Below are 284,843 nucleotides of genomic sequence, written 5' to 3' on the forward strand. Positions count from 1 at the left end.
TCCTGTTGACTCCGGTACTTCACCAGAGCAAGAGGCGCAGGCGGAGTTGACGGGGGAGCGTCAGCAGTCGACTTACCACAGTGAAGACACCGCGGTAAGTAGATCTAAGTACGTCCCCTATCTTTATTTCCTTCTTCCAGAATGCAAGCTGATAAGATGAGCCCTTTTGCATGTAGCCTCTTCATAGGTGTCTGGGGCAATTAGCAAAGTCTTTGTACTGTGATGTCCCACAATGGCCCATTTAGCCTTCTTGATGGATAGGAGACTTCCCTCCTGACTGAATTCACAGGTTCAGAGCAAACATTTTTTACAGTCATAAATCAAAAACTTAAATATTACCTTATAGTATGTGATAAAGATATTATACCTGAGATTAATGCATGTAACGACTAACAAGCATTTCATAAAGCTTACACACATTGTTATAAATCCAATACCCATCTTACCATACTAACACACAGGTCAGCTGGACTGGCTTCCAGCAATGAATTTGTCAGTGTTCAGCTGAGGCCTAAAGCCTTGGCAAGAGCTGGTATCAGTGTCACACTCATGTCTTCACGCACCCCCTCTGAAAAAGGCCTGCATAAATAGATGCTAAGTGCAGGAAGCCCTTGTCAGTCAGGGGTACAGTATTCCTCTTTATTCCTGGCCTTTGCTGTTGTCTAGGGCAGTGGTTCTCAAAGCTGGTCCGCCGCTTGTTCAGGGAAAGCCCCTGGTGGGCCGGACCAGTTTGTTTACCTGCCGCGTCCGCAGGTTCGGCCGATCACAGCTCCCACTGGCCGTGGTTCGCCACTCCAGGCCAATGGGGACTGCGGGAAGGGCAGCCAGCACGTCCCTTGGCCCATGCCACTTCCTGCAGCCCCCATTGGCCTGGAGCGGCGAACCGTGGCCAGTGGGAGCCACGATTGGCCGAACCTGCGGACACGGCAGGTAAACAAACCGGTCCGGCCCACCAGGTGCTTTCCCTGAACAAGCGGTGGACCGGCTTTGAGAACCACTGGTCTAGGGTGTAGCGTTGCCATATGCTGTTCAACAGTGGCTGGTTTCCAATCCAGGAGTAGTGGACATTGCAGTGATGTGTGGAGTGATTTGTATCTGTGTGATTTGTGAGGTGTTGCAGAGCCCTTTGGGATGAAAGTCTCAATGAGAATATCAGCCATTACAATGCCTCATTTTTTGGGGGGTGGCGGGGCGGGGGGAGAAAGGAAGCGGGAATGTGCCTTTGAATATTGCAGTACTGCTCCCTGATGTGCCCCAGGGGTGGCGAGGAGAATGCTGTTATAATGAATGGGAAAGAGATTCTTTATCTGACACATTATCTGCTGAACACAGTCCGACCCTGTTTTTTCCCTGGCTCCATTAGCTCCCACACTGATTAGGCACAACTTACCTGTGCTGCCCAGTATCACCAGTCAATGGATCTATACCCATACCAAGGCTCCCTAAGGCAGTGGTACCCAAACTTTTTACTAAGGCAGACCACCCCTGCCCCATCCCCTCCCCTTCCAACCCTCCAACCTCCTACTCCCCCCTCCCCTTCCCAGCCCTCCAGCCCCCTACACCTCCTTTCCCTTCCCCTTCTCAGCCCAAGCTCCATGCTTGGCTCTCCCAGCCTGGCCACCTCCTGCAGGGTCAGCAGACCCCTCTCTGCTGCCGGGGTCACTACCAGGCTGCTGACTGTGTGCTCGCTGACTTCAGCTGCTTCCCCTGCACTGCTGCCGCCAAGATCCTCCACCCCACACCACTGCCTGCTGCCCAGGGGAAGCAGCACCATGGTGGGTGCAGGGGGAAATGCCTCTGGGCCTACATCTTTCCCACAACTACACCCTTCCCGCAATTTGGGAAACAGTGCCCTAAGTCCTGGGCCAGATTTGGAAGTCATGGAAAGGACACGGACTAAAGCTGGGCATATAGATCTGGGTTTTTCTGTACGCTGGAAGTCTGAAACATTGAAAAAAAATTGTTTTAGGTTGACCAGAAGACAGGTTTTTTTGGTAATTTTTAGAGAATCAAAAAGTAAAGATTAATTTTGGGTCAGTGGAAAAGTTCTGGTTCAAGAGAATCAAAGTGTTTTGTAATTTCGGACCGTTTGTAAACGTTTTTGATTTTGTTTTAAGAAAATTAAAGGACATTTCAAAATGTTAATTTGAAACATTTAGATTTTTTTCAGATTTATTTGGGGGGGAGGGGACTGATTTTCAAGGAACACAATTCCGTGAAACTGACATGAATTTGGTACATTTTTCTAGTTTGTCAAACCTGCATTTTTCACTGAAAAAAGTTTCAGCTGAAAATTTTCACCCACTTCCCCTGCTGACACGCCACCAGCATGTGCTCGAAACCCCCTCAGTTATCGCTTGTTTTGTGGATCGAAAACGTTGCACGGAGCTTGTCCTGCTTCTGCCCTTGGCTCCTGCCTGTGATCCCTGGGGGAGTGCGAGGAGCCGATGTGGAGGCAGGCTTGGAAACTCCCAGGACTCACGAGCCAGGCAGTTCGGTGACTACAAATACCTGATGTGCTGCCTGCTCCCTTCTAAGAGCCCATGCAACAAGGCATCTCAAAATGCCCTCTTAGCATAACTGCGGGGGAGAGGACAGATCCTTTGGAAGATGACACTGTCCCCCTTCCATTTCCATTCTGCCTTTTGTGCTTGCTTTCTCCTTTCTCAGCCAGCCAGGCCAGCAGTTACATCAGCTGCTTTCCCAGTCCTTGACAGAGCTGTTTAGTTCTCCCATCCCACTGGGTAGCGTGGGCTGATTGTATTTTTCTTTGCTTAATGGAATGATTATTATAGCCTTGCCCCGCATGCCGCTGCAAGGGGGCTGGAGCCCATGCGGCCCTGCAGAATGGAGTTCGGCTCCCCGGCCAAGCCAGCATGGCAAAGGTGAGGCTCCTCCACGTGCCGGCTTAGATCCCACTCGCCGCTGTCAGCTGAGCGAAGTCCAGTGACCTACTGAGCTGCTTTTTAACGGAAATCTCTCTCTATGCAGTGAGTTTAGTGCATGCGAAAGGTGATCCAAAGTCCTCCCTCTCCACAGAGCAGGCACAGCGTGGGCCACAGAGCATGCTCCCGCCGCGCTGCTTTGTGGAGTGGTGCTTTAGGGACCGCTTCTAGGGGTGATCAGGTCCACACCCCCTTTGGCCCCTCTGCTGGGATTGCAATTAGAGCCAGTTCTCTGATTCCCAGACCAAGAGGACCTGGCCTGAGAACCACCACGCTCATTACACATCAACTAGTAAGGGCTTCTGCCCACTTCTGTCTTGGGCACCATTCCAGCCGGTGATGTAGGTGGGAAAGTGCACAGGTAGTGGCTTTGGCATGTTACATTTTGAGGGGGAAATCACAGATAAGCTATGAGAACACAGAATACTGCCCAGAATACAGAACCTGCCCGTTCCTGACATTTGGGGTTTAGCCTGGCAAAGCCCAACCCCCTGCTTGGCCCATTACCGGTCCCCAGCCATTTGTCTTCCTCTTTCTCCTTTTTCAGAATGTTTTACACCAGTCCCTCCAAGGCCTCTCTGGATCTCTCTTTTTCTGAATGGCGAATCTATCTGCGGTGTCTGCAGACAATCAAATTCAAAGGGGCTTAGTCATGCCTGTCCAGGACATTCCTGTAGCAAAACTTACAAAAAGTGCAAGCTGGGGGCTACTGCATAAGCCTGTCACCTCAGGAGCGACAGCCTGCCTGTGGCAGCAGTGAAGGACTTTGCTCGTCCTCCATCTTAGTCCTGAACGTTTGTTTCTGTGCAGAATCACTACAGAATGCTGCCTCGTTTTCTGCCTGCTTGGGAAAGATACATGACTGGACCCTGGCTGCAGGGCCAGGACTGTGATGCAGTAGCAGGGCTATGCGGGCCCAAGATAGGAACAGCTGTGGGTCAGGAGAGAGGGGAGTGGAGGGTAGGACTGGAATACTAGAGGATCTGCAAGTTGAGATCATGAAGTCTCAGCAGGGGGCAGGAATGGAGTAGCAGGAGGATGCTGCGAATCAGAATTGACTATGCTCTTTTAAAAGAGAAAACAATCCTACACAGACACACCCCCAGTTGCAGTCTTCTTCCTGGGCAAAATAAGAGTAACAAAACTCATTGTTTCCCCACTCTCCCTGTCCTTTCCCTCTGTTGTCCCCGATTATGTCCTGTCTGCATTCTAAAGGGTGCGCAACCTGGGGCAGGAAGGTTTGGATAGTGGGATCCTGTTGCAGGTACTGCTGGAATAGAAATAAGGAATACTAAACCCACCGTTTTCTTCTGGGCTTTGTGGACTTTAATTTTGTACACTGATAGCCCAATGAGGGGTGCTAAGGCAGGTAGGACAGAGGTGCACCAGCAGGGCTGGCGGAGGCCTCCCAATGATATCTGGTGACACTGCTCACCAACAAACCAAGGGCCGGTGTGGATTTTGTTAGCAAACACTCTTCAGTTTGGGTGTGTCTGGGGGTGGAGGTGTGGGGGGCTATCTGACTGGCTAAAATTAAAGAGCTGGCTCAGGCTGAATCCTCCCGAAAGGCTGAAAGAATTTGGTTAACTTAAAAAAAAAAAGTCCCTGCATCTCTTCACTTCTTGGCTCCTGCTGGGAATGGAAGCTAGGACAGGCCATACAACAGGGGACGATGAGGGGAAGGGCTGTAGGAGATGGGACCAGCATCATGAGCTGGTAGGATCCCAATTATCTGGACTCCTTGGGCATGTGGGTAACTGGGAAGCAAGCTGAAGGAAGGATTGGATTGTCAGGGGCTGGCATGCCCAGCACCTGTAGGACTCACAATGTCACGTGGTGTTTCTGACCTGATGGGTGATCTCAGAGAGCCTGTTCTTCTGCCAGTCCCAATCCTGTCTTGCAGACAAGTGCTCTGGCTGCTGCATCTGCACTCACTGGGTGGCGATAAGTGGAGGGCGGCGGGAAGTGGAGTGCCCTGGCCCCGGCCCCAGCCCCAGCCCACTCTGTTCTGCTTCCCTGGCTCCCAGCCTTGGGGCTTGGGGACACGGGGGGAACCGGCCCCCAGCACTCACCAGCGGCGCGGCTGGGAGCCGGAGGAGCAGAGTGGGCTGGGGCCAGGTTCCTCCACTTATCGCCGCCCAGTGCGTACAGGGCAGACCCGACCCCTGCTGCCATCCTCAAGGGAAGGGGGGTGGAGTGGGGCTGGGGCACAGCAGGGGTGGGAAGAGGTGGGGCGGAGCAGGGGCATGGCTATGGGGAAGAGGGGTGGAGCAGGTGCCCCAAATTTCCTGGTGCCCTACGCAGCTGTGTACTTTGCGTATGGGTAAGGATGGCCCTGCCTGAGACCTTCTAACTCCTTCCCGCCAGCCCCAAGACTTCCTCTTCCAGCCATCCTCACCTGACTGAACGAACACCCCACAGTGCCTCCCGGTAACCGAAAGGGCCTTTGCGGAGTCCTCAGATGTGACACCACATCTCATGTCCAGCACGGGCTTCTCGTCCCACAGCTGCACACATAAAATAACATTAGCAGAGCACGTTACCTCACATTCTCCACACGGTCTCTCGCTCCCTTGGCTCCCTGAGGGTGCTCTGTGCAAGGGGACTGCTTCCAGGTTCCCCCCTCTGCTCCTCTCACCCTGCAGGTTTGGCTTGTTTGCCTTTTTCGGTGCCAGCTTCCCAAGAAGCCTGCAGGGTGACCATTTTACTGCTTGCAGTTAGGCAGATGGGCAAATGGTCAACATTTCTTTTCTCACTTCGGGAGAACAGAAAGGGTTAGTCAGTGCACTGTGCCCCCCTGCACACACACATGCTTGCTCCATGGCAGCATAGCCAGGGAACACTGCATGTCATGTTGGCATAGCACATCTTGTGCGTGTGCGTCAGGTGTTGTACAGAGACTGACACGTCAGAGTGGCTTCCCCGTGCCCATGTGTTTCATGACATCATTTCCAGGGCCCATCACACAGCGATTCCTATCCTGGCATTGCAGTTCTCTGTATTTCATACAGCAACCACCTGGTTAGCATCATGGTTCTTAACTCCCCTCTCCATGTATTTCATGGCCACATTGCCAGGGGAGGTGGCCTGGAGCACTGTGCCGACGTTGCCTTTCTCGGCCCCAGTGTTGGGGGATATGAGAGGCAGACTGCTAGGTGGACATCTCTGGTCTCCGTTTTCCCTTTTTTCTGCTCAGGGTTGCATTAGGTTCTCTCATTAATTAACTGTTTTATCACTCTCCCTGCAGGGCGGTTTCCCCCCGGCCCCAAGCCTGCTCCTCTCCCCCACAAGTGGAGGCCTGGGGCCACCCCTCCCCCCCGCGGGGGGGGCTACGTAGGGCACCAAAATGGCTAGGGACGGCCCTGGTCTTGGGATCTGGCTGAAAGGGACTTGCATTAGTTCATCCATGGGGATTACTTGTGATGAACAGAATAAGAATTTGCTCCTTCGGTGTGGAGTGGAGCTGCACTGACAGGGTTTTCCTGCCATGGCCTTCAAAGAGCACCTGCCATCCTTCAGTGAGCACCCTGCTCCTGAGTCTTGGAACCAGGACCAGAGTGAGCATGACAGGTGGTGAAATGTCCTAATGCAAAGCCCCACGGTGGGGGCCGCAAAGACCCAAGCCCTGGAGTGCAGGAAACCCGGGGCTGTGAGTGGCCCCTGGGGCAGGACACCCCAGCAATCAGAGAAAAAGGCCTGTTGGACACATGTGGTGCTGTTGGGTGTGCACAGAACCATAGAAGATTAGGATTGGAAGAGACTTCAGGAGGTCATCTAGTCCAACCCCCTGCTCCAAGCAGTACCAACCTCAACTATGCAGTCCCCCATCAGGTGGGTCACCTGCCCTCTGTCCAGCAGCTCCTGGGCTGAGCCCCATGCGGTTGGGAGAGCTCCCGCCCTCTCTTTCTCTGCAGGGCGGAGGTGTGGTGGGGCAAAGGGTGGCCCCCGATTTGGGCTGCGCAGCTGGCTGGCTGCTGCTGGAGACTGGAGCCTTGCTTGGCCCTGCAGCTCTTTAGTACCCGCTCTGCGCCCCCCATCTGCGTCGACCCCCGGGCACCGCTGGCTGTGCGGCCCCCTTCCCCTCTCCCACCCGGCTCCCCGCGCTCTCCCTGCTGCCCCCGGCTCCCCCCCTGGGGCCGGCTCCGCGGCGCTCGGGGGAGGGCGCACGGCGCAGGAGGGCTCCCCAGGCGCAGCGCCTCCAGCCAAGGTCACGGCGCCGAGCCGCGGGTCTCAGGAGAGGCGCAGCCCCGCCCCCGCTCACGCTGCTGCCGCTGTCTTTCCCGTCGGGGGCCCGCCGGGTGGCCTGGCCAGGCGCTATGTGCCGGGCTCCCGCCACGGGGCGCGAGTCGGGGGCCGGCGGGGTGCTCGCTGGGGAGCCGCTGTGGCTCGGGGCTGAGGGGGCAGCCGCCGCGGTGCGTGTCTAACCCCCTCGCGGGCGCTTTCCCCGCTTTGTCTCTGCCCCGAGAGCGGCGCCCCGCGCCCCTCCCTCCGCGCTGCCCGGCCCCCTGGCCCTGCGCCGCAGCATGGACACGCCGCAGCCGGGGGGCTGAGCGGAGCGCGGAGATGGAGACGGCAGGAGCCTGCGTGCGTCGCTCCCAGCCGCCTGCACCTCCGGCAGAAACTTCCCGGGGCAGCCCGCTCCCGCCCCAGCCCTGCTGCTGCCCGGCGCTGAGCCCTGGCCGGCCGCGCTGCTGGCGGGGAAGGCGGGAGGAGTAGAAGACACCGAGCGGAAGGACGGGAGGGGCAGCCGCCACCCAAGGTAAGGCGCGCGGCTCCCGGGGGCAGCTCTGCGGCGGGTCTGGGGAGGGCCGAGGGCGGGGAGGAATTGGGGGCGACCAGCAGCCGTGCCCGGCTCACCCCAGCCCCTCGCTTGGAGTCCGAGGCTAGTTCTGCAGCAGCAGCCAGCCCCAGGGCTGCTGGCTTTGCCGGCTGTGTTCAAAGCGCTTCCCTCGGCGCGTTTGCCCGGCTTTCATGACAGGGCTGTAGGGTGGGAGAGGTGTTTGCTTGGAGACCTGTGAGGAGTAATGGCCATGGTGTGCAGACTTGCCTGGTTTGTGATGATCAAACAGCCATGGGGGGGTAGACTACACAACTCCCTTCCAGGAACACACCCAAGCACACACAGAAATAGTATATCCCTATACCCTCAATCCACATACACACACACACACGCACCCCTCTGTATTCACACACAGCCCTCGCCACACAACCCCCCCGCCCCACAGCACCCTCTGTCCCAACCTGCACACTCCCATCCCTACAAGTGCACAAAGTCCTCTGTGCACATACACAGCTCTGTACACACACTCAAAGCCCAGCCCAGTCCTATGCACTCCTGGCCCCAGAATACACACATATGTCTGCGTGCCCTGTCTGGGGCACCGTGTGTGTCGCTTTGTGCCTGGAGTGCACTGCGGATTAGCCCCTTGGCTGGAACAGAGAGGGTGTGTAATGAAGAGTCCTATGTGTTCCAAAGCCACACCCTGAAGTGGCTGTGCACTCGTACACACAATGACTCCCCCAAAACCACTGTCCTGGAAATTGAAGTGTGCTCCTAGTGGGGTGTGCAAGCACATAGGCTAGGGCCCCACCATAGCAACTTGGAAATGTATCAAATGCACACTCCATAAATGTATGCACATCCCTATGCATGCATGCCAACAGCTCCGAATTGCATCTCATGCTGGGACGTGCACACACACCCCCTCAAAAATGTGTGTGTATTCCTGTGCCTGCGTGCCGAGACCCCACGTGTGCATGCACACAGATGGTCTCTGAATTTCATCCCTCTCTAGGAAAACAGGTGTCACTTTTAACTTCTGCAGCTGCTGCTCCTCTGCCGCACCAAGGGTGAGCTCTGCAGACTTGCTCATTAGGGGCCAGTGCTTGTCTTTGCAAGTGTTCCCCACTTTTGAATTGAAATGTGTGGGTTTGGGAGCATCTGTACAGCAAAGGTAAAGTGCTGATGCATTTAATGCTTTGGTCAGTGGCCCTTGGCTTCTGCTGTGCCAGCATTGTGCACTGGGGGGTGAGCAATTTATAATCAAGGGACCATCTTGTGAAACCTACTGCACTGCAACCATGGTAGCTCAGTTTCTATGGGGATGGTTTAAAGCCTTCTTCAGAGTGTAGATTCCCAGGGAACTGTAACTCTCCTTGGCAGCTCCTTTAGCACTGGAAAGACCAATGTTTGATTCTCAGGGGGATTGATGCGCATGAGAGAGGACTGTTTGATGCTCAGGGAGTAGGATCTTTGATTGGGAAGTTGTTTATTGCACTGCAGAGACTGCAGCTTAGTTTCTCTGGGAGGCAAGATCCTTGCATAAGCGCTATCCTTATTGCATTGCATTTGGATCACTTGGGATTTTGCACACTGTCATTGCTGCATGTCTCGAGTTTGATTCGCCAGTGCTGGGAGAGGAGTTGGTTTCCTGTTGCTTTCTGCAGACTTCCCATTTGACAACGTCCCATTCTCCAGGGTGAGTGGAAATTCATTCTCTGTTTCTTCAGCCCTGGGCTCCCTCACTGGTCTCCCAAGCTTGGGTTAGAGGAATAATTCTTTTTTGAAAAGGCAATGGATCTAATGAATAAAACCGAAGATTGTGTAAATCACAGGAATTAGGAGATCAGTGGCTGGCCCTGCATTACTTTTCCTTTGTAGTTATGGTTTTAATAATCTTGGCAGCGAGTTACCTCTGTTCCCCCATTGATGCAATCTTTGTGTTGCTACTGTTGGGACCCCTGGTGTCGATTAGGCTGTATCACTTTGACCCGTTTTCACCACCAGGCTAGCTAAACATGCTGAGACATGGTGATAAAAGAGGGTTCTGCTCACTGAAGCCTTATCCACATTAGAGCCAAAATATTGAAAACTGGGTGTCTGAAGTTGTGCTTCTGAGTCCAGTGTTAAGGAGCTAAATAAGTGGCCTGATTTGCAAAAGTGTTGAGCACTCAGCATCTCCTATCGACCTGAATATGAAGTATTGGATGCTCAGGGCTTTTGGACATCAGGTGCTGACGCTGCCGTGTTTGAAGCCGGCAGAGCCTTTGGCATGGTCTCAGGGTGTAGCCCCCTGTAGCGCTCTTGGGAATAATCCAACGGGACATTGGGATGTCACATCAAAAAGAAAATGTCCCAGTTGAGTGTGAATGATAGTGCTCTGTGACCAGTGCAGTTGGCAACCCAGCAGAGCCCCCAAGATTGGGAACCTGAGTAACCGGCAAACAGCGCCCCCTAGTCAGGGAGCTGATACCAACTCAGCCTTTTCGTCAAGAGCAGACTGTGAACGTTGTTTAAGTGTTCAGAAAGTACGGTGAATTGAAAGGGAGCTGTGCAATGTGGACATGCAGAGCAGACACAAACACCGGGGGCACTTCCACTCACGAAGGAATGGGCAATGCTAAGGTGAGGGCAAAGTAACGGGCGCTCACAGCTGATAAGAAAATTAGGCCTCTTCTCCATCAGTTCCAGTTTCCAGCAAGCTCTTGGATTCAGCCCAACTTCCTGTGCATCCTGAACAGGAGAAAAGGAAGAGTGAGAAGGGAAGTGATGAAGGCCTAGAGCCTGCGTCTGGCCTAAGCCAGGCTGCGACCTGCTGCGTTTCAGAGCAGAAGTGCAGGGCTTAGTGATTATCTCTGGCTCCAGCAGGTGGCAGATTCTTGACAGAGGTAAATGGCTGGGGAAGAAAAGTGCCACCTTCTAAATTAGCAATGGAAGAGGCCGAGCTGGGCTCAGGTGAGAAAGAGGCTTTTCTGTCTCTGTTGATAACATTTTGTACCAACTCAGAAATCTGTGGCGCTGATAAACTTCTTCATGTGTGAGCTGGGCTGGTTCCAGGCCGGGCCTTTTGAATAATGCATAGAAGCAAAGGGTCAAATCCACTTCTGTGAGAAATCTTAGAGCAGGATGGAATTTAAAGATAAGGCAGATACTAGTGGTGCCTTGTCTTATCCAGTACCCATGGCAGGCCACGCCTGGATCAATCTCAGGAGCCCTTCTGGGTATGATAAGTGCGTGGAGCATGCTCAGAGGGTTAGCTGCCAAATTCCTGAGAGATTGACACCAGAATCAGTTGCAAATCAAAGGAGCATCAAGATCAAGGGAATGCTTTCCACATTTGCTTTTTGTTCACCCTCGGCTGTTGAGGAATAGAGATCTCCTACTGCTTATATGGAGCTTTGCAAACACCAGTCCTGCTGCTGCTTCTGTTGAAATCAATGGCAAACTCTCCTGGCTTTCAGTGGAAGCATTAGTTAATCTTGCCTCACAACCACCCCCTGGGAGTTAGCTGTAGTTAAAGCCAGCTTTCTCACAGCAAGATTACGCAGCTGTTATAAAGCATTCATACAATGCCATAAATATACATGGTTCTCCCAGAAATACATGAGACTTGTTCCCTGCCCCGAGGAACCGACAGGCTGAATGAGACAAGGCACAGAGCAGCAGACTTGGTGAGGCTGGGGTGCGGATTATTGAGGAAGAGAAGGGAGTTGGGGTCACTTGAAGAGATGAGGCTTAAGGAGGGATTCAAAGGGATGACGGGGTAATCAGAACCCTTGCTTGGGACTCGGGAGATCTGGATTCAATTCTCTGTACTGCCGTGGGCTGTGTGTGACCCTGAACAAGACTCAAGTTCTTCCTGTGCCTCAGTTTCCCCATCTGTAAAATAGGGGTATTACACTGCCCTGCTTTCCCATGAGGATCAGTACACTACAGATTGTGCGGATTGACTAGCACTCAAGTCTGGGAGCTCCTCATCACTGGATATTGTACTGTTGCCTCCCCAGAGGTCTGGGAGTTATGGGAAGGCTCTTCATATTTGTAGTGCAGTTACTCATTGGAGCTATAGTCTGGCTGTACTGTACACAGTCGCCTGCTCCCTCTTTACCACCTGTAGGGGAGACAGTCCTCTAACTGTTCCAGTTGCTCCTGCCCCAGTTCCATTTAACAAATGCTGGGGAGTTTGGAAGATGGGAGGCAGAGAAGGGGAGCTAACCTACCATGGTCCTTCACACCTCTAGGCCACCCATTCAAATCCAGTTCAGTGCAGGAGTGGTGAAAAGGTGTTACCATCAGCTCGTTGGCAACATGCATGCAAAGTGGTGGTGGCATTAGTCAGGTTCTTAGGAGACGGGTGTCCCCATCACAAGACCAAACAGCACGATTAGCACCCTCGTTGGCAGCCTCAGTAGAACATGTGAGAGCTAACGGGGACTGCTGCCCCCCTCCCCCCATCCCAGAGGTGGCTCCTCTAGGCCAGGGTCACGGCACGTGATAGGGCAGTGTGGGGGAAGCTGTTCTGAGGACAGGGGAATTCAGTCTCCACAGCATGTCAATTAGCCAGCTGCTTTCGCCAGCCCTAAGTTACAGTGGAAACCAAAAAGATTTGGGGGCTTGGCATGCTCTTGAGCATCAATTCAAGCTGCAGTGCGAAGGTTCAAGTCTAAGCAAATAAGACTTCTTCAGGGATTTCACACACACACAGGACCAGATCCTCAATTGGCATAGATTGGTGTCGCTCTGCTGGGTCAAGGCTTATTTACATCAGTGGTGGCTCTGTTGCACGCACCAGCATGGCTGCATTTCTACTTCCCCATCTGCTCTGTCCTTGCCCTGTTTCCTTCCTCTCTCTTTGTCCTTCATCCTGGCTCCTGATGGGAGGAGTTCCCAGGGTGTGCACCAGGGCAGGGCAGGACTTCGGGTGCCTTGGTAGGCTGGGGAATGGGACGCTCTGGGCATTGGAGTCTTGCAGGCTTTGCGTGGAGCCAATTCCACCAGCTGTTCTGACCAGCTTTGGAAACAGAAGCTCCTGTCCGTCCACATCCGGTCTTCACAGCATGTCTCGAGCAGGCTGGATTAATGCCCAATGATGTTAAAAACACTCCGAGCTCTTTGGTGTTCTTGCTCGCTCTTTTAAATTAATCAAAAGCTGGCTTCCGCAGCCAGTCGATAGTGAGATTTATCACTTAAACAGCATTATTGATTGCCTGGGAAGCCTGGTTTCATATTGATAGATATGTACGCATGCAGACAAGCTGATGAGCCCTGTGCTATTAAAGGCACAGAACGTGTTGTGTCTGACCTACCCCCCGCAGCTGGGGAGCCACATCTGGTGCCCAGGGGGCATCAGCCTGGCAGAGCCAGAATTCCCTATTTGAGTGAGAGCAGTGGTCTCTTTGTGTGGCACCATGGCCAAAGTTGGCCTTTCCTTCCTTGTCCACTGGGCTTTCTACAGGGTGACACCATAACAGGGCCTGGTTACTGCCTGACTGTCAGCATTCAGATTTGCTGCTTATACGGGAGCCGCCTGCTGTGTTAGCCTCTCTTGTACCCCCATGCTCACCTCTGCTAGCAGGAAGTGGGACAGCGATATAGGCAGAGCACCTCCTTAGCTCACTATGGAAGTGCTTGTCCACAGTGCTGGCTGGGCTGGTTAATGAATTGTAGGTGACCTACCGCAAATCCTGCTGCTGCCGTCAGTGCCCCCTAGAGGAGCAGCTGGCCTGGCATGGAGCCTCATCTGAAAAGTTGACAGCAAGGCTGGGGGTATGTTAACATGTGTGATGGGCACCTCGAGTGGGACAAAGGAACCTTTATTAGCCGTTGCTTTGATCTTTCTGAGCAGGCTAGTGGTAGACCCATCAAAGGAGCCCTGCGGTGCCCTCCTCACTGTCCATATATTCCAACGGGATGGCCATGACGTCCATCAGCCAAAGAGGCAGGGAGCAATGTGAGGCTTTGCCAGGCTGTAAGCAAGGGAGACTGAGCTGATATTACTGTGAAGGGTGCTCATGGTGGTATTTCTCCATGAAAAGAGCATGGCGTCGCTGTGGTCTGAAATGGCTCTTCTTGTAGATTAAGGAAAACATCAAGAAAGAACCAAGTTAAAGTCCCCATGAGAGACAGCTGTGTGTGTATGTGTGTTCTAAGAAGGTGCACCAACTCTGTGAACAAAATGGCAACTGTCTTTGCACACGGGGAGTGCTTAGAAACTGAAATAATTGAATGTATATAAACGAAAGGCCTCCATTTCATAGCTACATATGCCTTGCACATGTCTGTGCTGGCCGAGGATACTGATACGTTCAGGGTCGGTTTCTTGGTACTAAAACTACTCCAGAGAGGAATGGGATGGTTTTTCAAAGGCTCGGGGGGCTGTGCACAGAGTATTTTGGTAACAAATATAATACTACACTAACTCTGGGAACTGGCAGACTGTTCCAGCAGTACCCAGCTCCCCACTGCCCTTCCCCACCCTCTCTTGGAAGTAGGGCTACCAGTCCGTCTGTTGCACCACCAGAAGAGGCCAATTGCCTGCAGTGGTTCTGGGACATTTTTAGGGATACCTGCTCCAGTGGGGCAGTTGTTTGGGTGATACCAGTTGAGGGGAGGTCCCAGAGAGGGAAGATGTTGTGGAGGTATTGGTGTGAGGGGCTCTCAGTTGGGTGCGTTTTCTCAGATAACAGGTATCTCAGTTCCTGCTCCTCTGTAAACGGAGTTTTTGAGGTCACCACCATGTAAATCTTTATGGGGTTGCAACCTGAGAGCTCACATTTCGTAACAGGCAGTTCAGTGGCCTCCATGAAAGGAGTTTGGTGACCTCAGTCCAGTTCCCATGGGATGGGGTCTGTGTCTCAAACCATTATGACGCTGGTGCAGTATTGGCAGAGAGGCCAAGAACGTGGATAGCCCTGGAGGCTGAGCTATCCCCATATCCTTAAGCAGTGCCACCAGGCCTGATCTGAAGCAGGGCTGAGCTTGAAACCTCTTTATCGGGAAAGGCTCTGGGTCAGTGGAGCCCAGTCACAGTAGGGTGGTGCTCAAGATAGGATTAAAAACCAAGCCAAGGTTCTGCTTTACCAAACTTTTCACTCTGTCTGTGTCGTGTGTACTGCACCGTGTTGTACTGTGTTCCATCCCCAGCGCATGGTAATACCTGTCTCTGCAGCACAACTTGCCTCGCGCTGCCCTGCATTCTAATTCGCTCTTGCTGCACATCAACGGTTGTGCAATGTACTGGTCTGCATCCTCTACTGCACCTCATTGTATACTGCACTGTCTGACACTAGAACTGTTCTCTCCCGAGCTGTGCTGCAGTCTCCGACGCTGGTGTGTGCTCTACTGCGCCTCGTTATGCTGTAATCACACTGCATTGCCCTGCCTGGCCCCGGACTGCCCTCACCCTGCATGGCACTGAAAGGCACTGCATTTTACTGTGGTGTGCGCTTCAGAACTGTATCCTGCCGCACAACATGTCCTGCCGCTGGGTATAGGAAACAAAGGGGTCGGCTGGGGTCTGAATGAGACGTTAAAAGTAGGGGGAGATGAACCTGTGGCATCCTGTCCGGTGCAGAGGCATGGGCAGTTTTGTGGGGAAATGTGGGGGGCTTCACTTGAATTCAGTTTTGCTCTGTTGTCCCTTTAAGTTCCTGCAGTATGACTTGCCTGAAATTGCAAGTCCCTGCTCCCTGAAATTGCACATCTGGTAGCTAGCGCAGCAGGTCTGTCCTTGAATAATGAATTCTCCATGAATAACAGAGGTCCCGGAGTGCGAGTTAGTTGCATGTCGTGCCTTGAGATTTCATGATACAGGCCAGTTAACATAGACGGAAGACCCCAATCTTTAGGGCATGTTCTGCTCCAGTGACTTTCTTCAACCCCCAGGAGCAGTGCAATGCCCACAATTGCAGCAGCAACCTCCAGCGAGTCCTGCCTCACAGTAGAGGTGGAGTCATGCATGCAATTCAGGCACCAGTTTACTCCTCTTAGCTAACAATGTGATTTGTCTGAGTGTGTTTGTAATGTTCCCATCTCAGTAGCATCTTGGCATATTACCCAGATTATATGGAACATCAAATGGAGATAATCCCTTACTCTGGATAGTCTGACAGTTCTGGCTCAATCACTCATACGTACACCTGTGACAGTCTATAGACAAGCCAGTGTCTGATGAAGGAGGTGTTTCTTGCACTCAGAAAGTCAATAAACCTGGGTTCTGGAGCTAGAGACCCTCCACTAAAAATACTGTCTCCCCAGCCCCCATCTAGGGATTGTCAGCAAAAGTGCTTTAGCCACTTTGAGGCTAATGTAATGATGCACAGGGAGAGAGGCAGTGCTGAAGGCAGCCAGCTCCCAAACCAAGTCGGGCTTCATAAATGAGCATCAGCACCTGGAATTGTGCTGGTTAATTTAGCATTCTCCTACCAATCCAGTAGCTATAGCAGATTGAAGCCGGTGGGACGCTTTGGTCTTCACAAGTAGCCCCAGGTATATTGTTGCCCCTTTTTTTACCTAAGAAGCTAGTCAAAGTTTGGAGCCCTGGGGATGTTCCAGTTGGAGGTAGAAATTGATAGGCTGGTATTTTTTAAATGCAATCTTGGTTATTTAGAGGAATGTACCAAGTCCTGCTTCTCCAAACACAGGAGGAGCCAAGAACAAAAGGAGCAATTTCTTTGTTTCCAGCCCTAAGCCTTTTTAGCCATCTAGAGCCTAAAGCTCTCTCTCTAGCTTATCCCAGGCTCGCACTTTGATCACAGGCTACTGCTGGACTTTCTGCCTGTCTCTCTGTTCTGTCTGTTCTCAGTTTCAATGTGCAACACCTTCCTTCTCTCTCTCTCTCTCTCTCTCTCTCTCTCTCTCTCTCTCTCTCTCTCTCTCTCACTATTCAGCAAAGCCTCTCTCCCAATCTGTCCAAACTCCTGGGTGGGTTCACAACCCCTTCTTGTCTTCAATAGGGGGACTTCTCATTAGCTCATCCTGGCAGTTATGTTAATTGGGAGGTGCATTCACACCCACTTCCAGTGACATTTTAACTCAACCCAGAACAAAGTTTCTCCAAGCCCATAATGGCATCGCTGCAGCAGGCCAGCCTGGAAGTGGCAAAAGTGCAGTTGATTGTGGTGAGGGCTGCATCCTCAAGGAAACCTTTTAGCAAGCCACAGATGGGTTAAAAAGCCCTGAGCGACTGTTGCTACCTGGGAATCCAAGAGTGGGCAGAGCTTCCGATGTGCCCTTCCTTTGTGTCCATCTTTGCAAGGGGAACTTGCATCTATACTTGGAGTTCTCAGGATCTTTCTGTGTTCATCAAATGGTTTTCCCTTTGCAACTCACATCCCCTCTTGTCTTCTTCGTGCTGAGTTTGAGCAGCTTGCTGTCCTCCACCTAACTGCCCGGTCAGGTGCTGGGAAAGCAAGGAGACTGCACCCCCTGGAAAAGGAGATATAACATGGAGGTGGTGTCCACATACTGAATGTGTTGCAGCCCAAAGGTCTCTGTTTCATCCAGGGCTTCACCTACATGTTGAACAGGAAGGGTGGCAGAATGGAGAGCCCTGCAACACCAGCACGAGTGGGCCCCTGGGATGGCTTAACAGGTAACCACAATCACTGCCCCCCGCCCCCCAAAGTCTTCCCAAGAACAGTCTCCTCCCTTGCCTGCATGGTCTCACAAATGGATCAGCATCACTGTGTGATCAGTGGTACCCAAGGCTGCTGATAAAGCTAATGAAATCAGCCATGATAGCTGACCTTTGTCCAGTTAGGGGAGCTAGACAATCAGAAGAGAGGCTTTGGTGAGGCAGTGTTGCCTCGTGGATAGGACACTGGACAGGGTCTCAGGGGACCTGGATTCTATGCCTGGCTTGGACAGGGTCTCTAGATGTTACTCCAGACAGTAACTTCCAGAAGTAGTGATCGTCCAGTCCACCCTTACCCACTCGATGTTAACAAAATAGTGTTGTATTTTTATGAAGCTAGCTAAAATAGCACACAAGAAACGTGTCCAGTCCAATCTCCTTTGTCATCTCATCTTCGTTTAAGGCCAGGGTGGCAGGAGGGAGGAGGAATGAAGAAAACAAAACACAAAAGGGAGTTTATATCCCATGTCTCCAAGATGTGCCTAATGTTATAATCTCGCAGGGCTTCCATTTGTGGAGGTTAAACCTGTATAAAAAGCTCTTCCTCAAGGAGAGGCTTGTCCCCCATTCCCTTTATGGGACTTGCTGTGAATCTGTTTCCAGATGGTTATGTGGCATGCTTGGACTATTCAAATGTTGAGGCAGTTCTAAAGCCTGCTGCAGATGGGCAGAAAGCACTGTTGCAATCTATGAGTGATCACTGTATTTCTGTTATCCCGGCCAGGGCGCCAGGAAAAGAAATTAAATGAACCCACTGCTACTGCTTTTATGGATTCATTTCTCTCTAGTGTTCAAGCCACACGTTGTCCCAGATCCCCTGCCAATAGCAGGGAGCTAACTGGTAATGCAGATGCTATTAATAAAGCAAGTGTTGTTACATATTCATATCAGTCAGATCTCTAATTCAACTACATGAAAAAAATATTCTGTAGCAGAGAAACATTAGGGAGGATAATGTAAGTTTCATTCTACCAGCATTGGCACATCCTGCTCTGTTCAGAATCCTTTGTTTCAGGATTCCTGAATTAAATATTCCATTTGGCCCTCTCCGATCTTTCTCTAGACGATTGTCTGCTGGCTTTGCATCCAAGCACTAGGGGCACTTTTGTCTGACTGTTTAACTTTGTTTGCTGGGAAGAGCAAAGATCCATCATTTCCCATTCTAACAGACCCTGTTGATTGGCAGTAATGTTATCCTCTTAGCTCGGTACCTGGCAAATGTAAGTTCCCCAGGGGAGGTTTCCTTGACTTGATTTGAGCTAGATACTTTGATCTGCACTTAGTTATTCTTGCCTAGCACTGTCTGAGGCCACCAGGCTCCATAGGCATTGGTGATTCCCTGGGTACGTCAGGACGGAGAGAGGACTAATATCACACCTTAGGGTTTGTCTACATAAGAGCTGGAGGTCTAACTTCCAGCTTGAGGAGACAGATCCACGCTTGCTCTGATGAAGTAAGCACACTAAAAACAAGTGGGGCCACGGCTGTGCCTGGGGCGGGAGGGACTAGTAGCCCTGAGCATGCACCTGTGGTCTTGGATGGGATCATACTGGGGGTGCCTAGCCTCTCCCACCTCTCCTTCTGCCATGGTTACACTTCTATTTTTAGCTTGCTAACTGGATCAGAGCTAGCGTGTGTATGTCCCCTCCAGCTGGGAGTCCCAGCTTCAGTGTAGCCACATGCTTAGACTCTTTTAGGCCCTTCCATCAGGGCACGAGTTAATAGCTCAAACACGAAACATAGGCAAAGCGGCAGAGCCCAGCAGTTCCACTGCCCAGAGCTCAGAGAAGCTCCTCCCTGTCCTCATCCAGGTACAGGTACACTAGAGCTGGAGATTTCCAGCTGGAGGAGGCGCACCTGTGCTAGCTCTGATTGCTAGAATTAGCAGTGTAGGCACAGTGGTCGGAGGCGCTAGCAGCTCAAGTACATACCTCTGACAGGGTCGTGCTTGGAGCGGCTGAGCCCCTCCCGCCAGCAGTGCCACGGCAGTTACACTCTGTTTTTAGCACGTTAGTTCAGTCCGAACTAGCTTGGGTCTGTCTCCTCAAGCTGGGAATCCCACCTTCCAGCTCCAGGATGATGCACCCTTCCCTATAGTCCCTCGCTTCAGTGCCCACAGCTGGAACAAGCTCTCTCAGTTCTTTATAGGGATCGCCTGACCCCTTCTCAGTTGGGTCTGATAATTGTAAAGGGCCGGCTGGCTCCAGCCCCCCTGACCCTTCCAGGGGCAGAGCACCGTGTTATCTTTCTCCTGACATCCCATCCCCATGATGGTGGCATTCCATTGTAGCCCTCTGTGAATACATGTTCCACCCAAGCCAAGCTGTGTGGGTATCTGTTTCCTAGTAGCCAAGCTGTTCCCGTTTTAGGGCAGGTTCTGCATGTTAACTTGCTGTTCAAACATATGCACTCCGAGAGCTATTACCTTTATTCACCTTGATCACAACTGTGTGGAACCAATTTGTCCTACTCTTCTGTTCCCTTCCTGACTGTGTCAGCTGCTCTTCTACCCTGTCCACGAGAGTCTCTGTATTAGGAGCTCTGACTCTCAGAGAGCTGTGCAAGTTTAACGTTGACTGTGTGGACAGGGTCTATTTCTCTGCTTGATTCCTGCACTGTAGCATTTTGCTAAGGACAGCTTCGGGAGGACTGTGTTACATATGCAACCCAGCCAGCCTGGCTGGCATTTATGCCATTTGCCACTATTCTATATGATCAAACAGGAGGAATACCGTCTCAACAACACTGTGTCGAGACATTGCATCTCAGGGCAGTGACATTGCACAGGGCCTTAGGAATATGATGGATGGATAGATAAACAGAGAAGAGATTTGGGGCAGACGCCTTCCTTCTTTATTTTGTGTATTTTATGGTAGTGGTTCTCAGCCAGGGGCACGCGTACCCCTGGGGGTACGCAGAGGTCTTCCGGGGGTACATCAGCTCATCTAGATATTTGCCTAGATTTACAACCGGCTACATGAAAAGCACTAGCAAAGTCATTACAGACTAAAATTTCATACAGACAATTACGTGTTTGTACTATTCTATACGTTATACACTGAAATGTAAGTACGGTATTTATATTCCAACCGATGTATAATTCTATGGTAAAAATGAGAAAGTGAGCAATTTTTCAGTACTAGTGTGCTGTGACACTTTTGTATTTGTATGTGTGATTTTGTAAGCAAGTAGTTTTTAAGTGACATGAAACTTGGAACGAGCTCTCTCAGTCCTTTATAGGGATCGCCTGTCCCCTTCTCAGTTGGGTCTGATAATTATACAGGGCCAGCTGGTTCCAGCCCCCCTGGCCCTTCCAGGGGCAGAGCACCGTGTTATGTTTCTCCTGACATCCCAGGACATGCAAGACAAATCAGACTCCTGGAAAGGGTACAGTAGTCTGGAAAGGTTGAGAATCACTCTTCTGTAGCACCAAGGATGTTGCATAGGAGTCAAGTATGACTGCAGGATCCAGGAACATCGCAAAAGAAGTGCTTGTGATGGGTGGGCTCATGTAGATGAAATGGGAATGAGCCAGCCGATAATGGGACACATGCAGTGCTAGGCTGGAAACAGATATACAATGCTGTTGGGTTTTACAAACTTTGTGTTTTGACCTGTGGAGTGACTTGTGCTCTCCAGCCACACATACATATGTATATATAGTGACAGACCCAGACCAGTGGGGTACAGGAGTCTGGTAGAGGCAAATATACCGGCCACTGGATGAAGAGGTTTCTGTTCCCTGACTGACCAGAGCAGGGGCTGCACTAGAGCAATCAGGAACCTGCTAGAACCAATTAAGACAGGCAAGCTAATTAAAACACTTGGAGCCAATTAATAACATACCAGAATCAATTATGGCAGGCAGACTAATCAGGACACCTGGTTTAAAAAGGACCTCCCATCAGTTAGGGGTGTGTGTGCACCAGGAGCAGGGAGTGAGAAGGTGTACTGCTGGAGGGCTGAGGTGTACAAGCATGATCAGGCTTCAGGAGGAAGATCCTGTGGTGAGGCTAAAGAAGGTGCTGGGGGGAGGCCATGGGGAGGTAGCTCAGGGAGTTGTAGCTGTCACACAGCTGATACAGGAGGTCTAGACAGCTGCTATCCACAGGGCCCTGGGCTGGAACCTGGTGTAGAGGGTGGGCCTGGGTTCCCCCCATTCCCCCAATTCCTGATTGGACATAGGAGGCGTTGACCTGGTCTGTGAGCAACACCAGAAGGGAAGGTCTAATTTGGAAAGGGATCTGGCCTGTCCCCGACCCACTAGGTGGGACAACAGAGACTGCAGAGATTGTTCTCCATTTCCCCTATGCTGGCCAGCGATGAGGTTAGCTGAGTGAATGGTGGGCTTGAGCCTCTAGCAGAAGCGGCCAAACTGAGGGCTGCTGTGAACCTCTGAGGTGAGCAAATCTGCCAAAAAGCACAGGACCCACCAAGGCAGAGGAGGAACTTTGTCACAATATATAACAAAGTGTACTGAGAAATCCCAGCAAAGGGCTAAATATACTTACAGAGCTGTTCCTACAACAGGACATGCTTTTGTCATCCATGCCTCCCAAATTGCAGCAGCATTTTACAGTAAGCCGTAAATTGGAAGAAATACCTTTTTATAAAGCATTATGGATGTGTCTGTAAATGACTGCGCAATGAAGGCTGCATTGAGAAATGTGTGTAAAGCACAACTAAAATCTTATATTTTAATGATTGAATTCAGTCTCCAAATGTGGCCCAATAAATCATCAGAGGCTGATTGAATTTTTCATAAGTTTTTTTCAGAATATCTTTACTAATGTTTGCAGAAGGAGTGCTTGAGTTTGACCTTTACAGTCTTATGGTTTTTTGCCTCCCTTGAGGTCTTCACGACCTACCAACTTTTCACACACATGGTATCAGGTTGGGGGACACTTGCGATAGTCCATTCAAATCCCAACCTGGGGATTGCCCTTTTTCACCATAACTGAATTGATCATCGCCAGAGCCAGAGAAGGGAAATGCCCAGCTCTTCTGGAAGATCTATCCTTCCACAGGAAGCAGCTGCCTCTGTAGCAAAGCTGCAAGTTCCCTGTGTCTGACAGCTTGTGTTTCAACTCTCCTCCTCTCCACCCCCCTTTGTTGTGATGGGAGGGCACTAGGCTTGCAGCTGAAGTGCTGGAATACTGTAGTTATGAGCCCTGCTCTCCAGCTTCTTCCTTTGGCCAATTCCCTGTGCTTTGTAGAGAGGTTCCAGGTCCATCAGACTGGGATTCCCGGAAGGGTGAATTAGCATTAAGGGAAGCACCAAGGAGCATTAAGGGAAAGGGGGCTCGGAGATGGACTCCCTCATCCTCTTTTCTCCCGTTCAGTGTCCTGCCTCCCTTTAGAGCAGCACCCTCAGTTCCTGGCGCTGCTGTCTGGTGCAGCACAAGACAATTGCAGCTGGCTCTGTCGGGCAACATGGAGGAGTGGAGCTCTGCAGGGGCCGGTAGGGGAAGTGTGACTGTGGGGAAGTGGGACAAATGGGAGACAATGGGGCCCTCTGCAGTAGGGGATAGCACATCAGCATTGACAGCTGTCCCTGTGTGTAACAGGCTGGCTTGCCCATGGCCTGGAGAACCTGGCCTAAGCCAGCCCTGATTGCACAATGAGCCCCACCTGGGGGGAATCTGGTAACTCCAGTATGAAAAGGCTCCAGAGAAGGGGGTGGGTGAGAGGCAGGAGGAGAGTGTATGGAGCTGTGACTGGGGGAAGAAGCAAGTTTGGCTCCTGCAAAGCCCTAGCAAGGTAAAAGCTGCGAGCAAGAGTTAGAGGAGGGGCAATGAGCTGAAAAACTCTGTGTGGGTTTGGGACTGTTGAGTTCTGTGTTTTGATCAACTGTGTTGCCAGCCGGAGGAGAAGGCGTGAAGGGCTGGTTAAAGGATTGTTCTGGGAAGGTCAGTGGAGACTGAGGGAGTTCTTGGAGAGGCCTGGGTGAAGGGGAAATAGAGATGGGGAGGCCACACTGTGAAGTGCGCTGAAGAAGTATATTCTGATTAAATAGCCTGGCAGAGTCCCTGACACAGTCTTTATCAGCCTGGCGTTCAGGGAGAAGGCATTCCTTTCAGCCTTAAAATGCAGGAGACCACCCGTTAAGGTACTGTCACTGCCCAGCCACCACTCATTAACTTTACAAAGCTCCCTCCCTAGGCAAGTGGAGGGAGGTACCATTATCCCCATTTTACAGGTAGGGAAACTGAGGCCCAGGGAGGTTGAATGAGAGTGACCCAAGTTTGTACAGCAAATCAGCAGAAGTAGCCAGATTGGAACTCCGGCATCCCTGGCTCTCAGGCCCATATTCAGTCTATTAAGCCATATCATTGTATGAAACTTATGGGCTGATGGTGTCAGGGCCAGCTCTTGCTGGGGAAGATGGCAGATGGGAGACACACAATCTGATTTGTCCCCTTTTCAGCTTGGCCATTCTCCAGTCACACTCATGTTACCGTATGCAAGTGGAAAATCCATTTCTCAGCAAGGCTGGCCCTGTGCTCTCCTGAGCCAGGGGCAGTGGAATGTTTAGTGGTTATCTGGTGTATGAGTGACTGGGGGCTGTGCATGGAGAGGACTTTACCATTTGCATAAAGGCAGCAAAAATCCTAGGGCCATCTCACTGTCCAAATTAGGCACCACAGAGGCAGGGCTGATTGCACCATATTGTGAGAGCTGGCTGGTGCTTAGGGCAGCAGAAAGTACGGGTTGCAGCATGTTTACTGGGTGGTTATTGCGGGGGGAGGTTTGAGGGATGAGGAGCTTCTTTAGGGTGACAAATCCGTATGTACCCCGGAGAGGATGCAGGTTGTGAAGATAGTACAGTACAGAGAGGCAATACCCTGTTCTCATTCGCAAACAGGAGCATCTTGCTGAGTGTGAATAGTGGAGGGGAAGTGCAGTACTGTAGAGCACTATGAGATCTGTTGATCTCCAAGCTGCTGCCAAAGGGAGGTGGGCAGAGTTTTCCCCATTGGCAAAAGGGAGAGTGAGGCAGACTTACCTAAGGCCAGAGAGCCAGGAATAGACCCCACCTTTGCCAACTCCTAGGTGGATGCTTTAACCACTAGACAGTGCTTCATATCTAGGGAGCAAATCCTATCAGGAGCTGAGTGCTCTTGATGGCACCTCGCAGAAGGCATGTTAGGCCCTGGGGGGGGGTAGATCATCGTCACTCCCCACAACAGTTGTGATCCACTTGCAGCATGTGATCTCACAAGGCTGTGATGTGCTGTACATGGTGTACAGTGTCCCTGCTCCTCATGTAAACACTTCCCACCCCACAGATCAATCAGCATAACTGCCTTGGAGAGCCAAGAGCCTAACTGAGGACTAGGTCTCAGCATTAATGTAAAGAGCCATTGGCTGTCTGAACACTTCTCAGCTGCTTGGGCAGCTCCCTAGCACTTTAACTAACAGTTCCCTGTGCCCTGTTCCAACAGGCAGCAGGTCTCCTGTCACACCAGCCTGGAATGGATCCTGCTGGAGGCTGATTGTGCTTCGGCTGTGCCGGAGTCTTGGCCAGGAACATGGGGGAGGGTGGGATCTGTCATGGTATTCAATGAACTCGTCCCTGTGGTGAGTGTAGGTCTGGGTGTAATTCCCTGGGTCTGGTCTCTTGCACCCCTGAGGCTGTGAGTGTCTGTCAGTCTGGTTTAAATGTTCTGACAATCAGTGAGGTGGAGGGAGCCTCATCTAGCTTTCCATGGGACAGACATGATCTTACTCGGACATGCCACCTAGGGGAAGAGAGGCTCTGGGATCCAAATAGTCAATAATAAGCACCTTCCCCCCCACCCCCCCGTACTTCATAAACCAAAGGAATTAGCTGAAACAGAATTCCTGGGAAGCGCATGGAAAATCTGTCTCCTTCCGTCCCCAAACAGGAGGCTCAGTGCTACACCTGGCCATGCTGTTGGGACAGCGGTGATGGTGTACCATGTCAGCACCATGTGAGTGATCTGGAGGAATTCCTGAGAGAGAGAGCGAGCCATATGGCTCACTGACCAGGGCAACCTGGTAACAAGTGAGACTTCTGCATCCAGACGTGTGCTTGGGGCCCTTGCTGTGAGCTGGCACCGGGGGGATGATCTTGGAGCTCAAGGAGCTGATTTTCAGCCTTGACGAACACCCAAATTCCAGTTGAAAGTCCTAGAAGCTGTGGGTACTCAGCACCTCTGCAGCTCTGACCTGAGCACATCCAGAGATCCATTAACAGCCAGGAAACTCAAAACACCAGGTTGGGGCTAAATGCAACTCTGTTGTAAGCAGGTATCTGTGGAAGTCAGTGGAGTTGCACCCACTTACACCAGAGGATTATCTGGCCCAGAGTTTGCCATGTGCCTTGCAGGGCTATGGGTACGTGCTCCTTCCTGTTCAAAGCCCCGCTGATTGCAGAGCTCACAAAGCTTGGAGGGGTTGTGTGAGCAAAGCCCCAACGCTCCTTTGGACTCTAAGACTGGCTCGTTTTGAATTAATTTTAAGGCCATTTTAAAACTCTCAGTGGTGAGGAAGGATATTACTGCATACTGCAGCATCTCTCAATGAGACTTTTACAAAGGCGCTCTGAGCAGCAAACACACAGGGCAGTTAAACAAGACCTGAACTGGTGTTAATAACAGCCGTTAGCAGTGAAAGGGCTCTACAAAGCCAAAGGAACAGTCCCTGTTGAGGCTTTCTGGTGACTTAATGCAATTTGTTCAGCTTGGAAGATGGAAGAGGTCCAGTCATTTCCACTTCCTCTTTATCTTTGAATTTCACTTTCTACTTCTCCTGCATTAGCCCAAGCTCTGGGCTTCACCACCAGGTTTCAGTTGAACAAATGCAGATATTACAGGTGGGGGTGTTGAACAGTTATATTACAGTGGCGCCAAGAGGCCAAACCACTCTGGGCCCCATTGTGCTAGATGCTGTACAAACATATAGCAAATGGCCGTCCCTGCCCTTGGGAGCTTGCAGACTAAAAGACAAAGCATAATTGGTGGAGGAAACAAACATACAGACAGGGTGAGGAGTGGACGAGGGGAAGTAATACAAATAATCAGATGGACACAATTCTTAGGCAATAATCACAAGTTACCAACTGCCCAGTTGGTATGGAATGGCAGTTCTCTGTATGCGTTATGGTAGAGGTGAGGTTTTTTTTGAAGGAGGGTAAAGAGGTGGCTTTATGGAGTTTTGACTGGTTGCTTTTCTCCGTGTGTAAGCAGTGACCTGGGGTAAAGCCCAGATATGCTTGCGAGAGAAAGGAAGAAGTGGGCATTCAAAGCAGGCAGCATTGGTGGAGTGTGTATGTGTGTGTCTATAGATCTCTCGATATATATCTATAGACATGCACAAACACACACACATTCATATTATGTTTTGCTAGTGCTCTTTTGTTTTCTTCTTAGACAGCTTCACCTGACAATCTCCTTGTTTAAGTGGTCAGAGCTGGGGAAAGCTGCAAGCAGTAACAAGTGAAAGCAACTCCCTTGTCTAACCCATTGGGAATTGAGCACTGAGATGATTCTGTAGCAGCAGAGCTGTCTTGTAATTTAGGTGATAATTTTATTTTGGAAATAACATTAGGATGCGTACAAGCTGGGGTTTTGTGAAGGCAGCTGCTGCCACGGGTTGAGCAGGCAAATTTGTAGTTATTTGCTCTTCTGCTAGGCACTTTCCACTTTCATTTTCTGCAGCAGGGCTATCATTTGGAAAAGGCTCCACTAAATTTTCAATTTCTTCTTGAATGATGATCTCCATTTGATTTGATTTGTGTTAACATTTTTCTAAAGTGGCTGCGAGCCTGTGAGCATGAACTGGAATGGTGCATGTCTGCGTACACGTGTGATGCCAGAATCCTGCTTATCGGCCACACCGAGTGTTTGTTTGTAAACAGACTGTGCTGGAAAGAGGCTTGAGGGGCGTGTCCGATGAGACGGGGGAGGAGGACTGATCCCCAGATGTGGAGTGGGACGGCCCATCGTGTGGTTTAACCGGTGTGAATGGAAGTCAGAGCAGCTGGGTTCTGTGCCTAGATCTTCCACTGATTTCTTATGAAGTCTTGGGTAAGGCACTTGACCTCTGTGTGATTCAGTTCCCCCATCTATAAAATGGGGGTGATGCCCATCTGTCTCACTGGAGTGTAAAATAGTTCATTTTGGAGGCTTTGCACCTTCCCCTGATACCTGTGCTGATGGCTGCTGCCAGCAGCCAGACACTGGCCCAGCAGAGCTATTTAGTCCAGCGTTAGTATGACAAGGCCTGTGGTACTATTCTAGCTTATGTGGATAGATGTTAGTGTGGTAGGTAACGTCTGGATAATATGAAGAGCATGCTGATTTATTTACTGCATCTTCATTTCTCTGGGAGAGGAAATAGCAGACAGTGGCCGAAGTCTGCTGACATTTACTGTGGCATGAGTGATCCCATCTCCCCTCGCCAGGGAGGATAAATGTCACAAGAGGGATGTTTGTGTCTGGGTGAGCAATGGTGACAACGCGGGTAAGGTATCACGGAGCTAGGGACCAACCCTCTTGGGGTTTGGAGTTTAAAATCACCTGGCTTTCCGCAGCCTGGCTGCACTAACTTAATGAGGGGATTGCTGTTCACACCCAAGGTCTCTACGTTAAATTACAGTGCTCACGGCTCTGTGGAGCCAACGCTTAACTGATATCGCTGAAGAGCCTCTCTCAGTCCAGGCTTCCCTTGTGCATTAGGAGGCTCTGGTGATCAGGCCAGGCCCGAACAATTTATCAGAGTCCCCTCCTCTAACAGCCCGTTTTAGGATACACACTCTGAATGAGCCCAGGCTCATTCCCATCACGGCAGCATTTCCAGGCAGCTCTGGCATGCTCTCCCTCTGGAGAGCATTCACCTTCTCTAATGTATTTCCCCAAAACCTCTCCCACGCGGTTCCCCAAAAACTCAGTTCGATTCCAGTCTCATCGCTTAGGTCCCTGTATCTGGCACACAGCAAAGCTAGGCTGAGTTGATCAGACTCACACGCAGGAAATGGATGCAGGATACATCATAGATGCCAAATTATACAGAAAACCTCTTCCTTCGTATACATTTACTCATCAGATTGTGTTACTGTACATTACATCACATGCTTCATGATTGGCTTGGTTACGTGTTAGGAACCAATCCCTGTACAGCATGCTATGGCCATAGATAATCTGACCTCTACCATCTCTTATATTTAGGCTTGTTTATTAATACCAGGATGTTCCTGCTGGTCTTAGCTAGCCATCCTGACTCTAGAATACTGCTGTCATAGCAATTTCCCAATCATGCCCACTAAGAAATGAGGTAAGTTACTAATGTCAGGTCAGGCTACACTACTCTGTTCAGGTTCTTATACCACACTCATCACTGTAGTGTCTGAGACAGTCTGTTTACTACATTGCTATTACACACAATGCTGTATTTGGTTCCACAAGTCTTCAAGATCGTGCCTGACCCTGGCTGAGAAGGCATGGCACCAGGTCGCAGCTTGCTTCTGGACCCCAAATGAACAGGAATGGCAAATGGACAAAGAGGGTCAAATCCAAAAGACTGTAACCCTGTTCTGGGAGGGGGTGTCCTACCCACCTCTTGACTTTTCCTTCTATTCTGACAACACCTGTATAGCTTGTCGTGAAAAATGATCTTTGAATTGGACTGAAATGGGTTTTGATGGCACTTGGAGAAAGCTGGGGAGGCACTGGGAGTGAGGGAGAGGCTAGGAGGTTTGGTTTGGGGTATGACTGAACTTCTAGTAATCTTGTAGCTGCTGCCGTGTCAATGAAATCACAGTAGATATGTGAAAAACAGCAAAGGGAGATACACACAATGGAATGGGAGGTGGCAGGGCTGGAAAAGACCGTCAGAGCTATTCACTACCATTGACTGCAACAGAGCATCATTCTCCAGAATGCTAATCCCCCTGTGATTTTTATCTAACCTATTTTTGAGTGCTGCTAACTCAACTGTCTCCACTAGGCAGCATAGTCCATTGCTGTCCTAAATGTATCACCGTTAGGAAATGTGTTTAGTCTGTATTTTTTGTTCTGATCCATTACTCTTTGTTTTGCCTCTCTCAAAAGATAACAAAAGGGCCTTCTCTTCCCTATTAACCTGACGAGTGGTTTCAGATCACCCCCAGTCCCACACATTTAGGTTCTATCTGTGATTGGGGAGGTGGCATGACCTTATGGTTACAGCACAGACCTAGGAGTCCAGGGAGTATGGGCGGCAGGTATCATAGGCTAGGGGAGGCTGAGCCTCCCCAAACAGCCCATCATCGCCCTGCCCATGCTCCGCCTCCAGGCCCTCTCCTGCCTCCTTCCAGTTCCTGCTCTTCCATGGCCCAGTCTGGGGCGGGCCAGCCTGCCACTGGGATTCGGGGCGGCTGGAACCGGTGCTTGCAAGGCTTGGGACTGGGGGCACTGTGGCTGGGCTGTCTGCTGGCGCTCTGGGGCCGGGGTTGGGCTGGGCCCGCCCAGTGCTATGGGGATGGGGATGCTCAGGCAGCCCAAGGCTGGGGCAGGGAGGCCCAGCAGACGCAGTGGGGGTGCTCTGGGCTCCAGCGGGGGGGGGGGGGGGGGAGGCGGGCGGGCCTCGGGCAGAAGGGAAGGGGCTGGGGGCTAGCCACCTATGCCAGGGAGTGCTACTCTAACCTCATCTCTGCCAACGTATTGCTGGGTGACCTTGGGCCAGTCACTCGTCTTTCTGTGCCTCCATTCCCCAGCCCGAAAATAGGAATGTCCCTTATCCTCACAGGGCTCTGAGATCCTCTGATGAAAAGTGCTGAATAAATGCAAAGCATTGTCCTCCATCTCCTCTGTTATTTTAGATGCTTGTTTTTTATTCGCTTTAAGGCCAGCTGGCCAAGATGGGACTATCTGTCTCTTAGTGCGTGGAAGAAATGTAATGTAGCATTTGGCTAAATTGATTTTTTTTTTTTTCCAAACTGCACTTATCTGTGCTATTCTTCATGCAGGCAGCATCGTTTTGGAAACCAAGGTATTTGCATAATATGTATTTTGTGGTAATTGTTCCAGTACTGAAAAAGTACACATTAGCACACAGTATTCCGATGGCTCATGCTGTCTTTGATGCAGGGGCAAGAATAGGAGGGGATGGCCAAAGGAGGCATAATCTAATCCCACTCTGAACCACAGCTCTGCTGCTGGTAGGTTTCCTCATCCTTCCTAATGGCGTTCACTAGAAACGAGCTCTGGGGAGCTATTTGCGCTACGTCGGCACCGACGCTTTCATTCATATGAATACGCACTTAACGCTATTCATGCAGCCTGGAAGAGCACCAAAGCAAGCAGTTCTGAGATTTTTCCGGATTGCCCTAATAGATAGGGCATGGGACTGGGAATCGAGAGATCTGGGTTCTAATCCCAGTTCCGCTAGTGACCAGCTGGGTGACCTTGGGCAAATCATGTCCCTTCTCTGTGCCTCAGTTTCCCTTCCCCAACTTTTGTTTGTTTAGAATGCAAGCTCTTCAGGGCAGAGCTGTCTCACTATGACTGCATTTTGCCAGCTGCCTTCCATCCAGCATCTGGACTCACTTGGTGTGCAGGCTTCATGTTGCTATAGCAGAGACTGACATCTTCGTGTTTGTAACAGCTGGTTTCTGGCTATTCAGATGCACCGCAGAGATCTGGCAAAATACGCACACATGGATAGATGAGCCACGGGAATGTTTTCACTGATGAAGCGCTGAGGAGAGGCTATTTCTTGTGGACCATCAGTAGAAATGGGTGATTTTTTTTAAAAAAAAATTTTGGCAAAGAGTAAATTTGTCAAAAAAATCGATTTTTCTGGGCACTAAAACTAATTGCAAATCTGGGTCGAATTCCGTGAATAGTTTCAGCCATAACAAAAGGGGGGGGGGGAAATATTTCAGAAATGTCAGAATGGTTTGACCCGAATGAAATTTTTTGTTTTAGTGAGGGGGAGGAAAAAAATCCATTTAGCTCCAAATGTCCAATTTTTGTTTTTCTTGATTTATCAGCTCAGCCAATGAAATGAAAAATCAATTTGTCGCTCAGCTCAAATTGTCAGCGTGCTGCCTGTGAGCAGAGACAAAGGGACAAGGATGAGCAGCTCCATCTCTGCTGCTCTGTGAGCCTCTTGTGGGTTTGATGCTAGTTAACTTGGGGGATGCTGAGTCTGTTTTGGTTTTAAATCATTCCAGTTTCTCACTATAGCCTGGCCCAGACAAACTGTCAGGTTCAGTGTAACGAGCTCCTCAGGGATTCATAACCTGTCATGAAAGAAACAAAGTGCAACCCAGCCTTGGGATGTGTGACTTAGGTGCATGGGATAACAATCTGCACACAGTATAATTGGTATAGAAAACCAAAATTCCCTCTTAGCAGCGCCATCTAGAGCTGTAGGCAGCTTTGGTTGTGCTAGCTGGCTCTTGTGACAAACGAGGTGAATTTGCCCACAGCACTCTGAGTGGCCTTCCCACTTCGTTACACCTCCTTTTGTTTGTAAGAGCTCCCTCCATATACACACCCTACAGTGGCATTTTACTCTTTTGCTAGATGACTTTGCTTTGCGAATTTGTATCCAATTTATTATCTGCTCTCACCGCCAGGTCTTGCTTCTGCATTACCACATACTAGTGTGCAGACTCCACTCCTGTTTCTGTGTTGATTATGTCTCCCCAGCTATATTACCTCACATTCTATCTGTATTAAATCTCATCTCGTTTATCTCCCAAAATCTTGGCAACTCAATCTGTGATCCCTCCTCTCTCTCGCCGTTCGTTCGATATGCTCTTCAGATTTAATCCACGTGAAGTTTACATTCAGATCCCTAATGAATTATGTTGAGGAGTTAAGATCCCAAAGCTGATGCCTGTGAGAACCACTTAATGCTTCTTCCCGTTTGGAGGCTGCACTGTTAACAGTTACTCACTGCCTGCGTCTTGTCATTGTTCTCCTTACATGGTCTGGTATCTTTCTTTCTACAGAATCTTTGCAGCTCCTTTAGGATTTACATGTAATTCTGTCTGTATAGATTCTGTGTATATACCTTACATACTAATAACAGTGGAACGCAACTGCATGTTGTCAGCATGCTGGCCACTTGGAGCTTTGAGTGACTGCAACAATGTAGAAATTGTCAGACTAAGGCCCCTACTGATGTTAGTGGAAGTTAAGTATCCTTAATTCTTTGAGGATCTGAGACAAATCTCGTTGGGGCAGGCGCTTTCTCTCACTGTGTGTTTGTGCAGGATCCAGCAGGGTGGGATCCCAAAGGCAGCTGGGGTCTTGAGTATGTTTGCACCGCACACTAAGCCCAGGTCTATGGGACCCAGGTTACTGGACTTGGTGTTTCCACACAGAGTTGTACACCTGGGTTTACAGTTGCTAGACCGGGGTCTCACAGCCATGCTAACACATCCATACTGCGCTACACAGACCTCCTGACTCTGGTGTGTCTTTACCTGCATCCACACTGCAAAATGACAGGGCTTGGACCTGAGTCTCAGTGGTACTCAGGCTGTGACCCACCCGCCTTCCAGGACCGTAGAACCCAGGTCTTGAGTGCTTGCTGACCTGAGTCAGACTGATTTGTGTGTGGACGGAATGGGGGCTTGAGCCCAAACCTGAATCACAGCCCACACTTAGTGTGCCATGTAGACGTACCCTAAATGCTACCATAATACAAATAACTTTTAGCTGTGTTCCCCTGCTATCAAATGAGATCACTGGCAGGAATGTTGCAGGAGAGATGGGGGGGACAAAGAATTTTAAGTGAATTTTGAAAAATATACAAAGGAGGCAACTCTTGAATTTGTGAGTATTGTAGGAAATCTGATTCTAAGAATCTGATCAGGGAACAGAAGTGTCATGTGACTTAAATCCTCACAATTTAACTTCTTGTAAACAAACTCTAGGTGGAGGAATATTTGTTGAACTTGGTGAGTGATTCCAAATAGCATGTTTGCTAAAATCTCAACCTGCTGGTGGATAGTTTGCAAGGAGGCAGAATTCATCAGATAAATTATTCATCTCAAACCACTCACCCGAATCTAGTTATCACTGTACACACTTCTTAATAATGAGTCCAGAGCATCATAGATACTAAGGTCAGAAGGGACCATTATGATCATCTAGTCTGACCTCCTGCACAACGCAGGCCACAGAATTTCACCCGTCCACTCCTGCGAAAAACCTCTCACCTATGTCTGAGCTATTGAAGTCCTCAAATCATGGTTTTAAAGACTTCAAGGAGCAGAGAATCCTCCAGCAAGTGACCTGTACCCCATGCTACAGAGGAAGGCGAAAAACCTCCAGAGCCTCTTCCAATCTGCCCTTGATGAAAATTCCTTCCCGACCCCAAATATGGCGATCAGCTAAACCCTGAGCATATGGGCAAGATTCACCAGCCAGATACTATAGAAAATTCATGTGTTTGGTGTCTCTTCTGCCAGGCCACATCTTTTGGCCTCTGTTATGCAGCCACTGAATGATGCAAGTCATCATCGCACTTTCCTGTTCAGTCCTTTGGTCTGGTCTAATCCGAGTCTGGGGTAACCCTGTAGACTCTAATACAGGAGTTCTCAACCTTTGTCTTTCTGAGGCCCTCCCCACCCCCCAACATGCTATAACAGTGGTTCTCAACCTATTTACCATTGTGAGCCGCATCCAATACTACCTGTATGGCCCTGAGGATGTCACATGGGCCGCAGCACTGTGCTGATTGGGCCGCAAGTTGAGAATCACTGCAAAAAAAACTCCATGGCCCACCTGTGCTACAACAACTGTTTTTCCGCATATGAAAGCGAGGGCCAGCGTTAGGGGGTGGCAAGCAGGGCAGTTGCACAGGGCTCCACACCACCAAATGAGTTGCTCAGGTTGCGGCTTCAGCCCTTGGTGGGGCTTGGAGCCCTGGGCTTCAGCCCCATGCAGTGGGGCTTCAGCTTTTTGCGCTTGGCCCCATCAAGTCTAATGCCAGCCCTGCTTGGCGGATCCCCTGAAGCCTCGGACCCCTGGTTGAGAACCATAGGCGTAAGAGACTCCCTGTTACCCTCTGCTCATAATAGCAAAGGGGGAGTCAAAAGCACCAAAGAGATTTAGGAGCACAAGTCCTGATCAGTGTCAATGGGACTCGTGTTTTTAAGTTCCTGAGGCACTTTTGAAGATCTCTTCCACGGCTTCTGAGCACAAGTTATCTCTTGAAGCTTCTAATACTACTTGGTTCTTATATAATGCTTTCTATAGTCATAGTGCTGTATAAAAGTTAACTAACCCTGTAGATAGTTAAGCATCAGTATTTGCAGGGCCATACAATTCAGTGCTAGTGGGATTAAAACTAAGGAGCATCTTGTGCTCAATCCATTAAATACACTACCCTTTGCATCATTATGGCTTGTCAGACTAGCGGCAGAAACGATTCAAGCACAATCCATAATGAATAGACCTCTTCATATGGACAGGCATGGAGCCATAAGGATGTGGGTTCCGAAGGGTAAATCTGCTCCTGCCGCTGTGGGAGTCTGTTCCAGAACAAGCAGATACATTGGGTCAGAGGTTTCTTCTTCCTCCTTTGTAATCACGCTGGGGACAATTAGTTTCCTGGTGGGAGCGAACACAGAACAGCAGTGACTCAAAAGCACCCCCCCCCCCCCCCAAACACAGTTCCCCTCTAGGAGCTTTACTTGACCTAAGTTACAATCTCTCCCCATTCCTCCCATGGCAAAAGAATTAGCATGGCTGTAGCTTATTTTCTGCCACTCCATAAACTCCACTCTGCAATGAGCCAGCAAGTCAAGCAGCCATGAGGCTGACGGGAAACATTCCACTGTATCAGGAATGGACACAGGTCCATAGACAGGGAACTCGCTCTTTATCTTGGTTCGGAGATGCTGCCTACTGGCCCAGCTACTGCATTGTCAGAGTACGTTGTAATAAAACTCCTCCTTTTTCTGGGCTGAGTCACCCTTGCTCATGCTTGAGGGATCCCACTATCATTACTAATTAACAGTGACTGTCCCCTGCAGAGCACTTGAAATGAGCGAGATGAAAGGGAAGGACACCCATGTGCCTGCCACCAGAAGGGGGAAGGGTGGGGCTGGGTTTTTTAGTGAATTTAGTGCTGCTTTGGCAACCCTGGAGACCAAAAGCTGCCCTTGGCAGAACAGATTCAGCGTGGCCCTTGGTGGTGCAACTTCCTCCATCGCTGCCCTGCCAACATGCTTCAGCCCTGACCCAGAGTAACGGCTCCTGTGTGTGAGAAGATTGTTCAGTCGCTATGGCCTACACCGTCCTGGGGCCCTCTGCTGGCATGCCTAACTGGTGCCTCTCAGGGTGTTGGAGCAGGAATGGGAACCATCCGCTCAACTCACAGTGAGTGGTCATGACCTCGTTCTTGACCAGCCATGGCTAGCCTGGAACCTGTGACCTATTTATGGCTGTAGCAAATCTTTGTATGGCATGATCAATCCCCTGACCCAGCAGTCCCCTAGAGGGATGACCTCCGCCCTCCCAGTTTCATTAGCTGTAAGTGATGCAGTGGAGAGGCAGAGCTGTAGGGGCGAGATCTGCACTGAGCATGCAGAGTGGCCAGTTACCTGCCAGCAGCCTGGACCCAGCTTGCCTGGCTGAGCCCCTGGTGCCGTGCTGAACTGGGTCCCCCCGAGCCTCACCTGCCTCCAGTGACATTCATCACGCTGCACTCCCCAGATGTGGTGATGGTGTGGCTTGAAACCCAGCCTGCCTTTCGTGGCAAGCAGTTGCCATCTCTTTGTGTTTGTAGCCCAGGAAAAGGGGCTGAATTTTCATAGAGCAAGAGGCTGCTTCCTTCCGTGTTCAGACACCCAGTGGCTCTTCAGGGCTCATTCGTGACTGTGGTCTAGACAGTAGCTGCTCTGCTGGGGGGATTTATAACTCCTGTTTCCTGGTGAAATGGACAGCTGGGCAGCAGAAGGTGCTAAGAGTGCATCTGGCTCAGCTCAGGATTTTTGGTGTATTGTGGGTTGGAGACAGGGATTGTGATCTGAAAAGTGGGAGGAGCAGTTCTGGTGAGCAGAGCTCTCCCTCCATGCATTTGAGCACTGAACTAGGAATAGGATTGACCATCTGAAGTGGACAGGAGTGGCTCTATTCAAACAGCTCTGGATAGGGCCCCTGAGACTGATCCTGAAATTCCTGGCCAAACTAGAAGAGGTGCCAAGATGAGATAATCCCATAGCAATTCCTGGCTCTGGCTGAAATGCAGTCTGTGTCAGTCTGGCTATTTGTAACACCGTAGGTGCCTGGGGGCCTGTTGTACTTAAAACTGGACATTATAACTAGATCAGAGCTAGACTGGGTATGTCTACACGTGCTGCAGTCTCACCTCTGACTCCAGTGTAGACATACCCTAAAAGACTGTCCCTACCCCAAAGAGTTTATGACAGACAGACAAAGGGAATGTTATTTCCATGTTACAGATCAGACGGGGCACAGAGATTAAGTGACTGGCCCAAGATCATGGAGGCAGTCTGTGGCAGAGTAGAAATTGGACCAGATTTTCTGAGTGCCAGTCCAGTCTCTTAATCCCAAAACCAGCCTCCCTCTCATCCACCTCTGTGTGATCTGGGATGTACAAAGTGTACGTGTGCATGGGAGAGAGAGAGTGACTGCGTGAAATGAGTGGGCACAAAAACTGCCAGATTAACAGCAGTGGAGTTGGAAGCCCTCTGTTTGCTCATAGATTGAGAACAGTATAGGCCATAACACTGTAAACTCCATCTAATGTTCTTCTGTCTGGGGGGACTGCCTCAAGGACTGAGAAAGTAGTTCAGCCTCCATGGCCCACTCTGACCTGGGTTTCAGAGTAGCAGCCGTGTTAGTCTGTATCCGCAAAAAGAAAAGGAGGACTTGTGGCACCTTAGAGACTAACAAATTTATTAGAGCATAAGCTTTCGTGAGCTACAGCTCACTTCATCGGATGCATTCAGTGGAAAATACAGTGGGGAGATTTATATACACAGAGAACATGACACAATGGGTGTTACCATACACACTGTAACGAGAGTGATCAGATAAGGTGAGCTATTAACATCAGGAGAGCAGGGGAGAAAAACCTTTTATAGTGATAATCAAGGTGGGCCATTTCCAGCAGTTGACAAGAACGTCTGAGGAACAGTATGGGTGTGGGGGAGGGAACAAACATGGGGAAATAGTTTTACTTTGTGTAATGACCCATCCACTCCCAGTCTTTATTCAAGCCTAAGTTAATTGTATCCAGTTTGCCAATTAATTCCAATTCAGCAGTCTCTCGTTGGAGTCTGTTTTTGAAGTTTTTTTGTTGAAGAATTGCCACTTTTAGGTCTGTAATCGAGTGACCAAAGAAATTGAAGTGTTCTCCGACTGGTTTTTGAATGTTATAATTCTTGACGTCTGATTTGTGTCCATTTATTCTTTTACGTAGAGACTGTCCAATTTGGCCAATGTACATGGCAGAGGGGAATTGCTGGCACATGATGGCATAGATCACGTTGGTAGATGTGCAGGTGAATGAGTCTCTGATAGTGTGGCTGATGTGATTAGGTCCTATGATGGTGTCCCCTGAATAGATATGTGGACACAGTTGGCAACAGGCTTTGTTGCAAGGATAGGTTCCTGGGTTAGTGGTTCTGTTGTGTGGTTGCTGGTGAGTATTTGCTTCAGGTTGGGGGGCTGTCTGTAAGCAAGGACTGGCCTGTCTCCCAAGATTTGTGAGAGTGATGGGTCGTCCTTCAGGATAGGTTGTAGATCCTTGATGATGCGTTGGAGAGGTTTTAGTTGGGGGCTGAAGGTGATGGCTAGTGGTGTTCTGTTATTTTCTTTGTTGGGCCTATCCTGTAGTAGGTAACTTCTGGGTACTCTTCTGGCTCTGTCAATCTGTTTCTTCACTTCAGCAGGTGGGTATTGTAGGTGTAAGAACACTTGATAGAGATCTTGTAGGTGTTTGTCCCTGTCTGAAGGGTTGGCGCAAATGCGGTTGTATCGTAGAGCTTGGCTGTAGACAGTGGATCGTGTGGTGTGGTCTGCGTGAAAGCTGGAGGCATGTAGGTAGGCATAGTGGTCAGTAAGTTTCCGGTATAGGGTGGTGTTTATGTGACTATCGCTTATTAGCACTGTAGTGTGCAGAAAGTGGATCTCTTGTGTGGACTGGTCCAGGCTGAGGTTGATGGTGGGATGGAAACTGTTGAAATCATGGTGGAATTCCTCAAGGGCTTCTTTTCCATGGGTTCAGATGATGAAGATGTCATCAGTGTAGTGCAAGTAGAGTAGGGGCATTAGGGGACAAGAGCTGAGGAAGCGTTGTTCTAAGTCAGCCATAAAAATGTTGGTATGCTGTGGGACCATGCGGGTACCCTAACACCCATTGTTTCATGTTCTCTGTGTATATAAATCTCCCCACTGTATATTCCACTGAATGCGTCTGATGAAGTGAGCTGTCGCTCGCGAAAGCTTATGCTCATATAAATTTGTTAGTCTCTAAGGTGCCACAAGTCCTCCTTTTCTTTCTGACCTGGGTGTATCTCTCCTGAGCCATCCAAAGAGTGCCAGTTGGTGATGGTTTTTGTGATGCCCACTGGGAGTTGGGCTGAGACCTACAAGATCTCCAGTAAGTTGCCCAGAAGCAATAATGACTTCCAGCCCCTCTCGGCCTGCACAGGTTCGAGCCCATGATGTAGAAGTGGAAGGCTGTTACCAAACCTATGAGTAAGCCAGCCCCTTGGTGCCAGGTGAACACAGGAACCGCATCATGGGTAAACTCCCCTGTGCAGAGAGCCTGCCCAAGACCAGTGTGCCCCTTAAAGACTTTCACCCAGTGGCTATGGGAAATGCCAGGCAGGAATGTTACACAAACAGGTTTCCTTGGTCCTGTCTCAGTGCAGGGGCTCAACTCGATGACTTTCTGAGGTCCCTTCCAGCCCTACATTGCTAGGACTCTATTATTCTAATCCAGCGAAGGAGACAGGACATGTGTTTCTCTCTTCTTAAATGACAGATCTGTACCAGTATGGGGAAGAAGGGGCTGGGTGGGTGGGTGAGGAGACAGAGCCAGCCCCTCCCAGTGCGGGGCAGAGGGTTCCTGGGGACGGGACAGTCCTATACCGTAGGAATATACCTATCTGGATAAGCCCAGAGAAGCAGGAGCTGGTGAGTGATCACTTGAATTGTATGTGTGAGACGAGCGTTGAGCAGCTTATGCCCCAAACCCTCGATAGCAGCTCTGAGCCAAACCCCGCTTGTGCAGCTTTTAATCAACTCCTTGACAGATACCAGCCAAAGTTAAATGGATTTGCAAGATTGATGAGCGAATGCCAGGGCATTTTGCTACTGCGTGCTGCAAGCGCACCAGGCAGCCTCTTGGAGCAGGGACTGCACTGCCTGTTGTCGTAGCGTCTCCCAGAGAGCCTCTCCACTTCTCATCCAGTTCAGTGGGGCCTGTCCAGAGAAGGGCTGCAGGAGTGGGACTCTTCCCCTTGCTTGCCAAAATCTAAACTTTCCTGTTGCTCTTGCAATACTTAGGAGGGGGAAGGCGGATTCATAAAGTTAAAGCATCACTTTTTACTGAGCACCAGTACCACCTGGAAATGGAACCCAAATGACATTTCCCTGCCCCATGGCAAATGCCACCCTGTGCTGGGAAAGCATGGGGATCAAGCAGGCGTGGAACACAACAACGACAGGAGCAAGCAGTAGTGAGATAATCCCTAAGCCGCCTGTGTTTCAGTTTGATGCAATTGACATGCCGTGGACAGCACAGCCCTGTGAGAAATCCAAGCAAATGGGCAGAGAGAGAAAGAGACACCCATTGGGGCTGGATGCTAAAAGGAGTATATGGTGCACTAGGTCTTGGTGTAGGAGATTCCTGGGTGCTGCTGTGCTGTGATCTAGCAGAGGGGCTGCAGTTCTGTGTCTGTGCCAGGGGCTGCTAGGCATTGTGCTTTGATAGAGCAGAGGTGATGCCGTCACGTCTTAGTGCAGGAGGTTTCAGTGTGCCATGCTGTAATATGCTGAAGATAATGCCTGGTGACAGTTTGACAGGTTCTCCTGGGACAACCCTCGCTGACATTCCCTCTTCAGAGCTGTCAGGTTTTTGCTTCTTCACTATAGCATTTATTGTAAACAGACAGAGTGGGTAATTCCTTCCCTAGTGTTTAAGGAGCAAGCACGACCATGGCGTCATTTGCATTTTCTCTTGAGGATATTCTGTCCCTATGTCCCCATTAATCACTGCTTAGAACATGTTCTCTCTGAGGGGCTTGGAAGGGGAGGTGGGGAGATCACGTATCAGTTCAGAGTTAGGGGTGATATTAAAAACAAACCCTAAGAGAGCCCTGGAGACTGATCCTGCTGGGTTGGCTTCACTGGGATGTTGCTGCAAGCTCCAGGTCTGTGTGGGGCTGAGGCTTTGCCATCCTCTGAGAGTTTCAGAGACTGGCTTCTCAAAGGGACATACCCAGCACAGCTTGTGCTGGCTCAGGCAAGGCAGGCTTACATGGTGGAGATGCTACTCACAGACCACCAGATTGAGTCTTAGCTGCCAGAGCACATGCAATGCACATGCAGCATTTATGGCCTCCGGCATGTGCATGTGAATCTGTTAATGGGTTACCTCCTCCCCAGTGGCTGATCAACAGCTGGCAGGCACGCTGTTCATGGGCTGATGCTGTGGGGCAGGACCTCAGGAATAACCAGTTTGAACAGAACAGATCATAGCCACATTAGAACCACATTGGGTTGGATTAGAGATGGGCCTGAACCAAACACCTGAGTCTGAACAGAACCAAACTTTAAGCAAGTCTGGATTTGGATTTAAATTTTGTTTCTCGGGTCCATCGCTGGTTTGGATAGACTCGCCCCACACTCACTCCCCCTAGGCCCACAATGGAATCTCTAATTTAAAGCCAGCACTCCTGATTCATATATTATATCCCACACAGCAGAGGTCTGATGATGAAAAAAGCAAAATAGGCATAGTTTGGGGTTAGAAATGCTGGTTTTCTTAGCAAGTGACAGAGCGCCAGATGCTCTCGAGTGGAGCGAGCAGAAATTCAGAATTTATAGTTCCTGGGAAATTTCAACATTTTTAAAATTTGGATTATGTCTGATTTGGACTGAAGCCAGAGTTTTAAAAAAAATTTCTGCAACCCATGGATTCTGAAACAGCACTTCCAAAACCAAATCTGCTCCTCAGGTAGTTGCTGTGTGAAAGTGACATGATTCGTATCAGTTTCACTGTGATTTGATGAAAATGCATTGAACCAAAAGCATTTTTGCAAATCATTTTGGGTTCCACAAATTGGCATTTTCCGATGAAACTCTTTTGTCAAAAAGTTTGCAGCCAGCTCAGTTCCTGAGTTCTGATCCCAGCTGTGACTTCAGTGGAGTTACCCCAGGAAGGAATTTGGCCCAAGATATGTTCACATCCTTCAAGCCCGCTAGAGCAGGAGAAACCTGGGACTGTTTCACCAGTTTCATGCCCAGTAATGATCCTCATGGGGACAGAAATCTCAACTCCAGGGGCCTTTGTCTTGGCTGCTTCCCAGTCTGTCACGCCAGCTGGGTCCCCATCACCCACAGTCGGCAATGAGCGGGCACCCACCAAGTGACTTCTCAACACAACATGCTTTTGCATTCACCATGAAAGGGGCTGGCCCTGGTTCTTGTTCCAGTCCCAGCAGCAGAGGGGGAAAAGGAACAGGGACAGGTCCATTTTTTATGTCAGTAGGTGAGTGGATCTGCACAGTTTTGCAAACCTGGGCAGCCCGCTGCCACCACCCCCTGATGCCCAAGCCAGCAGCAGCTTTGACTTGAGCATGCCCCAGGCAGATCAACAAGGGGACTTGGATATGTTCAGTCACGATGCGCGTCTCTCTCCAGTTAGGTAGGGCCTGAGTTTGTTCTGGTGCTGTTTTCCGCTCCGAGAGCCGCGAGGCTGCCAGCTAACAAACGTTTTGAATATTGGAAAGAAGCAAACCAGGAACACAAACAGCGAGGCCCATGAATTACCATCCTGTCTGGAGGGGCACGGAGCTGGAACGAGACAGGCGCTGACAGCTGCTTTGATGAGGTTGGGGAGAAACAGCAGCAGCGGCCTCATGTCAGCTGCTAACATCCCATCTCAACAAGCTTTTAACTCCCCTCCTTTTGTCTCTGTTCCCCTTGGCAGGCGGCATCTGTCAGGAGCGCGGCACTGCAGTGGAGATGACCAGGGACACGTGTGCCAGCCCCTTGAGTGCATGTGGTCAAATAGGGATCAGGGTCTCATCAGCATGAGGGGGCGGGTGGAGCATTCAGATAAACAGCTGCTGGTCCTGGAAGGGTCCAGTCCCTCACTGGAGGGGCAAAGAGGAAGTGAAATAGCCTAGCTTGGCCAAATGGCATTGAAGGCAGCAAAGGAGCAGTCTACACACATTTCAGTGAAGTATTTTGTATCTATGATTTAAGTGCTCAGAAGTAAGCTATGCTCTATGCTGAAATTATCTATCCAAGTGTGGTTTAGTACTGGGCCCTGCATGATAGTACTGAACAGAAATTAGGCCCTGCCTTGAAGATCTTATGTGATTTAAATTCAGACCTAACTCAACCAGTGAGGGTCGTATACAGGCAGGAGAGGAGAAGCTGGGGGGTCGTGGGTGACCATGATGAAAGCAGGCAGTGACTCAGGGACTCAGAACTCCCTACTCCCAGAGGACCCAGGAGAAGTGAGCCCTGATAAGAGGGTGGAGTGAGTTGGCTCGCCGATAGGTCTGAGGCGGGGGGTCCATGCACTGAGGGTGTTGCCAGGGAGGCAGACCCAGGCGGGGGAGTGGTGGAGTGCCATGGGGGTGGGCGTGGCAGCTGCTGTTGGTGGACTGAAGCTGGGGAGGGGAATGTGGAGGGAGTCAAGGTGGGAGATACAGGCTGGGGCTCGGGAACGTGACAAGGAAAAAGAGCTGGGATTTGAAACCCAGAGCAGCGGGAGCCAGTGAAGGAATCTGAAGGGCAATGGAGAATCGGGTCCATTGAGCTGAGTGGGACCAGGGGACAAGCAGGCCATAGGGAGAGAGTAATGGTCTGCTTAGGGCTGAGGGATGGAGTCCATGACTGGGGTGAAATTAAGACAAAGCCAACAGAGGCGGAATCTTAGGGAGAAATGTCCTCGTGGTGAGATCTGTGGGACAGTCTCCCTAGGGAAGCCACCCTATTCTAAGACAGGAGTGGGCAAACCAGTGGGGAATTTACGGTAGGAAATAATGTTACATTGTCTCTCCTGATTTGAGGGGTGGGGCCTGTCAGTAGCCCTTGCTCTTTTCTAGTGACTTCTCTCCAAGCCCTGTACCATTATCAGCAAATGAACATTGATCCCTTAAGGGAAGGAATCATTATCCTCATGATACTGACAGGGAAGCTGAGGCACAGAAAAGCTTGAGTGGCTTATCCAGGAGCCCACAACAGTGAGCTGATGTGGAGTAGCGCCCAGTGGATGAAGAGTAGTACCGATGACCTGACAGGGCTTTTCCCTCTCTGACTCCTGTGATTCTCACTGTCCTTCAATGATGTGTGAGGGCTGGGACATCAGCTGGCAATGGTCACCCTGGACAGCTCCACTGGGAGCCGATAGGTCTGAGGGGTGCATGTTAAGGGGGAGACTGACCATGGACTGAGTTGGGAGGGAGACAGCAGTGGGGTCAAGGGTGCAGTTAGTAGATGCAGATACTAGAGGGGGGATGATGCAGTGAGGGCTGGGGTGTCAGTTCCATTCTGGGATAGGGCAGCACGGAGGCTGGGGAGACAGGCTGGCTCGTAGGAGGTTACCCATTTAGGGCACTGAGTGAGTAGGGAGAGAGGTGGATCATAGATGGGCATGGCTGGACGAGGAGTGAAGGGTTGGATGGAGAAGTCAAAGACATGGGGATGGAGGAGTGAAGGGATAAGGAGGGAGGGGAGAGGGCTTTATGAATCTCTGCCCCAGCTCCCTTTTAATGGAGGATTTTATTTTCCATTAGTCATTTCCTACGTTCTCTTTGCTTCAATCTGGTTTTGAAATGGCTTTGGTTGAAACTTGGCTCCTGTTTTCAGTCTGTAGGAGCCTCATTGAATGTGTTAAAAAACCCGCTTGTGTGTAGTCTCAGTCTCAGATGAGCTGGAGTTCCTCAAAAACGGGTAGGAGCTGGCGTTCGTCTGGAGTGGTCACACTCTGTCCACCTCTGAGGACTTTGGGATCTGTCTCCTTTTCTCTTGCTTCCCTTTCTCCCACCACCTCCTTGTTATGGCTGTGGGGAGCTGGTGAGAGCATGCTGCCGTCCTCCTGACAGCTTTTTCCATTAAGAAAGTTCATTTTTCACATGTAGCTTCAGCAGACTAGACAGACTATCTATCCCCAGCCTGGCCTTCTAAACACTGGGAAATTGGCAGCTGCAAGGAAATGGGTTGTTTCATGGCTTCACCTTCCCTGCTCCAGCTGAAATATTGACTCCAGCCCTGAGAGTGATGGAACAAGTGCTTACAAGTTAGCCGGGTAGGCCAGGCTCCTTTTAATAGGGCTGCCCAACATAATAAAGTGGGAGGGAGCTGAACACACAAAGGCAAAGAAGACAGTGAGGGCTGTGTGCGATGAATGTAGACTTCTTCTGTAGTCTGCCCAGAGCTATGGTTCTTGGAGCCCCTGTGGGGGCGGAGGGGGGTGGGGGGCAAGGAGTGGAAATACAGGTGTTTCCAGCTGGCCCATGTATACAGATGTGAAGCCATAGCCCTTTTCAGCTTCAGAATACTATATAAGGGCTTGATCCAAAGGCCACTGATTTCAGTGGCTGTCTTGCCACTGCTTTCACTGGGCTTTGGATCAGGCCCTAACTGATGAGCATTGTTATTATTCCAGGACCTCTATGGTGCTGTGAGGTTCCAACCAGACCAGTAAGGGGTTATCACCATCTGCCCTGGAATGCAGGGTGCTTTAAATGCTATGCTACTCTGGCTGACAGCCCTGCCACCACCAGCCAGCCATAGAAGCTTACAGGTCTCACCCTGGCTTCTACCGCCCCGTTACTCTTTGCAGGGTGATTCCAATGCCCTCCCAGTCCTGAATTTCCCCCAAACTATCTGCCACTGTGACAATCCGCTGGGGTTCCCAGAACCAGGAGTTACTGTGTTATCCTCTGAGCCCCAGCAAGTGAATTTTGCTACAGCTAAGCTGCATGGCAACTCCCTGACGTGCCCACTTGTCTGCTTTGCCAGCCAACTCTTCAGGACTCTGCCCTCCAAACCTTGCTCAGCAGGTTACAAACAGTGAACCCCAGAGATGTCTCCCGGCAGCATCCAATCCCCTCCTGGAACACTCTCACAAGTTAAGTTTGCTGCTTCTGAAAAGAGACACTAACAGCAGCTTACAAAGTAACAGCCGTGTTAGTCTGTACCCGCAAAAAGAAAAGGAGTACTTGTGGCACCTTAGAGACTAACAAATTTATTTGAGCATAAGCATTGCATGCATCCGATGAAGTGGGCTGTAGCTCCCGAAAGCTTATGCGCAAATAAATGCGTTAGTCACTAAGGTGCCACAAGTCCTCCTTTTCTTTTAACAGCAGCTTATTTATTTAACTGGGGTTTGACAAACACGTATTTTGATCACAGCACTGACCTGGTTTATAGCAAAACAAGTTTATTAAACAAAAAATTGGAGGGTTAAATGACACCAAGTACAAGGAGTAAAGATAGAAAGGGGGCCACACACACATGTGAAAATAGGCTTCTCAGACTAATACTTATTTTCAGCATGTTCCAATCCTTGCCTCAGCGTGTTTCTCACCTAAACCCAGTTCCCAGAGACTTCAACCCCTTAGGCTGAAGGACCCAACAGCCTGTAATTTCATGAGCTCTGGCACCTGAAGCCCCCCAAGCAGAGGTGACCGTGTTCCCCTGATAGTGTGTGTGTGTGTCTGGGGCAGAATGAGGGCAGCCAGCTTTAGCACACTCAGTACAAGTCAAACAGCAAATTTGGGGGGGGCACATGACCTTGCATGCCTCCCCTCTCATCTTTTCTGCCCCCAAGTGATGGATAACTATGGGGTTCTCTCCCCTTTCTTTTCATAGCCCAGTAAATCTCTGACGTGTATTTGAAATGTACGCCCAGACTAAGCTGCTCTCCCCTGCTGGGGTGTAGACACCAGGCTGTCTTCCCAAAGCTCATTGACCATGTTAGAAGAAGCAAGAAAGCTTCCTGCTGTTCCTCCCTTCCTGTTGACTTCCCATCCCTCTGCTGCTTCGTATGTAAATGGAGCTTCCCTTGTTTTGATTCCATAAAGCTTAATTTACACAGGAGACAGGTGGATAGCTGCCTTCCCTCCTGGTTGGGGGAGCATAGGCACCAACTTCTGCTGGCGCCGGTGGGTGCTCGACCCCCATCTTCCCCTGGCCCCGCCTCAACTCTGCCCCTGCCCTGCCCCCATTCCAACCCCTTCCCCGAATCCTCAGCCCCGCCTCCTGCCCTGAGCATGCTGCATCCCTGCTCCTCCCCCTTCCCTCCTGGAGCTTATTACGCCGCAAAACAGCTGTTTTGCGGGGACAAGTGCTGGGAAGAGAAGTGGGGACGCAGCACACTCGGGGAGGGGGAAGAGGTGAGGTGGGGCGGGGTGGGGAGCTTGGCTGCTGGTGGGTGCAGAGCACCCACCAATTTTCCCCATGGGTGCTCCAGCCCTGGAACACCCACGGAGTTGGTGCCTATGTGGGGGAGAACCTGTTTCTCCTTGTGTTTGCTCACAGACTTCAAAGCCTAATCTTGGGGAGCATCCATAATTCGTCACAGTGTTATCGCAGCCATTTCACAATGATATTAATCACCGTTCATAAAAGACCTTACTCAATACCCTATTATAATACAGTGACGCTGTATACGATCAATGATTCAATTGCTTATCGTTTGAGGTTGTAGCTAAGAGGCTATCTCCCTCGCTTGCTAGGTTGATGGCTTTGTTTACCTTTTATGTAAATATACCTTCATTATCTCTGCCAGATTGATCGGGCTGGTCAGACAAGCAAATATTCATTCCTTTGATTAGGGCAGACTGGGCTTATGCATTGCTTGCCAGACACATTTTAAGAATTGCATTCTTGCACATATCCATAACTCTTTGTATACATCCCATGCATACACCACGCAAGAATATTAGTGATCAGTGAGTTATGAGTTTTGCAGTGATATCTCACCTGCCACCTTTTGGGTCTATATCATGACAAGAGTGTGTCAGGCCTGTTGAGTAGTGAACCACCAGTGGGCCTCCACGTCACATCTTCCCAGGGACAGAAATGCAAATGTTTCCAGCTGTTCAACTACCACCTCTGGTGGTAAGAGGAACTGAAATGCAGGTGATCCCTGTTCAGTGCCTGCAGAGATATCCTATTGTCAGTGCTGGTTACTGTGCATTATGAAATGCTGATAATGTGCTGAGCCTTCTACAAGACAACGATGTCAGGACAAAATCCCTGCCCCCAAGCACTCGTTATCTACAATACAGACAGAGCAGGCTAGGGGGAGCTAGAGGATTTGATGTTAAATCCCAACTTGTTTCCTGAGAACCCCACATTTGATCACCGGGAAAGGTGGTTGTGCTGTTTTACAGGGGTCTAAAGGACAATTAGTAGCATAACTAGTGACATTGGGGGCAAATTAATAAGCTATTAAATAAAATGTTCCCCAGGAATGTATGAAAATTGGCATTGCCTTTACAGTTTGGACTTCACAAAACTAATAGTCTCATATGAGACTGATTTGCATATGCAAAATAGGCTGACAGGTGCTGTCCCTTTGAATGTAATGACACTAAAAGCAAGTGGTATGAATTCAGAGGTATAAATACCACTAAATGACAGGAATGATCTGATTATATAATCCAGGCCAATTTGCCAAAGGAGACATTTTCTAGATCCGGACTCCTTTTTTCCCCTGCAACCAAACCAACTGGCATATGAGAAATGAACTCTATAAACTGCCCATTAGCTGTCAGAATCTCATGCTGATTTATGCAAGGGTACATAATTTGCATATGCAAATGATGCCATTCCGCTTTCCAGTTGTCTTTAATACCTGAAACCCAGAAGACTGATCTGTTTGAAAACTTCATGAGGCAAATACAGAGCATATCAGATTAAATAATGATGGATTCAAATAGATACTGATTTGCATAGGCTGATCAAGCTAATTACTATAGTGTCTGCAGGAACTCAGAAAATCATCAAATTCTTATGCAACAGGAATGCTAAGATCAGTTGCTATGAGACTTGATGCGTAAATTACTGCGAGCATTATTAATCATCCAGTAGGATGCCAATTTGCAGTTCCTTGTTTGAAAAATCCTTTATGGGTTCTGTAGCAAATGGGGCAGCATTCTGTTGGAAAGAGATGCAGGCCCGTGGGCCTGGTGGTGCTGTCAGCGGAACTAGAGCTGCACATGGGATGGTCTCAGCATGGTGGAGCTGTTGAGACGAGCATTTCTAGCATGCTAACAACATTCCGGCATTTTGCTCTTCGTCATCTGATGAGAGGCCAAACCTTCTCCATTGATAATTTATTAAGTATTTAGTCTGTTATTAAAACTATCTTTGTGTCTCTGTGCATTATTAATGCTGTCAAAACGGTTAATGCAGATGGGGTTAGTTGGCCCTAGGATATGAGCAATCCAATGAAAGCCATGCATGCTTTGTGGGGGAGGTAGAGTTAGTCCAGGTAGTGAATAGAGAGCAGCTGAGGTCTGGATCGTTCACCCAGGGCACTGGTAATGGGGTATTCTATGGCACATTTGACTCCAGCCGGAGTCACCAGAGACCAGAAATCATTGCAGCTGATAGCTGTCTGGTGTCCGGTGTGAAATGAATTCATAGGTGGATCCGGGAGAAGAATTTTTAGCAAATAGTAAATTTGTCAAAAAATGCATTTTTCAGAGACCCAAAACTATTCACAAACAAATTCTGTGACTAATTTTGGCCCAAATAATAAATTCAGAAACGTCAAACATTTTGTTTTGAAAAAATAAAAATGTACTGTTTGGCAAATATGACATTTTTGAAACAAAAAATGTCAAATGTCATTTTGATTCAACACTTTGTTTCGAAAATGTTGATTGGAATTAACATTTGAAGCATTTTGTTTTGACCCAAACACTTTTTCCCCCCATTTTTTTTGTTCTGGCAAGAAAAGCGAAAAAATTCAGTTTTGGTTCAAAGTGAACTGACTTTTTCCCCCCCAGTTCGGCCACTAAGCTAAAAACTCATTTATTTGCTCAGCTCGATCCATGGGCTCTGTTCAGTTCCCAGTGGGATTCGTGTCCCAGCACCAGTTCAGCTGGCAGCTTACCAGAGAGGTTTAGGAGGGGAAGCTTCCATTGCTGATTCCTGGGCTGGATTCTGCCTCCAGGATTGTCAATCCCACGCCTTTCACCAGTACTGCATTTGTGTGTGTATAATACATATCGGTGCATACAGCTAGACCAGGGGTGGGCAAACTTTTTGGTCCGAGGGCCACATATGGGTATGGAAATTGTATGGCAGGCCATGAATGCTCATGAAATTGTGGGTTGTGTTGCGGGAGGGCAGGATGGCTCTGGCTGGGGGTGCGGGTTCTGGGGTGGGGCTGGGGATGAGGGGTTTGGGGTTCAGGAGGGTGCTTCAGGCTGGGACTGAGGGGTTCAGAGGGCAGGAGGGGGATGAGGGTTGGGACAGGGGGTTGGGACTTGGGAGGGGATTAGGGATGAAGGCTCTGGGTGGCGCTTACCTCAAGCAGCTCCCAGAAACAGTGGCATGTCCCCTCTCCGGCTCCTACCTGAAGGTGCAGCCAGGCGGCTCTGCGCGCTGCCCTGTCAGCAGGTGCCGCCCCTGCAGCTCCCATTGGCTGTGGTTCTGGGCCAATGGGAGCTGCAGGGGCGGCGCTTGGGGCGTGGGTAGCGTGCGGAGCCCCCTGGCTGCCCCTATGCATAGGAGCTGTAGGAGGACATGCCGCTTCTGGGAGCGGTGCAGAGTGGGGCAAGACCCCGACCCTGCTCCCAGGCTGGAGCGCCAGAGCAGGGCAAGCCCCAGACCCTCTTCCTGGCAGGAGCTTGAGGGTGGAATTAAAACGTCTGGAGGGCTGGATGTGGCCGCCGGTCCGTAGTTTGCCCACCCCTGAGCTAGACATGCAGACCTTGTTCTGTGTATAAATAGAGAACTGCTGTCTTCAGGGTTGTCAATACAGCACTAAATTTATAAATGTGTGTATAAAACGTAGGTGTATGGGTGTAACTAAAGATAGACATATATACCTGTGAAATGCATGCCATTGATTGTGTAATGCTAGCTGCCTCACCTGCTTTCTGCCCGCTAATCCCCTCCCCGCCCCCATTTCCCCGAACGTTCCAAACGCATGAGCAGCTTCCAGACTTCCTGTGGAAAGAAATTTTCCTCCTTTCAGGACCGGCGATACTCAGTTCTGCAGTAGGTACGCATCTCAGAGATTTCCTTGCTTCTAGCCTTGATAGGTCCCACAATAGCAGACCTTAATGTGGTGAGATGCTGGGATGGTTCCCCAGCTCGTACCAATTAAAAGAGACAGAGCTGTGCTCATTTACACCAGTTGTTGATATGTCCTGATGTGCGGAGATCTATTTTATGCCATTTTAAAGAGGTTCTAAAGCATATTTGTTATAACTTTTCTCTCTCTAAGGCGTATGCAGCCACACTCCTGGCGTGAAGAGAGTTTGGCTTCACAGGTGCAGAGGTATGAATAATACCACGAACAAACTGATGAGAAAACTCTCTCGTATCGCTTTCTTGTTAAATATGTTCCACATCCAGAATAAACTACTGGGTGTCATAAAGGATTTATTCTTGGCGTTCCTTTGGGCTGATCCTATGGCCTTACCTCTCGTCATACAACCATGCTGCCCTCAGGCTGGTTAAACTTTTCTACTGGATCCCCCATTGTGCATTAAATAGATATACCACATGAGCAATGAAAGCTTCATTACTGGGTTCTCCTGGAGGGGGCATATAATTAGCTTGTGAGGTGTTGCCTATCTCTACGACTGCGAGTCTGTCATGGAGGTCACAGATTCTGAGAATGGGCAGCCCCTGGACCAGCAGCATCTGTTTGGGTGTGTGGGAAGGGGCAGGGGGTTGGAGGGTGCCGGGGGGCGCTTACCTCAGGGTGAGGGGCTCCCCAGCTCCCACTGGCATGGCCCCGCAGCTTGTAGGCAAAGGAGGGGCCAAGGGGCTCCACATGCTGCCTGTGCCCACAGGCCCCGCCCCTGCAACTCCCATTGGCTGCAGTTTCTGGCCAATGGGAGCTGCGCAGCCGGGGCTTGTGGTGAGAGCATCACACAGAGCCCCCTGGCCCTTCTGCTGCCTAAGAGCTGCAAGGACACTTGGAGCTGGGTAGGGAGCCCCTGCCAGCCCCGCCAACCCTCCTCCGCCCCCCAGCACCAGCAGGGGTCCTGGCCCCCCAAGCACCAGCAGGGGCCGCAGCCCGGGCCACCCACCACTACCCACTACCCCCCAGAACCAGTAGGGGTCCTGGCATACTCCCCACCCCCAGCAGGGTCCTGGTCCATATCCCCCAGCACCTGTGGCACCCCTGGACCACCACCACCCCTACCCTCCCCATGAGCACCCACGACCTCCCAGCTCAAATTTTAGTTGGGGTATATAGTAAAAGTCATGGACAGGTCACAGACCGTGAATTTTTGTTTACTGCCTGTGACCTGTCCATGACTTTTACTAAAAATACCCGTGACTAAAAATGTAGCCTTACCTATCACTGCTTGCCTAGTATATATTTCTTGTCTATTTCTTTGTCTTGCCTAGTTCACTTGTAAGCTCTTTCCTGGAGCTGGGATTATCTCTTGTTCTTTGATTGCACAGCACCAAGCATGTTACACTCTGATCTTGACTGGGATCCCCAGGCACTATCATAATATATTTAATAAACAGTTATCTGTTTTGCCCATGTGACCTTGGACCCCGCATTCTTCACAGAAATATTGTCATGATATGAATATGGCATAACTAAGATATGTTTTATGCAAGATCAGTCATGAGGCATCACTGGAAAGGTTATGATCTACTGAATGTGTTTATCCAATTTGTATGCATGTATCATTTCTGTATCTGAGATTAGGAATATTGACTATGTAACAATTACAACTGTGTGTGTGTGTGCTTGGAGGAATGCCTAAATCAGCCTCAGTGGGCCATTAGGAGGAACAATAAGACTTGGAAGATACTAATCTCCTGCCTTCCTGAGAAGCTCCCAGTGTTGCTGCCTCGACACTACAGGGTCAAGTGGTCGAGTCACCTGGTACTAGACACCCATCTTGGGCTTTCAGTGTTTTTCCATTAAGAGAGGGTGGGGTCAGACTGGGAAAAAAGATTTCCGCCTTATGTAAATTCTGTTTAAGGCTGGGAAGTAAGTCAATCAGGACTCTTCTCCATTGCCTCCCTTCCCAAGAAGGAAGACTGTTGAAAGCACCTGAAGAGACAAAGGAACTAAGCTGGGGAAAGGCCAAGGCTGAGTCCGTGCTGAGACAGGGGTCTAGTCTGTAAAGAAAAATAACTGGAATTCTAAGCTGCAGAAACTCTGCAACCTGCCTAAAACAACATTTAGGGTGAGAAATTGCATGCTGTAATCTGTTTCTTCAGTGAATGAAGCTTAAGTTGCGTGTCTTGTTGTATTTGCTTGGTAATCTGCTTTGTTTTGTTTACTATCCCTTATAATTACCTTTTGTAGTTGATAAACTTTTATTTCTGGCTTATTCCAAAACCCAGTTTGTGCCGTTCATATCGCAGGGCGGGGGCACAAAAAAGCTGTGCATATCTCCCTTCACATTGAGGGAGGGGGTGATTTTTATGAGCTTGCGTTGTGCAGTTCTCTATATAGTTCAAGACAATATTATTTTGGCTCTGTACCCCAAAGGAGGTATGCATGTGAGTGCTGGCCATTCCCCTAGCTAAGTCCTCCCACACAGCTGATTTCAGTCTGTCTCTGCAGCTGGGTGTGGCCTTACCTGTGTGTGTGCTGGAGAAGGCTTGAGAACCTAGCACAGCAAGAACAGGGTGAGGAAACCCAGGCTGGTGGAAAGGGCGGGCTCAGTGAGACCCCAGCACATCAGGTGGCACCCCAGGAGGGGGGTTCAACCTATCACAGCCCCGTTAGCTTAAGGAACTTCTGACAGCACAGGAAGGGTTCAGATTAAAAGGAGATTTTAAGAAAACCGCTTGAAGCGCTATCATTGCCAGGCAGAAGACGCCATATTCTTTAAAAAAACAGCTTTATCTGAAGTCAGCTCAAGAACTTTACAAAGTCTCAAAGACTCAAATTAGGTGCCATAAACCGCAGGATTGAAACACAGGATCTAACGTTATTTTTATCACCTCCCCTCAGTCCTGTCAAGGGGAGGGTCCCATCCAGAACAGCGAGGGTTCATTGTAGCTATGTCCCAGCTGATGTTCACCATCTCTGGGATAGTGGTTAAGCCTGAAAGGTTTCAGAAGCACAGCTAGTCTTTTGCAAAAATAGACCACCTCCTCCAGGTGCATGGTAAAATTAAACACTTTTTGCTCCGTGGCCAGCAGTTACACCAGCAGGTGAGTGGGCTTGAGGCACCAAGAATAAAAATGTGTGGCCTGATTTTTGTGAGGTGCAGAGCACCTGCAGCTCCCATGGACTAAAAGAGGCCTTGTGGGGGTTTGGCATCTCTGCAAAGCAGGCCCTAGGTGTGTTGATCTACATAGCTAGTGTTCATCACTGCAGTAGCTAGGCACGTGTTAGGGAGTGTCCCATAAATCCATGTGTACTCCTCTCCCCTACCATTGTACCCCTGCTCCACACCACTTCCTGCATGATGCTGACAAAATCCCTCTCTCTGGCAAATGTTCGAATACTGCCAGTAGGTGGTGACACACTACCCTTGGGGAATAATGGGGACAAGGTCACCGCCATGTGATACCACTGTATTCATGCTGTTTGTTTTGGGCCCAACTCAAAGCCCATTGATGTCAATGGCCCTTTCTGCATCCAGGTTGGACCTGCAAGTGAGCTGGAGGCCAGGCAGGGACCAAGAGGAAGGGTCCACGCCCGAGGCTGAGTCTGGCATTCCCTCCCATTGTCCCAAGGAGGAGTCAGCTGTAGGGGCTAGGCTACTTCCTGAGCCTACAGCCCTCCCCAGTAGAGGAGATTGAATGGTGATCTGTAAATACTTACACTGGGAGAAGGCATCTGATACTAGAGGGCTTTTTAATTTATCAGCCAAAGACAGAACAAGATCCAGTGGCTGGAAGGTGGAGTCACCAAAGTTCAAACTGGAAATAAGATGCCAGGTTTTAACAGTGAGGGGTAAGTAACTAGCCACCGGGCCATATTCCCAAGGGAGGTGGGAAATTCGCCATTATTTGGAATAGATAATTCAGACTGGATATGTCTAAAGTATCTGTGTAGCTCAGCCAACCACACGTTGTCTAGAGGCAGCAATCCCTGGAGGAATTCCTATGGCCTGTGTTGTGCAAGGTGTCAGATTAGATGATCACTTTGATCCTTTACGGGTTTAAAACCGATAAAAGACCGTCAGCCTAGCAAATAGCTACTCATAAATCTGGAATAAAACAGCCAAGATTTGAAAAAACCCAAAGAGAAAGTTTGATTGGATTTTAAAGCTGTTATAAAAGGCTTTGCCGCACCAGGCGAGAGGGACCAGCCTGCCATTTGTGAAGGAATTCAGACAGATTGGACCCTCACAATAATAGAATATAAACGATCTGTAACTCTGACTCCCCTTATTTAACTACTCTCTGAACTTTATATGCCGTAATAAATTCCTGCTGTGCAAATCAGTCTGAGCCCATCAGGTAGTTAAGCATCCCCCTTGGTGTTCACTTCCCAGTTGACTCCCTCCCTATAATTTTTCTGAGCAGGAGAGGGGAGGGAAGAGGAGGCTGGAGGATGGCCCAAAAGAAGCTCAGTATTTTTCCTGCCTGAAAAAGTCTGGATTCAGTAATATCCTTGAGGACCAAGAATCTTCCCACTCGGTCTGTTCCCCGCGATGAGCTGAACACAAGTCAGGCAACAATAATGGATGAATAATTTGTCTCTTAAAAGGAAAGCCAATCAAAATCAGAACTGTTGGGCCTGAAGGAGATCCTCCAGCTATCTAGCGTGGCTCCACATCCATTCCCTGGCATTGTGGCAGGACGCATTCAGCGATAGGCATTGCTATGCCATCTGACTGATAACATCCCATCTCTGACAGTGGCCAGTACCAGCTACTTCAAAGGAGGGTTAAAGAAATGCCATGTGAGTGACTAGGGCCCTGATTCAGCACTCAAGCCTGTGCTTAAGTGCCATTTGACATTTGACCGTTTGGATGAGCACATGCTTACGTGCTTTGCTGAATTCAGGCCTTACAAAGTAAGCTGCAGAGGGAGGTTGCTTCCTACCTCCCAATAGTTAGAGGTTGATTTGTGTTCTGAAGTAGGAGGGTTTCTAGCTCTCTGGGGGTGGGCTTTTTCTTCAGTCCTAAATAACATAACAGTGGGCTCTCTCATTAGCTGTAGGTATGTGCAATCCTGATAAGTGTCCTCAATCACCCTTCCTGCTAGTCCCAAACCATTGTGGTGGTGGTGTCAATGGTGGTGTTTTGCACCATTCCTGTGCCACGCTGCCTCATGTCATGTAAGGTTATTCTAGCCTGGGGTATAGCCAATAAAAGGCATCCCTCAGCCTCCATTGGCAGGTTTTTGCATTGCCAGAGTTAGTCTTTAATAACCTTTCCCCTGCTGCAGAACCATCACTGCTGTTTCTGTCGGTGCTGAAAAGTGAGGCTCATGTGTCTCTGCCCTTCTAGATCATCCCCACACAGCTGTAGACACCAGACAGGCAGCGGGGACAGGTTAGTGTCCTATGCATCAGGCTGGGAAGAGTTGGAATCCCAGCTGAGAATCACAAGTTCAGTCCAACCCCTCTTCTTTCTGAGCTAGGTTCGCTGAGGTCCAGGCAGCTGAGGTGGGAATCTTTCAGGCAGGGCCGGCTCCAGGCCCCAGCTTTCCAAGCAGGTGCTTGGGGCGGCATTCGAAAGGGGTGGCAGTTCCTCCGGCCACGGTGACAAATCGGCAGCAGCTTCTTCCTTTTGGTGTCCGGTTTTTTTCCACTGCTTGGGGCGGCCAAAACTGTAGAGCCGGCCCTGCTTTCAGGACCTTAATTAAACTTCATTGATTCCTCCTGGGTCCTTCAGGTGATTAAGGTTTGAATACCTAGTGCAGGACTGAATATCGCCGGTCCTGAAAGGAGGAAAGCTTTCTCCCACAGGAGGTCTGGAAGCTGCTCTTGGGTTTGGAACGTTTGGGCAAATGGTGCGGGGTGTGGATCAGTGGGCAGAAAGCAGGTGAGGCAGCTAGCATTACACAGGCAGTGGAATGCGTTTCACAGGTATATATGCCTGTCTTTGGTTACAACTGAGAGAACCAGGAGCCCGCTGCCCACCGGGAGCCCCAGCACCACCTACCATAGGAGCACCCTGCCTCTCGGCAGCCTCAATACACCTCATGAGCCCCCAGCACCGACCCACCCACCTCTCCCCGGTTTCCAGCTCAGAGTCCCACCTCCCCAGCTCCACCTTCAAGCACTCAACTATCCAAGCCACAACTGCCTAGTTTTGTGATGCTTCATGTACTACTTCTGCCACTGCTCAGGACAGACTGTGTTTATGGCCTGGTGAAAATTCTGTGCAAATAAGATCATGCAGTAGTTTGCATAGGATGTCACACGTGGAGCAGCACAAAACTTGGCCGATATGTTGTTTATCCAGCGCGCGCCAGTTGGCCCTGGCCTGAAGGAAGCTGCTGTCAATGGCCCCAGTGGACTGTTGTGGCAGCCAGGGTGCATGGAAATCCCAACCGCCTTCCTACATCACACACTGGGAAGGGAGTGGCAACGCTGGCATTGTGCGCTAGAGAATTCCCCCAGGCACCCAGTTTAGGGCCATGCCCCATTGATGGTATAGCATAAAGCAGCCTCTGTGCAGGGAAAACCTGAGCCATAGATTCTTCCCATGTGCTCTTGCCCTTGGAGCTACACAGAAGCTGACAAAACCCCCACCCCACCACCAAACTCGTTCGTCCAGCTCTCGTCAAAGGCTTCCCCCCTTCACAGGTCACACTGCCCGCTCTTCTCTGCCCTTCCGAGGCAGCCTGCGCAGGGGCCGGCCTCCCAGCTCAGAGACTTCTACAACTGAAGTTACTGAGTCAATTGCACAAAAAGTGAATGCATCAGGCAGAAAAGACCATTCCTAATGCCACTGCTCGGCTTCTTAATGCCTGGGGCCCGCTTCCCAAGCTGTGTGGGTAGTTCCTCTATCCTTACCGTCTCTGCACTCCTCTTTCAACTCACACACATGTGAACTCCGCTCCACATTAAGGGGAGTTGCCTATGTGCACATAGCCAGGAGAGAATTAGACCCATGAGTCCCATCTTCCCCCACCATGGCAAGTAAAGTAGATCCTTCATCCATGGGGAATGCTGCAAGGCCCAGGCGCTCTAGAAACCAGGTTAGCAGTGCTGCTCATCAGCAGGCATCCCCATACTGCTACCCCCCCAGGAGCTGTAGGGAGCTTGCACTCCACTGCCCATGACCCACTGACACAGCCCATGGGAAGTCCTGCCTGAAGAGGTCTGACAGGCAGCAGCCTCGTGGTTCCTGGTTGGCTCCCTATGTAAACCCAAAGGGCATTCTAGGCAACAGTGTGGATCTGTAGTTGCCAGGGCTATTACTGCTCTTGAGCTCCTGGCTGTGACCTTGCCTTGATTTGGATTTTGACTCCTGATCTGGACCCAGAAACCTGACTCAGACTCTGACCCTTGGCATTGGCCCTGGCCGGGAACCTGACTGAGCTCCTCTGCTCCTCTCAGCCTCAGGTTTGACCTGCTCTGACCCTTGGTCCTGACGGTCCTTGTCGGGAGCCTAACACTGCCTCTCCGAGAGCAGAACTACCTCCATTGACAGAAAAACCTCTTCCATGGATGGAGGAAGGATCTACTCTACACTGGCACTCCTGCAGCACCACAGCTGTGCCACTAAACCTGCTGTAGCTAGCCAGGGTCTAAGTGCTTTGCCATTTCGACCCCTGCTTTTCTCTTCACAGCCTCCCAGCAGACCATCACAGTTCTTCCTCCCTGTGGTCTCTCTTCAGTTATCCACAGCTAAACATGAAGCTTCAGCCTCGCTGGCTACTTCTCTAGCTCTTTGCCCTTCATGTCATGGCCTTCCCAGGCCCTTGTAACTTGAACTGCAGTTTCTAAGCTGTCAGGTAATTTCTCAAAGGCTATTAGACCACTTCTCAAAGGAGCACAGCCCTAGCTCTCCAGCAGCATTCCCCAACTACCTCTGCTTCCCACAGCTCGGGTCACTTATTATAATTAAACCTCCCTAAAATTGCCAGCTGGGGTCACTAATTATTCCTGGGTTGCCAGGTCACGGGCAAGATGGAGCCCAGCTTGCTTTAAAGGCAGCCTGGGACATCTCCCCCCAGTCCCCAGCAGGCAGATCAGTGAATAGTGCTCTTCTGTTTAAATTGGTGCATGGTGCTGTCATTGTTGGGTGAGGGATCGGGTTGCAGAGACCAAAGTTCATGTTCCATTTTGGAAGCAGGGCTCTGGACTGCAGGGGACAGAACAGACTGTAGCTTATAGAGCCCACAACGCCATGGTATCTGAGCACCTCACAATCTTTGCACTGTATTTATCCTCACAGCAGCCCTGCGAGGGAGGTGCAAAATCCCATTTTACAGATAGCCTCTCTGTGCCTCAGTTTCCCAAGTGACATGCTTGCACAGCTGGAGCAGGGAATTGAACCTGAGTCTCTTGAGACCCAGCCGTCCTTCCCCTCCATGAGTAGACAAATTTATTCCTCTCTGATGTTTACATCAGGCCGTCCTTATTGTAATGTTTAAATAAAATATCCTGTAGTTGTTAAGCCTCAATAGGAGCCATAGCACAGCTGATACTAAAGCTAGCATCAGGGGACATGGCGCTGCTTTTTGGTTAAGATGTCAAACCAAGATTCTGCCCACTAGCCTTGAGTCTTAGTCTGAGCCCGGGTTTAGGCTGTAGTGTAAACATGCTTCTAAATCCACGGGTGCTCTCTGTAATAGGAGAGGTGCTAGCAATTCCAGTTCTGGCTTCGTAAAACCGTCCTTTGGGGTGAAAGGTGCTGTATAAACATAGTATATTAGTCCTGTCTGTACCCAGACACTCCCCAGGGACAGTGTAAGGAGGGCTGCTGGGGTGATGTCTGTATTGTGCCGGGGGGTTCAAGTTTTCAGTAGAAGTGAAGGGAGCGCCTGGGTCTGGTGTTTTGCAAAGGCATTGAGGGTGTGGTTCTTAGTGATAAGAAAATGACATTTTGACAGCTAATCCAGCATGCCCTGCTGGGTCACTGCACACCCCAGCTAGCCTGCAGTGCCCTCATCCAGCCCAGCATGAAGCCATGTTGTGCCCCTCTCTTGTATTTTGGCTGAAGCAAGAAAACCACCAGGGAGTTTAATGATGATTCTTTCTTTAAGCAGTGAATGGTCCTCCCTAGGTGCTGAGTCTGGCGTCAGGCTCCCCCTAGTGTCCTCAGGCATGTATTGTACTTACTCGTGTCTGCTCTGTTCAGCTATCACTAGCTACAAAAACCTCTCAGCCCCCCTCCTTCTCCACACAGGCTGGGTGTGTCTGCGCTCGCCACCTCAGTTGTTGTCCCTGGCAATGCTCAATACCCTTTACATACAGTAATGCTGCCTGAGCTGGCTCATCCTTGTCAAAATCATGCCCTCTGTTTTTGGAAGCCCCTTCACTAATGTGGACAGTGAATCTCCATCACGGTGACATTCGATATGAGGCCGCTGACCAGAGTCCCTGTGGCAGGATGGCTGGCCCTTTAAGAGTACATGGTTCTGGCCCCACCTGTGACTCTTAGCTCACCTACCCAGGTGGAAGAAATGAGCAAAGTCACATGATAGGCAGGTCATGTGGTTAAGTCAGGCGCTGGGGTGGACATAAAACAGAGGCCTGTAGAGTTTAAGGCATTGTGCAAGAAGGAAGCCCTGGGAGTTGCTATATGATGGAGAGCAGGCAGTGACTGAGCAGAGCTTAGAAGGTGAGCTGAAGGTTGTCTGGTTTCAGAGTAGCAGCCGTGTTAGTCCGTATCCGAAAAAGAACAGGGAGTACTTGTGGCACCTTAGAGACTAACAAATTTATTAGAGCATAAGCTTTCGTGGGCTATAGCTCACTTCATCGGATGCATACAATGGAACATATAGTAAGATTATATATATATATACATATAAGTTGGAAGTCGGAAATCTGTAGAGCATGCTGACCTCAAGAAGGAGCGGCTGTGCCGAGCCTGAGCCGGGAGACTCCTGTGTCTTAGACTTGCATACCCTAGAAAGAGTGGGCTCTTCTTTTAGTGATTTAGCTGGAGGTCTGAGGTACTGCAGTAACTGAACCAGCCTGGGAGATTCAACCCGAGTGAGGCAGCAGCTGGTCTGGAGCTAGGTAGGGTAGGTGATATGGTGGCAGTCCTAGGGAGATTAAACCCAGCTCTCTCCCCTACTTTGTGCACTGTTGGTTCCTAAAGCCTGGTGAGACCAGGCCTAGCTCCCTCATGTCCTCTGACTGTATGTGCCCCCCAATTGCAGCTGCTGGTCCTGGGGCATTGTTAGCCAGGATCCCGTGAGTCCCCTCATGGCGACCAAGTGTTTTGTGCTTTGCCTCTTTCCTGAGCCCTCCTCGCTGTAGGTCAGGTTTATCTTGCCCAGTGCTTCTGGCAGGCTCACCCCCCATCCCAAGCCAGGCTGGCTCGAGCATAGCGAGGGAGAGCCCTGGCTGAGCCCACATGTGCCTCAGACTAGCATGGCTCAAAGTACGGCCAGAGCGGCAGTATGTGTGAGTGAGGCTAGTATGGAGGTCCTGGCTTTAGCGTGGCAAGAAAGATAGGAGGGTCCTTCTGCTCAGAAACAGTGTCTGCCTAACACTCCCTACCCCAGCTGTCCTTCGTGCTGCCAGGTCAAGCCACGCCCAGCTCCAGGGCTTTATAGGAAAATCCTGTTCTCCCAGCAGCCTCAGCCTTTGTATCTCCAGTAGCGGGCGCTCACTCAGGCACCCAGTCTGTCGTCATCCCACACCAGCTCCATGTGACTCCTTTCATCCAGCACCCAACAGCCATAATCAGCAATCTACATCCCCTTGGATATCATCAGTGGCACAGAAACTCTGGAATGGGATCTCTTGCTAGCAGCTCATAGGCTATTCCTTCCCAAACCACGATAAATACAAAATGGGGGTCTAACTCCTTTTCTGGTGAAGAGTCTGTAGTTGTCACATGGTGTCTCAGATCCATGTGACTCACATTTCCAGATATAGTTATCTGTTACTTGGCCCAACACCCTTTCCAAGGGCAATAATATAATAATAATAATAATGCCTTTGGGACTGTCCAACCCCTCCCTAGGGACAGACCTGTCTGTGACAAGGGCTTCCTTCCTGAGATCATCCACATTAGCTTAATGCTGCCAGATCCTGACCCCATGGAAATCAGTGAGATGGTTTTCGGGGCTGATCATGGTCTGGCCCTTTGCAACTGCTCTAGGAGTTCAAGAGGGAGTTAGTCACCCCCATCCCTGCCCAACCTTCCGGGATCACCAGGGGAGCATGGAGAAGAAAGCAAGAGCTGCTTGGCCAGAATTTCCACCCAAGTCCACCCTTGACTCCACCCCAATGCACCAGCCTGCGTAGCTGAGTCGACGAATAATGGAGTAATGAGCTGTTACTGGTCAGTGCTGTTAGTAGTTTACAACCATCCAGGAGCAAAGGCGGTTCAGGAACTGTGATTCTGAGATACAGTTCCACCCAGATACGCACCAGCCCTTACACAGGGGTGATAGGGCTAAAAATAAATGATCTCATTAGCCCTTTGTTTGGACCAGACAGCAAAGTAACTGATTCCTTGTATGTATTTGCTGAATGGTAGCATGAATCAAGGGTAGAGGCTAAAGTTTCCCTTAACTGCAGTGACAAGTGTAAGGCGAACCTAATATCGGGCCAGCACAGCTCTGAAGTCAATGGTGCTAACCCTAATTAGCCGAGGATGTGGCATGCAGTGTTTATTTCACATAAAGCCAAAAAGACACGTCGATGCAACACGAAGGTTGCACAGGTTAAAAATCACAGAAGTCAGGAAATGCCAAAGCTGAGAGGTTCAGCAGCAACCTTAACTGAACGACAGCGCAAGGCCGGTACACTTTATGGAATACATTACATGCAAAGCACACACTATGCAGCTAAAATATCAAACGAATAAGCAAGGAAAGTGGATGCAAAGTGGTGCAAAATTGTATTGCTTCTTATCTCTGATAATCCTCTTATGTATTGCTTCTCTTTTATCCCGTGTGTTGTCTTTTGAAGATACTGATTCAGCCCCCCATTATGGTAATATCTGAAGCCTGGATCTCAAAAGTATGTAGGGCTCTAACTGCCAAGGGTGTTAGGCACTTGTGTACCTGAGAGGCTGTGGGCCTGTGCAAGGTAGGGCAGTGCTGTATTTCCACTCTCAGTGACCTGCCTGTAAGACAGTGAAAGGCAAAGTGCGAGATTCACAAAGGGGACCTAGGCACTGCCACGTTGAGGCCAGCTTTAGGTGACCTACAACCTCATGGAATCCAGAGCCTCGAGCTGGGCCCCACTGTACGTGGGGGCAGAGGAGAGGTCTCAAAATGGGATCCACAGAAGCCAAACGTGGAATGGGGAACTGCCTACACTAGCCAATAGGACGTGCTGGGGGGGCGGGGAGGTGTTAAGTCAGGAGAGGGCCCTAACCACTGTCTCTGAACATCTCCTGCTGAACTCTTTCCATTCTGTACAAATGACTAAATCACTGGGACAGGGGCCTCCCACACCCTAACCACTGGGCTAGAGGGTCACGTCGAGGGTTCAAATCCCTGCTCCGAATCAGGCAGACGGAGGGTGGAGTTGAACCCCCATCGCTTGTCCACTGAGCTAAAGGTTGGGGTGGGGTGGGGTGGCTCCTCCGGCTGTGTCTGTGCAGGGCCTGGTGTGTGGGGAGGTGGCCTTGGAGAGTTTCCACTGGGCACAGGCACTGAGGCTGTGTACATGCTTGTTGGCAGATTTTTATTTATTTATTTATTTTTGTATGCCATGGGGACACTATTGGCAGAAACCTGGGTGCCTAGAGGGTTCGGTGGCAGCTGAACGGGGGGTTCTGAGGATCAGAATTTTGGAGGTAGGCACCTAAAACGGCAGTTAGAGAGAGATCCACAAAGGGATGTAGGCACCTAAGTCACTTGCCCAAGGTCACAGAGGAAGTTTGTGGCGGTGGTGGAGAAAGTGCCTTTAAAACAGTGCCTAAAAATCCCACACCGAAGTGTCTGAGTGAGCCCTTGTCAGGCCCTGCCGAAAGTTCCCAGCTCTAGTAGACCATATTTATGGCATTTGTCCTGAAACAGGAACAGCAAAAGAGCGCCAGATCTAGGCCCGCCCCGCACAGAGGCTGCCCCAGCGCCATTATATATGTGGAGGGGCTGGGATACAGGCTCCACAGAGCCATGGAGGGCTTGGCTGCACTTGTGAGTTAGAGCACATTAAAGGAGCCCCGGGCACACTAGCTCACTACCCGTCCACACTGGCAAGGCACATAGAGCGCTCTGACTCAGCTGCTGGTCCGCTCCTGGTACTCCACCTCGGTGAGTGGAATAACGTTTTGTGCACCCCCGCTGGAGTGCTGCAGCACCAGTGTGGACCCCTGGTCTGTTAGTGCGCTCTGATCGGCCTCCGGAAGTGTCCCACAATGCCTGCTCTAGCCACTCTGGTCATCATTTGAACTCTACTGCCCTGCCCTCAGGTGACTAACCGTCAGACCCGCCCTTTAAATTCTCTGGGAATTTTGCAAATCCTCTTCCTGTTTGCTCAGCTAGGCGTGGAGTGCTCTCAGCGAATCTTTCCAGGTGACATTGCCTCCACACGCCAGGAGATCCCCAGTGTGGAACAATGGCGAGGAGCTGGACCTCTTCAGTGTTTGGGGGGAGGAGGAAGCTGTCCAGTCCCAGCTGCGCTCCAGCCGTAGGAATTACGGTACCTTCAGGCAGATATCAAGGGCCATGCTGGAAAGGGGCCATGACTGGGATGCACAGCAGTGCAGGATTAAAGTGAAGGAGCTGCGGAATGCCTACCACAAAGCCCGTGAGACAAACAGCCGCTCTGCTGCTGCCCCTGCGACCTGCCATTTCTACAAAGAGCTGGACGCGATACTTGGGGCTGACCCCACCTCCACTCCAAGTACCACCATGGACACTTCAGAGCCCAGTTCAACAAGGCAGGAGGAGGAGCAAAGCGGGAGTGAGGGTGCTGAGGCAGAGGAAGACACCCCGGAATCCCTAGATGCATGCAGCCAGGAGCTGTTCTCAAGCCAGGAGGAAGGTAGACAGTTGCGGCGGCTGGTGTTTGGGGAAGGACAAACACTAGAGGAGGTTCCCGGTAAGCGGCTTTTATTTTGGGAAGGAAGTTATTCGATGTGGGCTCTTGGGGCTAGGAGGGTTAGGCCTAGATGCAGAATAGGGCATTGATGTGCTCTCTCACATCGCGGTAATCGGCCTCAGTGATCTCTTCAAAGGTCTCAGCCAGAACTTGGGCAATGGCTTGCTCAGGTTTCTCTGGAGTTCTACTGTGGTCCTTGTCCCAGTCAGGCTAACGTGTCCACGCCACTGTGCCGTGAAGGGTGGGGGAACCATGGCTGCACACAGGCAAGCTGTATATGGGCCAGGGTGGAAGCCACATTGCAGTAGAAGACCCTCCCTTGCTTCCCAGGTCACCCTCAGCAGCGAGATATCTTCCAGGACGAACTCCTGTGGAAAATGTGGGGACAGTGTTCAATATAGGGGCCCGGTGCCGAGATTGACTCTCCTCAAGGCACAGAAACCCAGAGGACAGTACAGCCGTGAAACAATCAGTCACGCTTGACCCTGTGATTACTCACCATTTTGGGGCTCCCGTGGGTTATGTGTGCTCGCTTTGGGATGGGCAAATTATGCTATTGTATAGACTGGTGCTTGCCCTTAAGTATGAGGGAATCATTGCTCTGTCTGGTGTGAACAATGCTGCCTCTGTTAAGTGTTGCATTTTGCCTTTACAGGTGCAACCTTGAGATCTCAGCCGTCCATGTTATCACCAGCCAAAAGACTCTAAAGAATCAGAAAGAGGCCACGTAGAAGCGAGGAAGACATGTTGCATGAAGTCATGCAGCGTTCAAGTAATGAAAATCAAAAAGTGCAGGAGTGTCAGGACAGTGAAAGGAGGATCCACCAGCAGAATGAGGAGCGCTGGCACCAAAGCGCGGTGCTCCGGCACCAAAGCACAGATTGGCTGATAAGCATAATGGAACGCCAAGCGGACTCTATCCAGACGCTCATAGCCATGCAGGCAGAGCACTACTGCGCGCACTCCCCCCCCCCCCCCCCCCGACTGCAGCCCTTGTCCCAAAACTCTTTCCCTTGTGTCCCCATGTCACCTCCAACCACTTTCCTCAACATCTGGGTTCTTACTGCCACCAGCTGCCTCCAACACCTGTAGCTTCACCACCCAGCCCTGAAAACTATGAGCCTTACCCTCTGCACTCAACCCCATCTCCATGCAGTATAGCCATCCTGAAGTTCAGCACTCATTGCACAGCACTCCAGACAGGAAGGCTGAGTATGATAACAGGACATATGCAAATCTGTGATTGTACCATTCCCCACCCCAACCCCTTGCCCTTTGTTTCCCAAGCAGTTGTGTTTCTTTTCAATAAATGGATTTTTAGGCTTTGAAAACATTCTTTATTATTGCATAAAGTAAAAGATACCTTAGCCCAGGAAAGAAACAGGCACTGCAAGTCAGCACAGCAAACACAGATTCCTACTAACATTGGAACCACTGCACTTCACTCCCGTGCAGGGCACCAGACATTACTGGTGGCTTTCAGCCTCAAATTGGTCCCTCAAGGCATCCCTAATCCTTGCAGCCCCGCGTTGGGCCCCTCTAATAGCCCTGCTCTCTGTCTGTTCAAAGTCAGCCTCCAGGTGTTGAACCTCTGAGTTCCATGCCTGAGTGAATCGTTCACCCTTCCCTTCACAAATGTTATGGCGGGTAAAGCACGCGGATATAACCATGGGGATGCTGTCATCGGCCAGGTCCAACTTCCCATACAGAGAGCGTCAGCAGCCCTTTAAATGTCCAAAAGCACACTCCAGTGTCATTCTGCACTGGCTTAGCCTGTTGAACCACTCCTTGCTGCTGTCAAGGCTCCCTGTGTAGGGTTTCATGAGCCATGGCATTAAAGGGTAAGCGGGGTCTCCAAGGATCACAATGGGCATTTCGACTTCCCCTATGGTGATCTTCTGGTCTAGGAAAAAGGTCCCGGCTTGCAGCTTCCTGAACAGGCCAGTGTTTCAAAAGATGTGTGCGTCATGCACCTTTCTGGGCCAGCCTGTGTTAATGTTTCTGAAAGGCCCACGGTGATCCACAAGAGCTTGGAGAACCATAGAGAAATACCCCTTCTGATTAATGTACTCGGAGGCTAGCTTGGCTGGTGCCATCTATGTGTGCCATCTATCACCCCTCCACAGTTAGGGAAACCCATTTGTGCGAAGCCATCCACAATGTCATGCACGTTACCCAGAGTCACGGTTCTTCTGAGCAGGATGTGATTAATGGCCCTGCAAACTTGCATCAACACGATTCCAGTGGTCGACTTCCCCACTCCAAACTGGTTAGCGACCGATCGGTAGCTGTCTGGAGTTGCCAGCTTCCAGATTGCAGTAGCCACCCACTTCTCCACCGTAAGGGCAGCTCTCAATCTCGTGTCCTTGCGCCATAGGGTGGGGACGAGCTCCTCACACAGTCCCATCAAAGTGGCTTTTCTCATCTGAAAGTTCTGCAGTCACTGCTCGTCATCCCAGACTTGCATGACGATGTGATTCCACCACTCGGTGCTTGTTTCCCAAGCCCAAAAGTGGTGTTCCATGGTGGTGAGCACCTCCAAGAATGCCACAAGCAAACTCGTGTCATATGTGTTACTCGAGTCGATGTCGTCGGAGCCCTCACTGTCACTTTGGATCATAAGGAGTAACTCGACTGCCAAATGTGAGGTGCTGGCGAGACTCATCAGCATATTCCTCAGCAGTTCGGGCTCCATTCCCACAGACCGAAAGGGAAGACAGAGCGCGTAGAACAAAAAACGTTGAAAGATGGCGCCAAATGTGGATGGAAGCACAGGGATTGCTGGGATGTGAACTGATGCATTATGGGGCATTGGGACAGGACCCAGAATTCCCCACACCCCCTGCCCCCTTCCCACAAGCCACAGCGCCAGAATGGGAAGAGGTGCTCTGTGGGATAGCTGCCCACAATGCACCGCTCCCAATGCCGCTGCAAGTGCTGCAAATGTGGCCACGGCAGTGCGCTGTCAGCTGTCAGTGTGGACAGGCTGCAGCGCCTTCACTACTGTGCTCTCCGAAGGCGGGTTTAACTCAAAGCGCTCTACATCTGCAAGTGTAGCCATGCCCTGAGTCCACCCACCATGCAAATGAACGGGGTGGGGGTAAGGAATGGGTGGTGATGTGTTAGGTGATGGAGACTGCATGAGATATAAACCTGGCCCGGTTTTTCCCCCAAGAGAGTAGTGGGGAAACTAGGAAGGAGACTGACTCCTGGAGTCAGTCTGCTGCTTGGGTTGCTCCTAAGTCTGGACTCAGGGTAAAGCCACAGTTGAGCCTGTAATGAGCTACCCATTTAACCAAGAAAATGGGAGTAGAGAGTGCTCCACATGAGCAGCTTGGCTGTGTTAATTTACCTCCTTTCCTGCTTTTGTGTGTGTTTTTTTTTATTAAATATTAGAATCATGGAGTTCTTTGCATTTAACTTCATATGTTTTAAAGGGGGATGGGGGGAATTGCCCATGCTTAATAACTGGCTCATTTCAAATCATCTCTGAAATTCACACCTAATTCAGTGGGTGGGATGTGGAGTGTTGGGTTCCCCTTTACTGCTGCTATTGGCCTAGGGATAGTTTTCTGCTAGGCTGCTCTAACAGGGCAGCAGCACATCTGTTTGCACGGATGGCTGCAGAACAGATGTGTAATTAAAGCTTGGAATTTGCAGTTTTGCAGAATGCAGAAAGACTTGTCCAGCCCCTAAAGTTGCTTGGTTTGTGATTCAGCTTCTGTGACTTTTCCCCTGTCCCTTCTGTTACAGCTGGGGTTTTTTTGGATAGTTTTGCCAGGCGTGTATTTCAATAAGCTATTTAACATCTCCCTCCCACAATCGATTCCAGCAGGAGCAGCAGTTCCTCCCCCTTCTCCTAGCACCCTGAATGAAAGGACCAGACCCCCACTCCGCTCCAGCATAGACTGGCTGTTATGGGTGGTTCACCACCCAGGAGAGGCAGGGAAGTTGCCAGGGTTGGCTCTGGTTTTCAGGGGGGGAGTTCACTGATCTCCATCTCCATAACTGGGAAGTGTCTGTCCTCAGCTGTGCTGCCCTCTGACTGAGCAGGAAATACAGCTGAGTGTTTGAATGGGGGGCTTGGGAATGTGTTGGAAGGGGATATGAAAGGCCCCTGTATGTCTCATGCACTCAGATAAGGAGTTGTGTTTCTCAGGTCTCCACTGACTGTCATGATGGTGACCTCCTGTTGGAGTGGTGACTCTTTGGGGGTGGAGAGCTCTAAGTGGTGGCCCTGCCCAGCGTATCCACTTTGAAATCTCCACATACCTGGGGTCGACTTGGCTCTGTGCCAGCCAAGGCAGGCCACTGAGTGTAGTGCACTTTACTGTGTGCATGTCTCTGGGCTGAGACCTCCATCCTGATCCACTCTGTAGCAGTGATTACGATTCCAGATGCTTCTTGTGAGAGGAGGGATTTGGTCCCTTGTCCCTGGCCACCTCCTCACCCCACTGCTGTGTCAGGTGCTGTCGGCATGTTGTCTGCCTGGCTGTAGCCTTCCTGTCCTTGAGGTGCCTGCGGCAAGGATTGCTGGGGCTGGGGGCCGATTTCGCTTACAGCAGGGTAATTCTGTTGCCTGGAATGGAGCTGTTGTGGATTTACGCTGGTGTAGCTGAGATGAGACTCTAGCTCCTGGCTTTACCTCCGAGCCACTGTGTGAGTTTGGACAAGTCACTCCGTCTGTGCTTCAGTGAAGGGGGATTATCAGCTTCCCCACCTGGCCCAGGAGGGAGGGGGGCATAATTCATTAGCATCTGTAAAGAGCTTGGGGATTCTGTGGTCCGAGGCACAGGGTAGTGTGCTAGCTGGGAAGCACTTTTGGATCCTCCGGGATGGAAGGTGCTAGAAGGCTGTGAAGTTTTATCGCAGATCTGGCAATGAGGAAGAGTCTTGCAATTACAGAGCACTTTTCCTTTCGCAGCACCCTGCTGGGGAAGGTACATGTGGATTCTGCCTTTTGCCATCAGCTTTGTTGATTTTTAGGACGTGTAAAATACAGCCAAGGCACGTTCTAGGCACTGTCCATGGCAGCAGGCCCAGAAATGCCAAGTCCTTTTCCATTTGAGCCCGTGTGATGGATCTGGTAATGTTCAGAATCACGGATGGCATGAGGCAAGGTGGTTGTTTCTTGCTTGGCATTCAGTATATAGCCTAAAAAGAAAAGGAGTACTTGTGGCACCTCAGAGACTAACCAATTTATTTGAGCATGAGCTTTCGTGAGCTATAGCTCACTTCATCAGATGCATACCGTGGAAACTGCAGAAGACATTACATACACAGAGACCATGAAACAATACCTCCTCCCACCCCACTCTCCTGCTGGTAATAGCTTATCTAAAGTGATCATCAAGTTGGGCCATTTCCAGCACAAATCCAGGTTTTCTCACCCCCCCCTCCCCCTCCACACACACAAACTCACTCTCCTGCTGGTAATAGCCCATCCAAAGTGACCACTCTCTTTAAAATGTGTATGATAATCAAGGTGGGCCACCTCCAGCACAAATACAGGTTTTCTCACCCCCCCCCACCCCCCTCCAAAAACCACACACACAAACTCACTCTCCTGCTGGTAATAGCTTATCCAAAGCGACCACTCTCCCTACAATGTGCATGATAATCAAGGTGGGCCATTTCCAGCACAAATCCAGGTTTTCTCACCCCCCCACCCCCATACACACACAAACTCACTCTCCTGCTGGTAATAGCTCATTCAAAGTGACCACTCTCCCTACAATGTGCATGATAATCAAGGTGGGCCATTTCCAGCATAAATCCAAGTTTAACCCTCCAACGCATTATTAAGGATCTACAACCTATCCTGAAGGATGACCCAACACTCTCACAAATCTTGGGAGACAGGCCAGTCCTTGCCTGCAGACAGCCCCTCAACCTGAAGCAGATACTCACCAACAACCACATACCACACAACAGAACCACTAGCCCAGGAACCTATCCTTGCAACAAAGCCCGTTGCCAACTGTGCCCACATATCTATTCAGGGGACACCATCACAGGGCCTAATAACATCAGCCACACTATCAGAGGCTCGTTCACCTGCACATCCACCAATGTGATCTATGCCGTCATGTGCCAGCGATGCCCCTCTGCCATGTACATTGGTCAAACTGGACAATCTCTACGTAAAGGAGTGAATGGACACAAATCAGATGTCGAGAATTGTGACATTCATGGACCAGTCGGAGAACGCTTCAATCTCTCTGGTCACGCAATCACAGACATGAAGGTCGCTATCTTACAACAAAAAAACTTCAAATCCAGACTCCAGCGAGAAACTGCTGAATTGGAATTCATTTGCAAATTGGATACTATTAATTTAGGCTTAAATAGAGACTGGGAGTGGCTAAGTCATTATGCAAGGTAGCCTATTTCCCCTTGTTTTTTTCTAACACCCCCCCCCCCCCGACGTTCTGGTTAAACTTGGATTTATGCTGGAAATGGCCCACCTTGATTATCATGCACATTGTAGGGAGAGTGGTCGCTTTGGATAAGCTATTACCAGCAGGAGAGTGAGTCTGTGTGTGTGGTTTTTGGAGAGGGGTGGGGGGGTGAGAAAACCTGGATTTGTGCTGGAGGTGGCCCACCTTGATTATCATACACATTTTAAAGAGAGTGGTCACTTTGGATGGGCTATTACCAGCAGGAGAGTGAGTTTGTGTGTGGGGGTGCGGAGGATGAGAAAACCTGGATTTGTGCTGGAAATGGCCCAACTTGATGACCACTTTAGATAAGCTATTACCACCAGGAGAGTGGGGTGGGAGGAGGTATTGTTTCATGGTCTCTGTGTGTATATAATGTCTTCTGCAGTTTCCACGGTATGCATCCGATGAAGTGAGCTATAGCTCACGAAAGCTCATGCTCAAATAAATTGGTTAGTCTCTAAGGTGCCACAAGTACTCCTTTTCTTTTTGCGAATACAGACTAACACCGCTGTTACTCTGAAACCTGTCAGTATATAGCCTTGCACTCTCCCTCATGGTCCTGTACCAGCTGTGGACTGGCTACAGAGCTTGCTTATACAGACCAGATGTGTTAATTGTAAGATCCTTTAATGCTCTGCCAGGTATGGATGGGTTGTTTTTTTAAATCAAAGCAATTTAAATCACAAGTTTAAATCATGACTTAAATCAGCAAGCAGGAAGCCTTGATTTAAATAATTTATTTTAATCATGTTTTGCATTTGTACTTAATTATTTTCCTAAAGAATGGTTGATTCTGACTAGCTGGTGACCATTAAAACATGTTGTTTGCAACTAAAAATAGTCCTTTACCCTAAATATGGTGCTTCTTTTTGCTAGCCAGGAGGAGACACTGTAGCAATTATATAGCTTACCTTCATTTAGATTCTGAATTTTTGAATTTTTTTATGTTAGAAAATGGTGAATGATGCATTTCTCATTTACTAGATGATTCAGTTTTTACTTGGGATTTGTGTCAAGCTCTGTTTGGGTGGAAATTCAAAGTCAATTAAAAATACACCAAAAATAGCATCTCAAGGTAGTTTTATTCAATTAAAACTATTAAGTGCTGGATACATAAGAGGGGGAAAAAAATTATCAAAACATGTTTTTGTTTTCCATTTAAAACTAATTGATTTATTAAACAAAGGAAGTACTATCTGTAGTGAATGAATTGAACAGATTGTTTCTGGTGACCCTGTCCTTCAGGATTTTAGAACTAGTAGATCTCTTCCTCTCACAGCTAGTTGTTTATAGAATGGAAGAGGACAACAAGCTTTCCTCCTTTTTCAATTCATAGTTGGTTTAAAAGAACTAATCATTCATCTGAACTAGTTGAATAAACTGAAATTAAGAAACTATTCTCTCTGCACCTGCAGAAGAGGCTATTGTTCTCAAAAGCTGGTTTAGCACTTCAAAAAACTGGTTCCAGGGACATACCCAGTGACTTCCCCCAGTCCAGTGGTCTGGCTTTCTTTAAAACTTAGCAGCAAGCATGTAGTGGTTAATAGTATTTTTTGTAATTAATTTAAATTATTTTAATAGATTATAATAAATTTAGGCTTTAACAGAGGTTGCCATATTTTTAAATTTAATTTTAAAGAGGTTTATTAAAAAAAACCCCTATGTTTAATTACATTTTTAACTCATGGGGTTTATATCCTCCTGATAGAAGAAGTTTGGGGCACATCTGGTGGTTACTGGGCAGGAACTGCCAATGTTTCCAGCTTTCCCAGCCATGCCCAGGGCTGCATTCCCCAGTGCCTTCAGGCTCAAAACTTTGCATGCTCTGCTGTCCCACCCTGAGCACTGCAGCTTCTGGCATCTTCTGGCTGCTGCAGGGATCAGAGCTGCAGCTGCTCCAGCTGTTCTCTGCACAGAGCTTCAGATCCTGGGCTGCCCTGGTTAGTGCAAGAGCAAAACTGCAGCCATCGCAGCGGCTCCCTTCCCAATGCTGCGGGCCCCGGTGTTACAAGCAGGATGTGGGTCTGGAGTGCTTAGAGCACTCCAGCTAGTCTCTACGACCTTCAGCTGTCCCAGACCCAGAGCAGCAGCTCTTCGCCATGCTGACCTCTGTGAAGCTGGCGTGGTAGTAGGGTCACTACTGACTTGCATTCATGAGCAGGGATGATGGGTTTTTTCAGTTATATTTCACATGGCCAAGGACTGCAGCCTGAGGGTTTGGAGCAGTGATTCGTACACACTGGACAAAGCTCGATCCATCTGAGGTACCCAGCCGCACCAATCCTGCGGTATTTCTTCCTGGCTCTTCCCCCATTAGGTCTGGGCTCTGGAGACTGGGATAATGTGTGAGGAGGTGATGGCCTGCCCTAAATCTCTCACCCTCCCCCTGCCAGAGAGAAAAGTGCTTGTTTGAGCACAACATCAAGCCAGTTACAAATATTTACCTTGTGTCAGTGCCCCACTGAAGCCCTCTAGGGACTCTTAGCGGTGTGAGCTTCCCCATGGCAGTGCCCTGGCATAGCTAGCTAGGGGGCCCCCCGCAGTGTGAGCTTCCCTGCGGCAGAGCCCTGACAGAGCTGACTCGGGGCCCCTGGCAGTGTGAGCTTCCCTGTGGCAGTGCCCCACTGAAGCCGGCTAGGCAGTGCCCTGTCGGAGCATTGTGAGCTGCCTCACAGTTATAGCAGTGCCTGTCATGCAGTGTGACCTTCCCCGCAGCAGTGGCCTCTGCTCCTTCCAGCCGCTCCTTTTCCACTCTTGTAATGGGAGATGTTGCTTTAAGCAGCCCAGTGCCTCCCCCCATAAGCTGCTGCTCATGTCTTCATTGGCAGTGCGGTCCCGTAGCCCCACGGAGGAAGGGCTTTCCTCACCTCCCACTGCGTAAAGATCTCCTGAGTGGAAAGCTGCTGCCAGCACCTGCTCCAGGGTGGTGTGTCCCAGGACGGGTACAGTGCAGGCAGCAGCACTGCAAGTCTCTCCCTGCCTTGGCCTGGAGGGACCCTATAGGGCAGGGGTGGGCAAACTTTTTGGCCTGAGGATCACATCAGGGTTGCGCAACTGTATGGATGGCCTGGTAGGGAAGGCTGTCTCCCCCCAAACAGCCTGGCCCCTGCCCCCTATCCACCTACTCCCACTTCCTGCTCCACTCAGAACCCCTGACCCATCCAAACCCCCCTGCTCCTTCACCCCTGACCGCCCCCTCCCAGGACCCCCCGGGACCCCACCCCATCCAACCCCCCCTCCTCCCCGCTCCTTGTCCCCAGACTGCCACGACTCCTATCCACACCCCTGACCCTAACTGCCCCCTGGGACCCCACCCCCTATCCAACTCCCCCTGCTCCCCGTCCCTTGACTGCCCCTCCCAGAACCTCTGCCCCATCCAACCGCCCCTTGCTCCCTGTCCCCGACTGCCCTTCGGGACCCCCTGCCCCTTATCCAACCCCCTCTCTCCCTGCCCCCTTACCATGCTGCCCGACAGGAGTGGCGGGCCAAAGCGCTGCCCGCATGGCGGCATTGCTGCAGGGGAGAGGGGGCAGCAGGGAAGGGCTGGGGGCTAGACTCCCTGTCTGGAACCTCAGGGGCCGGGCAGGACGGTCCCGCGGGACGGACATGGCACGCGGGCTGTAGTTTGCCCACCTCTGCCATAGGGGGTGCCAGGGCAGGTCAGTCTCCACGACCCTTTCGCTCATTGGCCTTTGTGCTGCTGCCCCCTGCCCACGTGGGGCTGTGTTGAGACCTACCAACTCAAGTTCACATTGCCGTCGAACAGCCATGGCTTTTGGTCCTTGCCCCCCCGGGCTGAATTCAAACCTTCAGCCCAGAGGGCAAAGTCTCTGATTGAGCCATTCCAGCCCCGGCTTTTAATGCACCTCTTGTTAGAACAAGCCCAAACCCACCCCCCATTGGGGAAACAGAGCAGCAGAAACAATTTGAAGGGGACACCTGCTCCACAAGCCTACAGTGTGAGTCCTGGGGTCTAGCTGCCAGCCCCACCTAGAAACTGGTGAGCTGCAGGTCACTGCTCCTTGGTGGGTATAATGTACTAGCTGCCGGTGTCGGCTTCTTGATCTGAGAGCGAGCGAGAGGCGGCTGTGTTTACCAGCTCGCTCCCTGCCGTGGTTCTGGGGCTGAGCCAGCCGGCTTCTTTAAGATTCTGGTCACAGCAGGTGCTGATTTTCTAAGGCTGGGGTGATCTTTCTCTTTCTACACAGACGCCGTGGTCCGTCCGTGCTGGGCAAAGAGAGGGGACAGAGGAAGAGGTCAAGCATCCCGCCAGCCGCCTCGGCCGTAGGGAGCAGACAGTGAGTATCATGCACCACGAAGCAGCTCGTAAGTAGACAAGACTCTCTTGGCTTTTATTATATTTGGCTTTGTTTTGGAAATATTTCCATCTCCGCTGAGCCCAGGGGAGGGGCTGGGGCTAGGGCTGGGGGAGACCTGGCAGCAGTGATGGCTAGAATGTTGCAGTGAGATGCCGTGTGTCCCTTCTCCGCTGTGTGTGTGTTTGTCACGCAGGCAGATCGGTGGCAGCTCTCGATCTCTTTTAAAGCACTACTAGTCCCTGTCCATTAGAGTCAGATTTATTGGAGTCACAGAGAGGGGGAGAGAGAGAGGGAGAAGCTAAATCAAGTCCTTAATGAAATGGTCGGCCACTTAACCTGTCAGCATTACAGAGACTCCAAAATGCTGAAGGGGGAAAAGGAGCAGAGGGAATCAAATGCCGATTTTGCCTCCTGCTCATTGCAAGAAGGGTGCTGGGAGGAGGGAGTGAGCTGTTTGTCTTTCTGAGGCTTGGTATTGTCCATACCTGCTCCCGCAAGGCACCTAGCTTTGCCCCACTCGAGACCTCCCTGTTTGAATCAAGGATGGGATTTCATTCCCCATGCCCAGTCAGTCCTGGGCTTCCCTTCATGGCTCCATCAGGAGACCTCATTCTGTTCCAGAGGCAGGGGGAATTCAGGCTGTCAAAGTGTCCCCTTTAGGCCTTTCTCGCTCTGCAAGGGTGAGAGGAATTTGGGCTCAGGGACCGTTCAGTCCTAGGATTCCCCAGCTAGCTCCATGGTAATCCCTCCCCCTGCTTTCTGTTTGTGTATGGAACGGAAGGGTAAGCCTTTTAGGCATAACGGCTCTAATTTATAATTCATAATTTAGCTCTAAGGGTTTCACTCTCATCCGGTGCTTCTGTACATCTAACTATGGAGAACAAAAAACCTGAAACCTCTCCAAATCTGAGAAGAAATGCAGGGAGCCTCCAGCATTGATAGGAAAACATTGATTGGAAGGATCTGCAAATCGGGCAAGCCCCCTTCTCCGAGAGGCATTCAGATGGGTTTCGTTGGATACAGACAGAGCCCCTGTACCCGCGCACACACATGGTGTTAAGCCCATACCCCCACCCCTTGCACACATATGCCCAGGGCTCTTACAAATATATCCATGCTCATGAGCACCCTGCATGGAGTCTTTGATATGCTTCTGCATAGAGATACTGATCCCTAGAATACAGTCATGCCCAGGGTCCTTGGATACATGCATGCATGAGAGTGTCCCTGCCCCACACAGACAGTTCTGTAGCATGTGAACATACAACCCATGTGCTATAACACACGCACCAATGGGCAGGCTGGTCTAACACACACAGATACAAACATCTGTTCAGGGGACAGAGCACTGGGCTGGGACTCTGGAGACCTGGGTCTATTCTCAGTTCTGCCACTGAGCTGCTGGGTGACCTTAGGCAAATCCCCGCCCCTCTCTGTGCCTCAGTTTCCCCTCCCACCTTTTCTCTGTCTCTGTTTGGAGTGCTGACTCTTCAGGGCAAGAGCTGTCTCTTCCTATGTGCAAATACATAGTGTCTGGCCCAGTGGGGTGTTGATCTCAGGTGAGGGTCTCTTGGTGCTCCTATAATCCCGGTAGTAGTAATGTAGTCAGGTGTGCAGTCCCCTGGGGCAGACATACCCATGCATGGGCATGTGATCCCCAGCACAGCCACCCCGAGCTGTGAGCATTGCAGACTTGCCCGTGATGTTGGCCCCAGGCAGGAGATGATGTTTCAATGAGATGTGATGCTGCTCACAGTGTTATTAAGATGCTGCTCACTCTCTCTGGCCATCGCTTCCTTTCCGTGGACCTGCTGCTCCGGTTGAAGCAGGTTCGTTAGTGTTATGCTGTCCTAGAGAAGGGTGAGATGCTGGCTGGCAAAGGGAAGTAGTAAAGCATGACCAAGAGTTAGGAAGGGGCGAGAACTAGGCTCTGACTAGCTTGGCAAACTGGCATGGGGATGGGCTTACTGAGATGAATGCAGGCCAGGAAGCAGTGACTGAAGGTCATTCCCATTTGCTGTCCATTTGGTGCTTTATGTGTGATAAGTTTGGTGGATCTCAGTCAAGTCTCTAGGAAGACACCTGGCCTCGTCACTAACACCCTCAGCACAGTGGGCACTGACTGGCTTCCTTGTCAGTCTCACGGAATGGCCAGTGACTGAGTGGGCCCTGGAGACTGAGCTCCCCTCTCAGCCGTCAAGGGGGCACATTGGCATGCCCGTGGGGGGAATGCTTATCCTGCGGCTGCAGCTGGGCAGGAGATTAAAAAGAGCCGCAGTCGCTCCCTGCTGGCTGCCTCTCTGCTGCAGGCAGCTGGCTCCCGCTGCACCAGCCACCAGAGCTGTGCTTTCTACAGCAGGGCAGAAGTGGTTAGAGAGCTGGGAGCCATCCGCCTGTAGCCGTTGCCTGCCACACAGTCCTGGCCCATCAGCAGGGATGGACAGCACGTTGCTCGGCTGGGTTCCAACGTGTGGCCAAACCATGGCTGCTGGCAGGTATTGCCTTTACCAGTGCTAGAGTCGCCAAAGAAGGGAACCTACCATTCCATGAGCTGAGGATTCCTGTGGTGACTGCTACACGCGCCAGAGCAAAGAATCACAGAGCTTGTGGCCGGGCAGCATTCAATCCACCAGCCTACTCTCCAAAAACACAGCCCCTCCCACGTCCCCTTAATAGACACCACTACCCCGGAGCCATAAGGCAATTTCCAGTCCTAAGTGATGTTATAATTAAACTGGTTTCAGAGTAACAGCTGTGTTAGTCTGTATTCGCAAAAAGAAAAGGAGTACTTGTGGCACCTTAGAGACTAACCAATTTATTTGAGCATAAGCTTTCGTGAGCTACAGCTCACTTCATCGGATGCAGTGAGCTGTAGCTCACGAAAGCTTATGCTCAAATAAATTGGTTAGTCTCTAAGGTGCGACAAGTACTCCTTTTCTTTTTATAATTAAACTACCAGTAGAGGGCATTTCACACTGTGGTTTAGTTTGTCAAGTATTTACTACTGTTGGTGCCTACCTGAGAGGCCGCGGCCCCTTCTCCTGAGGTTATTTTTGTGCCTGTTACTTCATTCATTATGTTCCTGCTGTAGAATCATAGACTATCAGGGTTGGAAGGGACCTCAGGAGGTCATCTAGTCCAACCCCCTGCTCAAAGCAGGACCAATCCCTAACTAAATCATCCCATCCAGGGCTTTGTCAAGACTGACCTTAAAAACCTCCAAGGAAGGAGATTCCACCACCTCCCTAGGTAACCCATTCCAGTGTTTCACCACCCTCCTAGTGAAAGAGTTTTTCCTAATATCCAACATAAACCTCCCCCACTGCAACTTGAGACCATTACTCCTTGTTCTGTCATCTGCTACCACAGAGAACAGTTTAGATCCATCCTCTTTGGAACCCCCTTTCAGGTAGTTGAAAGCAGCTATCAAATCCCCAATCATTCTTCTCTTCCGCAGACTAAACAATCCCAGTTCCCTCAGCCCTTCCTCATAAGTCATGTGTTCCAGACCCCTAATCATTTTTGTTGCCCTCCGCTGGACGTTTTCCAATTTTTCCACATCCTTCTTGTAGTGTGGGGCCCAAAACTGGACACAGTACTCCAGATGAGGCCTCACCAATGTCGAATAGAGGGGAACGATCACGTCCCTCGATCTGCTGGCAGTGCCCCTACTTATATATCCCAAAATGCCATTGGCCTTCTTGGCAACAAGGGCACACTGTTGTCTCATATCCAGCTTCTCGTCCACTGTAACCCCTAGGTCCTTTTCTGCAGAACTGCTGCCTAGCCATTCGGTCTGTAGCGGTGCATGGGATTCTTCCGTTCTAAGTGCAGGACTCTGCACTTGTCCTTGTTGAACCTCATCAGATTTCTTTTGGTCCAATCCTCTAATTTGTCTAGGTCCCTCTGTGTCCTATCCCTACCCTCCAGCGTATCTACCACTCCTCCCAGTTTAGTGTACTTGCTCTTGGTTAAAGCTCTGTTCCTCTGGGAATGCATGCAGCACTTTAGAAGGGGGGCTGGCTTCTCCTCACTGTGTGGACGGCCTCAGGAGCTAGAGTTCCCAAAGAACCCAGTCCCCAGCATGCACAGCGCTTGAGACTCTGGCTACTTGTTCAGGTGCCTAGTTGGCAGTGGAGGTCCCCTGAAAATGTGCCCTGCCAGATAGCTGTCTGTTAGGCCGGTACTTGAGGCTGGTGCTTTAGAATCCATCTTTTTTTCTCCTCAGTGCATATATTTGGGGAGGGACGATGGGGGAGGATATAGGACAAGGGAGCTAAAAAGAGGACTTGGGAGTCAGCTGTGGCTGCACAAAATGGAGTTTCACTTACTGAATTTGGCTTGGAGAGGGAGCAAAACAGGTGGAAGAGGAGGCAGCAAAGTGGGATGTCCGGACACACGTCAGGCTCTTGTGCGCTGAGCAATCCAGCTAGAGCTTGTCTGGGGAGCTCAGAGCAATGGAAACAGTGCCCTTCCCTGACCAGTTCTAAGGAAAGCTACCCAGCCATGTCCATAACGCCACCACTACCCAGGCTGCCTGTCAGCAGGATAAATACTGCCTACCGTTCCCCCAGCACATACGCACGCGCTACCCTGTTGGCATCAGGTGAGTGCTCTTAGACTAACTTCACGTCACTGTAGCTGCTTGGTTACCGGAAGGCGCTTAGCAGGAGGGATGAGACAGTGCAGCTGTGCCAGTCTCCTCCCAGAAGGAGGTGCTGTTGAGGGAAATGGTGCCAACCATGAGGGGGTAGAGGGCGAGAGAAGGGGAGAAAGCAGAAGGGGTGGTAGGGCAAGATACTGGGACTCAGAGCTACCGGGGGATCCAGGAGCCAAATTCCAGCCTGTGCAGGAAGGGGATAAATAAAGTAGATGGTGCGAAGGGCAGAGCATCAATGTCAGCCTGTCTGACAGGTCCTCTGGGGGCCAGTTTGCCTGGGTATGTTTATGCAGCTGAGTTGTGTCACCCGGTGCTTGAAGGCTGCTGCGTCTTGTGGCCCAGCAAACGGTGACTCAGTGCAAATCCGGTAGGTGTCGTGGGGACAGCCTCAGGACAAGCCCCATAGGGACAATGGTCTGGGGGGCAGGGGAGGGGCAGTAGGGTGCTGCCCAAGCTCAGAATGGTGGGTGCCTCTTGCATGCAGTTAGTTGAGTAGCCTCTATTCCTGCCATGCTGCAGCTCTATTTAAATACAGGCACTTCTGTTGCATACAGTCAGGGGCAGATTGTGGAGGAATAGGGACCAGTCTTCCAGAGACAGGAGTGGGTCCCTCCAGATCAGCTGATTTATGGTATCCCCTCCCTCTCAGGACCTCTGTCTATCCTGTTCTCACCACATGTGCTCTCCTGGCGATAGCCCTATGCACTCCTGGAGCATCTCTCAGCCAAGGACCTCAATGACCTGGAAAGGTCAGCCTTGCCTCCAGCACCCTGTGTGGCCTTATTCCCAGTTTGCCAGAGGCAGAGAGGAGCTGTGACCGCCTCATGGTCACACACTGACTCAGCGGCTGAGCTGGGGACTAGCCCAGTGCTTTAGCCACAAGACCCTCACTGCAGATGGAAGCTAAGGCTCAGCCAGGTTAGGTAACGTCTTCTGAGCTAGCTGAGGAGCTGAGAACTGATCCCAGTCTCTTGGTGCTCTAAGCAATACAGGCTCCACCCCTACACACACTCTTAGAGCAAGTAGGCTTGACCCACCCCGTCCTTGCGTGGTGCACAAGGGGGGTTGTGCCCAGTGCGAGCATGAGCAGAGACTGCCTGTGAGTGCAGGGTTCAGGAGTAGCTGTAACCCCACTCTGAGCCACAGCGACTCCCTCGCCCTTGTTGCAGGGTAATGAAAGGGAGGAGCAAGGACACAACTGAGGGAAGTTTGACCTAAATCCGACCTCCACCATGCTGAGGCCCCAGACTCCTCTCTGTGGCCACTCTTTGTGTTGTAGTAGCCCCTAGAAGTCCCACTGTGCACTTAGGGAGAGACAGTCCCTGCTACAAAGCGCTTCTGATCTAAATGGAGGGAGGGTGCAGCGGAGGTACGGAGAGAGAGAAGGTGCCTTGCCCAGGGTCCTGTGGCCAATCAGTAACACAGACAGGCATAGAACCCAGGTCTCATGCCTCCCATGCTAGTGTCAAAGCCACCGGACCTCACTTCCCCTCTGCTTCTGCTCTGAGGCAGGAGTAACTGGAGGGGCCTAGCAGTGCTCTCATCAGTGCAGGATCAAGCTCCCAGTCTGGCTCAGCACTTGTGGTTTTTATTCATACATACAGCTCTGTGCACTTATGAGGTGGAGGAGCCAGCCCAATTGGATCGGTGATGTGGCAGGTGTTAAGTGCCTCGCAGATTGTTAAGGGATGGCAGAGTGTGGTGGAAGAAACCTGACCTCTGGGAAATGACGGCCTGGCCTACCATGGGCTGTCGCAGCCTGGACTCATGCATGGCTCCTTCTGAGAGCTGCAGTGATGCAGTCATACCTGTCCTGAGCAAACTGCACCCTCTAACCACCTTCTTGCTCACATCATTAGCTGAGATATCAATTTCATTTTAAAAACTGCAGGCTGAGCGGCAGGCGCCGAATTCATTGCCGGGAGCCAGGCTGCCTCTTCCGCTTCATTATTTACAGCTGCGTTTGGCTGCCTTGCTAACTTCTCTACCTCTGACTTCTGGCTGTTCTGGGGAACACTGCTTGCCTTCTGCGAGCTCCAGCACTAAAAGCCTGGAACACTTCTGCCTTTTCATGGCTGCCATCTGGTGCCTGACCTGGCATGCAGTGATGCCAGCAGTGTAGCTGACTCCGGCAGGGAGCTCAGCTTGACCCTTCCTGTGCTGCTGGTCAAAGTGCGTGCCACCAGCAGCAGGTAGATATGCCCTCAGGCTGCAGGGGCACTGTTCTGGTGAGGCAGGATGGGGGCTCTGATGACAGTACAGTCACAAGGGGGAGAAATTACAGTCAGGGGGTTGAGTGGCAGCTTCCCAGCGTGCCCTCCTGGAGCTGCTGTTGCCACACGATGGAGTGTTTGGATATGGCTGGCACCCATGGTGGGAATAAGAAACTGACCAAATGGCTGGGGGCCAAGACTAACTGGGGAGGACAGTGAGAGTCACAGAGCGCGGGGGATCCCTGGATTCAGTGCTGCCCTTTCCCACAGGCCTAGGCAGAGACGACTAAAAGGGTGGACAAAATCGGTGGCTTCATTCCCAGCTGGAGGCTCCTGGCTCACTGAGTGCTCCCTTGGGGTGGGGGGCATGTAGCTCTCGGTGAGCTGAGTAGCCATGGTGGGGGTGAGGAGGGATGAGCAGCTGGGAGTGCCGGTTCAGGGAGGAGAAATCCGAAGGCGAGACCTGAATGTGGGCTGTGATGTGGAGCGTGAAGCTGAGAGTGGAGTGCCTCTGTGATAACTGACCATTCTGAAGTGCTTTCCTTTATTGATTATATTTTTCTTCCTAATGCTCCTAATAAATCCTGACTGGAGTGCAGCGGATGCTGGTGCTAATGAAAGCCACACCAGCCAGCCCTCTTCCCCCTGGCGTCATGGCCATTTTAGTTGCATGCAGGTTTCAGCTCTCTGGGACCTACCCGTTCCAGCCCCACCGTCTGACCCCTTCCCAGCCCTTTCATGGGGACTGCCCCTGCTGAGGCTTCCATGTGCAGCTCAAGTCGAGGTAGGAACCTGGAACGCAGCATTACATGCAGGTCAATCTGGCTTTCTTTTTAAAGACTCAAGAGGCCTCCTGTTTTTACCCTCCTCCTTCCGCTTTGTTGCAGGAAGACAGCGTGGACTGGTGACGTGAGGAGGTTGGGGAGACAGGCCTTCTCCCAGGTTCTAACCCTGGCACTGGGACAAGGTGCTTCTCTGGGGTGCCAATCGCCTACCTGTGAAGTGGGGACACTAGTTCTTAGCTGGGGGGACTGCAGAGGGTGATTACATAATGTGCAGAAGGCGCTGCGAAGATGTGCTGTGTATTCACATTATGTTAGAGCAGTGGGTCTCTGTGTTCTCCATGCTGGGGCCCTCTTGGAACCCCCTCCTCCCGTTGAGCAATCTGGGAAGGGCTTGGGTGGTCCCACGCCCTGACACATCAGCTGAGAACCCAGCTCTAGACTCTTCCTCTTGCTCCAGCTGTTAACTGATGTACCTGGATCCCCCACCAGCAGAAGGGCAGCCATTGCTGTTCCGTGGAACACTGACGTCTGCGACAGTCCAGCTCCCCACTGGCCTAGGAATAGATCATTCTTTGCACCCAGACCAGATTGTGAGCATCTTACACATTGTACAGCCCTACAGGCAGAGTGGGTAAGCTCCTTGTGACTCGTTGAGTCTGTGGGAGCAACTTCCAGAATGATCCGGCTCCATTGGGGGGGTGTTCTGCTGCCATTTCTCTTGGCAGCAGGTGGGGAGGAAGAGGCTGGATTCCATATTCTGATGAGGGCACCTATCCTGCCTCACCACAGCCAGCATCAGGGCAGCACTGTTCTGTGGAATTAGCCTCACCCCAGCTATCAGTCCTCTAGAGCCTAAATAACAGGGCCCCTATGGGCTCCCATCCAAGATGGAGACCAGGACGGGAGGCTGGTGCTGCCATGTGTTCTCTATAAAAATTGTTCTTGGCTATTTCCCAGCTCTCCTGCCGCACGTACTCTGGATCCCACATGCATTGCAAGGAGAACGCCGAGTGCAGACTGGCAGATGGGGGAGCCATACTGTGTTCTGCGGGAGAGCCAGGATTTCAGCTGCTCTGTTTACCTTTGGGGTGTTTGGGGCAGAAAAGAAGGGTTGGGGGGGCAGGATCAGTAACTTTGGCCGCAATCCTGCAAGATCTGTACATGCAAAATGCCCATGGAGGTCAGTGAGAATTCTGTGCATGGATTGGGCCCATTAGAAAAGAGATTACACCTTTAAATATCCATCCACGGGCTCCTGCTCCTTCTGATGATTCCCTTTTCCCAGCCTGAACATCCTCTCCTGAGCTTCTTAGAGTCTCCCATCTTCCAGGGAGATTGCCAAGAAATAGACACTTTTCACTGAAAATAGCTGATCCGGTTACTGGGGAGTTCACTGGAGGCAACGAGACAGACGAAAATGCAGCCCTGCTGTGCTCAGTCCTGCTCTTCCCCTCCCATGGAGGGGCCAGAAGCGGAGTCCAGCCAGGAGCGGGCATGCTGGAGGATGGACCCTTTCCAGCTCAGAATGAGGTTTAGAGAGTGGGGCCTGGGCAAGGTTGTGTGGAACCATTGGCAGCCTTGCCATACCCCTCTGAAGCCGGGGATGTGTGCCAGAGCTGTGTAGCATATTTGCAGCCTGCTTCCTATTCGGCAGCAGCCCCCAAGCCTTCCCCACTGGAGGCAGACATATCCTTAGGCCCTGTGCACTGCATGCTGACTGAAATTAGCTCAAGTAACAACAACAGGGAAGTTGCTGCAGCACGAGCTATACAGCCCTGCTTAGCGCCATACATTCATACGCGGGCTGACGCCCCCTGTGCTGCATTGGCTACACTGCTGCTAGTACTCAAGCCAGATTTTTGTTCCACCTCCCGGTTGCAGCGTATTCATACCCTGGCACAGCAGGAGGAGCCCAAGCACTCCTGCCTCAGGTTAATAGGAAGCCTGATGGAGAGCCTGCCTGGTGGATCCCCTAGAAAATAGAAATTCTGAGTTGCCTGGCAGGGACGAAGCCTGGCCATTGACCCCTATGTTTGGGTGTCTCCCCAAAGTGCCCCTGTGTAGCTGACACCTGAGTTTGGGAATGGGGCTCCTTCTTGAGGAGCTCTCTTCAGGCCTGGGGATCTTCCCAGTGGGTCCCTGCACCACCAGCTTCTGTGATCAGGATCTGGAGTCTCTCCCCTGGGCCCGCGTGACACCTCCACCCATGTTCAGTATTCAGGGTCTCACCTAAAGGTGCCAGCACCCCTGGTGTCCAGGCTTGAGAGAGAGTCTCTGTCAGGCAGCTCTGTGCTACCATACTTGGTTCCAGGAGAGAGGCTCTCTCCTTAGCCCCATGCTGCCAGCATGTGTCTTTTGGAGCTGGAGTCTCCCCTGAGGGACTCCACGGGCCTGACCCTCAGCTGTTGTGATCTGGCAAAGCCCTATTGACTGCTGGGGAGCCTGCCGCACATCTCCATCAGCTGTGGTTCAGAAAGGGCCCTCTCCTGCGGCTCCCTGTATACTGCTGACAGGAGGGCTGGAGAGCAGGGCTCGATCCTGAGAATCCCTGGACTGTTTCTGGGTCCCTGCCTGGCTGCCACCCGCATTAGGAGGCAGGGGTTTCCCTCGAGGGTCTCCAGGCTGCCATGCAGAGACCATGCCTTGTTATGGAGACTCTTCTTCTGTCCTGCCCCTTAGCCCCAGGGCTCCACAGTCCATTTCTCCTCATGCCAGGGAGCAGCACCACTACCCCCAGGCAGCAAGAGGGGTCTGTAATGAAGAAGAGGCTGCTATGTTGTTAGCAGCAGTTGGGCTCCCTAGAAGGGGCAGCCAGGATGTCAGCAGGTCTCTCTGCCCTGGCTCTTCCTCCTGTCTTGGCTCTGAGAACATTTCCAGAGGTGCCAACGTGATGAAAAAAGACCCAGCCTCGATGAACATGCTGGGTTTTTTTTCTGCTGTCTAAAATAGCCTGAGGTTAGAGCCCCCATCCATCAGGCTGGCGCCTGGGGCCAGGCCATGCAGGTTGCCACCTCTGCTTGATGGATGGGCTCAGAGACGGGTAGGCTATCAGGGACGAACTGAAGGAGCCAGCTCTAGCACTTCCCCAGGTAATTTTTCATAGTAAGAATCCTCCCAGGCTGGCTGGCTGAGGGCTGTGAAGAGCAAAGGGGAGAGGATTTCACCAGCTGAGCTGCCCGTGGAGTCCCTTTCCCACCCTCCTCTCCCTCGGTGGCTTGGGGCCAGGACCCTTTCCACAAGCTCAAGCCCATGTGCTTGGGTGGCTCTGAGCAGGGTGAGCGAGACGCTTGGTTGAGTATGGCAGACCTAGAGCTCCTATGCAGAGCAACATGCATCTGCTCAGTCTGTCTCAGCTCCAGGCTGAGGAGGGAAGGCAGCTAGTAGGTTTTCAGTAGAGCTGGGCGTACAGTTTCCAACGGAGCAGTTTTCCACTGGCAAATGCAGTTTTGTTGAACTTGAAAACATCATGTGAGAACAAGTTGATTTCAGGGACGTTTTTGACAGGAAAGGATTGAATTGAGAACAAATGGTTTTCATGTTCTTGTTTCATTTCCGTTTTATCAGTTCATTTCCTTTTGTTTCAATGTTGATATGATTAATTGTAATAGCATTTTAATAGTATCTGACATATTAAGAAATGTATTTGTTTTGACATTATCTAAACAAAGTGTTTTTACCATAGCGAAACAAAATGATTCAACATTTCCAAATCAAACATTTTTGGCATTTCCATTCCCTGAAAAATGTCAATGTTTTGGTCCGATTTGGAACAAAACAAATTTTGAAATGTCATAATTTCCCACAGCATGGAAGATTTGTTTTCCAGTGTTCAGCATCAGGGACAGAAATCAGGGCCTGGCGTGGTCTTGTGTGTCTGCGACTAGCAGTCAGTAAAACTGGGCTCTCTGCTCCCAAGGCTTGTGATGCTGAGGGTTTCTCAGGCATCTGCAGCCCCTGTCCAGTGTCCAGATGCACCCACACTCTACACTGGTTTCTCTTCCCCTCTCTGTGTGCCTCACACTCCCTTTCTCACTTTCTGCCAAGTCCAGATTAAGGCAAAGGCACTATAGGCTGTGCCAGGAACCCCAGCTCCTGGACTCATGTGATGTGATCAGAATCTTAATTTGCACTGAAAAATAATAAAGTTTTTTCTACCTGAGTCTGCAGAGAGCCTGATGTGATTGCTCTGCCCCATGCATCTCCAATAGGATGGTAGCTACACCTGGAAGAGTTGGGGGGCCACCCCACTGGAGGGGTCTGAGTGTGGCTGGAAGAGTAGGGTGCAGCAGGCTGGCTTACCCACCCCAGCAGATACAGCCCAGCATCAGGGTCAGAGCTGGGAGGCTCTTTGCCACTACCCCTGTCTCCTTTTGTGGGGGACCCCTTTTGCTGCCACGCCTTGGAGAAGCAAGAGGCTCAATGCTGATGTCTCTGGCTGTATGGGAGGGGACAGACTTTCTGCCATTGGAAGTGCTGGATGGGGCCATAGCATGGGCTTGGAGGGTGCAACCATGAGCCATAGTGTGCCCAGGGCACAGGATCACCTGAATCCAGCCCTGCTCTGTGTCCTATGTGTCTTGTTCTCCCCCATCACTCTGTCTGTGCCTCTCCATCTCCTCCTCTCTCCTTCCCTGCTGTCTGTCCACTTCTCCCCTCCCTGCTGAACATCTGGGAGGAAGGTTATTGCTGCGCCATTCTCTGCATGACACAGTTTCCTAGCAGGCCCATGGGTATCTCACAGCTCGCTAGCAGAGAGAAGGACCCTCCCTGCACCATGCCCTCAGCCTTGACACAGCACCGACGGCGTTATCACCCAGGGGCCTATGAGATCCAAGCCCACCAGTCCTCTCACTCCTTACGTGTTTTCCTCTGCAGCATGACACGCCGCTGCAATGTGCCTGGGACAAATTCAGACGTGGTGTAAGCACGCACAACTCTAATGGAGTCCATGGAGTGGTACCTGCTTACACTACTGTGGGTCTCAGTTGGTCCCCCTGTGCCTTTTGGGTGGAGCAGATTCCTGGATGGAGGGAGACATGCTCCTGGTTTGTCATCTCCACCCCGCACAAATCTGAGGGGAATTTGATTCCACCCCATTGCTGCATCTCGTGGTGCCTGGGTGTTGGTAGCAGTGTGCTTTATGCTGCGTGGTCATCATGAGGTCAATGTTCCCAACAGTTATGGGGCAGGAGTGTGCCCTAGCAGCTAGAACAGGACACTGGGAGTCTGGACTCCTGGGTTCTAGACTCAGGTGTGTCACTGTCTTTGGGCAAGTCACCAAACCATTCGTGCCTCAGTTTCCCCATGTGTAACCTGGCAATAGTGCTGACTTGCCTCACCGTGATGCCAGATTATTAAGGTTTGTAGTGTGCAGAGCTGCTGGGATGGAAGGTGCTAGCAGAGGGCAAGGAGAAACTGTGGGCCTTAGCTCTGTAATCGGTGCCTTCAGTGCTGAACGCCATTTTCAGGCTCCCTCTGTGGCCTAGAGATATGGACGGCTTCCAGCCTCCCTCTGGTAAGGACAGCTCTATTGTGAGCTGTTTAACACCCTGGGAGCATCCCCACTGTATGCCTGAGCAGGGCTTGGAGTTCTGGGGCAGGATTTGGGAACATAGCCAGTGCGGTGTGGCTGCTGAGACGCTGCAGACGTGATGATCGGTAGAGCCACTGTAGGGCATGTACTGCCCTCCTCATTGAGCCTGTCCTGGGACACTGTCTCCTGAGTGCCCATGCAGGCTAGATGACTAGAGGATTTAAGTCAGGAGAGAGCATCAGGCCACAGATGTGTCCTAGGTACTGGAGAATGTGGCACAGACAGATGTGTTTTTACCAGCCAGCAGGAGTTAGGAGAGTGTGAAAGGGGAGGCATTGGTGCAACCTGAGACTATACTAGTGAGCTCATGTGTGGAAAGCATCGCTGGCTTCTCAGGCACCAATCCTGAGTGGATCAGATTCATGCGGGACACCATGGGATTCATCTCCTTTTGATGTCAGCAGGAGGCGTGCCTGCTTTGGCCGGGGCTGCATTTGGACCATTGTCCGTGAATGGAAGCTGCGGGTGGAGGTGTTTGTTTTTTTCCCATCCGGAGTGTCCCAAACCCTGCCCAAAGTCAGGGCGGTTGCCTCGTGCCATTCTACTGCAATGATAATGCAGATGGCCAGTAAATAAAATCCCTCACATTGTTTGTCTCTGATACGAGAGATTAAGCAAGGAGTTGAGGGGAATTTTGAAGCATCCCTGATGAGACTGGGTCTCCCAGGATGAGACTGAACAGGGACAGGTAAATGCACAGCAGACATAGGCACCCGCCCTAAGCACAGCTAGAAGGGCATGAGCTGCCATTGCAACTGCTTAGCACGCCTGCCCTCTACCCTGACACTGTAACCTCCCTTCTTGATCCCTTTTTCATGGTTGATTGTAGCAAACCCTTGGTACCAGCTGCAGTGGGACTTGAAATCAGGCCCAGGTTCTCTTGATTTCAGTGGGAGTTAGGCACCTCTGAGGCTCTGGCCTCCATCTCCAAGAGCAGCAGCCCTTTCCACATGGACTAGAGTCGGAGGAATCTCACTTAGCTGCTGGTGGTAAAGGGCCTGAGACATGCACAGCTGAGCAGTTCTGGTTCCATCCCACAGAGGGCAGTGTTGCACTGATACAAACTCACCAGTTCATAACGATAATATAATCCTTAATGGTGGCTTCTCCGGAGTAATGTTCATGGAGCCACTTCTCTTAGCCCTCCAGTTCCGGGTAATCCCCGGAGAGCAGGACAGATTCCATTGGCAGACCTCACCAGTTCTCCTGGTCAAGTGGAGTGGCCTTGATCCAGCAACACACTTAAGCATGTTCTTAGCTTTAAACCCATGCCCGCTCCCACTGAAGCCAATGGGAGCATTCACATGCATGAGTGCTTGGCTAGATCAGGGCCTTGCTGCCCAGACAGCAAACAACCCAAGGAGGGTCAATGCAGAACAGGCACATGGTTCTCCTATCCCACATGACAAAGCAACTGAGCAGGGAAAGCCTGGAGGGAAGTAGCCTGGCAGGGGAGAGTCTAGAAGCTGTAGGAAGAGGCAAAGGCAGAGTTTGAATCTGGTGACAATTGACAACGTGATGATGGGGTGAAAGAAATGAATAATCAATGCGTGCCCAGTGCACACTCTGTGCTTGTTCTTTATTGCAACAAAAAAAGAACCAGAACTGGGTGTGTAACTTGGAAGAGATACTGCTCTAAAGTGAACTTTGCCTCCTTTCTGTTTGCAAAGTGTCCCTAAACAGCTTGTAACTGACTAATGTTAATGGAAATTTGTGGAATATTTTCAGGGAATTATTCTTCCCAAGCTGTTCAGTGCACATATTCAAACTGTGCGAAGTGCTGGTTAGTTTGGATTGGCTACGTGGGATGCTTCTGCTCCCCAGTTGGCTGACTGTTACTCTTAGAGCCAGGTTTTTGGTTCAAATACTCACAGTGGAAGGCTTGGCTACGTGGGAAAGTGGCACCTACGGTGTAAACCAATTTACTTAAACCTGTTCAAACCCCTATGTGGACGCTGGTTGAAGAGGGGCTTTTCCAGTTTAGCTTCAGTTGACTGGGAACAGTTTACACCAAACCAAAATAAGAACATAAGAACGACCATACAGGGTCAGACCAATGGTCTGTCTAGCTCAGTATCCTGTCTTCCAACAGTGGACAATGCCAGGTGCTCCACAGGGAATGAACAGAACAGGTAATCATCAAGTGATCCATTCCCTGTCACCCATTCTCAGCTTCTGGCAAAGAGGCATCCCTGCCCATCCTGTCTAATAGCCATTGATGGACCTATCCTCCATGAATTTATCTAGTTCTTTTCTGAACCCTGTTACAGTTTTGGCCTTCACAACATCCTCTGGCAAAGAGTTCCACAGGTTGACTGTGCGATGTGAAGAAATACTTCCTTTTGTTTGTTTTAAACCTGTTGCCCATTAATTTCATTTGGTGACCCCTAGTTCTTGTGTTATGAGAAGGAGAAAATAACACTTCCTTATTCACTTTCTGCACACCGGTCATGATTTTATAGACTTCTATTATATCCCTCCTTAGTCGTCTCTTCTGCAAGATGAAAAGTCCCAGTCTTATTAATCTTTACTCATATGGAAGCTGTTCCATACCCTTAATCATTTTTGTTGCCCTTTTCAGAACCTTTTCCAAGTCCAATATATCTTTTTTGACATGGGGCGACCACATCTCCATGCAGTATTCAAGATGTGGGTGTACCATGGATTTATATAAAGGCAATATGATATTTTCTGTCTTATTATCTATTTCTTTCTTAATGATTCCTTAATGATTTTTGACTGCCGCTGCACATTGAGTGGATGTTTTCAGAGAACTATCCACAATGACTCCCAAGATCTCTTTCTTGAGTGGTAACAGCTAATTTAGACCCCATCATTTTATATGTATAGTTGAGATTATGTTTTCCAATGTGCGTTGCTTTGTATTTATCAACGTTGCCCTTCTTTGACTGAAATAAGAGTTTCCACATGGGTTTGTACCAGTTGTAACTGGATGGGCTTAAAAACCATTTTAAATTAAACTGGTGCAACTTGCCCACATTGGCCTGAGAGTTAAAAATTTTGTTTTCTCAAATATTATCTAATAGTTTGCTGTTCCTGCAGCTATTCTTCCAGTAAAGACAATGGCTCAGCACGAAAAATAACCAGATAAAACCGAACCTTACTAGGACTGTAGGCTTATCGCAGTAAGGAAACTGCAGAATGTACCTCATCATTGTAAGTGGTGTAACTGTACCACTGTGTGCACTATGGGGAAAGGGGGGGGGGAATAGCTCTGAATTTCAATCCTTTACTATAGATTTAGAAGATTTTTAGATTTTTGATTTATAGATTTTTGCTGTGCATCTTGTGCTTAGGAGGTGGAGAGGTATTCCCATGGGTTGGGCCCTACCAAATTCACAGCCATGAAAAACACATCATGGACCGTGAAATCTCGTCTCTTCCCGTGAAATCTCCTGTGTGCTTTTACTCTATACTATACAGATTTCACAGGGGAGACCAGTGTTTCTCAAATTGGGGGTCCTGACCCAAAAGGGAGTTGCGGGGGGGGTCGCAAGGTTCTTTTGTGTGGGGGCAGGTTGCAGTGTTGCCAACCTGACTTCTGCGCTGCCTTCAGAGCTGGGTGGCAGGAGAGCAGCGGCTGTTGGCCGGGCGCCTGGCTCTGAAGGCAGCGCCCCTCCAGCAGCACCACAGAAGGGTGGCAATACTGTCCCGTCCCATCCTTATGTCTGCGCTGCTGCCTTCAGAGCTGGGTAGCCGGAGAGTGGCAGCTGCTGACTGAGGGCCCAGCTCTGCAGGCAGCCATGCAGAAGTAAGGGTGGCAATACCACACCATGCCATCCTTACTTCAGTGCTGCTGCTGGCGACGGCTCTGTCTTCAGAGCTGGGCTCCCGGCCAGCAGCCGCTGCTCTCCAGCTGCCCAGCTTTGAAGGCGCAGAAGTAAGGGTAGCAGTACCACAACCTCCCCTACAGTAGCCTTGCAACCACTGGACAACTCCTTTTTGGGTCTGGATCCCTACAATTACAACACCATGATATTTTAGATTTAAATAACTGAAATAATGAAATTTATTATTTTTAAAATCCTATGACCATGAAATTGACCAAAATGGACCATGAATTTGGTCGGGCCCTACCCATGGGTGAAGTAAAGCAATGTGTGGGGAAGACCAGACTAAAGTAATGTCTGTCTGATCTTATCTGGAATTTACACCACACTCATCATCCTAGGCTCTCAGATACTAACATGGAAGCTACATTACCCAAGAGAGGGTGGGGTCTTCACGCCAGAGTTAGGATCCATTGGTAGAGAGGTTTAGAGGAGCCCAGTACTGAATGGTAATGGCAGCTCATTCTCCCCTCCCATGGGAGGAGTGCTTCCATGTCGGGGTTAATGTCCCATGATGGAGCAGTAGGGGGAACTGTATCTGTCTCCCTTTAGCACAGGGAATCTCAAACTCTTTTTGCTGCGCCCCCCTTTGAAAATATTTCAGGCTGTGATGACACTCCCTTCCCCCCCCCCAAGTCATAGCAAATTATTGTACATACTTATAGCACTAAATTAAGCACGTAGTCATCCCTGCATCCCAGTCAAAGGCATTGAAGCCTTTCAAAAAGCGTAAAGTAGGCTTGCCGTATTTCAAGTTCCCAAGGAGAGGACGCTGCCGAGGGGATGGTAGAGCTGGGCAGGGGTTTACAGCAATATTGTATTATGCCACCCTTACTTCTGTGCTGCTGCTGGTGGCGGTGCTGCCTTCAGAGTTGGGCAGTCAGCCAGCAACTGCCGCTCTCTGCCTATCTCACAATCCGCCCTACAATAGCCTTGCAGCCCCCTGTTGGGTCGGGACCCCCAGTTTGAGAAACGCTGCTTTAGTAACTGTCCCTTTCCCATAACACAGGCCTGTCTCCCAAAGTTCCTTCACCAGCCATCGTGCACTCCACAGAACTGAAGGGGCAGCATCTGGCTTCTAACACTTGGGATGCACAGGCCTGAGTTATGCTCTGAGACTTGAAGGATATTTTAAAAATTCAAGGTGATAAATCTCTCTGGAGCTTGCTTTTCCTGCGTGACACTGTCCTCATGAGAGGATCTAGTGCTGGAGGCAGGTGAATAATGCCTGGGAAGAAGAACTAGGTGGGGAAGGCAGACGTCTTCAAAATATGATTGTGGCAAACAGTTATTCAGGCCCCATCTTCCCTGCTGCTTACTGCATCAGAGACGGCTCCCCCATCTGTGGTGCTAAATAAGGAGAGGTGAATGAAGAGCTCCCAGCTAGACGGGAAAGGTCACAAGCCTCTGTGGCTCCTTTAATAACCACAAGGGGATCCTTCGTCACATGCGGCAACAGCCTGGCCACCGGTAAGTGCTGCAGATGGATGTGAAGGGGGCTGGACAGTGTAACGACCATCAGTGCCTCACAGCTCAGTGAGGTAAGCCAAGGGGGTGATCAGCTGTCATGCTACAGGGCACAAGGTGGTCACCAGCAAGGGACAGGAAGGATTTTTTTCATGCCGTGTGCAGTGATATGACTGTCCAGGTACCTCTAGGTCTCTCCTTCCTCTGAAGGGTCAGGTGTAAGTAGGGTTGGCACCTTCCAAGCTGTACCCTGCAGGACAGTAATTATAACCCTGATACTAGGAGTGGTTAGGGTTGGGTTGTTCTTGGAAAGGGTCAGCAGCCACCCACCTTGTAGGGGTCAGTGTGTTTTGGGCTTTGTGTCCCATGGGTCACATTCTCCCATCATCGGGAGCTGTGCTGAGCACAAGAACTGGATGGGGGAAGATGGCTTGAAGCCACCTTTGTGCCTCCCACATTCTTGGCTTTGCTGGGTGGCCTTCCTGGCCCCTGGTGTATATTAAAGAAGCCTCGGACCTGCTCTTGTTTACGTTGGGCCAAAGCAGCCTACTAAGTCTACCATCCCACATCCCTGAATCACCAGAGCACAGCAGTGCCCAGTCACACCCCCTCACTCAGCATGCCTCTATGCCATGTGCTATAGAGTAGGCAGTGTGGAGCCCTGGGCCCGGTTCTTCCCAGCCCAGGGGGCTCCTTACACCAGGGTATCTGCCAAGACAGATTCTGCTGGGTTTATGGCAGTGTCAAGCTGGGACCTGGCCTTTGCCTCTCTCTGCCCTTGCCCTGCTGCTGCGATCAACTGGGACACTTTTGCTGACAGGCCCTGGATTTCCTGTCAGAGTGTTCAGGGAAGGGCCCTTGCCTCTGGAACTCATTCCGCCTGTGGACAAGCGAAGCCCTGAGCCTGTTGATCTTCAGAGCACGTTGCAGGGCCTGTCTGCTTACCCCAGTGCTTTTCTGACAGGGTTGGAGAGGTGTTTGGGGGATTGTTTGGTTACAGCTTCCAAGGGGCTGGTGGTAAGCACATCGCACCAGCAGGAAAATAAAAAAATCCTTAGCATGCCCGGAGCATGAAGCACTCACCTTCTCAGAGCGCTGTGCAGAGGCAGATTTCATTGGGAGTCAAGGTGTCAGGGAATGTAATTGTGTCCTGTAACACATCTGTGCAACAGTCACCATGGCAGGGCAGCAGCACCATGTCACAATGCAACATCCCAACATTGCATTGCCCCTGCATATACTATGGGAAACAGGACAGCAGGCAAAGCTGAGCCTTCCCCAGGGAAATCCTGGTATAGGACCCTTCTGTATAGTCTGAGGCAGACCCTTCCTTGCTGCAGGGCTCTGTGCTTTATTAGCTCCTAAACAGGCTGTTAGGTTGCTTCCATGACTTGCAGAATAGAAACTTCCGGCAAGATTGCTTGGCACAGGAATTACTAGGCCAGACAGAATCTGGGGACACATGGGTGGTGCAGGACGTAGGCCCCTCTCCAGATGGCTGTTGCCCCCCTGAGAGGAAGAGCTAAAAACAACACATGCTTGCTCGTGAGCACATAGCACAGCCTCCAAAGGCAGGACGCTGGGCCAGATGGACAATCGTGTGATACAGCGTGGCAGCTCCTACAGCATTTTCCCAATTTGAGATCAGGTCAGCAAGGAGGAAATACCAGGTGGATGCAGTGGGCTGAGTGTCCCATCATGATCCAATAAGTGGAGGGAGAGGTTGCGGGACCCCATGCGTGTGACATCCGAGCCCACCAAACTGACACAGGCCATTCTGACTCTGGGGAGGAAAGTGCAGCAGCTCCACAAGCTGGTGTGCTTGCACAGGAAGTCTGGCCTTGCAAGGTTCATTCACATGAGAGAATCTTACTCAGGTGAGTAGCCCCATTGAACATGATGTAAATGCTTGTGTAAGGGTTACTCACATGAGGAAGGCATAGCAGGGGCAGACCCATGATATGCACCTTCTCCCCAGTGACACAGGCAGGGGACCCAGTTGCATTTGCTAAGCGATGTATTGTCTGGGCATTAAATCTTGTCCCATCAGGAGGTTTCCCTCTATCTGAGGAGATGTCCTAGGTTCTCTCTGAGGTCTATACGTGCAGAAGATGAACTTAGCTCATTACTGGCTCGGGTAGGGAGTGCAGGTGCCACCTGAAAGCAGCTAGTACAGACTGAGGGCTCCTCCACAAGGAGAAAGACTATTTCTCTTCTTACCTAAGTGGGCAGCACAGAGGAGAATTCAGCTCAGTCAGAGGAGGCAGAAGCTGCCTTTCCCTGAAAAACTGCTGTATGTTTTCTGGGACCTGAGGTAAGCTACCCACTTGGCAGATGACGTGATGGAGAAATCCCGCCAGCTGTCCTTTGTCTGGATTTTTAAAAGGGCTGGCTTGTTCCATGAATGCTAAACATGGGAGCTGTGCAAGCTACGGGAACAAGCAGGAGTCAAAGTGAAGGGAGCACAGGGGAGCATAGCTTCCTCTCTCTTCCTGGCTTGCGGGGAGAACCCAGAGTTACATAGAGGATCAAAAGGTATAAGGGCTATAAATGTTCATGGTCAGGGAATGACCCAATCACTAGTTCCTGGGGTCAGGAAGAAACTTCTGTTGGAAGGTTGTTCCACAGTTGTCCACCAAGGGGTTTCGTGCATCTTCCTCTAAAAGAGCTGGTGCTGGCCACTAGTGGAGACATGGTACTGAACTAGATGGACCTTGGGTCTGATCCAGCCTGAAATGAAACAAAAAGGAAGCACAGCAGACTTGAGAGACCTAGAAAGGTGGTGATGGTACTTTATTGCTGCGTAGAAAATCTGGTGGGTTTCATTTAGAAGCTGTGGCCATGACTGAGTAGGAGGAGAGGTTTTGGGAGACCTGGGTTTGGATGGGGGACAAGGACTCTCACATATATTTCTGGGTTCCATATGGAAGCATGGATTGGGGAGGAAGCATGGATGGAGTGCTGGACTGGGATCTAAAAGACCTGAGTTCTGTTCCTAGTTCTGGCCTGCTGGGTGACCTTGCACAAGGTCAAGTTGCCTCTCTGTGCCTCAGTTTCCGTATCTGTAAAAAAAAAAAGGGGGGGGGATAAAGATACTGATCTCCTTCATAAAGCACTTTGAGATCCATTGATGAAACAGGCTATATAAGAGCTAGTTATTATTATATCAGGGATGCATTAGCCTGCTTTGAATTTATATCCACAGTGCTGGTATTTGGCGTGCTTTTCTGTGTTCTGATGGGAAGTGTGTGTGTAAATTTGGGGTCTATTTGTTTTGTTGAGTTTGTAGCATGCTTGTTTATTTTTTTTAATGAAACATAACCTGTCAATGGCAAGTCACAATGAGCTGTGTGGTGGCTCTGCTTTTTTATTTGTCATAAAATCTGTCCTCTGAAATGTTTTAACATCATCAAAGATGGGAGGAAGTCGCACTGGATATTTCTGGATTTTACAGGGGTAACCCATGCTGGGTATTTCATTCCTTAACAGCTGGTTTTACACCAGTGCCAGATTCACTGCTGCCCAACTCCTTGGACAGACATTTCCATTAGTGCAGAGCTGATTGGGAATATTTTGACCAAACTTTTGTTGTTGTTGTTGAAAAATGCCAATTCATCCTAACCGAAACGCTTTTGTGGGAAAGGGTTGGCTTTGACACATTTCTCACCTTGAAACATTTCTGAAGTTTCTAAATTGTTGAAATATCTTATTGCAACATTTTTTTAAATGAAAAATTTCAGTTTTCCGATTTGAACTGCCTTTTTGTTTCAAAATTTAAGCTAATGATAGCATTAAAAATGTGAGGGGAAAAAATTCAATATCTAACCAAAAAGTTTCAAAAAACGTTGTGACTGATCTGGACCACATTTTGGGGAGGGGGGGATTTTTGGTTCATGAACATTTTCGAAGTTTTCAACTTTTCATCCCAATTTGGGTCAGGAAAAATTTCTGAAATCCTGACAATTTTCACAGGATGTGAAAAATGTTTCCTACCCAGCTCTGGTAAAATGCTCCAAATGGTGATCATTCACACGCAGTTTGCACTGCTGCAAAAGACTGCACAAGGTGCAGGGCAATGGAGAACCAGACTCCCAGTCTTGTTGAGTCAGTACGAATGGGGCTGGGGAAGACCAGTGATATCAGTGTGTGCAGCAATATAGTTTTGCTTGGCTGACTATGTGGTGGCTCAGGGATGTGTGTCCTTCCAGACACAGTTCTTTGTTTGTCCTCATTCATATACCACTGTGTGATGATGAAACCCAGTATGGCAGCCACCAGTACTGCTGAGCTCCCCTTCCTCCTTGGATCTGCTTTAATCACCAATAAAGAGGATTACCAAACCTCATGCTTCAGAACATCAGCTGATTTTACTTGTGTTATACTAACAAAATAAAAACCAGCAGGATCTTATTAAAGAGGAAAAGGCAAAATACCACATTTATTGTGAATACAGAAAGAACCATAGTAAGCAATTAGTTATAGTTATAACATTCCATTCAATCTCATATTTATTCACACATTCATTCATACACACACACACAGAGGTTCTGCAAGGTTGTTATCATAGTTACCAGCCTTTGAGTTGCTCATGCCAAGCCACTGGCCAGCTGGCCTGGACATGAGGAGGGAGCAGGGCCTTGTCAGATGCTCATCTGATGCTCCTGGAAGTTGGTTTGCAGAATCAGACCCCAAAGTTCTCACTTTCTAGAGTCCATTTTTATAGGAATTTCTTCCTATGCCAGTCTATGGGAATTGCTTCATCATGCTATTGCTGAATCAATCAGCAGATGGCACATTCCTGACGGCTCCGTGCTGCTAGATGTTATCTTGTTCTTTGGTTCTCCCATTCTTGAGGCTGTTGGGTGGATTCCAGTCTGCCCTCCGGGGGTCCTCTGGTTATTTCCACTTGACGCCTTCTTCAGCCGTTGGACACTGGATTCTTAGGCTGGCACCTCCCTGATCATTCAGTTATTATCCACACCAAACATCCATCCACATACATCCTCTATCTCTGTTTTAATCACAATTGTTAATACAACAAAAGGGCGGGGAGTCTCTGGGTGCTGTTTCTGTTGTTACAGAGTATTGCTTTGAGTCTCTCTCTGTGTGAATTGCTTTGAGAACAGACTCTGTCTTAGAATGTACTAACGCAATTAGCAGCTTGCAAGCTTCACACATAGAGGGAGAGAAACAGTACCAAAAACCAAGAGACCTCTTAATTAGTAATACCCTGGAATTTAAACTATGGGGAATCAAACTCATTTGTGATTTTAATACAGAACTTCTTTAATATGATCCAACACTTGCAGGGGTCAGGAAGGAATTTTCTTCAAACACCATAGCTCCATTAGCTACGTACATTATGGTAGCATTTCATAGAGTTCCCTGAGGTGTTCAGACACCACGGTTATTGGTACCGAATAAGAACCAGATTAGAAGACATTCCTCTGAATATCAGGTATTAGCCCCAACTCGGGGCAGGATACTGAGGGCAAGGGTCATGCTGGGCGCTGTTTCTGTACACAACTCTCCCTGCAATAGCAGAGCAGTTGGATATTTCTGCTAATTGATAATCACTAAAATAGTTAATAATGCTGTTGTCTAAAATGTCATCAGTAGGCTTCAGAATAAACACCACATTGCACTGTATAGGGACATTTCAAGCTGCTGTTACAGGTTGCTTGCCTGCAGGCTCTGACAGCAATGCAGTGAGTTATGCTCAGCTTTCCTGAACAACCATAAGGGGCAGAAGATATTTTTGGTTTTAAATGTAAGCTTAAATTTGGCAGATGCTGAAGGGGGATCCCAGAGAAGTGCAGATGCAGCCAGCCAGTCATTAACCACTCACTCTGCCCTCTGCCTGGGTTTGGTGGAACAATGAACTGATTTAGTAGAGCAAATCCTCTGTGATACAATTCCTATGGGATACAGGTGGGGAAACTGCTGGTTTCTCCTTGTTTCATTCAGGCCTGTGTCCTGTAGTAGGATGTTCCTGCTGCCCTTTGTGATGTTGTGCTGAGGTTAAAACCGATTAGCCAGGATGGTTTTGCACTACTGCTGTCTCTCATCCCAAAGCAATGGAATACTGTCATACTGTGCCTGTTTACCTTACAGAGGACTCAGATAAGAGGGGACATAATAAAAGTATATCAACTGATGAATGGTAAAGAGGAGGGAGCTTGAGGACTTCTCTTCCCCCATCTCCTAGAACAAGGGGGACAGGCAATGCAACTGAAAGGTGACCAATTCATAACTGAGAAAGGAACTACTGTTTTCACACAATTAGCCTGTGGAACTCACTGCTACAATATATCATTTTGCCCAGGAGCCTAGCAGCTCTCAAAAAAACAACTGGGCATTTAGAGAGAGAACAAAACTATCTAGAGTTAGTATAGGAAGTATTTAAACAAATAAACTTGAATTTTAGAAGGGATATAAACCCTCCTGTTTCAGGGCATAAGCCAGCCTCTGTTGGGGGTCAGTAAAACATTCTTCCTGGGGTAGGTCTGGGCTCTCCCCTCTTGGAGGCAGGATACTGGACTAGGTGGCCTGTTGGTCCTATCCAGTCTGGCAGTGCCTGTCCCTACTGTCTTCTCCTACATTATTGTTGAAGGATTGTTAGCAGGGGGTCAATTTGGCATGGAGGTTCTGGCAGACCCTGTTTCCTTGCTGGTGAGATGTTACTGCTTCTGCAGAACTACTGGATTCAGTCATGCTGGTCCTTTATTATTAATTACACTTGTAGTTCTTCTGCTGCATCAAAGTCTTATCAGAGGAGAGGCAGCTTAAGACGCTGGGAAAGGCGTATGATTGTTAATATCCAGCGTTGCATGCATTTTATTCCCTTCTTCCATTTCATGGTGGCTGACTGACTGCATTACAGCTGAAATTAGGCTTTTTTTAAAACAAAATTGGGTTCTTTAATCTGAGTACTGCTAACTTGTTGAGCTGATGGTTTGCTGCCTGAGAATTGAAGGCAGTCTAAGACCAGCTCTAGTCTAAGACCAGCCCATCTGGGCACCATACAGCCCAAGGCCCCAGTCCAGAGCTCACCTCTGGACCAGAGATAGTGGTATTTGGTCTGCGGTGGGAGCTCTGAATGAAAGGGGTGAGCCCAGGGCTCTTGGGGAACTGCGGCACCATTCTCAGTAGGAAGGAGGCTCTGAAGATGGCTCATAATAAGAATGATGATTAATAGGGGTCTGCCCATCTCTAAGGCCCTTCGTTCAGGGCTCTTCAAGTGCATTACGGACATGGATAGATTAACCCTTGCAGCATGCCGGTGCGGGAGGTCACATTTATTCCCATTGTACAGCTGGGGAACCGGAAGCTCAGTGAGCGATCTGAGATCCCGCAGGATGTCTGTGCAAAGCCAGGCAGAGTCCCCAGATGGCCTCCCTCCTGGTCAGAGAGCCATGAGAACACGCTCTTTCTGGAATGGCAAGGAGGTACAGGAACAATCCTTGTCTAGGCCATGCTGCAGCCTGGAATCATTCCCTGCTTACGGATAGTTGTGTTACAGGACAAGCTTTCCCTGCCCAGTGGCCTGGTGCAGGGGTGCTGAATTCCAGCAGGCCCAGTGGCCAGCGGGTATTGGAGCATGGAGGAAGCTAGGGGAACACCCAGGAGAGGGATCCAGACTGTCATAGGGGGCCAGCTATTGGACTGGCGTTGAAACCAGCTGTCACCCCCCAGTGGTGGTAAAATGCTGAGAAGCTGCTGAGCCAGTCCTTCCAATCAGGTGATGCCAGCCAGTCCCTGTCCCCTGTGAACCTCCAGAAAGTCCGTCTCCAGGGCTGAGGCTGGCGCTGGACTGGGCGCCCCATCCAGGCGATTAGCAGTCTTGGATTTATAGCATCGGGGATTAGCATCTTAATGGATTTTACTGCAGCTCACATCTGCTGATAAAGGAGCCATGTGGTTCTAGCAGAGCGGGGGGATCCCAACGTTCATTTCTCATGTTTGTGGCAGGGACTGAGGTGTATTTTATCAGCACCACAGCTGTGCAAATCCCAGCTCGACTGCCAAAGCAAAACAGACAGAGGAGTTTTCTCATTATATTCCACCAGCTTAGAGAAAGTAAAGGTGCCCCCGTGCCTTTCCCTGCAGTTACGTCAAACAGCAGCCTCAGAAGAGCAGCGCACGGGGATAATGCACAAGGGGATGGTCCTGTGCTCAAAGCACAGTACTGGCAGCAAGGACTCCTGGGTCCTGTTGCTGGCTCTGCCATTGACTTGCTGTGTGAGCTAGGCGCTCGGTCTCTCTGTGCCTCGGTTTTGTTATCTGCAAAATGGGGACCTAACAGGCTAAACTCAGCCATGCTCCTGAAGGGCTTTGGTATCTTGGGGGTTGTATATTGCTGCCCAGCTGAGCACTGTGTCTGTCAGTCTCAGATGGCAGAGAGCTAGAGTGGGATTCATATGGTGGAGTGTAGAGTTGTCTGGGAAGGGGGGGAAGTGAGGAGGGCTCAGGCTACAGAAGCTTTCAGACATGCTGGCTAGGCTGGTAAATACAGTCCTCCCCCTGCCCCGGCCACACACACACACACCGCCCGACAGCAGGAGTTTCTGTTGAGTCAGGCTGAGCGGGAGCTGCTGTGATGCTTTCAGTGAGCATTTCACCTTCCCATGTTTTGCTTTCGAATTGTCTTGCTTTTAAAATTGCTTTATTCTGTTTTAAATGCTCATGAGAGTAGCAAAGCTGATAACAAGCTACTGTAGAGGCAGGCACAGGGCTACCATAGAGCAAGCGGCTGTGCAAGCGTTCCCTCCACAGCTCTGTCCCTGTACTGCAAATCTGACCTGCAGCCCCTTCTGCTACTCTGTCCCACACCTGAGCCCTTCCACAGCTCTGTCAGTGCCCCTCAGGTCTGACCTGCAACCCACTGTTATTCCAGTCCTTGAACTCCACAGCTCTGTCAACGCCCCTCAGGCCTGACCTGTTGTATCCTTATCCTTCACCTGAGGGATGAAAAGCTAATGATTTGAAGCAATAATACCATGCCCAGCCCAACCATGCCCATCCCTTTCCCCCTCCCTGGCATGTTCCATATTGCTGCAAACCAGCTCAGCTGCTAGGAGCATGAAAGTATGGCAGACTCGGTTTGTGGAGTGACAGCTGGCTCATGCCAACGACCCTGCAGCTCTAGCCATATATTCAGCCCCTATATAGCCCGCCCTCTTTGGAATAACTGCACACGAACAATGGGTATGCTGGCTTCTGGGCTTTTCCCAATAAAATTGGGGTGTGCTTCTTCAAGCAGCTGTTAGGTATGGAGACTATTTTATATGGGAGCCGTATTCAAGCCTGACGACTTCAGAGTAGTTACAGCTCCAGTGAATTTGGCCTATTTAGTCCAATCAGTGCTCTGGGGTGAGGAATGGTGCTCTCCCCGCTCCCAACCCCTGACCTTTTTTCATTTTTTCTTTCTTTCCCTCTTTCTAAGGCTTCAGAACTCCGCCGGGAAGGCAGGAGAACTGATAGCAAAGTTGCAGAACACCCTCCCTTCTCTCTCCCTCCTCCCGGATGCTCTGCCTAGGAGAGTGCTGAGCATGTCACAGAGAGCTCACCCGCACGTATGCACGATGGCTCCATTTGCAGGGAAGGCCATGACCCATCCTCTGTTCAACAGTTTTCTTTATATGTTCTTATTTTTATCATGTGTGTCACTGTGTCCTACCAGGTTTCAGAGCAGCAGCCGTGTTAGTCTGTAACCGCAAAAAGAACAGGAGTCCTTGTGGCACCTTAGAGACTAACACATTTATTTGAGCATAAGAGGTGGGACTGAAGGGGCAGTGAGCCCTGGAATGGTTTGAAATCAATCAGTGGAAAAGGTTGAAAATCACTGATGTGGACAATAGCAACAGATTGCAATTGCGGCACCTATGCAGCATGATTGCTATTAACATAGTATCATAGACATAACATATAGCAGCTAATTGGTGTACACTTGGGTTTGCTATATACCAAGGTATCCACAGATATGGGCTGTAGGTGTTGGGGATCTAAAAGACCTACTAGCTCCCATCAGGACAGAGGCTTCTGGCCAAAGGGCTGGGGGTCAGAGCTTTCTCAGCAAAGGGCAGCCAGCTGGTCAACATGCTACTACTGAAGATCAGAATGAGCTGGAGTTGAGTCATTGTCTCAATCAGGGGATCCAAACTTAATCACGGAGACGCAGCGTAGCTCAGCAGCATTGCGCATGGAAGAGTAACTACTGTGATGAATCCCGTCTGAGGAGGCAGCATCAAACGAAGAGCTCAGTTCTGGTTTCAGCCATGCTGTGCTGTCACCCTTAGTTTTGTATCTGGTGTTGAAATATCAAAGTGCTGGAGGCCATTGGAAATGCAGATGGATTGGAGTCGATAGAGAACGTATCACATGCTAAACTTCTGAGAGAGAACAATTGACTTGTAGCCGAAAGGCCAGGAAGAATCTAGCAGACTAAATAGTCTGGACGGGAACACTCAACCAACAGCACAGAAGCAACACTCACCTTCAGACACTTGGAAACTATTTACCAAGGGTTGTGGTGGATTCTCCATCACTGGCAATTATTAAATCAAGACTGGATGTTTTTCTAGATCTACTCTGGGAATTATTGTGGGGTCGTTCTCTGGCCTGTGTTATACAGGAGGTCAGACTAGATGGTCACAGTGGTCCCTTCTGGCCTTGGACCATCCTCTGTTTCCAATACAATTGTGCACCGAAGTCACCTTTTCATAGCAAGACACTCCAGCAATCAAGACACCAATGAGATTGTTATCCTTTGCATTAGTGGTCTGGGAAGAATATAGATGTCATCACGTATTTGTTTTGTATCGTGGCATTCGCTTCAGGGGGCATGGTATTGAAAGTATGGCAGAAGGTGCAAACCATAGGGGATTAGGTCATGACACAAAATGGGACAGATGATGCAGAAATCAGTGCCCCAGGTCACATGGTGTGCAAAGGTCTGACTCCAGTGGGGTTAAGGTGGAAGGAGGGTGATGTGACTTTCAGACCCCCGTCATAAATATAAAGGGAAGGGTAACAACCTTTTTGTATGCAGTAACATCAAATCCCTCCTGGCCAGAGGTACAGAATCACTTACCTGTAAGGGGTTAATCAGTTCAATTAACCTAGTTGGCACCTGACCAGAAGGACCAACTGGGAAAGAAGATACTTTCAAATCTGGGTTGGGGCGGGGAAGGTTTTGTTTGTGCTCTTTGTTTTGTTCTGTCTCAGGACAAGGAGAGAGACTAAGCAGGTAACCCAGCTTCTACTGAAATGATACATCTAAACTTACAAAAATTGTAAGTAATAGCAAGGAAATGTGTTAGGTAATCTTTTGTTTTAGCTTGTGAATTTTCCCTATGCTGAGAGGGAGGTTTATTCATGTTTTTGTAACTTTGAAGTTGAGCCTAGAGGGGAATCCTCTGTGTTTTTAAATCTTTTTCTTACCCTGTAAAATACCTTCCATCTTGATTTTTACAGAGGTGCTTCTTTTACTTTTTCCTTTATCATAAAGTTCTTCTTTTAAGAACCTGATTGATTTTAGTGTCCTAAACATAAAGGGTCTGGTCTGTACTTTTATTAAAGGCAATTGGTTGGTATATTATTCTCAAGCCTCCCCAGGAAAGGGGGTGAAGGGATTTGGGGGGATATTTTGGGGAAATGGGAACTCCAAGCGATCCTTTTCCTGAACCTTTATCCAAAGCACTTGGTGGTGGCAGCAATACCGTCCAAGGACAAGGGAAGGATTTGTGCCTTGAGGAAGTTTTTAACCTAAGCTGATAGAAATAAGCTTAAGGGGTCTTTCATGCGGGTCCCCACATCTGTACGCCAGAGTTCAGAGTAGGGAGGGAACCCTGGCACCCCCTTACATCACAGATCCATTCCTTGTGCATCTCTGAGTCCTTGTTGCTGACTGTGCAAAGACAAGCACTGGCTCCCAGGAGTGCTGCAGAGCCTGTACAGCTCTGAAAGTTGGGGCTGGATGCCTCAGGTATCATCAACCAAATTGTCAGCTAAATTCCAGCAGCAGAATCCTAATTTCTGATGGTGATGTAGGAGGCAGGCAGAACAGAGCTGGCTGTTCAGATCCCAGGGAGGGATGGCGGCAGTTGCAGTTTGGGGGGTGGAAAACAAAACGTTTGGATGCATAAACTCAGCAAATCTGAGCGGGACACCAAGGAGAAAGGAGGCACTGCACTTCCAGCAGGCCTTCCGCGGTTCAAATCCCAACCTTGATCCCCCTTGTTTCCTGGCTGGGGGCACCTAAGACGTGAAGCACACTCCCTCAGGAGGGAAGGCACAGCCCGCATGGGGTTGCACTACGTCAGAGCTGCACTCCTGCAAGCAGCATGGCTCCTCTACCTAGTGGAATGAGGTTGGTGGAGAATAAGCCTGGTTGAGGGAGGTCAGTATAACGACTTGGTGCCCTGTGGCCTTTTGGCTCCCAGCCCCCTGCCCTGTGTTGTCGCCAGGTTGTGTTTGGGATACAACTCTGTTACATGCCCTGTCTCCTTGTCCAGTCATGTGATGCAGGAGGAGAGCTGTGATGATATGGAATGTGGTCAGTTGCCTTCAGACGCTCTCCGACAGGTGAAAATCCAGCGTGACCCCCTCTACGGCTTTGGTTTCGTGGCCGGCAGCGAGAGGCCAGTGGTGGTGCGCTCGGTAACAGCAGGTAGGCACAGGCTATGTGCTTGGCTCACAGCCACCTGAGGGAAAGGGACTGTCCAGAGTGGAGCAGATCAAACAAGTGGGAAGCAAGGAATGGGCAAAGGAGTGGGAGCTGCTTGGCTGGCATGATACTGCCATCCTGCCTGGGGTATGGGCGCTGCAGGCTGGGAGCTGGGGGCTCGCACCCTGAGGCAGACACTGGAGTGCTGGGTGGGATGGGTGTGAGTGTTGTTGTTTTCTCACCTGTTGCTGACAATGGGGTAGAGGCTGCGGGGAATTGACTGTTGAAGGCAGGGGCCTTCAGAGACACAGTCTGCGACAGACAGGATTGTGTCTGAGAGATCTTGGAAGTACAGCAACCACATCCACTCCATGTCCTGCGCCCCACTGTGCCTTGCCCATGGTGGAGAGGGGGCAGTGGGAGGAAGGGGGCCTCATGCTGCCTGTCAGCAGCCACAGGGTCCACGGTAGCCAGGACCTGTGCAAGCCAGCCACAGCCCATGCTGACTAACAGGGCAATCGAGAGGCTTTGAGCTGAGTGAGGAGGAGTGACGGAGAGCATCCACTGAGGGGAAAGAGCAGAACCCAGGAGGGGAGTACAAGAGGAAAGCAGAGAGCAGCCGGGGACATGGGGGGCACACAACATGCCACTTGTAAATGGGCACCGGCAGCGCCATGGTTACCTGCCCCTTGTCCAGACCCAGGGGCATTTTCTTCTCCAGGGCCCCTTCCAAGAGTCTCTGCTGCTGCTGAGTCAGGAGTTGCAAAGTCCCCTGCCATGCCCTACAGAAGCGTCTGGGCAGACTGCCATGGTGTGCAGCAGGGTTGCTGCCATTGCAAAGGGTTCTGGGGTAGGCTGGTGAAGGAAAGTGGCTACAGTAGAGCTGCAAGCAGGAACACTGGATGGGCTACACTGAGTGGGTTGGTGGAGGAAGAAGTAACTGGGGAAGACAGATCCCGTCTTTCTGGGGCACCAGTAGACACGTAGCCAGTTCCTCTGGCTGGGTTTCAGCCCAGCCTGTGACCGGGCCCCTGGCCTTCCCAACCCAGTTCTTTGAGAAGCTGGAACTGGCCCCTCTACGTGGCACTGGTTTCTCATTGAACAGCAGGAGCAGGCCGCATAGGAGGGTTATTAGATGAGTCACTGCCATTCATCCCAGTGGGAGCTGTGTGTGGGCCAGCTGAGCTGGGAACAGAGCCCCTTCACTGAGCTCTGAGAATGGCGGGGCCTGAGGCCTGCTCCTTTCGTTCCGGGCAGCACAGAGCCCCATTCCCCTGCTCACTTCCCACCCCCCCCCCCTCCAGACTGAAACAGGGAATGCTCCGTGCTGCAGGCAGGGGCTCTAACACCTACTCTCCTCTCCATGGCAGGAGGCCCCTCTGAGGATAAACTCTTGGCAGGAGACCAGATTGTGGCCATAAATGATGAGGATGTGAGTGAAGCCTCCAGAGAGAGATTCATTGACCTGGTCAGGTAACAGACTTCTCCCCTACCTCATCCTGGGTGCCGGGGAAACGGCAGGCAGAAAGGGATGTTAGCACTTATGTCTCTCAAAGGGCTGGAGGGGGTGATCCCAGAACCGCTAGCCAAGAGACCTGATAACTGGCAGTATCTGGGCACCGCTGCAATGGAATATGCATGGCTGAGGCCTCAGGAGCCACGTTCAGGTACTGCAGTGATCAAATTGGCCCTGCTGGAGTCAGCTCTGGCTCTGCACTGCTGTGAGGAAGCTCACCCTGCCAGAGTCTGAGTTAGCACGGGCAGGGCAATGCTGTGAGGAAGCTCACCCCACTGAAGGCTGGCACTGACAGGAAGTTTCTTTGATTAACCTTCATCCACACCACATGCTCGTCCACCTGAGTCATAACCCTTTCTGGCACCCGTCCAGCTCTGAGGGCTACGGAGCCACAGGAGTTTTATATAGATCAGAACACAAATGAGACTCAGTCCCCGCTGTGCATGAAGCTCATCCAGGGACCCCTCTCAGGAGTGGCCTGAGACTTGGAATGGGTCCCTGCATGCTCTGTGGAGAAGACCAAGACTGGAATATGAAAGGCAGAGAGCTGAAGGAGAGATGTGATTCAGGCTGGGGTGAGGGAGGGGAACTTGGCCCCTTCACCCTATCCCATTTCCCCACCAGCTTGCCTGTCCTCTCGGCTCTGGTGTCACAGCTGGGAAAGGACCCAGGTGCTAAGACGAGGCTCTTTATTTCAGCACTCCCTCTCTGGTTTGGGGGATCCCCAGTAATCTTCACTCATTTGAGCCCTGCCCAAACCCAGGAGCCACGCCTCAAACAATTATCCACCTGGGCTGTGTGTGATTGATTAGAGCAAGTCATACTGGGCTCTGGAATAGCTGTGATTCTCTAGTTAACACAGTCTATTCAATAATATCTCTATAGCAGAGTAAGAAACTACAGAGATCCAAACATCCCCAGCTGGCAGAGACATTTGCAGCATCTGTATGAGGCACTGCCAGCACACTTATTATGTGACGCATAAAGCTGCTCTAGGAGACCGAGACAATCTGAGCCGCTGGCTGGGGAGAGAGTTTGCTGTCTGAACTCTCAGCCAGGCTCTTCCAAGTGGTGTTTTCATCCCATCGTTTCCATATGCATCCTGTGTCCTGGGGCTGAGAGCAAACCTGTCCATTAACCTTCCCTCCTGTCCTTTCTCTTGTAGGAGTTCCAAGGACTTCATCATCCTGACTGTGCTGCAGACTCACCAGGTGAGATCCGGGAGCCCCATGCTCTTAGAACACAGGGGCCTCCAGCTCTGACAGGGAAGACACAGAATGCTTCAGGGCCAGGGAGATCTGAAATCCAGGCCTATGCAGATGCCCATTGAACTAAGAGGTGACCTAGACAACACATGGCTGCTCCGTCTAGGTCACGCTGAGGCTTCTGAGAGAGAAGCGCAGTTTGTGGGGAGCCAATGAGCACACAGGGTAAGAGCATTAGCGTTTCTCCTTTGGAGACTTGATTCTGTGTTCTGTGATGGCCCCAGATGAACACGCTCAGCCTTGTTCTCAACAAATGTTTGTCCAAATCCAAGAAGTTCATCATCCAATCTGGTCAGAGCAGCAGGATGTGCACGATAGAGACCCAGGAGAGGATACCATGGGGTACTGCCAGCCAGAATGAATTGGCTGAGCGTGGGGAGCCCAGAACTGGCACAGCGGGGGTGGGCTCTGCAGGTCAGGATTGAGGGGCATTGGCTGGGCTGTAGGAGCCCAGAACTGGCACAGCGGGGATCGTCTCTGTAGGTCAGGGTTGAGGGGCATTGGCTGGGCTGTAGGAGCCCAGGACTGGCACAGTGGGGGTGGGTAATGCAGGTCAGGGTTGAGGGGCATTGCACAACCCTCTGGGGAAGCTTATCCAACCCTGCTCACCCTCACCATTCCCGGCTTTCAGCACTATTACCTCTTCCATACTCACTGGAATTTATTACAGTTGGAGAAAATAATCCAGGAATATTCTCCAGGCTCCAACAGTCCATCTGAGGGTAAGGATCTCTTGGCTGTCTCTCCCTCTCCCATCTCCTTTGGCTAGTAAGGCTGTGAAACGCTCTCTCCATGAGAAGGAATAATAAAAATAAAAAAGTCCCTGGGACGACGGCAGTCCCCAGGCTGCCTGGTGTGTTTTATGGAGCCACTGGTGATACCAGAGGGAAGATATTTTACTCTTAACCCCTGGTGGGCTCTAACAGCAAATCCCAACCTGGTGGTTCCTTTGCCAGGGTGACAGTGCTGTATTTTCCTGTGTCTTGTCTGGACCTTCCCTGTGCCCTAGTGGTCCCTGAGGAGAGCAGGGGAAAGGGCCCTTCTTTTTAAAGCATTCTTCAAGTGGCTGGTCTCTGTCTGCCCTGAGTAGCTTGTAAGAGCACAGGAGGCACTTACATATTCCAGCACCGTATCTGAAGCCAAAACTCATTGCAGTTAGAAAGGATGGACCCATCCTACGGCCAGGCTACAGCTGCCTTGAATGGCGTTCAGGAGCGCTGAGCATTGGGGAGCACATAGCTACTGCAGGACCAGCCTCCGCCAGCAGGAGTCACTGTAAGGGGATAGCACAGGAAGCCTGACTGGGGTGGGAGGAGAAGAGCCACCTTCAGTGGAAGCCTGTGGGAAAAGTGGTGCAGCGGTGCTGGGCGCCTTCCCAGGGTGGATAAAAATCGATGATTTTTTTTTAATTTAAAAATGGATTTTTTTTAATTTAAATCGGATTTTTTAATTTAAATCAGATTTTTTTATTTTGCCATTTACATTATCACTTTTTCTTTTTAAAAATAAACCTGTTTAAAATGAAATCTGAATTTAACACAAATTATATTAAAAGCCTAAATTTATTATAATCTCTTAAAATATTTAAATAAAAAATGAATATGCTGAATCCATGAGCCTCTGTCGAAAACTTTGAGTTGAAGGCTGTTTTTCTATATAAAGAAAGAATCAGGGGGGAACATCTAACTTTTGAGATCAAGCTTTATAAATATGGCACAACAGCAGCATATTAAGGACTTGGTTTGTTTAATAAAAATAAATTTTATATACTGTTGTGTATTTAATTAAATTCTAGTTACCATTCTAATACAGCTTGAATCATGAGAAAAAATAGAATATAGTATATTGCTTATTTACTCTATCAGGCTAAAAATGTATAATAAGATTCTGAAAATATTAAGCTAGATAATTGCTTAAATAAATGTGTATAGTTATAGTGTATCCTTGTAGGTAGCAAAAAGATGTACCAAATCTAGTGTAAAGGCTCTATTTAGTTGTAAATCAACATGTTTAATGATTATATCAATGAATGAGAATGCACATTTCTTTGGAAATAACTGACGTGCAAATGGAAAAATTGATTAAAATAGATTATTTAAATTGAGGCTTTCTACGTGGTGATCTAAATCACCTTGATTTACATCAGTCCAACCTGCGCAGGCCGTTGCAATGCAAACTTCTGTCCCCTACCACTGACAGTGTGACTCCAGACCAGGAGAGACCACCAGTAAAGGCAACACGGATCAGTAGCACTCCAGGGCTTAGTCCAGCCTGAGAGCTGTGCCAATAACTGATTTTTATTTTATTTTTTTGCTTCACTGACTGTTCCAAAAAATCAGGGGGGGGGGGGAGTTTGGGATCAACCCAAAATGTTTGTTTTTTGGGGTGTTTTTTTTTTGAAATTTTCGACAAACTGAAAAGTTGAAAAAATATCCTTTTGGGTCTAAACTAAGCATTTGATTTCATTTTTTAGCTATTTTTAAACATTTGGGGTTTTTTTTACAACATTGAAGTATGTTTCTAAATGAAAAGTGGTTAGAATAAAAAAAAGAAACATTGCAGTTTTTTCTGAATTTTTAGGGCTCTTCCCCCCCCCCGAACAAAACAATTTTGCAAAATCACCACAATTTTGTGAAATGTTTCAGTCAACCAAAATCTGCACTTTTTACAGGAAAAGGTTTTGGCAAACAATATTGCTGAGCTCTGGTCTGTGGCCTGTGTGCTAAGCCTGTGAGGTTTTAGTGCCACGGTGATGCTTGTGAGGATGCCACCTGACCACTAGGCACTGGAATGAGACCACCGGGCCATTTCACGTGGCCATTATTGGGCAATGCGATTCACTCACTAGCAGCCTGGACTGTATTCAGGAACCAGTGAATTAGAGGTGGAGAGCCACATCTGCAGCTGGTGTCAATCAGTGCAGTCTCACTGGCTTCAACAGAACTTCTCTGATACTCTGATCCAAAAGCTCCAACTCTCTTCCTCAATCAGTCTTCTCTGCTGCCACCCGGTGCTTGCAGACTCATACATTGCTTCTGCCAGTGCGCCTTTGCACCTCCCCTCCCCTCTCCACACAGGTTCCTGAGGGTTCTTTATCATCGGGCAGGTGGAAACTCAGTGGGTTGTGGTGGTGACCCCAGCTTGAGGAGGTGGATGGGATATAGACACCCATCATGTTGTTAGTGCCTCCAGCTGGTAGTGGGAGTGCACTGCAGGCATGGATCCATGACTGCTAACATGTACCAGTGCTCCCATTCACTATGCTGTGTGCCTCACCTTGCTACCACCAGTGCCATAGACATGTCACACAGAGGTGAGGTTTGTGTCGGGTGGAGCAGCCCAAGGCATGCTAGCTGAGCTTTGATTTAGGCAGCCATTAGCAGGTCCTTGTCCCCACTCCCCCACATGCTCCGGAAACTGAGGATGAAGTTTATGGCTGTTTCCCTCCCTGTGGATTGTGCCCATCCCTGCCCCAGCACCAGGCCTACTCTCCCATGGGACTGGAGTGGTGGCGCTCCCTAAGGGGCCTGTCTCTCCAGCAGGGCATGTGAAAACATCAAGAATTTCTGCATGTGTTCTGTTACCTAATGTTATCAATGCTTCTCTTCTGCCTCTCTCTTGCACCACCTCCAAGGAGAGTCTCTCTCTCCCCCTCCCCAAGCTCCAGCTGCAAGGACAGATGTTTAACACCCTGTGTTCTCTTTGCAGTCCCCAAAATCTGCTTTCATCAGTGCAGCCAAGAAAGCGAAACTGAGGTCCAATCCAGTGAAGGTCCGATTTTCAGAACAGGTCACGGTTGGTGAGACAGATCCAGTAAGTGCTGCTCCTTCTTTTTCTGCCGTTGCACTGATGTGGATATTTCTGGTGTCAGTCTGCTCCTCTGAAAGATGGCTCTTCCTGGGGTGATGCCTGAGAGACCTCGGCTAATCAGCTTGTAAGCAATGGACTGTGGTCCGTCTAACTTCACATATAGTGGACAAAGGGTTGTGATGTGTGTCGTGACAGAGGGATCTGTGAGTACAGGTAATAGGGCTGGCATGTGATCCACAGTGCTCTGCAGGAATCCGATCTAGTCGTAAGGTCCACCTGTGTCCCAGATAAGCTTTTTGTGAAGGACATGCAGCTGCTTAGTAGATCTCCATGAACGGGAAGGATAGACCAATATGTACATCTCATATGTATCCCTGATTGATTAGGCCACAAGTGAAGGGGCAGGGTGTCTGTCTCTCAGGATAGCTTTGGTCCATGCCAGAGTGTGGCCTTGGAACTGCCCTGCGGCAGAGCAAAGCAGACTGGGAGGAGGCTCAGGGCAGTGAGTGCAAGGCTGTGGATCACTCCACTGATTCCCATCCCCCTCACACATGCATAGATTTACTGATTTGACTTGTGGATATCCCACACTGGGAAGCAGATAGTGACTCTCCCATTTGATGAATGTCAGGTTGTATTCATGTGTGTGCAGTGCAGATTACGGCATGCTGCCCTCTGACAGGATCCCAGAGCACCTGACTATCGCTCAGAGAGAAGCACTGAGTACATGGATTATTATTTAGGTACACTAACAGCCTGTTTAGCACCCTAAGGACCAGACAGCCCAAAGAGAGCAAGCACAGACACCAACATTCATGAGGAGGCCTACCAGGCAGGGTTAGCTGAGCTTCTCTTCCTTCTTTAGTTGTAGTAATGATTGGTGACAGCATTATACAGACATGGCCTAATGTTTGTAATGGGTTAATATTTGTTTAGTGGTGGGTAAGAGCATGTTTTGTTTTTTTCCTGCTTGTTTATATATTAGAAATATCATTAGTGTTAAGCCTGACCTTGTCTGGAGAACTCCTTCGAGGTCTCTGCCCTTATGTGGCAGAACAGCAGGTGTTTGAGATTTACCAGATCTTTCTTTCTAGGTGTTCATCAGGCATTTGAGTTAAACAGGTGTTAGCAAAAAATAACGAGATTTAAACAATCCATATCCCCATAGTCAGGTTTCACTTCTTGAGTATCTGCCAGTTCTCCAGTCATCCATAGAATCTCCCAGGGATCAAAAAAATGGACAGAAAAGATCTGATTTCTAATGTAAAGAGCGTGAAACTTTTTTTAACCTCGCAAGCCTCCTTCATAAGGAATCAAAAAAGGGCACAAACCCAGATTTCTTTCCCTTTTACATCCTAAAAACTTAAGTTGGTCCCGGGCCCGTTTAGTCCTATCAAGACAGGACACTTGAAAAGTGTGCTGTGCTTGCACAGAGAAGTCTAGCTCTGATCAGCTGAAGCACCCAGAACGTCTGTCCTCTGAGCCAGTCAAACAGCAGCAGATCTGTTAGGATATTTTCGTGGCGGAATGCTCATGGAAACGATGTAACCCAGATCAGGCATTTGGTGTCAGAGAAACTGAATCCTTGGCAGAGAAGGTTTCTGTGAGATCAGTGTCTCTTGCTTCGACCAGGAGGGTGTTTTTCAGAACATTATGTGGGGGTTGCCAGTTGACTTTAATGAAGAGTTGTGTGGTTTAAACCACAGTGCAAAGGGCTTTGAGACTGTGCCTGTGAATGGGGCCATTTTGCCTGGGTATTTCTGGGTAGCCATGAGAGACTGTAATGCCTCGATAATGTTTTATCCCAGTGACATCTCTTAATTGCAGAAAGATTTTGTTAAGCAGCACTAGTAAAAATAAATCTTAAAGCGCTTCTAGCAAATTCTATTTTTAAGCCAAATCAGTGAAGTAATCATCTAATTCAAACGTTGCTTGCTAAATAAAATCATCCTTCGCTGCACTGCCCGCATGGAGTGCGCATTTCAACAGATGGGTTCCTGTACGGCTTGAGATGGGCTGGGGGCTGAGATGGATCAAGGGAGATTCAGGTATGTGAATCCATCAGACAGCTCTGAAATTCTCAACCCTTGTGCTTTCTAAGAGCTCGACGCAGATGCTGTATTTTCAAGGGAAATTTGCCTTTTCTTAGTGCATAATTCTGAAGGAGCAGAGGCTCCAGTAACCAGTGTATCACTGACATTCTCTCTCTCTCTCTCTCTCTCTCTCTTTCATTTCATGGGCCTCCCCGTTCACTCCCTCTTTTTCCCCCATCTCCTGTTCCTGTACTCTTCATTTCAATGCCCCCTTTCTTTGCTGCATCCCTTCCCTGTTTCGCACCCATTGGGGATCCGCCCCTCCCCTGGCCCTGTTTGCCAGGAGATGTTGAAGAAGGAAGCTCTCCTCCTCATCCCCAATGTATTGAAGGTTTTCCTGGAGAACGGGCAGATCAAGTCTTTCACGTTTGATGGCCGAACAACCGTCAAGGTGCAAGCCCTCCTCTGATCCCACGGGCCTTTCCTTGGTTTCTGGGTTTCCCTTATCACATTCGCTCATTCTGTTTCCCAGTCTCCTATGGCCTTGCACAAAGCACTTTGCTGTCCATGCACTGGCCCCAGATAATAAATAGCATGTTTCCCTCCCTGGGTGCTGTATTTTCCATGGTACAATTCTGCTCTTCTTCTGTGACTCCTTCTTCTCTCCCTCCCCCATTTCACCAGCCTCCGCCTTTATTCTGGGGCCCAGTGGTGAACCTGTTCCGGTCAACAGAAGATTTGCTGTTGAATCAGGCCATCGGCATGCACTGTGCTACACACCCTGTTGTGCTACCCTCATGGTCCCTGCTCTGGCACTAGCTATAGCTCATCAGAGCCGGGTCTGACATGCCTTGTACACAGCTGGCCTGGGGTGGGGGTACATTTGCAGCATGGAATGTGGATTATTATTAAGCCTGTAAAGCCCATTAACAATAACAGGCTGTTCTCCTAATTCCTAGCGCAGCCTGATTGGAAAGACACATCCCTTCTGTTGTAACAGTACTGACCAGCCAGTGATTTACATCTGCTCATCTAATACTCTGCGTTCCCTCCTCCCACGGGTAGTCGACTATCCCGAGGTCTCTTTTACAAAGAGATGTCCCCTAACTCAATGAGGGATTGCTCCTTTAGTGTTGCCATAAGGGAGGTTCCCTTAGTCTCCCTTTGAGCTAGGTGCAGAGTAATACATTGCTATTGAACAGGCCATGGTCTGTGTAGCTGGTAGCTCTCAGATAACGCTCTCCCAGGGTGTAACCTATGGAAAGTAACATGGAGCTGAGCTGCATAATAACAGCGCCCTGTTATACCCAGAACAGCAGCTCTTGCACCTCCTGCAAACATGCATACAGACGTTACCAGATGAGCCCATGTAACCCTGCCTGTGTCTCTCTCTGGGTTACATTGCCAGGACGTGATGGTGACGCTACAGGATCGCCTTTCCCTGAGATACATAGAGCATTTTGCCCTGGTCCTGGAGTATTCCAGCCCAGAGCAGAGCCACAAGTTCCTCCTTCTCCAGGACAAGCAGCCCCTGGCCCACGTAAGCTTCTGAGCTGCATGGCTGGACACCTGCCACCAGGCTGAGCATTGTATTTGCAGCAGCAGGTCTGGCTCCATAAGGGCGGGGGGTGGGGAGGTTTCCACCTAGGAGGAAGGAGCTCAGGCCTAGGCTGAAGGTCTAAGATGGAATCAGTTTGGTGCCATCAGTCGCTGGAAAGGGTCCCAGAGGATCAGTTCTGCTTGGGGGAGTCAGTGCTCTGGGGAGGCCCTATTGGAGCTGCCCAGGGAGAGGAACAATCGGTGATCTATCTGTTATATACTCTCCCATGGCAATGTGGAGATTGTTTTTGCCCCCAAGACTGGGAGGGTTGGGAGGCCAGTGTTAACTAACATCCCCGGCAGAGGATTGGAGAGCTAGGCAGCTGCCTTCACACGTGGCCAGGAGATGAATCCAGGACTGCTGGTTATAACTGCCAGGCATGGTTCCTTACAGTGTTAGACCTAAACGAGTGATGTGCTTTAATTCTGCCCCGGAGGGATGAGCTTCTGCTGGGGCGAGAGAGTCTGCAGGTCCATCCAGCCTGGGATCCCCGGGCTTTTCCCCCCACCTCCCCAGTGGGTTTCACCCCTGTCCTGGGGGCTCACTGGCCCTGGGGTGAAGAGCATTCAGACTCGCAGTTGTACTTTCTGGTTAGCTGATGCAATGGAGACTCTTTTAGTGCCACGTGGGCAAAGAAAGGTTTCCACTGGCAGCTCCTTAGCTATCAGGCTCCCACTGGAACCAGTAAGACAGGGGAAAGGGGCTGACTGAGTGGCCTGGGGGTCTGCCCAGTTGCATGGGAGACTCAGGCTTGATACTTGGACTGGATGAGGTTGGGAAAGGTGTGGAAGGAAGCAGTGTCCTTAGCCCCATGATAGGGAGGGTATGCCTCACGTTGTTCTGCAGCGCCCCCTCTGGCCAACTGAGGGGCAGTTCTGATGGCTTGCAAGGAGAGCCCGACCCGTTTCTCCTTGGCAAAAGGCAGGGGCTTCAAGGACAGCTTTAGTAAGAGTAATAATAATTCGGGCTGTTGTACGAACACTGGCTTCGTGTAACCGGGAATCCTCAGTGTCCCTCTGGGACACCCCCACACGGGAGAGGATTAAGAGATGGCAAGCCACATTTCCAAAGGGCTTTCCATTTTAGCTCCAATTTTGCATGCACAAATCCTCGATTGTAGACCTCTAACTGCCTGGTTTGTGGGTGCAGTCAGGTAGCAGGAGGTCTGAATGTTAGTACCTGCATCTGCACCTGTCTGGTCTAATCGGATCTGATCTATGGTGTTGATATGACCTTGGTCTATAAGTGCCTGCAAAACTGGGCTTGTAATGCCTCTATAACTCTGCTAGAGCCCCATGGCTTCTTGCGGGAATGGCCCTGAATCCTGTCAGCTCCTCTCAGTGAGGCTGCCTGACCACCCTGGCAGAGATGGGCTGAGCTGTGAAGTTCCAATCCAGCTCTGAATTCCCCTAGAGTTTGGTGCATTGTGCCCCAGTGTATCAGTTTGGGCTGATCTTGATTTTCAGGGTGGGTAAAGCGGGCAGGGAACGGCAGGGAAAGGGGGCTGTGAAATGCATGGGTTGCAGAGCTGGATAAAGGACTGCTTCCCTCTCTGCTGCCTTACGACATGAACTCTTGCTTCCTGCCTCACCTGCTCTTGTTCGCCCCCTGGGACAGGTGGTGCAGAGGACACATTATCAGGGGATGCGATGCCTCTTTCGTGTGAGCTTCTTCCCCAAAGATCCGGTGGAGCTGCTACATCGAGACCCAGCAGCGTTTGAGTACCTGTACATCCAGGTAGGGGGAAGGACAGACAGAAGGTCAGACCCGTGGCCGATAGACATACAGCCTCATTGCTGTTCTCAGGCTCACTTCAGGCCCAGCATTACCCAACATGCTTTGCATTGCCCTGCCAGTGCCACTCAGAACTCCGGCAGTGTGAGCTTCCTGCTGGCAGCACCTGTGAGCTTCCTGCCAGCTGTGTCCTGACAGTGCCACTCAGAACACTGGCACTGTGAGCTTCCTGCCAGGAGTGCCCTGACAGTGCCAGCAGTAAATCTGTTTCCGGGTGGCTTTAATGTTGTGTTCCTCCCCTGTGTTTGGTGGAGATGTCAGATACTATGAAGGCTGGCAGATCAGCTGAGGTGGCAGATGGTAGAAGGAGAAGCCAACCAGTCCGTTGCTGTCTGCAGAGCAGCCGGCCTGTGCCTGGCAGCTCGGTGCGCTGCCTTCCCAAGGCAGAACTGTCTGGCAGCAGGACTGGGATGCTCAGGTGTTGTGTTTATGAAGCGGCCAAGGGGCAAGCCCCAGTTTGATTCTGAGCAGTCTCCTCTCTTATCCCAGAGCCGCAACGATGTGATCAGGGAACGCTTTGGGATGGACCCCAAGCCAGAGACGCTGCTGGGTTTGGCTGCCCTCCACATCTACATCACCGTCTCTGCCACCCGGCCTGCCCAGAAGGTGTCCCTCAAAACTGTGGAGTGAGTCCTACTCTCCTAATCCCCCCTTCCCAGCCCTGCCCCGATTCCCCAGCCACGTGTCATTACCTGGCCAGGGCTCTCCCCTTGTCACTGGGACTCTGCAGGTGAATGTTTCAGGGTGAGGAGATGTAGGGTGAAGCTGGAACGCAGGTCAGAATCAGCTGATGGGAAGAGTTTAGCAGCAGGCCCAGCACAACGCTGTTAATGGGACACACAGAACATTTGCAAAGAGATGCCTGAAACCATCAAGGGTCTGCTTTCATTACAAACGCCAGACCCAGCACAGGCTGGTGGGGAAGTTTGATGTGAACCTGGGACCATTTCCTGATTTACAGCTTGGGGTCCAAAGCAGGCAGACCTGATGGGGCTGTATAATTCCAGCATACAATTGTAGCGATGTTTTGCATTTCCCTATCCTGGGCCATCTGAGGCTCCCAGATTATGTTTCAATCAATAATGAATTAACCTTCACAGTCCTGCCCTGCCCATCCTATGAGGTAGGTAGGTAGGTATTATCCCCTTTTCACATATGGAGAAATTGAGGCATACAAGGGTTAAGAGACCTGGACAAGGCCATAAGGTGAGTCAGTGTCAGAGCCAGAAGTAGACCAAACATCTCCTGAGTCCTGGTTCCCAGCTCTAATCACTAGAGAATCCTTTCTTGCTAGCTGAAACTGAGTGGTTCTGAGTGTGACTTTGAAATAAGGGTTGGTTCAACCCCCAAGGATGCAGCACTCTTTGAAGGGAGACCAAAGAGACCGTTCTCTTAGCCCTAGCAGACCAAAACGGCCAAGGTTCAGCCTTCTCCACTGCTTGTGGTGCCTTGTAGATGCTTAGCAATGGCTTTGGCTCCCTCTGTTGGCAAGAGGGTGCTTCAGTGTCCCAGCAACTGTTTCCAGCTCCCATCTGCCTCTCCACTCCCATCCTTTGCACCCTGCCAGTCAGCTCCCTGAGATCCTGCCAAATATGGCCAGAAGGATGGAGCTGCAGCACAACTGGCAATGCCTGCAGATTGCGTGGATGGGAGGAGAGCGTAAGCTGTGTGCTCAGCAGTTCGGAATCATCTTTGCCATGGTCCGGGGTCGATAGTCAACCTGCAAAATGTTCCCCTTCCTCCTGTGCAGTAGATTGCAGGGCAGAATGTGTGCCATCCCATATGAGCAGGGGAGGAATAATCCAGCCATCATCCTGGACATGCACTAGGCAGCCAATCCTTGGCAGACTGAGGTTTCTCATCTCAGCAGTAAGAACCCATTCCTCCTGAGCCCAAAACTCCAGCCCACCTGATGCAGCCTGAAGTGAAGCGTATGAGCTACCAAAGTCTGTGCTAACATCACACCGGGAGAGGGGCCTGATTGGGAGCCATGTGGGGCAGAGACCTTGTCTGTAAAGCACCTAACAGATAAGAAATAATACACAATCGTAATAATGGTAGACGGGAAAGAACTCCTCCTGTCTCTCCAGTCACTTGGAATAAGGATAAGCTCTGGATTTGTTTTCCTCTCTGGAGTGGACTTGAGGTACTTACTGGTTTGGAAGCAAAAATGATGTAGTGAAGTGAGGGACCAACGCTTACTTGGTTATAAATGTGGCTGGGTCTTTATAAACCAGCAGAAGTGTTAGAAACTGGGGTCCAAATTCAGACCTGATGTCACTGGGTGAGACTCCGTTGACTTCAGAATAGTTACACCCACTGACACCAGGGCTGAATTTGGCCCCATATTTGTATCTTGTACTGAAACTCTGCCTTGCTTCCCATCCCCATCCCTTACACCAGAACTCCCCAGCGGTAGGATCTGCATCTGACCACTTCCTGCTAAGATAGCCAGAGGACTTAGAGGAAGCCCACTGCTGTCTCAGAGCTGCCCCCCACCCACACACACATGCCCTCAGGTTCTCGCCATGTGTCTTGTTCTCCTCCTTCCCCTCCATTCTCTGTCACCTTCTCCTCTCCCTTCTGAGCTCCTGCCGGTCTCTCTCTTCTCTTCTAAGTCATTTCTGCTTGCAGGAAGGAATGGGGGCTGGAGCCGTTTCTGCCTCCTTCACTTCTGCAGCTCATCAAAGAGAAGAGCCTTCGGAAATCTCTCTCTCAGCAGCTGAAGGCCCATCAGAACCAGCCGCCCAGTGGCACCAAGGTAAGCAGAAGCCAGCGTAGCCCCACCATGGGTTCTGGGTGGGGAGTGCTGCAGCTGGTATGTGCCAGCAGGAGCTTTTATGTTTTCACTTGCTATTAGTGTGCATGGCTAGCCAGGGATTTGTGTTATTGTATGCAATTGATGTTTAAGTCCGTTACAGTGTGTTGTAAATCCCTGGGGGTGACAGCCCACTAGCCTGCTCTCTGTCATGAATCCATTTGCCAGGGTGATCTGGATTTCACAGTAGTAAATTGTGGTGGAGCACAGTCAGTTCAGATAAACTAAGAACCAACCTGAAACTTGGCCAAAAAGTCACCAGTTTAGTAAACTTGGCTTTAGGATTATTTTCCGATTTTGTGCTTCAGGGCATCAAGAGTCAGATGTGTGGCGGGAGACGGGCCTGTCTGCCCATCCAGCCCTTGCCACTGCTGGAGTTCCTGTGAGGGAGGCCATTTCTCATGGGAGCTGCAGATCCCAGAGGGACACATCTTCCTCTAAGGGTTTACAGAAGTACCTGCATGTCTGAATGGACAGTCTCCTTCTCTGGGCCAATAAACTTTTAGACGTTTGCCTGCCCCGCTGCAAAATAAAATATCTGTTTCCAACAACAGCAGCTACTTGCCTTCAGTTGTTAAGGGAGCACAGCTGCCATCTCCACATCACCTGGGGATGTCTCCATGTCATGAATCATTTGAGGCACAATGGCAAATTCTAAACCGCCAAAAACTGTGCACCAAGCACTCCCCAAGCTTCTGAAGAGGACCTTCCTTGACTCCCCCTTCGGGATCCTCCTTAGCTTTTTCAGTCTCTTGAGTCTTTGCCTTGTTACACTGATGTATTTCCTCAGGTTTCAACAACCCAGGCAAAGCTCCAGTATCTGCGGATCTTGAATGAGCTTCCGACCTTTGCAGGAGTCCTCTTCAACACAGTGGGACTGGTATGGTAATTCCAGCACGATACAGAGTAGACCATCCTCATAATTTTGCGTGGGTCTTCATGGGTTCTGAGGGTGCCGCATAATTGGCAGCTGGCCTTTGGCATGCACACGCACACACATGCACAAATGTGCACAAGTGTCCATGATCTCCAAATAAATGACAGGACATTTCCCAAGGTCTCTCCGATTCTAATGAACTCCCCCGGTATGAGATCACAATACTAGTCTGCCCATAAAACCTTCAGAGTCTCCACTGACTACAGGCCAGATCTTCAGCTGGTATGAATTGTTGAAGTCAGTGAATCGGTGCCAGTTTATACCAGATGAGTATACCAGACCTTTGTGTCTGTAGTTGTTTAATTAGATGATCTTCTACCCAATTAATTTTAAAGGGCCTCAGCCGTGCTCTTAAATCCCAGCTCCACTATAGAAATCCTGTTTGCAGCTGTAAAAGTTTAATGGCTGTCCTGTCGTTGGCCCGTGGACATCTCATCTTTCCCTCCCCCTCCATGAGTGTCTGTGAGGCCTGGAAGCATGTGAAGGGATCCTTGATCGAGGACTGAGTCCCGGGAGACGTTCCCTGTTCTGTCTTTGTGATGCATAGATCTTACAGCCTTGAAATTTCTGTGATTAGCAATCCCAGCCTGCCCACTGCTCTGCAGTGTCTCAGAAGCTGTTACACTGATATAATCTCCCTGGGCAGAGTACACTCCTTACTCTACTCGTCATCCCCATTAAAATCATCCTCATCAACACAGACTCATTTTGTCCACTGCAGGATGAAGGCCATGCAGCCAAACCATGAGCACATAGGACCTGCCATGAGCACATGGCCATGTGCTCATAGGACCTGGCTCATCTCCATCTCTAGTGGCCCTTGTGCCACCTTCCATCCATGGCTCTCCATTCTGTTGTAAGTTTCATCCATCTGCTATCGTTCCTTCCTGCCACACAGACTGTCCCCGCTTTCACAACGTCCTCTTACCTTGCTTCCTTCCCCATTGGTTTGGTCTCCTGCAGCATGTTTTTTACTTGCTGCTTCATAATTATGTAAAAACTCCAAAAGTGCCTATCCCAACAGCTCCAAGCATTCCATAAAAAAAGATCCAGACTATATTAAGCACAGTGTGGTTGAGGGATTAGAGCAGGGGAGTGGGAGTCAGGTCTCCTGCATCCCATTCCTGGGTTCTGACACTGACTTGCTGCGTATCCTTGGGCAAGTTGCATCTCTCTGAGCCTCAGTTTCCTCAAATGTAAAATGAAGGTAGGGATACTGACCTAGCATGTCCAGGAGGGGCCCAGAGAGTTAATGCTCATAAAGCACTTTGACATGCTCAGATGAAAGGCTCAATGGAGGTGCAATATATGCATTAGGGCAATAATAATATAATCTTTATCTTTATTTTCCTGTGTGTGTTTGTCCAACCCGTAGCTTTCCCTTCACGTTCCAGTTTAGCACGCTGTGTCCTGGCTGGAAGGGCCATCTCAATACTGATTGCCATTGTTAATCTTATTTTCCTTTATTGTTCCATAAAATTCCTCCCCAACCCCTCTCGCCCTCCTCCCCTTCCACCGGCCTCCTCTTCCTCCTCCTCAGAGGTGATTTAAAACCAGCCGTCTTTGTAACATGCTTTTACTTTTCTGTAGCTCGACAACAGGCCTGAATATTTCATGCAGACAATCAATTCTGCTATTTATTTTTAAGTAGTCTTGGCAACCTGCATGCTGTTCCGAGGTGCCGTTCCCAACACTGCGGAAAAGGAATTAAACTGTTGGCAAGCTCCAGGTGTGTTCTCAGCATTGGCTGCCCCCCCGCTCTGCACTAAGTGTCTCTGGTGCTGTGACCCCTGACCCCAGCCCAGATCCAGGGTGGACTTCAGCCAGTCGAGTAAATAACATCTTGACTACAGGCTTGGCTCTGTGTAAGGAACAGGGCTCAGCTGGGGTTGGGCAGGCAGCCTTTTCACATTCAGACACATGGCATTTTTTAACACGTCTGTCTCTCTTTCAATTCGGCTGGGGTGGCCGCCCTCTCAGGACGAGAAACAGCCGGCCACCATGCTCCTGGTGGGCCCCCGCCATGGTATCAGCCATGTCATCGACCTGAAGACCAACCTCACCACGGTGTTGTCAGAGTTCAGCAAGGTCAGCAAGATCCAGCTGTTCAGGGAAAACCAGGGTGTGGCACGAGTGGAGACCAGCATCCTGGATGCCAAGGTAGGCACAAGTTCCTCCCATGGCAGGTGCAGAAAGAGTCGTGGTCTTCAGCTGGGAGACGGGCTAGCAGGGAGGTTCACGAGGAGGCTCAGAGGCTGTGGGTCAGGGTTCCTGTGAGGACTTGTCTTCAGATGGCATTTAGGGCACGAGTGCAGATGTGTTGGTTGGTCTCATCATTAATGTCTCCTGGACACTTGTCCACTGGGGAAGTGGGGTGGCCAAGTAGAGAGTGCACTGGACTGGGAGTCAGGAGACCTGGGTTCTAGTCCTGTCTCTGCCTTTGGCCTGCTGGGTGATCTTGGGCTAGTCACTGTTTCCCCTGCGTCTGTCTTGTCCACTTAGCGTGTAAGCTGCCTTGGGTAGGGAGTGGCTCGCTATGCGTTTGTACAGCGTCTGGAGCAATGGAGCTCTGGTCTTGGTCGGGGTTCCTAAGTGCTGTTGTGATAGTGTATGCTTTGACCAGATGAGGGGTTGCAGGTTGGGACTGAGATACATTTAGTGAGCTGGGTGGAGATTCAGGATATGAGTAGCAGGGAATTCTGTCCTGCCACCAGATCAGGGACAGACAGGGATGACAAATGGATGCGTCCTGGGTGGGTCATACCCCCTCTGGCAGGTACCTCTGGCAGGCACTGCTTTAGCCCACACTGAACCCCGGCTGTCAGCCCCTCTCCTCCGCAGGCAGCCATGCTCTTTAAGAAAGGCTGTAGGAAGGAACGGCTTTGAGAACATCACCTCCCAGGCCTACCGGCTTCTGTTGGCTTTGCCAGCTTCTCCAGCCTGGCAACTGCAAAGACAGGTGATCTCCACAGAATCCTAGGGGCTGGACGCAGAAGAGACCCATCTCTTTGCCAGTGCATGATGACTGTTTCCATTTACTAGGGGTGTGTCCCATCATGGTGCAGAGTCGCAAGTGCTGGGATCTTTATCATCCCCTGGAAGACGCTTCTCCAGGAACTCACTGTCAGGAAGTGTTCTGGATACTCAGCCAAAGGTTCCCTTTCTTAATATCAGCCCATGACTGAGTCTCTCCTCCCTGCCCCCATGTACTGTTCAAAGCAGATGGTCTGTCTCCTTGGTGTGAAAACCCTGCTGAGATCTGTGGACTGTGAGCATGTCATCCCTCTTCAGTTGCCACTCAGCCAGGCTGCAGCTCTTTTAATCTCTCCCCGTCCGTCTGCCACTGTCCCCGATCATTCCTCTAGCAGCCCTCTTATCTGCCTCTAAATTGTCACAATCCTTCTGGTAACAGGGAACCCAGAACTGAAGCAATATTCCAGCCCTACAGCCATAGAGAGAGTAGGATTGTTACCTCCCTGCTGTGGGATGAGAGACCTCTGTGTATGCAGCCCGAATCTGCATTGGGATTGCTTGCTGCTGAATTACATTGCAAGTTCACGTCTCACTTGCTGTCCACAGATACCTCTAAATTCCTGCCAATGTCTCCGTGAAAGGGAAGCAAGCGTATCTCTGGTTCACATCATTCCATCCCCACTAGATGCATTAGCTTGAGGTTTTTCAAACTGAATCTCATGCTGTTATTTTTTTGTCCTTGTTTCTAAACCTCCAGGTGTCTTCGTATGAATGCTCTCTCCACAGAGGTGTTCACAAATGCACTATTTGGAATCATCTCCCAAATCCGTCAATGTGCTGCTTATTCCCTCTTCTAGGTCAACATATTAAATATAGACCAAATGTAACACCAATCCCTGGGTCGCTCAGCTCAAAACTTGCCCCCTGGATACTCAATGCTTTGCTCTTTACCATAACCTCGTCTTTCTGGTCCTTCAGCCAGATTGCAGCCCACATACCCGTGTCCGTAATCCAAGTAATCTGAATTAATTGAGGAGTGAGATTTTATAGGACACTGTATCAAATGTTTGCCTAAACTACAAGTAGTTCCCATCCTCTGCTTTCCTGTCCTCTACGAATTCTGTAACTGTATCACAAAAGCAATCAAGTGTATCTGGCCCGATGTGCTCTTTTTCTTTACAGACCTGTGCAGTTTATTGCGCGTGGTTCCACTGTAGTACCAGGTTGCTTATTTGTTCTATTCATTTACATATGAATAGCTTTACAGGCTCATAATCTCTCGGATCACTCTCTTTTCCTTTCCGGAAATTCAATATGAGGTTTGCTTTTTGCCAGTCTTCTGATACTTCCTAGGTTTTCCCACAACTTTTCAAAATTCATTGTCGGTGAGATGGTTTGTGTGCTGATTCCTTTAAGGCCTGATCCAGTACTCATTTTCCTTTGTGGAGATGCTCCCATTGACTTCCGTGGACATTGGATACCCTAGCATTCATGTCATCCAGATTAGCCGATTGATATCAGGACAGATTTTCCAAGTGTTCCCTCATCTGGTCTTTATCGGTAATTGTAGTTTTAACAAGGACCCCTGGTTTCCATGTTTTTCCATCTTCTTTTCTTTATTTTTCTTCTTAAGGAAAACATCCAACCAAAGCAGTTCAGGTTTTCAGCTATTTTTGAGCCCTGCTTAATTTCATTCCCTCTCTGTTTGTTTGAGAGGCAGTGAGCCAATGAATATCCCAAGCTACTTAATTTCTCTGTGTCTCTGTTCCCATTCCCACCCTTTCTCTGCCTTGTCTAGTCAGCCTCTAAGCTCTTTGGGCCGGGACTGTCTCTTGCAATGCCTCTGAACACCACCTAGCACGATGGAGCTCTGATCTCAGTTAGGGAGGCTGGGCATTACCGAGTAATGCAAAAAATAAATAACAGAGTTTATTTTCCCCTTGATATTTATAAAAGCTCCTCTGAGCCCTTTGCCCCTTTCGCACTGAGTCACCAGTTTTATTGATGTGTTGATCCTTCCTCTGTGAACAGTAACTGAACTCTATGTGTCTTTCTGTGGTTTCCTCCCCACCTCTGGGTCAGGTTCTTCTAACCTCAGATCTCCCAGCAGCCCTTTCCTTGCATCTTGTATATGTAGAGCCAGTCTGTGGAGCTGGAATTATGATGGGTTTGTTTGGGATTCCCCAACTGCCTTCTCTGCTGGTGGATTTTAATATCTCCTCCCACAGCCTTGGTAATTCTTGACAATCTGCCCTCCTGAAGTTAGACACCCTTGTGCTGCTACCCTGAGTGATCGCATTGCTTACTCTGCTGAATTCAAGTAGTACATGGTGACTGGTTCCAAGCTTCCTTTTCATTCTCTCTGCTCCTGTTTCTTAGGAAGTAGCTGATCCATGATGACTTCCCCTTTCCTTGGAGTTTCTACTTTAGCATCCACCTATATAACCCAGGAGCTTCTTTGATGAAGCCTGTTTGGCTGTAGTTGTTGTTCAGCAGGTGTCTGAGCAGTTAAAATCCCCGGTAAATACAGCATTCTGTGGTTTGGAGTCCCCCACAGGTTGGTTCTTGCTCTTGTCCAGTCCTGGTAGTCTGTAGCAGATGCCACCTGTCATGCCACCTCCTTGATCTTCCATCCTCTGGATTCTTACCAAAATAATTCCACCACCACACTCTCCATTGTCTAGTTATGTCTTGCCACGGTTGCAAATACTGGTGAAGAGGTAGTGGTATATCCATATCCTCCTACCTCGTCTTTGTGGATTGCACCCCAGGCCATTCTACTTCTGAGCATCATCCCACTAGGTTTCTGTGATGCCTGCTATGTAAAAAAATACCTAATCTCCATCATGAATAACCCTTCTGGTTCTTCCTTGCATGCATGCCCCTTCCATTTTTGGGCAGATTAAGGCATTAATACATCAATAATAGAATGATAAACATCCTTTGAATGACTTTTTGTCTTTGACTAGCTATTAACGTTTGAAAGACAGTAATACACTGGCGTGAAGTGTGTTCCCAGCTGCCAGATGAATTCAAAGCAGCCTCGTTTTGTGTGTGTGCATTCAGTGCTCCTTAAAGATGCCAGATTAACAGCCCTGAAACCGAAGCCCTCTGTCTCTCCACAGACAAACACTGAACATTCAGTGATAGAGCGCGCAGTTCACCCCTGTCAGTGTGCTTCAATCCAGGCAGGGAACAGCTACCGTTGGGGTGAGAGAGTAGTTCTTTGTCTATGGCACATTCAGTCCTCAGCCGCTCAGCTGAGACTGGCCACAAGAATGACAAATACGATGGCAGTTTGTGATGTTGATTCATTCTGCTGTGAACCAGAATGAGACCCCCAAATAGCTCTCACCTGGTAACTCGCTGACCCCCCAAATTTGAACTGGCTACTTGGACAGGAAATGCTCTGTGTGGCATTGCCAGTCCTCTGAGCCAGACAGTCTCCTCAGCTTTAAATAACTTTATGAATAAGGTCCCAAGTCTTTCTCAACTACAGAAGCAGACCCATTCCTTGTTCCTACCATGTAGCGCACACACCTGCTGTGAAAACAGTTCTCATGTAGAAATTCCACCCACCCAGTGAATTCATACACAAATTGTGACTTCTTGTGAAATTCAAGATGGCTGCCCAAAGCCACCGAAAATGCCCCCATCCGTTCCTCAGAGGAGGAAAGGGGAAAGATATCCCACTGGTACAGGCAAGCAGGGTCCACCTGTATCTTAAGGCTAGAATGTGCTAGGAGAGGCTGTTGCCACCTATCATAATTATATCCACATGCAGAGACAGGGATTCAAAGCCAGAGTGTCTGGCCCAGAACGAGGTATATGGTAATTTTAGACAGAACTGCAATGGATGAGACAGGCTAAAAGGAAAGGGAGAAAGATCATTACCTTGAAGTGCTAATCTGCTTTCTGTAATTATTCTATTGTCCTGTAGCTTCCCCTGTTCTGACTAAACAGCGGGATGCAAATAAATCCATTTCCTCTGTGATTTTAAACCATTAAGGGGCTGTGTTCTAAGAATGCCCTTTTCCCCTAGAGACCTGGAGTCGAATCCACATCACATTTCTAAACCCGCAGGCGCTTTGCAGAATAACAACAGCAGGGAAGGCATGTGAAAGATATTCATTTTAGGCATAGGCGGGTTGTGATGCTCTCTCCTCTAGGAATTCCCCTAATTAGCTACAGGCATCTACTAGCACTGGGTAAATACCTTAAAAAAATCGTCTCTGGACAGTCACTTGAATAAACAACTGAATCTGCTTTGTTTATGTCCATGGCCCTTTTGTGATTACTTTCGGCAGATATTTGAGCAACTGAGGTGACTGTGGAAACAGCAACTTTTAAAGTGACCATTAAAGGGTCCGTGTAGAAAGGCCATGTATAATTCTGAAACGTCAATCTCAGGTGCCCTACAAACCTGATCCTAAGGGTTAAAGTTCATCCAATCAGGAAACAGGCACATACCATGTGATTTATGTGACCAACCAAAACTAACCAATGCTTCTCAGACTTCTAATAACAGCTGCTCATGCACAACTACAAACCAAGGGTTAGTTGCAGAAATATGTCAGTGAATAATTTCAGATTACAGTTACGCTTGAGAATATCAGAAACCACTCACAGATCGTTCATGAGCAGAAGTAGCAGCTATGTTGTCTAATAAATTATTCACTATGAAATAATTGCTTTGCTCTCAAGCTTCTCTGATATCCCAGGCTCTCTTTCCGAGTTAAAGACAGCACAGTCTAGCTAGGTGTGTTAAGGTTTTACCAATCAAAATGTGTCCATGGTTTATTTTTGCAAACGTTAGTGAAAGCTGGGGATGTGGGGGGAGTGGTTGGCTTAGATGTCAAACTTCGCATGCAGGTTCTGCAATCCACACGTTGCAGCAGTGTGCCCTGCACGGGAACCTGAAATTCAACCGACTAGTGGAGAGAACAAAAAGTAAACCAGCGTGCAGCAGCAGGCACCATTGCAATCATGCCTGTTACTGTAGGTGTTTGCTGATGTTCCTGCAATGTTGGTGATGTTCCCCCTAGTACTGCAAACACCACAGGGGAAAGTAAATAGCATGGTGGTGTGATAAAGGTCAGGATTTTGCAAGTGCCCAAGCAAATAAGGGGCCAGATTCTCAAGTGTACACAGTGCCTAAGCCAGTGCCTGTTGAAGTCAACAGAGATGACATCCTGGCCCTACTGTAGCCAGTGGCAAAACTCTTACTGTCTTCATTGGGGCCAGGGTTTCCCCTCCGTTGACTTCAGTGAGCATTGGATCAGACCCTAAGGATGCAACACACAACTTGCATGGCCACTGTGAATGACCCCTGCTCTGGACCATCCTCAGCTGGGAGGTATGGCCATAGTGGCTCTCAAACAACCTCATCTGCCAGCCAACAGTATAGGGTGCATGGCTGTGGAAAAGGGGGGTGACTGGAGCATCATAGAATGTCAGGGTGGAAGGGACCTCAGGAGGTCATCTAGTCCAACCCGCGGCTCAAAGCAGGACCAATCTCCAACTAAATCATCCCAGCCACATTTGTTAAGCTTGACCTTAAAAACCTCTAAGGAAGGAGATTCCACCACCTCCCTAGGTAACTCATCCCAGTGCTTCACCACCCTCCTAGTGAAAAAGTTTTTCCTAATATCCAACTAAACTTCCCCCACTGCAACTTGAGACCATTACTCCTTGTTCTGTCGTCAGCTACCACTGAGAACAGCCTAGCTCCATCCTCTTTGGAACCCCGCTTTGGGTAGTTGAAATCAGCTATCAAATCCCCCCTCATTCTTCTCTTCTGCAGACTAAATGATCCCAGTTCCCTCAGCCTCTCCTTATAAGTCATGTGCCCCAGCCCCCTAATCATTTTTTTGCCCTCTGCTGGACTCTCTCCAGTTTGTCCACATCCCTTGTGTAGTTGGGGGACCAAAACTGGACACAATGCTCCAGGTGAGAGATAGCTCAATTGGGGGGAGGGATAACTCAGTGGTTTGAGCATTGGCCTGCTAAACCTAGGGTTGTGAGTTCAATCCTTGAGGGGGCCATTTAGGGATCTGGGGCAAAAATTGGGGATTGGTCCTGCTTCAAGCAGGGGGTTGGACTAGATGACCTTCTGAGGTCGCTTCCAAACCTAACCTTTTAAAAAAAAAAAAGGGTGTGGCCTCACCAGTGCCGAATAGAGGAGAATAATCACTTCCCTCGCTCTGCTGGCAATGCTCCTACTTATACAGCACAAAATGCCGTTAGCCTTCTTGGCAACAAGGGCACACTGTTGACTCATATCCATCTTCTCCTCCACTGTAACCCCTAGGCCCTTTTCTGCAGAACTGCTGCCTAGCCACTCGGTCCCTAGTCTGTAGCAGTGCATGGGATTCTTCCATGCTACGTGGAGGACTCTGCACTTGCCCTTGTTGAACCTCATCAGATTTCTTTTGGCCCAATCCCCTAATTTGTCTAGGTCCCTCTGTATCCTATCCCTACCCTCCAGCGTACCTACCTCTCCTTCCAGTTTAGTGTCATCTGCAAACTTGCTGAGGGTGCAACCCACACCATCCTCCAGATCATTAATGAAGATATCCCTGGGTCCCAGCAATCCCCAGATGCCAGAATGGCCTGTTGGAGTCGTGGGCACACCAGTGTGCAGGTGGCCCCGGATCAGCACGATAAAAAAGTGGCCTAAATCCACTTTCACCAGCCACCTTTCTCAGCAGCACTGAGTGCTGCTTCCTCATCTGCCACTCAGGGGCTGGGCCATGACTTTTAAAGTGACAGTGTCCCATTAAAGGCAGCTCAGAGGCTGTTTAGCACAGTTCCCTGGTGGTTGTTTTTTTCTTTATTTTTGCTGAGGAATACAAGATCTCTTCTACCTACAAGTGTCAAGAGGGGACACAATGTCATCAAAGTCCAGACAGAGATGAGACTAGTGCCATCTCGTTGCAGCATTTAAAAATCCATATGACAGTCCCAGCGGGATTTATTCCAGGCCCAATTTCCAATGCAAAGGATGTAGCGAGGCTGGTTAGTTTAATCCCAAGGAACTCTGAGCCTAGGCTTTCCATGGAAGGGTGGTAGTTGCCCTAAAAATAAGAGCATCAAGCAGACAGACAGTTGATTAGATCCAAGGCTTGTTCTTTGAGTTCAGATCTGACATTCGTTTCCTTTCTCACTGCACTCATGATGTGATTAATCCATCCCTTTCTATTGAAGCAATCATTGCACTGGGTTTTGACTCATTACAGCAGTATTTATTTTTGTGACACAGCCACCTTGTAGTTAATTGCTTTTTATTATTATTATTGATATTCGTGGAGACATCCTCCTGTGCTCCTCTAAAAATTACATTGGTCCTGGAACTAGGGGTGTTGGGGGGGCAGTAGCTTGAAGTAGTAATAAACCCAAATACGTGCTTCTGCCTTCAGCACCCCCACTGTGAAAATTGTTCCAGCACCACTGGTGTCAGATTTGTGCACGCAGCCAGGATGCCCCCTGGGACCTGGCTAACCTCACAATGGCATCTGTGGATTCAAAGGGTCCATCTTTACCCAGTGGAAATTGCCACCTGGACTGCATGTCATACCCAGCTTAAAGAAAAGGAGTACTTGTGGCACCTTAGAGACTAACCAATTTATTTGAGCATGAGCTTTCGTGAGCCACAGCTCACTTCATCAGATGTGTACCGTGGAAACTGCAGCAGACTTTATATACACACAGAGAATATGAAACAATACCTCCTCCCACCCCACTGTCCTGCTGGTAATAGCTTATCTAAAGTGATCAACAGGTGGGCCATTTCCAGCACAAATCCAGGTTTTCTCACCCTCCACCCCCCCACACAAATTCACTCTCCTGCTGGTGCTAGCCCATCCAAAGTGACAACTCTTTACATAATCAAGTCGGGCTATTTCCTGCATAGATCCAGGTTTTCTCACTTCCCCCCCACCCCCATACACACACAAACTCACTCTCCTGCTGGTAATAGCTCATCTAAAGTGACCACTCTCCAAGTTTAAATCCAAGTTAAACCAGAATATCTGGGGCGGGGGGGGGGGGGGTAGGAAAAAACAAGAGGAAACAGGCTACCTTGCATAATGACTTAGCCACTCCCAGTCTCTATTTAAGCCTAAATTAATAGTATCCAATTTGCAAATGAATTCCAATTCAGCAGTTTCTCGCTGGAGTCTGGATTTGAAGTTTTTTTGTTTTAAGATAGCGACCTTCATGTCTGTGATTGCGTGACCAGAGAGATTGAAGTGTTCTCCGACTGGTTTATGAATGTTAGAATTCTTGACATCTGATTTGTGTCCATTTATTCTTTTATGGACACAAATCAGATGTCAAGAATTCTAACATTCATAAACCAGTCGGAGAACACTTCAATCTCTCTGGTCACGCAATCACAGACATGAAGATCGCTATCTTAAAACAAAAAAACTTCAAATCCAGACTCCAGCGAGAAACTGCTGAATTGGAATTCATTTGCAAATTGGATACTATTAATTTAGGCTTAAATAGAGACTGGGAGTGGCTAAGTCATTATGCAAGGTAGCCTGTTTCCTCTTGTTTTTTCCTACCCCCCCCTCCCCCCAGATATTCTGGTTTAACTTGGATTTAAACTTGGAGAGTGGTCAGTTTAGATGAGCTATTACCAGCAGGAGAGTGAGTTTGTGTGTGTATGGGGGTGGGGGGGAAGTGAGAAAACCTGGATCTATGCAGGAAATAGCCCGACTTGATTATGTAAAGAGTTGTCACTTTGGATGGGCTAGCACCAGCAGGAGAGTGAATTTGTGTGGGGGGGTGGAGGGTGAGAAAACCTGGATTTGTGCTGGAAATGGCCCACCTGTTGATCACTTTAGATAAGCTATTACTAGCAGGACAGTGGGGTGGGAGGAGGTATTGTTTCATATTCTCTGTGTGTATATAAAGTCTGCTGCAGTTTCCACGGTACACATCTGATGAAGTGAGCTGTGGCTCACGAAAGCTCATGCTCAAATAAATTGGTTAGTCTCTAAGGTGCCACAAGTACTCCTTTTCTTTTTGCGAATACAGACTAACACGGCTGTTCCTCTGAAACCTGTCATACCCAGCTTAGGCGCACGTCTGAGTGAGACACTAAGATGAGGTGCAGAAGTGGCATGGGAGCTGGTGATTAGCCAAGCACAGTTCAATCAAAAGCATCAGGGTAATCGATTTCATGTCTCCCAGCAGGGCCTGCTGCCAGCCAGCACTTAGCACAGATCAGGACTTTACAAAGGAAAACAACAAAAAAATTAATTCAGGAAGATCTCTGGCTGCTACTGTGCCTGGAATCTGGCTATTGATTTCAGTGTCTTGCAGGGGCCTTTGGGCTGCTTCCAGTGTGTAATGGAAATAAAAGGCCTTTCTACAAGTACAATCTGTAGCTTTCTAATCCTTGCATTGACTGGGCTGACACTTCACATCCTGCTCCCCCAGGGCCCCCTCCCTCATGTAAGTGACAAAGCAGGTGAATAACTGCAGTGCACATTGAGGAACCTTCCCTGGTGGGTAGAATAATGCTGGGCCAGATCCTGGAGAAAAGTCAATAGAATGATGCTGGATTGGCAGCCGCTGAAGATTCGCCCATCCTCATTGCTACATGGAGGAGCCAGGCCTTCCTGCTGTGTAGTGCAAGATCTGGGCCTTCCCCATTGTCATGGTGCTGCTCACCGTGGTCACTCAGAGCTTCGCAGTGGCAGCAGGGATGGAACTCAGACCCTGCTTCTCCCAAAGCAAGGCTTCAAAACAGCTGCCGTAAAGGAAACTCTCCACGAGCAGTATCGCACCTATGACATACAGTGAAGCAGTTCTGATTCTAGCCATTGGTGCACGTACACCCATGCCCCTGCATGACAGTACTAGCATCGATCTTTAAAACATTCTGGGGCAGAGGTGGACTGAGTTTATTCACAAACATTGCCATCAACATCTGTTTTATAGGAGCTACTGGTACAATTATAAAGACTGGGAGGGAGGCAATCGGATATCAAACAGACCTTCCTGTTATGCAATGTACAGGCCTTTCTAATGGTGATGGGGGGGGGGCGGGTATATGTGTATAAGTAACAGGATCTGCTACTCTAAACTGCATGAATCCATTCGATTTATTTGCACTGAACCATGCTGAAACCCTTCCTTCTGGAGAGAGTGAGAGGAAGATTGAGACTTTTTTTTCTTAGGCTTCTAGTTGGGAGGAGCAGATGGAAATGCTGCTAACCAGACTCTTGCTAGTTAATTAAAACAAGGCACCCAACAATATGTGGTGTCAGAAGTAGACACACTCCTCTGCCATCTAGAACACCGTGGATATTGCTGGCTTTCCTGCACTCAAAATGAACTGGAATTGGGCAGCAATCCAGAAACAGGATAAAGGTCCAAACAGCTTGTGGAACTGATATTTTCTGGACCATATGAAGCCAATCTGAATAAGAAACAAATGCAGCTATCCAAGACTGTGGACAGGGGCAAAAGCAGAGGCACTTTCAGCATGCGGTCCGCTCCATCGGTGCAGAAGATTGGAAAGCACTGAGAACTTGCTTTGATAAATATAAAGCATATGCTATGCCGAAAACAAACCCAGTTTTTGATAGTTCAAAACTCCACAGCAAAGTGCAAGGAGTCAGAGAAACATTTGACTAGTCTGTAAGAAAATGTAAGATTACAGTGATATCACAGAGATGATATCACTCTATGAGACTGTGAGAGACTGTATCGTTGTTGGTGTAAAGAAGAGAGGAACTTCCCTGTGGAGGAGCCGTGCTTTCCCTAGAAAAAGCTATGGAGATAGCTAGAGCTAATGAGCTAACAGGAGCCCAGCTAAAATCAGCAGCCACTGGAATCAAGGTGGAGAACGATACTCAAAGTTATATACCCATCAGGGTACTAACCCAAAGGCTCTGAAATTGGACAGAAGCTGCCAGAAATTAAGCAGATGACCAAATTTGCTCTGCAAAAGGCGTTGCTGATCAAACTGGAATAAACAGAATGACTTTACAAAGGCCTTCAGATTGTATACAAACAAAGCTGGGAATTTTCCTGATCAACAAATGACAGAGAAATAATGTTCCTGATCACAATGAGCTTTGAGTTGATAGAGTCAGAGCTAATAATGCTTAAGGAGAAAAAAAGTCAGGCACCAGTGAAGAACTGACAGTCTCGTTAGGCCCTGATGCTCAGATTATTAGCTACGAACTTGACACTAGAAGTTAAATAAACCAGAGAATGTAAATTATGTATATTCAGACCTCAGGTTCTATTGCAGCACATGAATGGGCATCTCTCTGGCTATGAGTGGACAGTGTAAAGTACACTGAAACAGATACAAAAATAACATACTTAAGCTTGAAGTTCATATTGTGGTTATGCCTGTTCATAGATTCATGGATTTAAAGCCAGAAGGGACCATCTTGATCATCTAACCAGACCTCCGACATAAGGCAGGCAGAGAATTTCTCCCAGTGATTCTCCCATCAAGCCCTATCACTTCTGATTGAGCTACAGCATAACCTTTAGCAAGACATCTAATCTTGATTTAAAGACATGGAGTGATGAAGAATGCACCACATCCCTAGGGAAGCTGTTCTAAAAAGCTGCCCCGTATTTCCTGTGTGAATTTGTCTAATATTAATGTCCTGATGGTGCTGGTTGAAAAATAGGAAAACGTTAATGGACATTTTCTTTAAAATTTTTGTTCTCTTTTTTTCATTAAAATTTGAAATTTCAACATAAAAAATTAATTGAAAAATCAAAATGTGGAAAAATTCAGCCAATTCTGTTTCCAGCCCCTCTGGATTTTATTGTGCTTTTATCTGTGAGTGTAAAGAGCTCTCAAGCATCAGATATCCTTGCCTCAATAGTGTACTTGTAGGTTGGGGTCTGGATGGATGTTGACATCTTGACTGGACTAAGCTGGTGCAATGTGTAAATCCAGCTGAGACAAAGTTTGAAATTTTCAAAGGAATAGGATTGGTCCTTTAAATGTGTCCTCGTTTCTCTTGACCCAACATTCATCCAAAAGGTGCCACTGCACGGCAGAAAGCAGATGAATAATTCAGTAACAACATCCACAGAAAGAAACTGTAATGAGAGTGATCCGGTAAGCTGACATTCAAAAACCAGTCGGAGAACACTTCAATCTCTCTGGTCACTCGATTACAGACCTAAAAGTGGCAATTCTTCAACAAAAAAACTTCAAAAACAGACTCCAACGAGAGACTGCTGAATTGGAATTAATTTGCAAACTGGACACCATTACATTAGGCTTGAATAAAAACTGGGAGTGGATGGGTCATTACACAAAGTGAAACTATTTCCCCATGTTTATTTCCACACCCTCCCTCCCCCCCCCCCCCACTGTTCCTCAGACGTTCTTGTCAACTGCTGGAAATGGCCCACCTTGATTATCACTACAAAAGGTTTTTTTTCTCTCCTGCCGGTAATAGCTCACTTTACCTGATCACTCTCGTTACAGTGTGTATGGTAACACCCATTGTTTCATGGTCTCTGTGTATATAAAATCTCCCCACTGTATTTTCCACTGCATGCATCCAGTGAAGTGAGCTGTAGCTCGAGAAAGCTTATGCTCAAATACATTTGTTAGTCTCTAAGGTGCCACAAGTCCTCCTTTTCTTTATGCGGATACAGACTAACACGGCTGCTACTCTGAAACATCCACAGAGAGCATCATCCAGGGAAGGGTAGATCTGTTGGTGATATGTGGTCAAGAGATTCCAGCCGTGATACAGTAATGATCCCAGTGAAAGAATGGGCACCCAGAACATGCCAGTTAGTGATCAGAAAATGGCAGATATGAAACAAGTCGTCATGAAAGGTCAACATGTGAAATGTAAAAATGAAATGGTCAGGCATTAGAAGGAAATAGCCTCGCATAGGAGCCAGGGAGATGAGCACTCAATCTTGCAGTAGTGTTTAAGGGTGAGAGAGGATTTCATGTGCATGGAGACAAGATACACCAGTATGAAGACACATGGAGCTTGTGCCATGGAGAACAGAAAACAAATGCCCATGACATACTGTGACATTCTATACCTTGGGGGAGCATACTGTAACCCCCATATTCTTCATTTTCATATAATCGGGATCTTACCTATAAAGCATGCCTTATCAGGGGAAAGGTTATGATCTGCTGAAAGTTATTTCTCTATCCATAGATGTGTATCATTAATGCATATGAAGTTATGAGAATTGTGTTGTATGGTGGTCACTAAAACATGCTGTAAATTGGGGAATCAGCCAGATATTAGTTCCCCAGAGGCAACAGCAAGGAAAGTAACCAACGCCTGGGCGAGGTGTCAAACAACCCATCAACAGCCATTGTCCAGCAAGGGAACAATGCAATGACTCACCTGCATGAGGCCCCACCAGGGGAATTGCTCAACCTTGCTTGGAGGGACTCAGCAATGCACACAGGCGTGCGTGGACTTGTGTTCTACAAGCACATGGACTGAGGGTATAAAACAGGCCGAGTGGACACATCCTGGGCCCTTCTCCTGCCCCCACCTATGCTGCAAGCAACCAAGACACTGAGAAGAAGACAGGACTCCAACACAGAAGATTGGCCCAGGTTTAAGGAACAAATCTGTATATTAAGGACTGCAATATCCAGTGGGGTGAGAAAAACTGCTTAATCTAGATGTTGCGCAGTCTAATAGGGTTGAGAGTTTAGACTGCGTGCTTTTATTTTATTTCCTTTTGGTAACCACTCTGACTTGTTATGCTTTGACTTATAATCACTTAATATCTATCTTTATAGTTAATAAATCTGTTTGTTTATTCTACCTGAAGCAGTGCGTTTGGTTTGAAGCATGTCAGAGGCTTCCCTTGGGATAACAAGCCAGGTACATATCAATTTCTTTTTTAAACTGACAAACTCATAGAAGCTTGCAGCGTCCAGTGGACACAACCGGGCACTGCAAGATGGAGGTTCCTAGGGTTGTGTCTGGGACAGGAGATATTGGCTAGTGTCATTTGCTTGCAAGTAGCTGGGAGCAGCTTACATGCCAGAGTCTGTGTGTGAACAGCCCCGGAGTGGGGGTTCTCACAGCAGAGCAGGGTAAGGCTGGCTCCCAGAGTCAAGGATTGGAGTGACCTAGCAGATCATCGGTCTGGATAACACCAGAAGGGAATGTCACACAACATGATGCATATTAGAAACTGACCAAATTGTCTCAAGACATCCCATATGCCTCAATTAAGCATCTAAGCCTATTCAGCAAAGCACTTACACACGTACTTCCATTCCATTGACTTCAATGAGACTTAAGCACATGCTTAAAATTAAGCATGTACTTAAGTGTTTTGCTGATTGGAGAAAGATTTAAGCAAGTGCTTGAAGCTTTGCTGAACTGAAACCTAAAAGAGCATGCCTATATAAAAGGATCAGTAATACCACATGAGCTGCCATGAGGACTACAGCAGACCACTGGCACTGATTTGTTTATGTGGAACAACACAGGCTGTATAAGTGTTGTTGATTATTACAATAGTAGTTAGGATACCGGAAGCCCTGCAATAATCCGGAAGAGTTGATTTTCCAGACATAGAATACCTGGGGGGGAAATAACAGTCTTTGACAATACCCCTCACTGTTCCTTACAGGTCTTTGCCAAACAGTGAGATTCTAAACCCATCGTGGTAAATCCATGTTATCCACAAAGAGAAAACAATCAAAGCCATAAAACACAGCTCAGTTCCTTTATTATTATTACTCAGCAGCTCAACTGAAAGCCGTCCCCAGCAACATTGATTGTAAATTGAACAACTGACTATTCAGAGTGGAAATTTTTCCCATTTATTCCCAAATCTGATTTAACAAAGTCTCTTTTTAACAACCCATTTTCCTTGCATGCTTGGAATATATAATATAACCAAGTATCTTTTTAACAACTCATTCTCCTTGCATGCTTGGAACATATGGACCTAGATTGATAGGATTTTAAAGTATCTTGGTTTACCCCCTCCTTTGTCTCTCATTCATAATACCTTCTCTTTTCTTTTACCAGCCCAGTTAGGGGGTAAGCAACTGGATCAAGTGTGATGTGGTACAACTAACAATGTCATTTAATTTTCACTAATAAAACCTTCACACTTGACCAATTGTATATAACAAAACTAGCACCCGTCATTTGCCTAAATGTCATTATCGTTTAATCAGGCAATGTGTTTTGCCGAATAACAAAGCAGTAATGCTAAGCTAGTAATGCTAATTGGAATTAAGACTTCTTGCTTGCAGAATAATAATGCTATAGTCAGCTGGGATGCGCATCTTACTAATTACCAAACAAAAACTGAGTAGCTGTGCTCACTTGGAGACATGGCAAGGGACACTCAGCATTGGTAATCCTCATACGTTCAGCCCTTTGGCTTTCAGATATCTGCAGAAAGTGCCAAGTTGCATTGATTGCAGAGTCACTCTCAACCCAGTCCTGTTTCGTTCCTGATAGAATATACAGATCGGGCTTCTCTGACAATGATTCGCATTGGAGAGAGCGTGGACAATCTGGCTGTCTGATTCATATGGTGGAATTGTCCAAAAATCAAAATATTGTGATTTTAGTAGAAAAAATCCTTGAGGCTAGGTTCTCACTGCGTCCGCTCCACTTGCCGCAAAGGAGTGAGGAGGCATCAGGGAGCTGGTTACCCAGCCCTGGCATCTCTTAGAGCTCTGCCACTCCCGCTGTGCAAGGGTGGGCAGGCAGCTGGTACAGAAGCTGGCTCCATCAGATTTTTGCCAGTAGGGAGTTCTCTTCCACAAGGGGACTACTCCAGTAGCCATTTATGACCGTTGCTTGGCTGGCTGGTTCTTGCTCACGTGGTCAGGGTCTAACTGATCGCCATATGTGAGGGTCAGGAAGGAATTTCCCCTCAGGTCAGATTGGCAGTGCCCTTGGGGGTTTGTCACCTTCCTCTGCAGCATGTGGGGTGCCAATCACATGCCAGGATTATCTAGGTATATCTCACTTCATTGTTTCCCTGCCATTGCAGGGGCCTTGGGCACTGGTGTACCTTGGTCCTTCCAATTTTCTGCCTGTGGCACATAAAAGTCATGTCTCCTGTGGGCTGTAATACTGTGATCTAATTTCGGCTGTTGGATTTAGTGTGCAGGTGGTGGTGGTGGCCTGTGAGTTACAGGAGGTCAGATTGGATGATCTGGGGGTCCCTTCTGCCTTTAAACTCTGTGACACTCCGACCAGAATCTGCCCTTTGCACCACCAGCACACAACCCAGAATCTGGCCTTTGAATTGAATTTTATCCCCTCCCTTAGCACCATCAGATGCTGACAGTTGCTTCTGCAGCCTCGGTCAGGTCTTATCGCTTCATTTCTTGTTGTTAGCTCTCAGATTACTCTTGCTGCAGACTGGAAAAACCAAGTGCTCCCTCCTTCGACAGACAGCTTCAAACACCTGGGAAGTCTTCAGCATGGAGAAAAGGGACTAGCCTCCAGCAGAAATCTGGCAGAGGGGCATTGCTTGCCATGTACATTGGCCAAACTGTACAGTCTCTACGTAAAAGAATAAATGGACACAAATCAGACGTCAAGAATTATAATGTTCAAAAACCAGTCGGAGAACACTTCAATCTCTTTGGTCACTCGATTACAGACCTAAAAGTTGCAATTCTTCAACAAAAAAACTTCAAAAACAGACTCCAACGAGAGACTGCTGAATTGGAATTAATTTGCAAACTGGATACAATTAACTTAGGCTTGAATAAAGACTGGGAGTGGATGTGTCATCACACAAAATAAAACTATTTCCCCATGTTTATTTCTCCCACCCCCACCCCCCCACTGTTCCTCAGACGTTCTTGTCAACTGCTGGAAATGGCCCACCTTGATTATCACTACAAAAGGTTCCCCCCTTCTCCCCCCCCCCCTCGCTGGTAATAGCTCACTTTACCTGATCACTCTCGTTACAGTGTGTATGGTAACACCCATTGTTTCATGTTCTCTGTGTATATAAATCTCCCCACTGTATTTTCCACTGAATGCATCCGATGAAGTGAGCTGTAGCTCACAAAAGCTTATGCTCAAATTCATTTGTTAATCTTTAAGGTGCCACAAGTCCTCCTGTTCTTTTTACAGTGATGTGTGGCTCTCATTTGCACTGGCCTCAGTTTGTTTACATTTAACCCCCTTGAACCACTCCCTTCTAGAGAATTTGACTTCTATGGACTGGGCACTCATAGGCTTTCAGACTGGGGGTCTGCCCTGAGTCCAGCCATCAAAGGCCAGCCACACTGCAGCTGCACCTGTGCAAACCCCTAATACATACAGGCACACGCTATCGCATCAGCAGAGCAGCTTGAACTGCGCCAGTGCAAATAGCCATTCTGCCTGTCTACCCCAAGGGTTTAAACTGGTTCAGCTTTGCCGTGCCTGGCCACTGATGGCAGGAACTGGGGCAAATCCCCAGTGTATCCAAAGCCTTATCATTGCAGGTGGAAATAAAGTCCACTCTTAACAACAGCCTCTACCTAGTGTGGCTAAAACAGGATGATGGTGGTGCAGGGGGTGGGATGGTGATTGCGACAATTTTACCATATCAGAGTTGCAGGGGCTATATTCTATACAGAGAATAGCTGAGATTGTGTCTGAGCTTTCCCTTAAAGCAGGGATTAAAATCCTTTCATAGCATGAGAATAAATGTTTCTCCTAAACAAAATGACACTGCTTGCTCCTAAGGCACAGATTTAATTTTCCAGATCGTTAGCAGTAAATCTCTGCCACAGGTGAGGAGTTAATAATTCACCCTTCCTGAAGTTTCATTGCTGGGAGCTCACATTTCTTCAGACCCCTGTAGGTCCCGGTGGCTTCGTTTTAACACAGGGTGGCGTTGGTAGAGTTAGAGCTATGTGAAATCTTGTACCTTGTTTTTCTGTTTGGGGATAAGGAGGAGGAAGCGGTGTTTTTTCACCCCATGATACAGCCGAGTCATGTTTCTTGGGTCGCTGGTTTCTTCTCTGTGGATCTGGTTGTGTGGCAGAGCCATGGCTGAGGGGGAGAAGTGGGGAGCATTCCCCTCCCACTTAGAAAGAACACAATCCAGTGTAGGACCCACAAACACAGTCCCCTTCGGTGCACTTGGCTTCATTTGTGTATCAGCTGAAACCCATTGCCTTTATTTGCTTTTCCTTTTTTCCTTTCCAGCCGCTGGTGCTGCTGATGGAGTGGCCCGAAGCCACCAATTTTGCCTGCCTGATAGCAGGCTACTGCCACCTCCTGGTGGACACGAAGAAGATGATCTTTTCTAGGCCGTCCAGCCAGCCACCGCCGCCTCCTCCTCAAATTTCCAAGGCAGGTACGTTTCAGCCTCTGGTTTTTGTGCCCCCTACCCCGCTATTTAGCACAGTTAGGATGGATTCCTTCTGAAATCTCCTCTTCACTGGGATGGAAGCAAAACCAACAGGGGCCCTTTCTACACAGCAGGCAGCATTGGCTAGCAGGAGAAAGCTGGGTTTCAGAAGACAGAGGTGCTAGCTCTGGGTATACCACTGGCTCACTGAGTGCCCGTGGTAAATCTCTTAATCTCTTGGTTCCTCTGTCTGTGAACGGGTATCAGTAATTATACCCCCACCTCTGGTCACACGCAAAGCAGCATTTAGTATCATAATATCCAATCCACATGGAAGATCTAAGCTGGCTCAGCACATTCCTGTCATTTATAAAGACTTAGTGCCACCAGCAAAAATCAGCACTGGATCCCCACAGGCCAGCTTGCAATGTCCCTGCAGAGATGATGTGCAGACACTGACTCACGATCCTACAGTTGGCATGAGTTTGCAGGGTTCTTCGCTGAGGAGGCTGTCCTGAGCATCTGTGCAGAACAAAGGGACTGTACTTGGGAATGTTTTTCTGCTGCTTTTACTGATCTGCAGAGATGTAGATTCAGACACACCGACATCCTCCAGGGAGTGTTGGAGGAGCTGCGCTGAGGGCTTCTGGCACTGCAGCTGTTGTGCATTAGAACCGAAGGTGTATGGCCCAGATTCCCAAAAGTGACTCATGATTTTGGGTGCCTTAATTTTGAGGTGTCCAACCTGAGAACCTTAGAGGGGCCTGGGTTTCAGGGGTGTGTGCTTAGCACATCTGGAAATCACGCCACCTTTAAAGGGGACTCATGTTGGGCACCCAAAATCACCAGTCACTTTTGGAAATTTTGGCCTGTGCAGGGGGCAATACAGAGTGTAGAAGCAGAAGCATTAGCTAGGCAAGGAGATTCTTCTTCGCTAAGATGCACATGGGGTTTCATGTCTCCATTTGAGATGGGGCCAGTTGACACTACCTTAAAGGGCCAATACCCATCACAGGATCCCATTCTGTAACTGAAACAAATGTGTCAGGGTAGATCCGGCCTCTTCCTCTGCAGCCACAGAGGACCCAGTGCCACACTGCCTGGGGGAAGGGTTGGGGAGCTCTCTCTGTGTCTTCATGCAGCTGGATTTGGGGTGTAGGACAGGAAAAGAAGTGGAGGGAGGCAACGCATTGGTGGCTGTTTGGATCCAACAGCCAATTTATCCCTGTAGCATGGTGACACAGGAGCGCCTGTGGCCTGCAGGGTGAAATTCTTTCCCCCTCCAGCCCCACTGGAACCCGATGCACCAGCCCAGCTGCCCAGGTTTGGTACAGAAGGGTTGGATTTAGCCCACAAAGACAGGTGAGACTCCCTCAGGAGAATGTGTTTCTGCAGGAGGGGTCAGAGAGCCCCCATGGGGTGAGTCATATTACCTGGGCTCTGAATTTCCAGACTGCAGTCAGCCTGTGCCAAAATCTGAACTGTAAAATCAAGCCCTGGTTCCCACTCTTTGCCTGGGAGAGGAGCACATCTGTCTTCCCTGGGGACCACTGAAGTGTCCTGGGGAACCTTAGCTATTTTTAGGGTATCATGTGCTGGTATTATCAGTTAAATCTGTCTCCCTTTGATGACGTCCCGCAGATCAGCTGTCCTTGACAGGAGCCAGTACACTTTGCTGCAGAATTGTGCAGTCAGGTCATGTGCTTCCCCTGTGAAAATCCTCTCAAAGTTGGTGTTAACACTAACGGTGACAGCTGATAGCTCAGCTGTTTGCCAGCTCCTCCTTACCCCACAGCCCAGAAACATACACAGCTGGCCCACAGAAGGGATTCAGATATGCAGCAAAGGTCCCCTCCTTGCCCCCAACTTTCCCTTGAATCAAATGGGCTCTGGCTCTGTGCCGTGGGCAGGTGACTAGTGCCCTGTAGTACCAGGCAAGTACCCTGAGCTCAGTTCCTGAAGCCAGCCTCCTGCTTGCCCCTTGCTGAGGGGTCTGCAGGTGCAACAATGTGCTCAGCCTGAGACTAGGAGGTGGGGGAAGAGGGAGTGCCTTGCGCTACTCTGCAGTGTGGTCACTTCACTACCATGTAGGCAGAAGTTAGGTGGCTGTGATGTAGGGATGTGGAGGAGGGGATAAAGCAGAGGGCTCGTCCCTCCCGTACAATGGGTCACACTCCCACACAGACAAGTGTGTCACTTCAGCGTTTCACCCCATCTGTTCACTTCAACCTAGACCTGGAGGTTGCCCGCTTCTAGAAGGGAGGGAATAGTTCAGTCTCCATGTCCTGTTTGGTCCTCAGTCTCTCTCTTGAGCCTTCTGACGAGGGAGCTGGCTTTGAACTGGTGACCTGGCAGTGAAAGTTCCATCGCCCATCCAAGTCCCCAGAGACGTGCAGTTCCTAAGAAAAGAGGGGTTCATGATGGAGGAGTTGCTGTTTAGCTATACAAATTTAGCTCCTAGCCACTGATGTCTCCATTTAAATATAGTCTTGTTGCGGTTTTTATACTGCAGGTGATGAACAGTTTAATACAAATGTGCAGATTGGCAGACAAATTGCCCAAGTTGCTGAGCTAATGAATTCAGTAAGGATTTATTTGATTTTGTTTATACTTTGTAACAAGGAGCTTGTGTCCCTGGCACTAGTTCTCAGCAGAGCTATGCAGGTCAGCTGCGAATGCAGTCAGAAATCGCTACAAGGCCTGGACTTTATGTCTCACCTTGCACAAAGAAATCTCCAGAGGGTGGAGGACACTCCATACATAATGTTTACTACTGATGCTAGAGGGCTGTAGTTGGTCTAGATGGTCTTAGTATCCTTGGTCCTGCCTCAGCGCTGGGGGCTGGATTAGATGACCGCTCGAGATCTTTCCAGCCCTACATTTCTGTGATCAGCAAGATCCAATGGCTGGAAGCCAGAGCTAGACAAATTCAAGGTGATTGTAAGGCACAAATCTTTAGCAGTGAGGGTAATTAACCAGTGGAGTAGAATCCCAAGTGGCAGATTCCCCATCACTTGGAGTCTTTACATTAAAAAGTAGATGTCTTCCCAACAGATAACTAGTTCCACCACACACTGTTGGGCTGGATGTAGGAACTGCTGGGTGGGGTTCTCTGGCCTGGACTAGATGATCACAATGGTCTTTCTGGCCCTAAAACCTACAAACCATTAGAATGAAGCTGGCAATTTTAGCTGCTGCATCTAGGTGGGAAACTCCCGTTCTGCTGAATGTCCCAGCTGGTTCATTCAAGTAGAAGACATCTGGCACTCTGCTTAAGGCACCTGGTGTTCTTGCTGTGAGCCACAGAGCATATGAGCACGGCACACATCACTGTGCAGTTTGTCAAAGGGTCCTTTCTGCTGGGTCGCTGCCCACCTGTTTCTGTTGCTGTTACCCGGCACAGAAATGATACTTTTATGCATGTACTGGACGTTGTATATAAATTCTCTTACGCAACTGAATACTGGTGAATGTGCCACAGAGCTGGCAGGAGACTGCAGTAGCTGGACTGGGGAATGCACCAGGTGTGTTGCTGGAGAGCATATCAGCCGAGCTGGGAAAAGCTCTTGGCACACTGCGAGGGAGGGCTAGGCTTGGCTTAGCTGGGCTGGGAAGTGGGTGTGTTGAAGGAGAACAAGTAGCTGTGTCCACCTAGATTGTGCCCTTTGTGCTGCTGCATGTTTCATGCCCACTGTGGTGTCCCAAGGATTTTAAGGCAATAGGTAGACTAGCGGGAGGCAGGTGAGTGTTGGTGACTCCCTACGGTGCATGATGGATTTTTTGACTGTCCCTTCCTTTTCATGGGCACTGCTCTAACATGATAATTGTTATTTTGGTTTAGAATACATCAACCCGCACAACATCCACCGGCCGGCTGCAGTGGGGCCCTCGGGAAAGAAAGAGAGCGGGTTCTTGGGTGGCGCTGCCTCCAGCCCTAGGGAATCCAGCCCTCGAGTTCCCAAGGGGTCGGACTCAGAGCTCGTCAGCTTTTGTTACCTGCACATGCGGGAGCAGAGGAAGCAGCAAGAAAACAGGACAGACATCAATGAAAACCTGATCTTCTTTGAGGAAACCAGGCCCAGGACCAAATCCGACCCCACTTCCAAAAGCTCCGGCCAAGGCTATGACGGTGTTGCCAATGAGTACAATCCGAATGGCCTTGACCGGGACCGCCAGGCAAGTAGGGCAAGGGCCAACACCATGGACAACCACACGAGGAACGACGCCATGCGCTTCTACTGTAACTCCTGCAAAGCCAAACTCAAGAGCCGGCTAGCCTCTCAGAAAGGTGGCAAGCCTGCCAGCTCCCACGACAACATAGTGGACTTGATGTCCCTCCCGCCTCCGGGGAGCGATGAGGAAGAGGACGAGACCACTGCCCTGCTCCCCGCTATTGCTGCCCCGCCTCCGGGCTTTCGAGATAATAGCTCTGATGAGGACGACCCCAAGCGCAGGGCGGCCGCGCAGAGCCAGGAGCAGGGCCGGCACCTCTGCGGCATCCTGTACGACGAGATCCCCGTGACGCTGATAGACAGCGTGCAAACGCGGACAGTCCGAGACCACGCCCAGGAGCTGGACGATGCCCTGGTGTCCACCCTGCAGGCTCTGGAAGCTCTGGCTGCTTCGGAGGATTGTCCGCACCCCCAGCCACAACAGACAGCAGGTAGTGGAGTAGGCAGAGCTTTTGTGCTTCCATGTACCATCTGGGGGTGAGTCTCCCCCTCCCTTTCTCTCTCCTCTCATCCTTGTCTCTCCTCCTTTTGTCTAAGTTTTGATTCATATTTGGAGGGGATTCTGGAAGCACAGGCCTTAGCGAGAGCCCCATCCTGGAACTAGTGCAGAGCGGGAGTAGCCAGGCAGGTGCTGGGAAGCTTTTGGGGTGCTGGAGGATGGAATCCTCCTGTCTGAACTGGAGAGCAACAGCAGTCCCCATGGCTGGCGTGCTTCCTCCCTGCAGCTGGGATCCAGCCAGCCACCTGCACCCCAAAAGCCATGCGGGCTGGGCCACAAGGAAGCCCTGCAGAGCAGAGTTCCGACATGCAGGGTGTGCCCTGAGCTGTGAGGGGTCCCCCAATCCTGGCTCCCCGCTCTCTGTGCTATACCCTCCATGGTGCTGCTGAGACAGCCCTGGAGGAGGGGGAAGTGGGGTAAGAGCTGTAGGTTCTTCAAGACACTGCTGGAAAGGTTACAAGCACACTTGGGGAATTTGCTCCAGACAGTGCAGGGTTGGTGGCGGTCTCAGTGACTCTCTGATCTATGACCTCTGTCACCAACAACAGCACAGCTAGTGGATGCTGCCCAAATGGCCAGTACTCCAACATGCTTTGACAGCTCCTCAAAGAAACTCAGCGTGATGTTCCGCTGGAAGAAGCTGCGGGATCTGCTGCTGGCCGCACGGTGTGACAGCTGGCGCAGTGCTGCTGCCCTCCCTTCCCCCAGGGAATTGAGAAAGGGGCTGGGTTGAGAGCTCTGCCTGTGCACAAAGCAGGCCCAGTGTGAGTCCAGAGAGCCCCTTCCCAGACACGCTCTCAGGCTGGAAGGAGAGTTCAGTCTCTGCAGCACACGCCCTCCCCCAGAGCAGCAGTCAGTGTCAGTTGTGATGGGGACACCTGTCCGCTGTGAACTGGACTGGGACCATGCTGATTTCACACAAGCCAGCAAACAGCTGTCAGATGACTTTCAGTCACCAGTGAATTTGAACCAGCCACCTAGAAATGAAAGACCCCATAACCCCGTATCAGTTCCCTGAGACACCCACTTCCCTCGCACCCAAGGCTGATGTCAGGGACAGGGTATCCTGTAGAGATGACGCCATCAGTCTCCAGTACACTGCAGCATCTTCACTGTTCATAATGAAGAAGGGAAGGAAATCCCAGCTGGCAGTATGCAGTAATATCCTGGTTACCCTGCACCCATAGGCACCGACTCCGTGGGTGCTCCCACAGGGAAAAAATGGTGGATGCTCAGCAGCACCCCTGTCAGCTCCCCCTCAGCCCCCAGCGCCTCCTACCTGCCAGTGGGCCCCGCGAATCTGTGCCTCTCCCTCCCTCCCAGCCTTAAGCACACCGCAAAACAGCTGATCGCGAGGAGAGGGGGGCGGGATCCTGGGAGGGAGGGGGGAGGAGCAAGGACACGGCATGCTTGGGGGAGGGGGCAGAACTGGGTGGGAAGAGGCAGGGCGAGGCCTTGGAAGGGGTGGAGTGGGGGTAGGGCCTGGGACAGAGCCGGGGTTGAGCACCCCCCAGCATTTGGGAAGTCAGCGCCTGTTTCTGGGAAGCTTTGTTACAACCCGTGCCCCTCGTGCATGGGACATGAGAGGGCAGCTGCTTTGGAAATCAGTGGCCCACTCCTTCCCCAAGCACAAACCATTTAGTCAGCCTCTCCAGAGGCAGCTCTTTTGCCTTTGGGCGAAGCAGAGCCGAAGCATGCCTCTCTATGTGGCTGATGTGTGCTGGTTAGTAATGATAGTGATGAGCCACCAGATCAACGCTGTGGGACAAACTCACCCCTGGCGTAACCCCGCTGAAGTCAGACATTTGGCCGTGGGCGTTCACCGGGTTATCCTGCCCTGGTAGATTCTGCAGCTGTAAGCCACCTTGGCCAGGTTGCCCTTTTAAGTGCAAATGTGTTGTCAGTTGGATTCCTTCAGGCTCAGTAAAGGGTGATCACACTAAGGCCTGCTGGGCGTGGGCAGCAACACGGGCCTCCCCCAATTCTCACAGATCCCCCTCCACGCTCCAGCAGTGTTGTTACTGCCAGGTTTCCCTCATTGCACCAGACGACTCCCTATGGCTCTACTGTTCCTAGTGCTGGAACCCTTCCCCGGGCCTCTTTCCAGGTTAAATGCTCTTGTTGAATTAAGACAGCAAGCCAGAGTGAAGCTGGCAATCAGTCTCAGTTAGACTTGCCTGGACTAATTCCCATTCACTCACAGAGGCATTGCCCAGAGCTGGTGAGCCAGTCAAGACCTCTCCAAGCTCCCAGCTGTGCTTCTTCTGGAGGTGGTGGGAGGAGGGAGCTGAGGTTTCTCTGCTGAAATTCTCTTTCCCCCAGCAAATGCTGCCGTCTTTGGGACTCTCCTGCCCCTCTGCATTGCTGTCTCCTCCAAGCAGCGGTGAGACCTGAGCATAACGTCCCCATGTTCCTCTTGTGTTTTCTCAGGTCTGATTGTTCTGGCTGCCATCACGCCCGAGTCCTCCTTGGACTCTGGCCACGAAACCAACTCCTCAGAGCTAACCGATGTCTCGGAGATGGTCTCGGTCATGAAGCAGCACCAGAATGCAGCCTACTTCCTGGCCCAGCACATCAACAAAGAAAACCTGCTCGCCAGGAAGGACCTTCCCTTTCGAATCCAGAGCTGTGCTGCCCAAGCCGTCCTCACCTCGCCATACCTTCTGGGGCGCCAGGAGCCAGGCCCTTCCCTGAAGTCAGCTTTCTCTAACCAGACCGCCAGCCTCGCTTGCAGCAGGAGTAAGCAGGAGCAGCAGCCCGGAGAGCAGAGTTACACTTTGGCTGTCCAGCCAGTGCACTCACCACAGCTGAATGAGCAGAAGAACAGGGGCGTGACAATGCCGGGCTCCGAATGCAAAGGCCCCAGCCACTCGAAAGCAGCCTTTGAGGTGTCGCTGCACGCTGCGGCTGCCTTGAGCAGGGACCAGGTGCAGGATCTACGGGAGAAGATTCCCAAAGAGGTCCGGCTGAGCCCTAAACTAACCCTGGATCCTAAGGGCGGAGTGACCATTTCAGCTGCTCTGCAGCAAGTGGTGAGCAGCAAAGGCTCGCCTGCCCAAGTGGCAGCTGTGGTGGCTAGTCCTAAAGCAGACAAGCAGGCCAGTGTGTGCAGCAGCTGTGTGCCTTCCAGTAGCAAGCATTTAAAATTTAAAGGGAGTCAGCCAACTGTGGAGACCTTGTGTGACTGCCAACCGCAGCCACAAGGTGAAGCCTCTCTGAGCCCGAAAGAGCCTCATGGCAGTAGGGGCAACGCTTTCCATCCCTCCCCTGTGGGTGGCGAAAGACAGCACCTCAAGACTTTTCCTTCAAAGAGCTACTTGCAGAAAGTGAGCGGAGACCCTGGAGGGAAGCCAGCAAGTGGGGAGCCAGGTCAGAAAGCAAAAGGTGATGCTGCTAACCCCGCGTACCAGAGACACATTGGTCCTGCAAGCCAAGGGGAGAAAATGCAGCATGAAAGTTGTGCCAAAAGCTTAAAAGCAGAGGATAGCAGTCTGCACCCTCCGTCCACCAGGAGCACCAGCGAGGATCCCAAAGGGCAGATCCAGCTGGTGTCCAGATCTGAGGGCTTGCAGATTAGCACTGTGCCTTCCAAGAAAGCGGAAAAGGTTTTGGAGGCGACCCAGCAGGACTCTGATGTTCCAGCTAAACCCAAAGCCCCGAAAGCCCACTTCAGGTTGAGGAAGCTGTTTTCTGCGACCTTCCCGACACGGCTGAAGAAGGAGACGGATGAGCGGCAGGCCCAGCTACAGAAGGTGAAACAGTACGAGCTGGAATTCCTGGAAGAGCTGCTCAAGCCAAAGACCAAAGGTGACCTCCCGCCACCGGAATACCTGCACCCTTCTGTGCCTGGGCGCTGCAGCTGTCAGCTGAAGAGCAGCCCTGTGCAGAAAGTCCCAGGGATGTCCAGGGAGCAGAGGCGCAGCTGCGACTGCAAGCGGATCTGCAGAGGGGTGAGACCGCACCCCAACCAGATAGCCGCACCGGAGCTGGAGAGGCAAGGGAGGGAGAAGACCCCTGACAACCAGAAGCAGGCAGAAGCAGGTAGGCTTACAAGCATGAGCAGCCCTTCTAAGGGCAGGCGGATTCGATCCACAAGCTTAGAGTCCAGAGACTACCGGTCAGATCCAGAGAATAGCATGTCTTGCTTGACAACGTGTACCTCCCGGGGAGAGTGCATGGGGGCACCGCACTACAAGAAGCTGATGCGCCGCTACAGTGTCAGCGAAATAGACCAGACTGACCGAACATCTCTCTCCTCTGACATCTACCAGGACACCTATCCAGCCAAGCAGAAAGGCTTGCAGAGTGAGGGTGACCCCGGGGCCCACAGCTCCGCGCCTAAGAGCAAGATCCAGGAATCCCCAAGAACAGGTGACGCATCTTACGTTCAAATAGCACAAGAGAAGAAGAGCCAGAAGGGCTCGGCGGCTTTCTCCATCCAGGAGGAGATGTACCCTAGTCATGCTGAGCTGCCGGAGGAAGATATGGAGGACAAGAAGTGCTGCTCCATCCGGTATTGCTTCTACTATCGGAAGTGTGACGTGGCAGATGATGGGAGTGAGAAGGATGAGCTCTCTTATTCCATCCCCATGCAGATCCTGCCAGGCATGAAGCTGGACAATCAGATGGTCCCGGTAATGAGCAGGACCCTTCAGGTCCTGGATGCCACTGCCTGCAGCAGCCCTGAAGACAGCCAGACCCAGGAGATAGACTTAAGGACCTCCACCTTTGAGGGGAGCCTGGCTAAGGTCCATGCCCTTCGAGGCCATGCCTATGCATTGCCAGATGGGTTTCTGGCAGTGCAGATGGACACTAATGAGCTCCTGACCATCCTAAGGCAGTGTGTGGTGAGCCCTGAAGTTCGGGATTGCAAACCCTACATCTCCCAGCTGGCCGAATACAAGCAAGAGCTTGCCCTGAAGTTCAAAGAATTCAGGGCATCCTGCCGCAGGGTGGCAGCCGTGGACAAGAGCCCGACGCACATGCTCTCAGCAATCACAAGCAGCTTCCAGGTGCTGAGCAGCCTCATCGAGACGTTCGTTAAGCTAGTGTACATCGTGCGTTCGGAGTCCCAGCGCCAAGAGCTGCTGACCAAGGTGGAGGAGGTGGTGCGGAATTACACCTTCTTGCTGAGGGCGGCGGAGGAGTCGACGGCCAGAACGCTGAGTCACCACCAGGCGGCAGAGCAGCAGTCCCGCCAGTCAGCCACGGTTGCAACTGTTATGAGCACATTCACGCGCTCCTTAAAGACGCTGATCAATAAATAAGCTGGCTACAGAACCGAAGGAACCAGCGTATTCCAAGCTGTGTGTCAGTGGTTCTTGTGGTGAGTGTGTCCCTGCAGGGAAGGCCTGTTTGTAACGGGGGCTGCAGGGGCAAAGACATTCTTTACTTCTCTGTGGAGTGTTAGCTGCATTGGTGGATTTTGAAGGAGAAACTTAAGTCTATAGTTAGCTGTCTGCCAGCCTGTAGGTGGGCTCCCGGCGGCCACTCTGCATGCTCTCCCATGCCGTCTTGTCAATGACCTTACCTGGGAGGTGTAGCAATTCACGCCCCCTGCTAATTTGGGTCTGGGTCTCCCCTGTGCAGACAGCTGACACTTTTTACTTTATCATGGTTCACTGGGCCAGTCTGTAAGTAGGAACTGAGCTGAGACCCTCCAGCTGCACTTGGGTCCGAGTCCGCTTGGATCCAAGCCAGCATCTTGCCACGAAAACAGCTCTTACGCCTCCAGAGACCCTCAGACTACAAGTGCTGCCCTCAGCAGCAGAAGGGATCTTAAATATAAAAGTCCCCACGGCCACGTTAGAGGGAGTGAAGTAGTCTGAAGGTGGGGGGAATCCTATAGACCTGATGCAGGGAGTTGGGTTGCCCTAGCAGATTTCAGAATGCCAGCCCAGGTGTGCATGCACTTGCTCTGGTCACTGGTCACTAGTGCAAGGTAGCATCCCAGGGTTACAACTTAATGCACCCAAGCAGGGTGTCTTTTCCTTCTTCCTCAGCTGGATGGATATAGCTGAGTTAAAGAACACCTGGGGAACCCAGCCTGTTTCCATAGTTATAACAAGCCACAGGCTGGGCTAGCAGCTATGCATAGACCTCCTTGACCCATCTCTCCAGGTACTGTGAAGGCTCAGTCCTCACCCTCTCTCCACAGCCCTGTGGGACGGTGTGGTAATGTCCATTAGGGAGTGAGCAGCAGAGAGTAAACCCAACTGGCTTTCACCTACAGCATGTGGTCGGAATTCAAGAGTTGTTCTGGAAGTGAGACACGAGTTCCACCTCATGAGCCAGTCATTCCCACCTGCCTGCTGCTCAAGGTGGGGAGATCCTGGGAACTCTCTCTTACTATGCCACTGGATCGATTGCCAAGAGAAGTCGTTTTTAGCATTTTGGATTTTTTTCTTCCAGACATGTGGTGAAATGGTGCCTACTTGCTTTCCATCATCCCCGACACCCCCCAAACCTAGCGTCTGTTGTTAACAAATCGGCGCGCCTTAACTGGTGTGTCAGTGCACCTCCCTCTCCTCCAAAACAGAGGTGAGGGGAAACCCCAAGTTTCTGCATCCACCCTAACCACCCTGCAACTCTGCCTCATGCGCACATGAGGAGAACAGGCCACGGTGGGATCCCTGTGCTGCTGTGTTTTAGAGCATATGCAGCCAAGTCTCAGAAAGAGAAATTTGATTGGCTAATGAGGGCAGGTGGCGGAAGGGAGATGCACACTCACTTGTAGAGTGTAGAGATGATTAGGGATCTCAATCTAATGAATCACCTCATCTCTATTTTTTTATAAGACACACACATTTGAAATCTCTTGTTTTTCATACGAGTTATGGAAATGCACAATGTGCTTTTAACATGTGTCCTTTACCTAGTGCAATAACATTCCCTGGCCCACAGCTTCAACTAGCCTTTGGCCATTGTCATCAGCAAAGAAGGGAGGATCTCGCTATATGGACAGAGCAACCTCTCACCTCCGGCTTTCAAGAACCATGTAGCAAAATATACTGTGGAATAGCCAAAGCAGAGTTCAGTCCATGGCAGGCGATGCCTGTTACAGTCCTGAAGGCCAACGGAGCTGTCCCCATCCATTATCTAATAAGAAATGGAGAATTTCCTTGAGCTCCCCATCATGCCTATATCATTCCTCCATAAATCTCTCAGCCTAACAGAGAGGAGACTTTTTTATTGTCTGTATATAGTATATATAAATAAATATAAATATATAGAGATATAAATTATATATGTACAAATTTATGTCTTGTTTTACAAACAAGAAAGATTAAATATATTAATCTTAATATCCAAACTCGCACTTTGTGTCTATCTGTAGGATTGTGAAATATGTATTATTATTTACACACCGTGCTGTTCGCAAACATCAAAGCCCACATCCGCACCACCGAAAGGCAGCCACCTCCGGAGGGAAAGCAGTAAGTGTTTACAACACAGAACACCACACTACACACTGGTTTTAGGGTCAGAAAATGAAGGAAACCAAGCAAGTGAAAGGGGAGAGTGATAGTAATGACATACCCAAATTGGAATGTAATCAGATCACTGGAATTACACCATTGTGAAAGGTACCAAGGGCTCTTTAATAGCCACCAATGGTCAGGACCTTGTTTTTATGTCTCATCTGAAAGACGCCACCTGTCCAACAACACAGCTTCCTCTAATACTCTGATAGGTCACTGCATCAGTTCTAAGAAAAGGAGGACTTGTGGCACCTTAGAGACGAACAAATTTATTTGAGCATAAGCTTTCGTGAGCTACAGCTCACTTCATCGGATGCATTCAGTGGAAAATGAATGCATTTTTTTTTCCTCTACTGAATGCATCCAATGAAGTGAGCTGTAGCTCACGAAAGCTTATGCTCAAATACATTTGTTAGTCTCTAAGGTGCCACAGGTCCTCCTTTTCTTTTTGCAGATACAGACTAACACGGCAGCTACTCTGAAACCTGCATCAGTTCTGACTCAGAGGGAAGAGCACCCTCTATTGAATTGTTTTAACAGGCTATTGGAAAAGGCATTAGTACTAACTGCAGAAGATCTGCAAAAAGAAAAGGAGTACTTGAGGCACCTTAAGGAGTACTTGTAGCTCACGAAAGCTTATGCTCAAATAAATTGGTTAGTCTCTAAGGTGCCACAAGTCCTCCTTTTCTTTTTGCGAATACAGACTAACACGGCTGCTACTCTGAAACCTGTAGAAGATCTGGCGTAAGTGAACACTGCATAGAAAGGTCAGTTCTTCTCCAGCTGTTTTTTTATTATTATTATTGTAGCTAAGCATAACAGTTACACTAGAAAACATAATTAGGGGCACAGTCAAAGGGACTCCATCAAGTGCTTCCTCAAAGCACTTTTTAATTGTTGGCTTTTAACCTCCCAGTGTTTTTAATGGAAGCTTGAAAATAGCATTTATTTCCCACTAGTATGCCTTTTCTGTGACTAATGGTGGATAAGCTTTGCTCTGAGTTACACTGTTATAGGGGTTTCCTTTCACCCTTTCGCCCGGTTCTTGTCACATAGACAGAAAGCAGACAACCAGAAGTCCAAAATGCAGACAATGTGATGTTTATTGGGGTTAGTTTCCAATCAAGCATATTCTGAAGCCCTTCACACCAGTCGGGCTTATCTGTATATGCCGATCGTTCCCCAGTGTTACATTTCCAGCTCTGACACTGTAGAGCATTTACCCCGTGTCCCCTTCCCAACTGATGCCGCAGAGCCTTACCTGTGTCCCTGTTCCCCATTCCTTGTTCCCGTTCCCTCCCCTTAGCAAACATGATTCCAATTTGCCTTCCCCCTACTTCCTGTTTGACCCCAGTTTATATAGTAATATTCTCAGCTATACCTTAACCAATCATTTTACTGAAATTTAACCAATCCTAACATATTGTAACATAATTTTTAACCAATTAACCACTACCCTAATTAACTTAGATCTAGCAAAATTAATTATACAGCAGAAAGAAACAATTAGAGTACCAGGCAGATTAACAATAACAAAGTGGGGGCCATAATGATAAAACAATACAGAAATGAGGGTTTCACAAGTGATAAATGATTGATAAGTGATTTCTTGCCAGAGAGGATGCTATCAAGCTAAATTTTCTTTAACCATCTTAAACATCAGTTTCTTTATCTGGTGGTGATGGGCACTATCAGGACAGGATTGTCTTCCTAACAGCCCAATATCACCTTATTTCAGTGTAACTGGTTTGAAATGTGGGGATGTGACCATACACTTCCCAGCTTATGGCTGCCCCTGCTGCTTCGCCAAAGGCCATAGCAGCCTAAGAACAAGGCCTCAGACTATCCTAGTAAAAGAAGGCCCATGCACAGGATTTTGATTCTTTGTTTTTATACCTCTATAACTAGCTAAGTAATAAGTTCTTAAAGTATAGGCCTCTACAGAGGCCTGAATATCTACATTCTAACACTCCATCCCTTTCTTTTTCTTTTGGGATCCTCCTGCCCAGGTATCCCTGGAAAAGCATAGGACGTATGGCGACACATTTCCTGATAGGGCCAGGCATTAAGGTGAAATGTGTCAAAGCTCCATCTGTCACACCGCCCCTCGTGTAGTACCATGTCCTGCACCTTCTCTCGTATGGACATACTACATCTACTTCAATTAGTGTTCCACACTTCCCGTTGTAGTGGGCCCAAGAAGGTTGGGTCTGGGTTGCCTAGTACAGTGGTGGGGGAGGGGTTACTACATTACTTATAGGTTATAATTAGTGGCTGTTCTTTAGAGGGTTGGGCCCCTCTTGATTGTTTCCATATACAACGTAACACAAATATACTTAACAATACACCAGCTGCTATGATAATCTACAGCAACACCAAGAGTCCTGACCACTGTAGTATAGTCCAACATCCTGGCCACCACCAAAAACACTGCTTCTCCTCCTTTGACAGGGTTAAAACCCTGTAATGCCATCCTGAAGTGTATATTTTAAATGCGTCCAGTTGCTAGCAGTTGCAGGTTTCGCATGCTTTTGTCCATATCATTAGTTCACTGGACATTTATCAAAAAATGGGGTATTATTTAAACCAGCTTGACCACTTGGTATGGAATTGGCTAGTATGCACTGGTTTGATTGTGCACAGCAATGAGTTCCACAGATTAATTTATGCACCATAGTCCTGATGGCAGTGTGTAGATGTGTGTAACTTTGCAAGATGCTGGTGCAATTGTGTCCCCAAGTGGTGTGTACATGCCAAGCAAACACCCTATACATATTACCCATAATGGCCTGCATTTGCAACAGGCCATTAATTCTGCCCCTCCATGGCCATTGAGGAGGGACACATTCAAATATTTTCTCTGGACAATTACTTAACTGAATTATTGTTCATTTTACATCATTTCATCCTTCCCATCTATTTCCCAGTGGTTTCCAGCGAGCTCCTCCCTTTCTCATTTTTCCCATAGGGCTCATGGGGACCATCTTCGTAGCTGTCCGATTCCAAGGTACCACTGTAACGATTACACCGATGCTAGCCCCAGAGTTGAGCATTTTGTATCCCCATACACACTTCCCCCTCCCAAGTTAGCCTTTTGAAGCCATCCTCCACCCATGTCACGAGGTTTCCTGTCCACTGAGTTAGCTGCACGTTCACTTTTGCTGCCCTTTTTCATCCCATTGCGACTGCAGACACTTGCTGTGCCAGTAGCTCATTGATTTGCTGCTGCAGTCTTACATTCTGGCTTATTAGTTACTTAGTTAATCCAACAGACCCCCAGATTTTATACTCCCAACCCTGTGTTTGCTGCTGCCCACAAATCCTTTTTTCAGCAACTATTTCATGTATGTTCCCCTCACCCACCAATTAAATTGTTGCCTCAACTCTTCTGTGTATGTACTGCAGTTGGGGAGTACCCGGTCCACCCACCATTCTCTGGGGTGAACCACCTATGTTATGTACTGGAAAGCCATGTTGAAAAGCACTGGTTGCACCCACTCCCACACATTCACCCATCCGGAAGTATTTCCAGCTCCAGGCTGCAGCCAGTTTAGATCAGGATTCTTCCACCTTGGCATCCATATTACCTGTAGGGTTACATTCTGCAAAGCGGTTAAATTGTTATACCCAGTGTCCCAGGGGAGACTGTATGTCCAGTGTGATGTGTACATAACTGCACGTCCAGGGATTTTCCTCCATGCAGGGACCATTATGATTACACATGGTAACATCACACCCTAATTGTTGGACGCCATAATCCAAACACCCCAGGAGACCAGAGGGTTATATGTTTTTTGGGCCCTCTGTAACAAACCACATGTCTAGATGACTGTTTTTTCCACTGTCATTGATCATGACATATCTTAAGGAATACCATGCAATATTTCCTGATAAATTTGATATTCTCCACCAGATTAGGATCCCTTCCCTTCCAATCCGTACACCACATACCAGCACTGCCAGATTCCCATGCGGGGGGATCAGTGGTACAATTTTCTACGGGTAAATCCTTAAGGTCCTTATCTGCCTTATTACCACAACTTGGGGATGTCGCAGTCCACGCGTTCCCTCCTTTTGCCACTTCATGTCACGGGATCTGGGCAGGGTTTACAACTGTGATTAGCAACAACAATTGTTCCATTCCTGGCCAGGGAATTCTTGGGTTCCCCTTTGTAGGTTCCCCTGTAATATGCATGTAACAATTTATACGTCCTCCTTCTTAACCCCACCTTTTTTTGTGCCTTTTTATTTGCACTTGATTTCCCAACTTGGGTAGACCATGCTTCCCAGGCAGGTCATACAATGCGTTGACCTTTGCTGCTATATGTGTTAACCCTCCTTGTACAATATCCACCAAAATAACAGTAATAACAAAACACAAACATACAACACAATCTTTGTTGCGACAGTAGACCCATGGTGCTCTGACTTATTCTTCCACTGGCACCAGCTTGCTTGTAGAGTGTCTGAAAAACAAAAGAAACATTTCCCAGCCCCCTGGTGGGGACAGATTATTGCCTTTTACAAATCTGCTTGCTAATTGCAGGAAAAACAGAAGGATTGCCTCCACACTGTCCTTGTTTTGTTCTATAGTTAGTTCAGTGAATTATCCCACTGTTCATTTATGAAATTCATGAGGTGGTGTACCTCAGTTTCCCCTCTTGTACAGCAGGCCACGTTTATAATGGTTTCTCTGCTGTGCCTAGCTTTAAGTTTATTCACATGTAATAGGTGAGAAGCATTATTGCTATATAAACTAACAACAACATTAGCATCAAATCTATTACCAGTGGGTGTTTTTCAGTATCTTGTTATACCATCCGTTTTATTTGGACAATTTGCCTTTGAGGCCAGTATGTTCATTACCCTCTTGAAATCTTTGCATAGGCTTTAATTTAATTATATGCTAGGGGTTTTGGTGAATTACAACGTAGAGATGTCATGCATGTAAGCAGACTTCTTTTGTACCTGTCGTCAGATTTCAGCACTGCATACACACACAAAAAGTATATTTTTTTCTACTTAGGGTTAACAATTCCCTCTCCTATTCTTAGGGTTGACTTCTTTTTTCACCTTCCTCTGGAAGTCATAATTTGAGTCTTCTTGCTTACAAGTAGCTTATTTGCTGACCAGGTATACTTATTATTTGCAGCTCCTTTGTGCTGCCATTTATGGGCAGTTCTCTCCTCCTATTAGCTAGGTAATTTGCATCCACAGAGGCTTTCTGGCTCGCTTTTGGATCCAAAGCCATTAGCAGCTCAGAGACTTTGTCTTAAAAGGGACACAATTAACTTCCACCAGAGTTTTGATTTCTTTCCACTTTCAACTCCTGCTTCCAAAACACACAGCCATTTGAAAAAGAAAACACAACCTATTGTGGCTCCTTATGGAGCCCTAATAGGATTTAAATTAAGTAGCAGTTTTCTTTGCATTTCTTTTACCCTTTCTACAATATAAACTGCACAAGTTCTGGGAAAATGCACACCCCTTCCATAGTTCAACTCTACAACATTATATTAGCCACATCAACTTTCACACAAGGTGTTATTGCCTCCCTGTGCTCACAGAGTTCTCATGCACCCCCACCACAGCGACAGTCCTATCACCCAGAGCCACCCCAAGGCTCAGTACTCCCAACATTGTTCCCCTTTTCCTTCTCTTTTTTCCTGTGCACACACAAAAAAAGATCCAGAATGTCTCCCCCCATCCCCTGGCCCCGGCCGCCTCCCACCACAACCATGACTTTGGTCTTATGTTTTAAAACATATTAAACTTTATAAAAAGAATTGAGGTACCCTTCATGGTTAAATGTGAAATACCAAAGCCAAACAAAACTGGTTACCTGTGTCTGGCAAAAAGTGTCAGTTCTGCAACTTTGAGTGAAAGATTTGAATGGATTTTTAGTGGTATTATTTAAAACCAAAATAAAACCAATTTATTTTAAACCTACAAAAGAAGAGTTTTACAAACCAGGAGTGTTGATTTAGGTCCTTAAAACTTCACATATTTACACAATATATATTTACACACACACAAAGATACATACATATTCTATTTAACATTCCTTGCACTGCTATCATTACTTTTTACACAACTGTACCCCGATTACACTTCCATCTTGTACAATCGGAGGCAGTCAGGTTAATAGAAACCCCTTACGTTCCTTTAGTGATTTTGATTAACTCATCCAATAGTCAAATAATATAGATTAGAGTATCTGGCTGCCTGCAGCAGTCCTTTGCAGACCATTTTTGTGGGAAAGGGCCCATTTTCCCTCAGAATAGCTATAAAGGCTCCTGGGGACAAAAACATAGCGGTGGTAGTAGCCACCTGACCCCTTTGTATAATTTATTTAACTACCAGGGTTCCACCCAATGTGACTGTATCGAGTTGCACAAGTAATTACATTTACATAACTGGGTTTTATTATCAAACCAAAAACTCTTTCAAATTGTTACTCTTTAACATCTTCACAACCGTTACCTTTTAACATTTCCACAACTCTTATTTGTTTACTTCCCCCCAGACTCTGTAGTATTCATTTCTGCAAACTGGCTTTTACCCTTTACTGTCTTCACCTTGGGATTGTTCAAAAAGGCAGTAAAAAACTTTTATCTCCTTGGTCGTCTTTTACTCTAAAAATTTCAATGGACTCCAGCATGCTTTTTCCAAACAAACATTCTACATGAATATATAAAGTACCCTCCATTAAAACTTCAGAAAAAACAAAAGTGTGAGAGAGGGGTAGTGGAGGAAAGCAACCAATTAACCCTGAGAAGTTATTTTAAAGTACAGGCTAACAGCAGCAAATTAAGCAAAATGAGGAGGAGGAGAAGAAAAAGAAGAAAAGGATATAGTTAGCTTTGAGCAAAGGGTAGGGCTACCTAAGTTTAAACAGTTGGGAACCCTTATCCCCAGGTTTTTATCCTGGCTCTGGGAGAAGAGTGGGGGTTGTTACCCGCTCCTGCAAACCCTGCCATTTTTCACTTTGAAACTTTTTTTTTCCTCCAGTTCCCTAGGACCAAGTCCCAGCTCCTGTCTCTTAAGACGGTCTGTTAACTTTGCTTTTGACTCCAAACTCTGTTGTGCCAAATCATCTTTAACCACCCCTAAGTCTAATTTACAATCCTCCAGTAGCCTTCACTGGAGTAGCACCAAACTTGAAAGATTACTGGCAGCTTGCCATAATGCTGCCTTTACTTCAAACCTCTTACAAATGGACTTAAGTGCCTCCCTTCCCTGGAAGGCATCCTGTCCCCATGGGCATGGACCTCCTTCTGCTACCCATTTACCAAGGGTGGGCTCCTCCGCAAGCCGCCATCCCTCTGGGTCCCCTAACGCTGCCCCTGTCAGGGTTCCTTCCCCACTCTGAACTCTGGGGTACAGATGTGGGGACCTGCATGAAAGACCCCCTAAGCTTATTCTTACCAGCTTAGGTTAAAAACTTTCCCAAGGCACAAACTTTGCCTTGTCCTTGAACAGTATGCTGCCACCACCAAGCGCTTTAACAAAGAACCAGGGAAAAGGACCATTGGAGGAGTTCCTCTTCCCCCAGCAATCCCCCCAAACCCTTTCACCCCCTTTCCTGGGGAGGCTTGAGAATAAACAAGTTGAACACAGACCAGCTTGGGTTTCTTAGGACCCTAAGAACCCAATCAGATTCTTAAAAAACAGAACTTTATTAGAAGAACAAAGCAAAGATAAAAGAAACACTCTGTAAGATTAGAATGGAAGATAATCTCACAGGCAGTCAGATTCAAAACATAGAGAATCCCTCTAGGCAAAACCTTAAGTTACAAAAAGGCACAAAAACAGGAATACACATTCCCTCCAGCACAGTGAATTTATAAGCCAAAACAAAGAAAACCTAATGCATTTTCTAGCTAGATTACTTACTAACTTTACAGGGGTTAGAGGGCTTGCATCCTTGATCTGTTCCTGGCAAAGGTATCACACAGACAGAGAAAAGCCTTCCCCCCCCCCCCTCCAGATTTGAAAGTATCTTGTCCCCTCATTGGTCATTTTGGGTCAGGTGCCAGTGAGGTTACCGTAGCTTCTTAACCCTTTACAGGTGAAAGGATTTTGCCTCTGGCCAGGAGGGATTTTATAGCACTGTATACAGAAAGGTGGTTACCCTTCCCTTTATATTTATGACAGCCCCCCATTTCCTTTTTAATGTCATCCCAGGTTGACCCCTGCACCTGAAATGGGCCTTGATTCTTCCATAAAAAATCCATTACACCGACTTGCCAGAACCCACAACTACCATCATGAGAGCCTGCCATACCCCCTCCAAGCAGCTGCGTGGATTGTTGTGGAGGGGGACTTACCGGGCTGCCACTCATCTGTCTGACGTGATGCATCCGAGTCACGGCACCAAGATGTTAAAGGGGTTTCCTTTCACCCTCTCCCCTGGTTCTTGTCACGTAGGCAGAAAGCAGAAGACCAAAAGTCCGAATTGCAGACAATGCGATGTTTATTGGAGTTAGTTTCCAAGCAAGCATATTCCGAAGCCCTTCACACCAATCAGTCTTATTTCTATACGCCGATTGGTCCCCAGTGTTCCGTTTCCAGCTCTGACGCCTCAGAGTGTTTACCCTGTGTCCCCCTTCCCAGCTCTGACACCGCAGAGTGTTTACCCCATCAAGGTTCCTTCCCCACTCTGAACTCTGGGGTACAGATGTGGGGACCCGCATGCAAGACCCCCTAAGCTTATTTTTCCAGCTTAGGTTAAAAACTTTCCCAAGGCATAAATTCCACCTTGTCCTTGAACAGTGTGCTGCCACCACCAAGTGATTTAGACAAAGAACCAGGGAAAGGACCACTTGGAGTCCTATTCCCCCAAAATATTCCCCCAAGCCCTACACCCCCTTTCCTGGGGAAGGCTTGAGAATAATATCCTCACCAATTGGTACAGGTGAACACAGACCCACCTTTGGATCTTAAGAACAATGAAAAAATCAATCCGATTCTTAAAAGAAGAATTTATTTTAAAAAAGATAAAAGAATCACCTCTGTAAAATCAGGATGGAAGATAACTTTACAGGGTAACAAAAAGATTCAAAACACAGAGGATTTCCCCTCCAAGCAAAACTTTAAAGTTACAAAAACAGGGATAAACCTCCCTCTTAGCATAGGGACAATTCACAAGTTAAAACAAAAGATATTCTAATGCATTTCCTTGCTATTACTTACTATTTCTGTAATATTAGATGTATCATTTCAGTGGGAGCTGGATTATTTGTTTGGTCTCTCCCTTTGTCTCTGGGGAGAACACACACAGAGCACCAAACAAAGCCTTCCCCCCCCCCCCGATTTGAAAGTATCTTCTTTCCCCATTGGTCCTTCTGGTCAGGTGCCAACCAGGTTATCTGAGTTTCTTAACCCTTTATAGGTAAGGAGGGATTTTATGCTACCCATAGCTGTATATTTATGACAATCCCGTGTCCCCCTTCCCAGCTCTGACTCAGCAGAGCGTTTACCTCGTGTCCCTGTTCCCCATTCCCTTTTCCCATTTCCCTTCCCCCAACTTCCTGTTTTACCCCAGTTTATACAGCAATATTCTCAGGTATATCTTAACCAATCATTTTACTAAAATTTAAATAACCAATCCTAATATATTGTAACATAATTTTTTAACCAATTATATCCCACTATCCTAATTAACTTACACCTGGCAAAATTAATTATACAACAGGACAGAAACAATTAAAGAACCAGACAAATTAACAATAAAAAAGTGGGGGCCATAAAAATAAAACAGTACAGAAATGAGGGTTTCAGCTATCAAACTAAGTTTTTTTTAACCATCTTAAGATCTGTTTCTTTATCTGGTGGTGATGGGCACTATCAGGAAAGGATCATCTTCCTAACAGCCCAATACCACCTTATTTCAGTGTAACTGGTTTGGAATGTGAGGATGTGACCATACACTTCCCAGTTTATGGCTGCCCCTGCTGCTTCACCAAAGGCCTTAGCAGCCTAAGAACAAGGCCTCAGACTATCCTAGTAAAAGACGGCCCATACCCAGGCAGACTATTTTGATTCTTTGTTTTTATACCTCTATAACTAGTTAAGTGATAAAAATACACCTAAATTCTTAAAGTATAAGCCTTTACAGGCAGACCTCACTATCTATATTCTAATATACACCAGTGCAAATCCAGCATAACTTCATGGAGTTCAGATTCACACTGCTGTAACTGAGAGCAGAATGTGCGTCAAATTAATTCCTACTGTAGCTCCTCTGGAGCCAAATTTGATCAGGTTAGATTTGATTCACTGATTTTCTTTACAAAGGAAGGGGCATTGTGGTTGAATGCACTCAGCACAGGGTTGAAAGCATGAAACTTCTGACTTAACCCTAGTGGCTGTCATAGTGGGGGAGAGAGGAGCTACCCTAAAAAAAAATCCCTATGAATAAATTGGAGTCAGTAATGCTGGGAGAGAATGACTGGGCACTAAAATTCTCTTTAAAATTTATGGGCAGCTCACTCCCAAAACTGGCTACCCTGAAGAACCCCAGTTTTAGGAAGGTTTCACGAGGTACCAGAAATCTAGTTAAAAATCAGAAATTCACAACATTATGGAAATGGACAATAAGCCTCATAGACAACATTCAGCACCATGAATTCATGTATTTAAAGTAAATATAACTGAGTTGTTAAAATTCAGTTACAATAAGAGATGGTCTGTTACAGGCTATTGCACCTGCTCAGAGACAACAGAAGAAACAGCAACACGCATTCAGCATGAAAATACATCCTTGATTAGGCGACTGTTGGTAACTGAGGGCTGATTTACACTTAAAAATTAGGTTTCAGAGTAGCAGCCGTGTGAGTCTGTATTCGCAAAAAGAAAAGGAGGACTTGTGGCACCTTAGAGACTAACCAATTTATTAACAAATAAATTGGTTAGTCTCTAACGTGCCACAAGTCCTCCTTTTCTTTTTGCTTAAAAATTAGTTTCACAAAGCTACATTGCTCAGAGCTGCGAAAAACTTTGCACCCTGACCACCATAGATAGAATTCTTCCATCTACCCACCCATCACCTCTCGGAGAGATGATTAACTACATTGACAGGCAACCTCCTTCCATCAATATTGGCAGCATCTACGCTATGGCATTACAGTGGCTTGAGTGGCAGTTGTACTCAGGAATGTGCCATGAGAGCAAAGGGCTAAGTGCCTTGCTTGACATCACTAGGTGAGTGAAAACACTAACTGTGCTACCTACGGCTTCCCTAAATAATTCAATTTCAGGCCATGAGACAAAGACATGTCAGATTACGTGGACCTCCATGTAATCAGGTTTAATAAAATAGGAGGTTTACAGTATATGTATTTTCAGATCATCCGTCGGTGGGCAGTAATTCAATCCTTAACCTCCAATGGTTAATAACTACAGCCTAATCCAGGCACTATTTCTTTCTTCCCAGTACCAAACACAACTGAATAAGTAGCCCAGTGGATTTCAAAGGCACTGTTGTCCAAGTCCTCAGCAGTATTTAGGGTCTAGGCCTGTCTCTGCCTTAATCCAAAAGTACCCCAAAACCAATAAGCTTCAGAAGGATCTCATTCCTCTGAGTCCAGGCTTCTGCTCCTGCCCATGTTGCCAATGTGCAGGCTACCTGAGGGGAAGCTCATGAGCAACTACTTTGGAAGTAACTGAGATTTTGTTGCAGCCTGACACATACTGGGGGGAGTGTCTAGGCTTTTTCTCCTTAAAATTTGCTCCATTGTTATCCCATAAAGCGCCACCAGTGATAGCTATAGTTAAAGCACAGGGTAGACTGGCTTCTGGCATCTCAACCAATTTATCTCAGCCAGCTCAGCACAGTTCTAGGCATCATGGCAGTTAAGACACTCGGTGGGTGACGGATCTTGTGATAAATGAAGGGGTGGGGGGCGGTTAAGCCCTGTATATGAACACCCAGCCAGCCAGCCAGCTGTAAAATTCCTCTTGGTGTCTGTTCTCTGCTTCCTTTATCTGTAAAGCGTTAACAAACCAACAGGTAAAAGAAAAAGGAGAGGGCACGTGACCAAAAGAGCCAATGGGAAGGCTAGAACTTTTACATTTGGGAAATAAACTTTCCCTTTGTCTGTTGTTCTCCAGAGAAGGAGACATAGAGCAGCAATGTTGTGTAAGGCTTGAACCAGGTATGAAAGTTCATTTTCCATACCTAGAAGAAATTATTTGGATAGTGAATGTTTAGTTAGACAAAGTCAGGTTTATTTTTTATTTTGGCTTGTGGATCTCCTCTGTACTAACCCCAGATGCTTTTGTTTGCTTGTAACCTTTCAGCTGAACCCCTAAGAAAGCTATTTTGGGTGCTTGGTTTTTGGAATTGCCCTTTTAAAATCTAGCAAAAGCCTATGTTCATTTTCTTTCTTTTTGTTTTTAATAAAATTTACCTTTTTTAAGAACAGCATTGGATTTTTGGTGTCCCAAGAGGTTTGTGCATGCAGTTTGATTAGCTGCTAGCCGCAGCTAATTTCCTTTGTTTTCTTTCTCAGCTCTTCCCCGCTGAGGTGGGGGGTGAAAGAGCTTGAGGGTACCCCACAGGAAGGAATTCCCAAGTGCTCCTTCCTCGGTTCAAAGAGGTTTTTTTGCATTTGGGTGGTGGCAGCATGTACCAAGCCAAGGTCAGAGAAAAGCTGTAACCTTGGGAGTGTAATACAAGCCTGGAGTGACCAGTATTAATTTTTAAAATCCTTGCGGGCCCCCACTTTCTGCACTCGGAGTGACAGAGTGAGGATTCAGCCTTGACAGAGCCTTTTCTAGCTAGCACTCAAACACTTACTATTACCGATGGAGCTTCACCATGCCGGTGAAATGGTGGCAGATTTCCTCCTAAAGGCTGGTGTAGGTGGGCCTAAAGAATTACGGGTCAGATTCTGTCTTTGGGCTATGCATACTCCTGAAAATCCCATCCAAAAGGGAAACTGATGGAAATGATATGCCACAAACTCTGTGTAAGGGGAATTCTAAGACGGGGGTCTATAAATCAGAGTCATGGTCTGCCTGCTCTAGTGTATACCTGATGTACCCTTCTTCTTCCACCACAGACACTAGTAATCTGGAGTAATGGTAAGGGGCTGGCTGCAGCCCACAGCATGGACATAAAAGAATGCTGCTTCTGCGTGCAGGAGGAGAGAAAGATAACAGCTAGAACTTAACCCACAGCTAAAGCAAATGGTTCAGAGATGGAAACAAACCTAAGCTTCCAACTATTACAGTTAAACTGGCAGTTTAAAAAACTATTTAAAAATTTTAGAATACTCTGTAAAAGGCCCAAAGAACAACAGCAGAAGAACAACAGCAGAGAGGTTTTTTTAAAAAATGTATTTCTAACAAAGGCTGACAGAAAAGGCAATAACGTAACTGGTTTTGCAGTGTCAGGTACATCTTCTGAAAGTTGCTAGAGTGACAGCACTGGCTATTGGAGGCTGTTTGTCCACAGAGCAAGTAGAGTATTGAGGTCAGTAGCGTAAGCTTCCCTGCAGCGTATTACCAATGTGTCTCAACCCTGTTCTGGACGGATTATAGGAGCAAGAGGAGTTCAGAGACTCAATGGCCCATTCAATCTTTCCCTCCCTGCTGAGACTAACAAGGAGACCAATTCAAGACAATTATTGGGGTGTTTTTGTGATTTGGACACAAGTCTGCCAGAGAGTTGGAAGACCCCAACTCATTTCACTTGGGCCACCAAACAGCCATGGTCTTTATCACTAACCTGGGCAAAATTAGAACAAGTAAACTAAAGAGCTTTATTCCTCTTTACCAATTCCCCGATCCATCTAATCCACTCGCTTTTGTGTATACCATAGGCATGCTGTAAATTGCTGCAGTAACATACAATTACTAGACACCGTGATCAGTATGATGCCCCACTTTCCATTTCCAGCCTATCTTGGAAGTGGAGGAATTAATATCTTTTTGATCTTGATGGAACATAGGTTTAATGAAACACAGCTAGAGGCCTTCACAAAATGGGATTTCCTGTTCCCAATATTGCCAATTCCAAATGTTCAAAAATCATGAGACTGTATTTAAAATCATGAGATTATGTAAACATAATAGATTTGGTGTTCTTTTTCTTTGTCTTCTTCTTTTTGAACCTCGAGTGCATTGAGGTCACATTCTGAAGCTTTCTCTAGCACCATGAGGGCTAGACGCTCATTTTTCTGTAAGAATGAAGGCTGAAATGATCATATATCCCCTTGACTCCAGGAGCTGGCGCTTTAAGGAAAACAATGACTCATGACAAAATCATGAGAATTGGCAACACTGCGTTCCTAATGGGACAGCAATAGACATTTGGCCAGAATAGTTGGAAGGAAAGTGGCTGTCCTATAAAGAAATACAGGGAACTTTTCTGGCTAAATTTTCAACCTCCAGAGAAAAGCATCATCAACCCCTAGTTAATTGCAGCACTTTGTTATTTACAAATAGATAACTGGGATGAGGATTACAAGATTGGGCCCACAGTTTGAAAATGATTCCCTTTGGATTGGTTTTTATTTCTTGTATGTATATATACTGTTAAATACTTGGTGATACTTTTACCACAAACCTACCTTAAATCTGCATGGTTTAATAACACAGAGATTGAAAAACTCACAAGAAGATAATTATACTAATGTGTAGGAAGAAAAGTGATAACCCAAATAACAAAAACAGAAATTAAATTAAACAGCCTGTTAGCATTAGACCCACATGGGTTTTTACATGGATCAAGAAGTTAAAGACAATACCGCAGGTTTGGAGGGGGCACAAGCAACAAACCTGATTTTGTATAAATAAGTCTCAGGATATGGCCAAGGGCAACCTACTGGAAAATAAATAGCCAAAAGTGTTAATGAAATTTTCAGGGAAAGTGGAAGGAATTTTATTTATGGGGATAATTTTTCTTAACTACATAATATACATTTTACAGTAAGGTCTATCACATTGACTATGCCTTGGAATTCTGTGAATGCTTCTATTCTTTTCAAAAATTGACAGACTCATGATTCATACAAAGAAAAGATTAAGGACTTGTCTGCGCGACCCACACTTTGCCGGTATAGCTATGGCAGCAGATAGAGCATAAACAATCAGAAGGATTTTCTGCTGGCATAGCCACACCTCCCCAAAGATGCTGATAGAATCACTCTGCAGTTGCAGCTACACTGCAGGGGGGGGGGAACACATGGAAAACCATGTTGACTTGTCCACAAAACTTTTTAGTGTAGACCAGACCTGACTAAGCCTGAGAGAAACAACAGAAAACACCATGGAAATAAAGGGCAAAGAGATCCAAGCACTAACAACCTGGCAGGAAAGATGTGAAAGAACAGAGAGCAAAGGGCATTTCCTGCAGTGAAACGTGTGAACAGCATAATGAAAAAAAATTGCAGGCCAGGATTTTGTTGTGAAACTGCAACTTTTAACAACACACAGCAACTTTTTATAATTGCCGGAAACCTGAGTGGTGCTGCTGTAACCTTTGGGTCGGCTAGAGTTCACTTCATTTTCTGTCTCCAGTGCCTTAAAAAAAACAACCCAACTCCCACAGAAAGTAGCTGGAGACCCAGAGTTCAGTCTCTAAGGATTTTCAGCAAGGATTGCACAGGGTCAGCCTCCCCACATTCAAGTCCCCAAAGGAACTAAAGAAAAGAATTTAATTCAATAACTTTATAAAATCTTATTATAAAGAAACAAATAATAATCTAATGTTTACAGCATGATACGGCTATTTTATAATCCACAGACATTACCTTCACCATTATCCATAAACGTAAATAAATAAAACAAATTAAAATCTGAAGAGTTCAGTCTCCACAAAAATACAAGAAGAAACTGAAAGTTCCTAAAAACTTAGGTTTTGTTCACCTACGTCTCAGTTAGAGTCTTTGATCACCAAATCTATACAGTCTGCTGAGTCTAAAACAACATCTTTCCTCCACCTGCTTGGAGGACTCTTCCGTTGGAATGCATGCAGACTCTTTCTCTGCTGAAATCACTGCTAGTCAGTCGGCTAACTCATTAACAAAACACTCATTAACCAAACACCCAGTAAAGCGTATAGATGTAGACAGCATCACACTGACCCTCTAGGGCTCTACAACAATCACACACCCTTATCCCACCATCTAGATCCTTAACAAGTGCATAGAGGAAACTGAGGCACCCACAAAGTAGTCAGAGAAAACATTATCAAATTTATTTGAGCATAAGCTTTCATGAGCTACAGCTCACTTCATCCAATGAAGTGAGCTGTAGCTCACGAAAGCTTACGCTCAAATAAATTTGTTAGTCTCTAAGGTGCCACAAGTCCTCCTTTTCTTTTTGCAGATACAGACTAACACAGCTGCTACTCTGAAACCAGAGAAAACATTAAGAACATTCCCACTTCATAACACCTGTATACAACCAATTATATACTTTAAAAGGTGTAAAATAATCAAGTATTGTGCTAAACACAATCATACCCCAAACTGACTGCCAAATTTTTAAGTTGCGTGTTTTTCCCCCCAGGTGAGGGCTCTGGGGTGGGGCTGGGGATGAGGGGTTCACACTGAGCAGGGGGCTCAGGACTGGGACTCAGGGTTGGGGTGCTGGGGGCACAGGCTCTGGGGTGGGGCAGGGCTAGGGACATGGAGCTTGGGGTACAGACAGGCTGCCCCAGGGCTAGGGTCAGAGAGGACTCTTCCCCCCCCCCCCCCCGGCAGCAGCGAACTCCGGGTGAGGGACCCCTCCTCTTCCCCCCCAGCACACTCACTCTGTACATGCTCCTAGGGCCCCACTCAGGTCCAGGAAGCTCCCTCGCCTCCCCTATGGTGGGTACTGAAGGGGGGGGGGGTGGCTGCCATTGTCTGTGGCCTCCCATACTGCTGCCCCTGACCAGGGATGAGAGTAACTGAGGCCACTTACCGGTATGGGGCAGGGCCTCAGGTGGAAGGGGCGGGGCTTGGGGTCAGCACCCCCCAGCCAGCCCTTCCAGTCCGGCTGGCCTGCGCAGCCCCAGGGCTCCCGTGTTGATTTAAGGGCCCAGGGCTCCGGCCGCCGCTACTGCTGTAGCGGCAGCGGCGTCCGGAGCCCTGGTCCCTTTTAAATCGCCGGCCCCAGGGCAGCTGCTCCCTTTGCCCATCGGCAGCCGGGGCGGCCAAAAGGGGCAGGAACCTTACAGCGCTGCAGGGTCCTTTGCCGCGGCCCCGCCAACGCGGGGGCGCAGCAACATTAAAGCACCGCGGCGGCAAAGGACCATCCTTAAAGCGCTGCTGCGGCTGCGCTTTCATGTCCCTGCCCCTTTTGCCTCCCCTGTCGGCGGCCCTGCTGGGACGGACCCGACCGGCAGGGCCGCCGACGGGGGAAGGGGCGGTGACGTTAAAGCGCTGCCATGGCAGCGCTTTAAGGACGGTCCTTTGCCGCGGCAGCGCTTTAACATTGCTGCCCCTTCCCCCCCCTCCGTCGGCGGCCCTGCCGGTACGGACCCTACCAGCAGGGCCGCCGACAGGGGAGGCAAAAGGGGCAGGGACATTAAAGTGCTGCCGCGGCATCGCTTTACTGTGGACTGGGTATGGGCATGTGCGGGTTCTTACTGGTACGCAGTACCGGCCCCTGCCGGCTCACTTTCACCCCTGCCCCTGACCATAGCCTCACTGGGCGTGGGGGGTGGGGCTGCCCCTTGCCCAGTGTGGGGCGTGGGCGTGGGGGGAGAGGGCTGCCAAGCACATGGGTGCCTCCTCCCCCTCCCTGGTGCAGCAATCAGCTGCCTGCCTCAAACTGCTGCTGGGTCTCCTGTTACCAGAAGCAACAGCAGCCGGCAGCTGTGCACACAGGCAGGTATGCTCCGGGGAGGAGCACGAGGCGCTCTGGGGCTGTGGGGTAGTCACATGGGAGGGGGGCCAGCAGGTGGGGGCTAGGGCCCAGTCCAGGCAGGGCCAGGGGAGAGACCCAGCTCCAAATGTTGGTGGAGCAGGGCCCCTGGCTCTGAATATTCCTGGTGCCAGGGCTGCACGAGCCCATATAACTCGCCGCCTATGCCTGTGATTGTTGGGCCTATTTCCGATCCTCCGTCCGTTAACGTATCCAGGCAGAGTTCCTCTGGTCAGCATCCACTGACTCCCTTGATGCCTTCAAGGAGCAGTGGGCGCTGTCCAGGGTTCTCTGCTCGGTGTCGCCATCTGGTTCCCTTCGTTTGACCCTTTGACTGCACTCCTGTCCCTGTTATTTCATTAGTTGTCCCCCATACTTATTTGGTTTCCAGGTCCTGTGGACCCCACTCTTAGGCTGGGGGGGCGATCCTTTAGCAGTGGGCACTTCCTGGATCCCAATAGGAACAATGACCCAGACACAACTCACTCCTACCTCCCTGCAATGGGTCTCTTAAAGAGATATCTCCCTATTGGGCACATGCGTTACACTGCGACCCCATGCACCAGGTTGCAACACCACTCATTTAAATTTGGCCCAATTGCCCCTCCATCATGTTTGCCTTTGAGAGAGGATGCACCATCTCTTCTGTGCTGCTGCCATGCTTTAGCAGGTAGGCTGCATGACTTTGAAGAAAGTGCTGGCACTTATGTATGGGTGTGCACTCAAGGCTGATGCCCTTTGTGGGGGTAAAAGAAGCTCCTCATTCTTCAGGAAAAAAAATGGGTGACGCCTGAGACAAGAACCCCAGGCTCCAGAAGCGTGTCTGCCTAGTGCCAGGATGTCTGACAACCGTTTCTATTTTTTGTGTGTTTGTTTTTTTATGGTACTAGAACTGATCGCACCAAAACTGCAACTTCAACAAACTGTGGCTGCAACTTTTGAACCAAAAAAAAGCACAACTTTCTTATAGCCTTAAGAATGTTGCAAAAATTGTCCAGAACTTGATACTGTCAGCATTTAGTCCCAATGAGCCTTTCAAGTTAACACATTGAAGTGCACAGGGGACTGGGTAGTTGGTCTCAAATATTGACAATAATACATAAATACGAGAAAGAGTGACAGGACAGTAGAGCTCCCATCTTTCCTTCAGCCATTGCTAGGCCATGCACAGCATTCTGTGGGGGTGTATGGGCATCCATCTGCATTACAAAGGTTAGCAACTTTTTTTTTTTAAATAAAAAACAAGTTGCTGTGGAAAGCACAACAAATCACCAAGAAACCCTAAATTTGTGGGATCTGCTACATTCCACTGGGCCTGGCATTGAATCATAGTCTCTGACAAATTCCACCATGGTGATAAGGTAGGGAGATGTAATTTTCCTGAAACAGCCATGCCCTAGATAAGTTCCATCAGCCAGTTGGGGTAAAGCTTTCACTAACCCCAGCCTACCTGATTTCTGGCCTGGAGCCTAGCTTGGGTGATGGCAGGGGGCTTCACCCTGCACTAATGGGAATGACACTCTTTACTTCCAGATATGGTTCGAGGGCTGTGCTGTGTCAAAAAGTGGTCAGAGCAACTGCTGTAAAGCCTGATCATCTCGTGAACCAGCCAAGCAAAAAACTAATGCCCTGTTATACCAAACGCTCTCACAATATGGACCATCTCTTGATGGAGAGACTGCTGGAGGACTCACCTCTGTCACTTCATAAGGCTCTTGCCCTCTCAGTCACTATCACCCAGGCCTCCTCCCTGCCCCTCCCGCCTGCCATGGCCCATCATCCCAGCCCTCTCACTCTCTATCATTCAGGCCTCCTACCCTACTGTCCTCCCGTCTGCCATAGCTAGTGTCCCTGTCATCTGTCGTCCAGGCCTCCTACCCCACTGCCCTCCTGCCTGCCATGACCAGTGTCCCAGGCCTTTCACCCTCTATTGCCTGGGCCTTCTACCCCTACTTGTCTCCCACTTGGCTCATCAGCCCATAAGAACATAAAGATAGCATACTGAGTCAGACCAATGGTCTATCTAATGTAGTAGCCTGCCTTCTGACAATGGCCAATGCCAGGTGCACCAGAGGGAATGAACAGAGCAATTATCAAGTGATCCATCCACTGTCATCCTGTCACAACTTCTGGCAGTCAGAGGCCTACGGACACCCAGAGCATGGGGTTGTGTCCCTGACCATCTTGGCTAATAGCTATTGATGGACCTATCCTCCATGAACTTATTTAATTCATTTTTTAACCCAGTTATACTTTTGGCATTCACAGCATCCCTTGGCAACAAGTGCCACAGGTTGACTGTATGTTGGGTGAAGAAATACTTCCTTATGTTTGGTTTAAACCTACAGCCTGTTAATTTTATTAGCTGATCCCTGGTTCATGTGTTAGATGAAGGGGTAAATAACCACTTCCTTGTTCACTTTCTCCACGCCAGTCATTTTATAGATCGCTCTCATAACCCCCCTTAACTGTCTCTTTTCCAAGCTCAACAGTCCCATTTACTTTAATCTCTCCTCATTTGGAAGCTGTTCCATACCCTAACCATTTTTGTTGCCCGTCTTTGGGCTTTTTTCAATTCTAAGATATCTTTTTTGAGATGGGGTGACCAGCTCTGCCACCAGATAAAGGTGTGGTTGTACCATCATCCAGTTATATAGCAACATTATGACATTTTTGGTCTTATTATCTATCCCTTTCCTAATGGTTCCTAACGCTCTGTTTGCTTTTTTGACTGGCACTGCACATTGAGATGATATTTTCAGAGAACTAGCCAGGATGGCGCCAAGATCCCTGAGTGGTGACAGGCTACAGCTAACCCAGACTCCACCAGTGTCTGTGCAGCCAGGGTTAGGCTCTCCAATGTGTATTACTGAGCATTTCTCAGCCTCTCGCCCTCTATCACTCAAGCCTCTAGTCTTTTCCGGGCCCCCGAATGCGGGTCGATGCGAGCAGGCTATCACACGCCCTGGACTGGCCGAGGAGGGCAGCGTGGCCGACTGGCCGCACGCTCGCCCACCTACCCCATACAGGGGAATTGGTTAGCCAGCGCGTAACCCGGCGGCCTGGAACTATGGGGAGAAGCTCCTCCCACTGCCACCTCACTGCCCAATAGCAGGTGAGGCAAGCTTTACCACAACCAATCCCCATCCACCCCCGCACTCGATCCACAGGGAGCTGACACGCCGCAAGCCGCAAAGCTACGCAGCCGCCGGTGCTGGCTGGCCTCTAACCCCGCCCCTTCCCCTTCAGCTGACACGCGCTGCTTGAAGACAGCGCGCGGCCCCGCCGCCACTGCGTTATCAACTGGCAGCATTGCTTTGGCTGTGGTTTAGCGTCAGAAAGGTAGGGGGCGGGAGGCCGCGTGCAGACCAGCACCCGCCAGGCCCTGGCGCGTGCTCTAGCCCCACCTACTTTTTTCTGGTTATTTTGCCCGCTGGAAGGTCGTTTTAACTACGCCCCTTCGCGCCTGCCGACCAATAAGAGCCGGGGGGGGGGGGGCTGGTGGTCGCTGGGGAAGTTATAAAGGGAGGTGCGGCTGGCGGGAAGAGGAAGATGGCGAAGTAGACACACGTTGGTCTCTTGTGCTGTCCCCGTCAGCACCCCCGTGGGGAGCGGTGACTGGAGCCCGGATCCCAACCCGGCCCCGGTGTGAGGCGGAGGGAGGAGGCCGCCGCCGCCGCCGCGATGCCCAACATCAAGATCTTCAGTGGCAGCTCGCACCAAGATCTGTCCCAGAAAATCGCCGACCGCCTGGGCCTGGAGCTCGGCAAGGTGGTGACCAAGAAGTTCAGCAACCAGGAGACATGGTGAGAGGGGGCCGGGGAAGACTACGACTCCCGGCATGCCACGCTGCGCACCGCTTCTGAGGGCTGCGCGGGCGGTCGCTGCGCGGGGTCCGTTGGGAGTTGTAGTGCGTTGCGGGGACTCGCGGCCTCGGCAAATGGAGTCCGGCCTGGCGCGGGGCGGGGCGCTCTATCCCCAAGACCTGCTCCTACTGCTGGGAGTAGGGCTGGGCGAGGGCCCAGCGACCTTCGGAAGTTGCTGGGTGGGAGTCCTAGTGCCTTGTGGGAGGAGGGGACGTCCTTGTGACGTGGGGGGGGGGGGGGGTCTGTAGCCTTGGGACGTTTGCTCTGCTGGCTGAGAGTAGGAGACGCCGCCGTGGCCATCTGCATGGTCTGCTTCAAAACAAAGTGTCTGGCTTTCTTGGGGAGTGTTGTAACTCACTCTGCCCGAGTCTGCAGACAGCTCTGCAGTGCCTCGGCTCCTGCAGTGCAAAGCTCAGGTCAACGGTCTGCTGCTCGGGGAAGCCCCGAGCAAGCACTGGGGACTAAAGCAGGGGTTCTCAAACTGGGGGCTGTAATCCCTCACGGGGTCACGCGGTTATTACGTGAGGGGGGTCACAAGCTGTCAGCCTCCACCCCAAACCCTCCAGCAGTTATAATGGTGTTAAATCTATTTTAACATGTTTTTAATTTTGGGGGGGGGCTTGCTATGTGAAAGGGGTCCCCAGTACAAAAGTTTGAGAACCACTGGACTAAGCAGTTCCCAGGGGGAAGTGAACGCAGAGTGGACATGCTGACAAGTTGCTCTTTCAAAGGACTTTGGTGTGTGGATGCTCTTGAGTCTTAACTAAGGAAGCCACAGAAGAATAGGCTAAATTTGTGGAAGATAAAGTTTGACAACAGTGGAGCACCTTGTATAATTTGAGAGCTCTTGGATGGAGGTGCAGGTGTTAAACAATGGACCCACACTATTCACAGCTGTTCTTGCCCCTCCTGTGGCTTCCACTGAAAAGCCAGAGTGGTTGGTGCCATATTATACTAGAGGAGCATATTTTATAATAGACTACATACACTTACACTTAGCTTTACAGCAAGGGGTGTGTTAGCTATATAGAGAGAGTGTATTTAGATTTTCAGAAAGCCTTTGACCGGGTCCCTCACCAAAGGCTCTTAAGCAAAGTAAGCTGTCATGGGATAAGAGGGAAGGTCCTTTCTTGGATTGGTAGCTGGTTAAAAGATAGGAACAAAAGGGTAGGAATAAATGGTCAGTGCTCAGAATGGAGAGAGGTAACTAATGGTGATTAGTGTATGGAACAGCTAACACGGCTGTTACTCTGAAACCTGTCATTATACAAGAACTAGGGGTCACCAAACGAAATTAATAGGCAGCAGGTTTAAAACAAAAGGAAGTATTTTTTCACACAATGCACAGACAACCTGTAGAACTCCTTGTCAGAGGATGTTGTGAAGGCCAAGACTATAACAAGGTACAAAAAAGAACTCGATAAGTTCATGGAGGATAGGACCATCAATGGCTATTAGCCAGGATGGGCAGGGATGGTGTTCCTAGCCTCTGTTTGCCAGAAGCTGGGAATGGGCGACGGGATGGATCACTTGATGATTACCTGTTCTGTTCGTTCCCTCTGGAGCACCTCGCATTGGCCACTGTTGGAAGACAGGATGCTGGCCTAGATGGACCTTTGGTCTGACCCTGTATGGCCATTCTTATGTGATTCTCCTGCTTGTGTACACGTACTTGAGCTAGCGTGACTACGAATAGCAGTGTGTGTAGCTGCGGAAGCATGGGTTGTGGCAGCAATGGTTTGTCTTAGCTATGCCATGTACAAACCCACCTGAAACCTGGTACCCACTTGGCCTGGCTAAACTGTGGAAGAGCTCTGTGTAGCTTGAAAGCTAGTCACACCAGCAGAAATTGGTTCAATAAAAGATATTACCTTACCCACCTTATCTCTCCCATAGGGCATCTTGATACTGTATCTGGAGGTTGTTTTGCCATGCACTAATCTGAATAGTAGATATTCAGTAGTTTTTATTTTTTAATGGTGTCCTGCCTCATAACTATTGCTCTGTCAAGCTTCTAGAAAAACTGTAAGCAGCACCGTAGGAGCCCCAAGACACTAGCTAAGTAGCATTAAATAAATATTGCTTTTACTTCTAAGTACAGTAAAGATCCTTCTTATCAAAGACTAGATTATTGACATTCAAAACTTGAAACTTGGACTAGAAAATGATTTTCCAAATGAAAGGACCATTAGGGTGTGGCTGGTACATCCAGTCACACTGAAGAGCATCTTTTGAAAGCTTTCAGAGTAACAGCCCTGTTAGTCTGTATTTGCAAAAAGAAAAGGAGTACTTGTGGCACCTTAGAGACTAACCAATTTATTTGAGCAAGTGAGCTGTAGCTCACAAAAGCTTATGCTCAGATAAATTGGTTAGTCTCTAAGGTGCCACAAGTACTCCTTTTCTTTTTGAAAGCTTGATACAATTACCACTGAAAGAGTCAATGTTGATATTTAAAGCCTTATTATGATCACTTAGCAGCCCGTGAAGGTAAGGTGAGGCTTTCATCTCTCTTGTGCTATTGCTTTAGTCTCTCTGCAGACCTTGAGAGTTCAGGAAGCAAACTGTGAACTGCTTCCCTGATTGCAGACAAGATAGTGAACTTTTGTTTGCTATGTTGTTCTAGGATATTAGAAAGACAAGGAGGGTGAGGTAATAGCTGTTTTTGGACCAACTTATGTTGTTGAAAGAGACGAGCTGTCAAGCTTAAACAGAGCTCTTCTTCGGGTTACTATAAACTCAAAAGCTTGTCTCTTTCACCAACAGAAGTTGGTCTGATAAGATATTACCTCACCCACCTGGTCTCTCTAAAGAACTTTTGAGTTTAGTTTCTGTGTAGATCGATACTTAAAATAGTCTGTGAATTCCTAAGCACTATAAATCTAACTTTTTCCAAATCTATAAAATCTACTATTGCCCTTCATGCTGTATTCTTTATCATTCTTAATCTCTTTTGAAAACAGCACATGTAAGTTCAGGGAGCCATGGATCTAACATGCAGTTATAAATGTGCATTGCTTCTGAACAATATAAAATGGGCATGTGTCTTCACAGAACATGGATCATGTATATTCACAGAACACAAAATAACTATGTGCTCACCTACTACATACTCGAACCAGAGTAAAGGGTTACCTGCGAGGATCCTGTTGTAAGGGCTTCAGCAGTAGAAGACTTGTAAATATTTTCCAGACTGTATATGAGAATAGAGTACACAGACACATTGGGAAAAACAGTACATATGTTTTTATTGCATGAATACGGGCTGTAAGTAAGAACCCAACAGGTAGGAGGCTTAGATAAAACTTGGCAAAGGAGGGGGTTTGTTTACTGAACTACAGCTCATATCATTACACTGACTTCACAAGCGCTCTTATCCTTCCAGCTTGCTGGTCAAGTTCTTAATGTTAGCAAATAATGCTGACTGCTTACGAATAGCAGATGCTGTTTCCTCCCCATCAGTCACTAGGGTGTTTACCTGGAGAGGTGACATTGGCTGCCTAATCTGTTCTTCTTGGGCTTTAACAAAAGAGAAGCTGATCCTGATTTTATAGCTCACAGCAACAAATATAAGAGGAGACAAGAAGTTGAGAAATGTGTGAGGGAAGAAAATGGGCGGGTTAATTCCTTTTATGAAAATCTGGGTATACAACAAGACTGCATGTAAAATGAAACTGACCTCAGCATGAGTCGCATAATCTCTTGCAACCACTTGCTTGTTAGTAACAACCAATGTCATTGGCTATAGTCCAAAGTGAAGCTGCCTCCAGAATGTTGATGTATGTAGTACAGATGAGGGGGAAACTGCCCCATTTCTTCCTCCATGGATTGTGGGCTTTCTAGCTAGTTCCAGTGTTGCTGGATTGTCCTCTCAGTTGAAACATTTTGGAGCAATCTGTTGCTACATAAGGCCTTACACAGCACTTCTTCAGACTTCAGGTTTGATATAGAATCCACTGCCTCATCCCCCCCTCTGTTCCAGGGGCAGGCCTCTCTGTACATGTTTCTAAAGCTGTCTGGCCATTTGCTGCTGGCACTAGGACCTCTGGCGTATATTCAGAATCCCTTCAGCAGGGATTACTGTGAATTATATCCATGAAGAAATTAACCCTGAATGCTGTCTAAGAACAGGATGTTGAAGGGTTCTCTGTTCATGCCAGTAAATTGCTCTTAAATGTTAGACTTATAATGTTGTTTTCCTGCCCTGTGGGCTCTTCTAAAAATTTGGCTCGGGGCTTGTTTTGCTGATGTGCCATCACTTTTTCCTTTTTTTAAAAGAAGCCTTGTATGAGTGAAATTGTGTTCAATGGTTCTCCTGTTTGACTTGGAGGAACTTAAGCACTCTTCGGGGGGTGTGAGTACATTATATAGAGATCTAAAATAGAGGCTGGATGGTTTTTGCTCTACTGGCTGAAGTGGCATATTTAATCAAAATGAGCAATGTAAAATACAGTAGATTCTGCCTATTAGCAGACCTTTGATGGACAACGGCAATGTTTTGCTGGCAAGCTGTTGCTAATAAGCAGAAGGCAGGTTTGCAGCCAGGAAGGGAGTGCTGGGATGGCTTTCTCTGGTTGCAGCCCTGCAAACCTGCCTGTGGGGAGGGGAAATTCAGCCTGGATACTGGGGCTTTCTACGGGGAGCTGGAGGCCCATGGGGCTGCACTGTACCTCTCCCTGGACTCTCCAGGAGTTGGGGCTCAGGACCTCCCAGCACTTCCTTCCCTGGGTGCTGCCCTTTGGTATGTCACAGCCTGGAGAGCTCTTGGAGAGGTACCATGCAGCTCCCCTCCCTACTACTGCCCTGCTTGCAGCCTCCCTTCCCAGCCCTAAGCCACTTACCTCCTGTGCAGGTTTGTGGGGATGCAGCCCCAGAAAGAAGTGCAGGTTTGTGGGGCTCTGCAGCTAGGGAAGGTACGTCCCAGCACTTTCCTCCCTGGCGGCAGCCTTGCAAACCTGCCATCAGGTGGAGCTTTGTGGCATGCTGTTGCCGGTATCTGATTATTATCAGATTATAATATTATCCCGTTAATATTAAGGGATGGGATTTGCTCCCAGCAAAATGTTGCTATTAACTGGAAGTTATTAACACTATATCTGGGTTGCTATAAACAAAATGTACTGTACCGCAAATAAGCAACTGCCTTCCTGTTGGGTCTTGTTGATAGGGTACTAAGTTGCATGGAAATTGCTGATGCAGGCTGCTTGCTGTTACCAAATTGTATTTGGTTTGTGCTTTTAATTTCACTTGTTTTTTATCTCCACCTGCACCTAGTGTGGAAATAGGTGAGAGCGTGCGTGGGGAGGATGTCTACATTGTGCAGAGTGGCTGTGGTGAAATCAATGACAACCTGATGGAGCTTCTCATCATGATAAATGCCTGCAAGATCGCATCAGCTAGCCGCGTCACTGCAGTCATCCCATGCTTTCCTTATGCTCGCCAGGACAAAAAGGACAAGGTAGTGCAAACAGGAGTTCCATAAAGGAATATGCCCATCTAGTTTCTAGCCATCTGACTGTGCTTCAGAGGAAGGTGTGCAACTCTTCGGTTCGCCTATTTGTGCAGACCTGCAGTGTGTAAGAGAAGGGCAGGGGGAAATTATTTTAACATAGCTTATCACTTTTTGATCTTGACATTTGCCAACCTTTATCCTAATCAGTGGAATTGCATATGCTGTCTTGATTTGTATAAATGTCTGTTCCTTTTGGAAACTTACCAAACTATTTTCCTCCCTGGATGAAGTGTGGGTGTTTGTGAGAATTTGGCAGTTTTAAGTAAAAATTGAAGTATATTTTCAGACTTTCAGGGAGGGAGGCTGAAATGTATTATTTCTTTTAAACCCACAAGTGAGTTTGTTGTCATCCAAATAACGTGGCTTTTTCTTGTACTAGAGTCGAGCCCCAATTTCTGCCAAGTTGGTCGCAAACATGCTGTCTGTGGCAGGTGCAGATCACATCATCACCATGGACCTACATGCTTCTCAGATTCAGGTATGAACTGAAACTTGGGAAGATGACACTTTTCAGATGTAGACAAGCAGATGATACTTCTGCCTCACAGATCTTACCTGTGGAATGGTGTAGGCCAGTAGGACAATGGCAGGCAGTGTTTATGTTGCAGGACACATGATCACTTCTAAATAAGATTGCTGCTGTTCTTGATTAACCAAGCAAATTAAGGCCCTACGCTCAACTTGAAGGTATTTCTATGTCTGGTTGGTTATAATGTAATAACTTTTGAATGCCACATCTGATAAATGCAAACATTTCAGGGAATGTTTTAGGCACTGATGGGGCAGAATTCTGTTGATTTATGTGAAAATTGGAAAACCGGAGGGGGCAAATGGGGAACACACAGAGCCCCTGGCATCTGAGTTAGCAGAGCCAGCAGCTTCAACCAGGTCTGTTGTCTGATCAAAGAACTGCTTGATGGTGCCATTACATGTTCTGTCCTAACAATACCTACTTAAAGCTCTGCCCAGTAGAGTTTAAAATGTTGATACCCTTAAAGGCAGCTTTCCCAGACAGAAAAGAGAGTTAGTGGTGGGGGAAGGTGGAGATGGAGGTGCACATAACCCCTGACATGGGGTGATTGGAAAAGCACATGGACCACCTGGTACAGGTGGGGTGGGGGGCAATGGCATGGGGAGGAGTACAGGAGAAAGAGAGTCCTTGGTAGCGGCAGAGCAGGAATAGGTGGTGCACAGAGCTTCTGGCATGCAGGGAGTCCCTGAAATACAATGGGATGGAAAGGTGGCACACCAGAAACTCGTGAGGAGAATACAGAGATGCAAGGCGCGTCCTCCCCCCAGTATGTGCAGTGAGCTTAGTCTCCAGAAGCTGTGACGTGTGACCCACTAGTTTAATATATTCCGCCTTGCAGCTATTGCCTTTGAAGACCTGGGCAGGTGGCTCATATTTCCCTGTTTCAGCTTGCTTTATGCAGGTATTGAGTCTTAACATGAGCCCAAAAAGGGGGTGAGCAGGTAGGGTTTGTGTTTCTTACATGTAGGAGATGCCTATTTTTCCGAGTATTCATCTATGTAGTCATCACCCACTGATAGGCCAGGATTGACTATCTTTTGGAATTTGGGCAACCTGCTAAGTTTCCCTGGAAGCTTCTGCTGAGATAGCATGAAGTTGGCTGCATCCTGAGCATGAGGCCAGCCCTCAATTTAAAAAACAAACTAACAAAAAACAGTGCAAAAATCCTTGCACTGCTTCCTTGTTTGCTCAGTTGTAAGTAACGATGTTAAAGCCCATATTATAACCAAACAACTAGCTGCTATGCTAATAGATGCTGTTAATGTCCACATCAAGTCCTTGCCAGCATGGGATTGGTTTCATGTTGATCAGCAGAAGTGCATAACAGAATTTAAGAGGAAAAGGGTGTCATGTTTTCTGTGAGCATTAACCCCCTAGACTCTCTAACTCTCCATAGAGGAGGACAATGGTCTCTTGCATTAGTATTCTGTGTAAGTGGAAAGGAGAGTTTGAATAATAGTGCTATGAAAAGGCCGTGGCTGGAAGCCTGATTATTTTCAGGGCTTCTATTGCTCTCTGCCAGGTCCATCTTTGGAATTTGACTGTCAGTTATGCAGAGTATATCTACTCCTGTTTGTCTTACCACAGGGTTTTTTTGATATCCCTGTGGATAACTTGTATGCAGAGCCTGCTGTACTGAAGTGGATCAAGGAGAACATTGCAGAGTGGAAGAACTGTACTATTGTTTCACCAGATGCTGGTGGAGCAAAGAGGTGAGATATTAGAAGCACCAGAACTGAGACTAGTTGACAGTAGTATATCTTCACATCCATTTGAATTAGTAATCTGTGTTTTTTGGTAACAGTGTAAAACTTCTGAGATCTGGAAGTGTTTGCTACTCAGACCTGCTTCCCGAAAACCACAGTCAACATTCCCCTTTTGGCGGTTGGCTTGAAGTAGCCTGATATGTTCTCCTAGAGAATTTACAGAAGGCTAATCTTGAAATAGGTTCCTGAATTAGACACTTGTCTAAGACATAAGTGCTTAGACACTTCATAGTCCATACTTGTTCCTCAAATTGTAAAGTTGTTGCATATTCCATGTAAAAGTGGAATTTCCCATGAATGATTGTTTAGAAAGGAGGGATTGGAAAAGTAAGTGCAGCTTTGTTTTCAGGCAGGAACTTCAAAACATCTGCTACATTATAATGTAGTAGCAGATTGAGATACTGTGCTCGTTAGTGCAACTCTTTGAAAATGTGATCTCTTTGCTTTGTAATGTTTTCCACAGCAACTACAAATGATAGAACAAGGATATGTCCTTAAACTAATTCTGGAATATTTCCCTAAATCATACCCAAACCTCAGTGCTTACTGCCAACATCCCATTTCACAAACACTTTGTTAGAGAGTAATTACAAACCCAGCAGTGCATGGCTGCAGTGCAGCCAGATGTTTTGAACATCCACTTCATCTTACCATTAGCTATCATTAGAATTCACAAAATATACTAACCTCTTACATGTAAAACTACTGATGTGGCTTGTTAGTGCCAGCATCTGGAATGCCAAACCAACTAGCTGTAATCTTTGCACAAGATTTCCAGATAAATCACATTGCATTCTGAAGTCTTGTGGCCAAGGTTTTCCTCTTCCCTGATCATTCTTCAATGTCTTTGAAGTAGGCAAGAAAGTATCCCCATTTGGCAGATGGGGTGGCATGCGCCCACAGGCTAAAGGTAAAGTGGCTTGCCAGAGGTTGCACGGAGTCTGACAATCTGGAGGTTATGAGCTATCAGCACCATACCCCAACTGAATAGACAAAGGTAATTTCTCTTGGACGCCTTATATAAACATGAAAATTTGCACAAATCTAGCTAACAGATTTAGTTAAACCCATGAGAACCACTGTGTGGGCACAGACTCAGTTTAAACTAGGCTTACTTTGATTTTATCTAAGTCAGTGTTTCTCAACCTTTTTGTGCTGGCAGCCCCCTTTGGACTTAAAAAATGCAACACTCCCCCTACCTTAAATACCATTAAATAAATTATAAATAATACTTGGTGCTGGGCATTATGGGCTGGCAAGCAGGGCAATTCCTAAGTTACATGCTTCAGCAAGTATGCCCATGCATGTAATTTAGCTTCACGGTGCCCCATGCAATTGTTCTGCTTGCCACATCTTCATGCCAGCCCTGCACTTGCCACCTTCCCCCCTCCCCAAACACATGCTGTGATCGCCTGATTGACAAACACTGATCGAAGTCCATTAGGATTCTATTTAAGTGTAACTGACATACAAGCCTCTTAAACTAAGGCCATGTATATGCTTCCACTTTTGTCGGCAAAACTTAGGTTGCTCAGGGGTGTGAAAAGGACACCTCCAACGCCCAGCGACATACATTTTTCTGGCATAAGTGCTCACGTGCACAGCGTTATGTCAGTGGGAGATGCTCTCTCACCAACATAGCTACCAGCACTCCTTTAGGTGGTTTTATTATGTTGACCGGAGAGCTGTCTCCCATCAGCATAGAGCAGACATGCAAGCTATCTTAGATCAGTGCAGCTGTGCCACTGTAAGCTTGCTAGTGTAGACATGACCTAAGAGTCGGAGTTGCACAGATTTAACTAAATCAGTTTAAGATCATGCCTTTAGTTAAACTAATGCAACTCCACATGCAGGCAATGTCTGCCTAGTATATCGATGTGAGGGGTTGATCTTCAGCAGATACAGAAATGGTTGCAAACCAGACTCCAGTCTGAAGAAGACGGAAGCCCTAAACTTAAATTAGAAAATTAATTTAAACTGTTTAAAGCCCTGCTGTGTCCATGAGGGGTGTGACACACCAGTTTGATCTGACTAATTGACACTAAAGGCCAATTGGCCATAACAGATTTCAGACACCTAATCTATGTACAAGATAAATATAATTCTGTTTAGTTACACACTAGCTGTGGCATCGGTCATTCTTCTAGAATGTAAATCAGTGGGTCTCAATCTTTTCCATACTATGATCCCATGCTACAAAGCTTTTGGTCTGCCTCCCATCTAGCCATAAAGGGAGAGTGGTCATAACTCCCCATATAATGAGCGGCCTCCAATTCTCTAGGAATTTTTCAAGTGCAGAAACATTTAGCACCAATCCTTATGTATCCCAGGCACATTTATCTGAGCAATAAGTCCCTGTTAGAACCTAGTCACAATGTTTCATGCTGCAGGATCAGTAGTAACCAGAGGATAGTTTGGGTAACTGAAGTTCTCAGCAGGGAACCTGGGCTTGGGGGACTACGGGGTCTGCAACTTGACCTTCTGGAGGAAAGGGGAGTGAAACTGATTAATTGGGCAGATGTAGAAGTCCTGGGCTCCAGGTGTCCCATAGCTCCTTCTGTAAACATTTGCTTGAGTTAGAAATTGGTTTACTTAAAGTGTAAAGCTTTTACATTGAGATGCCTAGATAGCATAGTGATAGGCACATTAGAAATGCCTTGATGGCTAGAACTAAATTACATAATTGAGTTACCTTGGGCCTAATCAGAGTTAATTTCATTAATCTGCCTTAAGTGCACTAGTGTTACATAACACTGAGTAATGGCTGGCGTCCAATGGCAGTGTCCAGAGAGAACTGCCTATATTTAACATAAAACTAACACTCAGACTGTCTTCACCGACAAGCGGTGTTTTTACAGTGGGATAGAGGTCAGCTATCCGGTTATAAAAACATAGTGGAAACAAGGCAGTTCAGTTTTACTGCCAGGTAAACCAAGCGAGGTCAGTCACAGGCATGGTCGGGGAGTAGTGTATAGTGCTGATCTTGGTTGGCTATCTCATGTTAAACACTATAACTGCCTTGTTTTCCCATAGGATTCTACAGCAAGATAAATATTGTGTTTTGTTGTAAATCCTTTTACAATGAAGAAAAAGCCTGAATTACATTTAGAAATGTACAACTGTCTTGGAAAGGCAATCAAACAATCAGCTGTAACTTTCTGACCTAAAGTTACCTGGTGTTCTCCTTTCATTCTTCTCTTCTGTCTTTCCAGTTGTCTTTTTTTTAAGCTCCTCCCCCAATAGACTGGAGCAATTACGAGTTTAGTGTGTGGAGGGATGTTGTAGCTGCTAGCATGCTTTCTCATTAATTAGACTTTGGCCTGCTTTTTATTTGTGGATTCATAACCTGGAGTGGTAGCTCTTGGTATTCGGAGAGAAATAGTGACATTTCAGGTCTGTGACTTCAAGAATATATGTCCTAGTAACTATGTGCTTCGTCCATGTACCTGTGCAGAACTCCAGGTAACCTTATGCCATGCAGAATTAACCACTTCACAAATGTGTGATATGCAAACAGTCGGAGGGGGAATTGCAGTGAGATGACATTGAAGTCCTTGTTAATAAGTACCAAGTATTGAGGAGAGATTGCATGTCTTCTCTGTTATACCATCCTCAGTTGGTCTTGGTTTTGTTTATTCTCTACAGGGCAGCAAATTAGCTACATTCTGGGTATCTCTATGCTATCTTTTTCCTTTTAATTTCCCACTTTTGCTACGACTAGTGAAATTATGCCTGTTAGCAACTGGAAATTTTTAGAAAAAAAAAACATGCTGGGACAGGGCCAGTATGGTCATCAAATAGGTTCACTTTCTTTCAGTTATTTAAAGTGATTTCCTCTTGGGTGCTGAAACTTTAGAGGCTTATCAGCAAAACACGCTATTTAAAGCTCTTGACAGACCCAAAAAAATGCATTCGTGAAGGCTCCATCACCTTAATATAGCTCCTGCAGCTGGGGGACAGCAGATCAGAGGCTTCAGGGTAATTGATCTTGAAAGTAGCCCCACCTTCACACAGCTTTGAAGGCAAGGGTATATTCAAAATAGGCAGAGAGCACATCTTCTCTGAATTCGTCAAGGATAGCAATATAATGGAAGCTGTGACCATTTGCTGTCCATTCAGTCTCAATTTATGTAGTCTTGGAGCAGTTTTTCCCTTCTCCTGCCAAAGTTTCCTCCATGAGGAGTTTCAGAGGAACAGCCGTGTTAGTCTGTATTCGCAAAAAGAAAAGGAGTACTTGTGGCACCTTAGAGACTAACCAATTTATTTGAGCATGAGCTTTCGTGAGCTACAGCTCACTTCAGTGAGCTGTAGCTCACGAAAGCTCATGCTCAAATAAATTGGTTAGTCTCTAAGGTGCCACAAGTACTCCTTTTCTTTTTCCATGAGGAGTGTAAGCACAATCTGGAAACCTCACGCGCTCTCTCCACAGAGTGACATCCATTGCAGATCGGCTGAATGTGGACTTTGCCCTCATTCACAAGGAGCGAAAGAAGGCTAATGAGGTGGATCGGATGGTGCTGGTGGGTGACGTGAAGGACAGAGTGGCCATTCTGGTAGATGACATGGCAGACACATGTGGCACCATCTGCCATGCAGCAGACAAGTGAGTGAGGAGGTTGGGTGTAAACTGCGCATGATATAAACTTGTTCTAGCCTAAATTGCTACATTGCAAATAACTAACTTGTAATGGAGTTATGTCTAACGATGATGTGTTCGGGGTCTTGGACTGTGAGTCAAATAAGTGTTAGTAAACAGTGAGTACAACTCTCTCCTCAGTAGCCCATTTTTCAGGGCTACATACAGATTTGTACTGGTTTAAAAATGCACCTTTAATGGCACAAATGTGTGTAAAAAAAGGCTTTTGTCTTCTGTCATTTCACTAGTTCTGCAGTCACTCTAGACCCTGAATTTCTGATGTAAAAGACCTGGCAAAAATCTTAAACCTTCCAAATTAATTTTATAGGTTGTAAAGGAAGCAGATCTGTACAAGAGCCTCATGTTTTGCACAGATAGCTTTGTGTTTGCCACTGGCAGTCTAAATACTGCATGTAGAAGTACTTCTTACCAAGGCTGGAGATCTGGTCTTAAAGCCCAAGGCTGAAGACCAAGTTCTTCAGATACACAGGTTGCTTACATAAGAGCACCCTGGGATATACTAGATTCGTAAAACTGCTTCAACCTATGTGGGTCACCTAATGCCACGGCTTGGCATCTCCCTTGATCTGAGACTGCACCTTCCAACCAAGCCATTAACATAATGGGAAACATCAAGTGTAGGTCCTTCCCATATATTGTGGGGACCCACCCCCACTCTTCTTCCACCCCTCACCTTGCAAAACTTGCCTTTTGACCCTGTCATATTTGTTCCCTTCTAGGCTTGTATCAGCTGGAGCCACCAAAGTTTATGCCATCCTAACTCATGGGATCTTTTCCGGGCCAGCCATTTCCCGGATCAACAATGCCTGTTTCGAGGCAGTTGTAGTCACAAACACAATACCGCAGGAGGACAAGATGAAGCACTGCTCCAAAATCCAGGTGAAGAGCTACTTCACTTTTGAGCTTGAGGGGGTTGGGGAGTGGATGGTAGCTTAGGTTTTCCGCTTGCTTTCCTTTTTGGGAAGGGGTATTGGGGTTGGTGCATATCTTCAGTCCTCTTAAAAGTGACCTGCAAAGTCAAAGGGCCAAACTCATTTTTTCCCTTCTCTAGAGCATGAAAAAGCCTGAAAAGTCATTTTAAAAGCTTTTCTGCATTCTGTTTTAGAAACAGGTCTTGCCTAACCTGTTTCTCCTGAAAACAGAGAAGTTACTAGGTTTGTGGCATGCGATACAAAGCAAGTGAAACCGGATTGAGGGGAATCTAATTTTTTGGTAGGCCATCAACCAGTTGGAAGAGAGGATCTTAAAGATTCTAACACCCTGCTTTGGCCCTTCCTTTAAGCACAGAATCCCTGATCCACTCGTGTGCATCCTCCAAAGGAGACCCTGGCAAAACAGGGAGGTTGGGACTTTCTGTTCCTGATACTTGAAAAGGGAAAAAGTCTTGAAAAGCCTTTCAGATGGAGAAGGGCACACACCCATTTTTTTTCTCCTCTTGGGTCCCTTTTATTGTTTCTTAGCATTTACAGAATTTAATGTTCAAAGCATTTTACAAACATTAATTAAAACAGATGGAATAGAATGCTGGCAGATGTATTGTATTGTGTACCCTACAGCATGTCTTACTGTTGGCCACTAGGATTAGTCATGGTGACCCACAACAGGCCCATGAAGCAAAGCTGAAGTGCTTTGTGTATTACACAAATAGTAAAAGGTTCTGGAGAATGCAGGTGTTTACAATAGTTTGTCCATCTTTATCATTTCCATGTGATGATCTCAAAGCAATTTACAGACACCAACCAATTAATCCAATGCCCCTGTGTGATTGGTATTAACCCCTTTTCATTGACGAGGAATTGAGGCATTATTTGTTTGCCCCAAGCTTATATGACAAGTTGGTGGCAGAGGTCAGTACTTCTAACTCTTTGCCCTGCTGTGAACACTAGCAAACACCATTGCACTGTGATTATATTGACAAGAAAGTTTAAGGCATTTTCAAAAGCTCCTTAAAATTTTTAAAATCTATTTAGCTCCTGTCTCATTTGCAAATCCCTGTCAGTGGGACAGTCTGAACTTTCAGTTGCTTAACTCAACATCTTCTAGGTGTGCCTACGGTTGAACATTTACCAAAATAGCTGTCCAGAATAGTTATGCCAGGATAGTTGTTTCAGTATAAACCCCCATGTAGACACTTAATCTGGAATAAGAGCATCCACACGCAGTTATTCTGGAGTAACTATTTTGATAAATTTCCAAGTGTAAACTAGCCCTAAACTGTGAAATTCATTGCCACATGAAGTTGAGGTCAAGAACATAAAATTCAAGAGTATCCAGAGTTGTCATAATAAATTCTAACATATTTTTAAGCCTCATGCTTCAGGGTTTAAGTCCATCTCTTTAACCGTTGTACAGTAGGATGAGACCTAGTGAGAGGGCAGATTACCCCACATCTTCCTACGGCAGGGTTCTTAGAGCTTACTCTGAAGCATCTGGCACTGCCACTGTCAGATAGGATGCTAGTCTAAATGGACCTCAAGTCTGATTCTATCTAGCAATTCCTGTCCCACTCTTAGAAAAGGCAGAATGGAGCAGTTTGCACCAGGACTTTCCGAGTGATATGAAATGTGGTGTCCTGTCATGCCTGCTTGTTTAGCGATTTTGTTGTTTTCCCTGTATCTGACAGTCTGCTACAGATCTGCTTATGGTTATCTTGTAATGATGGGGCTTGTGCCTTGAAGATTCCTTATGGTTTCCCAGCCACTCTAAGTCCTTGCATAGTCTTCCACTAGGTGACTGATACTTTTTCCCCCCTACAGGTGATTGACATCTCAATGATCCTTGCAGAGGCCATCAGGAGGACTCATAATGGGGAATCTGTCTCCTACCTATTCAGCCATGTCCCTTTATAACAGATGCTGGCTGCTGCTTGTGTGGCTTTTTTTAAAACCAAAAGTTGTTCAGCTAATTATAAAGTTTATTAGAAGACTCTGCTTGTTCCAGTGCAGCTCCCCATAGCTCCTCCTCTGTACACATCAGGCTCACTGAGTCTGAACCCAGTTCTGGGAGGGGGTGGGGCGGGGGGCACACATCTGTAATGCTCAGGCTCCTGCCAGTAGCATCCCACTGTGGTCTCCTCAATAGTTTAAGCTTCCAGTAGTATTGAGTCAGCACTGCAGATCTCTGGAAAGCAGAACTGACATGGCCAATTACCACAACCTATTTTTGGAGGGGAAATTTTGTCTATGGGGAGGCTAGACTACTTTGCATGCACACCTGGATTTTTTTGTATGGGAAGTGGAACTCCCAAGGACATGCTGGCCTGGAACTACAGCAAGAGTTCAAGGGATTGCTGACCCACATCACTTATTCTGTACCTGACAGAAGCCCTTAATGAGATGGTATAAGGAAATCTTGTATGTTGACCAGGTTTCTGACCAGAAGTGAGGCGCTACGGGGTGGGACAGCAGTTTCCTCTTCCGGAAGGAGATCAAGGATCTGTGACCTGTAGCCTGGAGTGCAGCGTGTTAAAACCCTGAATTCAGATTGTTCTACTGAAGAAACTTGTTGCCCTCTAATTTTCCCCTCCTTTGCCAGTTCATAAGTGAGTCTAGCCTTCCTGACCCTTTACTGGCCTGGATGTTCCTTGGACATGTATCTGCGGAGTAGATTAACATGGGCTGATATGTTACTTCCTATTAGATGTTTTATTTCCATACATTTTAGCCCCTTTTCTCATGAAGTTTCTGATGTATTTTGTTCTGGTTGCAGCGTTTGCACCCCACCTTTACTCTTTGCCATGGCCGATACCGGAATCGGCCATCTCTGCAAAATCCTCTTCCCCCCACTCAAGGAATCTTGGGAATGTTAATGGAGGAAGAGGTAGGCTGCAGGACTTCGGAGGCCTTAGGAAGTGCTATGAATGGCTGAGTCAGCCAGCTGTTCTTCATATAAGGTGCTCAATGATAGTAGGTCAGGTGAGACTTGTTCCCTCTGCAGGTTTTATTGACATTTTCTCAGTGTCACACTTAACCCCAGGCAGTCTCTTTCCTAAAGTAGGAAGAGAAGAAACAATCAAGCCTAGAGCTGTCTCCAGTGCTCCTGCCTGTAGAATAGGCATCATCCAAAACTTGAATGCATGGTAGTTGCACCATCCCACAACAAGCGGTTAAACCGGTCTTTCCTGGACTCTTATGGGGTAGCAGACCAAGCTGGTTCTTGTATGCATTTTGCTTTTATAAACAGTCTTGTCTAACTTTGGAGATAGGGAAGGAAGTTATTTGGAGTCACTTGTATCTACAGCCAGTGTCAGGTGGGGGATTTAATGGATGGGGGATAAGTGTAGCTACCTGGAAAAAGCTGGCTGTCTAGATTTGGAGTGGTTCTTTTAGTAGTTAGGTATTGTGCCTTTTTTAAGTAAGACTTCCCCCTCTCCTTTAAGTAAGACTTCCCCCTCTCCTCCCTAGAATTTTTGTCTTGCAGCAACTTAAAACCCTACAGTGTAAGAAGTGGTTGTTTTGTTTTGTTTTTTTTGTATAAGAAGTTGGTGTTTGTCTGGAAAGTGTATGTTTGCTTCTTTGCTTTGCATCCTGCATTGAGCTCGACTGAGGGTCTACCCAGGACTTCTGCCTCCTACTTCGAAGCTCCTGCTGGTTCACTGCCAATACATTGTGATCAAAAGTCAAGAGCAAGGACATCAAAGCAGTGTGAGGATTTTCAGCAGCATTTGTGTTAAACTAAAACCTCAATGAAGGAATTAAACTTTTGTTTAAAAAAAAAATAAATTACATAGACTTTTTTTTTGTAATTTGTAAATGCTTTTAAAGCAAGTATGGTTCTACTGAGCCTCTGTATGTGCTGTTACTGAGAGCTTGAGCATCCATAGGTTGGTGGAGGACAGAAGAACTTTCAGTTCCTTTGTACTAGCAATATACCACTCGTGTGGAAGAAACTTTAGAGCCCAGGTACCTTTGCTAGAGGATGCATTAGTTTCATATCGGATACATCTGATCTTAGGCAATTCAGTAAACATGGTAGCTCAGCTAGTTGAGTTCTGGGTGCTAAATGCAGTTTCTGTTCTATTCATGCAGTATGATACCATCATGGTATCTTGAGTACTTGTTCTGTCTAAATACCGCTCAGCTATGTGATGACATTAATTGGATTAAAATAACAGTGAATTTGAAATGGTTCACTAGCCCCTTTTTAAGATGGTGTGCTTCACAGGTTTCTTTGGAAAGAGATGAGGGTACAGGTAAGTTGCATGACTGTCATAGTAGTGACATTAAGAACCTTTCTTTAGTGCACAAGGCACTGATTCATATGAAAAATGTTATGGGGGGAGTTGGGAGAATCCAAAAGCTACTTGAAATGTACTGCCTGCCCCCTCCATTGCTAACAGGCACACCAATTCTGCTTTGGACAGTCTCACTGTGCATAGTAGAACTTAGTGATTTAGCATCTCTGAAAAGCACCATTTGACAGGGAGATATTGATTAAAAATACGGCTGTCAAGCGATTAAAAATATTAATTGCAATTAATCAGTTTTAAACTGTTTCACTGTTAAGCAATAATAGAATACCATTTATTTAAATACTTTTGGATGTTTTCTATATTTTCAAATATAGACTGGAGGCTCTGGGCTTCAGCCCCTCTCTGGACATGGGGCTCCTGCCTCCCTCCCCGCCCAGGGGTATGCTATGTTAAAAAATTGATTTTGTTTTCAGTTAATCACAGGTGTTAACTAGGGCTGTCGATTAATCAGTTAAAACTATAGTGGGTGATATTGCTTGGATGGGTGTGTGCCTCCACTGGATAAAAGATTCCCATACATCAGAGACCTATAGTGAGAGCAATTAGATATAATTGACAAGATTCCCAATTGCTTCCTGGGGTTTCCCTGTTCAAATGCAAAAGATAATATATTCCTATTCTAGAAGGACATTCTTGTTGTCACACCTTTAAGGGAAACAGATGCTTCTGGGTGACTAAAATCAGATGATGCATTTAAGAGGTGTAGATGTCTCGATATAGATTTGCATGTCCATGATTCTTATAGTGAAATTAAATACCTCTTCTCCCAATCCCTCTTGCATTAGTTTGAGTGCAGTAGCGCTGCTCAATGCACATTGAGCTCTGTGCCTAAACTAAATCCCTTTTTCCTGCACTTGGTTCCTAATTGGCTCTGTAGTGGTCTGAGCCCTTAAATGAATGTGAAAGGTGCATATTTCAAATTTAGCAGACAGTTCTCTAAGTGAACTACATGCCACGTGCATACATGCTGTTCTTTACTGAACATCATCAGCCTTCCATGTCTTTACCATACGGTTCCTGGGAACATCTTGTTGCAGAATGATGCCTTTTGGAAGGTGATATTATACAGAAGGGGAGCCTGTAGTATAAGGGTATGCTTACACTACGAAATTAGGTCAAATTTATAGAAGTCGGTTTTGTAGAAAGTGTTTTTATACAGTTGATTGTGTGTGTCCCCACACAAATGCTCTAAGTGTATGTAGTCGGCGGAGTGTGTCCACAGTACCGAGGCAACCGTCAACTTCTAGAGCGTTGCACTGTGGGTGGATATCCCACAGTTCCTGCAGTCTCTGTCGCCCATTTGAATTCTGGGTAGAAATCCCAGTGCCTGATGGGGCTAAAACATTGTCGCGGGTGGTTCTGGGTACATATCGTCAGGCCCCTGTTCCCTCCCTCCATCCCTCCGTGAAAGCAAGGGCAGACAATCGTTTTGTGCCTTTTTTCTTGAGTTACCTGTGCAGACGCCATACCACGGCAAGCATGGAGCCCGCTCAACTAACTGTCACTGTATGTCTCCTGGGTGCTGGCAGACGTGGTACTGCATTGGTGCTGGCAGCAGTTTATTGCCTTTTGGCAGCAGACAGTGCAGTATGACTGGTAGCAGTCATCGACGTAGTCCTGGGTGCTCTTTTAACCGGGCGCCTGGGCAAACATGGGAGTGACTCAGCCAGGTCATTTCCCTTGTTTCGTCTCATGGTGATTGAGTCCTACCAGCAGTGCACTGTCTTTTAACCTGCAGCTAGCAGAAGATGATGGGTAGTCGTCATACTGCACCGTCTTCTGCCGAGCACTCAGGTGTTGATGATGGCTAGCGGTCATGCTGCACAGTCTGCTGCCAGCAAGATCTATAAAGATAGATGAAGTGGCTCAAAACAAGAAATAGACCAGATTTGTTTTGTATTCTTTCTCCTCCCTCCCTCCCTCTGTGAAATCAACGGCCTGCTAAACCCAGTTTTGAGTTCTATCCTTGAGGGGGCCATTCAGTTTCTCGCAAAGCCACCCCCTTTGTTGATTTTAATTTCCTGTAAGCCAACCCTGTAAGCCATGTCGTCAGTCACCCCTCCCTCCATCAGGGCAATGGCAGACAATCATTCCGCGTCTTTTTTCTGTGCAGACGCCATACCACAGCAAGCATGGAGCCCGCTCAGATCACTTTGGCAATTAGGAGCACATTAAACACCACACGCATTATCCAGCAGTATATGTAGCACCAGAACCTGGCAAAGCGATATCGGGTGAGTAGGCAACGTCAGCGCAGTGACATGAGTGGTGAGGACATGGACACAGACTTCTCTCAAAGCAGGGGCCCTGGCAATGTGGACATTATGGTGCTAATAGAGCAGGTTCATGCGGTGGAACGCCGATTCTGGGCTCAGGAAACAAGCACAGACTGGTGGAACTGCATAGTGTTGCAGGTCTGGGACGATTCCCAGTGGTTGCGAAACTTTTGCATGCTTAAGGGCATTTTCATGGAACTTTGTGACTTGCTTTCCCCTACCCTGAGGCGCAAGAATACCAAGATGAGAGCAGTCCTCACAGTTGAGAAGCGAGTGACAATAGCCCTGTGGAAGCTTGCAACGTCAGACAGCTACCGGTCAGTCGGATATCAATTTGGAGTGGACAAATCTACTGTGGGGGCTGCTGTGATGCAAGTAGCCAACGCAATCAAAGATCTGCTGATATCAAGGGTAGTGACCCTGGGAGATGTGCAGGTCCTAGTGGATGGCTTTGCTGCAATGGGATTCCCGAACTGTGGTGGGGCCATAGATGGAACCCATAACCCTATCTTGGCACCGGAGCACCAAGCCGGCGAGTACATAAACCGCAAGGGGTACTTTTCAATAGTGCTGCAAGCTCTGGTGGATCACAAGGGATGTTTCACCAACATCAACGTGGCATTGCCGGGAAAGGTACATGACGCTCGCATCTTCAGGAACTCTGGTCTGCTTCAAAAGCTGCAGGAAGGGACTTTATTCCCAGACCAGAAAATAACCGTTGGGGATGTTGAAATGCCTATAGTTATCCTTGGGGACCCAGCCTACCCCTTAATGCCGTGGCTCATGAAGCCATACACAGGCAGCCTGGACAGTAGTCAGGAGCTGTTCAACTACAGGCTGAGCAAGTGCAGAATGGTGGTAGAATGTGCATTTGGATGTTTAAAGGCGCGCTGGCGCAGTTTACTGACTCACTTAGACCTCAGCGAAACCAATATTCCCACTGTTATTACTGCTTGCTGTGCGCTCCACAATATCTGTGAGAGTAAGGGGGAGATGTTTATGGCGGGATGGGAGGTTGAGGCAAATCGCCTGGCTGCTGGTTACGCGCAGCCAGACACCAGGGCAGTTAGAAGAGCACAGGAGGGCGCGGTGAGCATCAGAGAAGCTTTGAAGACCAGTTTCATGACTGGCCAGGCTATGGTGTGAAAGTTCTGTTTGTTTCTCCTTGATGAAGCCCCCCGCCCCTTGGTTCACTCTACTTCCCTGCAAGCTAACCACCCTCCCCTCCTCCCTTCGATCACCGCTTGCAGAGGCAATAAAGTCATTGTTGCTTCACATTCATGCATTCTTTATTCATTCATCACACAAATAGGGGGATAACTGCCAAGGTAGCCCAGGAGGGGTGGTGGAGGAGAGAAGCACCGGGAAGGGTGGTGGAGGACGGAAGGACAAGGCCACACAGCACTTTAAAACTTATTGAATGCCAGCCTTCTGTTGCTTGGGCAATCCTCTGGGGTGGAGTGGCTGGGTGGCTGGAGGCCCCCCCACCACTTTCTTGGGCGTCTGGGTGAGGAGGCTATGGAACTTGGAGGAGGGCGGTTGGTCACACAGGGGCTGTAGCGGCAGTCTGTGCTCCTGCTGCCTTTCCTGCAGCTCAACCATACGCTGGAGCGTATTGGTTTGATCCTCCAGCAGCCTCAGCATTGAATCCTGCCTCCTCTCATCACACTGCAGCCACCTTTCAGCTTCAGCCCTCTCTTCAGCCCGCCACTTACTCTCTTCAGCCCGCCACCTCTCCTCCCGGTCATTTTGTGCTTTCCTGCACTCTGACATTGTCTGCCTCCATGCATTCGTCTGTGCTCTGTCAGTGTGGGAGGACAGCATGAGCTCAGAGACCATTTCATCGCGAGTGCATTTTTTTCGCCTTCTAATCTTCACTAGCCTCTGGGAAGGAGAAGATTCTGTGATCCTTGAAACACATGCAGCTGGTGGAGAGAAAAAAAAACCCAGTATTTAAAAAGACACATTTTCTAGAACAATGGCTACACTCTTTCACTGTGTTAACATTACATACACAGCACATGTGCTTTCGTTCCAAGGTCGCATTTTGCCTCCCCCCACCACGTGGCTAGTCCCTCACCCCTCACCGTGGCTAACAGCGGGGAACATTTCTGTTCAGCCATAGGCAAACAGCCCAGCAGGAACTGGCACCTCTGAATGTCCCCTTAAGAAAAGCACCCTATTTCAACCAGGTGACCATGAATGATATCTCTCTCCTGAGGATAACACAGAGAGATAAAGAACGGATGTTGTTTGAATGCCAGCAAACATACACTGCAATGCTTCTACAATGATTCCTGAATACGTGCTACTGGCCTGGAGTGGTAAAGTGTCCTACCATGGTGGATGGAATAAGGCTGCCCTCCCCAGAAACCTTTTGCAAAGGCTTTGGGAGTACATCCAGGAGAGCCGCGAATGCCAGGGCAAATTAATCATTAAACATGCTTGCTTTTAAACCATGTATAGTATTTTAAAAGGTACACTCACCAGAGGTCCCTTCTCCGCCTGGCGAGTCCAGGAGGCAGCCTTGGGTGGGTTCGGGGGGTACTGGCTCCAGGTCCAGGGTGAGAAACAGTTCCTGGCTGTTGGGAAAACCGGTTTCTCTGCTTGCTTGCTGTGAGCTATCTACAACCTCCTCATCATCATCATCCTCTTCCTCGTCCCCAAAACCTGCTTCTGTGTTGCCTCCATCTCTATTGAAGGAGTCAAACAACACGGCTGGGGTAGTGGTGGCTGAACCCCCTAAAATGGCATGCAGCTCATCATAGAAGCGGCATGTTTGGGGCTCTGACCCGGAGCCACTGTTTGCCTCTCTGGTTTTCTGGTAGGCTTGCCTCAGCTCCTTAAGTTTCACGTGGCATTGCTTCCGGTCTCTGTTGTGGCCTCTGTCCTTCATCCCCTGGGAGAGTTTGACAAATGTTTTGGCATTTCGAAAACTGGAATGGAGTTCTGATAGCACGGATTCCTCTCCCCATACAGCGATCAGATCCCATACCTCCCGTTCGGTCCATGCTGGAGCTCTTTTGCGATTCTGGGACTCCATCATGGTCACCTCTGCTGATGACCTCTGGCCAGCGTGGCAAGCTGCACGTGACCATGCAAACAGGAAATTGAAATTCAAAAGTTTGCGGGCCTTTTTCTGTCTACCTGGCCAGTGCATCTGAGTTGAGAGTGCTGTCCAGAGTGCTCACAATAGAGCACTCTGGGATAGCTCCTGGAGGCCAATACCATCTAATTGCGTTCACAGTACCTCAAATTCAACCCGGCAAGGCCGATTTAAGCGCTAATCTCCTTGTCGGGGGTGGAGTAAGGAAATTGATTTTAAGAGGCCTTTAAGTCAAAAAAAAGGGCTTCGTCATGTGGACGGGTGCAGGGTTAAATAAATTTAATGCTGCTAAATTCGACCTCAGCTCCTAGTGTAGACCAGGGCTAAGCATGCAATGCCAGAAACTTGTAATTCTTCACTGCCTGTTACTACCTGTACCCAGGAGTAATGATGCACTCAGCTGCAGTTAAGAGATTTTTATAATTAGGAAGTGCTAAAGATGAACTGCACAACTGAGTGAAAGGCACAGTCAACACAAAACACATCTCTGAAAACATACCTATTCTCACAACCCTGTCTGAACCAGAATGTGACCTCACTAATGGCCGAACTCTTGCATCCCTGCTGTATGATTTTTGCAGAATGAGGCAAACCTAAAGCTGTCTACACAAGAGCAATGTAATTTGCTACTTACTTACTTCCTTTTTGGTAGGAGAGCAGATCTGTTTGAACACCAGCTGATTTTTCCGGACTCCAGTGTGGTTTATTGAAATTTAACAGGATGACTTCAGCCTACAGCAAAGGGAAAATATTGTGCAGGATCAACAAAAGCCTAACCGTTTTCAGCTAGCACATGGAGCAAGTCAAACAAAGTAAATGAGAATTGAGCTCATGCCAAGCTGTAATACATGTGAAAGTTTGACCTGCTGTAAAAGCCGCCTCTCAGGGGTGATCAGTTCAGTCCCTACTGATGGAAGATTTTCCCTCCATACTTTTGCGCTCTACTCTTACATCAAGTTGCAAGTTTGACATAAGTTCTCCAGTGCCCAGCATGTGGAGAAAGTGAAATATTTGAAGTGATTGGTTTGTGCTCCATAGTTAATCCCTCCTTTCATTTAAAAAAGTTTGCTGGTCTATGTGCAGAGGGCTGGAGAGCACAATCCCATGTCTGATCACATGGAAGAAATTCTGTTCACTGGATGTTCCTAGAAATTGCCCATTAGTGCGATGTGTCTGAGCCCTGACAAACCCTTGAGACTTGAATCTAATTTATTAACATGATTCGCAGTCGTTCTTTGCTCTCATTTCAGATGTAGATTGCTTCCATTTTTTCTTGTCTGTCGGTATCTTGCTTCCATTGCTATAAATTAACATCAGAAATGAACCATGAAGATGAGAGCATAGGTGGTTCTTCCTACTAAAGAAATCGGAAATGCTGTCATTTAAAGCAAAATTACCCTGTATCTGTCCAGACACAAAAATAGTGGCTTGTGAAATTGATAAAACCCCACCCCCAGAAAAAGCTTGGCCAGTAAAACAAATTCAAGGGCTAGTTTTAAAGTTTTCTATATTAGTGGCTGATTTTGGATGGTCAGACCTCAGCAGCTAACGCTCCACAGAACCAACAAGTTGCAACCACATTTATTACTGTCAAAACTCTTGCTTTGTTGGAAAGGGGGGCTCACAAGCTCTAACACAGCCTACAATTGACACAAGAAGAGTATGGTGCTAGATCTGTGCAACCCTGAGACTGAACTAATGCACTACAATCAAGGTAAGATAATGGTTTCCATGCTGCTCCCTGACCGCACTGCTGAGCAGCCACTGGCCATCTGTGCTCCAGTATCCTTAACTCACTGACATCTTGCGGCTATTCTTGCTGATGCCTCAGTCCCTAAAGCACCCAAGTAGATGAGCTGTAACATGCCTGTCCCTGGCTAATGCTGAAGATAGCAGTGAGGGCAGCCAATGAGATTGTGGCAGGGCGGTGTCTCTGTGTGGAAAGAGGATATGGTAACCTAGTCCTCTATTTCTCAGGGGCTGCAAATGACATAACGTAAAATAAAGCTTATTCACCATCTGCAAAGGAGAATGAATTGAGAGCAAGCCAGGAGGGGGAGAGAATGTGTGTATGTGGAAAACAGGAGCAGCTGGAGGATAAACACAAGGTAAAATATTGGTACAGTATTTCTAAAAGGGGGTTTCTGCCTCCTCCCCTTGGCTTAGTGATGTACTATTGTTTTCCTTTTTAATTGCTTAAAGAACTAAAGTCCCCTCTGACCCTTTTTAAACAAACCTCCTAGGGATGGTTCTAAGTGAACCTCATCAGTCCTTGGTTTTTTGATCAACACATTCTTCTCTTAGCAATTTAGTGCATACAATTATAAGGGTGTTTATGCTTTCCTGCCCCCAATCAAACCTTTTGCAGAGCTGTCGGACTAGAATACCCAATCTGAAATTCCTAGAGAAAAGGAAGGAATCCCCAGCCTTTGATGATATTTACTTCATGTGAATATTTTTTTTTTTTTTTGTCCAATGTAGATTAACTGTTTCTTATCAAGGCACTTCTGAAAGTGGTATCAGACTGTAAGGGATCACCAAGATTGCTGGATCTGACTTCCCCTTCTCTTCCCCCAATTTCTCCCCACACTGGTTCTGTGACCCTCTGAAAAGGCTGGGGTTAGGATGGCATTGTGTGGGGTCTGTATTCATTGTGTGGCATTGAGTCTGGATCAAATTTGCTCAGTTTATAAATAGTGTGGTTCTTTTCCCCTAATTTGGCAGTCCAACCGAGTCTGGGATCTGCATCAACTTACTACCCCAGTCACAAAATCTACTTGCTCTTTGCATCATCACAGGTGATAAAAGACTGCACCCTCAGCTGATATTATTTGGGGCAGTGTCAACACACATTTTTATTCGCTATTTGTTTGTGATACAGCCTGTGATGTGCTAGTGTTTTCTAGACGCTGAAGAAGGGACTATCCCTGGCCTAAGGAACTCCTAGTCTAAAGACAGAGTGAGACCAACAGAGGAGGGAGAACAAAAAGATGGACTTCATATATAGGTTACCAAGATTCCCCATAGGCTGTACTGCAGAAGTGGGATTTTGAAGAGGGACTTCAATAAGGACAGGGTATGGGCCTTATGGACAGGAAACTTGGTTGCCCCATGCCTAGGTGCCCTTGACGGAGAAGGCCCCGAAGCCCAGACTCAAAGAGATTTAGGAGCCTAAAGAAGCAGTAGGGCTAGAATACCCACTAAAATTCCTAGAGGAAAGAAAGTACAGCCGCTCCCCAGCCTGCGATGACATTGGCTTCATGTGCAAGAAACTGACAAACAGGTGAGCAAGGCGTGGGGGCAACATGAAGTCTGACATAGTCATATAAGTAGGGGGGAGCAGAGTTAAACTTCTTGTCAGCTCCTCCAGCTTGTATAACTTTGATGCAAAAGCAGATGGGGGACAGTCCAGTGGAGGGATTTGGAGGAGAGATAATCAAAGGAGTTCAGCTGCATTTTGTATGAACTGAAGGGAGGCGCGTGCACACATGTCTGTGTGTAAAAGTAATATGGTAGGTGAGACAGATGCTGAGGAGGAGAAAGCAGCAGGATTTGGGTTTGACCAACTTGTGTAGGGAAATGGAGGAGGATCCAGGCTCAGGGAGGATGGTGGCAGTGATATCAGTAACAGAGGAGAGGCAGTGGAGATGGATTGAGAGGGAAGATCAGGAGTTTGGCTTTGGTTGTACTATGTTTTCATCCAGGAGATAACTGAGATGCAGGCTGACAAGTGAGAGTGGATGGGAAGAGCAACAGTCCCTGCCCTGAATGTACAATTGGAAGCGTACCCTCTGTGACAGCTGTTTGCTCCCATTGTCACCCTGGGATTCTGCCGAGTGCTCCCATCCGGCAAAGACTTCACCCAACTTCAGTGAGCCTGTTTGCATGTGTGTGAAGTTGTGCAGCTGTCTTTGCAGGAACAGGGCCTAAGTGTGTCACTGTGGTATCTGAGTACCACACGGGTCATGGCACAATTAGGTCCCCAAAACAGGATGGGTGAATAATCCTGGAGAGGTGTGGAATGCATCTCCCCCCACCCTTGCTGGAGAGCTTGCACTCAGCCAACTTCCTCCCTGGGGTGACCTACATTGACTTCAGCAGAGTTTGACCCATGGTGTTGAACTCATGTAGTTACATACTGCTAAAGTGGCAACCAGTTAGGTTTTGTTTTTATCACTAATGGGAGCAGAAGGGGCTCAGACCACTCCTACGAAGCAGAGCTGTTGAGTCAGAAGTTGACATTTTGGCAGGGACTCTTCAAAGCAGAGATACCTTGGAGATGGGTTGTCATCTCTGAAAACTTGGGCAAGGTGGAAAGGAAATAAAAAGAGATGGGGTTGGGGGAGTCACGGTTTGAAGAGTTATTTGTGCAGCAGGGGAGCTCTGTTTCAGTACGACTGATCTAAAAGGCTGCTGGGAACAGCTTCCCAGCTCAGTGCACACAGGTACCCTGTGGAATAAGACTCACCCCATCACTGCAGGAAGCTTCTAGGTAAGCTCTCAGAAGATTAGAGGAAGTGATTACCACCAAAACCTTTTCCTTAGGCTGCTCAGGGCTTCATCACAGCCAGAAGGAAAGTTTGCATTGAGCCACATTCTATCCTGGGGTAACCTCCATTGACGTCTATAGAGCTGCAGTAGGGATGAGTTGGGCCCATGATGCTGAGCTCATTGTATTTACATGTCATCTTAGATCGGAAATCTGTGGCAGCTGCTGCATGATGTGGTTTTGTATTTTTTTAATGCCTTTAAATAAGATCCCACTTTCTTCATATTATTTGTATTGCAGTAGCGCCTGGGACCCTAAGGCATGAACCAGGACCTCATTGTACTAGGCAGTGGACAAACAGTCCCTGCCCCGAAGAGCTTCCAATCCAAGTATAAGATGAGACATTGTATTCCCTACCTGTCTTTCTCCACCCAAGGAAACAGTGGGACTGCAGTGGGCAGCATGGGGTAAAACCCCATTCCACTTACCATGTGAGAGGCAGCAATGCAGCGTTGCCCCTATGCTGAAGGGTTGGGCGGTGTTTGCCCTGCCCATGCCTTTGCCCTGCCACTGGACTGCTCAGGAGGAGGTCGCCCAGTGCTGCTGTGGAAGGAGCCCCTACACCCAATGCCTGTTCCCTATCCTGCACCATGGAACCACAGTGGTTCTGCCATGTGGCCCTCCACAGCCACTCTGCTGGATTTGCTCAATGTTCCCCACAAACTAATGAGCAACACTATCCTAAAGGCTGGGAATTATAGGCCTGATCCAAATCCTATTGAAGTCCAAGGAAAAGTTCCCCAAAGGCTTCAGTGGGCTTTGGATGAGGCCCTAGATGCCTGGATTAGCTTCAGTGGGAAGGAATGTTTAGCTTCCCCGGCACAGAGATTGTGCCCTGGGAAGTGACTGTAAAGTACCCAGCTCCATGGAGACTCAGGTCTCTCGTTTCCTGCACTGGCATAGACTTCAGCCAGACCAGGTGCTCTGTCAGGACAAACTGCCAGGCTCAATCTCTCTGTTTTGATGGAGGTGATTCTAGGCAGCCACATGTAGTTGGTACAGGAGCAGTGGTAATCTGGGATAGACACACTGCAAAATCTTATCAAGCTACAGAAGATACCAGACCTCCACAGAAAGGACCACTGGATTGATGTGTCTCTCTTGGGGATGATTGGCTCTAGCTGCTCATAAAAACACAAGGGAAAGCAACAAAAGGTACATTATGAGACTGCAGGCTGCTGCCATGAGGCAGCTCTGCTGGAAAAACATACAAAAGCTTTGCCCCCAACATGGCGAAACAAGTATATAAGGAAACGTTAGAGCTCATCCCATAGGAGAGGAGGGATAAAATGCAGCTCTCATGTTAGCAGACAGCTGGGGTAAGACAGGGTGGATGGTGGAGGAAAGACAGAAAAATCAATCCTCCCACTGACCAAGGGACAGGGCAGTCAGTCTTCCAAAGCGGCCTGGGGTCAGTGTTTGAAGGCGGGGTCATTTCTTGTGAGTTAGTTATAGGTAGGAGCAAACTAGTCAGCCAGACAATAATGCACCTTTCCAGCTGGCGAATGACTCAGACTCACTTGCCCCATAACCTTCTTACAAACTCTTATGGGTTTTTTCTACCTGATCCTAGTGGCTAAAGGAGGTCTCCGAATGGGGGACAAGGCCAGGATGCAGCATGGACACTCTGAGAGGAGGGAGGAGGAAGACAGAAGGTGGAGCTCCAGGAGTTACAATGTAGGAGCAGTCTCCAGCTTCCTCTCCACCCTTGTGACCTTCCCCATCTACAAGACCATCTTCCGCCAACAGATCCATGCCTTTTCCATACAGGAGGCCATACAGCAACTGCACCAGGAGGGAATGCGCCGCTTCTACCGGGGCCTCTTCCCACCACTCTTGTCCAAGACGCTCCAGGGAACCCTGTTGTTTGGCACCCATGACAGCTTGCTCCTTCTCCTTACCAGCAACCCTTCTAAGCCTTGCACACTGGGGGAGCGGTGGACAGCAGGATTCCTGTCTGGCTCAGTGGAGGCCTTAGTCCTGAACCCCTTTGAGCGGGTCCAGAATGTCCTGCAAGATGGACGGAAAGATGTCAGGTTCCCAAACACCCGCAGCATCCTGCAGGAATTCAACTCATATAATCTGAAGCAAAGGCTGGTTGTAGGCTACTACCGTGGCCTCAGCCCCGTCCTGCTGCGGAACAGCCTGGGCAGCGCACTGTACTTCTCTTTTAAGGATCCCCTCCGTGATAGCCTGGCCGCAAGGGGCTTGCCTAGCTGGCTCCCGGCCCTGGTGTCTGGCAGTATTAATGGAACGGTGACTTGCCTGGCATTGTACCCTCTGAGTGTCCTCATTGCCAACATGCAGTCACAGGTTGTGGGGAGGGATCTCCTCAGCCTCCGGCAGTCTGTTTGGTCTGTCTGGGAATCGCACGGGAGGAAGCTGACTCTTCTTTACCGGGGCGGCTCCCTCCTTGTCCTCAGGTCCTGCCTGACTTGGGGTCTGACCACTGCCATCCATGACTTCCTAAAAGAGAACACAGGGCAGAAGTCCCGGGTGGAGTGGGGGGAGAGGTCAGAGAACCACTGGCCTTGACATTTCTAGTGTCATGTCTTTAGAGCCCTGAGGACTTTAAGTGGGATTTCGCTTGTTTACAAAGAGGCCCTGAAGCTCACAGTCAATAAAACTTTAACAACAAGCTAAACCTCCAACCTACAGGTCAAAAGTCATGCTCGGAGGCCATACTTTCAAGACAAAGAAGCAACTTTGGGAGGGAGGGGACTTAACCAATCAGAAAGTTGCTTGGTTGGTTTCTTAAACAGCCTTGTAAGAATCTGGAGTGTTGGCTTCTGTGGCTACATGGAGTGAGCCAAACCCTGCCTGCAAAAGGCTGATCTGATACATTTATGGTGGTGCCCGTGTTCTCGTAGTCTAAGCACAGGATGGAGAGTCAGGTGAGCAGGGTTCTGTTCCGAGCTGTGCCACTGTGACCTCGTAAAGACATCTAATATCTTGTGCCTCATCTTGAAAAATGGGGATCATAGTATTTTCCTGTTAAAAGCGCTTTGAGAGCGTGGGTGGAAAGTGCTACAGAATTGCAATGTGTTCCCATATTATTGCAATCTGTGGATTAAACATGCACTGTCCCTCCTATAAGAGAATTTCCCTCTACTACTGCATGTTCATGACTCATTAAGCACCCAACTGAGCTAAACCCTAGAAACCAAATTCTGTCCTTGCATTTGCACTTGTGCCTCAGGTTAGTTCAACACTGAGGATACAGAGAACAGGGGAATGTGGGCTGAGGTGGTGAAGCTAGGCCATGCAGTTTAGGTTTGGCTATTCATAAAAGGAAGAAGCTGGTGGAGCTGCTAGAAGGCAGGCTACTTCAACTGGATTGACCTGAAGCACAAAGCAGAAAATTGGGACTCTCTGGCTTATCTCTGTGAAGTGGCAATTTAGACTCCTGGGTGAATTCCTGGTTCCACTGTAGTCCATGAGATTGAGAATTTGGGGGTCAGGATTTCAGGCCATGTGTGTTTTCATTCTCAGTTCATGTAGTTACAGAGAAGGTTGGGGTGAAGGTTATGGTCACAGCTGGGTTCTGCAAGCTTTCATGATCCTGCAAGCATCCTTCCAGAGTTCAAAACTGGGTTTGGGACAGAACCACTACTGCTATATGTGGAGGGTGATCTGCCTCTGATAGCTGCCAATGTGTGCTCATGGTGCTGTTAGATCTGTCACAGCCTTTGCTAGTACTGATCAGCCAACATTGGTGACTCCCTTGCTGAGTGGGTGTGGTGGGCCTGTCGCAGTTCCACTCCTTCCTCTCTCAGAGATTCCAGATGGGTGTCACTGAGTTATTTCTCCGCCTCTTTTCAGAGTGGTAGCCATGTTAGTCTGTATGAGCAAAAAGAACAAGAAGTACTTGGGGCACCTTAGAGACTAACGCATTTTATTTGGGTATAAGCTTTCGTGGGCTAAAACCCACTTCATTAGATGCATGGAGTGGAAAATACACTCCATGCATTTGATGATTTTCCACTCCACGCATCTAATGAAATGGGTTTTAGCCCACGAAAGCTTATGCCCAAATAAATGTGTTAGTCTCTAAGGTGCCCCAAGGACTCTTTGTTCTTTTTTCTGTCTCTCTGAGGTTTCTTACATGCCAGTGTCCATCCTGACATAACTCCTGTTTAACTTGTGTGCATGTTGGCTGGGAGACGGCATGAGGCTGTGCCCTGCTGCAGCACTCGAATGGGGAGATGACCCCGCAGGAGGGCAGAGCATGCCCTGAAGATGTGACCGATGATGCATGAGAACTTGTTCTGCTCAGAGATGTAATTCAATGTCAAAATTTTTTTTTATTTGCCTGATTTAAAAACAAGATCCTTTAGATCAGATTCTGCTCAGATGCAAGTAGCTGCAATTCTAATGAAGTCAGTGGCAAATATATCTAATTGGCCTATCATTATGATCTTTGTTCTTCTACAGAAAGCAGGGTGGCCCAGATCCTCAAAGGAATTTAAGCACCCAATTCCCAGTGAGAGGTAGGTACCTACTTACATCTGCACCAGAGTCTCAGGTGTTGGTGAGATACTTTTACTCAGCAATTACATCAACACACTGATGATGAGACACAATTCAGTAACTGACTCAGGCTGTAACCTTTGTCTATCTCTAGCCGATTTCCTGTTTAGATTCCTGCATAGTCCACAAGATGACACTGTTCCCTAGTCCCTGTGCTTCATGGGTTTAGTGGATGTTTCATTCTTCACCTGAAATGACATAACACTGCTTCTGTATTTTTGCACTTGGTTCTTCTAAACAAGACTTCTAACAAAATTCCTAGTGCCCTCCTTTCTGGAGCATTCTGGGTTATTGCAGGAGGAGCCATCACAAGTGACTGAACAAACTGACTTTGGCAAAGGAACACCCAATGAAAAGCAGGGTTGTGATTCTTGTCTCCAGACAAGTGCTAGTACCCCACAGCGGAGGACTACTGATTTATAGCTATGGTTGCCTATTGTTTGGGACGAGAGGGTTTATAATCTAATGAACTAGGGAGTTTAGTCCTGCAGCCAGCCCTTTGTGTTCCCCATGCTATATTTATGTGGCCTGCATGGCATACTCAGGTTGTGGAGATTCTAAGGGTTCATTGCAAAAAATAAAGTAAGTTAGTAGTTCTCCTGGCTACAGAGAGAACTTTCCAAATGTGACTTGAGGGTAAAGCAGTGGCCGGTTATCTGCCTGAGTCTGAAGACAGCCTAAAACAATGCCTCAGAGGGATGCACTTCTCTGCTCCCTCTCATCCTCCTTGAGGAGTCAGCTCTCCAGCCTGTCGTCACCACTTCAGCATTAACCATAACTTTCCATTGCTGGTTGTTTTAGGGGATGCATTGAAAAAAGGGGTGGGAGTGGCACCCTCCACATGTAGGGAGTGGCAGCTTCTGCAAGGAAGGGAATGCAGAGGGAAGAACAGACAGGAGAGGGAAAAGGGAAGAGAAACAAAGGGAAGAAGTAATAGTGGCCTACCAGAGCACAGAATCTCTCACTAAGTGATACTGAATGCAGCAAGGAACTGGATAAACAATATTGAATCATTTAATGACTACATACTGGCCAGACCCTCCTCTTGATCTCTGTGCAGATCTCCTGGTGACATCAGAGGACAATCCCCTATAGATTGAGGGCAACATGATGTCCTGGATTTATACCATGGCCCCATTTAAATGTGGAATCCAGAGTTCACTTCCATATGAATTTGACAACCTGCCTTGCCTTCAGACATTTGACAACCTGCCTTGCATGCTTTCCCCTAACGGTTCTTATATGGCCCATGTGCTCAGGACCATATGTGGTAGCTCTCTTTTCACAGTTTTGTTATACTGTCCACCTGAAAATCTTGTATCCTTCTCTCTCTTCAGCTTAAGCCAGAGCGTTGTAATCAGCCCTCTCTATTTACCTGCTCTTTCAGAGGGAGTTTTTCTTTTTAGGACCAAACCAATCCCAGAAAAGCAGTGGCAGTAACACTCCTGTAAAATCAAATCTATCCACAGCCAGGCAGGAGAGAGAAGCATCTCTCACAACACCCGATACCCTCCCACTGATGCACAAATCTGGTACTAGTTTTTCACATAGGCCTTTTTTTCTCAAACAGCCTCCCTTTAAATTGGTAATGCGCCAGGAAACAAACCTAGGTAACAGCAGAGTCCCCGAGAAGCATCAGGTGTTGGTGTCACTCACTGCCCAGTTTCTCTCCTCTGCCATTTCTTTGTGATAGCATAATAAAATGCTGGGAGAGATTTCTTTTTGGTGTCAGTTGGGGAAGTGCCTTTTTGATGCTTCCAGATCAAGATTTAATGGGTTGCAGAATAAAGAGATGAGCTATTCAATTAGAAGAAGAAGACTGTCATTTTTAAAGGGCCTTCCCTCCCTGAGGATCCCAACATGGTTCACAAACTGAGCGTACAGCACTACTTAAATGCAGCCCTTTCTGAGGTGGAGCATGACAGTCAGCATACCACATATGACACAGCAGCTGGGAGGAGGGAAATTTTGGTCCAGGGCAGTCCTGTTCTTTAGTGCCAATCCACAGCAGACTCTCTCTCTTCTTAAAATCTCATCCTGAAGATCCCCTCATCCTGAAGATCAGGTAAAGAGCATGGAATTTAATTTACCTTGGAAGAATGAAGTGAGTTAAGCACACAAGGACTTCAGTGGTCTGATTTGTTGTTACTCTGAACATCCCTGTGGCAAGATGCTGGGCAATTGTCTGCCATTGTTACACACACTATTTAAAGCAGGGGTGGGCAAACTTTTTGGCCCAAGGGCCACACTGATGAATTGAAATTGTATGGCAGGCCATGAATGCTCACAAAATTGGGGTTGGGGGCGGGGGGCAGAGGGGGTCAGAGCTCTGGTTGTGGGGGCGGGCTCTGGAGTGGGGCTGGGGATTAGTTTGGGGTGTAGCAGGGTGCTGAGACTGAGGGGTTTGGGGGGCAGGAGGGGGATCAGGGCTGGGGAAGGGGGGCAGGTTCCGGCTGGGGTTGCAGGCTTTGGGGTGGGTCTGGGGATGAGAGGTTTAGGGTGCTCCAGGCTGGGACTGAGGGGTTTGGAGCGTGAGAGGGGGATCAGGGCTGGGGCAGGGGGTTGGGGTGTGGGGAGAGGCTCAGGGGTGCAGGGTCCGAGCAGCGCTTACATCAAGCAGCTCCCGGAAGCAGTGGCATATCCCTTCTCCAGCTCCTACGCGAAGGTGTGGCCAGGCGGCTCTGCATGTTGCCCCATCCGCAGGCACCCCCTTGCAGCTCCCATTGGAGCACCGGAGCAGGCCTTTGGAGCACGTAGGAGCCAGAGTTGCAGCTTGTGGGAGCTGCGTGGTGCAGCCCGCAACCCAGCGTCCCGGCCAGAGCGCCAGAGTGGGGCCGAGCCATGTGGTGCAGCCCTGGACCCCACTTCCCAGCAGGAGCTCGCGGGCCAGCTTAAAACGGCTCACGGGCTGGATCTGGCCCAGGGGCCGTAGTCTGTCCACCCTGATTTAAAGGGTCTTTAGGTCAGTGTGTGAAAATTATAGTTGCTGTATGTCTAAGAAGCATGACGATTCCATGCAAAATGGTTTCTTAATTATTCAGATCTCTTCCCAGAATTCAGAAGAGTGTGCATAAGGGACTTGGCTGACTGCCCAGGCCACATCTCCAGCTCAAAAGCCTAACCTTCCAAATGATGCTCCTAAGCAGCATCTCAGAAGAGCCAATGCAATGATTAAGCTGCCCATGCTGGACAGAGTTAGGGAGGCAGTGGTCCCATCCTTAATTGCCTTAATTTACAGCATGCAAGTGTGGACCCCCCCCAGTTTATACAGTACCTATCAAAATATAAAAGGAAGGACAATAATTACAGTTCACGGATTGAAAGCTGAGAAAGGAAGAATGTTTATAGAGTCTAGAAAAGGGAATTCTCAGGAGAGCGATGAGCGCAGTCTATAAATACTTTCTCTGTAACTACTGTATACACAATAGGAGTGGATCATTCATGTTGTCAGAAGACAGTTGGACGAGGAGTAAGAGCCTGAAGCTAAGGAAGGAAATGGCTAGGTCTGGCTATAGGAATAACAAGGCAGTGAAACAGACACCCACAAAGGAAGTGATTCATATCCACTCAGGGAGTTGAGGCACCTTAGAACTATAGCGTGGTGAAAAAGCAGCAAGATCTACTTCTAGATCAAGCACAGCCTCTGAAATATATCGGCCATCCTCTTTTTCACCAAAAACAAATGGCAGAGATGAAATCAGACCTAGACAGACATTCTGTGCAAACAACCTTCATGGATAATGGTTGTTGATAGTCCCTTAAAAAACAGAGATGTCTTTTGCAGTTCCCCTTCCAAGCATGGACCAAATTCCTCCCTGGTGCAACTCAACTGATTTCATTTGGGTTACCCTAGGGCTGAATGACAGGTTTCAGAGTAACAGCCGTGTTAGTCTGTATTCGCAAAAAGAAAAGGAGTACTTGTGGCACCTTAGAGACTAACCAATTTATTTGAGCATAAGCTTTCGTGAGCTACAGCTCACTTCATCGGATGCATACTGTGGAAAATACAGAAGATGTTCTTATACATAGAAACCATGAAAAAATGGGTGTTTACCACTACAAAAGGTTTTCTTTCCCCCCACCCCACTCTCCTGCTGGGAATAGCTTACCTAAAGTGATCACTCTCCTTACAATGTGTATGATAATCAAGGTGGGCCATTTCCAGCATAAATCTAGGGTTTAACAAGAAGGTCTGGGGGGGGGGGGAGTAGGAAAAAACAAGGGGAAATAGGTTACCTTGCATAATGACTTAGCCACTCCCAGTCTCTATTCAAGCCTAAGTTAATTGTATCCAATTTGCAAATGAATTCCAATTCAACAGTCTCTGGCTGGAGTCTGGTTTTGAAGTTTTTTTGTTTTAAGATAGCGACCTTCATGTCTGTGATTGCGTGACCAGAGAGATTGAAGTGTTCTCCGACTGGTTTATGAATGTTATAATTGTTGACATCTGATTTGTGTCCATTTATACTGAATTTAGCCCCATTTCTTTGTGTCATTACACGTGAGCTTCAGTCACTAGATGGTGCTGCTGGGAAAAGAATAAGAACAGTCTTTGTCGTCTTGCAGCGAGACACGCCCTTTTCTTGGCTCTCCTCAGAGGTGTTCTTGCTCCCATGCTCAAAACTCCCTCTGTCTTGCAAAAACGTGCTTGTTACCCACACTCCAGCATAGTGAATGACTGAATCCTAATGTAACACAGAGCTCTTTTTCTCCCAAATTGGGCACGTTTCACCAGAAAAGCCCAGCTCTGCTGCCTGCTTATCTAACTCCTTTGCTGCAGGGGCTGTGCTTCCAAGGTTTACTGGTGAGGAGATGGAGATGGTGTAATTTAGCTCTGGTTGGAGAGCCTCTTTCATGGCACTGCAAAAGGCCATGAGCTCATCCTACACTTAGCTGTGGCCTAGCGTCCTCACACGGGAGGGCTTCAAATCCAGGCCACAAACAGGCTGGGGCAGAGTCTAAAGTGGACCATGTCTGAGCTAAGATAGGTACAGTATATTTGTTCTGTTGGAGAGGGCGGCGCTGCAGGGCTCCCACAGCCAATTCCATTCAAGAGCACTAGCCTCAGTCTCTTCCATGCATTTTCTTTAGGGCTGGATTTTCTCATGCTTTGTCTCAGGCTGAGAAAGGACTCGCATTTCGGAGGGTTGGGAAAGAGGCCCTATGTACGGAAGCGCTGCTTTGCGTGTGTCTGTGTACGTGCATAGGACCGTCTGTCTGCCCATGTGTCGCCTGTAGCCCGGCCTGTCTGCATGCCTTTCATAGAATCATAGAATCATAGAATATAAGGGTTGGAAGGGACCCCAGAAGGTCATCTAGTCCAACCCCCTGCTCGAAGCAGGACCAATTTGCGCATCTGAGCGCCTGTCTGCATGGACATATGGCCCCACCAGCATATTTTTGCTACTGTTTCTCCCTATTTCAGCTCTGCCGATGGGAGCAAAAATATCCTAGGGGAGCTGCAGTCTGCGTTTGCCCGAATCTGTCTCTCGAGGGCGATGTGTATCTGCGTGCCTCCGTGTCTGTCTCCCTGCCTGTGAGCCTCTCCGCGAGTCTGTCCGAAAGTCCATCTGTCTCTAGTGGTGTGCCCGCCTCTCTGTCTCCGATTCTCTCTCTGCGGCGAGAGCAGACATCCCTATGGAGCTGCTTTTCGGGGCTCCCCCTGGCCCGCTCACACGTGGGGAGAGCCAGCCATTGTGTAGCCGATGGAGGGAGACCCTCAGATGCATGCTGCAGCGCCAGCCCTGGCCCCCCTCCCCGCTCTCTCTCCGCAGCGCCCGCCACCCCACGCCTTCAGCTACAGTGGAGGAAGGGGCGCTTTACCCCCGCCGCGGTGCACCGTGCGAGGTGTAGTTCTCTGGCGCGGCGCGGCTAAGGGAGGGCCTCGAGACCCAACTACACTCCCCAGCATGCCGAAGGGCGGCCAGCCAATGGGAGGCAGGAGCGGGCGGCAGCCGGGGTATATAAGGAGCCACCCCACGCGGGAGAGCTGCAGACACCTGGGCGATTACAGCAGATTCTAGGGGAGCCCTACAGCCGGCACAGCAGGTACGGGGCGTGCCAGCCCGCGCGCAGCCCCCATTGTATGCACCCGGGGTGCTGCTGGAGGTGCCCCCTTGCACGGGCCGGTGGGGCGTTGGCGGCAGCTGCTGTTTCTGCCTGTTGCGTGCGCTGGGGACCCTGGCGGAGATGCCCCGCTGCTGGGGCTGCTCCCGTTGCATGGACGGGGGTTCTGGTGGAGCCGCCCCGTTTTTGGGAGATGGGGGCAGTTGCGCTGCTGGGTGTAGCCGGCTCTTGGGGGTGGGGGGAAGAGGGACGCTGTTACCTGCGGGAAGCCCAGCGGAGCTGTCTCCATGTGACTGGGCGGGGAACCGCCCAACCCTGCCGTGGGCAAAGCGCCCAGGGCTGGGAGCGGCCGGGAGCCGCCGCCCAGGTGCGCGGGCTGCGGGACCGTCTCTCCCGTGAACGGGGTGGGGGTCGCCCGCCCGGGGGTGCTGCGTGCAGGGCCTCGGGACGGGGTGAGGCTCTAGCCTCCGTCCTGTGCGGGTCTCAGCTCCTCCCAGCGCGCTGCCCTGCTCTCCCCATTGTCCTCCGGCTCTGCAGTCTGGGGAGGGGCTTTACCGCACGCCCCGCGCCGGGGATCGGGGGGGTGTCCGGCGGGGCGGGGGGGTTTAAAGCCCCTCTCCCCACAGCACTGCTCCCTGCGCTGGGGGCGGTGCGCTCCGCCCCACTGCCCCCGGTGGAGCACCGCGGAGTCTCTGGGGTCCCTCGCTGGGCGGCTGCAGCCGTGGCTAATGGCAGGGAAGCTGGGCAGTGGGGTTTTTGTTCGTTGATGGAGACACTTACCCCTTACAATGGGTGTGCATGTTGGGTGTTGGCCGGTCTGGGCTCGGCAGAGAGGGACGCTAAACTGGGCTGGGGGACCGAGCCGGCATTGCTCAGGCACATGGAGAGCACGGGACACCTGGCTGGCTTTCTCTCCCTGTGTAAACTGGAGGGAGTAGTGGGTGATGGAAGGATCTACTTCTTTACCATGTGGGCTGGGGAAGGGGCAGGTGTTGATGAAAGGATGGATAATGCTGGTCTGGCTCTGCTCCTTTCTCGGAACAATGTAGTTCTTCACTATTAGGAGATCTCCTTTGTATTTAGGAGCCTATCACTTCAAGCCTAGGAGACAGGGCTCTGGTGCCCAACCCAAATCAATTGGGGGGTGTGTCTCGTACTGATCAGGCTTTTTTAAAATAAAACTCCCTAGTGGGCTTTTCCTCCACCCCTGTTCTAACACACATGGCCTTGCTAGCTGTGCTGCCTCAAAGGCCCATCCCTTATCACTGCTTGACATCTGAGCTGAATTCTGAGTGCTTTATTTCCTTACAAAGAAAAGGAGTACTTGTGGCACCTTAGAGATGAGCAAACAGCTCACTCACTTAGAATCATAGAATATCAGGGTTGGAAGGGACCTCAGGAGGTCATCTACTCCAACCCCCTGCTCAAAGCAGGACCAGTCCCCAACTAAATCATCCCAGCCAGGGCTTTGTCAAGCCTGACCTTAAAAACCTCAAAGGAAGGAGATTCCACTATCTCCCTAGGTAATGCATTCCACTGTTTCACCACCCTCCTAGTGAAAAAGTTTTTTCTAATATCCAACATAAACCTCCCCCACTGCAACTTGAGACCATTACTCCTTGTTCTGTCATCTGCTACCACTGAGAACAGTCTAGATCCATCCTCTTTGGAACCCCCTTTCAGGAAGTTGAAAGCAGCTATCAAATCCCCCTTCATTCTTCTCTTCCGCAGACTAAACAATCCCAGTTCCCTCAGTCTTTCCTCATAAGTCATGTGTTCCAGTCCCCTAATCATTTTTGTTGCCCTCCGCTGAACGTTTTCCAATTTTTCCACATCCTTGTAGTGTGGGGCCCAAAACTGGACACAGTACTCCAGATGAGGCCTCACCAATCTCAAATAGAGGGAACGATCACGTCCCTTGATCTGCTGGCAATGCCCCTACTTATACATGCCAAGAAGGCCAATGGCATTTTGGGAACAAGGGCACACTGCTGACTCATATCCAGCTTCTCATCCACTGTCACCCCTAGGTCCTTTTCTGTAGAACTGCTGCCTAGCCATTTGGTCCCTAGTCTGTAGCAGTGCATGGGATTCTTCCATCCTAAGTGCAGGACTCTGCACTTGTCCTTGTTGAACCTCATCAGATTTCTTTTGGCCCAATCCTCCAATTTGTCTAGGTCCCTCTGTATCCTATCCCTACCCTCCAGCATATCTAACTCTCCTCCCAGTTTAGTGTCATCAGCAAACTTGCTGAAGGTGCAATCCACACCATCCTCCAGATCATTTATGAAGATATTGAACAAAACCGGCCCGAGGACCGACCCTTGGGGCACTCCACTTGATACCGGCTGCCAACTAGACATGGAGCCATTGATCACTACCCGTTGAGCCCGACAATCTAGCCAACTTTCTACCCACCTTATAGTCCATTCATCCAGCCCATTCTTCTTTAACTTGCTGGCAAGAATACTGTGGGAGACTGTGTCAAAAGCTTTGCTAAAGTCAAGGAACAACACGTCCACCGCTTTCCCCTCTTCCACAGAGCCAGTTATCTCTTCATACAAGGCAATTAGATTAGTCAGGCATGACTTGCCCTTGGTGGATCCATGCTGACTGCTCCTGATCACTTTCCTCTCCTCTGAGTGCTTCAGAATCGATTCCTTGAGGACCTGCTCCATGATTTTTCCAGGGACTGAGGTGAGGCTGACTGGCCTGTAGTTCCCAGGATCCTCCTTCCCTTTTTTAAAAGATGGACACTACATTAGCCTTTTTCCAGTTGTCCGGGACTTCCCCCGATCGCCACGAGTTTTCAAAGATAATGGCCAATGGCTCTGCAATCACATCCGCCAACTCCTTTAGCACTCTCAGATACAGCGCATCCGGCCCCATGGACTCGTGCTCATCCAGATTTTCTAAATAGTCCCGAACCACTTCTTTCTCCACAAAGGGCTGGTCACCTTCTCCCCATGCTGTGCTGCCCAGTGCAGCAGTCTGGGAGCTGACCTTGTTCGTGAAGACAGAGGCAAAAAAAGCATTGAGTACATTGGCTTTTTCCACATCCTCTGTCACTAGGTTGCCTCCCTCATTCAATAAGGGGCCCACACTTTCCTTGACTTTCTTCTTGTTGCTAACTTGTTACTCTTAACATCTCTTGCTAGCTGCAACTCCAGGTGTGATTTGGCCTTCCTGATTTCATTCCTGCATCCCCGAGCAATATTTTTATACTCTTCCCTGGTCACTTGTCCAATCTCCCACTTCTTGTAAGCTTCTTTTTTGTGTTAAGCCAAGCTGGTCACCTGTCATGTTTACTATTCTTTCTACACATCGGGATGGTTTGTCCCTGTAACTTCAATAAGGATTCTTTAGAATACAGCCAGCTCTCCTGGACTCCTTTCCCCCTCATGTTGTTCTCCCAGGGGATCCTGCCCATCAGTTCCCTGAGGGAGTCAGTCTGCTTTTCTGAAGTCCAGGGTCCATATTCTGCTGCTCTTTCTTCCCTGTGTCATCAGATGCATCCAGTGGATGAAGTGAGCTGTAGCTCACAAAAGCTTATGCTCAAATTTGTTAGTCTCAAAGGTGCCACAAGTACTTTTTTTTTTTTTCTTTTTGCAAATACAGACTAACACAGCTGTTACTCTGTAACCTGTTGTTTCTTGTATGTTAGCAATCAGCCAGGCAGGTCATCCTCTTACATCTGGTCACTCTCCCCAAAGGGTTCTGGCCATGTAACTTGCACATGCTGCCTGGGATTTCCTTTGCAGGGGTGGGTTGTAACTTGCTTATCTTACTCACTTAGCTAAAATGTGTGACAAACCAGACCTCTCTGAAGTTGAGAAATTTGACAAGAAGAAGCTGAAAAAGACCAACACGGAGGAGAAGAACACACTCCCTTCAAAGGAGAGTAAGTATCCAGTTCCCTCTTTCTGTAGGGGCAGGGCTAGCTGAACAGTTAAGTGGTTCCTAAATCTTTGTATGCATGGATGACCATGCCACTCCTTACAGCAACATGTGATGAATTCCAGGTCCTCTCCTGAAGGCTTTAAGTCTTAGGTGTAAGTTGGGGCCTAGGGCAGTGCTTCATGAAGGTCTTATACTTGCCAGGCCATACTTCTGGCTCGCAGAAGAAGCAGAATTGAAGTTCAGTTTTTGTGATGTGAGCCTCTGTCTAAATGGTCTGGTATCCAGATAGAAGGGAAGAGGAAATTATTCTAAAGCAAGGGGACTGGCAGAACTGCCCAAAGCCTGGTCTGGCACTCCAAAACATGGTTCTCCTAATAGCACTTTGTTGTGACACAGACTTCCAATTCTGGCTGTGTAGGAGTGTCAAGTGGGAGCGGATGTGCTTGTGCCGATCTCATCACTGAGGAATCTGGCAGACTGAGGCATTTTGGTCTGGTTTTTCTTCCAGTCGAAAATATTGTTTTTTGTTTTATACTGCAGATAGGATCTGAGCCTCAGCAAGAGCTAGAATGATACAAATGCCTCTGGCTGGGGGAAGTTGTCAGTACCTTTTTAAAATGCTTTTTTAGTACTAAGTAGTAAGAGGGTTTTTAGCTCTTACTGCCCTCTGCTGTTTAAGCTTACTTTTTCAGGTCTTTCAGGCATGTTTGCTGAGGTAACTATACTGTGCTGTATGGGGGTCTTTTGAAATGACAAATACAATAGTGAGGTAGGCAGCTGCCTAACTGTTATGTGCAAAGAGCTGGTGCTCTAAGTCAAAGTGGCTGAATGGTCTAGACAAGTCACTTCACCTTCCCCTTCCTGTCTGCAGAATGGAATGGCACTAGTTCATCTCACTATGTTGAGAATTTGCTGAAAAGCAGTGAGTTCTCAGGACTGACTCCTTTCCAACTTGACCTGGGCAGCAGCAACAGTCCTTTGTCATGGACGCTCCATGAAAACTGGGTCTTAAAGTTTTCTCAGTAGGAATAGTCCCCTTCATGTTCTCTTGCAAACATGTTCTGTTGTAGCACTGACTTTGCAGGTGGGGTGTTTGAGAGAAGGGAAATAGGTATCGGGGAAAGACCACTCAAATCTCTAAAACTAGGGAAAATATAACCTAGTACATACCAACTGATGCAACACCTCTCAAAGCTTGCCCAGGGTTTGGATGCTCCTCAGCCTGACCTGTGAGGTGCTAGTGTAGTGACCCCACTGTCCAGGCTTGGCAACTGTAGAGATGGTATCCAAATATGGGCGGTCTCTGCAGGTAGAGCAGCTATGCTGTATTGCCCCAACCCTTGAGGAAGGGGCTACATTAAGGCAGAGAGGCTAATGGAACTCTCTTCTCTTTCAGCTATCGAGCAGGAGAAGGAATGCGTGAAGTCGTCATAGAGGGAGATGGCCTGGCAGGAAGAGCCACCACTTAATTTTTTTGCTTTGAATTAAATCATCTGTGTCTTTTTTTTTTTTAAATTACATGTACCTGTATAGAGAAATGCTGCAACTTCTAACTCTGTCCCATTGAGCCAGCTGCTTTGGCAGGTGGAGGGATGAAACATGGTCCTTTCAGAATCCATCAGTAGCCTGACCCAACCCCACCTTTTCTGCTTGGCCACCTCCTGTTTACAGCACTGATCTTGCTCTAATGCAATGAGGGAGGAGCAGAGGGCTATGGGAGCTCCTGGGTACAGAGACCCCCTTCTGCTATGGGTAGGGTATGGTGTGTGAAATTCTTCTGATTTGGCCTACTGACCTGGGTCTGTCTGGCATATTTGTTCACAAATGGTGTTTCTGCAGCCTCACTCGCAATTTTTTTGTCTTCCTTGAAATAAAGTGAAAAGTTTATTATAAAAATAAAAAAATATAATGACCTACTTAAGAACTCCAGGCTTCTTTCCTGGCCCTTCAGCTTGTTTTGCTGTTGACCTGTCAGGAGGTGTTGGTGCTGCAACCTAGCTTGGACAGAAGATGTAGTAAAGAAGTCTGCTCTCTACTTCCATGCTGGTGTTCCCATCCCTAGTCTTGATCTTGACTTGTAAAGCTAGCCTACAACCATATTCTGAGGGTTTCTTATGGTGCTTAAAGACAACTGTCACTATTGGTCACCCTCCGGCTAGGGCTGAGCTCCCTTTTCATGGGCTGAGATGAACATAAGGCTACATAATACTTCTGATCACAGGATATTCTGCTGATGTTAATAGGAAGCTTCCACAAGGCTCAAAGAGAATGTGACCTTTATCTAGTAACTAGTCTCGTAGAACAGGCCTAAACAGTGTGTGGAATGGCCTAACTTGTTTAGGAGTCAGATTATTTTAACTACCACTTATAGCAGCACATCGCTTAGTGTGGATGTAGTTTCACTAGAATAAAAGTCCTTGCCATGCTGCTCCTCTTGCATAGGAATGCAATACTAGAGTTGGTGTAGCTATCCAGCCCTCATCCTTGCTTCCCCCTCCTGTGGGGTGGATGCAGTTGTACAAGGCCTTAATGTAAATAGGATGCTCTTACTGTTCACCCTGCAAACCAAATGATGCAGAGGTGGGAGGGAAATGGGACTAGGTCATTACTTTTTCCCCTCCTATCTGCAGCAGCTCCCAGTTTCCTTTCTGTCCTTCACTTAACCCTGTGAGCCACAATGAAATACTGATGTTACCATCTGCCTTCAGGGATTAAACGCCCCTAGCAGCAAAAGGAAGGGGACATTTTGCTGTTAGTATTTCAGGGTCAGCAAATAGGGGAATCAGTGTTGCAGTACAGAGTGGAGAGTACAGAGCAGGTCTACCATATTCTGAGGTTTCTTATGGTGCTTAAAGACAACTCAGTTGCTATTGGTCACCCTACAAGCATATGCTGGTGTTCCTGTCCATGCTCCCAGGTGTGCCACTGGTTGCTACCACCCATGGGTGAACTTAAGGAGAAAAAGAAAAGCTAGTGCACACAAGGGGTGGGTGAAAAGAGGCACCTCCATTCACCACCTAAGAATCTTCTGACCAGAAGATTCTAGGATGCTTTTAATTGCCAACCACAGATCATGGCTAAGGCTGTAAGAAAGCCTAGTCAGCTGTGCGGGAAAGCAGTTACCATGCTGCCCTTGGACAATTTGTCCATCTAGTTCAGTAACTTGCTACCTACGCTGGCCTGTTGCTGACTCCCACTCTAATGAAGCACATTTCTAAATAGGAAAGATGCAGCATAGCTGCTTTTAAACTTACCCTGTAGAAGCAGTGTTGAAAGACCTGAAGGTGAGTGAGTGGAAGGGGTTCACAGAGATTCTTGAGCTGGCGTGGTTCCTCTTCAGGCACCTTTCAGTGTATCATTTGCCTGATCTACCCCCAGTCTCAGTAACTCCCACAGTCCATGATCCACTATGGCCTCAGAGGCAAATAACTTTCAAGCTCAGGAAATAAGCCCTGGTTCAGAAACTGGTGGTGCTGCGAGCTTCTAAATCAACAAAAGGGTGTTAATTAGCAGGAAACTTAGTCTTGCTAATCAGACCACTTATGTCCACTTCACACAAGTGCTTGTACCTCTGAAAAGTGCAGGTGTATATCCCAGGCACAGCAAACAGACACTGGAGCTTCCATAGCAGAAAGATCTTGGTGACCCTAGAGTTACTCCAACCAGAAATAACCACAAAATCGAGTCCTGGAAACACTGCCAAGATGGATGTGTAAAACAGGTCTTGGGATGTGCCTAATGGCAATGCTCCAAATGCTCCAGCCAGGATGCACAAACCTCAAAAACTCTGTTAGCCAGCATTTCAGGGGAATAGGGTTGAAAAAACATCTCTGGAAACACAGCAATGGAAACACAAATAGGTAAATATTCAATGGGATTTCCCATCCCTTCCTTAGGCCGCTACAATGTAGTTCCTTAGCAACTTTATTTAGAAGGGAGGAATCCTTATATACACAAAAACTGCATGTTTGCGTCTGTTCTTGCTCCCCTGCTGGAATCTATTTACTTTCACATTTCAGAGAATTAAAATAAGTGAGGGTTAAAGATTGCAATGTCAGGGATGCATTGAATGTGCATCTCCTGGGCCATTAGTCACAATTAGGGGTGAGATGCATAGCCATTGCAGGTTTGATTTGCTATTTCATTGACAGGATGTGCTTAGTGGGGGGAGGTGTTGCCTATGTATCATCAAGGACAGCATGTAGTCACACTTAGTAAAGCAATCCCCCATCCTTTCATGTATTTATACCTGCTCCTGTGTTTTCACTCCATGCATCTGATGAAGTGGGTTCTAACCCACGAAAGCTTATGCCCAAATAAATTTGTTAGTCTCTAAGGTGCCACAAGGACTCCTCGTTATTTTAGTCAGAGTAGGTGATATAGGTGATATCAAATAGTGTGATTGGCTGCTTTTGAACACTGAGACACCAATCAGACAAGGTTTGGCTGGTCATGATCTTCATTTTGATTTCACTTGGATACCATGGGCAAAGAGAAGCCCAGTGCTGGCTGGGAGTTGAGTCTACTCCTGCACAGTTTGCAAAGCCACGGACAGCGCAGTGTGTGGCGACTCCACATTGCAGCCATGTAGAAATCAGGTACATTGAGACTCAGCTTTACACAGTCCTGGCCATGGAGACTGCAGAGAGCTATGAGCTGCTGTTGATGCCACAGACTGCCTCTCTTGTATTAATTCTGTGTGCTTTTGGGGCAGTAGGGGGGGTCCTAGGTTTCTGAACCTATGTGGCCTGGCTGCTTAAAGCCAGTCGTCCCCTTTTGACGCCAAAGTGCATGCTAATCACCATTCACTTTAACCTTCCCTTTCTAGGAAGGTGAGCAGGAAGGTGGTGGCTTTTCTGCTCCTCATTGATGTCCAGGTGCGTCTGCAGTAGAAGACCACCAGAGAAAGGCCTGAACCTGGGCTGGAATCTTCCTTTGTAGCTGTGACCATTCTGGTTGGGGTCATGAATACTCTCCCGTTGGCGTTAGTTTGGGTTCCTTTTGGTGATGCTGGATCTCTCTGTGACTTTGATCGCTACTAACCAGGGGTGGTTGTCATATATCTGTGTTACCAGATCCTGTAGGAAGAGATACACTTGCTTTAAAATCAGACTCCCTTGCCTTTTTGCAGACGTAGCTTTAAAATAGAGTAAACCTCCATTGTTGTCGGCTACCACATTAGCATCAATTCACTTCATTTCTACGGTGTAGCTTTTCTCCTGCACATTTAGATGCTCTGTGATTTGGCAAAAATAGGAAGCATTAAGCAGACAGAACTATGCTGTGCAGCCTGATCAGAAAAGAGAATCATAGACCCAGCTTTAACTCCACTAAACTCTAGTACTGGCCACTGTTGGAGACAGGATACTGGGCCAGATAGACCATTGGTCTGATCCAGTTTGGCCGTTCTTATGTCTTAAAGGTCAGAAACGTTGTTACTGGTTCAGAACTTAAATCTACAAACGGAGGCTTTGCAGAAAGCATGCCTACCCCATCTGTCTGACTCGTTAATACATATTTATCAAAAACACGTTCCCTAATTCTAAAGAGAAAGCAAGGCTTTGTTACCAGTCCCCAGACCGCTCGCCAGTGCCCCTCAATCCTGACCTGCAGCCCCCCTTTTTATTTGTGCCCTGGCCTCCACATAAAGCTCTGGAGATGCCCCTTAAGCCTGACTGAACGACTCCTGAGTAGATGCTGTTAGTTGTGCCACACTGGGGTACTCGAATGGTAAGGACCAAATTCAGACCTGAGTTAAGAGATCGCAGCCTCCAGTAAAGCTGCACCTGTTTGACCATGGTCTGAATTTGACCCTAAGTCTCTGTGAGTCACCAGGAGCTTCCATATTGTTTCACTTTGACCCCCAGAACTGCCCCCAGGCAGGGGGAGGCAGATCTCTGAGTGCACAGGGGAGTGCACATAACCCTTCTTCCTGTGGATGCCTCAACAGAGCAATGATACTGTGTTTTTTTACTGCCCAGGATTACAAAGCCCTTTACATGCTAGAGTCAGATCCTCAGCTGCGTTCAATCAGCATAGCCCTGTTGAAGTCAATGGAGCTACTCCAGTTTATATCAGACAAGGGTCTGGGCCCATGACTTTAGCCTGACCTTTGTGAGATCTGTAAATAGTGTCATCCCCATTCTAAGGCTGGGGAGATAGGCAGAGAACTTCAAGGAGCTTGCTCAAGGTCACAGGGAGGCTGGCAGAGCTCCTGACCTTCCTAACCACGAGGCCATCTTTCCTCCCGCAGCAATTCCCCTATGTGGAATGGCTCCAATATAACGCAGGAGAGGAACTCGCACCCTCTCTGAATTTGCTGTTGCTAGTGTGCAAACCTCCTCTGCTGACCCGGCTCTGGAGGCACCGAAGGTTTTGCACATGCTTGGAAGACCTCGCAAAAGAGGAAGTGAGCAAAGTGAGCAAAGTGAAGCATGAGACCCAGTAACCACTGCTCTTAATAAAACTTCCCCCTCACCCTTCATTGCACAAGTGAGTCAGAGTTGTGCTTTACCTTTCTGGGGAGGCCAGATTGCTGGTTCTTTTCTATCAACTCAAAGTGAAATGCAACTTGGGAGAAGGGGAGGACACCCACGTTGCTGGGCAAGGGGCATATTTTCCAGGTTGATTCTCCGCTCTTACATAGAGACCCACATCCTCTTGAAGGCAGAGCAACGAAGCAGGTTGTCCATTCCATATCAAAGTCAGGCCATGGTCATTGGTTCCTAAGCACGGGGGTTATCCCAGGGCCTCCAGTCCTGGTAACGAAGCTCTGTTAGGGGAATTGGGATCGGGCTGGAGGCACCATATCTTACCTCACATCACACATCTGCACTTATCTTGCATCAGAGATGCCTCAGCCATAGGACGAGGGGGCTGCGTTTATGATGAAGGCCCCGTCTATGCTGCTTTTGTTACCAAGTCAGAGGACCCAGTGATAACACGGATTACTAACTGCGTCTCCATAACCTTGGGTTGTCCTGATCACTGGGATTCAACTAGCAACATCTGTAGCTGTGCTTCAGCTGGGTCGGGGGACAACTGTGTAGTAAGCAAGTCCCCTGCCTCAGTTAGAATTGCAGTGCCGATGGGGCCTGAAACAGCCATGTGTCTCAGGTTATGGCGCAGAGCTCCATTCAGCCTACACTCATTAATGATAAACTCGTTCACCAGGTGATAGGCTGAGGCAGAGGGTGCGTGATGGGACAGGAAGCCTTTGCCTTTGAGGTCACATGTTCAGCTCTGTTAGTGGCTGACAGTCACTCAGTGACTCCTTCCTGCCTGGAGCTCTGTGGTGAAATGAGCAGGTGGTCTCAGTCCCACACCTCCGAAGCGGGTGTCAGCAAACCCCACCCCCACAACAGGCACTAATGGATCTCACAGGCTAAGCAGAGACACCCCTGGCTGGCTGGTGACTGGGCGCCCCCTACCCCTATAGATGACGTATAGGCCATGTTGAGGTGTGTTAGGAGGGGTCTTGCACTGCCCGTGCTACACCTGCAGTGTGGGGAAAGAACGCTCTATCTGCACTGGGCCGTTAGACACAGAGGACAGTCCAGATTTCAGGGGCTCGGCATCCCCATTGGGGCTAGCTTTTCTACAGAGCTGAGTTCCCAGGTTCTCAGGAGAGCGTGCTGTTCTGTGTGGGAGCAGCTGGGTGCTGAGAGCCATCTCACTTCCCAGCATTAGCATCCCCTGCTCACCGACTGCACAACCAATACAATAGATGTGTGAGCCCATCACTTTGAAATGCTACCGAAGCCTGCTCCATGCTGCGTTCCAGGCCGATCTGAGATCCTTATAGGCGTGAATAGGATCTGACTCCAGAGCAACAGCTGATGGGGCTGACTTCTTACACACCACACCTGGCCCTGCCTTTCCTCTCTCCCCTCTGGCCTCTCTTTTCCAAAGCTCACTGTGCAACCTCCCAGAAGGCTGAGTGAATGCAGGCATGTCTAAACCCATCTCTACTTGCATGACCTAGGTTAGGCTCCCACACAGAGCCCTGCAGCACAGAGAATAATTAGCCTTCCAGCCAGGCTCTGCAGAGCTTGATCACACCCAGAGCCAGCTCCAGAGCTGGGTCACAGGGAGAGAAACCAGCCCTGAAGCACAGGGGAAGAACGATGAACTTGACCGCCCAGGCGTGAAGACCCTGCCTGCAGAGCTGGCCTCCTGGCTCTGATACAGGGACAGAACCTTTCCTGACCCTCGGAGCCAGCCCCCTGTGCTGTGACACAGGCCGAGAGTGATGAATTTCGTGCAGCCCCTCCCCCACAGCCAGCCCTGTGACATGGCAGAATCGGCCTCACAGCCTCGCCTGCAGTGCATACCTGCAGCACCATATGCCACTGCCAAGCAGTGCTGGGAACCAGGGCGATGCCCCTCCCAGCACAGGTGTGGGCGCAGAGAGTGGGGGATGGGAATAGAAGGGCCTTGGAGAGTCTGCTCCCCCAGAGCTCTTTGTGTCTCAGCCCTGGTCTACACTAGGACTTTAGGTCGAATTTAGCAGTGTTAAATCGATGTAAACCTGCACCGTCCACACGATGAAGCCCTTTATTTAGACTTAAAGGGCTCTTAAAATCGATTTCCTTACTCCACCCCTGACAAGTGGATTAGCACTTAAATCGGCCTTGCCGGGTCGAATTTGGGGTACTGTGGATACAATTTGACAGTATTGGCCTCCAGGAGCTATCCCAGAGTGCCCCATTGTGACTGCTCTGGACAGCACTCTCAACTCAGATGCACGATTGTTTGCCGTTGCTCTGACGCAGGGAGGGGTGACTGATGACATGGCTTACAGGTTTGGTTTACAGAGAGTTAAAATCAACAAAGGGGGTGGCTTTACATCAAGGAGTATTTCAGGCAGGACTTCACGGAGGGTTCCAATAAGAAATGGTGCACCTAAGTTATTGTTCTTATTGGAACAAGGAGGTTAGTCTGGCCTCTGATTGATACATGGCTAGATTTACCTCGCTGCACCTTCTCTGTGAGTGACTGCAGTGTGACCTAGAGGAATGAGTCCCCTAGACGAGGGGGGGGGTGTTTGCAAATGAGTACAAAACAAATCTGGTCTATTTCTTGTTTTGATACACTCCATCTATCTTTTACATCTTTGGCTGGCAGCAGACGGTGCAGAAGGACTGCATGCCATCCACATCTCATGGCTGCTCGGCAGAAGATGGTACAATAGGACTGCTAGCCATCCTCATCTCTTGCCTGCCCGGCAGAAGATGATGCAATAGGACTGCTAGCAATCCGTATTGCCTGCCTGCTCACCATAAGATGGTTCAATAGGACTGACGGCAGGACTAAAGAGAATGACCTGATCAAGTCACTCCAAATTTAGTCCCTGCGCCCATGTCTGCCCAGGCGCTCCTGATCGACCTCACACAGGCGACCAGGAGCACCTCGGCCATGACGATGACGGCTACCAGTCCTATTGCACTGTCTGCTGCCACAAGGCAATGGGTTGCTGCTACTGTGTAGCAATGCAGTAGCGCGTCTGCCAGCACCCAGGAGACAAACGGTGACAGTGAGCTGAGCGGGCTCCATGCTTGCCGTGGTATGGCGTCTGCACAGGTAACTCAGGAAAAAAGGCGCGAAATGATTGTCTGCCCTTGCTTTCACGGAGGGAGGGAGGGAAGGAACGGGGGCCTGATGATATGTACCCAGAACCACCCGCGACAATGTTTTAGCCCCATCAGGCATTGGGATCTCAACCCAGAATTCCAATGGGCAGCGGAGACTGCGGGAACTGTGGGATAGTCACCCACAGTGCAACGCTCCGGAAGTTGACGCAAGCCTCGGTACTGTGGAAGCGCTCCGCCGAGTTAATGCACTTAATGCACTTAGAGCATTTTCTGTGGGGACGCACACACTCGAATATATAAAACCGATTTCTAAAAAACCGACTTCTATAAATTCGACCTAATTTCGTAGTGTAGACATACCCTCATTGCCGTTCAGGGTGACTGGGACATGCCGGCTGCACCACAGGGTCAGAGGGCTGATCAGCCATCCTGGTGGGCTCAGACAGGGCCAGGGGTGTGGGGCAGCTCCAGGTGGTGCTGAGGCAGGAGGGATTGCAGAGCTAGTGCTGGGGAGGTAAATGCAGCTGGGAGGCATGCCTGAACAGAGAGGCAGGTGGCGGGGTGCTGCCCACCAGCATGGGCACTGTTGGCAGCTTCTCCAGGGAGCAGGCCAGGTGGAGATCACAGGCAGCCGGGCCCTCTCGATTCCTGGCCACAGCCATGTTTCTAGGGCTGAGAGGCAGCTCCCAACCCCGCCAAGGGGGAGGGCCCCATCTGTCTGCAACAATAAAGCAAGGTGATGTCATTCCGTAATCGGCTGGGCAAGTGCTTCATTCACCCTGTCAACAGCCCCAAGGAGGAAGGGCAAGGGGCAGGCAGGCACAGTTGCATCCACCACCAGCAAGTTCCTGTGACAGCTCCACATGGGAAAATTTCCTCTTTGGTAGAGGAATGGCACCTCATCAGCCCAGTCCCTAGTGACAAATCCACACACCCAGCTGCTAGAGCCAGGATCTCCACGCCCAGCCTGTGAGGGCAAACCCACACATACATCAGGAACTTATGCCAGGTTTCACGCTGCCAACTTCTGAGTGCAGGAGAACCCTCACGTTACTGCGAAGCGCCACACTGTGTCCAGTGTGCCCTACACGCGCCATCATTACACTAGTGCTAGAATCCACACTGCCAACCACCTCATCCAGTGAGATCCACATCCTCCATCATTATGCTGGTGCCAGGATTCACATTGCCAGCCACTGCTTCCAGTGAAACCCACACACTCCAATATTACACTAGTGCCAGGCTCCACACTGCCAGCCACTGCATCCAGTGAGATCCACATGCTCCATCATTATGCTAGTGCCAGGATCCACACTGCCAGCCACTGCATCCAGTGAGATCCACATGCTCCATCATTATGCTAGTGCCAGGATCCACACTGCCAGTCACTGCATCCAGTGAGATCCACATGCTCCATCATTATGCTAGTGCCAGGATCCACACTGCCAGCCACTGCATTCAGTGAGATCCACACACTCCGGTGTACTAGTGCAGCCTCACACTGCCAGTCTCTACAGAGAGTTTCCTAACCCTCTTGAGGGGCTTAGACACTGGCTTCTAGCAGGAAGGAGAGCGCTTTTGCTTTCCTTCCTGGGATGTGCTTTTGGAATGGCTGTAGGGGGATGTAATGTTTCACAGTCCTCACTAGTCCCCTCCCCTTTTCTTGCTGTCCATTTAATACATATAAAGCTGAGTCCTGTCTGCCACCAAATGCTTCCCACTTCAATCCAATTCCTTCCCACACATCTCGGCCATGTTCGAGGTGACAAGAAAAGGAGGGTTCTTTAAAATGGAGGCTAGGGCATCTCCTCCTTCTCTGTGATGCATGAACAAGGACTGATTTGTTTTTTCTTTTAAGCTGTTTTTTTCTGCTGCATGTTTTTTACTGTGGAAGTATCAGGAGTGTCATTTCTGGACTCCTCTGCTTTTCTTGGCAGTCTTCTTCTCAGCTGTACACAGTCAGCTTTCACACACTTGGCTGCAGGGGGCGCTACTTTTGAAACGAGAGGCCCGTCTGACCAGGCGGTCGCTGAGTGTGGGAGTTAAACAGAAGCTATCAAATCCACATTTCTTTCCCTCTGAGCTGCTCAGCTTTCACTCTCTTGAGACCATCATTCACTAATTCTCTAGCTACCCTACGGTCTTCCGAGGTAGAGAAGACATGAATTTCCAGTGGAAAAACAAAGCAGCCCTGCCCCTCCGCCAAGCCCAGCCCTTTTTGGACAACCCCCCTGTTGGCCTCTTTAACACATAATAATTAGTCACCCCACCCCCTGCAGCTATAAAGGTGTTTGTAGGCTCTTTTCCGGACCCCTCATGTAACCTGGGCGGGAACGTGGCTGCTGTGCTGGGCGAGACTGTGCAAGCTTTCATACAGACCGTAGAGTCGGGCTGCACTGCCCAGCACCATGGAGCTGCATTGACAGTAAACAGAATTGCACCGGAAGGCAGGAGAAGAAAAGCACAAAGAACGCAGACACCTACAGCTGCTATCCAGAATCCTTCTGCCTTCATCAAGACAGGGGTTGCTAAAGCCCCCAGACAGTAGCCAGGGGACCCAGGTTCCAGGCCCAGGCGATAGAGCTCCCTTGACAATATCCAAGGTTTAATCTGTCCCAACTAGGCCTCAGATCAATCCCCATGTGACAGAACACTCCCCACAACAACTCAGGGCCCTTGGGTCACTGGCCAGAGCCCCGGATCATCGCAAAAAGGGTGTTTTGGCTGGATGCTGTCATAAATATAAAGGGAAGGGTAAACACCTTTAAAATCCCTCCTGGCCAGAGGAAAAACCCTTTCACCTGTAAAAGGTTAAGAAGCTAGGATAACCTCGCTGGCACCTGACCACAATGACCAATGAGGAGACAAGATACTTTCAAAAGCTGGGGGGAGGGAGAAACAAAGCCTCTCTCTCTGTCTGTGTGATGCTTTTGCCGGGGACAGAACAGGAATGGAGTCTTAGAACTTAGTAAGTAATCTAGCTAGATATGCGTTAGATTCTGATTTCTTTAAATGGCTGAGGAAATAAGCTGTGCTGAATGGAATGGGTATTCCTGTTTTTGTGTCTTTTTGTAACTTAAGGTTTTGCCTAGAGGGATTCTCTATGTTTTGAATCTAATTACCCTGTAAGGTATTTACCATCCTGATTTTACAGGGGTGATTCTTTTTACTTTTTCTTCCATTAAAATTCTTCTTTTAAGAAACTGAATGCTTTTTCATTGTTCTTAAGATCCCAGGTTTTGGGTCTGTGGTCACCTATGCAAATTGGTGAGAATTTTTATCAAGCCTTCCCCAGGAAAGGGGGGTGTAAAGTTTGGGAGGATTTTGAGGGGAAAGACGTTTCCAAACGGACTCTTTCTTAATAATACCAGTTAGACATTTGGCGGTGGCAGCGATAAGTCCAAGGGCAAAAGGTAAAATAGTTTGTACCTTGGGAAAGTTTTAACCTAAGCTCGTAAAAATAATCTTAGGAGGTTTTCATGCAGGTCCGCACATCTGTACCCTAGAGTTCAGAGTGGGGAAGGAACCTTGACAGATGCCTATCTGCTAAAGAGCACAGACAGCAAACATAGGGGATCTTGAGTCAACCAGCTCCCTGGACAGTATCCAAGGAACCTGGGTTCAGCTGCCAATTTGCAGACCCCTCTGGCCAGTAACCAGGGAGTCATAATTCCATGTGTGCCTTGGCCAGTCCTGGGGAAGCTGGGTTCTCTCTACAGTGGAGATGTGCCCCTCTCAGACCAGCTGGGCACATCCTCGCCTCTGATTGCCCAGAGTATTTTGCCTCATCCGCTAGTGACCCGCACTGATGCCCCCGGCTGGGGCCCATGAATGAGCCCTCCCCACCAGGAACCCAAAATAGAAACAGACTGCTACAATTATTCTCCTCTTCAAAGCATTTTTTTTAGAAGATCTCTCCAGCAGCAGGGACTGCGTATGGAAACACGCAGCAGCTGCATTGCCTGGCCTGGCCCAGTCCTCAGAGACGAAGGTCACGGCCGGGTGAAGCCAACTGGCCAGAAAAAGACACTCCTCAGAATCGAACATAGAGCAGACTGCTTCTAGCCCGATCTCCCCGAACTTAGAGCTGTCCTCGCTCTCTTGAGAGCCCAGCTAGTTACCTGCAGCAGGCAGAATTACACAGACAAAGGGGCATGTTTTCCTTAGGCTGCCTAACCTCTGACCATGGGTCATTAGATGCCAAGGTATGCATAGGCATTGCACATTCCAGAGGAGGGGCTCACACGTGTCTGCAAATTTGGGCTTTGGTGTCCATTGGATGCAGTTCCTGGGAGCAGTGAGGAGCAGCCCCAGTTCTCCCAAAACTCAAGTCTGAGCTCTGGGTAACGGGGGTGGTCTCCGTGGCTTACATGGAAGAGGTATGTATTCCTAGAGACTCTCCTATGCTCAACTTTCTAAGCCTGTCCCATCAGCACTAGCACTGATGGAGCTGCACCAGGGAGGGGAAATTTAATCAAGTCCTGAGTGCAGCCCTGCTATTCCAGTCTTGCCTATTGCTCAGAGATCTGAGAAGAGAGCTCTGGGTCAGGATATGGATCTTGGGAGATCTGAAGAAGAGCAGCAACCCCCACTGCCCCGTCTGCAGCTGGGAATTTAAGAAAAGTAGGAGCCCTCACTTAAGAGATAGTTTGAGGAGCGCTCTTCCCACAATACATTATGACTTTGGGCCCTGTCACTCAAATCCCCATAGCTAATTCATGGGTTGGGGAACAGTGACACTCTGGGGTTCAATCCAGAGCAGTAAGGGCTAGTGTGATCAGATAGCAAGGGTGAAAAATTGGGACAGGGGATGGGGGGTAATTGGCACCTATATAAGACAAAGCACCAAATATCAGGACTGTCCCTATAAAATCGGGACATCTGGTCACCCAAGTAAGGGAGTGTGTCTCTGCCTATCCTGCAGTTCGAGGTGCCTTAAATACTGGGCTGCCGTGGCTCACAGCCCTTCCACCAACACCCTCCCAGTCCCAAATTTCCCCAGAGGTGCCTCCCTGCAGCATCCAGCTCTCTCCTGGAACGCTCACGGACGTTACTACATTTGCTGCTCCTTTAAAGACCCAGTAACAGCTGTTTATTAAGTTAACTGGGGTGACCAAACACACTAACGTAATCACAGCACGGTGGTTTATATTGAATGTAAAACAAGTTTATTAAACAAAACGTCAGAGGTTTAAGTGATACCAAGCGCAAGGAGTAAAGGGAGGCGGGGGACAAACACACACAAGTAAAAATACGCTTCTGCAGCTAAAACGTAACTTCAGCACGTTCCTTGCCGAGGCAGGTTGCTCACCAATATTCAGTTCCCAGAGACTTCAACCCCCTGGGCTGAAGGATCTGCTTTTCTCAGATATGCAAGAGCTCTGGCCTCTCGTATCTGCCCACTGTTGGAGACCAAAATGGTTTTCTGTTTCTGCTTATATCTCCCAACATTCATTGACCCTGTTACAAGCGGCAGGAAGGTTTCCCTCTCTTCTTCCCTTTCTGTTGACTTCCCATCCCCCTGCTGATTCCTATGTAAATAGGGCTTCCATTGTTTCGATTCCATAGTGCTTAATTTACATTGGAGACAGGTAGATAACAACTTTTCCTCCTGGCTGGGAAAAACCCTCTTTCTCCCTGTGTTTGATCACAGGCTTTGCAGCATAATATCAGGCAGTATCCATAGTTCCTCAAATAGTGTTAATGCAGCCATTTCACAGGGACATTAATCACCGGGGTGTCACCAACTTTTATAAAACACTGTACTGTATGAATGCTCTTTTATAACACAGTGATGTGGTATACGATCAGTTGATTCAGTAGCTTATCATTTGAGGTGCAGGCCCAGTGAATCTTTGCAATGTATTTTTTGAAGAGTAAGTACAGACCCAAGCTGCTGGGGGAGAGAGGTAGGCGCCAGGCTGTCTTCCCAAGTTCATTGACCCTACTCCAAGAGACAGGAAGTGTCCCTGGAGGTGCTGTCTCCATTCCCTCCCTCGAGCGTGTTAAGTCTGGCTCTCCTGGTGGCTTTGTTTACCTTGCATATAAATGTGCTTTGCTTTGTCTTTGGTCATCCCCCTTGCCTCATTACATCAAAGACACATTCAAGCAAGTGGAACCCTGTTCTTTGTCTGTGACAGCCATGGCTTGGGCACCTCTTGCCAAGTCACGTTCAGAAGATAATTCTAGCTCACATTTATAACTCTTAGCACACACCCTGGATGTACACCACACACTGATTTTGGGGACCAACGTGTTACCAGTTTGTGTATGATACCTTACATGACACCTTTTAGATACTGATTATGCCAACAGTGTGTTAGGTATAGTGAGTGTGTCAGGCCTGACAAGAGCTGCTGACACAAAGGAGTGAGCCACCAAAGGGCCTGCGTGTCATAGAAACACCCAGGGTTAGTGATTAAACCCATCTGCTCCCCTCCTTCACCCTGGATCCCTGCTCCCCTCCTTCACCCCTCCTTCACCTGGACCCAACTATTGATCCAACCCCCCTGGATGGGATTAGGCACTTTTGGGAGTAGGGCCACATGGTCTTTGCATCGTATGGCTGATTGTGGAGAGAGGTCTGCCTGAGAGGTTTATTAAGCCTGTTTAGGGAGTGAATGGCATTCTAATCCCTTCCTTGAGGCACTGGCTGTGACTTTTACTGAGCAGAGGGAGAGTGACTGCAAGCAGTAGGCGTGAGAAAAGCAGAGAAAGGAGTGTCGGAGAAACAGAGCACAAAGAGAAAGACCAATGTTGCAATGCAGCCCCTGAAACGTCCCTAGCTCTGGAAGAGGGTTTATTGACCAATTGGGGGGAAAGTCATTACAAAAAAGCTGTTTATTTCAATGCATTCTCCCTGCCTTGGCCCTTCTTCCCCTTTTCACTCTGGCAAGAGGGCGAAGGCGGATGACTCTCCTGTGGTCATAAGCCGGTGGGGAGTGCAGAGAATGGCACCTGGACCCCGCGGCACAGAATGGGAAGCTGTGTCTGTGTTGTACAGTAGGCCGGAGCGCAGCCCAGACGCCTAGACCAGACGGAGGCTCTCCACTAGCATCCCCAGCGACTTGCAGGTCCTTGGATTGTAGTGAATGAAAGCCTGGGGAAGCACACGTGTTTCCAGATACCTGAATTTCACCGAGCCCCACTTTCCTCACATTAACCCTCCAGCCAACTGCCTCCATTTTGGAGAAGCACCTGCCTTTCCCAAAGGAGGCTGCCTGCTTTGGGGGGGGCTCGGCATGCCGAACTGGGGGGCTCAGCCTAAGCCCATCCCGGGGTAATTATCCCAGGGCACAGGTTCAGCCAGGATCATCAGCATTGCTGCAGGAAGTTTATCTCCTTCCAGTGCTTCTCAGGAGGGAGTGACGCCTGGCCCCAAAGGAAGGAGAAGCTGCTAGATCTCCAGAGGGGACATGGTGGAGAAGGAGCAGTAAAGACGGTCTCACAGGAAGCTGCTTCAAGACTGTGTCCTGGTGAGGATGCGCATCTCCTGCAAACAGGGGAGCTGGGCTGAGCCAGAGAGGGGGAAAAGGATGAGAAGGGGGAGGCCACCTTAGCAGGGCTCCCTGTGCAGCCGTCCTACTCATTTTATTTTACAATATTTCGGGAGTGAATTCAGTGCCAGTGCCAGGTGCTGGATTGATAGCCCAGTGAAGACTGGGTACAATGCTCCCACTCCACCCTGTCGGTGTGCTTCACCCTGACCCAGGGGGCCTCCTCTTGCCTGAGCGTGTGCTTTGGTTTTCAAGCTTTGGCTCCTCCGCTGAGAATGGCAACATGGGGCACTGGGACAGGAGGTTTTGGGATGGTGATCCCTGACCAATAGAACTGGACCTAGCCCATGTCACACAGGTAGGTGTATATAGAGAGGATTCTTACACACTACACATTCGACCTGGAATGGTGGCTTGTTTATATTGTTCCCTTCTCCATGAGGCAGCAACTGGTTATATAGGAGACCAAAGCCCCCTGAAATTGCCCGAGGTTACTTTCTGGCCGATTCATCCAGTGAAGCTCCAATGCGGTGAACTCTGGCTGGACTGTAAGGTGTCTGAAGGACAGAGGGAAGGAGGAGGCTGAGTCATAGGCAGAAAGAGAGTGTCTATATATGTGCAAATATCTGAGATGAACAGCAACGGGGAAGGGAATTCAGAAAGCCTTGCAGCTGTTCAAATGCAGCTTGTCCCTTCCAGTGTAATGAACTTGACTTTAGGGGAATCACACCGGCAGTGACCATTGTCCACTATATTTCTGTATACAATGGCGGATAATAATAATCTTAATTAGCACCCTTCACTGTGGATGTTTTAGGGAAACTCATCCCCCCAGAAGTGGGTAGACCCATTTTACAGATGGGGAAACTGAGGCACAGAGCGGGTAATGACCTTTTCACCATGACACAGCAAGCTGGTGCCAGAAGCAGAACCCAGGAGGAGCCCTGACCTCCAGTCCTAGGCTCTAGCCAATGCACACACTTCTTCTTCTCAGGGCATGTTTCGAGGAAAGGCGATTTGGCAGCAGCAGAGCTGAATAAGGGAAGAAGACGCGTATTTGTCCTGCGCTGAGTGGGAAGGATGGAGGAACCAAGATAGAATAAAAACAGGAGGAAAGGAAGGGGAAGCAGGTGCAAGCATGAGCATTCCATTGCCTGAAATCTCTGAGGTGCAGACAGGGTGGAAGCTGCCCATGGAAGGAACATACCTACAGGCCAGACACGCTGGGAGCTGCCTCTGTGCACTCAGGAGGAAGCACAATCACCGCAAATTCATGAGCCAAACTGAATGGAGAAGTGCAGTTTGAAAACCTGCCCCATGTTTACGAGGAAACTGCTATTTGAGTCCAGACCCGCTGATCTCACTGCAAAACTCCCCTGCAGTCACAGTGAAAGCAGCCAGCAGCAGACAGCTGCCACTAGCTTTTGCTGGTGCAGACTCTGGGGGCGGGCTCCTAGTGACCATGGGACAGCTAGGGTGAAGGAGGTTGCAGCTGTTGAAAGCAGCTGCATCTTTTACTTGGGTGGGGTGGGGTGGAAGGAACACACCTGCAGCAACCATAGCAGCCACAGGAGTGGGCAGTGGTGGCTGGGGACAGCATATGGCTTGGGCAGCTGGGGGAGGTGCTGCTTATTCTTCTGGACATCTCCAGAGCAGCCTGTGCCAGTGGAGCTAGCATGGAGCCCGTGGTTGAACAGAAAGCCACCAAAGGCAGGCAGTAGAAAGAACCTTGGGTTGCCCAGTGGGAAAATTCCTCTCTCCCAATCAGTACAGTAGACCAGGGAAGTGCAATTTGTCAGCAAGGTTGAATCCCGCCCACTCTAGTTTAGGCACTGGGTCTGCATTCAAATAGCATCCTCAGGCCTGCTCAAGGCTAGAGCTGGTCGAGATTTTCCAGCTGGAAAGTCCCCCAAGGAAAAAGGCAGTTCCAGCTAAACCAACATTTTGGAGCTTGAAAATGCCAAGTGTGACAAAAAAGGTCAGTTTTCCCATGGGACATTTTAATGTGACTTCAAATGCCACAAAATGTTCTTAAGTCAAAATGTGGATTCAAAATGAAAATCCTCCTGAAGCATCCCCGGGGAAACCAGCCTTTCCTGCTTTGAACAAAGACTCTTCATTCAGAACTTCCAACCAGCTCTTGTCTATCCTGCTCAGTGCATCAACCCAGCCCCCATGGGAACTGCCAGCCCTGACTCTGTAGGTGGTTACCCCAGCGCAGGAGGGCGGGTCTTTGGGGAAGGGAAGGATTCTCTTCTCCCAGCAGGATGGGAGATCCACCTTGAAGAGCCAGGAGCAGCATGTGGGGAATCCTGACACTGACTGAACCCAGATTCGACTCCCTCCAGCCCAGGGTCTCTGCCTGTTGCTATTCAGATGAAGAGAAGGCCCTTGGCTTCTTTTCTTTTGCTAAATAAGGACAGAGGCACAGATGGCTGGGAGGCCAACGGGCAAGTGTAAGTGGAGTCTCAAGGCCTGTCCCAGCTTGTTACACTGGGGGTGATGGTTCTTAAGAACCCCCATTGTAACAAGCTGGGACAGGCCTTGAGACTCCACTTACACTTGCCCGTTGGCCTCCCAGCCATAAGTCTCGGTGACGGCCAATTCAAGTGGGAGGGAGTTGTCACCCCTTCCTGGTCGGCGGATGATGTAAGGTTAGTTGTTGTTCAATTGTCCAGCCTTTCCCAAGCCCAGAACAGTCAATGCAAACCATCAAAGAACACAGCAAACAATTGAAGCCACTTGGCTGTAAAAAGGACCAATCCAGCAGATCGCCCTGTCTATGAATAAAGACAAAAGACTGATTCAGTGTAGCACAGGGTGGAGAAGGCCTCTTGCATCCATTCACTGAGGCAGAGGTGTTCCATGAAAGTTTGGATTCTTGTTCCTGGGAGGTCAGCCAGCTCTGCAACAGACTGAACTTTGGCAGGGTGTGGGGGAACCAACTTTATTAGCCAGGAAAGTCAGCTCTCCAACACCACCAACCTGTTAGCCAGCCTCCTCCAGGCTATGCCAGCCCCATCTTCCCTTGCAGGTTAACAACAGGTGCACTCCAGTCATTTTGAAGCATTTCCCCTGTGATAACCAGCCCTGACACTGGCTACTCACAGAAATCCAACTCCTCTACCCGTAAGGGAGCAGTGTACCCCAGTTTACCAGTTTTGCCTTAAATCACCCTCCTGTATAATGCAAAACGCCGAGGAGCACTCATAATAGAGCTAAGGAAGGTTTATTTAAGAAGGAACAGCGGTTCCTCTATAAACAAGAGAGAGAATAATGGAAAACAAACAGTCACAATACAAAACAAAATCATAAAATGCGAACTAGGGCCCACACTATTAACACTTCCCTTTCCTGGCTAATAAAATTGGTTCCCCCACACCCTGCCAAAGTTCAGTCTGTTGCAGAGCTGGCTGACCTCCCAGGAACAAGAATCCAAACTTTCATGGAACACCTCCGCTCAGCCAGATGTCTCCTCGGTGAATGGGTGCAAGAGGCCTTCTCCACCCTGTGCTACACTGAATCAGTCTTTTGTCTTTATTCATAGACAGGGCGATCTGCTGGATTGGTCCTTTTTACAGCCAAGTGGCTTCAATTGTTTGCTGTGTTCTTTGATGGTTTGCATTGACTGTTCTGGGCTTGGGAAAGGCTGGACAATTGAACAACAACTAACCTTACATCATCCGCCGACCAGGAAGGGGTGACAACTCCCTCCCACTTGAATTGGCCGTCACCGAGACATACAATTCCCTGGTGACTTACTTTAACTTCAATCCCATATAGTTTTCCATATAGTTACATTATTCCTTAAATATCAGCCGTACACACATCTCGCAGTGATTGAGTATTGATAAGTTACAAGCTTTCAGCACAACCCTCACATGCTACCCTTCATGGCTAAATGAAAGTGGTGTGTTAGGTATAGTGAGTGTGTCAGGGCTGAGACAGGTGTTGCTTGTAAAGAACAGCGAACCCTTTGCCCATTGGCACCAATGGGTCTCTGTGGCATAAGGCATTGTCAAAGGGACACGCTTGTGTCTATATTTCCCAGTGTTGTTCTCTGGCAGTGGGGGGATGATACAGCCTGGGGGGAGGCTCAAGGACTGCGGGGAAGGATAATGGGAGCTGCGTGCCTGATTCCCTGTATGGCATAAGTCTCCAGGGCACTCCCTTTGTCGGAAGACAGGCAAGGCCCAGCCTGTGTGCAATAGGAGGGGTAGGAGGCTAAGTGGGGTGGAAACTGATATTGTCATCCTGGAGAGAGGAGCTGTTCGTATCTGCAAGCCCAGGCACTTTGGTAATTTTTCCTCAGGGACTGAGTCTAGAGTCCACCCAGGCTGGGCTCAGAACTTCAGTTCTGGGCTGCAGCCTCCCAAGGGCTGTATGTGTTGCAGGTGAGCAGCTACATCCCCACCAGCCAACAGTCCGCAGCACCCTTCCCTAGGCTTCAACTCTCATCCTACTACAGCTTGACTTTGGACCCCAGCTTGACCTCACCCCTGATTCCTGGCAGGCCTCCTGGCCACAGAGTGTGTCTGAGTGTGTGTGGAGAGAAGCAAAGAAAGGCTGTGTTCGAAAGCCCAGGATGGGTGGTGTGAAGGTCTGTACTACCCCTTTAAGGGACAGTCTGGTGCTTACAGGCAAACCAGCCTGGGGGCTATCAAGGAATCTTGCCCTGCCCTGTGGCTGGGCTATAAAACTAGGAACAGGAAATTCAGTAGGGACTTAGCCCTGCTGGTTGGGAGCTATGCTAGCTGATACAGGCCCTAAGACACTAGCCTGACTTGGGCCTCAGAGCCTGTTTTTCTGATTGTAAGGTCTGGCTCAAGCACCTTATGTGCTGTGTGAAGTGGCTCCTTCTTTGACCTGATATCGGCCTGCCTCCCGTAGAGCAGTAAGTGAGCTAGGGGTTCTGCTGGGTGGGGCTGGCTTGGAGGCCCTTTGTAGAAGGGACATGTCTGTTAGCTTTGGATTGGTCTCCCCCTTCTTGGACCCTGTACAGGTGGGCACAGAGATCAGATCATGGTCTTCTCCCTGGCGCTGCTCACTAAGCCGCTGACCGAGGGAAGCCCTCCTCATTATTCCGGGATATCAAAAAGGCCCCGTGATTCCCCTCGCTGTCTAAGACTTGCAGACTTTCCCATCTGTGATTGCAGCAGACACATCCAACTCCAGCTTTCTGCTGTGCTGGGCAGGGATATTTGGAATACTGCCCCTCATTGTCCCACTTGAGCAGGCTGAGCTGTGCTTCCACCCACTCTGCCCATGGCCATTGCACATGCCCCTAAGAGGCATGGGTGTTGTCCACAACACAAATACCATTGTTCTTTAATTACCAGTTTGTGACATTGGTTACAAAAAGCGTAGTTCTCTGCCTCACAGCTGTGGCTGATTCATGTTTGCGAACCGGTACCTACCATGCTGTCTCTCAGTGCATGCTGGGAAAAGCTGGGTGACTATCCCATAGTGGGAGATAAGATGTGTGTACACAGAGGTGCTAGCAGAATGTGGTGTAGTGCAGTCTAGGATGCCCTGCCCCACCGAGAGCTGGGACTAGATGGATTGGCTCACCAGTGATACATGGAGTAGGGGGGAAAAACCAGTGTGCTGACTTGGCTGCAAAATGCCAATCAAATGCCAGCGTAGGCTGATGGCAGGCTGACACACAACTAACTGTACAGCTATTAACTCAACATTAGCCATGTTGTGTGTCAGTCATGCTACTAAGCAGTTACGGTCAGTTACCAGTCCTGGTGTGCATAGTCCAGCTCCCGTTAGTGGAAAGCGGGCACTTTGGAGTGGACTGAAAAGCAACATGACCAGAATAGCACTCCTTCAAATTCCTCAAGGCATGTTGGGACTGAAGCTGCTGTGGTGAAACAAGAGGGAGAGCGGGAGGAGGAATGTGGTTCCCCAGGGTTTGTGCTCACGGAGGGGGGACTTGTAGGGTTTGTATAAATTGCAGATTGTAACATCTCCTGCAGATAAACCTTCTGTGCAGCTGATGTGTCCCTGAGGCCACAAAATCTGCACCACCTTCTTCCCTGGCCCACACACGTTCTCTGTAGCCAGGTTGCTCTCAGCAAACCTAGGATCCTACTTTACCAGGGCTTCACTGCCTCTCTCTCTCCCACCATGCACATCCTTGGTGATGTATGAAGCTGTTTCCCAGGACTTGTGCTGTGGGCACGCTCTCACCAACTTGCAGACTGGCTTTGCAATGGGTCTGATGCAGTTTTTAGGTGGTTCTCTGCCACCCTACACCCTTGGCAGCCCTCTTGTGGCTCAGTTAGGTGGTACGGGAGTTTCACCTGTGAAATGGTGGTGGACATCTCTCAGGGGGTGTTGTGAGAGCTTCTTAGTATGGTGCGTTGTATCTGGTTTTCCATATGTGTTCTATGCAAGCCAGAGAACCCATCCAGGCTCCCCACAGGGGCTAGAATCATGCTATAACTTCCAAATTCATGCCCCTGAGGAAGGTCAGAGACCACCATCCTGCATGTACAGACCATAAGCCCATCTTTGCCTGATCCCCTCAACACACACAGATTGCAGAACTCTCAGTCCCCCTTTCATCACACCAGCCTGGGGGACAACTACTTCCTCATAGTGGAGATAAGAGCGTTCATCTGCCTGGAGAATGCATTCTCCTTTTCGTTGCAGTCAGTGGTCTAAAATACATCTCGAGTTGTAACAGCTGCAGTTGAGGTGTATTTCTAGGGAGGGGTTGGTCACAGAGGATATGGGGCAGAGTTAAGGTAATTTGTAGAATCGTAACTAGAAATTCCCGCTGTCCAATTGTTTTACTCCAGCAAAGCAATATTTGAGTTAATGGATATTTATTCTCAACCATCGCTCTAGTTGAACAAATGTGTCTTTGTCTGGAAACTGAACAGCAGGCAGGAAATGAGGGAGAGCCTGGAAGCTGCAGATAACCTCAGTGCAAGGGAACACAAGCTGATAGAGCTCTCAGTTTTTAGAAAGCAGAAGGAGAGCAGTGGCAGAATGGGGGAGTCTGTAGAGCCTGATCCTGCAAGGTGCTGAGCAATTGGTGCCTGCAGCTTCCTGGGAAGTCACAGCGCATCGAGAGCAGTTAGCACCTTGCAGGAGACGCTCAGCACCTCACAGGATTGGTCCTTAACAACTCCCCCAGGCTGCTTCTGTCCACCTTCTCCTTTCTAAAAACGGAGACCTCACTCCGCCTGTGCTCACTTGCACTGTGGTTACCTTCCATGGCCAGCCCAAAGAAAGGTCACGCTCTCATGGGCTGAGACGAAATGAGGGATTACAGGAGAGCGGGGAGTTTCTGGAAGAACTGAGAACCAAGGTAGAGCCCAAAACATCTCCACATCCTGGTCTGGAAAAATGAGGCGAATAAAAGCCTGTGTGCAAGTGTCTTCCCAACCTGCTCTCCAGGCACAGTCCACATGGTTTATCAAGTTCAAACATGCTCCTACAGTTCCTTCCTCCAGACTGCTCAACCTGCCTCCTAGGTCCTCTCTTTCCTGGCAGCCCCTCTGCCCTCCCTCATTTCCAGGTGGGGTAATGTGGTACTTGCTTCACTGAGTCAGCAGACCCCTCTTTTCCCTTTCCCAGCAGGATCCACCCCTGCTAACAGGGAGGGTTGTTTCAGGCAAACAGTTAAAAAGAACAGTAGGTGTTTGCGTGTGTGGGGTTTTTCTTTATTTACAGCAGGTGCTTTAAGAGATCTGATAAAGACCAAAGGAAAAAATCACATGACACAGACATGAAGCCGCAGCGAGGTGAGGTCAAGAAAGCAAAACAAAGCGGAGTTAGCAAAAGCTGTAACTGCAAAGAGAAAAGGTGTTGTGGCTGTGTTGTAAGAGGGACACAAGAGGACTTATCAAGGAAATAACAGAGGGGAATGAAACAGGTGGAAATACTGATCACTGCCCACTACCTTGCTTCAGTGTTCAGCCTAAAGGATGACAGAAGCAGGGCTGGGAAGCTGAGCACAACAGATCTGACTGTGGCTTGGTCGATGGCAGCATGAGGGATAATCAATAAGGGGTTGGCGGGATTAAAAGAGGATTTAGATCAATTCAGACAGATTGGCCTGATGCAATTCACACTGCAGTTCTTAAGGAGCTGGCTAAAACAGTGGATTCCTGGGGAATAAGCGAGGCTCTGGAGGAGGGGGAGCAAATAGTAAACTGAATATCAGGTAAAAGGTGATCATTGTCCAGGGAGGTTAGTTAATAACAATAAGCTGCCAAGGGAGCTGGTGACTTCGCTGTCCTTTAGAGGTGGTTAGGATGAATACAATAGGACTTTTCCCATGGTGCTGTTCTTGTAATGGAATCAAAATGAATTGCACGAGTGTAAAATTTCATCTCTTCTCCCCCCACACACACTGAAGGATCTTTAGATCCTAAAACAAGGAAGATCTTTGGATCTGAAGGATCTTTAAACAAGGTCTGAATCATGCAAGAGCATGGATACTGTGGCTGCCGCTCCCATACCGGGCTGGTATTGCCTCTGCAGAAAAATTGCCCAAATCTTCCAGGCTGTTATTTTCTGTGACTTCTTTTAGTTTCCATTGTTGTTTGGGTTTGTTCCCTAGATCTTGGGAAAGCGTCATGGAGAGTGGAGACAGCTGTGTATGCTTTGTCCCTTTCAGACCTCACCACTCCCATCCCTTTATGCTGCTACTGAATAGATCTCACTGAGGAAGCCACACAAGATGGGGAGATTTATTTGATCCATTTAGAAAATGAAATCTCTTCCTTTCCTGAGCTCAAGCCCCTGTGTATATGGTCCCAGAGAAGGAGGCCGTTCTAGGGAATATGGATTCTAACATGGAGCGGAGGCAGCAGGAGTGTTAAAGCAACCTCAGGGTATGAACGACAACAGGATGCTTGGCTGCAGGAAACATGCAGCCTCTGCCTTGCTTCTGTCTCTTTAAGGCTGACACAGGCAGTAATGGCTCTTGAATTTTCCCCCTTCTCCAGCTGCAGAAACTGCAGTGGGAGCTCACCTCCCCCTCCAGTCTCTGCTATCCCCTTCATTGTGAGATATCTCCTCCCAGAATCAGAGGGATGCCAGAACCTGGAGGGGAATCTCCATTCTTGGAAGCAGGAGGTTCCTCTGGATTGCAATGGGGTGCTGGTCTCTATTTTCTACTCCTGAATGCAGAAGGCTCCCCTAGATTTCAGGGGTGGACAGAGATTAAAAGGTATCCTGCCCTTAAATGTGTGTTACTGAATGTCCATGGATGGTAAGAAGATCCTTAAGATGTTAATAGAAACTCTGGGCAAAACGTAACCCAGTAACGAATGCAATATAAAAGCCTAGATGGACAGATATAGATAAGAAAGATGTTAAGTACTAGGTGTAATTCCAGTAACTTCAGAAGAGTTGCTTCTACTTGTGCAAGGCTGAATTGGACCTTTAGGTGCCTTTTCCCCGCCAGCATGGTAAATTCCTCCAGCTGTGGGCCCTAAGTGTCCTAGAAGGATCACGGTTTCTTGCAGTGAGAGGAGAATTCAACCTTCATGCTTATTTAGGCCTAGGCTTCCTCCAGCCTGTTTCATACCCCGCCCAGAATGTCGGGGGCATGTCCGTTTCATTCCTCTGGGGAATGCTAGAATGTTTGCCATTCTGTGGCAGAGACTGTGCCCATTCAGCAGCTGCTGGTGTATCTAAACTGAGTAATAACTGCTCTTTTCTGCAATGGAGAGTTGCATTCTGAAGATTCCAGAGGGCACCCTGGACAAATGTGAACCTGCAATAAAATGCTGGAGCACATTCCTCACCCAGGGCTGCTCAAGAGTTTTACCTCACCCCTCCCTCCCCTTATTTCTCACGTCCAGGAGCAGGGTGGGATTTGTGTTTGGAAAGGAGCAGCTGATGGCTCATGATATGCTTTGGAGCAAATTATTTTAAGAAGCAGCTGGCTTGTGTGCAAGCAGTGTTTATCCTCTTTCTTTCCCGTTTCTTTATTACAAAAGAATTTTGTATGAAAAGAGTTTTTGTTTCTTTGCTCCTGACCTGTAGCCTTGTGCTGCTCAACAGCCACCAGCTGTGATGTGGCACACCCAGGATTTGATAAAGGCAGGTGAGAGTTATAAGCAACAAGACGGGCACCATAAACCTACAGAACTCACCGCTGCAGGACACTATCAAGGCAAAGACCCTAATAACACTTGTTAAAAGGTTCAGATGCTTATATGAAATAGGGACAACAATGGTATTTATGACAGGTTTCAGAGTAACAGCCGTGTTAGTCTGTATTCGCAAAAAGAAAAGGAGTACTTGTGGCACCTTAGAGACTAACCAATTTATTTGAGCATAAGCTTTAGTGAGGATGCATACTGTGGAAAGTGTAGAAGGTATTCATGCTGGCTGATAAGAGTAGAAGGGCTCTCGATCATCCTATCTCAGGGCATAAACTCATTGTGACGGTGCCCTGAGAAATTGTTGAACATGCTAGGGATGGTGACAAGACAGCCCCACAAGCATGTTACTTTTCAGCCTATACTTATAAATGGACTGGAAGCTTGGCACAGCAGCAAAAGCATAACAGGCCCATGCTGCTATGTAGAAGGGGAAACTGAGGCATACCGCCTCATGGCATTGGTGGCTAAATGCCAAGACACCTACACTTTAACAGATATTGCTGTCTGCATTCTGTAAGCAATACTACACCCCAACCTGTTTTCAGGCATCCGGGGCCAGGAACCCCAAAACTGGCTAGAACACTTATGAATGACATCATATGGTTTAAAGGTACTGAAAAGGAGTGTGACCAAAGACAAACAGGGATTTTGCATGTACTGCCTCTGCCATGGACAGCGTCCAAGTCTCAGGTAGTAAGTTTAGGAGGAGGGTGTGACGGTGCCCTGCATAAGGCTTTATGGATATATACTGATGAATGTGTATATGACATAACTAGAATGTGTTTTATGCTACATATGCCATGTAACATATCTCTGTAAAGGTTACGATCTACTGAATCTATTAATCCTATTTGTATGCATGTATCATTTTTGTATTAGAAGTTATGAATATTGGCTGCATACTTGTTTGATTCTGAGTAGGTTTTAGAGAAGCAGTTGGTCAGCTTCCTGAGAAAGGACTATATCCTCAGTAAGTGCCCCATCAAGAAGCCCTTAAGCCAACAATGAACTTGGAGATGGCAATCCACATCTGAGCTTTCCCAGGAATGTGGCTTGGCTGGTAAGGAACTCAGTTATGCATGGACATGTGACTTGCCCAGGTGACGCCAAAACTCCATTTTGTAGCTGGACTTTGCATAGGAGAGAGGATGGGGTCTCCACCCAAAAGAGAAAGTGTATTTAAACCCCTGGGAGACCCCTCCATTTTGTCTTCAGATGGCTAAAGAGAGAGCCTCTCCACCCTGAAAGGTACCTGAAAGAAACTGGAAGAAAGGACAGTAATCACAGAGGGTGTGAGTGATTGCTGAACCCAGACTAGAAGGAGATTAGTCTGTAAAAGAAAGCTTACTGGAACTGGTGAGGTTTTTATCTGTATTCAGTTTCTTAGACATAGACTTGCTTGTTCTATTTTATTTTGCTTGCTAATTCACTTTGTTCTGTCTGGTTTCAGAGTAGCAGCCATGTTAGTCTGTATTTGCAAAAAGAAAAGGAGGACTTGTAGCACCTTAGAGACTAACCAATTTATTTGAGCATAAGCTTTCGTGAGCTACAGCTCACATGCATCCGATGAAGTGAGCTGTAGGCATGTGAGCTGTAGCTCACGAAAGCTTATGCTCAAATAAATTGGTTAGTCTCTAAGGTGCCACCAGTACTCCTTTTCTTTTTGTTCTGTCTGTTACTACTTGGAACCACTTAAATCCTACTTTCTGTATTTAATAAAATCACTTTTTATTTATTAATTAACCTGGATTATATATTAATACCTGGGGGGGGTCAGCAGCTGTGCATACCTCTCTATCAGTGTTATAGAGGGCTTTATACAGGGTAAAACAGATTTATTTAGGGTTTGCACCCCATTGGGAGTTGGGCATCTGAGTATTAAAGGCAGGAACACTTCTTAAATTGCTTTCAGTTAAGCCTACATCTGTTAGGGGATGTGGTTCAGATCTGGGCCTGGGTTTGCAACAGGCTAGCGGGTCTGGCTCAAACCAGGCAGGGCACTGAAGTCCTAAGCTGACTGGGCAGGAAAGCAGGAGCAGAAGTAGTCCTGGCACATCAGTTGGCAACCTCCAGGGGGTTTCTGAGGAACAGCCGTGTTAGTCTGTATTCGCAAAAAGAAAAGGAGGACTTGTGGCACCTTAGAGACTAACCAATTTATTTGAGCATGAGCTTTCGTGAGCCACAGCTCACTTCATCAGATGTGTACCGTGGAAACTGCAGCAGACTTTATATACACACAGAGAATATGAAACAATACCACTGCTATGGGTACCCGCATGGCCCCACAGTATGCCAACATTTTTATGGCTGATTTAGAACAACGCTTCCTCAGCTCTCGTCCCCTAAAGCCCTTACTCTACTTGCGCTATATTGATGACATCTTCATCATCTGGACCCATGGAAAAGAAGCCCTTGAGGAATTCCACCATGATTTCAACAATTTCCATCCCACCACCAACCTCAGCCTGGTCCAGTCCACACAAGAGATCCACTTCCTGGACACTACAGTGCTAATAAACAATGGCCACATAAACACCACCCTATACCGGAAACCTACTGACCGCTATTCCTACCTGCATGCCTCCAGCTTTCACCCTGACCACACCACACGATCCATCGTCTACAGCCAAGCTCTGCGATACAACCGCATTTGCTCCAACCCCTCAGACAGAGACAAACACCTACAAGATCTCTGTCAAGCTTTCTTACAACTACAATACCCACCTGCAGAAGTAAAGAAACAGATTGATAGAGCCAGAAGAGTTCCCAGAAGTTACCTACTACAGGACAGGCCTAACAAAGAAAATAACAGAACGCCACTAGCCGTCACCTTCAGCCCCCAACTAAAACCCCTCCAACGCATTATTAAGGATCTACAACCTATCCTAAAGGATGACCCAACACTCTCACAAGTCTTGGGAGACAGGCCAGTCCTTGCCTACAGACAGCCCCGCAACCTGAAGCAAATACTCACCAACAACCACATACCACACAACAGAACCACTAACCCAGGAACTTATCCTTGCAACAAAGCCCGTTGCCAATTGTGCCCACATATCTATTCAGGGGACACCATCACAGGGCCTAATAACATCAGCCACACTATCAGAGGCTCGTTCACCTGCACATCCACCAATGTGATATATGCCATCATGTGCCAGCAATGCCCCTCTGCCATGTACATTGGTCAAACTGGACAGTCTCTACGTAAAAGAATAAATGGACACAAATCAGATGTCAAGAATTATAACATTCATAAACCAGTCGGAGAACACTTCAATCTCTCTGGTCACGCAATCACAGACATGAAGGTCGCTATCTTAAAACAAAAAAACTTCAAATCCAGACTCCAGCGAGAAACTGCTGAATTGGAATTCATTTGCAAATTGGATACTATTAATTTAGGCTTAAATAGAGACTGGGAGTGGCTAAGTCATTATGCAAGGTAGCCTGTTTCCTCTTGTTTTTTCCTACCCCCCCCTCCCCCCAGATATTCTGGTTTAACTTGGATTTAAACTTGGAGAGTGGTCAGTTTAGATGAGCTATTACCAGCAGGAGAGTGAGTTTGTGTGTGTATGGGGGTGGGGGGGAAGTGAGAAAACCTGGATCTATGCAGGAAATAGCCCGACTTGATTATGTAAAGAGTTGTCACTTTGGATGGGCTAGCACCAGCAGGAGAGTGAATTTGTGTGGGGGGGTGGAGGGTGAGAAAACCTGGATTTGTGCTGGAAATGGCCCACCTGTTGATCACTTTAGATAAGCTATTACCAGCAGGACAGTGGGGTGGGAGGAGGTATTGTTTCATATTCTCTGTGTGTATATAAAGTCTGCTGCAGTTTCCACGGTACACATCTGATGAAGTGAGCTGTGGCTCACGAAAGCTCATGCTCAAATAAATTGGTTAGTCTCTAAGGTGCCATAAGTACTCCTTTTCTTTTTTCAGGGGGTTTCTGTGATCCAAACAGTCACACTTAGCAGCAGCTGGGGTCAGGCATGAATTCTCCCCAGGGTATTATGCCTGCTTCTAAAGCATCTGGCATCAGTCATTGATGGAGAAAACTAGCAGACTAAATCAGAGGTGGGCAAACTACGGCCCCTGAGCTCCTGGCCCGGGGAGGCTAGCCCCCGGCCCCTCCCCCACTATTCCCCCTCCCACACGGCCACGTCGCTGCATGGGCAGTGGGGCTGCAAGCTCCTGCCGCTCTGAGTGGCATGGTAAGGGGGTGGCGATGGTGTCCGCGTGGCAGTGGGGAGATTGAGTAGGGGGTCCCAGGGGGCCATCAGGAGACAGGGAGCAGGGCGTGGTTGGATGGGGCGGAGGTTCTGGGGCGGTCAGAGGTCGGGGAACAGGAGGGGTTGGGAGTCCTGGGGGGCCTGTCAGGAGGTGGGGGTGTGGATAGGTCGGGGCAGTCAGGGTACAGGGAGCGGGGAGGTTGGACAGGGGGTGGGATCCCGGGGGGGGGCAGTTAGGAGCAGGGGGTTCCAGGAGGGGGCAGTTAGGGGACTGGAAGTGGGAGGGAGTAAATAGGGGGCAGGGGCGGGGGCCAGGCTGTTTGGGGGCACAGCCTTCCCTACCCAGCCCTCCATACAGTTTGGCACCCCGATGTTGCCCTCGGGCCAAAAAGTTTGCCCACCCCTAGACTAAATGGGTTGTTGGGGTGTCACAATGCTGTAGAACTTCTATGATCATGTAGGAATTCACAGTCATGCTATAATCACACAGAGTTCCATGGCAGCAACAGGGTTAGAGCTCTGACAACACAGGCCCCTATCATGTGAGCACCAGGAGAATCTCCTTTTACTGTAGAAGTATTAGGAATATGACACATAGTAGAGAATTCTGTTTCTATGCAAAGGTGAGCAGTGGTGACATACAAGTACTAACCAGCACCATATAATGCATCACTCCTAAAATGAGTCCTTGGGTGTCACTGATTCTGAGAGTTCAGAGGCGGAGTTATCATGATGCTCCCATAGTAGGGGATGGTCCCATAGCAGAGTTGAGTGAATTCTAAGAACCTCTTATGAAGACTGTTGCAAGAATAAAAATAAATTCTCAGGCAGAGAAATGCCAGGGGCCAGTTGGTGTAGCCCTTGGAGAAGGCAGGCATTTGGTGCTCCATTCTAAGTGGGCCAATCCAAAAAAAAAAAAAAAAAAAGCAGTAACTCTGAGGCACACAACACTGCTGATATCATCAGAATGCTGGTTACCCCTAAGTATGGATCTGTCCGACACCTAGAGCTCCCAATGTTCAATACAAACTGCACTTCATGGAGAAGGTTATTTGATTGAAGGTTATTTTAAGGCATTAGCAAAGATACCTGTGAGCTCTATAGTTACCAGGCCTGGGTGGGTTATAGGAAGACCCTGGCTGTGGGGAGCAAGGATGTGAAACTTACCAGACTGAAGTGCTTTACACACAGTGCAGTTATTGTAGTGGGGGAAACAACTTGTGTTTCCTAAGAACTTCTAGGGATGAGGCTGAATCCAGGCAGGCTCCATTGTTAATATTAGGCAAGAGGGGTTTGAGCTGTTTCACCTTGATCTAGCACAGAGCAGCTGTAGGGGCTTTTATGCCACCTCCTGCTTGGTTGTCAGTGCTGGGGCACTTCTGCACTCTGGCTATTCCCAGCTGCTAGAATGACCTGTTGGAGCCAGAGGCCAACTGCAGATTTTACCTGGGACTAGACTGGTACCCAGCCAGCCCCAAAATCCTGGGGCACAAAAGTTACATGCTGCCCCTGATCCTGGGCTGCACAGAATCTGCTGTTTATTTCCTCTCCCTTGGTGCAGCCTAGAACTTCACATTTATTAATACTGTTGTTGACCCTTCTTCTGAGCCCAGGGTCCCCATCTTGGTACCATTGTTGACCCTCTGCCAAGTAGTAGCAGAATTCCTGGGCCTTGCAGGTCAGTTTCCCATGGAGGAGAAATCAGTGAGGTGGCATGTAGGTGTGTACTCAGTGTAATTGCTTTATCTATACTCCATACACCAGTCCTGGAACGGAGACAGCACTAACAGCATGCAAGCAAACTGTCTCAGACCTCTCAGCCCATGCACCAATGCCTGGTTCCCAGGGAGCAGCCCTGTCCCAGGAATTATCTCCAACTATGGAGAACAAAGCAGCGAGTGAATTCTCTACATCCCACCACAGCTTCTCGCCATGGATTGGTGCAGAAAAAAACTGACAAAGAGCAGCATGTTGTAACTAGTGCAGCTGCTTGGTGCTGTGTCTTCCTGAGACTAAACATTTGCTCACAAGCTAAGAAAAGACACTTTGAAGGCTATGTGTAACTGTGCCACCGGCTGACTTCTGTCATCACAATACTGAACCTCCCCTTACTGCAGGGGTGGCCAACCTGAGCCTGAGAAGGAGCCAGAATTTACCAATGTGCATTGCCAAAGAGCCGCAGTAACACGTCAGCAGCACCCACTGCAGCTCCTAGCACCTCCCACCCACAGCAGCCCCGCCGATCAGCACCTCCCTCTCCCTCCCCGCACCTCCTGATCAGCTGTTTTGTGGCATGCAGGAGGCTCCAGGGGGAAGGGAAGAGGAGCGAGGGCACAGCAGGCTCAGGGGAGGGAGTGGGAAGGGGTGGAGTGGGGGCAGGGCCTGTGGCAGAGCCAGGGGTTGAGCAGTGAGCACCCCCTGGCCCATTGGAAAGTTGGCACCTGTAGCTCCAGCCCTGGAGTCGGTGCCTCTACAAGGAGCCGCATATTAACTTCTGAAGAGCCGCATGTGGCTCTGGAGCCACCGGCTGGCCACCCCTGCCTTACCGTCTGCAGCCCCAGCCCTTCTCTAGGTCACTCTACACTTTGATTCTATGTCCAGGTTGTGGCCACTACCCCTCCAGTTTTGGAGTCATTCACAAATTTGGTCACAATTCAGTTTACACCGAGGAACCAGCCTGACATAGAAAGACATGAAGTAGCCACATATGGTGCTGAGAGGGGCTTGCTGGTCAAAAAAGCCCTGGACTGGGCTACAACTAGCCGGAAACAGGTGTCCTTGAGGGACTGACAGATGCACGTATGACAGACGCAGATCTGAGGCCTGGGAATGGCTATGCTACTTCATACCAAAAGAAAATCTCTCCTTCAGAATGGGGCGGGCACCCCCTGGAATCTACACTGCCCTCCACACGCCCCATTTGTGCAGATACTCGCCGCTCTTCCTTCATATTGCAATAAAAAGCAGCAGCAGACACACAACCCCAAACCTGCTGCACATAATAGAGAATGCAGGGATGGCTCTGGCTGGGCATTGGCCAGGGAGCTCAGGGTGGCAGAGTGTGGAATTGAGCCAAACCCTGCACTCAGCTACACCCATGTAAATCTAGAGTAACTCCATGGCAGTGAATGGCTACTATCATGGGCATTGCGTGAACTCCCCCATCGGGAAGGCTAGCCCCCTGGCCCTGCTCCTTGGCCCCGCCCCTACCCTGCCCCTTCTACTCCCCTTACCCGCCACAGCCCTGAGCCCCCACCCTGCCCACTGCAGCCGGAGGAGCCCCGACCCCCGGGCCACCTTCTGGCCCTGACCCCCGGCCAGCCCTGAGCCACCCTGCCAAGCCCCAGCTCCAGGCTGCTGGCCCGAGCTGAGCCCCTGCCAGTTTAGAGGGAGAGGGGGAGCTAGGGTGTGGCCACAGCCTGGGTTAAGAGAGGTTTAGCCTTCCTTGGCCTATGATACCCGCCGCCCATGGCTAATATGAATTAGGGTCAGTGTTATTCAGATTAGGATTAGGGTTGGTTAGGTTCCACGTAGCTACAGTGTAAGTGAGAGTGTTTTGTAAAACAAATTCAGCAGCCCCCCTGACCCGACCTTGCTTTAATAAGCTGGTCAGTGAGGTAAAACTGTTGTGAGGAGATGCAGGACCCAGCTCTTCTGTTATTCTGTGAATGCCCCAACACACTGAAACTGCCTGATACAAATCCTAGACCCCAGCCATTTCTTGGTGCAGAGCTGGCATACGCTGCGCCCTGCGGTCAGGAAGTGGGGGGCCAGTCCCTGTCTAGGGCTGTGATCCTGAGAGCCTGTGTTCATGAGTAACTCCAGGGACCGCAGGGGGCCCAAATAGGATCTCCTGTGCATTGGTTTGACATCGCTCTAACTCCATGTACTCCCTCTAGACACGCTGGGCCTGCTTCTCAGGTACACACAGGCCCCTTTGCTCAACTCTGCCAGGGTAAGGGATGGGAAGGTGGGTGTAGCTGCAGCGGGGCTGCCTGGCAAAGAGAACCAGGCCCAGGGAATCTGTGAAGTCAGTGAGAGTGATGGGTGCTCAGCAGCACCGCTGAGGATCAGGCCCTAGAAGAGTCCCCAAGAGAACAAACTTGTTGCAGGAATGGGTGTGTGAAGGAGAGGAGAGGGAACAGCCAGCTGCTTGTTTGTACTACGTCTCTGAAAGGCTGCTCGCTGGGTTCACTGTCACCTGTTCACTTACCTCCCCCCTCTTTCCTCTGCGGTAAGGCGTTTCCTGTGTCCTGCATAGACCTGCCTGCGCTGCTTCGGTTTTCAGAAAATCTGCTCAGACCTTCTCTGGAGGTAGGGAGGGAGAGGCTGCCATCTGCTGGATTCACTGTCCTTTCCCCCCAGCCCCTTCCCCCAGGTCTCTCCAGTACTCTGTGCCGAGCACGGAACAACGCTCATGACATGTTAGAGCCCCAGGATGGTGCCCAGCTGGTCATGTGTCATGCTAATAACAGTCCCTGCCTCTCGGCTCATTGTGCCTCCAACCACAAGGCCCTTTGTGTGTGCTAGGGAAGTGACGGGGAAAAGTGTTAGGATAAAGGGGTGGGGGTGGCCAGAGCCTTGTCCGATCCCAGCATCCCCACCTGAGTGGCTGATCCTGCAGTCCTTTGTACTTTAAATAAAGATGTGCTGAAGTATGAAACGGGAACTTGCATGCTGAGCCCAGCTCTAGGAGGATGTGGAGAAAAGGCCCATAAAGGAACTTTAGCAGCTAAGGGCAGCAGAGCAAGAAGCGTTCAAAGAGCTGATTAGCTAGAACATCCTGTGTCTGTCTATCCCAAGGCAGTTCATAAACACAAGAGGCAAGGGAGTGGGGAGAAATGATACGGACGCTCTGATCTCAGGCTTTAGGGCATGGGCAGCCTACAGGGGTCAGGAGGAAATTTTTAGCCCAGGTACAGCTGGGTGTGGGTAAAACCCTAAAGCATTCCCTATTGGCTGCTGTGGGGAGCAAGATACTGGACTAGATGGACCAATGGTTGGATCCTGTACAGTAATTCCTATTAGAAGCGGAGACTTTTGCACAAGGAAACTCGTGCCTGTAAATGACTTCCCTGTCTCCAAGCCTTTATCTACGAATGCAGGGCTGAATTATGCTTCCTCACAGAAAGAAGCAGCGGGTAAGGGGGGGAGGGGAAGGGGAGAGGAGGTGCAGTGCCTGAGCAGAAAAGCCTAAAGGCACAATGCCTGTGTAAGACACAAAGGGCTTTATTCCCAGTTATGCAGAGGCCCACCGGAGGCAGAGCATAAGTTAGAGCTGCCTTGTGGCTGCTCTGATTTACTCTGGGGCCCAGGCAGGCCACTGAACAGCCTCAGAATATGGGGAATGCATAGGTGTCTTAACGTAGTATTGGAAGCCCATTACTTCAGAGGTGCAGTGGTGGCATGTGGGGAGGAGGAGTGTTGGAGTCACAGCCCCACAATCATCCTGCCCAGAAACACCCTCTCTGAAGCTTCTCATGCTGCCAGGCATGCTAGCCAACATCCCTCCCATGTGCTTCCCAGCGCCCTGCAGCCAGATGATGGCTGCCCTTCCTTGAGTCTAGAGCACCTGCAAAGCCAGCCGTCATTCGCCAGGCACAAGGTCACAGGTTTATGTCTCTCTGAAAGTTCCCTCCATGTTCAGCACTTGCATGTGACACACACAAGCCAAGAGCACTGAGAACAGCCCTGTGGGTACAGCTGTGGCAGCTGATCTACGCGAGGAGTCCCACTTTTGTTAGCCCACAGAGCTCCAGCCATGGGAGGAAATGCTTAGCACACCGCTTCACTCAGATCAAGCTGCCCCTGCTCATGCTGCACCGTTACTATGCCAGTCCGGACAGCCAGTGTTTGCTTTAGAGCGGGGTGTGTTTCAAGCCATTTGCGGCAGTGTTGACTCACTGTCTACTTCCAGCGGGATCATGAGTAACTCAGTCTCTGCGCCCTGAAGAGCTCACCAGGGCAGCCGTGGCTGGTCTTCTGCAGTTGATCGTTGGCCGGATTCCAGAGAAGTGGCTCAGAGGCACCTGGAAATCCCGTAGCCAGCTCTGTGAAACACACAGGGGTTGGATTATGGCACCCTTGACATAGCGGCTCCCAGCCAGCGGGAACCCTGGCTAATGTTTGCTCTGAAAACCAGCCCTGTTTTTGGATGGGAGCCCTGGCTCCTGAGCTATCCTTTCACTAGCACCAAAATGTGTGAGAGCTGGTAAAGTGCCAAAGGGGATTGGCAGGAGCTGGCTCAGGGGACTGGTGAGGAGATATTGATCGGTTCATCCTTAGGTCAGTGCTTCAAAGCCGCCTGTGGGCCGTATCCCATCAGAGATTTTTACACCAAATGTCCCTTGACTTCAATCGGCACTAACACGCAGGACAATGCTGTGGCCATTTGCATCTGATGGCTGTTGGATGGCCTATGTGAAATGAGTTTGGTAGGACTCAGACTAGTTCCTGGCATCACAAATGGCATCTCCTCTCTTAAAGAGAGCAGGTGGATGAGGTAATGTTTTTTATTGGACCAATTTCTGTTGGGGAGAGAGACAAACTTTCGAGCTACACCAAGCTCTTCTTCAGGTCTGGGAAAGGTACTTCGAGTGCCACAACTAAATACAAGGTGGAATAGATTGTTCAGCATAAGGAGTTAACACATATTTCAAGGGTCTGTTTGGTGTCTGCTTTCTCAGCCTGCTGCCCAGAACAGGAAACAATTGAGGTCTTTGCATTGCAACTGGGTGTTCAAACCCCTGGGACAGGAGCCTCAGAGTAGCTGTAGTGTGCTCCACAGAGAGCAGCGTGTGTGTCTAGAGAAACTGCAGCAGAGGAAGCGGGCTCATCCGTACTCCCATGGGGGATAAACAAAGACATGGCTGAGGCACAAGACCCAGAGGCAAAGGTGGAGGTGGGATGAGTTCCTCAGTGCTCGGCCTGGCAGTGCAGGAGGCAGCAGTAGATTCCTGGCAAGGGCAAAAAGGCTTTATCAGGGCTCTTTACCTTGGCACAGGCTTCCTGCGTTTACTGTAACACCCACAGCTGGGAGCGAGATTTGGACAACGGGAGTAAACATCCCAGTCGCCTCAGTATGTGCCTCAGGAATCTGGAAAGCAGCAGCATGGCCTGGGCCGGAAAAAGCAAGCTCCCGCCCTCGCTCTGCACTGATCGTGCGCAAGAAGGGCCCTGCGCACTGTGCAGTCCCCTGAATTCCCAGCTCCTTCTCCCCAGACCCCTGGTCAGTCTGAATAACAAGGCTGGCACCTCCCCTCCCCCACAGCTGCATATGGAACGTAGTTCCAAACTAGGCACAGGCAGAGAGCAGCCATGTCTGTTTGTCCAGGGGTCAGCTGCTAATTAAACAATCATTTCCTGCTATTGGCCTGCATTATTATTCCCTTTCCTTCCATAAATCAAGCCCCTGCTGCAGGCTGTTCCAGTCTGGGTCACGGAGCAAGGAATCAGGCCTGCCCAGATGGAAACACTACAGGTTGCCCACAGCTGAATTATGCCAAGGGTCTCTTTCTGCTCTTTCTTGGGAGCTGGGTCAGTCTAGCTGAGTGCACCTGCTGGCCCTACATGGGAGGAATGCTATGCACCCTCATGATGCAGCTGTTGCAGAGCGATGCCTGGACCCTGGGAGTGGGTAGGTGCCTAGCATGCTTGATGTCTTGCTCCACGCTGTAGCAGATGCAGTGTGGGGTAGCATGGACATGCTTAACTGCTTCTGCAAGCAAAGGATTTAGCTAAGGCAGGCAAGGGAGAGGCTGGAGGGAAGGGCTTCTGTTCTGTTTGAAGGTGTGTTGCTTGAAGCGGCCTGTTAATTGCCTGTCATTTCCACTTAGGGAACAGCAGGAAGGGACTGGCTGAGCAGCGAGGGACAGATTTCCAAGAGTGCACGGCACCCGCTCGGTGTCCAGTGCAGGAATATTCAGTGCAGGCTCCTAGCGCTGTAAAGTCTTAGGCAAAACAAAGACAATTGTCTTATCTTCTTTTTCCCCAGGGCCCGCATGGGCCACCCCTTCGGACATGATTGGAGCCTCTGCTGTGAAGCCGATTCTAAGACTCTCACACTGTAGAAGCCTTGTATAGAAAGTGCCAAAGGTGCTGCTACAGAAAGCAAGCAAGCGAGCAATGAAATCCAAACCACCGCAGCTCCTATCAGCAAATTCCACGTGTTTATCTGAACGTGAGCCCCGAGGCCCGCAGAGAATCCACTTGAAAAGAGAAGTACAGGATTGGTTTATATAAACACTTCTGTAAAGAGGAGTCTAATCCCACTGCATTTACACTGCAGCGCTCCAGGGCCAATGCTGCTGAGCTGCACCTGCCTGAAATGCTAGTGGCTCTGTCTGGGGAGGGCGTGTGCCCGGGGCTGCCTGGGGATGGTCTGCTTAACGGCCTGATCCAAAGCTCATTTATATCAATAACAATCTTTCCCCTGACTTCCAAGGGCTGTTCATCAGGCTCTGTGTCCATCCCTGGGAAGCCGCTGATGCAGCCGAAAGCTGCCCTCCCTGGCAGAAACCTCAAAGAGGGCAGTGGTGTAAATGCACCCTTGCCCTTCCTGGAGGTGAACCCTCACAGGGCGTGCACAGGGTCACGACTCTCCAGTTCACACATGCTTTCATAGCTGGGCAGCTCTGGCTGTGAATGGCCATGAGTGCCCAGGCCTTTGAATGTTCCGTAGTGCATATCTAGGTGCTGGATTGTTGCATGGATACAGCTGCTTGGATGTCCATGCCTGGCTGTCGCATTGTCGGTGGTGCTGCATGTTATGCTACACGTTCATAGCTGTCGGTTTGAATGAATTCAAGTCTGTCACATGTACACATGCGTCATATACTTAGCTGTGCCTCAGCTCGGAGGGATGGACTAGCTGACCTCTTGACGTCCCTTCCAGCCCTAGGTTTCTCTGTTCCTATGAAGGGTTGGCATGTGACCGCACAATGGTCATGTGCAGGCTGCATGTAGTGTCTGTGCAGATTCTCATGCCTGCATCGGTAGCTAGGTACACTGTCAGCACTTTGAGTTGGGCAGGAGGAGAGTGACAATCAGACATTGTGTGGGTGGCTCAGGGACCTATTGCGGGCTGGCTGAGACAAACTCCTATGTGTTTTGATCTGGGCTAAGCTGCTCCTAGGAAGCAGGACAGGAGGCAGAATGATCTAAATTGCTCAGCGTCAGTTTACTGCACCTCCAGCAGCCGCTGTTCTCTCCAGCGCACCTTCACTCTTGGCTATGTTCCTGGCTCTCTTATAGGAGTCCCAGATCCGGGCAGCTGCCAATTCGCCCCAGGGTTCTGATAAAGCTCCCCGCCCAAGGACAGCCCCAGATCTGGCCGTTCTCTTCCAGCTCACAGCAGGCTGCTGATACAGCTGCCTTGCTCTAAAGCATTTCTGATAAGGGCATTTTGCTGGTTGTGTACAATAGCACACACGTGGTACAATACAAATAGTACTGTGCTCTCTGTACCTGTGCATTAGGCCACATATAGATAAGCTTCATTACTTGAGCCCTTGACTGAATTTGCCCCTGGAGGCATTTTTCTCCAGGAATCATGGGACTCTCCTCTGTCACCGCTGCTGGGGGCAGGCAACACAGCACTGCCCCAGTCAACCCTCCCCATGACAGTAGGCTCTCTTGTCTCTGAGCCCCAGTCTGTTTCTCTCCCACTCTGTTCACTTGGGCTCCTCTCTATTGGGGGGGTTCAATCAAAGGGCTTCCTGAGGACCCCAACTCAGCAAAAGCACATCAGCACACGACACCCTCTACACGTATGCTAGAACTCCCACTTTGGCCTGTGCTGTTGCAGCCGGAATGCCTCCAGGGATCCCCCCCACAGAGCCCCTCTATGTTACATCCCCTCCTCCATCATTGCACCCTTCCCCACAGCATGGTAGTGGATTCTGTGAGCCGTAACCCCGCCACACTCCCAGGGCAGCCAAGTGTGCCCTGGAAACATCCTCCCCGCCTTTAACAGGGCAAGGCAGAGAACAAAGGCCCCTCAGCTGCCACACCCATTGTTCCCATGGTGGGGCTCACCCACCCCAGCGCAGAGAAGCAAGGCCCTGAGTGGCTGCAAGGAATCATCCCCCATCAAATGACAGCGAAGGGCTTATTTCTCTGTCCCCCTCCCCACGCAGTGGGAGGGGTTGCTCAGCAGCTGTACAGACACACAGCCCTCTCGCGACACCATTGCCTTCCATGGATTTGGTCCCGCTTGTGCCAGGGCTGAGCTGGCTCAGCTTGGTGCAGCAGCCGTTCCTCCTGTGACCCCAGTGGAAATGGTGGTGGAAATATCTCTGTGTCTGCTTGTCTCTAGGACAGGCTGCGTCAAAGCCCATCGTCACTGAGCGACCTGTGCATGCGGCTTACGACCAGTAATTATAGCAGTGCCCACCAGGGCTGGCACCCCCCAGGCTGAGCCTGCCAACTCTGCATCCCCTGGCTGGGAAAACAGCGAAGAGTAACTCCAGCACACTTCAGTTCCTCCCTGGAGCTAGGTGCATCCACGGTCTGGTCCTGCTGCCTCTCTTTTGCCACTGGGACACACAAAGGGTCCTGCCCTACGCTTTCCATTGCCCCTCATCTGCAGCACAGGGAAGTCACTCTCTGGCATCATCAGTGGGGCCGAACCATGGTCCAACCTTGGTCTGCCCAAAGCTGCAGCACTGTTTGGGGACCAAAGCCCTGATCCACCGCCTGCTGAAGCCAATGGGATACAGCATTGCCTCCAGTAGCTTTGGATCAGAGTTTGTTGGTGTGCTGCAGGTCCGAGCTGCCTGGGGGAAGCTGTGCTGTATCCATGTCCCCCGCAGGCCCGCCCGCAGCTGATCGGTACTTGGGAAGGCTGAGCAGAGGATTATTTTTTCCTCAGAATTACTCTGTCTTCTAATGTGTTGTAATCCAATTCCAGTTAACAAACAGCCAGAGCCCTCCACAGAGCCACCTGAGGAGCCTTGAGAGCAAACCTGTCCAGCCGGTTCTCTGCTCAAACTTAATGTTTAACAGAGTCACAGTGCCCCTCTTCCCAGCCAGGAACAATCCCAGAGCCTTGGGCTCTACCCCTCTCTCAGGAGATTGCTTTCCTTTCCTCCCACATGGCCTTGTCTGTTTCACAATTCCTGTGACCAGCCCCTCTGCGGCTCTGCCCCAGCACTTGATTCCTCCAGATCCAGGTCAATTCAACACTCCTACCCCACTGCTGAGCCCGGGAGGTGCAAGTCCCAGTCCATTGCAGCCTGATGACACCTCAGCCAGTTATCCCGCTACCAAAGCAGCATTTTCAGGCAGCCAGAATGCACTATAGCAGGCTGGGGACTCGGGAAGCTACCCTGCCAGACAAGGGAGCAGGAAGACAAAGGCTTTTTGGCTACGCCTATGCGCGCCTTCTTCCCACTGCTTAATTTGTAATGAAAGAAGGGCCGGGGCTCAAGCAGTATTTTTACCGTCATAACAGATTCAGCAAGCCCAGAGGTGCCAGGGCTATGAACTGCCAACCTCGAGGTGCTGGGGCTCAGTCCTGGAACAAATTAAGCCCTGCTTGCTTTGCATAGGAAAGGGCCTTGCTGTTGTCCAAGTCATTCACAGCTGTATAAGGGGGCTCTGCTGCATTCTCATCACCATGAGTCTCTGAAGACTGTGAGGCTGAGCAGCTGTGTTCCTACTCTGCTCCCCCTCCTGCCCTCCAGGGGAGGAGGCATTCTCTCCTCTGTGTGATGATAAGAGACTGAGATCCCTGCTGTCACCGCCCAGTTACATAAAACTCTGTCCCCCCACCCCCGTCCCTGGAGCGTGAAATCCCAGGGGCAGGGAACCTTTGTTTGACTCTGATGTCTGGCTGATGAGGCTGAAACCCAGAAGACCCACCAAGTGGTGCATGCGCTACCTCTGCCTTCCCCACCCCCCAGGCTGAACCTTGTCTAATCAATCAAGATTTTAAAAAAATTTTAAAAATTGTGTCTTAAGGCTGGGTTTCTAAGCGGATGACTCTGATCTGCCCAATGGCTTCTCCCCTCTCCCCTGGGTGCTGCAGGACCACCCCGGCTGGGCGCTGTCCACGTGCTGTGCAATACATCTTTAGAGAAGCCCCCAGAGAACATGTGTTCTCCTGCTACCCGCCCAGGTCTCTGGCTCCATCTTGCAGACATCATGTTCAGAGCAGTGCTGCCATCTGCTGAGGCAGCGGTTCAATGAGGCCAGACAACGGAGCAGGAAGACAAAGGCTATTTGGCTACGCCTATGCCGCTCGCCTTCTTCCCAGTGCTTAATTCGTAATGAAAGGGATACTGCCGGGGCTCAAGCAAATCTCCTGAGTCCAGTGCCCTAACCCAGCTTTAGATGAGGCTTTCCTGCATTTAAAATAATAAGAAAAAATATTTTTTGTATTTGTACCCCTCCTTCCAACTGAAGAGGTCAAAGCACCTTACAGGGGCCAGATCCAGCACCTTTTGAAGTTAGTCAAAAGACACTCATTGACAGCAATGGGCTTTGGATTGAGCGATGAATCTCACAAAACTCCTGAGATGCAAATAGGCATGATTATCCCCATTTTACAGATAGGAAACTGAGACGCAGAGAGGTGAAGGGTCTAATGCACCTGAAGTTCCCACCGACTGCTTGAATTTTGCCCTGAACACAGGTCAGTACAAATCAGGACTTCAAGTGACTTGCTCAGGGCCACACAGTGAATCTCTGGCTAACTGGGCATGAAGCCAGATTTCCTGGCTCCCAATCCTGGGCCTCATGTCACAAAACTATCGATTCAACCCCCAGTCTGTTACTCTCTTAAATATGGAGAGTGAAGCCCTTTGTCTCTTACCATGCTATCTGCTATGAAGATAAAAGGGAAGGAAAGGCCAAGCAGCAGATCAACCAAAGCCCTTCAGAACCCCCAGCTTTGGAGCAATAACCCCTTCTAGTTTTGCCAAAATGTCTCCATGATTTCTACTGTATGTGCCCAGGCTGTGAAAGTGGGCTGTGAAGCAGCTAGTACATGCTGCTGTCCTTTGGGTTGGCATCCAGATGGGGGATGGCAGATGTTTCCCTCCTCCCTGGGAATTAAGGGAGGAGATCCTTCAGCACAATCAGAGATCATGGCATATTACAGACAAGCTGGTCTGATCCCAGCTGGCAGCCAATAGCAGAGAGAAGAACCTCCCTTCTGCCCATAAAGATGATTCCCTCACAAACCAGAACAATAAGGCCCTGCACACATTACAACAATGTAACAGTGTTACAGAAAGTTATACATTTTAACAGTGGCTAATGTGTTTTGCATCAGTACTACAGCTCTGGGTTCATTAACCCCAGCTGAGCCAGAGGACTAGTACAATGGTACCCCTGAGCGACCTGTTATAATAGGCCCGTGTGGATGGGACCAAACTGTGTTATGACTATGTCACCTAATTCAGTCACAGCCCTTACCAGATCTATACATCTGTATTAGTTCATGAAGGAGTAGCATGAGTATTCGAATATGGTTGCGAAAAAAGGCTAGTTTAACACAATGATGCATCTTACATCATGTTAGGTTAAATTGCATTCTTTAACAATTGTCAAGGGAATTTAGTGCTGTTGAAATATGCCAGATTGGCCAGGAGGCTTGAACCCCTATTGAGCCCCAGAACATGAAACTGATAATGCAGGCTCCTCTCATACTATCCCTCTGCTGCTAGAGGGGAGTTCAATCACTGTTCCCTTTGGTCCTTGGTCCCTGTGGCACCACAAAGGTGCCAACATGCTAATTAGTGTCAAGTGTGGTGCTGATCTGCCTGGTGGACCCCTGCACTGAGCCCAGGCTGGCTGACTGACTAGGAACATAAAGCTGTGTCAAGCAGTTACTGTTCTTTGGGGAGACCCGCTCCATTCAATTAAAACAATTTTTATTAGCAGCATGACCTGCTCTATGAGCATTACTAAAGGGCTAAAGCCTAATCCAAAGCTGACTGAAGTCAATGGGAGCCCTTTCCATTCACTCCAAGGGGAGGAAGCTTGGAATCAGGGGCTAAATGAGAGAACACTGTCAGACGCTGATCTCACAGATCAGGCAGCATAGGTTAGGACTTCACGGTAGCGAATGGGCTTTCACCCCCTGAGTCTGTTTCGCGTCTTAGTCTATTTTCGATTTGATAGCAGGTTGCTGCATGTCTCCATGCTGTTTCTGCCATCACTTTCCTTTCCCCTTTGTCTTTTGCCATTTCTGATCATTTGATGAACAGTATTTCTCATGCTTTTTGCTTAGCACGTAGCAAACATCTCTTGGTTTGTATCTCTGTTGTCTGCTTGGCTGCACAACGTTCTTCCCTGCGTTGCTGTTGCACTGTCTTCTTCTGTTACTATTTCCATTTTGTGGTCACTGAGTTTATATTTGGCAGGACCCTGCTTTTATTTTGCATATTTTTGCTGCAGTGGGGCAGTCTGCTAGTACAAAGGGTCACGGTGAGGGTACTGACCTGCTCTACCTAGTGAGTAGTACAGTATATATTGTTTTTATGGGCTTTGACCCAGTATCCTGTTTATTACTATTATTTTGTATTATTTATATTGTTGTAGCACCTACAAGCCCATCATGGATCAGGATGCTATCGTGCTAGGTGCTGTACAAACACAGAACATGTTAGTGTATGAATGTGGCTCTTTCCGCCTTTGGTCAGAAGTTAGTATAGTCGAAGCCTGGGAGAGGTGCTAGGTAGGAGTGGAGTATGTTTTGATCAGGTTACTGCTTGGTCCCCTGAAAGTTGAGCACCCACAGCTCCCATAGACCACAACAAGAGTTGTGGGTGCTCAGCATCTCTGACAATCACGTTAGCAGTGGAGGTAGTATATGCTGCTGTGATGGCACAAGAAAATGAGTGCTCTTCTAGGCATTTTGATTAGCCAGGGGAATCTGCAGCTAATACTTACATGCAGAACTGTTGGCGGAGGGGTTTAGTGGGCCTGCAAACTATTAGAACATAAGAACGGCCATACTGGGTCAGACCAATGGTCCATCTAGCCCAGAACCCTGTCTCCTGATAGTGGCCGGTGCCAGATGCTTCAGAGGGAATAAACAGAACAGGACAATTTATCAGGTGAGCCATTCTCTGTCGTCCAGTCCCATCTTCTGGCAGTCAGAGGTATAGGGACACCCAGAGCATGGGGTTGCGTCCCTGATCATCTTGGGTAATAGCCACTGATGGACCTATCCTCAATTAACTTATCAATTTATTTTTTTAATCCAGGTATAGTTTTGGCCTTCACAACACCCCCTGGCAATGAGTTCCACAGGCTGACTGTGCGTTGTGTGAAGAAGTAAGTCCTTTTGTTTGTTTTAAGCAGACTGCCTTTTAATTTCATCGTGTGACTGCTGGTTCTAGTGTTATGTGAACGAGTAAATGATATTTCCCTGTTCACTTTCTTCACACCTGTCATGGTTTTATAGACCTCCATGATATCCCCCCTTAGTCTCCTCTTTTCCAAGCTGAACAGTCCCAGTCTTTTTAATCTCTCCTCATACAGAAGCCGTTCCATCCCCTTGATCATTTTTGTTGCCCTTCTCTGTACTTTTTCGAATTCTAATAGATCTTTTGAGATGGGGTGGCCAGAACTGGATGCAGGATTCAATGTGTGGGCATGCCATGGATTTATGATATGGCATTATGATATTTACTGTCTTACTATCTATCCCTTTCTTCATGGTTCCTACCATTCTGTTAGCTTTTTTGACTGATGCTGCATGTTAGGATATAGATATTCAGGCCTGCCTACAAAGGCCTATACTTTAAGAATGTAGGTATATGTTTATCATTTAGCTAGTAATAGAGGTATACAAGAAAGAATCTGTGTAAGGGCCTTCTCTCACTGTGACAGTCTGAGGCCCTGTTCTTAGGCCAATGCCTTTGGCTAAGCAGCAGAGGCAGCCATAAACTGGGAAGCGAACAGTCACATCCTCACATTCCAAACTAGTCCATGTGGGGCTGTTAGGAAGGTGATCCGATCTATCGCCTCCAGAGAAAGGAAAGAGCCTAGAAGATGTAAAAGGAAATTTAATTTGATAGTTTTCTGTCTGGTAAGAACTCACTTATCAATGGACACAGCTGGGAAACCCTTATGTCTTTATAGATGTAGTTGTGCAATCCTCACTTCTGTATTGTTTTGTCATTATAGTTCCCACTTTGCTATTGTTTATTTGCATGGTCTCTGTCTGGTTCTGTGATTGTTTCTGTCTGCTGTATAATTAATTTTGCTGGGTGTAAACTAATTAAGGTGGTGGGATATAATTGACTAGCTAATCATGTGTGACAGACCCAGACCAGTGGGGTACAGGAGTCTGGTAGAGGCAAATATACTGGGCACTGGATGAACAGGTTTCTGTTCCCTGAGTGACCAGAGCACTAGAGCAATCAAGAACCTGCTAGAACCAATTAAGACAGGCAAGCTAATCAGGACACCTGGTTTAAAAAGGACCTCCCATCAGTTAGGGGTGTGTGTGTGTGCGCCAGGAGCAGGGAGTGAGAAGGTGTGCTTCTGGAGGACTGAGGAGTACAAGTGTGATCAGGCTTCAGGAGGAAGATCCTGTGGTAAGGGTAAAGAAGGTGTTGGAAGGAGGCTATGGGGAAGTAGCCCAGGGAGTTGTAGCTGTCACAAGAGACACTGTAGACAGTTGCAATCCACAGGGCCCTGGGCTGGAACCTGGAGTAGAGGGCGGGCCTGGGTTCCCCCCATCTCCTTCAACTCCCTTTTTGAGACAAGAGGAGGTGATCTGGACTGTGGGTCCCACCAGAGGGGTCCCTGACCTATCCCCCAACCCACTAGGTAGGTTAGCAGAGACTGCAGGGGTTGTTCTCTCTTTCCCCATGCTGGCCAGTGATGAAGTTAGCTGAGTGAACAGCAGGTTTGAGCCACTAGTAAAAATGGCCAAACTGAGGGTGGCCGTGAATCTCTGAGGCAAGCAAATCCGCCAATAAGCGCAGGACCCACCAAGGCAGAGGAGGAACTTTTGTTACAATATGCTAGGATTGGTTAGGTAAATTTCAGTAGAATGACTGGTTAAGGTATAGCTAAGAATATTACTGTATAAATTAGGGGCAAACAGGAAGTAAGTTTCAAAAATAAGTAAGGATTCAAAAATAAGGAAAAAGGAACTTGGATTTAAGCTTGCTGGAAGTTCACCTCAATAAACATCAAATTGTTTGCACCTTTGGACTTTGGGTATTGTTGCTCTCTGTTCATGTGAGAAGGCCCAGGGAAGTGGGAGAGTGAAGGAATAAGGTCTCTAACACTGCACATTGAGCAGATGTTTTCAGAGAACTATCCATGAGGACTCTAAGATCTCTTTCTTGAGTGGTAACAGCTAATTTAGATCCCATCATTTTGTATGTATAGTTGGGATTATGTTTTCCAATCTGCATTCCTTTTCATTTATCAACATTGAATTTCATCAGTCGTTTTATTGTCCAGTCACCCAGTTTTGTGAGATCCCTTTGTAGCTCTTTGTAGTCAGCTTTGGATGTAACTATGTTGAGTAATTTTGCAACACCTGCAAACTTTGCCACCGCACTGTTTACCACTTTTTTTCCAGATCATGTATGAATACATTGAACCACATTGCTCCCAATACAGATCCTTGGGGGACCCTGCTATTTACATCTTTATGCTGTGAAAACAGACCATTTATTCCTACCCTTTGTTTCCTGTCTTTTAACCAGTTACTGATCTATGAGGGGACCTTCCCTCATATCCCATTACACTTACTTTGCTTAAGTGCCTTTGGTGAGGGACCTTGTCAAAGGCTTTCTGAAAGTCCAAGCACACTGTTTCCACTGGATCCTGTTGGCCACATGATTGCTGACCTCCTCAAAGAATTCTACTAGATTGGTGAGGCATGAGGGATAATACGCATGACTGGAATATTGGTACAGAAGGGTACAGCTTGCTCAGGAAGGACAGGCAGGGAAAAAAGGGAGAAGGTGTTGCCTTATATAGTAAATGTATACACTTGGACTTAAGTTGAGATAGAAATAAGAGACAGACTTGTTGAAAGTCTCTGGGTAAAGATAAAAGGGGTAAAAAACAAGGGTGATGTCATGATAGGGGTCTACTACAGATCACCAAACCAGGAAGAAGAGGGGGATGAGGGTTTTTTTTTAAACGACTAACAAAATCATCCAAAGCACAGGGCTTGGTGGTGATGGGGGACTTCAGCTACTCAGACATATGTTGGGAAAATAACACAGCAGGGCACAGATTATCCAACAAGTTCTTGGAATGTATTGGAGACAATTTTTTTATTTCAGAAGGTGGAAAAAGCTACTAGAGGGGAGGCTGTTCTAGATTTGATTTTTGACAAATAGGGAAGAACAGGTTGAGAATTTGAAAGTGGAAGGCAACTTGGGTGAAAGTGTATCAGAGTATTGGGTGAAAGTATGGCAAGAGACCACCCTGGCTTAACCAGGAGATCTTCAATGATCTAAAATTCAAAAAAGAGTTCTACAAAAAGTGGAAACTCAGTCAAACTACAAAGGATGAATATAAACAAATAACACAAGTATGTAGGGACAAAATTAGAAAAGCAAAGGTACAAAATGTGATCAAACTAGCTAGGGACATAAAAGGAAACAAGAAAACATTTTACAAATACATTAGAAGCAAGAGGAAGACCAAGGACAGAGTAGGCCTGTTACTCAATGAGGCGGGAAAGACAATAACAGAAAATGTGGAAATGGCAGAGGTGCTTAATGACTTTTTGTTTCAGTTTCACCAAGAAGGTTGGCAGAGAATGGATGTCTAAAATAGTGAATGCCAGTGAAAATGAGGTAGAATCAGAGTCTAAAATAGGGAAAGAACAAGTCAAAAATTACTTAGACAAGTTAGATGTCTTCAAATCACCATGGCCTGACGAAATACAAACTAGAATACTCAAGGAGCTGACTGAGGAGATATCTGAGCCATTGGCAATTATCTTTGAAAAGTCATGAAAGACTGGAGACATTCCAGAAGACTGGAAAAGGGCAAATGTAGTGCCCATCTATAAAAAGGGAAGGGCAACCCAGGAAATTACAGACCAGTCAGCTTAACTTCTATACCTGGAAAGATAATGGAGCAAATAATTAAGCAATTTGCAAACACCTAGAAGATAATAAGGTGATAAATAACAGTCAGCATGGATTTGTCAAGAACAAATCATGTCAATCCAACCTGATAGCTTTCTTTGACAGGGTAACAAGCCTTGTGGATAGGGGGGAAGCAGTATATGTGGTATATCTTCACTTTAGTAAGGCTTTTGATACTGTCTCGAATGACCTTCTCATAAACAAACTAGGGAAATACAACCTAGATGGAGCTACGATAAGGTGGGTGCATAACTGTTGGAAAATCGTTCCCAAAGAGTAGTTATCAGTGGTTCACAGTCATGCTGGAAGGGCATAACGAGTGGGGTCCCACAGGGATCGGTTCTGGGTCCAGTTCTGTTCAATATCTTCACCAATGATTTAGATAATGGCATAGAGAGTACACTTATAAAGTTTGCAGATAATACCAAGTTGGGAGGGGTTGCAAGTGCTTTGGAAGATAGGATTAAAATTCAAAATGATCTGGACAAATTGGAGAAATGGTCTGGAGTAAATAGGATGAAATTCAATAAGGACAAATGCAAAGTATTCCACTTAGGAAGGAACCATGAGTTGCACACATACAAAATGGAAAATGACTGCCTAGGAAGGAGTACTGTGGAAAGGGATCTGGGGGTCTTTGTGGATCACGAGCTAAATGTGAGTCAACAGTGTAACACTGTTCCAAAAAAAGCAAAAATCATTCTGGGATGTATTAGCAGGAGTATTGTAAGCAAGACATGAGAAGTAATTCTTCAGCTCTACTCTATGCTGATTAGGCCTCAACTGGAGTATTGTGTCCAGTTCTGGGTGCCACATTTCAGGAAAGATGTGGACAAATTGGAGAAAGTCCAGAGAAGAGCAACCAAAATGCTGAAAGGTCTAGAAAACATGACCTATGAGGGAATATTAAAAAATTGGGTTTGTTTAGTCTGGAGAAGACTGAGCCGGGACATAACAGTTTTCAAGTACATAAAAGGTTGTTACAAGGAGGAGGGAGAAAAATTGTTCTTAACCTCTGAGGATAGGACAAGAAACAATGGGCTTAAATTGCAGCAAGGGTGGTTTAGGTTGGACATCAGGAAAAACTTCCTAACTGTCAGAGTGGTTAAGCACTGGAATAAATTGCCTAGGGAGATGGTGGAATCTCCATCATTGGGGATTTTTAAGAGCAGCTTGGACAAACACCTGTCAGGGATGGTCTAGATGATATTTAGTTCAGCCTTGAGTACAGGGGACTGGACTAGATGACCTCTCCAGGTCCCTTCCAGTCCTATGATTTCCCTTTACAACAGAATATGTTGAAGAGACAACGCTGCTTTTGTAATGATGCTGGTTCTGGCGGGACCCCACAGAGTGCCAATTCAGGACAAATTGCTTAGAGCAGGGCAGTTACAGCTCAAGGCTGGGGTTTCTGTGCACACCAAGGCAAACCTAACCAGCCAAACAGAGAAGACTTTGGTTTTACCCCCATTGGCTAACTACAAGTCACACAACCAATTCCATTAGACACTCCTGTTTTCTAGTATCTCCACCAGTGCCACTTGTTATGGGGATGAATGGTTATGAAAACCAATACCCCAGTAAAAGGAAAAAAGGTTCTCTTGATCCCAAAGGACCAAGCCCCAGACCCAGGTCAATATACAAATCAGATCTTATCCACAAATCATGCTGTTGCCAATCCTTTAGAATCTGAAATCTAAAGGTTTATTCATAAAAGGAAAAAGATATAGATGAGAGCTAGAATTAGTTAAATGGAATCAATGACATACAGTAATGGCAAAGTTCTTGGTTCAGGCTTGCAGCAGTGCTCGAATAAACTGCAGGTTCAAATCAAGTCTCTGGAATACATCCACAGCTGGGATGGGTCTTTCAGTCCTTGGTTCAAAGCTTCAGTGTAGCAAAGTTCCTCCAGAGGTAAGAAGCAGGGTTGAAGACAAGATGGAGAAGAGTCTCTAAGGTGCCACAAGTACTCCTTTTCTTTCAGCTTTTTATAGTCTCTTGCCATGTGGTCTTTCTTTCTTTGTCCCAAAGACAAGCTGTCCATCACATGGCCTGGAAACACCTCAGAGTTCTGCCCACAGGCATGTCCCTGCATACCTTGCTGAGTCCCAAGGCCTGTCTGCCTTCTCTCAATGGGTCAATTATATAGCTGATGGTCCTTAATGGGCCATCAAGCAAGCTAGGCAGAGCTGACACCAACCTCTTTGGGGTGTCACCCAGAAGCATAGCACAAGTTTGAAATACAGACATTATAGAGCCAATACTTATAACTTTAAATACAAAAATGATAAATGCATACAGATCGCATAATCATAACCAGCAAAGCATAACCTTGTCTTAGACACCTTATTTGACCCCCTCTATACAAGATTTGGTGCCACTACAGGGCCTTGATTGCAACCATGTTCTGTATGGTCCCAGGTTTCAGAGTATTTCTGAAATACTGTATTTTTATATACACACAAAGCATGAAAAAATACCTCCTCCCACCCCACTCTCCTGCTGCTAATAGCTTATCTAAAGTGACAGGTTTCAGAGTAACAGCCGTGTTAGTCTGTATTTGCAAAAAGAAAAGGAGTACTTGTGGCACCTTAGAGACTAACCAATTTATTTGAGCATGAGCTTTTGTGAGCTACAGCTCACTTCATCGGATGCATACCATGGAAACTGCAGAAGACATTATATACACACAGAGACCATGAAACAATACCTCCTCCCACCCCACTGTCCTGCTGGTAATAGCTTATCTAAAGTGATCATCAAGTTGGGCCATTTCCAGCACAAATCCAGGTTTTCTCACCCTCCGCCCCCCCCCCCCCCACACAAACTCACTCTCCTGCTGGTAATAGCCCATCCAAAGTGACCACTCTCTTCACAATGTGTATGATAATCACGGTGGGCCATTTCCTGCACAAATCCAGCGCTGGAAATGGCCCAACTTGATGATCACTTTAGATAAGCTATTACCAGCAGGAGAGTGAGTTTGTGTGTGTGTGTGGGGGGGGGGGGGTGAGAAAACCTGGATTTGTGCAGGAAATGGCCCACCTTGATTATCATGCACATTGTGAAGAGAATGGTCACTTTGGATGGGCTATTACCAGCAGGAGAGTGAGTTTGGGCGGAGGGTGGGAAAACCTGGATTTGTGCTGGAAATGGCCCAACTTGATGATCACTTTAGATAAGCTATTACTAGCAGGACAGTGGGGTGGGAGGAGGTATTGTTTCATGGTCTCTGTGTGTATATAATGTCTTCTGCAGTTTCCACGGTATGCATCCGATGAAGTGAGCTGTAGCTCACGAAAGCTCATGCTCAAATAAATTGGTTAATCTCTAAGATGCCACAAGTACTCCTTTTCTTTTTATCTAAAGTGATCACTCTCCTTACAATGTGTATGATAATCAAGTTGGGCCATTTCCAGCACAAAGCCAGGTTTTCTCCCCCCTTCCCCCCCACAAACCCCCTCTCCTGCTGGTAATAGCTTATCTAAAGTGATCATCAAGTTGGGCCATTTCCAGCACAAATCCAGGTTTTCCCACCCTCCGCGCCCCCCCCCCCCCCCCCAAACTCACTCTCCTGCTGGTAATAGCCCATCCAAAGTGACCACTCTCCTTACTGGTCCCAGTATGGTCCCAGTTCAAGTCCATAACATGACACCCGTTTTGACAATTCTGTTACTATGGTTTCAACCAATTTGCCTGGTACTCAAGTTAAGCTTACCAGCCTGCAATTGCCAGGAGCCTTTTTAAAAAATCCACCACCCCGACTTTTTTGGCAAAGTGGGCATTTGTCCCGTTTGCTCTCGCCAACTTGATGAGCTGGCAAGAGCGAAAAGGACAAACGCTCACTTTGCCAAAACCCTGGGGTGCAGAGCAGCGGGTGGAGGGAGGAATGGCGATGCCAGCCCTGGGCGGGGGGCAGGCAGCCTTGGGCACAGCGATGGTTGGGGTGGGGGTTGGCCTAGCCCCACGCGGTGCCCCGTTTGCCCTTCGGGGGGGGGGGGAGGGGGAGGGGGAAAGCAGAGCGCGGCAGGGTGAGGGGCCGGGAGGGGCGGGGTCGAAGGGGACAGGTAGCGCCTAACCCCGCCCCCACACAGAGCCCACGGCTGGCGGTGCGCGCGGCGCGTGCCCGAGAGGGGGCAAACCTGTCTGTGCCCGGCGGGCGGGCGGGCGCGCGCATGCGCGGTGGCGGGCAGGGCGGGGTACGCAGCGGGGCGGCCGGCGGCTGCCCTTCCCCTTCCCCTTCCCCGGCTCAGGTAGGAGGCGGCGGCGGCGGCGGCTCCTCTGCGGTAAGGGGTGGCCCGGGGATGGGTGCCGGGGGGCACCGACCGCCCTCCCTCACCACCAGCGCCTGGCTCTGCCCCCGGGGTCCCCAGCGCCCCTCACCGGCCCCCCAGGGCTCCCACCGACCCCCTCACCTACCACCCCGCCCTGCCCCCCCAGGGCTCCCACTGCCCTGCCCCCCAGAGCCCTCTGCCCTCCAGGGCTCCCACCGACCCCCTCACCCACCCCCCCCGGGTTCCCACTGCACTGCCCCCCAGAGCCCTGTCCCCCCCAAGGGCTCCCACCGACCCCTCACCCACCCCCTCGCCCTGCCCCCCCAAGGGCTCCCACCACCCTGCCCCCCCGGGCTCCCACCGACCCCCCCAGCCCTGCCCCCCCCAGGGCTCCCACTGCCCTGCCCCCCAGAGCCCTCTGCCCTCCAGGGCTCCCACCGACCCCCTCACCCACCCCCCCCCGGGTTCCCACTGCACTGCCCCTCAGAGCCCTGTCCCCCCCAAGGGCTCCCACCACCCTGCCTCAGCCCTGCCCCACTAGGCTCCCACTGACCCCTCACCCACCCCCCCAGCTCTGCCCCCCCCCAGGGCTCCCACTGCCCTGCCCCCCAGAGCTCTTTGCCCTCCAGGGCTCCCACCAACCCCCTCACCCCCCCCAGGGTTCCCACTGCCCTGCCCCCCAGAGCCCTGTCCCTCCCAAGGGCTCCCACTGACCCTTCACCCACCCCCTCGCCCTATCCCCCCAAGGGCTCCCACCACCCTGCCCCCTCCCTGGGCTCCCACCGACCCCCCCCAGCCCTGCCCCCCTAGGCTCCCACTGACCCCTCACCCACCCCTCCAGCTCTGCCCCCCCCCAGGGCTCCCACTGCCCTGCCCCCAGAGCCCTCTGCCCCCCAGGGCTCCCACCGACCCCTCACCCACCCCCCTGCCCTGCCCCCCCCGGGCTCCCACTGACCTCACCTACCCCCCTGTTTTGCCCCCCTCAGGACTCCCACTGCCCTGCCCCCCAGAGCCCTCTGCCCCCCAGGGCTCCCACTGACCCCTCACCGCCCCCCCCCGCCCCCCAGAGCTCTCTATCCCCCAGGGCTCCCACCGACCCCTCACCCCCCCCCCCCGTCCCCCAGGGCTTGCACCGATTCCTCACCAACCCTCCCGCCCTACCCTTCAGAGTCCTCCGCCCCCTCCTGGCACCCGCCCTGGGGTCCCAAGAGCCCCTGACTGACCCTCCTGCCCTGCCCCCTCACTGACCCACCTTGCCGGGGCCCTCACAGCCCCTCCTCTGCACCGACCCCACCCCCACCAACCCACCTCCCCAAGCTCCCCCATTCACCCAGCACAGCATCCCAGATCCCCTGTCAGTGCCCCCTGCCATGGTTCTCCCACCCAGCCTGGCAACCCCATGAGTCCCACAAACCCAGCCCCCCTCCCCTCCTTGGGCCCAGCATCCCCCTGGCCCAGCAGCCTGGGGGCCCCCTACTGACCTACCTCCCCAGCCCCCTAGGGCCTAGCACTCCCCAAGCCCTTTGCCCTGCTTCCCACCAAGCCACCTCCTCAGAATCTTCTGCCCCCAGCTGAGCACCCTTGGGCCCCCCACCTCCCACAGCAAGGCCCAACTGACCCAGCCCCCTTTCCCCCCCCCAGCCCCTTCCCTAGTGGCCCAGACCCACCTAGCCCAGCACCCCTTGCACCTCCCCCGCTCTGCTCCCCGCCTGGGGCCTGCCCTCCCTAGTCCATAGCCTGACTCCCATGACTCAGCTTCCCAGCACCACTGGGCCTCCTACATGGCATAGCAGCCCCCAGCCTCTCTCCCTCCACACACCCCCCCCCCCCAGGGCTCAGCACCCCCTGGAACAACTCTCCCCAATACAGCACCTGCCAGGCCGCTCCCAGCACCCCCACTCAGCACAATACCCCTGGGTGTCCCTCACCTTGCCCCCCTGGTGCCCCCACACCTGGGGCTCATTACCCTGGGCATCCTCCACCCTGTCCTCCTGGGGTCCAGCACCCCTTAGGCATCCCCCCACACTACCCCCACCCCTGGGGCTCATTACCCTCTGGGCACCCCCCTCACTGCCCTGTCTGGCCCCCCTGAGGATCCCCATGCTTTGCCCCCCACCCCACCCTCTTAATCCTGGGACCTGTGGGAATCGATCTCACTGTCCCCGGGCAGGTCCCGGCACTGTGCTTGTTGCTTGGGCAGGCGGGGAATGACCCCCATCCATAGGCCCTTTAGCTCCAGAACTGCGGCAGTGCTTCTGCCCTGTGTGTCGAGGTGGTCATGGTGATGTTACGGGGGGCAGGGAGAGGGGGAGAATTGAGTCTCCCATGTTGGAGCATAACCCAGGTGCTTGCAGTGAGGGATGCTGAGGTCTGAGCATTAATTCTCATCTCCCGCTTCCAGTGATAGAAATCTGGACACATTCATTACAAAGCCTTTTTTGCTTTCTTCTGAAGCTGCAGGGGATAGAGCAAGGCTTATGGATCTAGGGAGAGACTTACTAAATTAGATGTAGCCTAAACACAGACCTTCTGCTGTACCATACTTATGCCTTAGTTATAGACCGGTGCTAGTGACCTGCATTAAGGAAACTTACTCTTTTCTTTCAGAGCGTCATCCATTGCACGTTCAGTCACATATGATATTAAGATTCCATTGATAGTTTATAAAGGGTTAAATTATTAATATTGTTTACAAGCATGTTACAGACATGAGTTGTATTTGTTATAGATGGTTATAAGCATATCAGTAGGGGTCATAGCTGTAAGTCATGTTTATAAGCAGCCTATTTACCTGTTGGACTCTATAGCAATCTATACCAATTGACCAACTATTTATTAAAACACCCATCAGTCACTTGTTAATCCTCTGTAAGTCATTTATAGATAGGATATTAATATAAGGTCTGACTGCTTGTTTCACCAGAGGGGTTTGCAACAACATGTGCAGAACTGGGTAAAGTGCTCTTGAAGTCAAGGCGCTTTCGACAAGGGATTTAGAGAGGAGGATTGGAGGGTTTCAGCTGTCAGTGGTGAGTGGGAAGCTTTCCTTGGTCATCTGGCATAGGGGAGCTGTGCTGTGTTTTTGGGTTTGTTTGGTTTTTTTTTTGCAGAATTTAAGCTTTCATTAAAAAAAATCTGGGCACTTTGGAGGTACATTGGTTGCAAAGGTAACCTTCCAGAAGTAACTCATGCAGTGCTGTTGTCCTAACTAGGCAGACAGGTTGCTCAGTACTCTTAGGACTTTGCTGAGTAGCAGTGAAGTGAAATGAACAAGACATTGGTCAGTTTCACTTTGCCTGCAGCTGAGAAACTGGGGTAAATCTCAGTTTCATTCAGTTGGTATGTAGAAGAGCTGCTTGTTTTTGCTGTACAGCAGAGTAACTTCTCTTGGGGCAGAAAGTCAAAACCTACCAACCAAATAAACAAAGAACCAACAACATAAAAAAGAGGCTGCTGGAGTGCAGAGAGAAGTGGAGGCCTTCTCCTTCCTAAATGATAAGTCAGGAGCTTCTGGGGTCAGGAGGGAATGAGCTATTTCTCCCTCTAAGTACCCAGAAGAGGGTGGGAGTGCTGGTCCTAAATTAATCTGCCGTTTACTTGCCAGAGGCTGATATGAACAATGAGGACCCCAAGCAGAATCCAGGGACTCTTGGCAGGAATTCTAGGAGCTGAGGCTAGCAGGGAGCTCAACTTTTAGCAGAGCATTCCCATGGTCCTCATGGTGAAGGGCCCTCAGTTTTCTTATCTGCCTTATGCTAACAGGCTTAGTCCTTTGGCTAGTAGGTTTTGGGTACATTTTTAAGCCCTTGATCGTATTTTGGGGTGTGTGGGTGGGTTGTCCAGGCAAATCCTTATTTATTGACTTCCCATCTCTATTTATCCTGAGGGAAGTGTCTTTGGGACAGGGTTACTGCAGAACCTGTTGCTCATTTGCCTTTGGCCTTCTGCTAGCTCTCCTTAGCTTTACCCTTTTCCATTATGATGGTGAAGAAACTAGTGTCCAGGTCAGAAATGAAGAAAACTCTGTTATTGTCCTATGCTCCGATTCAGAATTACAACTGAATGCAGATGCAGCAGACTGAGTGTAGCTGTGGATAACTCATTAACTGTTCTTTGTTTTTTAGTGAATGTAATGATCACGAAAGGTGACAGCTTGACAATCCTGGAGACTGAAGTCCTTTATCACTAGAAAAGGTACATTAGTCAGCAGCAGTATAGACCTCCCTCGCTCCTCTGTTGTCTCTACACTGATTTGTAGAACATCTCTAGGGAAGAGAGGACAGTTCAGTCCTTGGCCTTTCTGCAGAAGATGCAAACATGTGAACCTGTTGTGCTGGTGGTTCTTGCACGTGGACACCTGTTCATTAGGAACTAGGCTGAGCCTCACCAGGCCACTTTACACAAGGCCACAGCATATCATTTAATAGGCAATTTTCATGTGAGTCGAATAGAATTGTTTCAGTGTATTAGGTGTTGCAAAAACATAAAGGAAGTCCCTTCTCTGAAGAACCTACTCTTAAAGTTGATCATATCAAGAGTTCTGTATAACTGTTTTAAAAACAGCCTTAAAAAAAGGAAGTAGAGTAAAAACACTACTCAAGCTCAGTTGGCAAAGTACCAAGCTCTGCATGCGAGTCTTGTTGGCAGAAAAAAAGCATTGCAAACAGAAAACAGCACAAAAACAGGGGCTCTGTGATTGAGAGCCCTTCAGAGCCCTATAGGGAACTCCCCAGAAAGAAAGCACACAATCTTACTGCGTAATGTGAGTCAGTCAGTTTCCCTAGAGTGCTTTAGATAAGATAACTCCTCTTATACTAACTTCAGCTCTTTTTGGCCTTAAACTGCCAAACGGTTTGAGTCAGAGACATGAAATTCAGCCTACCTGAAACTGCTGCGCTAATGGTTGAATCATGGAAATAGAGTACCTAGTGACAAAGATGAGGAGGTGACAGAGGTGTACTTTATTCAGTTTTTTTTCCCTGCCAAACCCTAAAAGTTGGAGCACCACACTTCAATTTTTCTGAAATACCCTAAATTAAGGGGACCCGGAGCAAGATCACAATAGATTGTGAAATCTTATAAAAAATGCCAAGTATCTCTTAAAACTTTTGGAGAAATGGTCTGAATCGCAGATCCATCCTGTCAGAGAGAAAGGTAGATGAAAAATCCTCATCCATTTGTGGTGCGGGCACTGTGTGAATCAACTTTGCAACTTTCTCCTTGTACCACTTGCCTTTGTTTTTGATATGCCTAAAGCTCAATTGACTGCAAAAGTTGGAGGTGGTTGGATCTTCTTCATGGTGCTGTGCTGTACTCCTGTAAAATCAGTAGTCTGTCCTTTCCTCTTGGGGTGTATTTCTTAAACTACCCAGATGCAATGTGTGACAAAGACCTACAGTGAGGGGCACAGAACTTAAAATGCTGTGTGATTCCTTCTTTTCATGTAAATAACTTTCTGTACCCTCCATCACATGTTTTTTTATTTCTGAAATGAAACAGGACCATTCCTGAGGATGTGACAGTTGAGGTATGTCTTAGGGCTTGTCTACACTTGAAATGCTTCAGCAATACAGTTGCATGGCTGAGTGCTTCAGTGTAGATGCTAACTACATTAACAGGAGGGGTTTTCCCATTGATGTAGGTAATCCACCTCCCTGAAAGATGGTAGCTAGGTAGATGGAAGAACATTTACACTTGGGGTTAAGTTGGCTTAACCAGTCTGGATTTTTCACACCCCTGAGCGACACAGCTAAGCTGACTTAATTTTCTAGTGTAGACCAGGCCTTAGAGACAGAAATTCTTTTCTTTTTCAGGTCCGGTGATTCTGGTTATAGGGACAAGTAGCTGTTCAGTCAGTCATACACTTCTGTAACTCAGCTTATTACCTGGAATTTTTGTTCCTGTGCAGAGAAATTAATTGCTGGATCAACTGGACTTTATTCAAGCAGCTGTTTGTTCTGTTCTTTAAATCTGTAGGTTGTCTTACTCCTGCACCCCTCCTGTGCTGCTGCAATGACTGGAAAGTCCCTGCTCTTAAAGGTCATTCTCCTGGGGGACGGTGGAGTTGGGAAAAGTTCCCTCATGAACCGTTATGTCACCAACAAGTTTGACTCGCAGGCTTTCCACACCATAGGAGTGGAGTTCTTAAACCGCGATTTGGAAGTGGATGGACGTTTTGTGACCCTCCAGATTTGGGACACAGCAGGGCAGGAGCGTTTTAAGAGCCTGCGAACCCCCTTTTACAGAGGAGCAGACTGCTGCCTGCTGACCTTTAGTGTAGATGACCGTCAGAGCTTCGAGAACCTGGGCAACTGGCAGAAGGAGTTTGTCTATTATGCAGACGTGAAGGACCCTGGCCACTTCCCATTTGTGGTCCTGGGCAACAAGATAGACAAACTTGAGAGGCAGGTGACCACTGAAGAGGCCCAAGCATGGTGTTTGGAAAATGGGAATTACCCCTACCTGGAAACCAGTGCCAAGGATGACACCAATGTGGCAGTGGCCTTTGAGGAGGCTGTGCGGCAGGTACTGGCTGTGGAGGAGCAGCTGGAGCATTGCATGTTGGGGCACACCATTGACCTGCACAGCAGTTCCAAATCAGGATCTTCATGTTGTTAGGAATCACCTGGGGATTGTACCCAAGGACTGAGTGTTTAAACAGAACAAGTGCAAATGGCTCTTGGGCATGCTGAGGTATGCCGACAGAAAGGACAATGGGTGGGGTCACTGGCTGTAGGAGTCACAGCCTTTCTAGCTGAACAACAGATGGAGTCTTTGGGTGTGAAGAAAAGGGTTTAGGGGAGAGATCTAATTAGGTGCATTTGGAAGTAGTTCTCCCCCCTCCCTTCCTTCTTTCTAACAGATCTAAGGATAGGGTTAATCTGAGAGGGTTGCAAATTATGGTCTGTGCCAAGATCTATCCACAAAATGAGACTTGCGGAGCGCTAGACGTTCCCCAAATTATTTCATTAATGAACTGAAAAGTACTAAGCCCACTAACCTCTGCTGCACCTCTTGACTGTACACTGCCAAAGTAAGGTTTGATCAGTTTGCTGCAAATAATAAAACTAACCTTGAATTGGCATGAGGATGCCAAGTAAAGGAATGACTGACATAGTTCTGTTGCTTAGGTTAATCTCCTGGTATCCTGATGTTCCCTAGTCTTTCTGACCCTCTCAAAAAAAGCTTGCTATGTGGAAGAGCGATGCTGTGAGTGCATCACACTGGAAAGTAACAATGCTCCAATGATTTGAAGAACACGATATGAGGGAGTGGAGTATGTTTGAATGTTGCAGCCTTAATTCTTGACAGCTGCTTACCTTGATCACTTTTTTTCCCACATCTGACTTTCTCCATATTGATGTTACTTTCCTAGTGTGACTAGCCTCCTCCTAGTTTGTGTGCCCTTGTTTTTTTCTGAGGCTCAACACTAGATGGAGCTGCTCACCATTTGAGTGACACTGGGCAAATCCTACCTCACTCGTAGTCTCAATGTCTTGCTTGTGAGGAAGGCTTTAGAAACAGTCTACTGTCTTCCACATTCAGTGTGAATCTTTCGCAGGTCTCAGTGCCATGTAATTACCAACAGATCATGGCTCCAGCTATGGGCTCCTACACTGTTGGGATGGACTGAATAACACCTCCTGGGAAGTGCAGATGACTGGTGGCCAGTAAAACCACTCATTCATAAGTGCACTGGTTTAGCAGCCCTGGTTCTGGCTGTGCTTTGTTAGCCCAAGGGTCACTGTCTTAAGCCACTTCAACTCGGCTCCTTTAATTTGGATGCTGCAGTTCTGAATCAATTAAATCTGCTCTCTGCAGGACCTAAGAGCAGTCAGGATACTGGGAGTTAATTGATGGTGAGGAGCACAAACCTAACAGGTGTCTCACTGCACTGTCCTGTTTTCTCCAAAAGGGTGAGGAGTTCAGTGAACTTTCTCTGCAGTTTACTCCAGTCTTAGTGATCTGGTTGATAGACTTGAGTGGTAGGGAAGCGATTTCAGCTAATTGAATATTCCTTAGCCAGCTGACTGGCTCCAGTCAGTGGGGAGGAGCTCTGGACAGCCTCAAAATGGCTGAAAATCAAAATTCTATAAAGAAGACATATTACAAATAAATCAGGGGCATTGCTAACCCAGAGCTTCGGCCTGTTTGTGGCTACCAGTCTCAAGCTATCCATCTGTAGCATTGGGATCAGTGCTTGCTTGCTACTATGTATTCTGCAATTTTATGCTGTTTGTCCAAGATTATGTTCTGATGACACTGTCTGTAACTGTAGAGAGGCCTGTCTCGGGGAGAGCTCCCCTACAGTCATCTCAGTGCTGAGGAGTGCAGCCATCATGGGCCCAGTTGATCCCGCATTCCCCTGTGTGAGCCTTGATGGTAAGTCTCATGGCTCAAATACAGCAGTCTCATTCACTTTGTCTGTTGAAGCAAAGAGATTTCCACCTTGGGGCTGGACAATGGAAGTTAGTCTCAGTTGCCTCCAGGCTCCTGCTCTGCAGGGGGAGTGTGTACTTTGCATTAATGCAAGATAAGTCTGCCCTCTCTCTGCAGGGCAATAATGTGGAAGTGATGATAGCTGCAAAGGTACTATAAGGGTGGAGCCTGATTTTAGTGATGTTGAGCACCTGCAACTCCCATTGACATAAATGGGGCAGTGCTTGATGCTTTTGAAAAATCAGAATCCATGGTGTTTACAGGGGTGTCCTGCATCTCCCTAGTTACACTTCGCTTGTACTATTTTTATTTAGTGGTCTTGGACCTCCACTGGCACCCCTGTAGTTCCTAAGGGCCTTGCCTTCATTGTAATGGTACTTGATAATTCCACAGGAAATTCTATGACCCAAACTCTGTCTCCTATAGTCCTGGTTAAAGACTTAGTGTAAACAAATTTGGGAACCATGTTTAAAAGTTATTCCAACTGAGCCAGTTTCTAAGATGATCCAGTATGGATGGGGCAGAAGGTGTTAGAATGTTTATAAATCATAGTGATGGACCTTAATGTATTTAGTCCAGCTAGGTCAAAGGTTAAGTGACGCCCCTTTCTTTTTGACCATGCTACTTTTCCAGCCTAGTTATCGCATGATTTGTCTGAGCATTGACCCTGCGTACGAAACAGTACAATTACTGTGAACAAGCTGTGATGTGTGAGGGAGAATGCGCAGCAGGGTATCCTCCTGTACTTTGGGTGCTTGTTGACGCTTATGGCTGAAGCTTGAAAACCTTCACCGTATTTGAACTGTGCATATAGGTTTACTAGCTGTCTGTATAACTCTGGAGTGTGTTAGTGTCTTTTGTTTATTTTTAACAAACCATATGGTTAATTTTTTAAAAAGCTGTATGTATGTAAACTCCATTTTTAAAAAAAAGTATAGTATTTTCTGTGTGTACTCATTTAATTTATTTTCAGCCAATGTGCGCACAATTCCTGGGAGAGCCAGGATCGTGAATTCTTCATTAAAGGTCAATTGCCAACAGCTTGTCTTGGCTGGCCCCTCCTTGACACTTGCTGCTGCTGCTAAAGAAACTGGGGTTGTAAAACTGATAGTTTACCTTGATTTTAACCAATAAAACATGGATGTATAAAGTGAATTCAGAGCACAGCTGCTTTTTGGTCATTAGGCCACTATCTTCAGTTGGTATAAATCGGCATAGTTCTCTTGAAATCAATGGAGCTGCTATTGACACCACCTGAAAGTCTGGTCTGAGATGTGGGTACCTGACAGGGAAATGTAACCAAGGCATCCAAGTGTCGTGTGTGCAATGGGGTTGAATATTTCTAAGAAGAATCATAGTTTAAGAAAAGCAGCTAGGGGAAGTGCAAGGACTCTGATCATGCCCTGCAAACTTGGTAGGATCTAGGCTTGATTGGACATCTTCCCCCATCCTCTTCTTATGTACCTATATAGCACCTGGGCACAATCTGACCCTAACATGATACATGAGCATTGATACTGCCAGTCTGTTTAAAACATTCATCAGTTGGCAGTTTCAAGCACCAGGG

The 284,843-nt window shown here is 48.8% G+C and overlaps 6 protein-coding genes across 19 annotated transcripts; 5 read left to right on the top strand and 1 right to left on the bottom strand.

Moving 5' to 3' along the window:
• Nucleotides 1-7,497: 7,497 nt before the first annotated feature.
• On the top strand, nt 7,498-155,978 carry FRMPD3 (FERM and PDZ domain containing 3). Of its 5 annotated transcripts, XM_048864202.2 has the most exons (16): nt 7,498-7,704; nt 75,516-75,605; nt 106,711-106,865; nt 108,233-108,335; nt 109,544-109,589; nt 113,352-113,456; nt 115,830-115,937; nt 116,895-117,026; nt 118,704-118,823; nt 119,370-119,506; nt 121,515-121,641; nt 122,489-122,578; nt 124,616-124,795; nt 143,791-143,941; nt 147,777-148,598; nt 151,097-155,978. In XM_048864202.2, the coding sequence occupies exons 3-16, from the start codon at nt 106,718-106,720 to the stop codon at nt 153,931-153,933; spliced, it is 5,106 nt and encodes a 1,701-aa protein (XP_048720159.1). In that variant the 5' UTR covers nt 7,498-7,704; nt 75,516-75,605; nt 106,711-106,717; the 3' UTR covers nt 153,934-155,978. The 5 variants fall into 5 exon arrangements, with proteins under 5 accessions (XP_048720159.1, XP_048720157.1, XP_048720158.1 ...); XM_048864200.2 differs by lacking the exon at nt 7,498-7,704 and having other exon boundaries at nt 75,514-75,633; XM_048864201.2 differs by lacking the exons at nt 7,498-7,704; nt 115,830-115,937 and having other exon boundaries at nt 75,517-75,605.
• Nucleotides 155,979-177,196: 21,218 nt separating this feature from the next.
• On the top strand, nt 177,197-195,060 carry PRPS1 (phosphoribosyl pyrophosphate synthetase 1). Of its 3 annotated transcripts, XM_048864151.2 has the most exons (8): nt 177,197-177,351; nt 177,607-177,815; nt 183,147-183,330; nt 183,764-183,862; nt 185,504-185,628; nt 190,112-190,285; nt 191,059-191,218; nt 193,096-195,060. In XM_048864151.2, exons 2-8 carry the CDS (start codon nt 177,694-177,696, stop codon nt 193,186-193,188), a joined length of 957 nt encoding a protein of 318 aa, XP_048720108.1. In that variant the 5' UTR covers nt 177,197-177,351; nt 177,607-177,693; the 3' UTR covers nt 193,189-195,060. The 3 variants fall into 3 exon arrangements, with proteins under 3 accessions (XP_048720108.1, XP_048720109.1, XP_048720107.1); XM_048864152.2 differs by lacking the exon at nt 177,197-177,351 and having other exon boundaries at nt 177,376-177,815; nt 193,706-195,060; XM_048864150.2 differs by lacking the exon at nt 177,197-177,351 and having other exon boundaries at nt 177,377-177,815.
• Nucleotides 195,061-199,153: 4,093 nt separating this feature from the next.
• On the bottom strand, nt 199,154-201,753 carry LOC125642566 (uncharacterized). Of its 4 annotated transcripts, none has more exons than XM_048864149.2 (3): nt 201,611-201,753; nt 200,354-200,765; nt 199,154-199,791 (listed from the first exon to the last, which is right to left on the bottom strand). In XM_048864149.2, exons 2-3 carry the CDS (start codon nt 200,760-200,762, stop codon nt 199,280-199,282), a joined length of 921 nt encoding a protein of 306 aa, XP_048720106.2. In that variant the 5' UTR covers nt 200,763-200,765; nt 201,611-201,753; the 3' UTR covers nt 199,154-199,279. The 4 variants fall into 4 exon arrangements, with proteins under 4 accessions (XP_048720106.2, XP_048720105.2, XP_074988496.1 ...); XM_048864148.2 differs by having other exon boundaries at nt 200,354-200,950; XM_075132395.1 differs by having other exon boundaries at nt 201,607-201,753.
• A 978-nt stretch (nt 201,754-202,731) lies between these two features.
• Nucleotides 202,732-208,294, top strand: SLC25A53 (solute carrier family 25 member 53). Of its 2 annotated transcripts, none has more exons than XM_048865065.2 (2): nt 202,732-203,080; nt 207,095-208,294. In XM_048865065.2, the coding sequence occupies exon 2, from the start codon at nt 207,115-207,117 to the stop codon at nt 208,054-208,056; it is 942 nt and encodes a 313-aa protein (XP_048721022.1). In that variant the 5' UTR covers nt 202,732-203,080; nt 207,095-207,114; the 3' UTR covers nt 208,057-208,294. The 2 variants fall into 2 exon arrangements, with proteins under 2 accessions (XP_048721022.1, XP_074988498.1); XM_075132397.1 differs by lacking the exon at nt 202,732-203,080 and adding an exon at nt 204,323-204,843.
• A 7,655-nt stretch (nt 208,295-215,949) lies between these two features.
• On the top strand, nt 215,950-221,933 carry LOC125642849 (thymosin beta-15A homolog). The gene is made up of 3 exons (XM_048864721.1): nt 215,950-216,099; nt 219,914-220,018; nt 221,414-221,933. The coding sequence occupies exons 2-3, from the start codon at nt 219,919-219,921 to the stop codon at nt 221,449-221,451; spliced, it is 138 nt and encodes a 45-aa protein (XP_048720678.1). The 5' UTR covers nt 215,950-216,099; nt 219,914-219,918; the 3' UTR covers nt 221,452-221,933.
• A 52,823-nt stretch (nt 221,934-274,756) lies between these two features.
• RAB9B (RAB9B, member RAS oncogene family) lies at nt 274,757-284,431 on the top strand. 4 transcript variants are annotated; one of them, XM_048864759.2, is made up of 3 exons: nt 274,757-274,816; nt 278,962-279,031; nt 280,814-284,431. In XM_048864759.2, exon 3 carries the CDS (start codon nt 280,850-280,852, stop codon nt 281,453-281,455), a length of 606 nt encoding a protein of 201 aa, XP_048720716.1. In that variant the 5' UTR covers nt 274,757-274,816; nt 278,962-279,031; nt 280,814-280,849; the 3' UTR covers nt 281,456-284,431. The 4 variants fall into 4 exon arrangements, with proteins under 4 accessions (XP_048720716.1, XP_048720717.1, XP_048720718.1 ...); XM_048864758.2 differs by lacking the exon at nt 274,757-274,816 and adding an exon at nt 274,832-274,849; XM_048864760.2 differs by lacking the exon at nt 278,962-279,031.
• Nucleotides 284,432-284,843: the final 412 nt, after the last annotated feature.

Source organism: Caretta caretta, chromosome 9 (assembly GCF_965140235.1).
Source record: "Caretta caretta isolate rCarCar2 chromosome 9, rCarCar1.hap1, whole genome shotgun sequence".
NCBI lineage: Eukaryota > Metazoa > Chordata > Testudines > Cheloniidae > Caretta > Caretta caretta.

What these genes read in the sequence shown, in the direction of transcription:
- FRMPD3 (XM_048864202.2), top strand. Translation starts at nt 106,718, where the DNA reads ATGCAGGAGGAGAGCTGTGATGATATGGAATGTGGTCAGTTGCCTTCA. An exon ending in ATGGCCGAACAACCGTCAAG is followed by an intron (nt 115,938 to 116,894) that starts GTGCAAGCCCTC and finishes TTACATTGCCAG; the next exon opens with GACGTGATGGTGACGCTACA. An exon ending in TTGAGTACCTGTACATCCAG is followed by an intron (nt 118,824 to 119,369) that starts GTAGGGGGAAGG and finishes CTCTTATCCCAG; the next exon opens with AGCCGCAACGATGTGATCAG.
- PRPS1 (XM_048864151.2), top strand. Translation starts at nt 177,694, where the DNA reads ATGCCCAACATCAAGATCTTCAGTGGCAGCTCGCACCAAGATCTGTCC. An exon ending in TACATGCTTCTCAGATTCAG is followed by an intron (nt 183,863 to 185,503) that starts GTATGAACTGAA and finishes GTCTTACCACAG; the next exon opens with GGTTTTTTTGATATCCCTGT. An exon ending in ATCTGCCATGCAGCAGACAA is followed by an intron (nt 190,286 to 191,058) that starts GTGAGTGAGGAG and finishes GTTCCCTTCTAG; the next exon opens with GCTTGTATCAGCTGGAGCCA.
- LOC125642566 (XM_048864147.2), bottom strand. Translation starts at nt 201,026, where the DNA reads ATGCACTGGCCAGGTAGACAGAAAAAGGCCCGCAAACTTTTGAATTTC. An exon ending in AGGCGGAGAAGGGACCTCTG is followed by an intron (nt 199,792 to 200,353) that starts GTGAGTGTACCT and finishes TCTCTCCACCAG; the next exon opens with CTGCATGTGTTTCAAGGATC.
- SLC25A53 (XM_075132397.1), top strand. Translation starts at nt 204,741, where the DNA reads ATGTACAATTGGAAGCGTACCCTCTGTGACAGCTGTTTGCTCCCATTG. An exon ending in AAAGACTTCACCCAACTTCA is followed by an intron (nt 204,844 to 207,094) that starts GTGAGCCTGTTT and finishes ACCTGATCCTAG; the next exon opens with TGGCTAAAGGAGGTCTCCGA.
- LOC125642849 (XM_048864721.1), top strand. Translation starts at nt 219,919, where the DNA reads ATGTGTGACAAACCAGACCTCTCTGAAGTTGAGAAATTTGACAAGAAG. An exon ending in CACACTCCCTTCAAAGGAGA is followed by an intron (nt 220,019 to 221,413) that starts GTAAGTATCCAG and finishes CTTCTCTTTCAG; the next exon opens with CTATCGAGCAGGAGAAGGAA.
- RAB9B (XM_048864759.2), top strand. Translation starts at nt 280,850, where the DNA reads ATGACTGGAAAGTCCCTGCTCTTAAAGGTCATTCTCCTGGGGGACGGT.